The sequence below is a fragment of the Aquarana catesbeiana genome, linkage group LG02 (assembly GCF_042186555.1).
Source record: "Aquarana catesbeiana isolate 2022-GZ linkage group LG02, ASM4218655v1, whole genome shotgun sequence".
Taxonomy (NCBI): Eukaryota; Metazoa; Chordata; class Amphibia; order Anura; family Ranidae; genus Aquarana; species Aquarana catesbeiana.
The window spans coordinates 169810153-170098510 of NC_133325.1; the positions used below are offsets into that span (position 1 = coordinate 169810153).

At 42.4% G+C, this 288358-nt stretch overlaps 1 protein-coding gene and 1 long non-coding RNA gene across 3 annotated transcripts; one reads left to right on the top strand and one right to left on the bottom strand.

Annotated features, from left to right (window-relative positions):
* The first annotated feature begins 16577 nt into the window (after nt 1–16577).
* On the top strand, nt 16578–214426 carry LOC141127408 (uncharacterized). Of its 2 annotated transcripts, XR_012241550.1 has the most exons (7): nt 16578–16898; nt 25351–25501; nt 27861–27932; nt 185114–185159; nt 186181–186384; nt 213155–213317; nt 214198–214426. It is a non-coding gene; the product is annotated as an uncharacterized lncRNA (long non-coding RNA). The 2 variants fall into 2 exon arrangements; XR_012241549.1 differs by having other exon boundaries at nt 213155–214426.
* On the bottom strand, nt 144654–149641 carry LOC141127407 (inhibin beta B chain-like). Its single transcript, XM_073613803.1, has 2 exons — nt 148731–149641; nt 144654–146205 (listed from the first exon to the last, which is right to left on the bottom strand). The coding sequence occupies exons 1-2, from the start codon at nt 149089–149091 to the stop codon at nt 145463–145465; spliced, it is 1104 nt and encodes a 367-aa protein (XP_073469904.1). The 5' UTR covers nt 149092–149641; the 3' UTR covers nt 144654–145462.
* Nucleotides 214427–288358: the final 73932 nt, after the last annotated feature.

The window sequence follows — 288358 nt, forward strand, 5'->3', positions numbered from 1 at the left end:
TGTGAATGCAGTTTGAAAGTTTTTCCTCCTTGGCAGTATTAACCACTTGCAGTTCATCTGATACAGTTCATCTGTAATTTTAGCCTTTGCAAGTAAGCTATCCCCATTTGTGATGGCACACCTGTCATTTTGGAAGGTCACTACATTGCCTTGTTTTGTGAGCTTCTTCACTGAAAAAAGATTCGTTTTAGGAGCAGGGACATAGAGGACAGAGAGTCCAGGGGCCAACAATAATTAACGGAGAGTTCAGGGGTTAGTAGTAATAAATGGTCAGCTTGGCTTTCATGCAGTACAGTTTTCATGCAGGCTAGCTGTGCTTTAGCATAGACTGATAGAAGTATATGTATTAATGAACTGAAAAATCTTCTGTATTAATAAAAAATAAATCCAGTGCAACCAATTTCCAATGACAGTGTCGTTCAACACAATCAGCCTCAATTGTGTCCAAAAACTTTTTTTTAGCAGTGCTACACTTCCCCCATATCATAAAAACTCACCAGCCCACCCAACACCTTACTTTAGTAAAAGGGTCTAATGCACTTGTGGTGATGATCCCCCTCATTAGATTTCTCCCAGGTTTTTAGATGGAACCATGTAAAGGCAGAGACAGAGAGTATCTCAACACTTAAAACCATTTATGTCAGGAGTCAGGATAAAACATAATCCATAATGCACTCACATTTGTTTGTGCCTTGCCTTGCACATAGGATAGTACGCCTATTCGTATAACAGAGTGCTAGTCCACTAGCATTTCCTGCCTGAATCTAAGCATGTGCTCCAACAGTGGGTACTGACAACCCCTCCCAAAGTGTTTCATCTTTACAAGACATCATCAGGAGTATTAATTAATTAATAATACAAAACCTGAACTAGCTATGCTTATTATGAAATAGTAAAAAAATAAGTTCAAAGTTACGTAAGAATTAAAATCACTGTCAATATTTAGACCTGAAGGATTCAAAGTTCCCCATAAATCCACCAAGTTTATTTTGTAGAAATGTTTTTTAAATCAGAGCGTCTTCATTGGTTTTTAACCCTGTCTATTCATTAGATCAACCTGTAGGGTAGGGAGTGGTACCTCCTCCATGTTTCTCTCCTCATTGGGCACCAAGTGTGGGTCTCATAGGAGGCCTACCCCAGTGTGGGTTCTTCTGGGCTATGCTAGGCACCTTGGAAAGGGTCACTGCCTTACACATGGGTACCTTTATTTGTGCCATGCTCACTAATGCCCTTGGACAGAGTCACTTTCAGGGAAAACTCAAGCTTAAGGCGGTCCTCTAACTCAGAGATGGCCGTACACCATATACACTTGAACAGGTCACTGAACTCTAGTTAACTCTCTTCATGTCAATGTACACCACTACTGTCACTTGTTGCATCTAGGAGGGACACTCTGAGACAATGCTCACTCCACCCGTCCAGCATATATCTCTGCTACCTCACTCCCACTAAAGAATAGGGCCCCACCGTGTGCCTAGCGTGGGCTCCATGCTCACTTAACTCTTGCTCTTCCATACCTGTGCACAGACTGATGACCTCTGTGGCACTGATCTGTTGCTACTGGAGACAGACTACTCACAGAGAGAGTGCTGACAACAACTCCTTTGCTGCAAGAGATTGTCCAATCTGCCACAGGCACATGCTTCATGACAGGCTGTTTGTGAAACCTTTGTTACTCTTGTTTACCACTTGTGTCTTCATACCCTAATGTGCCTTAGCTGACCCAAGCTGTAGACTATGAGTGCCAGTTACTTGCATTGCACCTCTTTAGTAACTTCAGACCAGCCAAATGCAAGGAACATCAAACATAATACAGTCTTTTCTTAAGACCCTTTGAGCTCAGTGCACAGTGTGTCTAAAAAGCTATGTGAAAAGCATATAAGTTAGCAAGCAAGTACATTTTGAATAAATTCTAGGAAGATTGAAAAATTGGTTTGGAAGAGTGTATAGGCAGATGGGCAGAGAGTGAACATGGCTGGTCAGAATGTATATGTAGCTTGAAAAAGAGCGAATATAATGGGGCTAAATATATAAGTAGCTTGGCAAAATGTGAAAGTGGCTGGCTAGGGTTTAGAAGTATTTGGACAGAGTAAGGCCTCGTGTACACTGGATGTTTTTAACGTGGCTGTCAGGGGCGTCTGGCATTTTTTATTTCTGCCTCTAAGTGCTCCTGAATGTTAGCTTATGTGTCCATGCACACATAGGCATTTAGAGGGGTTTAAAGGCAGGAGCGTTTAGAGACGTAAAAAACCCCACAACCAGTGCATCCAGGAGCTGCAGATTTGTGGCATAAAAAATGATTGATGCTTGTAAATGTGTGTTAACGTTAGGTGCATTTAGCGTTTGAGCAATAATTCATTTCAATATGAATAAATTGTTACTCTGGCCAATGAAATGAATTAAGATTCAAGTGCTTGATGGACCCACATGTGTTACACATGTTTACAAGCATCAAGCATTTTTTCTTCAAATTAAACTGCCTCAAAAGAGGAAACGTCCCAGCAGAGAGTGCCCCCTTCTGGAAACTAGGGTTTTTCCCTTAATTCCGAAGAGCACTTGTCTCCAGTTTGACTATATTTAGAGTCCCAGGGCTTTCAGTTGAACTGGACCCTTTGCTTTGATTCAAGGCCTGGAGTTTTAAATCTGTGCATAATAGAAAAAACAATTTTTGGCCTCAGGATGAAGCTTAGGATTTTTCAGCTCAGGCAAATAAATACTTTTGCTTGCAGTGACATATTTTATGAATGTGATCAAGACAGCTCCATAGAGACTTTTACCCTCAAAGTGCATGCACAGCAAACACTTTCTACATTACAGTTTTGACAACCAACATTTCAACCAAAGCATATTCACTGATTGGAGACCAACTTGGAAAATAAGATGAATCAGTCAAAACAATAGTGTAGGGCTGTTGGCATGAACTCTGAGCGCTCTACATATAAAGGATCAGCATGAATAGAGTCCATTGGGGTTGATTTACTAAAGACAAATAGACTGTGCACTTTGCAAAGTTCACTTGCACTCAGGGCTGCTGATAGAAATTATGGGGCCCCGTACAGCCTAATTGACGGGGCCCCCTTCAGCCCCACCCCTTTTATTCTGCATCATTCCATCTCTGTTCAGATTGCCGGACAGCCCTGCTGACCGGGCCCGGTACAACAGGGACAGTTGTACTGGCCTATCAGCGGCCCTGCTTGCACTCTGCAAGAGCAGTTGTTCCAATGCTTAGTAAATGAGCAGAAGCTCTGATGACTTCCATCATTTAATCATGTGCAAGCAGAAATGCTTTTTTTAAATTTTCCTTGGAAGTGATTGGATATTCTTTGCAGAGTGAAGCTTTACCTCATTTACTAAGTCCTGGAGCAACTGCACTTGCAGAGTGCAACTGCACTTTACAAAGTGCACAGTCTATTTGCTGCTAGTAAATCAACCCCATTGTCCTTAGGTTCGGCAGGCTAATATGGCATGGAAGGTTGCAATGCAGACCTTCTAAAGAAAATAAGGATTTGGAAAGAGTTTATCTTTCAATGAGATCCTTAAAGGAAATCTATGGTCACAACATACACTTTCATTTTATAACATCAACGTTGTAATAACATAACAATACAAGCAACAGTTATTTTTGACAAACCAATATATGCTTACTTGAAAAGTCTCCTTTCATGTTGTGAGCACTGCTTGTCTGCTAGGCATCTTTTCCACGACCTCCTGGATTACCTGCATACTTTTTAGTGTCCCCTTTGCTGTTTAGTTTAAATTTCTAAGGACTATACAATTACAGTATATCCCATAATACTTTGCTGCCTGCAAGTAACAGTTCCTGTACTGATTCCTGAAACTTCTTCTTTCAACACCTTTGAAGTTTAGAATGCAGGCACTATGAATTATGTGACACAGCAGAACCTACTCAGAGGGCATAGTGAATATGCGTAACAATTCAAATAAGTAAATGTCAGGATCTTCACAATATAGGTTTGAAAACTTCAAGATTGTTCAGATTAATAGAAATAGTCTAGAAATAATTGAAACACAATGTGGAAATTAATATAGAATTTTATATTTTGACCATATAAACACTGTAAACATTGGTGCATCGTCAATAGGAGTGGTGAGTGCTTTATTAGGGCAGGACACTGACAGATCAACAGTGGGAGTTGCTCACTTTTAAATTAAATCATCTACAAATGGATATTGGCCTGTAAAACCTTTTGAAGATGTGAATAGTTTAGCAGGAGTTTTTGAGACCCCCATATAGAATGCCTTCAAGTAAGGCATGTACCAGATAGCTTTTTTATAGCCTTATGCTGTGTACACAAGGGCGGACTTTTCAGCATCAAACGTCCGACGGTCTTTCCGACGGACTTTCGACGGAGTTACGATGGACTTTCGGACGACCGGACTTGCCCACACACGAACGGACTAAAGTTTTAGTCCGTTCGAAAGTCCGAACATGCTGACGTACGAAGGGACTAGAATAAGGAAGTTCATAGCCAGTTGCCAATAGCTGCCCTTGTGTCCTTTTTTGTCCGTCGGACTAGCATACAGACGAACGGATTTTTCGACTGGACTCGAGTCACATGTTCCAAATCTAAAGTCCGTCCGATTTTGGACAGAAAAAGTCCGCTGAAGTCCGATGAAGCCCACACACGGTCGGATTGCCGGACGAATTTGTTCTGTCAGACCAGTCCACTCGAAAAGTCCGCCCGTGTGTACACGGCATTAGACCCTCTCAGGAATCCTAGACTAGTAACCACATTAGTAGAAGCTACAGGCTGCTCTTCCATTTTTATCATATTATGCACCATGTCATTAAGAAATGTTATGGTGTCTTTAAGCTTGGGAGCTATGGCAGCTGCCTGTAGCAACTCATTGATTAAATCATCCAGCAAGGATTTAGAGTAAACAATCAAAGTTGCAGTTTGGCCCATAAACTCTTCCATAACTCCTGAAAACGTCTCTCTAGATAAGACCAAAGAGTGTATGGATTCAAGCAGGGGACAGCGGTCCAGGTTGTTGATGCCAGGCCCATTAAGGAGGAACAATGTAGGCCACCTGAGACCTGTTAGGGTCATAAGCTGAAGAGGGACTGCTCCCCTTAAGCATGAGATCCAAGATGTTGCACTGCTGAACAGAGACAACTTAAAATGGTTGTAAAGGCTAAAAGTTACTTTAACCGTAATGCCTTCTCTGCATTAAGGTAAAAAAAAAAAAACTTCCATAATGAGCTCCCCTCCAACCCCCCCTAAATACTTACCTGAGCCTGATCTTGATCCAGCACTGTGAGAGCAGCACAGGAATCAGAGGCAGCAGCCAGCTCAATCCCAAGCCTGCACAACTGCCCCTTAGCTTGCTATGGGGGCACTCAGAATGGAGGCTCAAACGAGAACATCAGCGAGCACTCCAGAACAGAAGGTTTGGGGTTGCTCTGTGCAACAACATTGTACAGCGCAGGTAAGTATAATTTATATATTATATTTATATATATTAAAAAAATAACCTATACAATCACTTTATTAGAGTACACCTGGTAAAAAAGTGAGAGCAGGAGAGGTTAAATGGCCAGAGGTCTAACCAAGGTGGAATTGCATTTATCTTTTGTAAGCAGAAACAATGGCTGGAAGATGATATCTCATTCTGAATGTCTGGAACCCTTGTGTCCAGGTAGTGGCACAGATTTAAAGTGTCACTAAACCCACATCATAAAAACCTATCAATAAATGCTGTATTACATGCTGTTCACTCAGTCACTATGGGATTTGTTTTCTGTATTCTGCAAAAAAACCTGGTTAATCCTGCTGTTCTCTATCTCCCCCCTCTGTCCAAGTCCCTAATGCAGCTAGGGATTTTGCAGAGCAGCCTTGGCAGCTTTGCACATGCTCAGTTTTCAGTGAGTTTCTATGCCAAGTTTTTCCTCCCTATCACATCTGAGCAGCCCATGTGACTATAGAGTCACACATTTGGGCGTATACACAGTGGTAAACAGCAGCCCATTCCTTCCCTCCTCCACCATGCCCACTAACCAGCTAAACACAGTGGAGATGGGGATGACATGTAGATTGATCTAATTCTAAGACACAGGCTAGAGGGACGTGATACAGCCTGTGACTGGCGGAAATCCGCCCACATCATGTTATTGCCAAAAAAAAATACATATTTTATTTCAAATATATATTTGTATGATGATTTAAAACAGTTTATTGATATTAATGTTTTTTTTTTACTCTGTATAACAATACCTGTTTTTTTATTTTGAACATGTGACCAGCAGCAGAAGACTGGAAGCTCCTCCTGCTTATGTTTCTTTGCAGTCAGATTGGGAAAGAGTTGGGTCATATGACAGCTGTATATCAATTAGAAAAAAGGTACTAAAATAATTACAGTGCCATCATCCATATACAGAAATAGAATGGACAATGTAAATGAAACAGTGTGTGTTTAGTATCACTTTAATTGCTCAGTGTATTAACATTTTCCATGAAGATCAACACAAAAAAGGGTATAATAATAACACTATCCAATTGTAATACATGTAGTAGCTCTGGTGCTAAGCCCACATGACTAACTTTTGAGTCTTCAGAGACGGGGTTACCCCAGAGGCTGTTTTTCTCTGTGGAAAGCACTCTGTGGCTAACAAATAAAGTACACAAAGATTTGGAAAGCGCCACAGGCAGAGTCCAATGCCCAAAGGTCACATTTCAGGCAGACCATGCAATCGCCCAGTTTAGCAAGGACTTATCCCTCGATTAGTATATATTGCACTCACTAGAAGATGAATAAAGATGACCCTTGTTTAATTAACATGCAGACAGGGGATGACATCAGGCGAGTCTTGCATCAATGTTCAGCAACCAAGTGGAAGTGGCGTAGATAACCATGAATCCGTGGTCCCCTCCAGTGGGGTGTACACTGTAGAAAAAAGCTCACCACTGGGAGCCAAGATAGTTCTAATATAGTGTAGTATTTATTAAGTAGAAAATGAAAGTACATGTACATGCACAAAAAAGGCCATAAAATTTACATTAAAAAAATACAGGCGCTCCTACCACAAGGCTGCGGCGGCAATGACGTCAGTGCATAGGACCCTCCCAGGAGATTCTTTGAATGAACCAACAGTTGTCTGACATAAGATTTTCTGTCATTATTCACCTTTTTGAACTTTCACCAAGTTTTATATCTGTTCACGAATTGATGTTTTTTGATTTTACATGCTGGAATTTTCACTTTGGATAATATCACATTGTTTTCAGATATAGTGCTGCACTTATTTTAATTATATTTTTTGAAGACTGTATATTTACTATTTATTTTTGCCAGCGGCTTTATTGTTTTCTCTGAATTTTTTATTGTGGAGGATATGCTGATGTAGATAGCCGCAGAAAGAGACCAGCTCAAGTAATGTGTAGATTAAGTCTTGTTTGAAGCAAAATATAATCTTGAAAAAAGATGAAATGGCTGGTAAAACAGTTAGGCTAGGTTCACACATGTCCGGTGCAAATTTCCTCTCTATTTTTAACTGCAAATTTCCTAAGTAGTGGTTCAGCTGCGATTTTAGATGTGGTTCAGTTGCAAATTTTTGGAACCAACAGCCACCGGCGTCTTTAAGATTAGCTGGTTGTTAAGGAGCGGGACGGGAAGCCGGCCACCGCATCCTTAACAACGGATGACTCATCAGCTGTCAGCGGGGTTCCCCGCTGACAGCTGAATGTAAAACACTATTGCCAATAAAAAAAAATCGTCCCCCCCCACAATTCATACCAGGCTCTTAGGTCTGGGACCTCTTAGGTCTGGGTCCCCTCCAAAATCCCCAGCATGCACTGGTCGGTGACATCAAGGAGGACGGTGCCACCAGGTTATGTGACCGGATGGCTCCGCCCCTACGTTTTTTAAGAACTATCACACGGCGGAGCAGGCAGACAGTGGGAGCCTTTGGTGTGGGCGGAGCTTTTTTTCTTCTTTTTTTTGGATCTGGCAGTGGTGGCGGGCATTGTGATTGATGATGGATCTACACGGGGGACAATGTTTTTTATTTTTAATAAAGAAATTGTCAAAAATCTGTGTCTGTGCCTTTATTTCTTTTTTACACTTTTTGGTGAATGAGTAGGGGTATTCCCTACTCATTCACATAGGGGGGATGGGAACTGGGGGCCCCCTTGTATAAGGTATAGGTATATTGGGTGGGGGTGGGGGCCCTCCCAGCCCTAAAGCACCCCCCCATGTTGAGGGCTAGGGATGAGCCGAACACCCCCCGGTTCGGTTCGCACCAGAACCCGCGAACGGACCGAAAGTTCGCACGAACGTTAGAACCCCATTGACGTCTATGGGACTCGAACGTTCGAAATCAAAAGTGCTCATTTTAAAGGCTAATTTGCATGGTATTGTCCTAAAAAGGGTTTGGGGACCCGGGTCCTACCCCAGGGGACATGTATCAATGCAAAAAAAACTTTTAAAAACGGCCGTTTTTTCGGGAGCAGTGATTTTAATGATGCTTAAAGTAAAAAAAAAAAGTGAAATATTCCTTTAAATATCGTACCTGGGGGGTGTCTATAGTATGCCTGTAAAGTGACGCGTGTTTCCCATGTTTAGAACAGTCCCTGCACCAAATGTCCTTTTTAAAGGAAAAAATCTCATTTAAAACTGCTTGCGGGTTTAATGTCATGTCGGGTCATGGCAATATGGATGAAAATCAGTGAGACAAACGGCATGGGTACCCCCCAGTCCATTACCAGGCCCTTTGGGTCTTGTATGGATATTAAGGGGAACCCCGCACCCAAATTAAAATAAGGAAAGGTGTGGGGCCACCAGGCCCTATATACTCTGAACAGCAGTATACAGGCGGTGCAAACAAGACAGGGACTGTAGGTTTGTTGTTAAGTAGAATCTGTTTGTAATTTTGAACATTTTTAACGTGTTTAGCTCCAGCCAAAAAATCTTTTCTAAGCTTTTTGGAAAACATAGGGAAGGGTTATCACCCCTGTGACATTTGTTTTGCTGTCTTTCCTCCTCTTCAGAAGATTTCACCTCACTTTTTTGTCCCAATGAAAAATGTTTTATGAAAATTTGGTTTTTTTTGTGGAACAAGGATTGGAAAGCATCAGTGGAAAGGAGAAATTGTTTTCCCATATTAACTCTTACAGGAGAGAATTTCCCTTCCTAGGGGTAGATTTCATCTCACTTCCTGTTGTCTCCTTCCGTTTGCAAGTAGGAGTCGTTTGTAAGTTAGATGTTTGAAAGTAGGGTCCTGCCCTATATACTCAGCAGAAATTTGGGCCTTAGGTGTTGCTGTGGCCACAACACTGTAAGCCCTCACAGGGCCCTGCTGTGAAATATTAGATCAAGAATTGTAATTACATGCCCCTGTTGAACAGGAGCTGAAAAATTAGGCCTTAGGCACTGGTGCTGGTGCCACAACACTGCAACCCCTCACAGACACTCTAGTTGGAACGCAGGAACGAGCCCTGCTGCAAATTATTGCTTCAAAAATTGTAATTACACGCCCTTGTTAGACAGGGGCAGAAAAATTGGGCCTTAGGCACTGGTGCTGGTGCCACAACACTGCAACCCCTCACAGACACTCTAGTTGGAACGCAGGAACGAGCCCTGCTGCAAAGTATTGCATCAAAAATTGTAATTACACGCCCCTGTTAGACAGGGGCAGAAAAATTGGGCCTTAGGCACTGGTGCTGGTGCCACAACACTGCAACCCCTCACAGACACTCTAGTTGGAACGCAGGAACGAGCCCTGCTGCAAAGTATTGCATCAAAAATTGTAATTACACGCCCCTGTTAGACAGGGGCAGAAAAATTGGGCCCTAGGCACTGGTGCTGGTGCCACAACACTGCAACCCCTCACAGACACTCTAGTTGGAATGCAGGAACGAGCCCTGCTGCAAAGTATTACATCAAAAATTGTAATTACACGCCCCTGTTAAACAGGGGCTGAAAAATTGTGCCTTAGGCACTGGTGGTGGCGCCCAGAACCAAAAATGTTCTTACAAGCTATCAGCGTGATGATTGAGGAGGAAGAGGATAATTACTCAGGGATAGTCACTCAGCATCAGCATAGGCAGTCTTTGAAGGGATCTGAGATTTCAAAAAAAATTATTCGGTTACATCAGCATCAGGTGCTTGGTAGCTGGTGGTGATCCAAGACTCATTCATTTTTATGAAGGTCAGCCGATCGACCGAGTCGGTGGACAGACGCACCCTGTGATCGGTTACCACGCCTCCAGCAGCACTGAATGTGCGTTCCGAAAGAACGCTGGATGCAGGACAGGCCAGTAGCTCAATTGCATACTGTGCAAGCTCTGGCCAGTGATCCATCCTCAAGACCCAGTAACCCAGAGGATTTTCGGTGGGAAAGGTGTCCAAGTCTGATCTTGCCCCTAGGTATTCCTGCACCATGTAAAACAGACGCTGGCGATGGTTGCTGGAACCGATCATACCTTGGGGCTGCGGACCAAAAAATTGTCTGAACGCATCGGTCAGACGGCCACCTTCTCCACCGCTCCTTCTTTGACTGACCGAAGCCTCAGCAACACGTTGTCCAGAAACAGGAGTTTGTAACCTCCCAGTCTCTGGGAACGCGTTGCACAGACCTTTCTGCAAGGCCTCCCGAAGATGTTTCATCCTCTGCTCCCTCTGCGATGGCAAGATAAGGTCCGCAACCTTACCCTTGTAACGTGGATCAAGGAGGGTTGCCAGCCAGTATTGGTCCTTCTCCTTGATACCACGAATACGAGGATCCTTACGCAGGCTTTGCAGGATCAGGGAGGCCATGCAGCGTAGGTTTGCTGAGGCATTCGGTCCGGAGTCCTCTGGGTCACTAAGAACGACATGGTCCGCAGCCACCTCCTCCCAGCCACGTACAAGTCCATGTGTTTCTTGGGACTGATCCCTTAAAGACTGCTGCTGATGCTGAGTGCCAGGCTCCACCTCCATACTGACACAATCTTCCTCCTCCTCCTCTTCCTCCTCGTCCTCTTCCTGTGTGATCGGCGGGCACGCAGGAACACTGTCTGGATAAAGGGGGCCTTGAGAGCTAAGGAAGTCCTCCTCTTCCTGCCTCTGTTCTGCCTCAAGTGCCCTGTCCATTATTCCACGCAGCGTGTGCTCCAACAGGTGGACAAGGGGGACAGTGTCACTGATGCATGCACTGTCACTGCTCACCATCCTCGTGGCCTCCTCGAATGGTGACAGGACAGTGCATGCATCCCTGATCATGGCCCACTGGCGTGGGGAAAAAAAACCAAGCTCCCCTGACCCTGTCCTGGTGCCATAGTCGCACAGGTACTCATTGATGGCCCTCTGCTGCGTGTGCAGCCGCTGCAGCATGGCCAACGTTGAGTTCCACCTGGTGGGCATGTCACAGATTAGGCGGTTCTTGGGCAGGTTAAACTCCTTTTGGAGGTCCGTCAGCCGAGCACTGGCATTATATGACCGGCGGAAATGCACACAGACTTTCCTGGCCTGCCTCAGGACATCCTGTAAGCCCGGGTACCTGCCCAAGAACCGCTGCACCACCAAGTTAAGGACGTGAGCCAAACAGGGAACATGGGTCATTTGTCCCTGTCGGAGGGCAGAGAGGAGGTTGGTGCCATTGTCGCAAACCACCATTCCTGCCTTAAGTTGGCGTGGCGTCAACCACCTCTGAACCTGCCCCTGCAGAGCTGACAGAACCTCTGCCCCAGTGTGGCTCCTGTCCCCCAAGCACACCAGCTCAAGCACCGCATGGCATCTTTTGGCCTGCGTACTTGCGTAGCCCCTTGAACGCCTACGGAGCACCGCTGGTTCCGAGGAAGAGGCCATGGAGGAAGAAGAAGAGGAGGGGGTGGAGGAGAGAGGTGTGTCACAATCAGCATTTTGGAGGCGTGGTGGCGGAACAACCTCCAACACTACTGCACCTTGTCCTGCATCCTTCCCAGCTGCCAGCAGAGTCACCCAATGCGCCGTGAAACTTAGGTAACGTCCCTGTCCATGCCTGCTGGACCATGAGTCAGCGGTAATATGCACCTTACCGCTGACCGCCCTGTCCAGCGAGGCATGGACATTGCCTTCCACATGCCGGTAGAGAGCCGGAATCGCCTTCCGTGAGAAAAAGTGGCGTTTGGGTACCTGCCACTGAGGAACCGCACATTCCACAAACTCACGGAAGGGGGCAGAGTCTACCAACTGAAAAGGCAGCAGTTGAAGTGCTAGCAATTTTGCCAAGCTAGCATTCAACCGCTGGGCATGTGGATGGCTGGGAGCAAACTTCTTTCGGCGGTGCAGCAGCTGGGGCAGGGAAATTTGCCTGGTACAATCTGACGTCGGTGTACCAAAAGCAGATTGCCCACAAGTACTTGGCTGTGACACACCTAATTCTACACCTTCATTCCTCTCACTGCAGGTCTCAGAGAGGACTGAAGGTCTAGTGGGGTTGGAAATCTCAGCTGATGAGGAGCAAGGAGAGATCCTCTTTGTTCTTTGGTGTGGGTCTTTTAGATACGCTTGCCAACGAACTGCATGGCAGGTCAACATATGTCTGGTCAAGCATGTGGTACCCAAGCGGGAGATATTTTGGCCACGCGAGATACGCTTGAGACATATGTTGCAAATAGCAGCGGTGCGATCTGATGCACTCGTCTCAAAAAAGGCCCACACCAAAGAACTTTTTGAATAACGCGCAGAGACTGCAGCGCCCTGCACATGTGGAGCTTTGGGGTGTGATGCAGTCAATGTGCTGCCCTTAGGCTGGCCCCTGGAGGGCATCCTGCCTCGTTGGTGATGTGCTGCCACCTCCTCCTCCTCCTCCTCCTCCTCCTCCTCTCTCCTATCAGGCACCCACGTTGAGTCAGTGACCTCATCATCCCCTCCCTCCTCATCACTGGAGCAAACCTGGCAGTATGCTGCAGCAGGGGGAGCATGACTGCCAGATTGCTGTCCTTCTTGGGCACCCCCTCTGTCCGCGCTCATGTTACTGCCTTCATCGAGCTCAGTATCGTCATCAGAGCCTTCCAAACGCTGGGCATCCTCCTGGAGCATGTACCCAACACTGTGGTCAAACAGTTCGAGGGAATCCTCATGAGGACATGGTGGAGCTAGGGAAGGAGTCACTGATGACATTGAGCTGAGGGAAGAGGCCGCTGCTTTGCCAGACAAAGCACCCTGGGCATGGGTGAGAGAGGATGAGGAGGATGAGGACGGCTTGGTCATCCACTCGACCAAGTCTTCCGCATGTTGCGGCTCAACATGGCCAGCTGCCGAAAAAAAGGCCAAGCGTGTCCCATGGCCACGTGCTGATGAGGATGCACCGTCTCCACGACCAGCACTAGACACAGAGCCTGCTTGCCCTCTCTTATTGGCTTGTGACTGTCTGCCTCTCCTTCTTGGCCTTCCAGACATACTAATGGCCTGTAGCTGCACTAAGCTGGGATAGAACACCTGTAATTTTCTTCAAGTAGCTTTATATACTGTAACCAGACAAGCCTGCCTGTCAGTAGGAAGATAACAGGAACGGATCTAGCTGAACACTGTGAGCAGGACGCACTGTACTAAATGTAAATAGTCTAGCTGCCTGACCGTGGTACTAATAGGATCAAATAGAACACCTGTAATTTTCTTCAGGTAGCTTTATATACTGTAACCAGACAAGCCTGCCGGTCAGTAGGAATTTAACAGGAACGGATCTAGCTGAACACTGTGAGCAGGACGCACTGCACTAAATGTAAATAGCAGGAACGGATCTAGCTGAACACTGTGAGCAGGACGCACTGCACTAAATGTAAATAGTCTAGAAGATAACAGGAACGGATCTAGCTGAACACTGTGAGCAGGACGCACTGCACTAAATGTAAATAGTCTAGAAGATAACAGGAACGGATCTAGCTGAACACTGTGAGCAGGACGCACTGCACTAAATGTAAATAGCAGGAACGGATCTAGCTGAACACTGTGAGCAGGACGCACTGCACTAAATGTAAATAGTCTAGAAGATAACAGGAACGGATCTAGCTGAACACTGTGAGCAGGACGCACTGCACTAAATGTAAATAGTCTAGAAGATAACAGGAACGGATCTAGCTGAACACTGTGAGCAGGACGCACTGCACTAAATGTAAATAGCAGGAACGGATCTAGCTGAACACTGTGAGCAGGACGCACTGCACTAAATGTAAATAGTCTAGAAGATAACAGGAACGGATCTAGCTGAACACTGTGAGCAGGACGCACTGCACTAAATGTAAATAGCAGGAACGGCTCTAGCTGAACACTGTGCGCAGGACGCACTGCACTAAATGTAAATAGCAGGAACGGATCTAGCTGAACACTGTGAGCAGGACGCACTGCACTAAATGTAAATAGCAGGAACGGATCTAGCTGAACACTGTGAGCAGGACGCACTGCACTAAATGTAAATAGCAGGAACGGATCTAGCTGAACACTGTGAGCAGGACGCACTGCACTAAATGTAAATAGCAGGAACGGATCTAGCTGAACACTGTGAGCAGGACGCACTGCACTAAATGTAAATTGCAGGAACGGATCTAGCTGAACACTGTGAGCAGGACGCACTGCACTAAATGTAAATAGTCTAGAAGATAACAGGAACGGATCTAGCTGAACACTGTGAGCAGGACGCACTGCACTAAATGTAAATAGCAGGAACGGATCTAGCTGAACACTGTGAGCAGGACGCACTGCACTAAATGTAAATAGCAGGAACGGATCTAGCTGAACACTGTGAGCAGGACGCACTGCACTAAATGTAAATAGCAGGAACGGATCTAGCTGAACACTGTGAGCAGGACGCACTGCACTAAATGTAAATTGCAGGAACGGATCTAGCTGAACACTGTGAGCAGGACGCACTGCACTAAATGTAAATAGTCTAGAAGATAACAGGAACGGATCTAGCTGAACACTGTGAGCAGGACGCACTGCACTAAATGTAAATAGCAGGAACGGATCTAGCTGAACACTGTGAGCAGGACGCACTGCATTAAATGTAAATAGTCTAGATAGAAGATAACAGGAACGGATCTAGCTAAACTGAATACAGTGTATATATATATATGCAACACCTGGGATGCATATATATACACAATACACTGTAAGTGCAGCTAACTGACTGACTGTTCTGCCTAATCTATCTAACTCAAATCAAATGACACTCTCTCTCTCTCTCTCTATCTCTCAGCACACCGGAACACACACTACACAGGGCCGCCGTGCAGGCGGCCTTATATAGTGTGGGGTGTGTACTAAATCCCCTGAGCCATAATTGGCCAAAGCCACCCTGGCTTTGGCCAATTACAGCTCTCTCTACTGACGGCGCTGTGATTGGCCAAGCATGCGGGTCATAGTGCATGCTTGGCCAATCATCAGCCAGCAATGCACTGCGATGCCGCAGTGAATTATGGGCCGTGACGCGCCACACGAATTTAGCGCGAACGGCCCATAACGTTCGCAATTCGGCGAACGATCGAACAGCCGATGTTCGAGTCGAACATGGGTTCGACTCGAACACGAAGCTCATCCCTATTGAGGGCACGTGGTATGGCGCCTGGTAAAGCACCCCCCCATGTTGAGGGCACATGGTATGGCGACTGGTAAGGTTCAGGAGGGGGGACAGCGCATGCTCGCTCGCCCCCCCCCTTCCTAGCCTTCCACACTGCTTGTTCGGATAAGGGCCTGGAATGGAGTGGGATTTTTTCTGATCTAATTCAGATCGAATTTGGTTGAGTGAAGTCTAAACTGGGCAAGAAATTGACATTTTATTAAAAGATTGAATGGAAAATACCACAGTATTTATGAATTTGATTATTTCACTGCATTCAGTTGGGTGCATTTCCATACCATCTCCTTGCACTCAATTTAAACCACAATTTCCCAATTGCAATTGTGTTCCAATTTCACAGATACCATGTGTATGGCCAGATTTAGATCCGCCAGTCCTTGATGCATCTACTTAGTGGCACGTGCTGATGCAACCATTGCTTTCAACTCCTTACTTTGAAGGCAGTTTTTCTGACCAATTGATCCAGTGCCCCTACCCTTTAAGATCTGGTAAACGATTTTTGTAAACAATGCTTTACTGTGCAAGTAATCCATGGTCATACACTACACAAAGCAAGACATTAGGGTAAATATCTCTTGATATGATAACCATGTGAAGGGATTAATTAGAGATTATGAATGCCTGAGAGTGATGGAAGCACTTTTTACTGCACAGAGAAATTTCACAGCATCCCAGGAAATTGTTGTGGGTCCCAGTGGTCTGGCAATGTACATAAGGAAATGCAAACCTTTTTTACTGCTTGAATTCTTAATGAGAAATCTATCTGTCTCTAATCAGCATTAAACCTCAGTAACTGAAGTGTTCTCGTGACTAAGAATAGGCATTTGTTTTTAGAGTCTAAAGCAGATAAGTTAAAAGCATGTACAACAGGTGTTTTTAAATGTGGTGCTCCTTGAACTGGTGAAGACCTTAACAGACTCTGTGGCTTTACCTTCTCTCAGGAGAGCAGAGGGAGTGACATATGCCATGTGCGGATAGGACAGATGTGTCTATCACAAGGCAAAACAGATATACAGCAAGAGATTTTCTGTACAGATGGTCCTATGCATATGTCAAACAATCCATCTCTATGTATGGACTATAAATAGCATGTAGCAGCATCAGAATAAACAGACCTGTCTCGGCTGCACATGTAGAGACCAACCCGTTTAGACAAAGTACTATGACTCTTTGCATATAGCAGTTTGCATTATGTTTGACCAATGCATGCAGCCTATAATGCACGTTTTATGCATCCCTTTAAAGATGCTACATATAAACAAAGCTAGATATGCTAAAATAATGGATGCATATGATTGTAAAATTACAAGAAGAGCAGCAAACCCACCTTTGGCAAGTAAAGGTAAGAGCAGTATAATTAGCTTTTTTTTAAATTGTATTTTTATTGATTACTATTGCAGTTGCAAATATTTCATTTTTCTAGTTTGTTGACATTTTTCAAAAAGTTAATTACTATATACTATAGTTTTAGAAACACAGAAATGTTTTTCATATGTTTATATGAACAATTAGATTTAAGGCCCATTATTTAAAAAATGTAAATATAAATTATCAGCTTAAGTTTTTGGATGTTATCAGTTACATACGTAACAGTATTACCTTTCTTTAACTATAAGTTTAAAGCACAGAAAAAACCTCAACAGTTCTTAATATTTACATGACTTTAGGAGGCATTAATTATATTGTTATTGTCTGTCTGCAGGGCTTTCGGTTAATGCAGGCTGCTCTGTTCCCAAGCATTTTGCAAACGCCAGTAAATCAGTGCAAGAAGAGTTTTTTTATTCTCTGTGCCCACCGCAATCAGTACGGTGACATTCACATTTGTTGTCATTCACAATTTTTTCATGCATGACTAGCATTTCTGCAGCAAAATTTTATTTTTTCACTACGTCTTTCAGCAATTATATTAATGATTGTAATTATAATATATAATTTCAGCTTGAAAACTTAGGTCTCCAAATTAAATTGTATCATTTTGCAGAAACATTCCTTGGAAGGGGAATATAGATTACTTGTGCATCATATTTGTGTATAACAATTGTGTATAGTAAGACTAGGGATTGTGTATTTTTTGTGCTAAAGTGTATCATTTAATTTCAGCAAAAAACAAAACAAAAACAAAATTAAAAAATATAAATAAATGGTTGATGCAGCTGAAAACTGGTGGTGTTAAAGACTGCTGCATTTCTTGGACATTGCATTTTTTTAATGTTGTTATTTTGTGATTTGCATGAAGTTTATGAAGTTTTATACTTCACAGTTACTTAGGCTATACACTTTTACCAGGAGACATTCTATCTATGGGTTTGATAGCTACTTTTTAACCAAGTATGATCTACTTTAAAGTATAGCTTAAAGGATAAGTTCACCTTTTGAAACATGTAACATGTTCCAGCAACTGCAGCCTCTCCACCCCCCCCCCCCCCCCCCAGTGACGACGGGCAGGCATCTTTAACTATAACTATCTTCTCCGGGCACCCGCTGTCACGGTTTTAAAATAACTCCGCCTGGCCACGTCATTTATTTACAGTCTTCTGTTATAGCCTTTGGCGCTATCGGCTTGTAGTTTCAACCAACTACATCGGTGCTGTTGAGCGCTCTGGTAGTTCATTCCTTCTTCCTGTCAGTGTGTATCTGCCTGGCCGTATGAGGAACAAGCAGACAGATACACTGAGAAGTCTGCAGGAATCCTGCATGGCATGCTGATCACAGGTGCAATAAAAAAAATAACAAATGCACATTTTATTTACCTGCAAAAAGATGTGAATTTATTATTATTTTTTTTAAAGGTGAACTTATCCTTTAACACCTTACCGCCCGGCCTATAGCAGAATGACGGCTGGGCGGTGGCTTTACGGTTCTGGCTGGACCTCATATGACATCCTTCACAATGCTTGTATGCGCCTCCCCCACGGGGGCGAGCAGCACGGCGAGCGGTGATGAGCTGTGTCCCTCGAGCTGTGCTTCCCCATTTCTAACACCTGTATGGATCATTTCCTATGTTGCCTCGATTAACCATGACTTTACCTTCCATGTTAAGTGACCCTGGCTTTTTTACTGAAGATGCCTCTGCTTACCGTCTGAATTGTTTACCACATTTCTGCCTTCCAAAAATGTTTCATCTTTTTTCCACATTTTCCAAAAACTTGTGGAAAAAATGACATGTTCAAAAGACTCATAGTGCATCATAGGATATACATTAGGGTGTTTGCTTTCCAAAATTGGACTATTTTTGGGTGTTTCCACTGTCCTGGTGCTTCAAGGCCTTCAAAATTGTGATAGGTAGTCAGCAAATTGTATGTGGAAATGGAGCGAGTACAAAGAAGGGCAACAAAGCTAATAAAGGGTCTGGAGGATCTTAGTTATGAGGAAAGGTTGCAAGCACTGAACTTATTCTCTCTGGAGAAGAGACGCTTGAGAGGGGATATGATTTCAATTTACAAATACTGTACTGGTGACCCCACAATAGGGATAAAACTTTTTCGCAGAAGAGAGTTTAATAAGACTCGTGGCCACTCATTACAATTAGAAGAAAAGAGGTTTAACCTTAAACTACGTAGAGGGTTCTTTACTGTAAGAGCGGTAAGGATGTGGAATTCCCTTCCACAGGCGGTGGTCTCAGCGGGGAGCATTGATAGCTTCAAGAAACTATTAGATAATCACCTGAATGACCGCAATATACAGGGATATGTAATGTAATACTGACACATAATCACACACATAGGTTGGACTTGATGGACTTGTGTCTTTTTTCAACCTCACCTACTATGTAACTATGTAACTATGTCCCTAGAATGCCTGAAGGTGCTACTTGGATGTTGGGCCTCTTTATTTCGTCACATTGTCTAAAAGTCTCATGCAAGTGGTATCAACATACTCAGGACAAGTAGCAGAATGTATTTTGGGGTGTAATTCTTGGTATGTACATGCTATATGTTAGAAATATCTTATAAATTGACAACTTTGTGTAACAAAAATATGTTTTCACTTTCTTTCCACATTTTCCAAAAACTTGTGGAAAAAAATGACATGTTCAGAAGACTCATAATGCCTCATAGAATATACATTGGGATGTTTGCATTCCAAAATGGCATAATTTTGTGGGTATTTACATTGTCCTGGTGTTCTATGGCCTTCAAACCTGTGATAGATAGTCAGGAAATGAAATGTGTAATTGTTGTCCTTAGAACGCCTGAAGGTGCTACTTGGATGTTTGACCTCTGTATGTGGCCAGGCTGTGAACAAGTCTCACACATGTCATATTATTGTACTCAGGACGAGTAGAAAAATGTGTTTTGTATTGAGAAAATTAGTTGTTGAGAGAGGAGGTAAAAAGGCCACATCCCCAATATGGTAACCCAAACTACAAACCCCACTGAATGGGACTTTAAAGGGCATTCACAACTTTAAGAGTAAATATATATATACAAATTTAAATTTTATTTGAAACTGAAATAAAATTATGTTTTTTATAAATATTTACTCTTCAAGTTGTGAATGCCCTTTAAAGTCCCATTCAGTGGGGGTTGTAGTTACCAAAATGTGTTTTGGGGTGTAATTGCAAGTATGCCTATGCTGTGTGAGAAATAACTTAATATGACAATTTTAAATAATAATTTCTTCATTTCCCAAGAATTGTGGGAAAAAACTACAACTTCAAAAAACTCATTATGCCTCTTTCTAAATATCTTGGACTGTCCAAAAAGGGGTCATGTAAGGGGAATTTGTACTGTGCTGACATTTCAGGGCCTCAAGAAATGATATAGGCAGTCGGTACATCACGTGTGATCAACTTTCAACAATACTTAGCATAGCTTGTAAACTCTATAACTTTCACACAGACTAAATAATATACACTAATTTGGGTTACTTTTACCAAAGATATGTAGCAGTATAAATTTTGGCCTAAACTTATGAGGAAAAATTACTTATTTGCAAAATTTTATAATAAAAACTAAAAAAAAGGTTTTTTTTCCCCAAAATTCTCACTCTTTTTTTCGCTTATATCACAACCCCCCCCCCAAAAAAAAAAAAACTAAACACAGTGGTGATTAAATACCACCAAAAGAAAGCTCTATTTGTGTGGAAAAATGATAAAAATGTTGTTGGGGTGCAGTGTAGCATGACTGAGTAATTGTCATTCAAGTCATCCAATTTAGCAGAAAATTGGTCTGGGCAGGAAGGAGGTAAAAGTTCCAAGTATTGAAGTCATTAAGCACTTTGTGTGAAACACGTCCAGGTTCCCTTGCTGATATCTGTTTACCTGTGCACACCATTTTTTTGCATCAAACTTGCTTGAGCAAGTGAATGAAGTGACTTCACTGCACTGGAGTTTCTTTGTACGACTTGGCAAAGCAAGTTTTTTCAGGCTTTTGGATTTGTAGGGAATCTTTCTCTCAGCCTGTGATGGGTAAATCATTTAAGTTTTTATGCCACTGAATGTGGTTTCTTTTCTTCACCTGCAAGAAGAAGTGAGTTTAGCACTTGTGATAGTTGTATCTCTGTTGGCCTCCACCAGTGCTGGTGTATGCTGAGAGCACTAGAAATGTTCTAGAGATCTTGGCATACTCCAGTAGTACCAAAAGCCATTATAGCCATTTACTGCTTGTTCCTGCTAGTCACCCACACACTGTATATTCTAATAAGAGAGAGAAATCTTATGAAAGAAGAGTGGTAAGTCATGGTTCCGGTTACGGATAAGAAATACAGTAAGACTCACAAAGGAACTTGCACTATAATTTAAAGTGGCTCCAGGTGTTTTCATTATAAGTAAAATATGGACAACCATAAACAATTCTTTTAGGCCTGATTCACACCTACAGTATTTCACAAAACGGAGTACACCTCTCACATTTTTGTAAATATTTTATTATATCTTTTCATGTGACAACACTTAAGAAATTACACTTTGCTACAATGTAAAGTAGTTAGTGTACAGCTTGTATAACAGTGTAAATTTGCTTCCCCTCAAAATAACTCAACACACAGCCATCAATGTCTAAACCGCTGGCAACAAAAGTGAGTACCCCCTAACTGAAAATGTCCAGATTGGACCCAATTAGCCATTTTCCCTCCCCGATGTCATGTGACTCATTAGTGTTACAAGGTCTCAGGTGTGAATGGGGTGCAGGTGTATTAAATTTGGTGTTATCGCTCTCACTCTCTCATACTGGTCACTGGAAGTTCAACATGGCACCTCATGGCAAAGAACTCTCTGAGGATCTGAAAAAAAGAATTGTTGCTCTACAAAAAGATGGCCTAGGCTATAAGAAGATTGCCAATACCCTGAAACTGAGCTGCAGCACGGTGGCCAAGATCATACAGCAGTTTAACAGGACAGGTTCCACTTAGAACAGCCCTCACCATGGTCGACCACAGAAGTTGAGTGCACGTGCTCAGCAACATATCCAGAGGTTGTCTTTGGGAAATAGATGTATGAGTGCTGCTAGCATTCCTGCAGAGGTTGAAGGGGTGGTGGTTCAGCCTGTCAGAAGGAAGCCTCTTCTAAAAATGATGCACAAGAAAGCCCGCAAACAGTTTTCTGAAGGCAAGCAGACTTAGGACACGGATTACTGGAACCATGTCCCGTGGTCTGATGAGACCAATATAAACTTATTTGGTTCAGATGGTGTCAAGCCTGTGTGGCGGCAACCAGGTAAGGAGTATAAAGACAAGTGTGTCTTGCCTACTTGCCTACAGTCAAGCATGGTGGTGGGAGTGTCATGGTCTGGGGCTGCATGAGCGCTGCCCACACTGGGGAGCTACAGTTCATTGAGGGGACCAAGAATGCCAACACGTATTGTGACATACTGGAGCAGAGCATGATCCCCTCCCTTCGGAGACTGGGCTGCAGGGCAGTATTCCAACATGATAAAGACCCCAAACACACCTCCACAATGACCACTGCCTTGCTAAAGAAGCTGAGGGTAAAGGTGATGGACTGGCCAAGCATGTCTCCAGGCCTAAACCCTATTGAGCATCTGTGGGGCATCCTCAAACGGAAGGTGGAGGAGTGCAAGGTCTCTAAAATCCACCAGCTCTGTGATGTCGTCATGGAGGAGTGGAAGAGGACTCCAGTGGCAACCTGTGAAGCTCTGGTGAACTCAATGCCCAAGAGGGTTAAGGTGGTGCTAGAAAATAATGGTGCCCACACAAAATATTGACACCTTTGGCCCAATTTGGACATTTTCATTAAGGGGTGTACTCACTTTTGTTGCCAGCGGTTTAGACATTAATGGCTGTGTGTTGAGTTATTTTGAGGGGACAGCAAATTTACACTGTTATACAAGCTGTACACTTACTACTTTACATTGTAGCAAAGTATAATTTCTTCAGTGTTGTCACAAGAAAATATATAATAAAATACAAAAATGTGAGGGGTGTACTCACTTTTGTGGGATACTGTATGCAGGTTGCAGTTTGCATATTGCAAGTGCATTTTGCATTTTGTATCTTTCAATACACGCTTTTGATCCATTGAAGTCTATGGAACCAAAAACCAGAAAAAAGTCCCTGGCCCTTTCCATAAAATGCACCGATGTGAACTACATCCCTAGAAAACCATGTTAAATGGACTGTAGTGAGTTTCTGAAAACGCACTAAAAAATGCATAGGTGTGAACCTGGCCTTACTGCACTGAAAATTCCTCTGCTCATTGTTTTTTTTTTTTAATGACTAAGATGGAATGCTCCACTGTTGATATGAGCTGCATGTTAGTAGCGCCTCTTGGACAGCAGCGTGATATTACTTTTACATGATATATGACTGTCCAAAATATTAGTAACTGTTGGTGTACAAACAAGTGAAAGACTGGGGAATCACAGGAGCAAACCTATCATGGAACTAGCCAAAAAAGTAATTTATGCTCACAATACAGGTGAAATTAATTAAAAAGCAATCCCAGCCAAATAGCTAAATTACTAATTAAAATACATGCAGGAATACATTTGTCTACTAAAATATTTCTTATGTACTGTAACAGTACTGTGAGTTTTAACAAATCAGATTAAAGAAAGGTTGCAGGTAATTAACTAACTGAAATGAAGAAAAAGCATAATAGATTTAAAGAAATACATAGGTGAACTAAGTATTTAAATAAACTCTTTAATTACAAAAAAACTGATATCAGGCACAAAATTCAGGTACCTAGGAGTAGTCACTGACACCCTATAATGGCAACACTTCTTTGATCTTGAAGAAAAGGTCACTGGCATTTTATGGAACCTATACTTATAAGTTTTTTTTTCCATCTCAGATTTTGGTGTTATCTTTAAATGCAGAAAGTTTGTTGTTTAAACAATATCTTTTATTGGCTTACTAAATTGAAGATATAAACCAGCCTTGCATCTTTAATAACTTAGGTGAGAAAATGAATCACTTAAACTATACATTTTCTGCATTGATCAATGGCTGACATGATACAAGACTGTAGTCTACTAGTGTTTTCTATAACATAATTTTGTCACTGCAAAAACACTGCTGTCAGATATAAAATGCAGTAACCTAGAGGTAGTCACTGTACTTTATGGCATCTGTGGCTAAAGATTTTTTTCCACATCTGAGGTTTCCTTCTAAATAACTCGCTACAAAAGTGAGTAACTACAAAAGAAAAAAACTGCTGCCAGATATAAAGTACTGGCAGTGGCAGCCAGAGATTCATGTAATATCTTCTTCAAACTTCAACATTAACGGTCAAGCTTTAACACTATCAGGAATTTCGGGAGAAAGCGGAAGGGCTTGGAGGTTGCTGCAGCCATAGGAATGTACCTCTAAGTGCACTTTGCATTCTTGTGACTTTTATCAGTGACTGGCTGGCACTGGTTAAAGCTTGTAGGAGGAGCTTTCATTCTCCTCTGACTGTCCTATGAGGCTGCACGACCCCTAACTTTCTGTCTGGACAGTGCTTTTTGACCCTGTGCTGATCACATGCACCCTTCCAAAAAAAGAAAAAACTCTAAAGCAATACACACCAAACTGAACAAGCTCAGGGTGCCTCCAAGGCTCTGTTCTACCAGGAGATAGATTGGGGACAGTAAAAGAAAGGGAGGATCAGAGAAGACAGGATCAAACAGCCTTTTTACACAATGCACAGAATTAACCCCTTAGGTTCCACAATGAGTATAACAAGCATGCTTTACTGCATATACAGACTGATTTTACTGTTGTGGGTTTAGTAACACGTCAAGACAATGTATAGTTTAAAGTGGTTGTAAACCTAGTTACACCACTTTTACCTATAGTTAAGCCTATAAAAAGGCTTACCTGTAGGTACTGAAAATATCTCCTAAACCTGCACGATATTTACAGTATATGCTTGCACCAATGTCAGCGACGGATGCACACTGAAGAAAGGGCACAATCGTGCCGTTTCTAAAGGGCCCGTGCTGTAACCGGCAGCTCCCACACGCATGCGCGGAAGTGACGTCAGGTGACTCTGGACAGTCACAGAGCCGGAGTCCATGGCCCCGGAAGAAAGAGGGGTGAAGATGGAAGCGGCCATTGCGGGCTTCGTTTGCAGGTAAGTGGCACATAATGGGCTAGTATGCAATGCATACTAGCCCGTTATGTTTTTACCTTGCAGGGAACAAAAGAGGAGGTAAAACCCATCAGGGTTTACTTCCTCTTTAAAGTAAGCTTGCTGATATACTTGATATTTTTATTTATAATTACTCTTCGATTGTCCTATGTATTCCTGCAAAGTACAAAAGAAGTGGTATAACTGTTGCTTATAGTTAGGTCTTAAGACAATGTATAGATTAAAGTAAGCATGCTTGTCTAAATTTTGCTTTCCACAGGCCCAACTACTTCAAAACATTCTTATAAATTGTAAATTACTGAGGAGAAGCTGTTGAGGATGTCATTCTGTGTTCAGAAGTCTAACTTCAAAGCAGGAAAGAGAAATGCAGGCTTCCTAGGCTAACAGGCTCCAAGACTGTTACAGAGTATGTAAGTAAACCCTTAGAATTTCTTGCAACATATAGTAATTGTTTTTCTACTGCATTCATGAAGGCACACAAGATTCAGAGACAGTTCGGCTATACTGCCACCTACTATACAGAAGAATTTTGACCCTAGCAACAAAGAAAACAGTGAGCAGCCTGGTATAACCCCTTCCACTCCCAGCATGCCTCAGTTTTTTTTATCAGTGTCCTAGGAGGATGGATGTCTTTTCTCTACTGAGCACAATTTAAAGCCCAAGTTTAGTTAAGAAGGAACTACCTATAATCAATATAATGTCTCTGTTGTGTGGCTGTCTCCTAGCTTAGTTTAAATCTTCTTCCTCTGATCCCCCACCTACACCCACCACTGTAATTGTTTGGTGTAGCGGCGATTAATAGAGCTGAGGGATCTGTGACAGACACCCATTAAGAGAGCTGGGTACTCTTGATGAGTGCATATGACAAGTCTATTTTTTGTTTAAAAACAAATTTAGGCTTTAACCAGTTTTCTAGCCATTTCATCTTTTTTTAAGATTATTTTATGATTTAATCAGGACTTCATCTTGGTGTCTTTATGTGGCTATCCAGATTAGTGAATCTTCAGCAATAGATTTAGAAGCTGTACCCAGACCCTGCAGGACAGGACGAATGGGGGCCTGCCTGGAACTAGATCTTTGGGGACTGGGCTCTATTTGTGTACTGTGTTAACCACAGAGGTCTTTTCAGGTCCAGAGCTGTGGCACAGCCACATTTTTGTGTCACTAGTGTCACATACACACACTCATCAATGTGATCTAGAATCTTCCCGCCATTGCTCCTATTCACAAAAGACTTGCTTTTCCACCTTGGTTAGACTCTGCTGGCACCTATTGTGACCTAGTCACCCCTGGTTATTTGAATCTCTTAGCAGCCAGTTTGTGAGTACTTGAGGTGCTCAATTAAGGTGTCTCTGTATATGTCAAGCACTGCTTGTCATATTCCAAGCTTAAACAATTCTTCTGTATTGGGGCTCTACAGCCAGGGCTGCTGATTGCCTGACAGCCCCCCACTTGGGTAGCGTAAATTTGGCTGTTCCATATTTGGGCAACAATGACACCACTATCCATGCCCTGTATAGCTTATGACAGTTTGGGGGGGGTTGATGGGCATTGTGATTGTCAATGGATTTACAATGATCTACTTTTTGGGGGATTTTTATTTCCTTTCCTGGCCAGCCAAGGATGCATGCTTGAAGGGTTTCGATTTTTTTTTTGGGGTGGGGGTCTGAAATGTTGATCTGTGAAACAGTAAAAACCACATCATCCTGTAGGTGGCAGTATAATCCAATCATCCCTATATCCTGTGTCCCTCAATGAACCCCAAACAAAGGGATTTTACAGAAGATAAAAAAGTCCTATTAACCTATTCATAATACAATATGAGAATCTTAGAGGCTCCAAAATCTATCAGCTTTACCTAATCTTGTTTTCTAACCAGCAGTGTAGATAACTACACAGGTCGTCTAAACACATTGCTAAAACATGAATTACTCCCCTTATACATATATTACCAATAAAACAAGTACTTTTGATGGAGTTTGAGGCTAGGTTTGGAAAACACAGGTCCAGTGTTAAAACGAGCTTCAAACTCGTACAGCATATGCTTTGTTCAGCAATAGTAACATATATTGCTATTCTCCTATTTTCTCCCTTATTTAATGTAGTCCCACAGTCAGTAAACCATGAAATGTGCGTGGCGGTTCATACCCCAGCCTTAAAAATAGCAGTGTCATCATACGTTTGTCACTGCAGTGCATATAACATTTCTGTTACAGAGCTGGAACTGTGGCTACCATGTGTTGCTGAAATAAAAGCCTTAGCATGTGTATACTGGAACTTGTAATTCATAAGGCACAAAGAACCAGAATGTTGCTATTAACCTCTTAATAACTGTTAATTGGCTTTTGTTATGCCTTAGTGCTGTTCTGTCTTTTGTTCTGTAAAATGTTGTACCTACAGGCTTTAGCTTGTAGGTACAAGCTATTACAAAGCATTTTCAAAGTGTGTTAAGAAATCTTGGAATAACTTTGTTGCATGCTTTAAAACAACTTTCAGGTCCATTTAGAGGAGTTTAACACATATCTTAGTGGAGATGTGGACTGTCACTCTCACATGCAGGACGCAGGCTTTCAGGAAGCTTTAGCTCTACTTAAAACTTGTTAAAAGTCTGCTTATAGCAGGCCTTTTTTTCCCATTCATTTAAGTTTTGACCATTCTCTCCTTCTCTCCTCTCTATTACACATTTGCTAAGAATTTTATTATATTTTGTGGCCTGTAAATAGTTTAACATTGTCCCTCCACCCTCTCATTTCCTCTTTTCTCACCTAGGTGAGAGTGACGTACCTTCAGCCACCCAAAGACTCTTGGGATATTCACAGCACACATCCCAGGAGGCTGCAGGTCGGTCAGCTAAAGTATTGTGAGATTTTCTGCATAAATGTCAACTATGCAAGTGTAAAATCTTGAGAATCTTCTGCATTTATCAAACTGCGGCCTTGTGACTTTATAGATAATGGATTTTTACATAATAATATTTACCTATTCTTCACATGATAGGGTTTTATATTGTTTGGAAAAATATGAGGGTCAATGACCTGGAACAAGTGTGTAGATAAAAAAACAAGGTTTCTCCATGGTGGCATTTAGGCCAACTGCACTTAGTTACAGCAGCAAATGGTAAGTAGCCTATACTGCTGCTGAAACACAGTGCCTCATACCGTATGGAGCTAACCCTATAACATTATATTACAGTTCACACAGCTGCCTAATAGTTTATGTGAAGGAAATAGTTTACTCTTTATGTGTACTCCACCTGGGAGTACACATAAAGAGGGAATATACATTGTAAAATAATAAAATCCATCCAACATACAATTAAGAAAATTATCACTAATTAGGATCTAGCAATTGGTCCGAAATTAAACATTGGAAAGTCTTAAGTTTTCTACTAAATGCAGGTCAGTCAGAATGCTAACAGTAACATTTGTTAGACAAAACATATAAGAACTAACTTAAAGAAATCAAAACTTTAAACAATTCCTAAAGTTTGATGTGAGTTTCCATTTTTAATGTGTACTTGTATATCTGACAGAAGATGGGAACCATGGGATGATTTGTCCCAGGTGGCCTAGTATTAAAGAATATTTTCTGTCTTGTCCTGAAATCTAGCTTTCAATTCCTCAAAACTTTTGCCCTCTAAGGTATTATTGATTGAGAGGGACCTGTTACCTAGAGGCTGTGAGGAATAGATATTTCATGTTTGATGCATAATTCTTCAAATGTTTTAAGTCGATGTGTGAGTGGGTAGGGTGACATTTCTAAGTTGGAACAATCCAGGTTAGACCCACAATTATGTTGTGCTTGTGGTAAGTCTATCAGGTATAACAGGATTATGTGTCAAATTTTACAAATAGAGAGAGATGCGAAAATGGAGAATTTCAACTGTTATTGGAAAGTGCATAGGGTCTTTAATCAAAAGGGAGTCATATTAGGGATCAGAAATGACCTGTGAAGTCCAGTGTTGTGCAATTTCTACCCAGCTATTATAGGATTGTTGGGAGTACCAAGATGGTAAATTTTAGGTGAGCAGCGTAGTAGTATTTAACCAAATCAGGGACACCTAGTCCCCGTATGGTCTTTTGAGTTATTAGTAGGGATGGGCCGAACGCACCCCTGTTCGGTTCGCACCAGAACTTTCAAATACCGTGAAAGTTCGGACCCGAATAATGAACCCCATTAAAGTCAATGGGACCCGAATGTCAAAAATCAAAAGTGCCCATTTTGAAGGCTTATGCAAGTAATTGGGCATACGATGGTTATAGGGGTCTGGGTTCTGCCCTGGGGGACATGTATCAATAAAAAAAAATTCATTTTTTAATGAGCAGTGTTTTTTATTTTTAAAAAGATAGCCTAAAAATGAAAAATTCCTTCCAATCTAGTGGTGCCGGGGAAGGGGGGGGGGGGGTGTCCCCTTAGTCTACCTGTAAAGTGGCAGATCTGTACCATGTCTAGAATCTGCTGCAGCAATAATTGCATTTATAAAGCCAAAATAAAAATATTATTATTTTTATACAGGATTTGAATAGCGCCAACAGTTTTTCGCAGCCCTTTACAATAAAAAAGGGAGACAATACAGTTATAATACAATAAAATACAGGCGGATTAAGAGGGCCCTGCTCAGAAGAGCTTAAAAAAATGAATTTTTCCCTGCAAGCTGCCTTTAATTTGCTTAGCAACAGCTGGGGAGCCAGTGTGTATGATGAGGCCACAATGTAGTGCATTGGGAACAAGATTAGAGATTTTTTGGATACATTCTGGTGTCACTTTGACTTTGTATAGAAGTAACAGTTGCGTAAAAATTGGTCTTTGGGTGTCGGTTGCGCCTTCCCACCGTAACGCTATAGAGGTAATCTTGATGAAAGCAAGAATTGGCCTTGCTGTAGAAAATTGCAATGATATGCACCTGTCAAACAGGTGCAGAAAAATTGGTCTTTGGGTGTCAATGGCGCCTTCCCACCATAACCCTATAGAGGTACTCTTGATGAAAGCAAGAATTGGCCTTGCTGTAAAAAATTGCAATGATATGCACCTGTCAAACAGACGCTGAAAAATTACTCTTTGGGCGTCGGGGGTGCCTTCCCACCATAACCCTATAGAAGTGCTCTTGATAAAGACAAAATATTTTGCAATGATATGCATATGGTTGGTATTTTTGCCACGTTTGATGTGCCTGAGACACAGTTTGCAGATAGCAAGAGTGCAATCTGCTGCAGATGTGCTGAAAAAGGCCCAGACAGCTGAGCTTTGGGGAGTGTGCTGGGAGATAACAGCTGTAGAATGTGATGGAATAGGGTGGCTGCTCTCTACTCTTTCTTGATGTCAGCCTCCTTGGGGTTGTGCTGCCTCACCTTCAGTTTCCTCCTCTGCTCTATCTGACACCCAAGTCGCATCAGTGACCTCATCATTATCATCATCTCCATCTCCTCCATCTTCATCATTACCACTGGAGACAACTTGGCAATACGCTGTGGCTTGGGGAACATGAATGCCAATTTGTCTACCAGTGTTCCTCCCTCTCTCTAGGCTCATGGACTGACCACCTACTTCCACCTTCCCTGCCAAGGGAACATCTGCCTCTCCTTGTTATGTTCCCAGACATTATTGAGAGGGAGGGGGCAGTGCTTATAAGCAAATGTAAAGAAGTTGAAATCTGTACATAGATGCACTTTAATCAATGTAAAGAGGTGTTTGGTGCACTTTAATTTGAGTACTCACACTATACAAAGACTCCACGGATACACTATAATATACTGCAATATAATGCGCCAAATGTACAGTGGCACACAGAACTATATGGTGTTAAACTGGCAGTAACGCAGACACAACTATATGGCGTTAAACTGGCAGTAACACACACAGAAGTAAATGGCGTTAAACTGGCAGTAACACACAAAACGATATGGCGTTAAACTGGCAGTAACGCACAAAACTATATAGCATTAAACTGGCAGTAACGCACACAGAACTATATGGTGTTAAACTGGCAGTAACGCACACAGAACTATATGGCGTTAAACTGGCAGTAACGCAGACAAAAGTAAATGGCATTAAACTGGCAGTAACACACAAAACTATATGGCATTAAACTGGCAGTAACGCACACAGAACTATATGGCATTAAACTGACAGTAACGCAATCAAATAGACGTTGTTCAACCGTCACTACACTGACACTATCTGAACTGTCCATACTCTGAATATTCCATAAATGTATTCATTTGTCTACTCCTATAATTAGCTAGTCTATTAAAACTCTGATCACATGTTACTGTTGATATCACAATAATATAAGGTTAGCTATAAAAACAAACACACTGCTTTATAAAATAACGTCTTATTTATTTCCCAAGAAAATAGGAATATGCTAACGTGAAAATACTAAAGGAAGATATTACAAAGCATATAACAAGAAGAAACATCAAATATACTTATTGTAAAGCTGTCCTATAGATACGGTATCATCAGCTGGCCTCGAGATGGTAACAGAGAGAGCCATGCGGCTCAGAGAGCCATCAGGCACGAGCCAGGAGCGCAAAAGGGACAACTTCCCTCCTGTATGCACTTTTTATACTTCAATCATACACCGTTCGGACCCAACCCCATTCCCTGCCCATTTAGGTTTCTAACAAATGAAAGTAGTTCCAGAGCAGTCCTTCTCAATATATTATATTACTGTCCGTCCTGCTGTATTGGCCTCTAGGGGCAGCATTGTCCATGTATCATGTTTATGTACCCTGGGTCAATCTTCAATGCCTTTGATCTTTGTAACCAACCTTCATCAATTATCCTGGCCGCCATGACCCTCTTTGAAGTTTGCTTGCATAGCGTTATCACATCAGACGGTTCGGAGCCAAGCTTTTGTTCAGCCTTGCTTCTTCAGATGAATAATCTAATATGATACAAAGCTTTGATGTACAACATGTTACATTCCAAAGGCTACCTGTCTGCCTCAACCAGAAAGTGAAAGTTCAAAATTAACCTCCTTCATACACGGCTCCTACGGAACAGTCCATAACTGTCTTAACGTGTTGCGTTTCCCAACATGTGCTTCAGAAACAGCTCCTATGGAACAGTTCATACCTGTCTTAACGCATTGCGCTTCCCAACATGTGTTTCGGAACCAATTCCTATGGAACAGTCCATAACTGTCTTAACGTGTTGCTTTTCCCAACATGTACTTCAGAAACAGCTCATATGGAACAGTCCATAACGGTCTTAACGCGTTGTGCCTCCCAACATGTGCTGCTTTGCCACTGAGTGACACACCACCATCATTCTTCAGCAACAGCTTTCATGTCACCATTCTGTGTCTTCTCCTTTCTGGTATCTTCACAATGGGATTTCCATTCACTCACTATTCCCCAGCACACACACAGAGTAATATTTTAACCAGCTTTCAGATACAGAGTCTCGAGGAGGGCCTTACTCACCCATATTACTAACCTAAAATACAATCACAGGGAACTCTGGGCCCCTCACAGCCTTCTACATACCAGGGTAGAAACATGGATTCCCCTAGACCTGTGTATGGGCAACCACCCAAAAATAATTTAAGAGGTAGGGGAGGCCCCAAAAGGGGCAATACAGGAGGCGGTCGTCCTGTGCACCATGAGCCTGTCAATACTCATAATGGGTTTGCGCCTCTCTACAGAGAGGATGAACATTATGGAGGGAACGACAGGTACATTGTGCAACATCCTCAACAAGGACCCCCATGTGGCAATAATAATTCTTGGAGCCACAGTGGAAATTTTTCACCAAGGGGCCCTTATACATATGAAAGGGATAATGGTGGTAGTGGGTATTGGGGAGATTATAATCATATACCTACCCAATCCACCAATCATTGATTGAACAATGATAATTTTTTTCCCATGGAGGGAGCCAGCCTAAAAAGAAACACAGAGCCAAACGAGGGACCAGAGGGGAGAGGAGGACAAGGTCAAAAAAGAAGGAGGGTTTAACAGACACTGGGCTATTCAATCTGAGCACAGCCCCTCTTTCTCATGAAGAGAAGGTGGTATTAAACCCTGGCCTTCAATTTGTTCCTCCCCGCCCCTTAAATAAATTTGAAACTTATATGGATATCCATAAGTACATTCGCAAACTTAATGTACAGATATATTATCTCTAACCCTATTTGTAATAGGACTATGGTTATATCTGAGTTTCAACATACCACCCTGTCAAATGCTTCAGTTGGAGTTTTTAGGGACCTAATATTCAAAGATCCTGATAAACTGACCATAAAGGAAAAGAGGATGGATGTAGTCTTTAAAGGGGGTTTGGATTCCCTCAAGCAAAGGAATGACATTACTGTCCGCCCAGCTGATAAGGGGGGTGGTATTGTCACTCTTGGCAGTGCTGCCTGTGTGTGGAGAAATTAATAGAATTCTGTCTAAAAGGATACATATTTTCCTCTTGGAAGTAATCCGACTCAAAAATATAAGAGAGAACTTCAGGTGATAGTAGATGAGGGTTTCAATAAAGGTATTTTGAACAAAAAGGAGAAGTTTTATTTGATCCCAGTAGCACCTCGCATTCCGGTGATCTACTACCTCCCAAAAGTTCATAAGAACCCCTAAATCCACCTGGCCACCCTATAATTAGCGGAATTGATTCCGTTACGTCAAGGATTGGGAGGTACATAAACAATTTTTTGCAACCTCTCGTCTCTAAAACTCCTTCCCACCTTAAAGACAGCACACAGGTCATTAATATCCTGAGACAAGTCACTTGGAAAGAAGGGTATATTATGGCTACCGCTGACGTGGCTTCTTTATACACCATTATTTCCCATTGCCATGGTAGAGAAGCTGTGAAGTGTTTTTTTTGAAGAGATTCGGGTTGCAGCAACGGTTCCTTCTCCATCTCCTCCACTTTGCCATGAGCCATAATTATTTTTGGTTCAATGGCTCCTACTATTTGCAAGGTCGGGGAGTGGCGATGGGTGCCAAATTTGCATCTAGTATGGCCAATCTTTTTATGGCCAAATGGGAGAAGGACATCATCCATGGTCGACAGAGGACCGAGTTGATCTTCTGGGGTTGATACATTGATGATGTCCTCCTCCTATGGGAAGGAGGCCGTGCCTCTTTAGATCTCTTCATCGGTGAGCTTAACACCAATGATTGAGGCATTGTTCTCCAACACGAGGCCAGTATTTCCGTTATACACTTTCTAGACCTGGAAATCAGAGTAGAGAATCACAGGCTTATTACGTCTACATACTTTAAAAATACAGATAGGAATGGCTACATAGGGATGGACAGTTGCTATCATGAGTCTTGGCTCAGATCTGTCCCTATGAGCCAATTCCTTACATTAAGGAGGAATTGCACCTTATGGGAGGATTATCTAAGGGAGGCGGAGTTCTTGAAAACTCACTTCCTACAGAAAGAATATGCAGTTAATGATCTTGATCGGATCATAACTGATGTCGCCTCGAGAGAAAGAGATGATTTATTGAAGCCTAAAATAAGAGATGAAGGGGGAGATTTTTCTTCTCGTTTTTCTTTTTATACCACCTATTCGAATCAACACTTTTCGATTAAAAAGATTTTTAGAAAACATTGGGGCGTTCTAAAAAATGGCAGAATACTAGGTCCCTTGCTTCCGGGTCTACCTTGGGTCACCTACAGAGGTGCACCCACTGTGAGACTTTCAGATAGCCCCAAACGTAATTAGACGCCCAGTAGGACCAAGTTTATTTGGGCATTTTAAGGGCTACTATTGATGCAGAAATTCCAAATTTTGTCTAAATAACTGTCATAGGGAGAGAAAGTACATCTCTTTCAGCTCTAATGTTACTGGTCGAACGTATGATGTGGGATCTTTCATCACCTGTTCGACCAAGAATGTGGTTTATATGATCACGTGCCCTTGTGGCCTACATTACATGGGTCACACTATTCACAAGCTAGTAACTAGACTCAAGGAGCATCTGGCGAATATTTGTAAAGGCTTTTTGAATCATAGTTTATCAAAGCACTATGCGTTGTGTCATGATAAGAGCCTAAAAGGTACATATTTTATGGCTATAGATAGGTTTGATCCGCATTGGAGAGGCAGCCATATTAGTAGGGAAATCTCAAAGATGAAGACCTAGTGGATTTTCTGTTTAAAATCCTATAGACCATTTGGCTTAAGCATAGAATAAGATGTGAATGCCTTTATCAATAACAGTTGAATCCCCAGATTATTCTTCCTCTTTTAGTATTTTTTTAGCTAGGTTTTTCTCTATGTTGTTCTTATATAGTTAGATTATCTGTATTACCTGTTTTCAACCACTAGATGGTGGCATTACATCTACTATATAGTCAGCTTTTGATTAAGCTGTAAAATTTATTAGTATCTTAATGTTACTTTTATTTCCATTTTTGGATATCTTAAGTACTCTCATTTTTATATACAGTATCTCACATTAATGTAAATATTTTATTCTAACTTTTCATCCACAACACTGAGGAACTGACACTTTGCTACAATGTAGTGTGTGTACATTGGCAACAAAAGTGAGTACACCCCTAAGTGAAAATGTCCAAATTGGGCCCAATTAGCCATTTTCCCTCCCTGGGGTCATGTGACTCGTTAGTGTTACAAGGTCTCAGGTGTGTTAAATTTGGTGTTGTCACTCTCACTCTCTCTTACTGGTCACTGGAAGTTCAACATGGCACCTCATGGCAAAGAACTCTCTGAGGATCTGAAAAAAAGAACTGTTGCTTTACACAATTTAGACATTTTCACTTAGGGGTGTACTCACTTTTGTTGCCAGCGGTTTAGACATTAATGGCTGTGTGTTGAGTTATTTTGAGGGGACAGCAAATTTACACTGTTATACAAGCTGTGTACTCACTACTTTACATTGTAGCAAATTGTAATTTTTTCAGTGTTGTCACATGAAAAGATATAATAAAATATTTAGAAAAATGTGAGGGGTGTACTCACTTTTGTGAGATACGGTATCTATTATTTTTGTTTCCAATTTGACCCGGTTTTCTCTTCTTCCCACTCTCAGAGACAAGATGGGCATACTGTATAATGTTTTCCTATCTGGTTTCCCTAAACATGGCCGTGGTGCTGTGGATGTATCATGCTTGTTTGACCACCTGTAATTCAGTGGTCCATTTTCTTTGGTAAGAGGCCTGGTGTGTTGATGTTCTGTGGAGGATAAGTTCGTGCTCACCTAATTGTGTCTTTGTCTACACCATGGGTGGTTCCAGATTTTTCCCTGAACAAGGACTTTATTTTAAACACCATGGACTTTTTATTTTTTAAGTTATGTTACTAGCGCTGCCTATTCAATACCTACCGCAATTTTGGCACGTCAGCTGTATTTCAGGGCTCTGAATTAGCAGCAAAGTCTCTAACTTGTACGAAGAGACCTTACCGTCAGCTCATCCCTCAACTTGCATAGATAAATGGGAGACCCTTCTATATAAATATTGAGTCCAACACATAACTTGAAACAATGACAAACCACAAAATTCCACCCCTGTGCCTGGATTTCAGAGACCTTGCCTAGGGTATACCATGCACCTCTACCTATTGTTAGGTTCAAGGAACACCCTAGTTCCATGACTAATGTTATATCGGTATCCTTTAGGACAAAGAAACAAACTCGTCTATGTCCCAAATAAAACCCAGCTGCTTCCTTCCCAGCAATGATCTCTCCATCCAGAACCCAAAGTGAAATATTCACAACATTTCTCGTTCACCACCGTGTATTGACCTAGCACACAAAGGACCGAAGGTCTCCGACAGAAGGAAATATCAACCTGTCTCCAGCTTGAAGTTAAAAAAAAAATTGATTTAAAAAAAAAAATTAATTTAAAAAAAAATTACAAAAAAAATGTAAAAAATTAAAAAAAAATAAAAAAATAAAAAAATAAATGTATTTATTTATTTTTTAATAAAAAAAGAGGAGAAAAAAAACATAATAATCATAACCAAAAAAAACACACACAAAAAAAACAATCCAGAGGCTTATCCTTGGAAATACTAGAAATATATCAAGGTCCTCTATAATATTCCAAACATGAAGGGCAAATCTTTGAAACTCACATCTAAACCTTATTCATAGCAAAGAAACATTCACATGAAAATTCTTACCATCCATGCAGCTCACTAAGGGCTGCTAACATTGTTTCCCCCAGTGCTATATTTGAATGAACATGCGGCTACCTCCATTTTGAGTTTATGCGACTGTTCTATATAGTGATGCCTTTGCTGTCTTAATTGATTATTTTCGGTTTGTAGTCTCAACATTTGGGTCTTAAAAGGGAAACGGGTTTGATTACGGTGGCCTCTATGCCTTGGATTGCTACCCCATCTTGCAGAATAAACTTCATAATGCCTTGGTGTAGTATTAGGGTATTTCCTTTGCATATCATTATTAGCCACCAAACACCTAGCTATGTGACCCCCTTTTTGCAAACAAAGCACTTGAGAGCTGGTCTCCCTGCATAGGGCTTTCTCTGAGCATATGGCAATGGAGACTCACGTCGCTGTATAACATTACTATGATTGGAATGAACAGATTTTACACTTTCATTGTCTGAGTATTCACTAGCAATGGACTCATCAGAAGTCTCCACTGTTTCAACTCTTGAATCAATTTCAAGCGCAGTTACCACACTTCTATTTAAATATTCCTCAATCAGATCTCCAAGATTGATTCCCATCATAGCAACATCACTTGCAGCAACACTAGCATTTGGCTTTTCTACATGCTCCAAAGCCTCTATCTTTGCTAAGCACTGAGCATGTGTGGAGGATAACTCCAACGGCAGACTGGGCTTCATATAATTCCTTCCTAAGCATTATTATAATACGCTCCTTCTCAGCCTCTCTCTGGTTCAAAGAGGCAATGCAACTTTCTCTCTGTTTAGATGTTTCCTCTAATTCATTAATTTTCTGTTCCAATACACGTTACTCAGTCACTAATTGTTTAACCACTTCAGCTCTGGGCCATTTGGCTACCAAATGACCGGGCCATTTTTGCGATTCGGCACTGCGTTGCTTTAACTGACAATTGCGCGGTCATGCGACGTGGCTCCCAAACAAAATTGATGTCCTTTTTTTTCCCACAAATAGAGCTTTCTTTTGGTGGTATTTGATCACCTCTGCGGTTTTTATTTTTTGGGCTATAAACAAAAATATAGTGACAATTTAAAAAAAAAAAAAAGAAATAATTTGTACTTTTTGCTATAATAAATATCCCCATTTTTTTTTTAAAAAAGCAAATTTTTTTCTCAGTTTAGGCCGATACATATTCTTCTACATATTTTTGGTAAAAAAATTGCAATAAGTGTATATTGATTGGTTTGCACAAAAGTTATAGCGTCTACAAAATAGGGGGTAGTTTTTTGTCATTTTTTTATTATTTTTTTTTTTACTAGTTATGGCGGCCATCTGCAATTTTTATCGTAACTGCAATATTATGGTGGACACATCGGACATTTTTGATGCTATTTTGGGACCATTGTCATTTATACAGCGATCGATGCTATAAAAATGCATTGATTACTGTGTAGATGACACTGGCAGTAAAGGGGTTAACCACTAGGGGGTGGGGAAGGGGTTAAGTGTGTCCTAGGGAGTGATTCTAACTGTTAGGGGGCGTGGCTTACTGTGACACGTCACTGATCGCTGCTCCCGATGAGAGGGAGCAGACGATCAGTGTTGTGTCACTAGGCGGAAAAAGGAGATGCCTTGTTTACAAAGGCATCCCTCCCGTTCTGCCGTTCTGAGACCCAATCGTGGGACACCGGCGGACTCACATGGGGAAAAAAATAAAGCTTAAAAAATAAAATAATAAAAAAAAATATAATAAAATATTAATAAAAAAAAATCTATATTTCTCCCACTTTCTCCTCAAAGATGTGTGGTTTATCCTATCAATCTGCAGGCTACATCAGATAACCAAGGTTGATCAGCCCCTCACTCACCGGCACTCTTGACCAGCTACACAGGCCTAAAACAATTTGCACTAACAATACAATAAACGTTAACACATATACATATACGAGCCAAAAATCTCACCAGGTTGTGTGCGTCCGCTCACTGATGAAATATTTCAAAGAACTTTCAGGACCACTCACGCAGGGCTTCAGAATTCACGAACCAGCGCAAATCTTGTCCATAGTAGAGAAGGCTTTCAGTTCTAGTTGTAGTTGATTCCTTAGCTTATAGGGACTCAAGACAAAAATACGTTAGGGTATGGATTCTGTGCAGAAATAAATTCCACATGCCTTCTGGGGTGCCAATTGAAATAAAATCTGAAATTGAAATATTTTTTGAACTAAATATTATCCGAAGGTGATTACGGATTCCCTCTATTTATTCCATAAATGTATTAATTTGTCTACTCCTATAATTAGCTAGTCTATTAAAACTCTGATAATATCACAATAATATAAGGTTAGCTATGAAAACAAACACACTGCTTAATAAAACAAATAGGGAAAAGCTAACATGAAAATACTAAAGGAAGATATTACAAAGCATATAACAGCAAGAAACATCAAATATACTTATCGCAAAGCTGTCCTATTGATAGGGTATCATCAGCTGGGTTTGAGATGGTAACAGAGAGAGCCATGTGGCTCAGAGAGCCATCAGGCACGAGCCAAGAGCGCAAAAGGGACAACTTCACTCCTGTGTGCACTTTTTATACTTCAATCATACACCGTTCCTGACCCAACCCCATTGCCTGCCCATTTAGGTTTCTAACAAATAAAAGTAGTTCCTGGGGCAGTCCTTCTCAATATATTATATTACTGTCCGTCCTACTGTATTGGCCTCTAGGGGCAGCATTGTCCATGTATCAAGTCTATGTACCCTGGGTCAATCTTCAATGCCTTTGACCCTTTGATCTTTGTAACCCACCTTCATCAATTATCCTGGCCGCCATGGCCCTCTCTGAAGTTTGCTTGCGTAGTATTATCACAACAGATGGTCCAGAGCCAAGCTTTTGTTCAGCCTTGCTTCTTCAGATGAATAATCTGATATGATACAAAACTTTGATGTGCAACTTGTTACATTCCAAAGGTCACCTGTCTGCCTCAACCAGGAAGTGAAACTCCAGAAATATGATATTAAACCATATTGCTTTCCAACATCTAGCTATACACTAATGTAAAGATTACTGACACGGTCTCACTACACTACACTGAAACTATCTGAACTGTCCCTACTCTAGCTGCACACTATGCAAAGCTGAATAATGGTCCTCCTTACTAAACTCACACTATCCCTAGACTGACACTAAACTAATATTCTTCACTGACAATTGAAGCAAAATAGCACAGTATAGCACACTAACTAATAGCACTGAACAGAGCCCTGTTCTATCTCTCTCCATGCCGAAATCACATTAAAAATGGCTGCCATTGAAAGAATACATTTATACTGTGGGGCAGGAATGAGCCATGATTGGATAAAGTCATGATGACAGTGTTCAATCATGATTCTGACAGTGCTCTGTGCCCTGATTGGCTGTAGCTTTAACTGTATTTTCCTTTCCAGAGATTTACTTTCAATGTGCCTTTGAACTTGCTAGAAAATTTGACTAGTCACTTCCCTAGCATAGCCCCCTTCTTCCTTGCATGTCACATTATTCTCCTTTTCTGGGAGTGTGTAAGTACTCTTTGTGTTGGCTTAGCACTCTGTCCCTCTCCTCACTTCCCTGCACAACCTTTTATGTAGCAGCCAAGGGAGGAGCGATGGGTAATACTATAAAGTGTAGCTTAAGTGATAGCTCTAAGTCTGCTTGACCTTGTGACATCACATCTGGGATGGTGGTAGTCATCAGCAGTCTCTGAGTAAAAGGGAGGCTTTTACAGGAATTTATTATGCATAAAATACACTATATTGTCAAAAGTACTGGAACACCTGCCTTTACACTCACATGAACTTTAATAGCATCCCAGTCTTTCTCCGTAGGGTTCAATATTGTGTTGGCCCGCCCTTTGCAGCTATAACAGCTTCAACTCTTCTGGGAAGGCTGTCCACAAGGTTTAGGAGAGTGTCTATGGGAGTATTTGACCATTCTTCCAAAAGCGCATTTGAGCGGTAAGGCACTGATGTTGAAGAGGCCTGGTTTCCAGTCTCCACTCTAATTTATACCAAAGGTGTACTATTGGGTTGGGGTCAGGACAGTCAAGTTCCTCCACCCCAAACTAGCTCATCCATGTCTTTATGGACCTTGCTTTGTGCACTGGTGCACAGTCATGTTGGAACTGTAGGAAGGGGCCATCCCCAAACTGTTCTCACAAAGTTGGGAGCATGAAATTGTCCAGAATATTTTGGTATGCTGACAACTTAGATGTTCTCTTCACTGGAATTAAGGGCCTAACCTCTGAAAAACGACAAAGAAATGTTTTGATCACAGACAGGTCAACTTAGTAATAGGACCACATCCCTTAATAGATTGCATATAGAAGGAAGAAGTGGGATTTTCAGGGTGCAAATTAGTTTGAAAAATAGTAACAGCTATATTACATAAGAAAGTTTTTTTATTATTTTAAAGAAATTAAAAATTTCTTAAAAACAGAGCAATTGGCAAGTACAGATCAACAGAGTTTTGTGGATACAGCATAAAAGGATTGAATTCCCAACATGTTTCACCCATATATCGGGCTTCTTCAGGGGATGCTGTCCAAGCCTTTTATTGAAAAAAACATATATATGATTATATACGGTATATGACATACAATGATTATATCAACAGTCAATTTATAGTGATAATATCACATACATGATACTTTGACTTTAAATAGCATAACAAATTCAGTCCATACATGTGCATGTCTTTTATCAGGGTAACATTCCTTACCTTGGTCTCTTGAAAAAATGGTCAAGTCACTAAAGAGTCACAGGTGTCTAAATGCGTCCAAAGAACCATGTGCTAAAGGTAACCATAGGGGGAATTCAAGGACCGACTAAATGAATAATAAAATAAATCAAATTTAGTTTGAATAATATAAAAACAAATCTCCACAATAGAGATAATGAAAGCCAAAATAAAGAAGAGTCAACTTACAAAAACAGAGTTCTGTAGTGGACTCAAAGCCAAGGGATAAATGCTGTCAAAAAATACCAGTGCCTATTGTTAGAACTATCCAGGGAACCAGACAGAAAGAAAGTAAAAAAGAGAGAGATAAAGACTATTCAAAAAAGCAGACAAAACACTAGCAGTATAAATAGCACTAAGAATGCACTTTAATATAGCATTAGAATACCAAAAAATGCTCAATATATCTCCTGGAGGGGCAATAGCCTCTATCAGGGCAATAGCAAGGGTATGCAATGAAGGTTTCCAAAGATCAAAAAGTTTTAGGTAATTACCTGGCATTCAACAACAGCATGTGTGTGTCCCTGGGTTCCAGCAGCGTCTAATGGCTGGAAGCAGCGGCTTTAAATATCACCCATCGGTACGGTTTCTACATCCGCATCTGGTCTAGGCCAGATGGGGGGGTATTTAAAGCCGCTGCTGTACTGCACTAGTGACAGTAATGAAACGATATCTAAGTAAATCCATGCAAAGGGTACAGTTACAGAAAAATGAATGTAAAGAAGGAACTGCTGCCTCTACAAGTACACCTCCACCTGAGTGGAGTGCATTAAAATGAATATAAAGGAGAGTGTAGGTATGGCGCTGTTCTAATTTAGGAAAAAGAGAGTGTTTTGATAAAGCTGCTGTGCTACACCCTCTGCAGTGCTCCAAAACCAGATGTAGATAGTGAGGGGATTAATACACAGAATGGCAAAAAGATGTAGATGATAGATTTTCAGCAGGTGCCTCTACCTGTATGTGTGCACCCCCAATAGGGTGAGGTGCCATAAACCAATGTGCAGATATGTTATCCTCTAATTGCTATATTCAACTCAAAAGAGGGAATATTGAATGGATATGAGCGTAAATGTGCATATACTATCCACAGGGTGTGGTATCTTGTGAAAAAAAACAGGTGTGTTGCCCTCTAATATCCACGTCTAAATTTCAGAAAGAGGAGTAAATGTACATAAAGGGAACACCAGTGATGGCTTTCTTGTAATGATGCTAAATCATCTATATAAGAGACCAGTGTTTGGGGTAAAAGCTGGTGTCCAATTGTGATGCTAATTTAAAATAAAGAAAGTGTGTCTAAGTTGTGTTGCACCCTCTAGCAGCTAATTGACAATATGGTGTCAGCAACCAGAAAGGGTAACCCAGCTTACTCCTAATGTTGGTTTTTAAAAGCTGGTTATGTTATTATAAAGAAAAGTGTCCAAAATGTGTTACACCCTCTGGCTACCTAACCAGTGGGAAAAAATATATATATACTACAAACTGAAATCTATGCTATTCATCAATGATGTGATTAGAATATCATAAATATGACCGAATTCATTAATAATGCATTCTACAAAATTAGCATACTTAACAGTGAGAGATCTTAGTAAAAGTGCATGTTTCAAAAGTGCCTAGTGCTCAAGAAGTGTCCAGTGCTAGCAAATGAGCTATTTAACAAAGTGACTTATGCTCAAGAGAAAAGTCCAGTGCTTGCTGAGGAACAATATTGTTTTTCAAAAAGAACTTCTTGTTCAGGTGCCAGCTAGTGATGGTGCTCCTTATTCATGCTCCTAATGTGCATGCACTCACCAAATAGCCTCACCCCCACAGGGGTACTGCACGGTCACAGTATCTGCCACTGTGTAGCAATCCTTGCCAGCCCTAGTCTGTGCGTTTAAATGTTGTTAGCGGCATTTTATTTGTTCATCATGTGGAAGAGAACGGATGCCCATAGCGTAAAACCGTTTTTAAACTTTATTTATTAATTTAAAAAATTGTACTCATGTTTTATATGAATTGTATAAGCATGAAAACATGAGTAGATGGATGCCCATCAGAAAACTGTATTCATCTAACCGGAGGTGACGCAAGACGTTTGTAACCCCGCCCATTTAAAGCACAGACCAGGGCTGCCAAAGTTTGCTACACAGTGGCAGATACTGTGACCACGCTGTACCCCTGTGGGGGTGAGGCTATTTGGTGAGTGCATGCACATTAGGAGCACCATCACTAGCTGGCACCTGAACAAGAAGTTGTTTTTAAAAAAACAATATTGTTCCTCAGCAAGCACTGGACTTTTCTCTTGAGCACAAGTCACTTTGTTAAATAGCTCATTTGCTAGCACTGGACACTTCTTGAGAACTAGGCACTTTTGAAACATGCACTTTTACTAAGAGCTTTCACTGTTAAGTATACTAATTTTGTAGAAAGCATTATTAATTAATTTGGTCATATTTATGATATTCTAATCAAATCATAACCAGCTTTTAAAAACCAACATTAGGAGTAAGCTGGGTTACCCTTTCTGGTTGCTGACACCATATTGTCAATTAGCTGAGGGTGCAACACAACTTAGACACACTTTCTTTATTTTAAGTTAGCATCACAATTGGACACCAGCTTTTACCCCAAACACTGGTCTTTTATATAGATGATTTAGCATCATTACAAGAAAACCATCACTGGTGTTCCCTTTATGCACATTTACTCCTCTTTCTAAAATTTAGACGTGGATATTAGAGGGCAACACACCTTTTTTTTTTTCACAAGCTACCACAACCTGTGGATAGTATATGTACATTTACGCTCATATCCATTCAATATTCCCTCTTTTGAGTTGAGTATTGACAGTAAATCATTTTTTTAATTACAACTTCAAAAAACTTGCCATACCTCTTACTAAATACCTTGGACTGTCACATTTCCAAAAAAGTTTTAATTTGGGGGATATTTGTACTTTCCTGGCTTTTTGAGCCTCAAGAAATGAGCTGTCAGTGCATCAGGATTGATCGATTTTCAGATACAGTGCCTTGAAAATGTATTCATACCCCTTGAACTTTTCCACATTTTGTCATGTTACAACCCAAAACTTGAATGTATTTTATTGGGATTTTATGTGATAGACCAACACAACGTGGCACATAATTGTGAAGTGGAAGGAAAATGATAAATGGTTTTCTAAATTTTTTACAAATAAATATTTGAAAAGTGTGGCTTGCATTTGTATTCTGCCCCATTTACTCTGATACCCCTAACTAAAATCTAGTGGAACCAATTGCTTTCAGAAGTCACCCAATTAGTAAATAGGGTCCACCTGTGTGTAATTTAATCTCAGTATAAATACAGCTGTTCTGTGAAGGCCTCATAGGTTTGTTAGAGAACCTTAGTGAACAAACAGCATCATGAAGGCCAAGGAACACACCAGAGAGCTCAGGGATAAAGTTGTGGAGATGTTTAAAGCAGGGTTAGGTTATAAAAATATATCCAAAGCTTTGAACATCTCACGGAGCACTGTTCAATCCATCATTCAAAAATGAAAAGAGTATGACACAACTGCAAACCTACCAAGACATGGCCGTCCACCTAAACTGATAGGCCGGGCAAGGAGAGCATTAATCAGAGAAGAATCCAAGAGTCCCATGGTAACTCTGGAGGAGCTGCAGAGATTCACAGCTCAGGTAAGAGAATCTGTCCATAGGACAACTATTAGTCGTGCACTCCACAAATCTGGCCTTTATGGAAGAGTGGCAAGAAGAAAACCATTGTTGAAAGAAAGCCATAAGAAGTCCCCTTTGCAGTTTGCGAGAAGCCATGTGGGGGATACAGCAAACAAATGGAAGAAGGTGCTCTGGTCAGATGAGACCCAAGTTGAACTTTTTGACCTAAAAGCAAAACACTATGTGTGGTGGAAAACTAACACTGCACATCACCCTGAACACACCATTCCCACCGAAAGACATGACTAATAGTTGGCAGCATCATGTTGTGGGGATGCTTTTTTCAGCAGGGAGAGGGAAGCTGGTCAGAGTTGATGGGAAGATGGATGGTGTCACGTACCTGGTGGCGGAGCCCAGAGTGCAGGGAGTGGCTTCTCGTGTGCCTCTGGCTCAAGAACCCCTGATAGAGGAAACAGGGACTCAAGAGCACAGGGGGCCACAAGTGCCTGGCAGATGGCAGGTGAAGGGCAGATCCGGACCTCTGATGTGGCTGAAGGAGAGCTAGCAGGAACTCAGGAACAGCAGGCAGCAGGGAGGTGTTCTGTAGTTCAACTGGTGCACTGGAACAGCAGACTGTAAGGAGATGCACCGGAACTTTAGCAGGAACACTGGAACAGCTGACTGTGAAGAGAAGTACCGTAGCTGGCAGGAACTCAGGAACAGCAGGCAGCAGGGAGGTTTTCTGTAGTTCAACTGGAGCACTGGGATAGCAGACTGTAAGGAGATGCACCGGAACTTTAGCAGGAACACTGGAACAGCTGACTGTGAAGAGAAGTACCTTAGCTGGCAGGAACTCAGGAACAGCAGGCAGCAGGGAGGTGTTCTGTAGTTCCACTGGAGCACTGGGATAGCAGACTGTAAGGAGATGCACCGGAACTTTAGCAGGAACACTGGAACAGCTGACTGTGAAGAGAAGTACCGTAGCTGGCAGGAACTCAGGAACAGCAGGCAGCAGGGAGGTGTTCTGTAGTTTAACTGGAACACTAGCAGGGTCAGACAGGCCGGGTCAACACCGGCGGGCAGAGCAGGTACCAATCGGAGGCAGAAGAGCAGTCAGGGTACAGACCGGGTCGGCAACAGGCAGGCAGCGAACAAACCGTAGGAAGAGACAGGAGAGTAGTCAAACAAGCCGGGGTCGGGGACTGGCAGCAAACAGGAGGCAGGCCGGGTAGACAGGAATCAGGTAGGCAGGTAGGCAGGTATACTGGTAGCTTAGGGTCACAGCAAATGCTGTAGACCGGACAGCAAGAAAGCATGCTAACAGGCTCCTTTAAATAAGCCTATTGGCGCCAAGCGCTGTCACACTGCACGTCGTGCGCGCCCGCGTACCGGTCGCACGTGCCCGCTCGCACTATCGCGAACCCGCGTACACCCGTTTGTGCTATCGCGCACCCGCACACGGCCACTGGTTCTATCAACAGGAGTTCTGTGCACCGATCTTCCGCCAACAACTGGGTGTCTTTCATGACATTGCCCCCCCCCAAGGGGCAGCCTCCGGATGCCCAACTGTGCCATCTTACTTGGATGGGACCTCTTAAAGGCAAGAATCAATCTTTTTGCATGAATGTTGGACTCCGGCTCCCAGGAGTTCTCCTCGGGCCCATACCCCTTCTACTCAACCAGAAACTGGACTTGGTTACGTCTTTTCCTGCAATCCAGAATGGACTCAACCTCATATTTAGCTTCTCCGTCAATTATCACAGGTTCAGGGGGACCAACCTTCCGGTTGACAAAAGGATCAGGAACTATGGGTTTGAGTAGGGACACGTGAAAGACCAGGTGGATCCGGAATGACTCCGGCAACTTCAGTTCATAGGCCACATTATTATTCTTCCTTAGAACTGGGAAGAGACCCATGAACTTAGGGCCCAATTTTTTGGAAGGGCATGCCAGTCTTAAATTCAATGTAGACAGCCAGACCTGATCCCCAGGCTGGAGGTCAAGCTCCCCCTTCTCTTCTTGTCAAACACCTCTTTATTGTAATTCTGAGTCCTTGCCATAGTCTCTTGCAGGAGTTTATTATTTGACTCGAAGAAATTTAGGTTCTCTTGGACAGCTGGTACTGGGCACTCTGGGATGTTATTAGACAGGAACAGAGGATGGAAACCATATTTGCAAAGAACGGTGATTGCTTTGTGGCTGAATGAACAGAATTGTTATAAGCAAATTCGGCAAGAAGTAGTAGCGGAGCCCAGTCGTCCTGGGAGAAAGAATTAAAGCAGCGCAGATACTGCTCCAGCGTCTGATTTGTTCTTTCCGTCTGGCCATTTGTTTGAGGGTGATAGGCAGAGGAAAAGGAAAGGTCAATTTTCAAAGACTCACAAAGCGCCCTCCAAAACTTGGAAGTAAATTGCACCCCCCGATCTGAGGTGATATTTGCAGGAATGCCATGAAGCCTCACCACTTCCTTGAGAAATGTCCTTGCAGTCTCAGCAGCAGTAGGTGTGCCTCTCATTGGTAAGAAGTGAGCCATTTTAGATAATCTATCCACCACTACAAAGATTGTAGTGTAGCCTTCAGAAGGTGGCAGCTCGACAATAAAATCCATGGAGATCATCCTCCATGGCTTCTCAGGGACGGGTAGTGGCTTCAACAGACCCCAAGCCTTAGACTTGCTGCCCTTGTTTTGAATGCAGGTGGCACATGCTTCCACATAGTCCTTACAATCCTTCCTTAACTGCGGCCACCAGAACGTGTGCTGAAGAAGTTCAGATGTCTTTTGCACGCCGAAATGGCCGGCCAACATGTGGTCATGACAGGAACTAAGAACCGCCGCTCGCAGGGCCGATCCTAGGGTCACAGGCGCCTGGGTGCAGAAATATGTCTGGCGCCCCCACATGGGCGTGGTCCTCTTACTAACTCCTCCCCTTTATTAATGTTTCTATGGCAACAACTCCACCTCTCCATCTGTAAGCCCCACCACTTTGCTTTGACAATAACTTGGTTAACGGCTTTGACAAGTCAAAATAAATGTTTTATTTATTGACAATTCTGTGTCAAGTGCATGTAAATCAAAAAGTGTATCAGAAAAAAAAACTTGGAATATAAATATGAACTGAACAATATTAAACTTTTGAACAGAAAATGAGGCAGCAGAAAATATATAACTACAGATGTAAAATATGCAAGATAGATTGATTCTGTACTTTTTATATTTTCAATAAATACAATCACTAAAGTGCAAATAACAGATTTGCATAATGCATACAATCACAAAACAGTGCAAATATCAATTAAATAAAGTTAAAGCGGCTGGCTTCCCATCCTCCTTAGCAACCAGCCATATACAGTGTGTTTAAAGAGAAAAAAACCCGCAAAATGCATGAAAACTGCATGCAAAAACAAGGGTTTAAAAGTGCAAAATGTGCCTGAAAAATGCATCAAGCGCAGCAGCATAGATGTGAACCTAGCCTCGGAGTGCTCTGATTAACCCCAAATAAAGTTCAGCTGTTCTTTCCTGACATTTTCTTAGTCGCATCCTACAGCAAAAGTTATGGTCCACAGAGGGCTTCCAAAGCATCAGAGGGATCCCGTTGTTAAAAGGTATCAGTCAGGAGAAGGGTACAAAAGAATTTCCAAGGCATTAGATATACCACGGAACACAGTGAACACAGTCATCATCAAGTGTAGAAAATATGGCACAACAGTGACATTACCAAGAACTGGACGTCACTCTAAAATTGATGAAAAGACGAGAAGAAAACTGGTCAGGGAGGCTGCCAAGAGGCCTACAGGAACATTAAAGGAGCTGCAGGAATATCTGGCTGTGCTACATGTGACAATAATCTCCTGTATTATTCATATGTCTGGGTTATGGGGTAGAGTGGCAAGCTTTTTCTTAATAAAAACATCCAAACTCAGCAAAATATTGCAAAAACACATCTGCAGTCTCCCAAAAACTTTTGGTACATTACCTTCCAGTTGTGAGACACTAGGGAAGGATGCAGTGTGTACACATTGTTTGATTATTTAATCAAACAAAACTAACTCTTCGAGCCTTGGCAACAGCAAAATTTCTAATCACATCATGTATATCCAAGTCTTCACAGAAGGATTTTTCAATGGATATTATGGATAAGTTGGAAAGTCTTGCCTGGGACATTGTGGAACGGAGATAATTTTTTATCAGCTTTAGTTTTGAAAATGAACGTTCCCCAGCAGCTACACTTACAGGAAGTGTCATCAATATTCTCAGTGAAATAGAAAGGTTAGGGAATGTGTTGGTCAAGTTATTCTCCACTAGATACTGCAAGATGTTGGTGACTGTCATCTCCTGAGTTAGAAAAGGTCTAATGGTGTCCAGTTCATCACAAAGATCTATTCCACTAATGTCAGAGTGGGATAACTGGCTGTCAGTTAACTTGTTTTGCAGATCCATGCAACACTTCAATATATAATTTCTGTCCATTTCAAGTTTTGGGATTTCATATAAAAACGCAAATGTGTCACAGTGGCTCTGAAGTAGCGTAAATCTCTCATTTATGGACTGGATGGATGTGTCCAAAACGGCAAAGAAAAAATTCACTTTAAAATATTGTGCTGGGTCTGCAAGAGACTCATCTTCATGTTCATAGTCAAACATCTTCTTTCTCCGTCGAGGTCTAATTGTAACGGCATCAGGAAATCGCGCTTCACAATCAAGCTTTTCAGCTATTTCTTTGGCATCAGATAGCACATTCTCAAAGCCTTCATCAGATCTGTATTCCACCAAGTGCTTGATCAACTTTTCCAGTTCCTGTACACAGCCTGATAGGTTTAATGTTGTTTGCTGCAGTATATTGCTGATTACGTTCACCTTTGACAATAATTCATACCAAATGACAATGGAACAAATGAATTTGAATGATTTAATTTTCGTTGCCAAGGATTGAGCCTGATGTTTGGTGTTAATATCCCTGTTGTCATCATCTGAGATGTCATACAGTGCATCAAATACCTCAGGTAGGAAATAACGCAAGGGTTTAATTGCTGCAACTCTGCTTTCCCATCTGGTATTGGAGAGTGGTTTTAAAGTTAGATTTGTAACATGCTCTTTGAGCACTTGCCATCGTTGGGTGGATGAGACAAAGAACACATAAAGTTCTTGAATGATGCCAAAAAAATCTATTGTCAGGTATGAAATCTTTGCAGCGTCATTCACAACCAAGTTGAGAGTATGTGCACTGCATGGAACAAAAAAGGCTCTTGGGTTGATATTGAGTATTTTTTGCTGCAAACCATTATGTTTTCCTTTCATATTTGCGCCATTGTCATAGCCTTGGCCACGCATATTCTCAATTGCAATCTGATTGTTCTTTAAGTAGGCCAGTAAAAAGGATGTCAGTCCTTCAGATGTTGTATTGTATACTGGGCAGAAATCTAGGAAGTGTTCTCGGATTTCAATTTTTTTTTCACTTTGATCTAGAACAACAAATCGGACAACAATGCTAATCTGCTCTATGTGGCTCACATCAGGAGTACAATCCAGGATAATGGAGAAATATTTGGACTCATTCAGGCTTCGTATAATTTTTTCTCGTATTTTGGTTCCAACTATGGCAATTATCTCATTCTGAATCTTGTAACCAAGATAATGTGGCATTTGTGAATGCTGTGAAATGGAGCACTGAATTCTCTGAATGTGTTCAGAAATGATGGGATCAAATTTCCCTATCATTTCAACCAATTTCAGGAAGTTACCATTATTGTTTTGAAACAAACGGTCATCACAGCCTCGAAGCGCCAGATTTTGTCCTGCTAAATATTGGATAATGTAGATTATTCGCTGTATGACAGAATACCAGCGTTTCTCTTCTTGTTTAATGATCTTTTGATTGACATGATCAATGGTTGTTCCCTTTTCCAGAGCTCTTGAAAGATCCATCCATTTCTTATAATTTGTGACATGGATTGTGCTTTTTTCATGTCGGCTTAAATGTCTTGACAGATGCTGCCAATCATTAAAGCCTTGTTTTGAGGCCAAAGCCATATTGTGACTGTTGAATAGCCGGCAAGCAAAGCACTGGACTGAATTAGTAGATATGGAATAAATCAACCAATTTCTTTGTATCTTCTCTCCATTATCCAGTACTCTTTGGTAGTATGAGACAGAAAAGCTCCTGCTGGTATCATCTTTTGGGAACATAGATAACTTTTCTTGAACAGGACCAATTTTTATCAAAGTTAGTCTGTGTTGGTCATCTATATTTTCAGGCCAGAAAGCAGGATCACTTGAGATTCCACTTGATGTTGATGGCTGTTCAAGTTCCATTTCCGTTTCCTCATCCATAAGTACAATAGACTCAGTGTCTGAATTAGGGGAAACCTCAGATACATCTTCCTCTTCAATGTCAAAATGCTCTGTTGCTGAAACAATGTAACCTGAAGTTACATCTCCAGTTGTTATTCGCTCAGTGACACACTCAGGATCCACGGGGACCAGATCATCATCACATTCTGATGACTCTCCTAAATCTGTATTTTTTTCACCTTCTCCACCATGTGAAATGTCTGTGACACTGGACCTTAACTCTTTGCTTGATGTGGATGCATCTGTGCAAAGGGAATCTTGACCACTGCTTAATAAAGACTGTGGCTGTAAGAAGCTTGTGATGGGAGAAGTAATTTTTTTCAAAGCTTCTTCCTTTCTTATCCGCTGTAGCTTGCTTTGATGTCCTGACAACTTTGGTTTTTTGCTAGCCATCTAAGGGGAAAAGTAAATGTACACTACACTGTTCAGCCACAACATTAAAACCACTGACAGGTGAAGTGAATAGCATTGATTATATCATTACAATGGCACCTGTCAAGGTATCGGATATATTAGGCAACTACAATGGGGTCTAATTGGATCTGGAGGGGGGTCTCTCTACCAGAGGCCCTCTTCGTGTCCATTAGGCCCCTTTCACACGATCGGACCGTTCAGGTACGACTGTCAGTTTTGACGGCGGACCTGAACGGGCGCTCCATGTTAGCCTATGGAGCGTCGGATGTCAGTGGAGACATGTCCGCTGACATCCGACCCGGTTCGATCCGCTAAAAGCAGACGGATGGCCCTATGTCCAGGTCCGTCGCTGGCGGATCGGATCGGGTGAGATCTGACGAAAACTGACATGCTGTCCGTTTTCATCCGATCCCTTCATAGGCGGCAGCGGCCCCTGACAAGCCCCCCCCACTCAGTGAGCAGAGAGGGACCTGTCATCCGCCGGCTCAGCGGAGATCAACGGACAGATCTCCCGCTAAGCCGGCGGACCGAGGCGGGCTCCGTGGAAGCGGAGTCCGCCTCGTGTGAAAGGGGCCTTAGAGGGTCCTTTAGAGCCCCCACCAGGCCCCATTACAAACTACAATGGGGTCCAATGGATCCTGGAGGGGGCTCTCTAACATAGGCCCTCTCTGTGACCATTGGAGAGTCTCTTATAGAAAAAGTCCCCTCCAGGCCCCATGAAAGACTACATGTAAAACAGGGATATGCAATTAGCGGACCTCCAGCTGTTGCAAAACTACAAGTCCCATCATGCCTCTGCCTCTGGGTGTCATGCTTGTGGCTGTCAAAGTCTTGGTATGCCTCATGGGACTTGTAGTTCTGCAACAGCTGGAGGTCCGCTAATTGCATATCCCTGATTTAAAAGAACAAAGCGTGGTCATTGTGTGCATGTGACAATAATATCACACATTCTACACAAATGTGGCTTGTATGGGAGGGTTGCAATAAAAAAATAACACTCCTCAAGAAAAACCACCTGCATTTACTTGAGCTTTGTCAAAACACACCTTGAAGATTCTGAGGCCACATGGAAAAAGGTGTTATCGTCCAATGAGACTAAAATTGAATTATTTGGCCTCAATACCAAACAATATGTCTGGCAGAAATCCAAATACAGTTCACCATCCACATAACACCATTCTTATAGTAAACCACGGAGGTGATAATATCCTGGTATGGGGGTGGTAATATCCTGGTATGGGGGTGGTAAGATCCTGGTATGGGGGTGGTAAGATCCTGGTATGGGGGTATTTCTCTGCAGTGGAAAATCTGCTGCCCACTGCCAGAAGGTTGTCAATGGGAAGAAGGTTTACCTTCCAACATGACAATGACCCAAAGCACACAGAACAATGAGCACATAGTAATTGAAGGAGAAAAAGGTGAGTGCCCTTCATGGCCCAGTCAGAGCTCAGACTTAAACGCCATTGAAAATCGGTGGAATTACATGAAGACTGCAGTCCACAAACGGTCAGCATCAAATGTAACTGAACTTGAGCAGTTCTTGCAGTGGAATAACATCCTTACAGGACGTCTCCAACTTACAACCCGACCTCAATGCACTGTTTTATTGGGCAACTATGTGGCAAAATGAGGTTTCATGTTGATAAATGTAGTTATGCACTTGGGTCTAAGAATATGCATGTATCATAAATACTAGGAGATCAGCTGGGGGATCAATGGTGGTAAAGGATCTGGTATATCATAAGCTTAATAATAGCATGCAATGCAGGGTGGATTGGATTTAAATCACTAGTAAAAAGGGTTGATTTAAATCCACTCGATAGAAATCATAATTTTTAAAGAGCGGCTGTCATCTCTGTCCCCCACCAGCTTCTCCTCTGACTCGCTGTTGACTCACCAACAGTCCCATTCACTTAAATGGGACGGCTGGTGATGCGGCAGTGACACAACAAGGTGAGGGACGTGGCGGCAGCAGGTGAGTGGACGCCGCTAACAGGCACTGCCATGATGGATCTGAAATGACAGGTGCTCTTTTAATGTAAGGACTCATTCTTCCTGGTAGTAAATCTTTAATATTTGCAAACAAAATGAAGGTTTCCTCTTTAGAATAATAATCTGTTAGGTTAGTAAAACATTGATATCAGAACCGATTCAATCATACAATTTGTAGTGATATAGCACACTGTGAAAAAGCGTTATTATGGTCAGAAGTTGGGCCTAGTCACTTTATGCACTGCACTCCTATGCCCCAGTCTATTTATCCACAAAATTCTCCTAATTACTGACCACAACTGACAGCCTCACAGCTACACATACACCTAGGGCTACGCAATCATTTTTTAAAACATTTTAATTTTCAATAACATTTGCACAAAGAATGATATCCCTTTGTCTGAGCCTACCTTACAGAAGAACTTCTTTACAATCAGTAACTGTTGAGAGAATGAACACTTTGGTTAGGACTATGCAACATACAACACGGAGTATGGGAACGAGAGGGGGAGGGGAGAGATCTATGTATTATATGATCTGAGACTCCTGGGTCTGGGGAGTGCATACACACCGCCGGCAACCCTCTCCCGCTGTGATTACACGCAGTGGGAGCTGATCTGTGGGTACCGCAGACTTGATGTCCACCAGAAACCGGCTATCATTAGGCAGAGAGCCAGAATGGCGTTCTGCATATGCAAACAAGGCAGACCGCCATTATGTCTGTTTGCAAGAAGACAGGATCCATTCCTTACCCTAGTAAAAGCACTTCCCTCTTAAATATGAGACCTGGGGTCAAAAAAGCACTTCCCACACAGTGCACAAGAAACAGCTATGCACACAGTTAACCCTTTAATCGCCCTTTTTTTTAACCCTTTCCCAGCCAGTGTCATTAGTACAGTGACAGTGCACATTTTTACCAACGATCACTGTATTAGTGCCACTGGTCCCCAAAAAGATATACTGCAGCTACGTTTTATGCCACATTGTCTGTGTTTTATGGCACAGTGGCTGCGTTTAATGGCACATTGGCTGCGTTTAATGGGCACAGTGTCAGGTTTTGATGGGCACAGTGGCTGTGTTTGGGCACAGTGGAAGCTTTTGATGGGCAGAGTAGCAGCTTTTGATGGGCACAACAGTGGCTGTGTCTGATGGGCACAGTGGCTGTGTTTGATGGGCACAGTGGCAGCTTTTGATGGGCACAGTGGCAGCTTTTGATGGGCACAGTGGCAGCTCTTTATAAGCACGGTGGGCATTTGATGGGCACAGTGGCTGCGTTTTATGGCTCAGTGGCTGTGTTTAGGCAGTGGCAGCTTTTGGTGGGCAGAGTGGCAGTTTTTGATGGGCACAACAGTGGCTGTGTCTGATGGGCAGAGTGGCAGCTTTTGATGGGCACAGTGTCAGCTTTTGATGGGCACAGTGGCAGCTTTTGATGGGCACAGTGGCTGCGTTTGATGGCACAATGGCGGCGTTTGATGGGCAGTGTCAGCTTTTGATGGGCACAGGGGGCATTTGATGGGCACAGTGGCTACGTTTTATGCCACATTGTCTGCGTTTTATGGCACAGTGGCTGCGTTTAATGGCACATTGGCTGCGTTTGATGGGCACAGTGGCTGTGTTTGGGCACAGTGGAAGCTTTTGATGGGCAGAGTGGCAGCTTTTGATGGGCACAACAGTGGCTGTGTCTGATGGGCACAGTGGCTGTGTTTGATGGGCAGTGTCAGCTTTTGATGGGCACAGTGTCAGCTTTTGATGGGCACAGTGACTGTGTTTGATGGGCAGTGTCAGCTTTTGATGGGCACGGTGGGCGTTTGATGGGCACAGTGGCTGCGTTTTATGGCTCAGTGGCTGTGTTTGGGCAGTGGCAGCTTTTGATGGGCAGAGTGGCAGTTTTTGATAGGCACAACAGTGGCTGTGTCTGATGGGCAGTGTCAGCTTTTGATGGGCACGGTGGGCGTTTGATGGGCACAGTGGCTGCGTTTTATGGCTCAGTGGCTGTGTTTGGGCAGTGGCAGCTTTTGATGGGCAGAGTGGCAGTTTTTGATGGGCACAACAGTGGCTGTGTCTGATGGGCAGAGTGGCAGCTTTTGATGGGCAGAGTGTCAGCTTTTGATGGGCACAGTGTCAGCTTTTGATGGGCACAGTGGCAACTTTTGATGGGCACAGTGGCTGCGTTTGATGGCACAATTGCAGCGTTTGATGGGCAGTGTCAGCTTTTGATGGGCACAGGGGGCATTTGATGGGCACAGTGGCTACGTTTTATGCCACATTGTCTGCGTTTTATGGCACAGTGGCTGCGTTTAATGGCACATTGGCTGCGTTTGATGGGCACAGTGTCAGGTTTTGATGGGCACAGTGGCTGTGTTTGGGCACAGTGGAAGCTTTTGATGGGCACAACAGTGGCTGTGCCTGATGGGCACAGTGGCTGTGTTTGATGGGCACAGTGTGTCAACTTTTGATGGGCACAGTGTCAGCTTTTGATGGGCACAGTGGCAGCTTTTTATGGGCACGGTGGGCGTTTGATGGGCACAGTGGCTGCGTTTTATGGCTCAGTGGCTGTGTTTAGGCAGTGGCAGCTTTTGATGGGCAGAGTGGCAGTTTTTGATGGGCACAACAGTGGCTGTGTCTGATGGGCAGAGGGGCAGCTTTTGCTGGGCACAGTGGCAGCTTTTGATGGGCACAGTGGCAGCTTTTGATGGGCACAGTGGCTGCGTTTGATGGGCAGTGTCAGCTTTTGATGGGCACAGGGGGCATTTGATGGGCACAGTGGGTACGTTTTATGCCACATTGTCTGCGTTTTATGGCACAGTGTCAGGTTTTGATGGGCACAGTGTCAGGTTTTGATGGGCACAGTGGCTGTGTTTGGGCACAGTGGAAGCTTTTGATGGGCACAACAGTGGCTGTGTCTGATGGGCACAGTGGCTGTGTTTGATGGGCACAGTGTGTCAGCTTTTGATGGGCACAGTGTCAGCTTTTGATGGGCACGGTGGGCATTTGATGGGCACAGTGGCTGCGTTTTATGGCTCAGTGGCTGTGTTTGGGCAGTGGCAGTTTTTGATGGGCACAACAGTGGATGTGTCTGATGGGCAGAGTGGCAGTTTTTGATGGGCACAGTGGCTGTTTGGGCAGAGTGGCAGCTTTTGATGGGCAGAGTGGCAGTTTTTGATGGGCACAGTGTGGCTGTGTTTAGGCAGAGTGGCAGCTTTTTATAGGCAGAGTGGCAGCTTTTGATGGGCACAACAGTAGCTGTGTGTTTGATGGGCAGCAGTGCATCAGTCAGACTACTACTACTTACAAGTTCCAACTTCCTTCCTTGACCGGCCTGGACGGACGCTGCCTGGTGCAGTGCAGGGACAGGGAGGCGGGCAGCCGCAGATATGCTCTTCTTCTCTTCTATGTCTTCAGACCAGCCAGAGCTAGGCACTAGTCTACTCTCCGTTCCGGCTCGGCTCGGCTCCGCTCCCCTCTTAGCCACGCTGAGCGCTCACGCTGTCTGCGAAGATGGCTGAGGTGGGCGGAGCTCTCAGCTCTCTGAGCTTCAGACTGTACTAGCCGCGGAGGCGGCGCAAGGAATGCTGGGGCGGCCGCGGCGCGCTCTGAATGCTGGGGCGGCCGCGGCGTCCCTGAGTGACGTCACTCTGTTACACAGCTAGAATCGCCGGCCAAGCGGCCGGCGATTCTAGCTCGGGCTGCGACGGCGCCCCTCTTCTGAACAAAAATGACAGCGCTGGGGTGCGGTGCACCCCGTGCACCCCGGCCAGGACCGTCCCTGGCCGCTCGCATCTCCTGGGGTATGAAGATCCTCTCCTTAAACCATAGAAGATTGTCTCTGGCCTGTAGAGCTGTATCAGGTGGAGCAGAAGCATCCCAGGAGACTTGCTTGATCTGTAAAAGTAGATTCCCTTGGGGCAAAAGAAAGTTTTCTGAGGACAAGATGGTGTCTAGAGATGAAGATGCTTCAGGTCCGCTGTACATTCATGACAGTGCGTCGGGCTTGGTGTTCTTTGACGAGGGGCGATAGGTTATGTGGAATGAAAATCTGGTAAAGAAAAGCGCCCACCTGGCCTGTCGTGGTCTTAACCTCTTGGCAGTCTTTAAATATTCCAGATTCTTGTGATCTGTATAAACAAGAATCAGATGAGCTGCTCCCTCTAGGAGATATCGCCATTCCTCAAGCGCGGCTTTAATTGCTAACAATTCTCGATCGCCCACATCATAATTCCTCCCTGCTTCAGATAGTTTGCGAGAAAAAAAAGTGACTGGGTGCAGAAGAGCCCTAGGCCTCTGCCTCTGGGAAAGCACTGCACCAACCGCTATTTCCGAGGCGTCCACCTCCAAAATGTATGGTAACGTGGAATCAGGGTGCTTTAAGACTGAGGCTGAGACAAACAGATCTTTCAGTGTTGTGAAGACCGCCTGAGCTTAAGTAGACCAATGGAATTTAAGGCCCTGCTTGGTTAACCTTGTAATGGGAGAAATGATGGTGGAGAATCCTTTGATGAACTTTCTATAGAACTTCGCGAAACCTACAAAACGTTGGATTCCTTTCTTGTCGGTAGGAGCGGGCCAGTCCAGAATGGCGGAGACCTTCTGAGGGTCCATTTTAATGCCATCCACAGAGATAATTAGACCAAGGAACTGGATACTCTCTTGTTAAAGACACATTTCTCAGGTTTGGCGTAGAGGCCGTGCAGCCGGGTCGGGTCAAAACATTTCTGACATGTTCACGATGTTCAGCTAAGGAGGAAGAAAAAATCAGGATGTCATCTAAATAAATAATAACAAACAGGTCAAGATAGTCTCTGAAGATGTTATTTACAAAATGTTGCAGGAGCATTACAAAGTCCGAAAGGCATGACTAAATATTCAAAATGCCCAAACCGAGTACGGAAGGCAGTCTTCCATTCGTCTCCCCTACGAATGGGGACAAGATTGTAGGCACCACGAAGATCTAGCTTGGAGAACACTACTGCAGATCCTAGTTTTTGAAAAAGTTCTGGCACTAAGGGCAGCGGTGGTTGAAGCTGGGGAGACAGAGTGGGAAGAGCTAGGCACCCAGGGCAACATCCAGACAGGACGAGAAGGACCAGAGGATCGCTCCGTACGCCGTTCTCTCAGGCATCTGTCTATTTGAATAGAGAGGTCTATGAGGCCCTCTAGAGTCTCTGGAATGCCCACTCGGGCCAGTTCATCTTTTAAAGATTCCGAAAGGCCCATATGGAACTGGCACCGTAGGGCAGCATTATTCCAATTTGTGTCAGAACTCCAACGTCTGAATTCCGACATGTAGTCCTCCACAGGTCTGTGGCCTTGCTGTAGGGTGTGCAAAGCTGCCTCTGCAGTAGCGGTTAGTTGTGGATCCTCGTATAGTAACGACATGGCCTGAAAGAAGGTGTTCAAGGTATCAAGTGAGGTATCCTTCTTATCTAGAAGACAATGGGCCCAGGCCTGGGGCTCGCCTGACAACAGCGAGATCACGACCCCCACCTTGGTGGCTTCCAGGGAAAAAGTTCTTGGCTGAAGGGCAAAAAAGAGTTCACATGAATTATGAAAAGTCCTGAATTTACTCCGGTTGCCCGAGAATCTTTCAGGCGTGGGGACCCTGGGTTCAGGCGACATCATTACCACTGAGGGTGCAGCAGAAGTCCTGGAAGCAGGGGGTGTGGATGCTGCTAGAGCTTGGATTCGGCCCTGCAGTTGGGTATAGCCCTCTTGTAAACTTTTTACTGCCTGGGTAAGTCCAGAAAGATGGCGACAGAGCTCGTCCATGGGAGAGGCTCCCTGCGTGGGCTCGGAAATGGCTGTCCGGTACTGTCAAGTACCTGGTGGCAGAGCCCAGAGTGTAGGGAGTGGCCTCTCGTGTGACTCTGGCTCAAGATCCCCTGATAGAGGAAACAGGGACTCAAGAGCACAGGGGGCCACAAATGCCTGGCAGATGGCAGGTGAAGGGCAGATCCGGACCTCTGATGTGGCTGAAGGAGAGCTAGCAGGAATGCAGGAACAGCAGGCAGCAGGGAGGTGTTCTGTAGTTCAACTGGAGCACTGGAACAGCAGACTGTAAGGAGATGCACCGGAACTTTAGCAGGAACACTGGAACAGCTGACTGTGAAGAGACGTACCGTAGCTGGCAGGAACTCAGGAACAGCAGGCAGCAGGGAGGTGTTCTGTAGTTCAACTGGAGCACTAGTAGGGTCAGACAGGCCGGGTCAACACTGGCGGGCAGAGCAGGCACCAAACAGAGAGAGAAGAGTAGTCAGGGTACAGACCGGGTTGGCAACAGGCAGGCAGTGAACAAACCGTAGGAAGAGACAGGAGAGTAGTCAAACAAGCTGGGGTCGGGGACTGGCAGCAAACAGGAGTAGTCAGAAGCAGGCCGGGTAGACAGGAATCAGGTAGGCAGGTATACTGGTAGCTTAGGGTCACAGGAAACGCTGTAGACCAGACAGCAAGAAAGCATGCTAACAGGCTCCTTTAAATAAGCCTATTAGCGCCAAGCACTGTCACACTGCACGTCTGCGCACACCCGCACACGCCCTCTGGTTCTATCAACAGGAGTTCTGTGCACCGATCTTCCGCCAACAACAGGATGTCTTTCATGACAGATGGAGCCAAATGCAGGACAATCTTAGAAGAAAACCTGTTAGAGTCTGCAAAAGACTAGAGACTAGTGTGGATGTTCACCTTCCAGCAGGACAACAACCCTAAACATACAGCCAGAGCTACAATGGAATGGTTTAGATCAAAGCATATTCATGTGTTAGAATGGCCCAGTCAAAGTCCAGACCTAAATCCAATTGAGAATCTGTGGCAAGGTTTGAAAATTACTGTTCAGAGACGCTCTCCATCCAATCTGACAGAGCTTGAGCTATTTTGCAAAGAAGAATGTGCAAAAATTTCACTCTCTAGATGTACAAAACTGGTAGAAACATACCAAAAAATGGTTCAAAGTATTGACTCGGGGGGCTGAATACAAATGCAGGCCACACTTTTCAGATATTTTTTGTAAAAAAGATTGAAAACCATTTAACATTTTCCTTCTGCTTCACAATTATGTGCCACTTTGTGTTGGTCTATCACATAAAATCCCAATAAAATACATTTACGTTTTTGATTGTAACTTGACAAAATGGGGAGAATTTCAAGGGGTATGAATACTTTTTCAAGGCACTGTATATACCATAGATTGGACTCTATAATTTTCCTACACACTAAATGATATACACTTATTTTCATCAAAGAAATGTAGCAGAATACATTTTGGCCTAAATTTATGAAGAGCAATCATTTATTTGCAAAATTGTATAATAGAAACTAAAAAAAACAAGTTTTTTTCACAATTTTCAGTCTTTTTTCCTTTATTTAGCAAAAAAAAAAAAAAGTAGTGATTAAATGCCAGCAAAAGAAAGCTCTAGTTGTGTGAACAAAATGATAAAAATTTAGTTTGGGGCTGACAGGAATGTAGTTTAGAATTCTGGGCCTTATTACCCCCCCCCCATAATGACCATTAAAGAAACCACCTACCTCTTCGAAACCTCCTCTAATCACTATCACTACTCCCTCTTATTACCGTTATTATAACCCAATTGAACAATACGAGCAAATATATACACTCCGGACACCAGCATTAAAACGTGGAATTACACATTAACAAATACGTTGAGGCAATTATAAACACTATAATCAGAGAGTCTTAGCTCTTTTTGTTTTTTTTTTAGGAAAAAACTAAAAGTAGGTATACTGTTCATACATATTGGTTATTATCAGGGCTGCTGATAGAAATCACGGGGCCCCGTACAGCCTACCTGACGGGCCCCCCTTTAGCCCCACCCCTAGTCCCGCCCCTGGTCCCTCCATCAGCCCCACCCCTGGCTCCGCCCCTATACCTAGAGGCTAGGGTATACAGAGAGGCTAGGGAATATAGACAGGCTAGAGTATATAGAGAGACTAGGGTATACAGACAGGTTAGGGTATACAGACAGCACCCCCCCCCCCCCACACACACACACCAATTTAACACAACTAGAGGATGATCAAATGAAATGGAATCAGTATACAGAGGTTTACTTTTTCTGAGAGATATTAAAGAAACACTCTAACCACAATGACCACTTCAGTGATTTGAAGTGGTCAAGGTGGTAGGAGTCAGTATGTGGGATGGCATGAATATACTAAGGTGGTCTAATGATTGGCTTCCAACAGGGAGGGCTACACAGAGATCAAAATTCGGCCGATCCCTGCTAAACTGAATTTTGATGTGTGTGTACCCAGCTTTACCTAATTCCTTGCTGTAGCTGGCTTCTTCCAGCACTGACTGGTTCCCCACAGTGCCTGTGTATGTTTCACTGACTATGCTCAGTTGCTCACACTCCAGTCCCCTTATCATACCATACAGGGTTAATGTTCCTTTATGGTATGTGATGAGGCTAAGGTTTGTTGGAGGAAGAGAACACTGCAGCTGGTTGGAGCATGGAAACAAGTAAGTGAAAGAGTCTATTCTCCCCGTCCCCCGTCCCCCCACACACACACTGCAAGATTGGACTTTATTTAATTTCCTGGAGATGGACTGTATTATATATAAGTATACACTTTCTTTGCTGGTAATGCTCAACTTTATGAATATGTTAGGAATATACTGAGACTTTTCAGGTGCTATATAAATATATTCAACATACACATATAAAAAGAATGATTTTGTGAAATGCATCTGAGTGTAGTACCTGAAAAGTCCCATTATATTCCTAACATATTCAGGAATTTTGCTTTCACTTTCACCATACCTGTCCTGCTGAGGTACAGTGCAAGTTTACAGCACACATTTGTACGGAGGCAGAACAATGGTGACTCACAAGAGAAGGATGCAATCTGTCACCTGTTATCTTGCCTTGAGGAGAGCTCTGGTGTGTTGTCCTGCTTGCTCTGTCCTTCCCGAGGAGGGCGGAGGGAGACTCAGGTGCTGAGAGGAACACAAGTCCGCTCCTCTCTTATCCATAGACCCGAGGGGTGTCTTATCTGAGCAGTGGCAATGTCCAGGCTCCTGGGGTGATGCTCTCCTCTAGGCATGTGCAATTCGTTTCGTTCCGAATTCGTTTTTTAACTAATTTCGACAAATTCGTTAATTCGGGAATATCCGAATTAACGAAAACCGAATTTAACGAATTTTTTCCGAATATTCGTAAATTCGATAAAGTTGGACATTCGTAAATTCGGGCAGTACATTCGTACATTAGTAAATTAGTGAATTCGTAAATTTGTAAATTCGAAAATTCGGAAATCTGAAATAATAGTTAACTAATAATAACTTAACTATTAGTAATTACTAGTAACTTTTAAATTATAGGTATTGTAATTTCCTTTCAAATTTGGCTGTTAGTGAACGTAACACATACAAATTTATCCAAAGTTATGAATGATCCGAAAAAACGGAATGGAACGTAATGAATTAATAATAATAAATAACAATAATAATAATAACAACGTTTTATTATTATTATTTATTATTAATTTGTTCCGTTCCATTTGTTTAGATGCAGCATTTGTTTTGGATAACTCGTAACTTTGGATAAATTCGTATTTGTTACGTTCACTGACAGTCAAATTTGAAAGGAAATTACAATACCTATAATTTAATAGTTAGTTATTATTTCAGATTTTCGGGTTTTTGGATTTTCAAACTTAGAATTTACAAATTTCCGAATTTTCTAATTTACAAATGTACGATTTTACGAATCGTAGAATTTACGAATGTACAAATGTAAAATGTACGAATGTACGAATGAACGAATGTACGAATGAACAAATGTTCGAATTTACGAATGTACGAACGTACGAATGAACGCATTTACGAATTTACGAATGAACGAATTTACGAATCGCGATCATAACGAATGACCCGAAAAACTAAAAAAATAATAAACTAATGAAACAAAAACGAAAATGAATGAATTTTTTTGGCTGTGCACATGTCTACTCTCCTCCTCCCTCGGTCAGCCCTGTGCAGTCAGACTTTTTAAAAAAAAATTTTTTCTAAACTCTGTTCAGATTGCTCGGACCTTATCAGCGGCCCTGGTTATTATGTTTGACAATGTCTTGTGCTTTCATCCCTAACGAAATTCAACACTTTTTGTTCCCTTCCTCTGTTACTGTAGTGGCTGCGTCCGCTGTGACTTTCTGTATGCACCTTTTATAAACAAATAAACACTTTAAAAAAAAAATGTATTTGGGTACAGTGTTGCATGACCGCGCAATTGTCATTCAAAGTTCGACAGCGATGAAAACTGAAAATTGTCCTAGCCAGGAAGGTGGTAAAAGTGTCTGGTTTCAAAGTGGTTAGGTGAGTCCGGTAATTGCTCTGGGTTCAGACGTAGGACCCCTGGTTCTAGAAACTACCAGAAAGTTCAGGAAGCTAGTGGGCGGAGGTGAGGGGGCAGTGATCTACATATTTATGAGAATCTGACCAATGCCTGGGAAGAAGGCCTGGTAAGGTGGATGGAATGGTTCATAAATATGGAAGAGCCTTGCCAGCAGGGGGTTGTCGGGTGGAAGATGGAGTGCTGAGGCTGAGGATCGCGAGGCCTGGGAGGGGACTGCTGAGCTGGGGGGCTCTGCCTCCAGGCTGGAGCTGAGAAATGAAGGGGAGGAAGCTGAAGACAGGGACTTTCACCACCCTTCAGTCTCATCCAGGAGGCACCCTGTCTAGCATGTGAAGACCTGTACAGCAGGAGACCTAAACTGCAATCTTAGCCAAGGCAGCAGGATTCAAGGGACAGTGTAATTACCTCTACCTATAACCCCCAGTGCCAATAAAGGAGACAGCTGCTAGATGCAACATTTAGCAAGCCTTCATTGGAACAGTGTCACAGCTAACCTAAATCCCTTGCTCTGGGACACTAATCCAAAAGTTCTGTTAGATACATAATGTGGACTCTGGTACAAGAAATACTCTTTTTCCTGTTTTCAAAATTGAAGTTTTAACATGGTCATATTCAGAATACAATCACATCTTGACTATAATAAGGATGAACATAATATAAATCCCAAAACACACCAATACTGGCAATGTTCATTGATTATTCCCAGAAGCTTTTTGTGCACCAATTTTACTTATCAACATATTTAAAATAGGTTGAATCTGTAGATATTTACTGTATTATTAAGGTTTTTTCTTTGTAAGTTTCCCATATTGAGTTCACTAGTATACAGGATGGATGGAATTTGAGAATTTGGAGTTTATTCATCATTTAATATTTCTATTTTTTATGGTAAAAAACAGATTTTTTTTTATTTACATTTTATTTTTTTGCCTTCATTATAATGTAATTTTTTGTTGTTTCTCAGGAATATTATTCCTGTATCACTGTTACCATTAGATGGCAGTGTTTGCATTAGTTAGCTAAACTATTGTAGAATGTGTGGCTACATGATATAACAGGTAGAAAAGGGAAGAACAGTGGCTTAGTGGTTAACACTACTGCCTTGCAGAGCTCAGACCTTTGATTTGAATTCCAACCAGGACCTGATCTGCATAGAGTTTGAAAGTTCTTCGTGTGCTTGCAAGGCTTTCCTCCCACATTCCAAAGGCATGCTAAGGTGAAAGCTGAAGTATTTTTTATATTTATGCAGTGTTACAATAAATCCACACTAATGAAGTGTAACCAAAATTAAGTGTTATGTACTGCTTTGACTTTCACTCACCCTTGTACAGTGCAGTCAGCACTGAGATTTACATTTCCAGCTGGAGTACTCTGATCACCGTGGGTTACTCACAGTCGCGCCCCTCCATTGATAAACATCTTGCGTTCTTTTCAGTGAAGGCACGGCACTCTGTGATTGTAGGAGGGGAGATGGTGATGTTCATCCACCCCTCCTCCACACATTTGTGCGGATTTATTTTTACTATGCACATATAGAAATATAATTTTTGCCTGGAGTTCAGCTTTAATTGGACCCTGTCTAAATTGGTCCTAGTATGTGTGTGAATAGATGCATATGAGATAGAGACCTTAAAATGTAAGGTCTTTGAGGTCAGGGACCTGCAAGTGAACAGCATGTAAGGTGCTGTGTAAACTGACATCACTAGAGAAATACTTGTAATAAATAAAGAAAAGTAAAGATATAGAACACTAGGTAGCTTTCATTGGACATATTGGAAGATAAAATTTGCAGTGGGAAAGTACACCATACCCTCACATTGCGGCCATAGGCATTATACTGTAAAAAAATAAAAGCCACGCCACTCCTACTTCTACACAGCGGTGATTGACAGCAGCTCTTGCTCTGTGTGTGTCCCTCTCACTCTGACTGTGTGTGCAATCCATGCAGCAGCTACACAATAGAGTCTTAGTACAGGGCAGGAATGCATACAAATTGGAGACTCATGTGGGGAACACCATAGGTCTGGGGCACAGTAGGCACACAAGGATGGGACCAGGGAACCACTTAAAAAGTAAATTCAGAGGAGGAATGTTATATGTACCAAATGTCACTTTATTTTGTTGCTTTAGTGCAGGGGTATTGAATTAAAATTCAAGGAGGTCCGGTCGCCAAAATTTTCTTTGGGCCGAGGTCCGAACCTCAAGTCTGTGCTATGACTCAGAAAGATTGTAGTCACTGTATGTCTATCAAAAAATTTGAAATGTACAATTTCCTTAGCATTTCAACAATATTTATTGTCAAGTTTCAGTTATGACATTAAACATGTGGACAGGTGGAACTATTTTAGCTTTACATTTGCTCTTGTCTTTGTATGGAAAACAAACAACTATTTTTAACAGAAACAATATGGAAACAAATCAATAACTCTTTAATAAAAAACATAAAAAGAACATCCATTTTTCAAGTAAAAAAAATAAGCACCTTCTGACTTAAACAACTAAAGTGTCAGTTTGAAAAAGTGCACAAAAATACTCTGACATCTTTAATGAGGAATGGATTGTGGATGAACAGGTGGACATGCTGTGCAAGACTGAAGCTTTCAAACCTTTTACTGAAGTTTCCAATGAGTTTATTTATGAAGTCAACAAAAGGAGAATTGTCAGAGGACCCGGCGCATCACGGTAAACGGCCGCTGATCACGGCCGTTCACCATGTGATCGCTCCATCAAATGACAGAGCGATCACATGGAAACAAACCGGCATCATGACATGATCGGTACAGAGGGGGAGGGATCGGATGGCAGCAGCGCTGTGGGCTGGATGTGCAGTGCCCACAGCGCTGCTCTGTGACATGTGCAGTCACATCCATGGATCCATTCATCCATGCTCAGCCATCCCTCCATGCTCAGCAATACCCTGCACTACTCTGCAATGCCCACCAATACTCTGCAATGCCCCGCAATACCCTGCAATACCCCACAATACTCTGCAATACCTCACAATATTCTGCAATACCCTGCAATACTCTGCAATATTCTGCAATACCCCGCAATACTCTGCAATACCCCGCAATACTCTGCAATACTCTGCAATACCCGGCAATACCCTGTAATACCCTGCAATACCCCGCAATACTCTGCAATACTCTGCAATACTCTGCAATAGCCCACAATACTCTGCAATACTCTGCAATGCCCTGCAATACCCTGAAATGCCCTGCAATACTCTGCAATAACCTGCAATACCCCGCAATACCCCACAATACCTTGCAATACTCCGCAAAACCCTGCAATACTCTGCAATACCCTGCAATACCCCACAATACTCTGCAATACTCTGCAATACCCTGCAATACTCTGCAATATCCAGCAATACTCCGCAATACCTCACAATACCCGCAATACCCCACAATACCCTGCAATAACCCACAATACCCTGCAATACCCCACAATAATCTGCTATACCCTGCCATACTCTGCCATAGCCAGCCATACTCTGCCATACCCAGCCATATTCTGCCATACCCAGCCATACCCAGCCATACTCTGCCATACCCAGCCATACCCAACCATACTCTTCAATACCCAGCCATACTCTGCAATACTCAGCCATACTCTGCCATACCCAACCATACTCTGCAATACCCAGCCATACTCTGCAATACTTGGTGATACCCAGCCATACTTTGCCATACCCAGCCATACCCAGGCATGCTCAGCCATGCTCAGCCATACTCTGCCATGCTCAGCCATACTCGGCTGTATTCGGCCTCTGTATGTGGCCAAGCTGTGGAAGTCTCACACATGTGGTATCGCTGTACTCAGGAGGAGTAGGAGAATCTATTTTGGGGTGTCATTTTTGGTATGTACATGCTATGTATTAGATACTTTGCCATACCCAGCCATACCCAGCCATGCTCAGCCATGCTCAGCCATACTCTGCCATGCTCAGCCATACTCGGCTGTATTCGGCCTCTGTATGTGGCCAAGCTGTGGAAGTCTCACACATGTGGTATCGCTGTACTCAGGAGGAGTAGGAGTGTCATTTTTGGTATGTACATGCTATGTGTTAGAAATATTGTATAAATGGACAACTTTGTGTTAAAAAAAAATGTGTTTTAACCACTTCCCGCCCATCGGCCATCATACGACGTCCTTGAATTTGTGCAGGGATATCTGAAAGATGCCTGCAGCTACAGGCATCATTCAGATATCAGCTTTTTCAGCCGGCGATTCCCTACACCATAAGAATGATCGTAGCAGCTGTTCCACTGCTTGATCGTTCTTACGGGAGGTGAGAGGGGACATCCCCCCTCCCGTCACCCTCAGGTGCTTCTACTGACTCAGTGCTACGATCTAAGCCAAGATTGTTTTTTTTGTTTTTTTAATTTCAGGCTTCCCGGCCTAGAGGTGAGATGTGGGGTCTTATTGACCCCATATCTCACTGTAAAGAGGACCTGCCATGCCATATTCCTATTACAAGGATGTTTACATTCCTTGTAATAGGAATAAAAGTGATCAAAAAATTTCTTTTTTGGACAAAAGCATCAAACTAATATAAATAAAGTAAAATGAACAATAAAAAAAAAAAAAAATTTCCCCTGTGTCCCCGTGTGCTTTCATGCAGAAGAGAACGCATATGTAAGTCCTGCTCACATATGAAAATGGTGTTCAAACCACACATGTGAGGTATCACTGCGATTGGTAGAGTAAGAGCAATAATTTTGGCCCTAGACCTCCTCTGTAACTCAAAACATGTAACCAGTAAAAAATTTTAAAACGTCGCCTATGGGGATTTTTAAGTAGCGAAGTTTGGCGCGATTCCACGAGCATGTGCAATTTTGAAGGGTGACATGTTAGGTATCGATTTACTTGGCATAACTTCATCTTTCACATTATGCAAAAACATTGGGCTAACTTTACTGTTTTGTTTTTTTTTTAAGCACAAAACTGTTTTTTTCAAAAAAAAACACGTTCGAAAAATTGCTGCGTAAATACCATGCGAGATAAAAAGTTGCAATGACCACCATTGTATTCTCTAGGGTCTTTGCTAAAAAAACATATATAATGTTTTGGGGTTCTATGTAATTTTCTAGCAAATAAATGATAATTTTTACATGTAGGAGAGAAATGTCAGAATTGGCCTGGGCACTCCAGAACGCCTGAAGGTGCTCCGTGTATGTTGGGCCTCTGTATGTGGCCTGTTTAAAAGTCTCACACATGTGGTATCGCCGCACTCAGGAGTAATAGTAGAATGTGTTTTGGGGTGTAATTTGTGGTATGCATATGCTGTGTGTGAGAAATAATCTGCTAATATGACAATTTTGTGAAAATAAAGAAAAAAAAATTTGATTTTGCAAAGAATTGTGGTAAAAAATGCCAACTTCAAAAAACTCATCATGCATCTTTCTAAATAACTTGGAATGTCTTCTTTCCAAAAAGGGGTCATTTGGGGGGTACTTTTCTGTCATGTTAGGGTCTCAAGAAATTAGATAGGCTGTCAGTACTTCAGGTGTGATCAATTTTCAGATATTCGCACCATAGCTTGTGGACTCTATAACTTTCACAAAGAACAAATAATATACACCGATTTGGGTTATTTTTACCAAAGATATGTAGTGGTATAAATTTTGGCCAAAATATATGACGAAAAATTACTAATTTGCAAAATTTTATAACAGGAACGAAGAAAAATGCATTTTTTTTACAGAATTTTTGGTCTTTTTTCTTTTATAGCCCAAAAAATAAAGAACCCAGCGGTGATTAAATACCACCAAAAGAAAGCTCTATTTGTGTGAAAAAAAGGACAAAAATTTCATATAGGTACAGTGTTGCATGACTGAGTAATTGTCATTCAAAATGTGAGAGCACCGAAAGCTGAAAATTGGCCTGGTTATTAAGGGGGTTTAAGTGCCCAGTGGTCAAGTGGTTTGGAAACTCTCTTAGTAAACAATGTTGATGGGATGTGGATACCCTGAGGAAGTTGATGAGTTTCATCATTGTGTCTGTGATTTCTGAAAACTTGTCTGATAGAATGTCACACAGGACAGTGTGGTGAATAATGCAGTGGTAAGATATAAGGGTTGTCCTCTTTCAGTCGTGCCACATCTCCTCTCTCCTTTCCTAGCATGGCAGGGGCACTAGCTGTGGAAACTGAGACCACTTTTTTGAGTTTAATCTTCCTCTTTCTCAGAATCTCCTTAATGGCCTCATATATGTCTTGTCCTTTTTTATGTGTCTCAAGTGGTTTTACACCTAACAGGTCCTCACAGAGTTCTCTTGTTTCTTTGTGAAACAATCTTATGCAGGCCATACACAGTCGAATTTTGAACAAATTTTCTTTTCAAAATAAGAATGTTCTTTTTTTTGTGATCCGATGATGCCACCATTGATTTTCGAAATTCGGCCGACCAAGCCTTCAATTTCACCGCATGTTGCTACAGAAAAGAATTTTCGTGGCCGGGAATCTTCTTTTCTCTCCGTAAATTTTCTTTTCTTATTACATTTCTCGCACGATTCTCCCATCATTGATTAGAAAATCATTTGTTTTTCTAAAAATTTCCAACATGTCCGATTCCTCATATTTGATTGCCGCACGAAAATCGCCATTGTTGCAGCCCACTAATCGTGTGAAATGCATACGAAAATTCTTTCATACGATTTTCAAAAGACAATTCTTACGAAATTTGAACGGTGTATGGCCGGCCTTACATACACCAAAAGCTGGGCATTATCAGTTATATCTGTTGATTCATCAATGACTAAAGAAATGCATACTGTGTTCTGAATAGCTGCAACAAGTTGTCCCAATATATCCTCTGTTAATATTTCAGTCTTTTTTGTTGCTGCTGACACTGACAGTGGGATTTGGTTGATTTTTTCGCACAGCTTATCTTTTTGTTTACCCTCAAGTAAAGTTTCAGCAACAGCATTCAAACACTCTTTTACAAATGTACCATCGGTCTTTTGTGTTGCCCAAAAATCCATACTACTTTAAGTGAACATTCATTTGCACGCTGCTGAGCTGTAAATTAATGTGAGAGGGCTTTGGTGGATCTGTCATACTGGGCTTTCAGTTCAGTTATTGTACGTGCCCTCACCTCGGAATGCTGTGGATATGTTTGCGCAAGCGAACTGTGTTTTGTTTGGTAGTGACGCTTTACTTTTTATTAACGCCATGGTTTCACAACAAATGAGACAAACTGGTTTTAAACCTCCCATAGGAAGAATGAACATATATTGGTCTGTTCATTCATCTTTGAAGACTCAGTTTTCAGTGTCTACCTTCCTTTTCTTGGCACAAGCCATGCTCTCTGGCGCTTTTGCTACAGTTTCCTCCACACACATTGGTAATACTCTGTAAATGTAAATGTCCTCATTAGTGTTCAATGTAATTTATTACATTGGGTGCCCCATCAGATTACCCTCAAAAATCAGTTGCCACCGTCAGAGTACTCCCTTACATCAGGTATTCTTGTCAGAGTGCACACTTTCATCAGATTTCTGCAATAGGAGGCCCCCTTACAGCTGGTGTCTCCCATCAGTGTACCCCCTTACATCATTTGTCGCCATCAGAGTGCCCCATTTTATAAGGTTCCCCCATCACAGTGCCCCCTTATATAGGGTGTGATCATCAGAATGCCCCCTTACATTAGGTGTCACCATAAGTGTGCCTCTTTACATCAGGTGTCCCCATCACATCAGGTGTGCCCATCAGAGTGCACTTTAAATAAGATGTGTCCATCAGAGTGCCACTTTACATCAGTTGTCCCCATCACATTGCCCCCTTACATCAGGTGTCTCCATCACAGTGCCCCTTACATCAGGTGTCGACATCACAGTGCTCCTTTACATCAGGTGTGCCCATCACAGTGCCCCTTTGCATCAGGTGTCCCCATCACAATGCTCCTTTAAATCAGATGTCCCCATCAGGCCGGCCAGAGACAGTCACAGAGGGGGATGACAGGCAGAAAGGAGGGGGGAGAGAGGACAGCAGAGCAGGCAGCCTATCACGGAGGGAGGCACTTTGATCACGGTGATCAGGGTGGAACAGCCCTGATTTTCATGGTCTGTTTAGAGAGGCCATACAGGAAGTGGCAAGCTCAGGGTTTTTTTTTACAGTTTAGAGGGGGACAGATTACACACAAGCATTGTACTGTGTAATCTGCTTCAAGGGACCATAATCTGCATATTTTTTGGGGGGTTAATAAACACTTTAAGGGGCAGGCTGATGGGCACATTTTATGTTAAGGGGCACAACAAAACGTGCCCATCAGTGTGCCCCTTAACAAAATATGCCCATCAGTGTGCCCTTTAACAAAATATGCCCATCTGTGTGCACGTTAAAAATATACCCATCAGTGATCATCTTAGTTAGTATGTGGCCCACATACCTTGAATGCAAGAGGGCACTACTGAAATGCTAAAGGGGTTGGAAGCTGCAAGATATACCTCATAAGGAGAGCCAGAACCAGGCAACTGGGAACCGCGAGCCGCTAGCAACAGGGGGGCGGTGCACATGACGTCACGCCCATACGCGCGGCCCGTGAGTGTGAGCTGGTCTTCTGTCAACTCCAAGAGCAGTGGTCAGGAGCAGGGGGCAGGTGCACGCACGCATGCAGCATCACTGGTTGCTGGGTAACCCGTGGTCCCAGCATACCAATGATTGCCGACATTCACAACTACACTGGCGGCCTGGTGGTCCGGGCAGAAGCGCCACTCGGTCCGGACTCGGACTGCAGGCTGCCATTTAATGACGGCTGCTTTAGTGTTACTATGTTATGCATTATTCTGTATATGTTCCTCTGGGGTGTCCAAAATTTGTGCTCCAAATATAGGTACATATAGGGTGAATAAAAAGGTAGGGCATGTACACATACAAAAAATGAACTTACAAAAAAATAAAAATAAATAAACAGCAGCTCTACATACACAGAATTGTGTATTGTTTCAGAGCAACGTGGCTGCTGTGAACCCACTTATTTTATAGAAATTGAGCTGTATTGTTCATTACTGCAAACAATTGGCTCTTTTGTATGTAGCGCTATGCCCACAGGAGCAGTTGAATCCTAAGTCCCCCTATTCCTGCACAGCCAGGCAACACACATCTCTGACTTGCATCCAGACACTAGAAATCAGTCCATGGGCTTGTTTTTGTTGTTTTATTGGGGGGGAAACAACTTGGATAGGGTATATGGATTATGGGATGCCCAACTTGAGTTGAAGAACAACAGATGAGAACAAACTTCCTTCTCTATGTGCACAAAAATGAAGATCCTGGATTGTACTCCCTCCGGAATAATTGCAGTCTCTATGTATCAGTGGCAAAGTTCTTCACAAAACTGGAGCTCTCAGTCCCATTTAGTGAAATAGTACAAAGTTCCAAACTGTATGCAGAAGTATTATGTTTCCTCAGTAGAACCTCACACAGTTCTGATGTTTGCAGATACTGCCAGCCCACCTGGCTGCTCTGAAGAATACCCCAAAACAAGGGATTGGGATTTAGCACAATGCTGTCCCTGTAAAATTTGCTACTTATGGCAGTCTTTCCCCCTTGTATGCCCCTGGGTATGCTGAGGTACTCGCACTTGATTCCTGCAGCAAGACTTCTGTTCAGGCCTCTTACTGACCAGATCCTCCCATGCCAGCCAAAATGTATTCTGCACAAGACCCAAAGGTAATGGAGATCCCTCTCTTAGGCTTACTCTCCTTCCTTTCCTCAGTTCCTGCTTGGAGGCAGAGCCTCAGGGTCCCCTCCCAGGCCTCACAACAGTAACCTCAGCCCATCTTTCACCCAACTCCCCTGCTGCTCAGGCTCCACCATATTTAAGGGCTGATCCAACCACCCTACCAGTGCCTCCTGCCTGTAGATTGGCCAGATTCCCTCAAGTATGCAGATCAGGACCTCCTACTCTTCTCCAGCTTCTCCAGGCTTCTAGAACCAGGGGGAGGTACCAGAGACCTACCCTGCAGAGCCCTATAGCCTCACCTAGGTTAACCTGGCCCAATTACAGACTCACACAACTACCATGAGTCAACAAAATAAATTGACCTACACTAGTTGTACACTAGAGGGTGCTACATGTAACCAGGGAAAAGGTTATGCCCTATATTATACAGTATATAGATTGTTCTTAATTTCTGGCAATGAGTCTGCACACTTTTCTGTGAGAACTTCATGAATCACAAACTTAGCAAATCCCAGGCATTCACTGCAAACCCTTGGTGGTGGCGAATAAAAACCTAATCCAAATTTATGAATGATCCATTATAGGTACATGACACTGTTTGGCCTTGTAATAGCCTGTTAAATTGGAGAACTGTGGAATCTGGTCTTGGATCCCGCTGCTGTCAATCAAATGCTGTGCTGAGCAAGCGGGGGGGTTAGGACCAAGCCGCCCCCACACTCTGTCAATAGACACAGACAGGGTAGCTCAGAAGCGAGCACTAGCGGGGACCCCTGAAGAAGAGGATTGGCTTCTTTGTGCAAAACTTTTGCACAGAGCAGGTACGTATACCATGTATGGTATTTTAATTACAAAAAATTAAGCTTTAATGTTGCTTTAATTGCTGTGGCCTTTCTGGAAGGATTGGGCTACCATTAGTGACCTATTTCTGAAAATTCTATTTGCATATCTATATATCTATTATACCCACACATTCACCTCAATACTATAAAGTCACTGACTCAAAAATACTGGCAAAAGTTACATAGTTACATAGTTAGGATATTCCCTGGATCAACTTTACCTATAATTGTTAGTACCCAGTTATATTATGTTCATTTAGGAAAGAATCCAAGCCTTTTTTAAAGCAATCTAATGAGCTGGCCAGAGACACCTCTTGAGGAAGTCTATTCCACATTTTCACAGCTCTTACTGTGAAGAAACCTTTCAGTATTTGGAGATGAAATCTCTTTTCTTCTAGACGCAAAGAGTGCCCCCTTGTCCGCTGTGATGACCTTAAAGTGAATAACTCAACACCAAGTTCACTATATGGACCCCTTATGTATTTGTACATGTTGATCATATCCCCCTTTAATCTCCTCTTCTCGAGAGAGAATAAATTCCACTCCTCTAATCTTTCCTCATAGCTGAGCACCCTCGTGCCTCTTATCAGTTTGGTTGCCCTTCTCTGCACTTTCTCCAGTTCCCTGATATCCTCTTTGAGAACTGGTGCCCAAAACTGAACTGCATATTCCAGATGCGGTCTTACTAATGATTTGTACAGGAGCAAAATTATATCTCTCTCTTTGGAGTCCATACCTCTCTTAATACAATAAAGGACTTTGCTCGCTTTGGAAACCGCAGCTTGGCATTGCATGCTATTATTAAGCTTATGATCTACCAAAACCCCCAGATGCTTCTCCACTATGGATTTTCCCAGTTGTACTCCCCCTAGTATGTATGATGCATACATATTTTTAGCCCCCATTGCATAACTTTACATTTATCAACATTAAACCTCATTTGCCACAGTGCATTGAGGTTTGTTTGTAAGTTGGAAACCTCCTGCAAGGACGTTATTCCACTGCATAGCTTGGTGTCATCTGCAAAGACTGAAATGGTACTTTTAATCCGAGACTCTATATAATTTATAAAGATATTAAAAAGTAAGGGTCCCAACACTTAACCTTAAGGTACACCGCTAATAACCTTAGACCATTTAGAATAAGAATCATTAACCAATACTCTCTGAATTCTACATTTTATCCAGTTTTCTATCCGTTTACAAACTGATCTTTCCAAGCCTGTAGACTTTACCTTACACATTAGCCATGTGTGGGGAACTGTATTAAACGCTTTTGTAAAATCCAAGTGTACTATATCCGCAGCCACCCCTCTGTCCAAGGTTTTACTTACCTCCTCATAAAAAGAAATCAGGTTTGTTTGACAACTTTTGTTTTTCATGAATCCATGCTGTCTGTCGCTTAAAATATTTTTTTCCAGCAAGAACTCATCTATGTGGTCTTTTATTAAACTCTCCAGTATCTTCTATAGAAGTTAAACTAAAAGGTCTATAGTTACTTGATAAAGAATTTGATGCCTTTTTAAATTTTGGCATCACATTGGCCCTACGCCAATCCAATGGTACTATTCCAGTCATTAAAGAGTCCCTAAAAATTAGAAACAATGGCTTTGCAATTACAGTGCTCAATTCTTTTAGGATCCGTGGGTGGATGCCATCTGGTCCAGGTGCTTTATCCACCTTTATTCTGTGTTAATATTTCTGAACCATATAACTTTTGAGCCATTGTGGATCATTTGGGGCTTTGTCAATACCACCCACATTATGGACATGAACTCCCCCATGCTCCTTTGTATACACAGAGCTGAAGAAAGTATTTAAATTTGCCTTCTCTTTGTCCCCAGTCAGCCACTCCAGATTATTTTGTAAAGGGCCTACATGCTCAGATCTGACCTTTTTACTATTAATATATTTGAAGAATTTTGGGGGGTTTGTCTACTATCTTTTGCAATCTGTCGTTCGTTTTGAATTTTTGCATCCTTGATTTACATTTTACATATTCTATTATATTCTTTGTAACATTTTAATAATGATAGTGTTCCTTCTTTTTTATAACTTTGGACGTGAGCCACATAGGTTTCATTTTTATTCTTTTAAACTTATTGCCCATGGGAACATACTTTACAGTGAGTTTGCATACAGTCTTTTTTAAGAATTCCCATTTCTGTTCTGTGTTCCTCAATGCCAATACCAATATTTCCTTCCAGTCTAAAGCCTCGTACATACGATCAGATTGTTGGCAAACAAAGCATCAGACTTTTATCCGAAGGGTGTGTGCCAGGAACTTGTCTTGCATACAAATGGTACACAATTGTCGGCCAACAAACACGAACGTAGTGACGTACTACGAGGAATTTCAGCTCTTGGGCTCCACCCTTTGGGCACCTTCTGCTGATGTTGTGTTTGGTGAGCATCGATTCTGAGCATGCATGTTTGTACTTTCAACTTTTGTGTTACGAACTTGTGTGCAGACTATAGGAAAATCTGACCGCAGACCGTTGTCCGCCAAAAATTTACTAGCCTGTCATCCAACATTTATTGGTGGAAAGTTGGACAACAATTGTCTGATGGAGCGTACTAATGGTCGGATTGTAGGCCAACAGTCTGTCATCACACAATTCCCTGCCGAAAATCAGATCGTGTGTACGAGGCTTAAAGTGATTGTAAAGGATCGTTTTTTATTTTTTTTAAATAACAAACATATCATACTTACCTCCACTGTGCAGCTAATTTTGCACAGAGTGTCCCCGAATGCCGTCTTTTGGGGTCCCCCAGCGACTCTCGTGGCTCCTCCCCAAATCAGATAACCCCCTAGGAGAAGTGCTTTCCCAAGGGAGTTACTTTGCGGGTGCGCTCCCGAGTCCAGCATTTGCATCCATAGGCACGAATGCTGGACTCGACCCCACCACCAGCACCCACGTCAGCCAATGGCCACGCTGCTATCAATCTATCCAATCAAGAATCGGGACCCCGTGGAGAGAGGGACAGCATGTCCCCACCGAGGAGATGAAGGGGCTCAGGTAAGTAAAACGGGGGGCTGGGGGGGGGGCGGTGACTGGCAGTTGTTTTTTCACCTTAATGCATAAGATGCATTAAGGTGAAAAAACATGAGGGTTTACAACCCCTTTAAGTCTTGGAGAGCAGCCCTCATCCTTGGAAAATTTGCTCTCTTAAAGTTGAGTGTTTTTATATTTCCTGTATGTGTTTGTTGCTTACAGCTCACATTAAATTAAATTATGTCATGGTCATTGCTACCCATATGTTCTTTTATATGAACATTGGTAATAAGCTCTGTAAGTTCTGGCATTAAGATTGAACAAGGTAATTTCTTCTATTATAGAACCTGACCAATCGGGGCTTTATGGCAAACAAATCTGGCAAACTGCAGTGCATCTAAGTAGACTTTTCATTAATATTCAATCCGAGGCAGATAACATAGGGGAGAGGGACCTACTATCGTTGGATGTTGTCAAGGCATTCGATAATGTGGCAAGCCAATGCTTGTGGGCAGTTTTATCTAAATGTGGCTTTGGGATAGTCTTCAATTCCTGGATCAAGCTGCTCTATAACTGAGCGGTGGCAGCTATTAGGGAGGCCAGGAGACTTTAACTATGGTATGTTACAAGAAAAAATTATGCTCTATTCTGATGATACTATGCTACTACTGGACGAAACCTCCTGATCTCTCAGGTCAGCCATGCACACAACTGCAAAATTTATGGTATACTCCAAGATGAGTATTAAAATGAAAAGTCAGCACTGATGCTATTAGATGGTGACCCTTCTCCCGCCTTAGCTCAGGAATGCCCAGTGCCCATCTTCAAATCCTTTAAATACAGATCACCCCATGCCCTGCAGATTTCTTCCACCTAAATATTTCACCTTTGTTGGGGTGCTTTGAAGATAAACGTAAAATTTGAAACAAGTTGTGGTCATCTTTAGTGTGCAAAATGAATCTCATAAAGATTATTCTTATGCTGCAACTTCTCTGTTTCCTCCACAAAACCCCAATGGTCATCCTCCCTAAAGTATTTTGTGAGGTCAATTCTATCTTCAGGATGTTATTGTGGCACCGTAAGGCCCCAAGGGTGAAATTGAAACACTTGCAGAGACCTAAAAATGAGGGAAGCCTGGCCATGCCTAATCCGTGGCTGTACTATATGGCTGCTCAACTGCAACATCTCATCGCTAGTATGAATAAACCCGGGCAGTTGGACGCCCACTTAACAGAATCCACTGTTTCCATGTTACTATATGTCACCAGGGTGGAGGACATTCCCACAGGACCGGAAACACTTGCTTTCAGTAAATCTAATAGACTCCTACCCACCTAGACTAAATAAATCCTGCAGGTGTAAAGATGCATGCACTATAGCCCTATTTGGTGCAATGCCACCTACCCTGAATTAGCTAAGCTACAACATGGTACTAGGTGGCGAAAGTATGGAGTCACCCACTTATGAAATATTTTTGAGGGCAGTTAACTGCGCACTTTTGTAGATAATCAGAGCACTTATTGCCTCCCTCGCTCTATGTCTTTTTATTATTTTCAGTTACAACATGCCGTGAGGGAAACCAACTGAGTCTCATCAGTCCCCAACCCTGATATTTACTACAATGGAGCATATGGCCACTACTAAGGGGTTTATTTCTAGATGCTAATCCATGCTATTGACCAAATTTTTACAGGACCACCCCTAGAGAGTAGCGAGGCCTTGGGAATCTGATATTGGTCACTTTGAGAAGGATCAGTAGGAGGAGGCCCTTCAGCTAGTTCCTACATGTTCCCTTAAAGTGTCTCAAAAATGTATGGAACTGTACATACTACTACGGGTCCATTACACCAGTGGTCATCAAATTCTGTCCTCAGGGCCCACTAACAAGCCAGGTTTGCAAGATAACTGAAATACATCACAGGTGATACCATTTGCTGCTCAGTGATTGCAGTATTCTAGTCTGCACCTCCCCAAGGCAATACATAAAACCTGGCCTGTTAGTGGGCCCTGAGGACAGGTTTGATGACCACTGCATTACACCCTTTAAAACTCTTTAAAGTACGTATTCATGATTACCTCACCTGTAGCAAATGCCCCTGAGATCATGGAGACCTGATCCACTTATTGTGGAGGTGCCCCAATCTACATTTGTACTGGGCATCAATTTTGCCAACCCTGAACGCTGTGTTGCAGACCTCTATACTAACTGACCATAAGCACTGTATATTAAGCATATTAAATACCCTACAGCTCTCTCCAGGCACAAGAGAAGCAATAACTAGGGCAGTGATGGCAAACCTTTTTGAGCCTGAGTGCCCAAACAGCAACACAAAACCAACTTATTTATTTCAAAGTGCCAACACAAAATTAAACCTATCATGGGCTCTGTACAGAGGATGGGACTGATCATCCCTCTGAATGAGCTCTAAGGGACCAAAAACATATGATTCTGCCATATTTGCTCAGAATACAGGGTTTAGGAATGCGCTTGCTCAGAATACAGGGTGCAGGAATGTGTTTTGCTCAGAATGCACTCTGCAACATACACTGAACTACCTGACACATACTTCCTGCACTACTCACATTCCCCCATCCCCCCACACACAGTGCAATGTAGATTAGAGGATCCTTCCTCCTCCTTACCTCTCCATGGCCTCATCATCCATCACATCAGGGCTCTCCCCAGCACCCAGCAGGCAGTATTGCAGGAGTCCCCACCATCCAGCCACTCCTTGGTGTCCCAGTCGCCGAGAAGTCATCTAGCAGCCACTGTACCTCTCCCATGGTCATGATCTACTCTGAGCACCGCCCCTCCCCCTCCGCTGTCAGGTCGCAGTGCATTTACCAGAGGGATGGGCTGTACCAAAGTACTGGGGCAAGGGGAGCTGGAATAGGGTGCCACAGAGAGGAATGCCCGAATGCCTCACCGGAGGTGTAAGGGTCAGGGGGAGGCAATAAGCTGCAGCACAGGCCCTCAGTACGACAGAGGAATACATTTACACCCCCTAAATGTTGCACAAGTGACTGCCTGGCTGGGGGATTCCCCCCTTATCCTGGCATGTTGCTGCGTGCCCACAGAGAGGGCTTGGTGTGCCATCTGTGGCACATGTGCCATAGGTTCGCCATCACTGAACTAGGGCATTGCTTCAGGCTCATAGGGTCATTATGAGACATTGGAAGTTGGAGGATCTCCCCACCATTAAGGAATGGCTACAATGTATGATGATACGCTCAGAATGGAAAAATATAAATACCAACGCAGGGGTTGCCCTAATAAATTTGAAAACACTTTGGGCTCCATGGTTAGACACCCTTGATCTAGTAGCAGGTAGAATCCTACAAGGCCTAAGTTTACTGTGCAGTATTAATCCTTGGAGATTGGTTCCACAGCATTTACAATTATTGCCTGTGTTGAATACACTAACTTGATGTTTCAGACGTCTATCACTTTATTACGTGATCATACTGTATATCCTTCTGTGGGTATTTGCAGACTTCGTTTGCACATCTTTGACTGTATTTCTGGTCTGGAATTGTTCTATGTGACTTTGTATTTTCAATAAAGCTCTTTCTGATTTAAAGAAAAAGTCACTAACTCAACATACAGATCAGAAAGGTATGTAGTCATGGAAGTCCTTAATTCACATAATTGTTTGACTTTGGTCTCCATGCTTTCCCTCTCCAATCCCCTTCAACCACTTGAGGTCCCAGCCAGTGTTATTTTATGTTTTTATTTTTAGTTACTTTTGTCTGATGTCTGCTGGCCAGTCATATGAAGCCCAGGATCCTCTTTCTGCTCAGAGGTCTCCTGGTGCTCCTGAATGGTACAAAGAGCTATGCTGATGTGATGATATCTGCCCCCTTCTCTGCATCAGTATATTGTAAGTGTAGGGCACCATGCTGAAAGGGAGGGGCTATGACGCCCTGCACTCACAGTCTTTCCTTAATATTTATTCCATAGATGCTGGGCTTCATTCAACTAGGAAGATTGGTGTTATCTTGTGGCTAAAAAGAGGTAGTGCAGGAGACAGCTTTTAAATAATAATAATTAATGCACCACAAGGTGCTTTTTTTGCTAAACACCTGTGGGAACATTTAGAAGTAAATAGTGGAGCTGATCTTTAAACTATTGAAGCAAGAAGGCTAGCATGACAGCCACACAACTAGGATTTCCAGTCAGAAGTTGACATGTTTCTCTCATTACAGATTTTCTTTGAGGATATGTGTGTGAGCCAGACTATTAACAGAAATCTGTCTAAAGAGCCCCCCTGAGCAGACAGGATGACTTAATAAAGGGACATGGCCTTTCCAGAATCCTGTACTGGAGTCTGACCCAGTCACACTGAGTGACTAGGTAATCCTTTTAAGATGCTTTATTTGTGACGATAATTCCATTCCTGGTCTCTCTGTCCTGACAGTGGACTTCAGTGACGAAAAAGACCAGCTTATCTCATTCACCTTAATACAGTCAGAAAGTTACTTTCTGCTCTCCTTACATCATTCACTGTTTTAAACAATAATGGTACTGGCCAACATTTAGTAGTACTAACTCATCTGTTATGATCAAGGTGCATCACAATGCACTAGGTTTTTCCTCTAAATGTACCTTACCTAATTTGGAATGCTACCCAAGAATGATTCTAGCATAGTTTAAGCAAGCCTGTTGCTATATATTAATAGTTAAATAAGTAGGCCCCTTCCGGTGTTATAGGAGCAAAGAAAGATTTCTTGACAGACTCCATGGCAGACTAGGTGTGGGTTAACCCCGCCTCCTCTCCAATGCTATAGGGCCTCACGCCCATAAATTTGAGCTCATCACTAGAGACTGCATTCCTTTTTTGTCCTCCTCTTTGGACCTACAAGCTTTGCACTTACGTTTATCGACGTCCAAATCGATCAGGGATTTGATGCCAGGCATACCTTTTAGCAGTATCAAGATAGCCCAGGGCCTAGCCATGGGCGGGTGTGTGGCTCCAGGCCTCTGTGTCCTGTGGTGGGGGTGGCATTCCTTTGCTCATTTGCAGTGGATCGGCTGGCAGGTCTGAAGATCTTCCATGGCAGCAGTTTTTGTATGTAAATGCCCCTGTTTGTCTCCCCCTCATGTGCCTTCCTTTTTGGATTTACTTTCTTTTTTTTGTGTGTTGTTCCTCTATGGTGCCTGGAACGCAGGAGCATTCCAGAATTATTATTATTATTATTATTATTATACAGGATTTATATAGCGCCAACAGTTTACGCAGCGCTTTACAACATTGGGGAGGACAGTACAAGTACAATACAATTCAATACAGGAGGAATCAGAGGGCCCTGCTCGTTAGAGCTTACAATCTAGGATGAAGGGTCAAGTTATACAAAAGGGTAATAGCTGTAGGTGATGAGCTAATGGAGAAAATAGTGCAGTTGTTAGATGGAGGCAGGATAGGCTTCTCTGAAGAGGAAAGTTTTCAGGGATTGCCTAAAGAATTTGGCTCCTCTTCCGGGACGCGGCTCCAGCTCGCTACTGTGCAAGCTCGATCCTTGGGCGATGCCGAGGCAGATAGCATCAGCCCCTCCAGGCGCCATGTTCCCAGGTCAAGGTAAGCTTTGGCCTGGGGCCATGGTTCAAAGGGGGAGGTGGTGGAAGCCTCTTAAAGGGCCAGATGCACTGCTATCTGTACTCCTTTGTTTCAGGACATGTGAGTGCTCCTACCAAGTTGCAGGATCGTCACCTCTTCATCAGCCAGGGTGCCATGGACAGATCACTGCCTCTGTGCGGCCAGCCCTCGCGCTTTAGGTATGCAGGGCATGAGAGGGGGGCCAGGTCCATGTGGATATGGACTTATTCCCTAATGTCATGTTTTCCCCTTCTCCCTTTTTTAATCCTTCCAGGTCAGACCGTCAGCTTGCTGTCCAAAATGACAGGGACCTTGTCAGGCCGCAACGCACACCTTCTTCATCTCGGTCCAGACGTGACTCTTCGTCGAGGACCCAACAGCAGAGGAGATGCTCCCATTCCTTCCTCCTCCCAACAGAGGAGATGTTCCCATTCCTCCTCCAAACACCACACCCACCGCCACGACAGCCGCTCTGATTGCAGAACCTGCTGGGGTTGTGGGACCCGAGTTCCGGAAGGCAAATCCTTATGTGATCCTTGTTATGCCAATGCAGTCACGGGAAAAAGAAGCTGAAATCTGGCAAATGGAGTCACTAGTCAAGCGGGTGGTGCAACAATCCCTCAAGGAGTGGGGTACATCTCATACGCAGAGCCAGTCCACCACACTATCTGGCTCCCTGGCTGATGAGGCCCAGGAGGATCCGGGCCCATCCCAGCCTTATGATTCTACCCCTGATTCCTCGCACAGCAAGATGGAGGGAGATGAGTTTGTTGGAGGCTTCGACTTCACCTTGGTTTGCCCACTAATTAAAGCTGTCAAAGAGGACCTTAAGTGGGAAGATTCTTCTACTTCCCTGACAAAGCAAAGAAAACATCTGGGGAAAGAACGTTCCAATTTTCCACTCCTTTCCGAATTAAAGGGTATTATCGACGAGGAATGGAGCAAGGTAGATAAGAAGACCTGTCAAGTAAAACTTCCAGATTATACCCCTTCAAGGCTGAGGAAGAGATATATCTGGAAAATGCTTCCCTCGTAGATTCAGCTTTGATGCAACTAGATAAACACTTCACTCTTCCCCTGGAAGATACGGTATCTGGGCTTGAGAGAAGAATAGACCAAGACATTAAAAGGATTTACAGGTCAGCCAGGATGGCTTGCAAACACACTTTGGCCCTTGCGGCCATGTCCAAGGCCATGAAGGTCTGGACAGAGAATGTAGACTCCGTGCTCAGAGAAGTCTCAGAAGAACTGGCCAGGGGCTCGGCAATCCAGGAGCTGAAGTTGGCAGTGGCCTTCCTGAGGGAGGCTTCAATCGACCTTATCTGCCTGTCGGTGTGCTGTCCTATGCTGTCCTCGGTCAATGCCAAACAGGCCTTGTGGTTACGCCCCTGGCTCGCTGATCCAGCATCTAAGCAGGCCTGGTGTAGGATCCCTTTTGAAGGGTCCTCGCTGTTTGGTGACAAGCTGGATAGCGCCATAGCCCAGGCCATGGGTGGGAAGTCGGGTTTCCTGCCTCGGGATAAGCGTCTGTTTGGTCAGAAGAGGCCCCAGCACAGAAGACATAGTACTGAGCATTCAAGGGAAAGCACGCTTTTACAGGCCCGAGACGTCAGAAGGAATTGGAGCAGAAGATAGGCATCCGCTAAGAGCCAGGCGTCCATTGGACAAGAGCCAGCTAAGCCATTTTGAGATTGGGCCCGCCCGGGCGGGTCGGGTGGGGGCGCGGCTGCTTCCGGGACATCTGGGTGGCCTCAATCTCAGATTGTTGGACCACCCTGATGTCATTTTACCTTGTGGGCCTCCATTAATATCTTTATGTCACACTATTGCATGAAACCTGCTTTTCTATCCTCTGTGAACTTTGGTTTAAGAATCCTGTCGGTTGACAGGAAAATTAAAATTCTTTTGATCAACTTATCCACCCGTGTGGTTTGGCTAGTTATTTCCCACATGTATATAAAATAAGTGTGGCGCTTAAAAGAATGTCCTTTAATGGGCAGAGCCAAACAGAATGATGTCTGAGAGGCAATGTGCGCAATAAAGAATGTTGATGAAACTAGGTCCTATAAGACTGTTGATGTCTTAACCAAAAACAGAGCAAGTGGTAAAAATATAAAAATAATAATAATATATATAACAGTGAAGCATATATAAAATATTGTGGCCCCTAAAGTGACAAAACACTACCTGTGCATATGTATAAAATGAACCAATGAAGAACCACCTAACCCGACAATAGGGAAAAGTAGTTGAGTGTAAAAAAACAAAAATATTGAATATGACTCCAATGAGTAATATATACAAATAAATGTGTAAATAAAAAATCCTTCTGGGACTTCTATAAAAATAAAATAAGTGACCCAAAATAAGTATGTGAAGAACCACCTAGTCCAACAATGGGAAAAAATGGTCATGTGCAAAAAACCAAAATAAGTTTGATACGTCACAAATGTGTGTCACACACGAAAAACGTGTTAATAAAGAAATCATCCAAGACTTCATATATAAATAAACGGTGACCCAAAATCCAAATAATGTGATGGGGAAAACATTCAACAGCCGCCCAGATCAATACTGGAGGACCAATGGATCCGAAGATGGCATCCACGAGATCTGATGATAAACTTCTATATGAAAGGTATAGGCATATGTACCCTTACCGGAGATGGTGGACTCCCAGTCAGCGACTTGGGAGTCAAACGAACTTGTATTGAAGCAGGGGGGGTAGCTCCTGGAACCCAATGGCTGCAGATGGTGGAGGAAATGGCCGCACTCACCGACTCAATCTCTCTGATCTCACCGCCTTATCCCTTCAAAAATGTCAGTGCTTGCTGTAGATCTAACTCCATAGGTAGGAAGTCAATCCTCAAAGAAAGAAAAACGAAGGCTTCCCCATAGTGTGAATAGGCTAAGAACTAGCTTTATTAAACAAATAATAAAAACACTATGGCTCTTCAAAGAAAAAGACAATAAAAAATGTATAGTGCTAAAATTCAAATGGTGGCAAGACAGGCATAACAAACCCTACGCGTTTCGTCCAAAGGGACTTCAACTGGAAGGATTTTTTATTTACACATTTATTTGTATATATTACTCATTGGAGTCATATTCAATATTTTTGGTTTTTTACACTCAACTACTTTTCCCTATTGTCGGGTTAGGTGGTTCTTCATTGGTTCATTTTATACATATGCACAGGTAGTGTTTTGTCACTTTAGGGGCCACAATATTTTATATATGCTTCACTGTTATATATATTATTATTATTTTTATATTTTTACCACTTGCTCTGTTTTTGGTTAAGACATCAACAGTCTTATAGGACCTAGTTTCATCAACATTCTTTATTGCGCACATTGCCTCTCAGACATCATTCTGTTTGGCTCTGCCCATTAAAGGACATTCTTTTAAGCGCCACACTTATTTTATATACTTTTTACAATTTTGTCTGATTGTTGTGTTTGGCTGCTCTGCCTTCTGGTTGGCGCATTATCATTTTTGATTTTGGTATTTCCCACATGTAGTCTGCCATGGAATCTGTCAGGAAAACGAAAATTTTAGTATCAAATACTTACCGTAATTTTCCTTTCCTGATGGACTCCATGGCAGACGGAGTTCCCACCCATTGGTCAAGAGTTGGCTAATGACAGAACGCAGTCTCTAGTGGTGAGCTCAAATTTATGGGAGTGGGGTCCTATAGCATTGAAGAAGAGGCAGGGTTAATCCACACGTAGTCTGCCATTGAGTCCATCAGGAAAGGAAAATTACTGTAAGTATTTCATAATAAATTTTCCGTTTTGTAGATGTATGTAAATGCATAGCCAAAATAAGCTGGGGCTTAGGGAAGCCAGCCTATCAGAGGCAGCACACAGCCAAAAACACATCATTTTACTGCTATTAATAGATTCCCTTATGCAATAAAAGGCTCCAGACTGCTACCCTGCCTACCAGAACCACTGTGGATTTTTTTTTGCATGGTTTGTGCATTTTTTCTGTTTTTATGATAATGTATAGCTCAACCCTTCCAGGAACAAAACTGATAGCCAAGTAGGGTGGCAGTATGCTTATTTTGCTAGTCATTGGAAGCAACGCACAGTTTTTTTTTCTGCCTCTATGCTTCCAACCTTATACATTTATGACATCCAACTTTAGTAGCATGATACTAGGTCTAGCCAGAGGAGTGTGGGTGGCTGGCCTAAAGGGCATGAAGTATAAATCCAAAACTGTTCTTGAACCTCTACATGGCTGCTTTTAAATTTTTGTATTTTTGTAATATGCTGCAGGTGTACTTTAAATAAGAACTGTACAATTAAGTATTGAGGCAGCTGTGGACTGTCTAACAAACAGAAAATAAGTGATGTGCCCCTTTAGTAATGGTACTGTTGACCTTTGTGGGTTGTGAAATGTGGTGACAGCTTCCTACACTGTTCCTTCTATTACAAGTGTCCTGATGTGTTGAAAAAAGCTGTAGACAAGTGGAGATGGGGGATGATTTACTAAGAAGAATGCGTGCACCAGTTCATACCTTAATTGGTGCGCTGGAAAAGTCATTTACTGAACGTGCGAACCGGCGCACTTTGAAGCGCAAAATGATAATAAATAAGTAAACTGCAACTGGTACTAGGGTAACTGCGGTTTTCTCATTGTTAATAGCGCACGCCCAATACAATTTGTTAATTTCATCTCAGTGGATGTGTCTTGTTAGGCAATTAGTAGGTGTTCTCAGTTAATTAACAGTTAACGTGTTCTCAGTTAATTAACCCTTTTGATGCTAATCTCATTCCTATTACTTCTAATATATCTTTGAGATGTGTTTTTTTCCTATTTTTACCCAAATCTTTCAATACATTACAAAGAACAGAGAAGTGTTTCTAAATTAATTAATATTTTCAGATCTTGATCTTTAAAGGTGACACAGTGCAATCGGATCTTAGAAAAATTAGATTTAGTGCAAGAACCTGTTTGATTTCCTATAATTTGAATTAATTGTTCAAGTGCGTCTTTCTTTTTACCTTCCTATTCTTCCTATTACCTATTTTGCTGAAAGATCAAGTTGTACAGAGATTGGACAATCAGATTGCATAGTGCATGGCTATCTTGGGCGCCATGGGTACATACCTCCGCGCACACAGCAGTTGCGCATCTAGCTGCAGGAACTCAATTTTTAGGGAAATTAATAGTAAAGTAGATGCAGATTTCCAGGAATGGACTAAAAAATGTTTCTAGTGAAAGGCAACTGGTGTTTTCTATTAAACAATGTTTAAATGGGCCTTTGACATGCATCACGGTTGAACTTAGGAATGTGTCTTTGCAAAGTTAAACTAAATGAAATCTTTTCTTATTTTTGCTTGGGGATAGAGTGCAGAGGGAAGTCTTGTCAGTTTTTAGAATTCTTGTCAGTTTTGGGGATGTCTGCACCCCTGATAGGGTGAAGACACCTCCCAAATTTTGCCACTTTCTCCTTCAAATCCTTCTCCTGACCATTTTGCAGAGGAAATTAACAGGAGTTTAAAGGACTGCGCCCACAAACTGACATCTATTAAGGATTTAAACATTAGTCACAACATCTTGAGTAAGGATGGGCTTGGGCGTGTTCGCACACTCCAAGTGCAGAGCCCACCAGGAAGTCGGCACAGCGCTGTGCTAATCACAGGCAGTGAGACATTTTCCCGATCTGCGGCTGCAAAGATCGGGCAATGTCTCACTGCCTGTGATTAGTGCAGCGCCGTGCCGACTTCCTGGTGGGCTCCGCACGTGAAATGTGCGAACACGCCCGAGCCCATCCTTAATCTTGAGGAAGATTTTGCAAAATAATGCAGCACAGACAATTAAATCAAAGTGAAACAACCTACAAACGACACACATTGACATAAAAAATATTTCAGGGGAAAATATCCCCCCACCCAAAAAATACAATAAACCAAGATAAAAAAAAAAACTTGCTCTAAAACACATCTGTTTTGCAAAGACATAAAAAACAAAATACAAAGAGAAAATACATGTGTTATAAACTCTATAAGGACACCCAAATGTACTCTCTTGCCGGCCCCCACACACACAATCTTGCCTCTTTTCAGGGCAAGGTAAAGAATGCTCTCTGCAAGCTTTATAACATAGGTTTGTGTGCTAATGAGGCAATTGAAAACACATGCACAGTCCACGAAACACACAAAATGCAAGTTCACCCAGTGTAGAGACAGAACTTCAAAGTGGGTACACCTGTTAAGGATGTCCTTAAATTACTAACCCAAAAAACACATCTCTGAGCATGCCCAGAAACATCAAAGTGCTATTCACACACAAGAAGCTGAAAAAAACTCAAAGTCCCTGAGCATGCCCAGACCAACCCAAATGCATTTCACACACCAAAAGGCACAGGAAAAAATCAAAGTCCCTGAGCATGCCTAGAGCAACCCAAATGCAGCTAGCACAAATTAAGCCACCCCCCTGTCCAAAATTAAGCACATCATCCGGCATGCTGCAAAATTATAGATGGGACAAACACCCGGTCCAGGGCGGCAAACAAAGAGTCTAACATGGGCAAAAGTTATACAACAAATACCATTGCAGGTTATGGGAACTGACTTGTTAATTTTGCTAGTCCCCACTTGGCTGGCTTATCTTCTAGTTATTGCCCTAAAAATGGGTAGGTGGGTAGGGTTGCAACCTCATCCCTTTAAACCCGAACACATAATAATTACACAGGTTCTGTGGCTGATTAAGGTGGTAATTAAACTCACTTGTTGCATTATCTGAATTAAATTATCCTCAGAACCTGTGTAATTCATATGTGTTCGGGTTTAAAGGGGTGAGGTGGCAACCCTATATGGGGGCCCAGGTCCCACCTTAAGGGACATATATCAATGTCACCAATTTGGACAGCCCCAAAAATGAAACAAGGAAAAGTGCCTTTAAAAATGCAAAATTGCCTGGGGGGGGGGGGCTGGTGGCTTACTCTGTCTGTAAAGTGGTGCATCTGTAGCATGTATCCAAAATGCTGCTTCAAAGATGTACGGCTTTAGAGAAAACTTACAAATCTACATTGCAGCTGCAAGATTTTAACCCAAAACAAAAAATAGCCTTCCCCCAATACACACAAGGCCATTTGGGTATGTTAAGACTTAAAATGAGAACACCCCACGTGAAAAATACCACCCTAAAAAAAATTGTGCCCCTTCCACACACTAACAAACCCCTAGCCAAACACACAGCAAGCCAGCCCATGAAAGGGGGTGGATGCTTGGGGGCAGGAGGGGCTCCGGCACCCCAAAAAGTCAACCACCTTGTTCCCTTATTCAGGGTGACAAGGGCCTCTTCCACGCAACCCTAGGCTGGGGTTGTGGGGGCTGCAGACAGGGGGCTTTACAGAATGTGGAAAGCCCCTTTAAACTAGTGGGCACAAGGTGCTTTGTGGTTGGTATTAGGCTGAGCCCAACATTCCCCAAATGTAGCCATCTATGTTGAGTGCATGTGGCCTTGTATGGTTCAGGAGGGGGTTGGGTGATCATTCTTCCCGCCCCTTTCCTAGCTGGCTCTGTTGTATGCTCAGAAAAGGGATGTGGTTTGGATTTGTGAAGGCAGCTCACAGTCTTTTGAGAATGGAGTGTGGAGTTCCCCTTTAAAAGCAAAATCTAGCCCAAGGAAATCATATGCATTAGAGGGGGAAGGTTAAATGCCCTTTTAGGGGGAGCTAGAGGAGAGAGAGTCTTTTTATATAATTTTAACAAGGTGCATGTCACATGTTGGCAATGTAACATGCTAACATGACCTGTGTGCAAATCTCCTTAAAAAAAATACATAAAGATGAACCAGCGTAAAAAAAAAATTTGCATTTGCGTTGCTTGACATTTACTAAGATTTTGGCCGTGCAGTGAACAAACGCATTTGAACAAGCACAAGAGCCGATTGTGCATGCGCAGTGCTTACATTGATCTCACGCAGTTCTAAACATACTCGCAGGCACAGCAGGCTTTCTATGAAAAAGTTACTTTCACATTCTATTTTGGGTATATTTGTTACTTGGGCAGTTGTTACTAAACTTTCTCACATTACCCCACATCACCCCATAATATTGGCACCTCCATCTTCTGTTAATATTGAATTGAAGATCGCTATAGTAAATGGGGGATTCACGCTCTGTTCCCAGTGCAACGCTTCGTAAATTTGAAAATGTGCATTGGGCCAAGCTGTGTACCCATGGCGCACGGCTTTCGTAAACCAGCCCCATGGTCTTCTTTAGGTTCTTCATATTGAATAAAGACCACTTTTTCAATTAAATATAATCACATTTTAAAGGTACCACACAAAATAAAAAAAAAATTCTATAAAAAAAATTGCTTTTATAGTGCTACCCCCACAGGAGCTACTAGGTATGATCGGTTCTTTGTTCTTCCATGACTCCTTAAACTGCTTGGTCCACACTGACACACCAGGAAGGCTGGTCACACCCATGTAATTTAAGCATTCGTATGTTACCACTCTATAATAGTTCAGAGAAAATAGACCACAGGCAACCGATAGGTAAAGCAAGTTTTTAATTAGCAAAGTAGAATGAACACAATGCACATAACAATAGACAGGTCAATGAATACGTTAGGTTAACTGACAGGAATATTAGCCTCACCTACGTCCATTATAAACTAGTATACACAGTATTTAACTGTGAAAGCATGAATGACATGAAGAAAAAGTCTCACTGTAACTCTTGGCAATGACTATTCAAAATCTGTCCCTAAGTGCACTCCGCACATACAGCCCTTTAGTGGGAGGGTGTATGCATTCCTAACAAAGGGATACCCCTGGAGGGGACTGCAAAGTACCTGGCACCTAATTGTCAATGTCGGGCAGCTGTTACATATGAAGCTGTCCCTAAGCGGTCCCTAAGTATATTAGAAGCTGTCTAATATACTCTGAAATCTGCATAGCTCCAGCACCAGCCCAGCACTCAGTCTTCATACGGTCCTCCATGGCTCTGGCTCAGCTCTCTTTCTCTTCCTGTGCAGCACTCCCCAGACTTCTGGTAATTTGTTCAGGAAAGTTCTGTATCTCTCCTCCTCCTGACACAGGGCAGCCTGGATATTAAAATTCTGCATCTATTCACTTGTATTGTACAGTGTCCCTGTAAGATTACATTTCCCATGATCCTTAGTGTCTGCATAGCAAGCCCTCTCCCCACCTCTGGCTGGTTGGTTCAGGTCCACTGCAGCTGTTCTGATACTCAAGCAGCAGGAAAGCTCAGGGTGAGAGGGAGCTGCTGCAAACACGGTGATGATGGGGAGAGAAATGTGAAAGGAGAGAGGCACATAACGCCGGCGGCACAGCTGGGTACACTTTTGTCATTATCTACACATTGTCAGGCTGTATTTTACCACCACTCCCATTGTTATGCCTGACACCATTTAACAATAGTCCCAAAAAGGTTATTTGGGTCCTCCTACTTCACTACTGAATTGTTGCAACATATATAACCATAATTGTTATACACAAAATATTCCTGGTTAATGTTGAGATGACATTCCATTTTTAACGTATTTCAAAGAATGTTAAACTAAACTAAAACTGTCTGTTAAACTTGTTAAAAATAAAATGCCATCTCACTAATAACTAGGAGTATTTTGTGTATTGAGATTCATGGTTATATATGCGGTAACAATTGGGTTTTGAAATTACAAGTAGGCGGACCTAAGTATCCTTTTGGGACAATGGTTTAATGATAAATGGCATAACATTAGAAGCTGTGTTAAAATGCAGGCTGACAAACCCCATAAAACCCTTTAGAACTGAAATGTTACCTTACTAAATACTATTATTTAGATAATAATAAAAGCTTTTGTTTTGGTGCAAAAAAATAGGTTGTACCACCTTTTAAATTTAACTATATTTTATTGAAATTGTCTTGTGAATATGTATATATATATATATATATATATATATATATATATATATATATATACATACTGTATGTATATATTTTTCAAATAAATATTTCATACATGAACAGGATTTTTTTTTGAGCCATTTAAATTGAGAGTACCTCCAGCCTCCAGGCTCACTTTGTAGCTGGGTATCTGTCTGATAAAGGGTTAGGCTTCATTCACACTGGTGCTCCTGTATTAAGTATTTCTAAATGCAGGAGAAGTCATCTGGGAAGTATAAACAAATTTAAAAGGAGCCTGAACCTTCACCTGCTGGCTTGATAGAAAACGTCAAAATATCGATATGCAGTATTTTATATTCATCTGATCTTTATACAGAAAAAATAATGTGCAAAACCACTATTAAAAAGTTTTATGTGTATCAAACATAGTAACAAACATAGTAACAACAAACCGGGATCCCCCATTCTTTAGTTCATTTTAAAATAATCAACAAATCATCATTCATTGGTCTACATGGAGTTCACTATTACACAACAAAACAAAGAAGTTGCATAACTAAGTAGAAGATGGTAGTTGCAGAAGAGAAGGTAGAAGGTGGGATTTGACAACAGGAAAAAAGTTCTTTATTTATAAGTTATATTTTTGTCAGTATCCTAAAAATACAATGACAATATACAATATTGAAATAACTACTGAATACCTGTACAGTCACGTATAAAGCTTTGATTGGTGATGTTGTGTTGTTGCAGGGTATTACACAACTGATACTATTTCAGTTCTAGGAATCAGGAGCTTTAAAGTAAACTAACTTTGCCTTGTTTGTCTCTGATTGGCTCAAGGTATTAAGGCAGATTAGGGGTTTAGTGTACTGCAGCATTGGATTTTCCTTGAATTCTAGGTTAGTATGTTAGCATGTCACTGAGTCATTAGGCCAGACTCTGCGAATCACATACACAGATAATACATTTAGAGACAAAATAAGAATAAGCCAATGTACAGGAATGTCATACAAAACTTTACACATACTACACTATTACACATACTACATCCTACACAAATTGCCAATGGTATTTAATTTTTATGTATTTTTTAGTTAAACAGAAATCATAATTGTGTCGAGCCATAATTGAAACATAGCTAGCCCTTTTCAATAGCCCTTCCCTATATTAACAAATGAACAATTAACATGTTGTAATTATTTTAAAAGGAAAACAATAAGAAGAAAAAGAATACACAACCATTTTAAAAAAAGCAGTTGTTAAAATCAATACATGACTGTAATAAAAGAGTAAAATACGCTGTCCAGCATTTGAAAACCTGAAAAAATGCTGTGACATATGCATCTTTTCCACCACCTTATACTAACTGTCAGCATAGCACTTTGTTGAATGCAAACAAACATGTTGGTAATATCATGGAAGAAGACCAAAAATGTTCGCTTTCCAAAGCAGGTAAGCTAGAGCATTTTACCGACAATGTTGATCAAGCGTTAAAGTGGGCAACATTGCAGTTCTTGTATGAATAAATACAGATTAGGCATTAGATTTGGGTCAGCCATGATTTTGAGGAGAACTGATGCCATTCGCAGTTCGTAGACCCGGCAAACTACTGCAGTAATTTGCCCAGCATAATACATTCTGAAGATAATGCACTGGAAGGGCCTTTGATCTTCAGCTACTTGGCTTAGAAGGGCCAGTAATGGGGGCTTTGTGACAGGGCTGGGCTCAGCCCTTCCTTCTCAAAGCTCAGCTGTCAGCTAATTGCCAGCTCCTTTCTCTCCACAGTGACTCACCTGTTGATGATATCCTGCTCATCAGTCCTGCCTACTTAAGCTGTCCAACCCAGATGATCTCTGCCTTTGCGTTGGTCACATCTCTAGAGACGCTCTCCTGTGTTCCTGTTAAAGACTTGCTTGGATGACATTCCTTCTGGCTCCAGATCCTACTTGATGTTCTACTACACTCATCTCTGGGTCCCTGACGTTTTCACTTGTCTAAATATCTGTTCCGTTTCCTGAACTCTGGCTATGTTTTGACTACGTTTACCTTTGTATTATTATTATTAAATAAGTGTGATTTAACTGTACTTCTGTCTCAGTCTGATTCATGATTTCTGACAGTACGCGAAGGCCATGAATTCAGAAGATGCAGTCAATCCACTTGTTGGTAATATTTTTTCCAGATTGGATGAGCAGGATCACCGCATGGATCAATTTGCCATGGCGTTACAAATGCTCCTGAGCCGCACAGCTCAACTGGAATCTCCCACTTTGGCTGCTCCTGTACAACCTGTGTTTCAGGCTGTCCCTGCTGCTGCTCCAGTCTCTGTGCAGGCACCAGCTCGAGTATTACCTCTACAAGAGGTATGTCTGGTTCTGCTCCGCTTCCCCAGTGATTTGGGGGTGATCCAGTCCATTGCAGAGGGTTTCTCAACCAGGTTGAGATATACTTTGAGATGCTGCCCCAGGCATTTCCCATGGACAGAAGCAAAGTAGGTTTCGTGATATCTTTGCTTTCTTAGAGAGCCTTGGCCTAGGCAAACCCTATATGGGACACGCAAAAACCTGTTGTCTTGAGTTACCCAGAGTTTGTGGCTTCTTTTAAAAGGGTATTTGACATTGCCGCACGCTCCGCTTCTGCTGCCCAGTGCCTCATGTCCTTTAAACAGAGTACAAGAACTGTTGCCGATTATGCCATTGAATTCCGTACTCTGGCAGCAGAGGTTTCTTGGAACAATGAGGCCCTCGTGGCTGCTTTTTCTCATGGTCTCTCGGATACCATCAAGGATGAGATAGCAGCCCAAGATATACCCACTGAGCTGGAGAAGTTGATCCTGTTTGCCATCCTCCAGACTCTAAGAAAAAACTTTGTTTTAAGGAGCGCTTGCGGAAGCCTCCTGTAAATTTGTCTCCAAACTTTGCAGTCCTACCCTTGCCTCCCTCACCTCCCATGCCTCCTATTACCGAGTCAGTCTGTGAAGATGAACCCATGCACTCAGGCTTCACGCGTCTCTCTGCGGATGAGAGAACTCTTAGGAGGAGCGAGAGATTGTGCCTTTATTGTGGCCAGGCAGGTCACTTTTTGAAGTCTTGTCCTACCCGTCCAGGGAATTCCCGAACCTTGAGGTTCTATCATGGACAGACTTTAGGTGGCGTTGTTTCATTCCCAGTTATCCAGAAGGATAAGCCCCTGTTTTTGGTTACCCTTTCTTGGGCTGAGTCGTCCATCGAGATACAGGCTCTAATCGACTCTGGGGCTGCAGGCCTGTTCATTGATGCTGCCTTTGTATCGAAGCACTCGATTCCACTGCAGCTGCGTGACACTCCCCTTGTCATTGAGGCTCTTGACGGGAGACCTCTGCAGCCTGCCCATGTGACTCATGAGACTGTTCCGTTGTTCATGGCCGTAGGGGCTCTTTATCATAAGATAATCCAATACCAAGTTATTTCCTTACCTAAGTTTCCGCTGGCACATTGGTTATCCTTGGTTACAAAGGCAGAACCGCTCCTTTGATTGGCTCCGTGCTGAGGTCCTCTCCTGGTCGCCACAATGCAGTAAGATATGCTTCCAGAAGGTAGCCAAGGTCATGTGCACCTCTTCACTCTCCTCCCTGCTGGAGGAGTACTGCGATTTTAAAAATGTCTTTGACAAAGGTCAAGCCGGTAGTTTGCCTCCACACCGGTTGTATGATTGCGCAATTGACCTGCAACCTGGTGTAATACCCCCTCGTGGCCAGGTTTACCCTTTTTCGGTCTTGGAGGATAGGGCCATAGAGCAGTATGTTGCAGGCGTACTTTCTCGAGGTTTCATCCACAAATCCTTGTCTCCTGCTGGTGCTGGTTTCTTCTTTGTGAAGAAGAGGAGTGGTAAACTGAGACCTTGTATTGATTATAGGGGTCTCAATCGTTTCACGATTAAGAATGCCTATCTGATTCCGTTGATTACGAAGTTATTTGACCACCTCAAGGGAGCAACGGTTTTCACAAAGCTTGATTTGAGAGGGGCATACAATCTCATGAAGATTAAGGAGGGTGACGAGTGGAAAACTGCCATTAATACCAGAACAGGCCATTATGAGTACCTCGTAATGCCTTTTGGCCTTTGTAATACCCCGGCAGTTTTCCAGGAATTTATTAACGATGTCCTCCAAGATTTGTTGCAGTTATGTGTGGTGGTTTATCTCGATGATATCCTCATATTTTCCAAATCCCTGGACAGCCACCACACAGATGTCTGTCGTGTGCTTCAGAAACTAAGAGAGAACAATCTCTATTGTAAATTGGAGAAGTGCAAACTCCATCGTGAACAGGTTAAATTCCTGGGTTATGTCATTTCCACTGCTGGTTTTTCGATGGACCCAGAGAAACTTTCAGCAGTCCTACAGTCAACCTGACCCGTGGGTTTACATCCTCTGCAGCATTTTCTTGGCTTTTCCAACTAAGTTTATTCGTAACCTCTCATCTCTGTTCAAGCCCCTGACTGATATGTCCAGAAAGTAGGGTAACCCACAGTGTTGGTCTCCGGAGTCCATTAAGGCCTTTGAGAGTCTCAAGGCTGCCTTTGTTTCTGCTCCTGTGTTGGGATATCCTAATCCTACCTTACCTTTTATCCTTGTGGTTGATGCTTCTGAGACTGGAGTTGGAGCCCTTCTGTCTCAACGTCCTACCTCTGAGAGTGCTATGCATCCTTGTGGCTACTTTTCCAAGAAATTGTCACATGCGGAGAGCAATTAAGAGATTGGTGACAGAGAGCTGTTAGCGATCATTTTGAAAGAGTGGAGACATCTCCTCGAATGTACTACTGTGCCAGTTCTCAATCTTACTGACCATAAGAATCTCTCATTCTTGTCTGAGGCTAAATGCCTCTCTCCCAGAAGGGCGCAATGGGCTCTTTTCTTGTCTAGTTTCAATTACATTGTCTCATTCTTACCCAGGACTAAGAATGTAAAGGCTAGTGCTTTGTCATGACAATTTTCTTCCACTTCCAAGATGGAGTCAGTTCCGGTTCCTGTGATTCCACCTGATAGTATTCTGGCTACGGTTCACACCAGTCTCACTTCTCCTTTGGGTGACAAAATTCTTGCCGCTCAGGTCCATGCTCCTCCTGAGAAACCTTGTGACCGCTGTTTTGTCCCAGAAAGTCTCCATACTGCCGTGCTCCAGATTTACCATTCTCCCAAGGCTGCTGGCCACCCTGGGAAGAATCAACTCTTTTGGGCCATTACCCAACAATTCTGGTGGCCTAGTCTATGTGCTGATGTAACTGCCTTCGTAGCTGCCTGTTCCGTGTGCTCAGAGTAAGACTCACCGACACCTTCCCGTGGGCCTCCTACAACCCATACCCAATGGAGAGAGGCCCTGGACCCATCTGTCTATGGATTTCATTGTGGAGTTACCCAACTCCCAGGGCAATACAGTTATCCTTATAGTGGTTGACCGGTTCTCAAAGATGTGTCATTGTATTCCACTTAAGAAGTTGCCCACTTCTAAGGAACTGGCTTCCATTTTTGCTTGAGAGATCTTTGCTTACATAGGCTACCCAAGGTGACTGTCTCGGACAGGGGTAGTCAGTTTGTGTCCCGGTCCTGGCAAGCCTTTTGTGCACAGTTGGGAATTCAGCTTGCTTTCTCCTCTACGTACCACCCACAGTCTAATGGGGCTGCAGAATGAGCCAATCAGTCCTTGGAGCAATTCCTACGTCGCTTTTTTTTTTCCTATCACAACAACTGGTCAGACCTCTTACCGTGGACAGAGTTTGCTCACAATAGTGCCTTGAATTCTGCTTCCCGATTGTCCCCGTTTATGGCGAACTATGGTTTCCAACCTTCCATGTTGCCTGACTCGTTTGTTCTGCAGAGTATTCCTGTGTTAGAGAAGCATCTCCATGGTCTTCGTTCCACTTGGGCAGAAGTCCGTATTCCCTCTCTGAAGTTCGCACCTCGGTTCATTGGGCCTTTCCGTATTCTTTGCAGGATTAACCCAGTGGCTTACACTTTAGACCTTCCTTCTAATATGCGTATCATGAATGTATTTCATGCCTCCTTATTAAAACCTTTGGTCTGCAACCACTTTACCACCTCGGTGCCTCATCCTCGCCCTGTACAGGTTGAGAACTATGAGGAGTATGAAGTACAGTCCATTGCTGACTCCCATAGATTCCGTGGGTGCATACAGTACCTGGTGCATTGGAAAGGGTACAGTCTGGAGGAACACTTATGGGTGTCATCCTCAGATGTACATGCCTCTGTCCTCCTCTATGATTTCCATAGACGTTTTTTCCCTCAAGCCTAGCGGTACTCCGAGAGGAAGGGGTCATTGAGGAGGGGATACTGTCAGGGCTGGGCTCAGTCCTTCCTTCTCAAAGCTGGCCACTCAGAGGTCGGCTAATTGCCAGCTCCTTTCTCTCCACAGTGACCCACCTGTTGATGATATCCTGCTCGTCAGTCCTGCCTACTTAAACCGTCCAGCCCAGATCATCTCTGCCTTCGCCTTGGTCACATCTCTAGAGACGCTCTCCTGTGTTCCTGTTAAAGACTTGCTTGGCTGACATTCCTTCTGACTCCAGATCCTGCTTGCTGTTCTACTACTCTCATCTCTGGCTCCCTGACGTTTTGGCTTGTCTGACTATCCGTTCTGGAGTTCCAGCCTGGGTGAAAAAATACTGTAGCTACTGACTTTTTATATAAGGACACTTTCTTTTTAAGCTAGCCCATGATGTCGACACCCGAAGCCGACCCATCCAGCGGCTCCGGGTGCAGGCGCTGGGACCCTTACTAAGAGAAACAGTAACTACTTGTTTCCTTCACAGCCTGTTTCCTACTGCGCATGCGCGAGTCACAGGGCACTTTCTGAATGGTCTTGTCATCTTCTTGGACAAACAGGGGGCCCATAAGGCGACAGGGGGAAAGAGAAGGCACAAGCAAAAACGCGGAAGTGACGTACGTCGCTGCAGGGCAGTGGGACTGATGTCCCGAAGAAAACATATTAAAAGGTATATAGAATGTCCTTATGTTTTAAAAGGAGTCCAATTTTTGCCTGAAACTCAGCTTTAAATTGTTTTTTTTTTTAGCAGCGAAGTATTCTTTTTAAAAGAAACAGGCTTCTATGCCAGGGATTGTATTTTGAGGTTTTCATTTGTTTTGGGGATTTTTTTTATTTTTATGTTATGTTGATGGAGCCTTTTTTAAGTTGCCAATCTTTTCTGGTAGTTGCCTTTTTTGCAGCACACTGCTGCACCTTTTGAAAGAAAAAAAAATATCACAAAACAAAGAGCAAAATCAGTGTGTAGCAAAATCAGTGTGTAGCAAAATCACCTCACACTTACTCACTCTTAGTTGCTGCAAGTTAGGTAAACACTGGTTATACATACAGTGCCTTGAAAAAGTATTCATACCTCTTGGAATTTTCCATATTTGCCGTGTTACAACCACAAATGTAAAGCATTTTATTGGGATTTTATGTGATATACCAACACAAAGTGGCTCATACAGTAATTGTGAAGTGAAAGGAAAATGATAAATGGTTTTCAACAATTTTTACATATACATATCTAAAAAGTGTGGCGTGCAATTGTATTAAGCCCCCCTAAGTCAATACTTTGCAGAACCACTTTTCGCTGCAATTACAGCTGCAAATGTTTTTGGGTATGTGCCTACCAGCTTTGCACATCTAGAGAGTGACATTTTTGCCCATGCTTCTATGCAAAATAGCTCAAGCTCTGTCAGATTTGATGGAGAGCATCTGTGAACAGCAATTTTCAAGTCTTGCCACAGATTCTCAATTAGATTTAGGTCTGGACTTTGACTGGGCCAATTTAACACATGAATATGCTTTGATCTAAACCAATGATATGTAATTAGCGGCCCTCCAGCTGTTGCAGAACTACAAGTCCCATGAGGCATAGCAAGACTCTGACAGCCACAAGCATGACACCCAGAGGCATGATGGGACTTGTAGTTTTGCAACAGCTGCAGGTCCGCTAATTGCATATCCCTGATCTAAACCATTCCATTGTAGCTCTGGCTGTATGTTTAGGGTCGTTGTCCTGCTGGAAAGTGGATCTCTGTCCCATTCTCAAGTCCTTTGCAGACTCTATTGTCGTGTACAGACGATTGGAATTTCCGACAACCAAACCGTGGATTTATTTCTGACGGATGTTGGCTGAGACTTGTGTTGCATACACACGGTCGCACAAATGTTGTCGGATATTCCGAACGTCAAGAACGCAGTGACGTACAACATGTACGATGGGACTAGAAAAAGGAAGTTCAATAGCCAGTGCAGCTCTTCTGCTTGATTCCAAGCATGCATGGAATTTTGTGCGTTGGAATTGTGTACACACGATCGGAATTTACGATAACGGATTTTGTTGTCGGAAAATTTGAGAACCAGCTCTCAAATTTTGTTGGTCGGAAATTCCGACAAAAACTGTCCGTTGAAGCCTACACACAGTCGGAATTTCCGACAACAAGCTCACATATAACATTTAAAGAATTTTTCTAAGCAGGGGAATTGGCGCTGTCCAACTATATGTGTATAAGTGATGGTTCTTACAAAATTAAAAAATATTGTGTGAACAGGTGTATCACAATTATTTATATCAAGAAAGTGTTATTGTGCATGTAAAAACGCTGAAATAACGCAAATGTGAATGGGCCACATATTGAGTGTAATAGGAAAAAGAAAGTGCAGAGTGCTCCTAAGATACATGCAAAAAACCTGTATCCAATAAATTAAGTATGTGTAAAGAGTAATACCTATATATTAAAAGTGGCAGAGAAACAGAATCCAATATGTAAACAATAATGATAGTCTACATAAACAGTGGTTTTAGGGAGAAAAATGTGGAAAAATAAAAATGGCAAATAAAAATAATTAAAAATGTATAATAGATGTAAAAAAACTGTAAAAAACTCCAGCCTGTGTGCATAAAAATCACAATTAAAGTATCAAAACAAGACAATTCATATGTGCATGAAAATACAAACAAAAACAAATATTTGATTATTGATGTGTAAAAAAATTGAAAATTGAAAATGTCCGCAAAGGAGTCCTAAAAGTGTGTCCTGCTGGTGGAGGGGAAGCGCAGTCACAGCCTTCAACAGTTAGTATCCCGTCCTTCCCTACACCCCCACTCGTGTTTGCACTCACCGGACTGCCTAACCCCTGCAGGGGTAAAAGGCATATGCAGACAATCCTGCAATGGCGATGGCGGAACTGGGAAGTGATCCTCCGTCCAGGGGTGCTTTATCCTGCTCCGGCGTAGTGTTATCCCCAGTAACAGGCATCCATATGAAGTGGGAAAAGAAAACACTTCATAGCGTGAATCCGTAAAAAATTGAAGTTTTATTTTTGAAAGTCCATATCAGATGTAATAAAAAGGATAGTTTAAAGATAATCCATAAAAATTGGAGCTACCAATGCTCCAAACAGTGCTCCGATAACCGGCTCACAGCTGTGGGGCAGCGTGGTCAGGCGTGCGTTCCACCGCCCGACAGCTAGAACCGGAACTGGAAGAGAGAGGTGCTGACGTGTGACCTGTGACGTGGCCTCATGATACGCACACGTCAGCACTTCTCTCTTCCAGTTCCAGTTCTAGCTGTCGGGCGGTGGAACGCACGCCTGACCACGCTGCCCCACAGCTGTGAGCCAGTTGCAGCTGTAATTGTAGCGAAAGGTAGTTCTATAAAGTATTGACTCAGGGGGGCTGAATAAAAATGTACGCCACATTTTTCACATATTTATTTGTAAAACATTTTGAAAACCATTTATAATTTTCCTTCCACTTCACAATTATGTGCCACTTTGTGTTGGTCTATCACATAAAATCTCTATAAATATATTTAGGTTTTTGGTTGTAACATAACAAAATGTGGACAATTTCAAGGGATATTAATACTTTTTCAAGGCACTATAACCCTGCTTTAAACTTCTCCACAACTGTATCCCTGACCTCTCTGGTGTGTTCCTTGGCTTTCATGATACTGTTAGTTCACTAAGGTACTCAAACAAACCTCTGATGGCTTCACAGAACAGCTGTATTTATGCTGAGATTATATTACACACAGGTGGACTCTAATTACTAATTAGGTGACTTCTGAAGGCAATTGGTTCCCCTAGATTCTAGTTAGGGGTATCAAAGTAAAGGGGGCTGAATACGAATCCACACCACACTTTTCAGATGTTTATTTGTAAAAAAAAATTGAAAACCATTTATCATTTTCCTTCCATTCACAATTAAATGCCAATTTGTGTTGGTCTATCACATAAAATTCCAATAAAATACAATTATGTTTTTCTTTGTATTCTGTGCAGTCTCTTAATTCTTGTAGTAAAACTACTACTAGTGCTTTTTGTCTCTAGTAACTTTGAGTTTTGTTCGTTGAAATTCCTTTTGATGATCAACTTGCTGTGGTATTTTACTTTTTGTAGTAAAATCAATATCTGTGCTCTTTGTCTCTAGCAAATTTGGCCCTAAAATTGCTGTACATTCCTTATTTAAACATTATGCATTTTCAAAAGGCTGTACCAGCACTACAATACACAATAGATGAGAGCATAAGCCCTGGTCCACAACATAGCTTCCAACTGTCCCTGATTTCGAGGGACTGTCCCTAAATTGCAGCAATGTCCCTCTGTCCCTCATTACTCCTCATTTGTCCCTCATTTTGGTCTGATCTATATAGTTGTGTGTAAAATTCACTTTTTATCTTTCCCATTTCTAAACCTTTCATCTAAATTCTAAATTGCTGCATTTGTACATTTTAAAAGCCAATATAAAGGAATAGTAGTGGTAAAAAAAAGCCCTTGTGGATTTAATTAACCTTTTGTTTTTGGTTTATTCTCCTTTAAGGGGGTGTGACAGGGGGCGTGTCCTATGCCTACATACGTTTGCTAGTAGGTGTCCCTCATTCCCATCTCAAAATGTTGGGAGGTATGGTTCACACTGACAGCGGGAATGAAATCGTGCATTCCCACATGTCAGTCCCAACTTTGGGGGCGATTTCAGAGACATCCGTGCAGGCTGTTGCACAGATGTCAATGGAAATGGCACCTCGAAAATCGCCAAAAGTAGTACAGAAACTACTTTTGGGAATCGGTGAGGCACTGCAAATGTGGCATCGCACCAATTCGGATGGTGTCATTGCCAACAACTGCCGCCGATTTGGCATGCGATTTGACATGTCAAATCGCATGCCAAATCGCATCAATGTGAACCAGGGCTCAGCTCTACAAAGACCAGCAGGGGCTCGCCAGAGTGCACCCAGTCAGTAATTTTCAAGTATCAGTTAACTGTGCAGACCATAGGAGTCTACAGAATGACCGTAAAACCAAAGTTTACTGTATCTCGATATCTCTCTGCTTCCATAGGTGAGGTACATAATGTTTATGTAAAAGACTGATAGGATATATGATCAGTCTGGAAATGTGGCAATTTGTTTATAAATTTCACAATGTATGAATTTTAATGTTTTACTATTTTGAACCACCTTATTCCCTCTAACAATGGGAACGAGGAAAAATGTCATAACAGGCGTTCAGGGAGTCAAAAACCCTGAGCTACATAAAAACATGAAAGCCTCAATAGCTAGGTCAGGTAGAAAGGGGGGATTAGGTGAAGATGGTCTGGAAGTGGAACCGAGGGGTGAGGAAGCACTGTGTTCCTCGCTCCATCTTTTCCTTCTATCGGGAGATCGGCCAGGGCGTAGAGCTGGTGACGGATAGTAAGGCCCAATGTACAATGCCAGAAGGGTTCAAACAAGCCTAAAATTGCTACTTTCACATTGTCTTGCTGTTGGCTAATTTTACATTGCTGTGTCATCTGAAGTCTCTTAATTACTGTAATAAAACCACAACCTATACTCTGTCTCCATTTGGGACCTAGCCTTGCTCATTGAAATTGTCCTGTTTCTGGCTAATTTTACACTGGTGTATTCTAAGCAGTAACTTGATTCCTGTTTAAAGACTCCAGCCTGTGTTTTTTGTCTCTAGCAAATTTGAAGTCTAACTAACCTTTCTCAATAAAAATGGTCCTGTTGCTGTCTAATTTTACACTGCTGCATCACCTGTTTCATCCCTAATATTTTTTTTTTTTTACCATTTAGAGTACTGTGCAAAAGTTTTAGGCAGGTATAAAAAAGAAATGCTGCAAATAGCATAGGAATGCTTTCAGAAATAGTAGTTTTAATAGTATATTTTTATCAATTAACAAAAGAGAAAGTAAATTTAGAGATGAGAAATCCTAATCAAATCAATATTTGGTGTGACTACCCTTTCCCTTTGGCTTCAAACTAGCATCAATTTCTTTAGGTACACAGTGCTTGTGCACACAATTTTTGAAGGAACTCGGCAGGAAGGTTGTTCAAAACATTTTGGAGAACTAACCACAGATATTCTGTGGATGTAGTCTGCATCAGATCCTTCTGTCTCTTCATGTAATCCCAGACAGACTCAATGATGTTGAGATCCGGGCTCTGTGGGGGCTAAGCCATCACTTCCAGGACTCCATGTTCTTCTTTACACAGAAGATACAGTAGTTCTTAAAGACATTGGTTGTATGTTTGGGATCATTGTTCTGCTGCAGAATACCTTTTGGGACAATCACATGGCTCCCTGATCGTATGGCATGATGGATAGGTATCTATCTGTATTTCTCTCCCACAGAGCCCGGATCTCAACATCATTGAGCCTGTCTGGGATTACATGAACAGACAGAAGAATTTGATGCAACTTACATCCACAGAAGATCTGTGGTTAGTTCTCCAAGATGTTTGGAACAACCTACCTGCCGAGTTCCTTCACAAACTGTGTGCACAAGCACTGTGTGTGCCTAGAAGAATTTATTTTTATTTTTAATAAAGGACTTGTCAAAAACTTGTGTTGTGTTTTTATTTACTTTTTACACTTATTTGGTGAATAAGTAGGGGTACTATGTACCCCATACTCATTCACACGGGGGGGGGGGGGGGGGCGGTATCTGGGGACCCCCCTGTTAACTACTTCAGCCCCGGAAGGATTTACCTACTTCCTGACCAGGCCATTTTTTTGTGATACGGCACTGCGTCGATTTAACTGACAATTGCACGGTTGTGCAACGTTGCACCCAAACAAAATTGATGTCCTTTTTTCCCACAAATAGAGCTTTCTTTTGTTGGTATTTGATCACCTCAGTAGTTTTAATTTTTTGTGCTGTAAACAAAACAATTTTGAAAAAAACAATATATTTTACTTTTTACCATAATAAATATCCCCAATTTAAAAAAAATACAACAAATTTCTTCATCAGTTTAGACCAATATGTATTCGTCTACATATTTTTGGTAAAAAAAAATCGCAATAAGCTTATATTGTTTTGGTTTGTAGCGTCTACAAAATAGGAGATATATGGCATTTGGATATTTATGGCATTTTTATTATAAATTTTTATTTTTACTAGTAATGGCGGTGATCAGCGATTTTTATTGGGACTGCAACATTGACAGATCCCCGTTCCGGCTCTCTGAGGAGCAATCGCGGGTTGTCGGCGGACATTGCGGCCACCGACCATGCGCATCAGATCCGACGTACACCTACGACGATTCATGCAGCCATGCCAACCTGCCGCAGTATAATGGCGGTGGCTGGTCGGCAAGCTGTTAAAGGGGGCCTCAAGATTCCGATAAGCCCCCTGCCCGCGGACCCCCACAACCACCAGGCAGGGTTGCGGGGAAGAGGCCATTGTCCCCATCAAAGCACATCCCAGGGCATGTGGCCTGGTATGGTTCAAAAGAGGGGGCCTCCTGGGGGGGGGGGTTGATCATTTTGCGACCGTTACGATTTTCAAATTGTTCCATAAATTTGGAATTCATTCGAAAATGAATATACAAAACGTAATTAAACAAATTTCAACTAAATGCATTACTATTTCATTCGGAAATTCAGATACATATCTCAGAATAACCAAAAATGTCTCCATATTTATATTGGGACTGAAATGAAGTGCATATGTCTATAGAGTAGCACACTGTGGAAGACCAGCTAGTACTATGGTACGGTTAACCTCTTCTTCTGTGTCATGTGGATGGTGCAGGGAAAGTTTTGTGTGAGCTGCTCAAAGAGGTGCGCTGTCACTTGTGAACACAACAGCCACAAGGGAAGAGTGGTAGCAGAAGTAGTGCAGAAATCTGAGCTCAGGACCAGTGCCAGAGGTGGAGTACTGCTGCTTTCCAGATGAAAAATAACGCTGGTTGTATTTAGGAATACCCCACTGGTACATAGGATTATATTTAAAGCATCCCTTAATAGCCAAAAACAAAAGAGTTGAAAAACTTTTGAATAGCAGACGTACCTTTTAGCAACCCATAACCTCAGGAATCCTGAATTAAATCCCTGCAACCTTTGATATGCAGTTACCAACTGTTGCCTTAAAATTGAGGGCTGACCCATTTATTCCTGTTCCTAATTACTGGCTCTTTACAAAACAAAATACAATACAATAAGAGGTTTTTCTTTTTGTATACACATGCAAATACATATGAAGCCATACTGCTGTTTCAATACATGGCTGTGAAGTGTGCTTCCCAACTATCTGCTATTTATTTTAGGGGACCTTTGGAGGTGTTTGTGTGCTGTTTTTTTTATTTTTTAATAAGAAGCCAGCAATAAAATGACTTTTGCCGGCAATTTAACCACTTGTGGACCGCTGCACACCGATATACTGTACGTCGGCACAATGGCAGCGGAGGGCAAATGGGCATACCTGTACGTCCGCCTTAATTGGCGAGGAAAGCAGGCGGACGTGCATGTGCGCCGCGTACAGCGTGACCATGCCCGCGGGGACCCGTGGACTCAATGTCCGCCTGTGTTCTGGTGATCGTGTCACGGAGCCGCAGAACGGGGAGATGTAAACAAGGCATTTCCCCCGTTCTGCCTTGTGACATGACAGAGATCACTGCATCCCTGTCATCGAGTTGAAGCCCATCCCCCCACAGTTGAAATCACTCCCTAGAACACACTTAACCCCTTGATCGCCCCTAGTGGTTAACCCCTTTCCTGCCTGTGTCATTTACACAGTAATCAGTGCATTTTTATAGAACTGATCGCTGTATAAATGACAATGGTCCCAAAATATAGTCAAAAGTGTCCGATGTGTCCGCCATAATGTTGCAGTCATGAAAAAAAATTGCAGATCACCGCCATTACAAAAAAAAAAATTAATAAAAAAAACTATCCCCTATTTTGTAGACGCTATAACTTTTTTCCGGGGCTGAATTGGTTAAACAGTATAATTTTTTTTCATTGTAAAGGTCACATTGGTTCGGGTCTGATACAGATTTTAAGGGGAACCTCATGAAAATTGCATGAGGGTACCCCTAAAAATCCATACAAGACCCTTTTCCAACATTCAAGGAACCTTTCCAGGCCCCCCTGGAAAAGAACCTTGTCGCCATGTTGATGAGGACAAGGGCTCTTCCCCACAGCCATAGCTCGATGGTTGTAGGGGCCTACTTTAACAATAAGCAGGCATCCAGATACCTCCCTCTCTCATGTGAGTTAGTATGCGCTACTCTTATAAAAAAAATTGCAACCTAGAAATAAAGGCACCCAAATGTTTGACAAGTAGTTTAATAAATAAATTAAAATCCCTCCAAAATTCCTTTGTTGTAAATCCATCATCAATAACATCATCCGGTGATGAAGATTCACATCAATCATGATGCCTGACAACCAATAACCTGCTGAAAGAAAAAAATCAAAACACCCAGCCGAGACACCTCTGAAAATAATCTCAAATGCAAATGGAATACACCTGGAAGCAAATTGCATATGCCCATTGACACAAGCTCAACGCCATAGACACAGGCCTTAAAAGAGCCAGTGCAGTGCCAATACAGTGTGCGACTAGATATTTTCTATCCCGGTTGTTTGATATTCCAGGCGTTTTTTTTTTTATCAGCCTAAAAAGTTGGCGTGCTAATTCTCAGAAAAACTAGTCTAAATGACGATTTATAGGCGCTCTAAGTCTTGTGATACAAAGTTACCATATTTAATTTTATTTATCTTATCATTCACATTATTCTGATAAGGCTCCTGTATGTATAGTTTGTGGTGACTCTAGATGTACTGAGTGAATATATGATTGTTTGGGTACTAAACATGTTACATGTCTGTTTTCTCTGGCAGCACTTAAGCCAGAGAATCTTGTGGGCTCTTATCCAAGTAGGTGTAAGGTCAGAACACAGAGACATGTGCTAGTATAACAAAAACTCAATGAACCCTGTCGCATCCTGTGGACTCGTGGACAAATCATTTGCAATAACAAGTAAAAGGTTTTACAGCTTTGAAACATTTAGCAATAATTTTTTGATTATGTGGCCTAGGCTTTATCCCTGTTCTGACAATTATTCCTACAAATCCAGTAATCCAATTTAACCAATGAAAATTTTCTTCAAGCAGGCAGCATTTTGTTGAAACTCCTAATCTGTGATATTTCCGTTAAAGTATACATAATGACCAAGTTATGCATATACAGTGGGGACGGAAAGTATTCAGACCCCCTTAAATTTTTCACTCTTTGTTATATTGCAGCCATTTGCTAAGATCATTTAAGTTCATTTTTTTCCTCATTAATTTACACACAGCAACCTATATTGACAGAAATACACAGAATTGTTGACATTTTTGCAGATTTATTAAAAAAGAAAAACTGAAATATCACATGGTCCTAAGTATTCAGACCCTTTGCTGTGACACTCATATATTTAACTCAGGTGCTGTCCATTTCTTCTGATCATCCTTGAGATGGTTCTACACCTTCATTTGAGTCCAGCTGTGTTTGATTATACTGAATGGACTTGATTAGGAAAGCCACACACCTGTCTATATAAGACCTTACAGCTCACAGTGCATATCAGAGCAAATGAGAATCATGAGGTCAAAGGAACTGCCTGAAGAGACAGAATTGTGGCAAGGCACAGATCTGGCCAAGGTTACAAAAAATTTCTGCTGCACTTAAGGTTCCTAAGAGCACAGTGGCCTCTATAATACTTAAATGGAAGACGTTTGGGACGACCAGAACCCTTCCTAGAACTGGCCGTCCGGCCAAACTGAGCTATCGGAGGAGAAGAGCCTTGGTGAGAGAGGTAAAGAAGAACCCAAAGATCACTGTGGCTGAGCTCCACAGATGCAGTCGGGAGATATGAGAAAGTTGTAGAAAGTCAACCATCACTGCAGCCCTCCACCAGTCGGGGCTTTATGGCAGAGTGGCCCGACAGAAGCCTCTCCATAGAGTTTGCTAAAAAACACCTGAAGGACTCCAAGATGGTGAGAAATAAGATTCTCTGGTCTAATGAGACCAAGATAGAACTTTTTGGCCTTAATTCTAAGCAGTATGTGTGGAGAAAACCAGGCACTGCTCATCACCTGTCCAATACAGTCCCAGTTGTGAAGCATGGTGGTGGCAGCATCATGCTGTGGGGGTGTTTTTCAGCTGCAGGGACAGGACGACTGGTTGCAATCGAGGGAAAGATAAATGCGGCCAAGTACAGGGATATCCTGGACGAAAACCTTCTCCAGAGTGCTCTGGACCTCAGAGTGGGCCGAAGGTTTACCTTCCAACAAGACAATGACCCTAAGCACACAGCTAAAATAACGAAGGAGTGGCTTCACAACAACTCAGTGACATTTCTTGAATGGCCCAGCCAGAGCTCTGACTTAAACCCAATTGAGCATCTCTGGAGAGACCTAAAAATGGCTGTCTACCAACGTTTACCATCCAACCTGACAGAACTGGAGAGGATCTGCAAGGAGGAATGGCAGAGGATCCCCAAATCCAGGTGTGAAAAATTTGTTGCATCTTTCCCAAAAAGACTCATGGCTGTATTAGATCAAAAGGGTGCTTCTACTAAATACTGAGCAAAGGGTCTGAATTCTTAGGACCATGTGATATTTCAGTTTTTCTTTTTTAATAAATCTGCAAAAATGTCAACAATTCTGTGTTTTTCTGTCAATATGGGGTGCTGTGTGTACATTAATGAGGGAAAAAATGAACTTAAATGATTTTAGCAAATGGCTGCAAGATAACAAAGAGTGAAAAAGGGGGTCAAGGGGGTCTGAATACTTTCCGTCCTATATATAACTGGTTCCAATTTTGTTTCTCTTCCTTTTTGCTTTTGGGCAGCATTAACATCAAATGTAGTCTCTCCATCAAATTTAGTCCGGCCACTGGAGTACGTTTTAGGGCTTTTGTTCTTTAAAGTAGGATTCCCACTCAGGGGTTCAGTTTTTTACAGCATTAAAAAATGTTCAGGTACCTGTAGGACCCTCTCCCAGAGGCAAATAAGCATTTGGTGCCCCAATATGTATAGTGTGCTCTTAAAGAGGAGCTATTGATGCAAAGCAGGACCCACCCAAGTCCTAGTTCTCAGACAACAAGGCACCTGGCAAAGGGGTAAGCAGTGCAGATGATGCCGGGATTCCTCCGGTGCAACAGCTCCAGGCGAAAGGGTAATGGGACGGTCCTCACTTGCAGGCAACTTCTTCCACTTGTGCAACATCTGAACCAGTGGGAGTCTCTAATCAGTTCATGGGTTGTGAAGCAGACTCTGCATAGAGAAGTAGATCAGGTGATGGTGTCTTGACTTTGTCCATAGCAACCTTCCTAGAAAACATGTCAGGTACACATTACTCAGCAGCTAAACAGTCTTTCAGGAACTGATCCATTCCCCCCACTGCAGACTGTTGCCTCAGCTCCTCAGACAAAGACAGGTGTAAGACTGGTGCTGTATCAGTCACTTCGCCTGCTTCCTGGTTGCTAGATTCCCTCAGCTCGTCAGGGGAGCCAGGCTCTGCCTTGTCAGAGAACGGGAAACTCTCCACAGCTGTTTTGACATAGTTTTGCCTTTGGTACCCACTTCCCAGGTGGAGCCTTCTTTCCACAACTGCTTGAGATTTTGTGGCTCGTCCTTTTGAGGTATAAAGTCAATAAGAAAGGCTTTACAAGGGCTGCATTTCGCCCAGGGTTCAATCCTCAAGCCAGTTTGGTAACATAACATGCACTACACAGAGGCATTATCATATCACACAGGCCATAGTGACATAGGGCAACCCCCTTTGGTGAGGTGAATCTCAGTACCATGTCCAGGGTGATTTTCTTTTCTGGGTAGAATGAATAGGGATCTCTTTCCCCTTTACTCCAGTAGACTTTCTTGCTGCCATAGTACATGTTATTCACCACACCAATAGGCCATCTCACACCTCCATGCTGCTCTCCCCACGTATGAGTGGGCTGAATGCCACCTCTTCAGCCATTTACGTGCATAGCACCACCTCTCAGACAAAAGGCTGTCCATTTTATCATGGCTTCTTAAAAAATCCAGAACATTCAAGAACTTTCCAGGTTCTTCCCTGCCTCCCACTACCATCATCTCTTGTTAGAGTGTGATCCTGCTTACTAAGTAAAAGCAGGGCCAACTGTGAAAAGTCACTCACACTCTCCACTAGGGGCCCTGTTTCAGAACAGTGCTGACTAAGGCTTACATTTACAGTCTACAGCCCATGTAGAACTCTGTTTCTGCAGCTAGTGTGTACGTATGGCAAGTAATAAACCCCTCTCTCACTATACTCCTGGTCACCATAAGAATGACCCTCCACTGGCTGGGGACACTTATTGCATCTTCCTTGTGGTTTCAGGATAGGACTCAGGCAGTCTACTAGGCACCTGAGGCTCATGAGACCAAGGCCCCTGATGCCCCGGCAAAGGCTCCCACCTCCTGCCAGCTCCAAAACTCGTGTTTTGTCTTTACTCACTCTTTACACTTTTTTGGTGAATGGGTAGGGATGCTATGTACCACATACGCATTCACATGGGGGGGCAGGATCTGGGGGACCCTTGTTAAAGGGGGCTTCCAGATTCTAAGCCCCCCCCACAGTAATATGATAATTATTGTGCCAAAAGTCAGGCTCTTTTACAAACACACATATCCCTGAGGAGAAAGAATTTGTGTTTTTAAATTAAACTCTTAAATTACATATACTTTTTTGCACACTGACTCTAGAGAGAGAGTTTACACTTTGTCTGAGCACACAGTAAAGAAGAGGTTTATTAAAATAGTTGTAATCTAGGCAGCAACCAGCAAAAGTTTGAAAAAAATAACTCTTGTTTAGGAGTATGTTATTTATAGCACAGCTATAAACTATATAGCTATAGCTATAGTGTAGCCAGCCTGTCCTAAACAAGGCCTACTATCTTAAATTAGTGCTGGGTGGTAGCGAGCCCAGACTGATTATAGCAGGGGTCTGAAACTGGTGGCCCTCCAGCTGTTGCAGAACTACAATTCCCATGAGGCATTGCAAGGCTGACAGTTACAAGCAGGACTCCCATAGGCAGAGGCATGATGGGACTTGTAGTTCCCCAACAGCTGGAGGGCCGCCAGTTTGAGACCCCTGGATTATAGTCTACTTGCTCATTTGGATTTCCTCTAAACTCAGTGAAGTTGTTGTTTCTCCCTGCTGCCAGTGGGTGTCACTGCTACCTCTAGCAATAATATAACATTCCACAGTAAAACTGAGTTTAAAATTTTCATGTTTCCTCTACTCAAGCAGTAATGGGGCGTACACACGATCGGACTTTTCGGCTACAAAAGTCCGACGGCCTGTCCGATAAACTTTCGACGGACTTTTGGCAGACTTGCGGCAGACTTTCTAACAAACGGACTTGCCTACATACGATCACACAAAAGTCTGATGGATTCGTACGTGATTACGTACACCGGACTAAAATAAGGAAGTTGATAGCCAGTAGTCAATAGCTGCCCTAGCGTGGGTTTTTATCCGTCGGACTAGCATACAGACGAGCGGATTTCTGGGTCCGGCGGAGTTACGACGTAAAGATTTGAAGCATGTTCCAAATCTAAAGTCCGTCAGATTTGCGGCTGGAAAAGTCCACTGAAAGTCCGGGGAAGCCCACACACGGTCATATTGTCCACTGGACTTGGTCCGTCGGCGTCTTGTTTGGACTTGTGTAAGCGGCATAAGAGGTTTATTGCAATTTTTGTATGCTGGGGGGGAGTATAAATATTTGGGGAAGGCCAGGTGATCTCTCGGGCTGCAGCTTGAGGAGGGTGTGTAAGTGTGAGCAGCAGCTAAGTCATTAGGCCAAAGTCTGTGTATGTGCTTGGAGCAGAAGGAGACTGCCTATCCAGTGTGTTTGGCTGCTTGAGGCCCTGTGCTCAGGGAGCCTATTAGGGCACAGGAGAGGAACAGATGATGTCTGACATGAAGTACCAGAGGTCATTCTGCCACTTGAGGTTCTGGAGGAGGAACTTGTGGAGCGCCTGGGAAAGTATAGAGATGGTACCATCAAAGCTGCTTCTGCTACTGGGAAAGATATTGGCGTTAATGGATAAAGCTGCATCTAAAAAGGTACAGGTGCTGGATTCTGCTTAAAAGCCCTTTCTGTACTAGAGTCTTTTTTTTGAGCTATTGATTCTGCAGGTCAGTAATGGGTGTTTTGAATCCCCTATCCCTCTCTCCCTGGAGTTTAAGTGTGGGTTAATAAACTTCTTTTGTATTTACCTGAAAGTGACTGCCCCCCATCTGTTTGCATTTCCTATTACTGCCTACACCCTGAGGTGAAATATTTGACCCACCCCATCTCTAGGGGGACTGCCATGCCTTCTCCAGGGGTCATGGGGTGCTACAGTAGCACAGAGAATGCATTAGTCAGAGCTTTGTAATATTAAACATAATCTATGGCATGCAGGGGGCAAGAGTATGTAACCTATAACATAGCATTTAGAGTGCAAGGGTCAGGAGTATGTAATTTACAGCATAACACACAGAGTCCAGCAGTTAGGATCATGTAATGTAAATGAAGCACTGTGGTCAGGAGAATGTAATGTACAGTGCAGGGTACAGCATAGCGTAGTCACCACTGTCAGCAGTTAGCATGTATGCACCCTTGCTCACATGCCATGAAGCACACACACAAACGCATATGTGCCTGTGCAGAACAATACAAAAATTCACTAGTGCACTCTCCTGCTAGCCAGCACAAAATATCTGCACAGAGACACGTGGTGACAGTGTACATACTGAAAGGAGAAGATCAGCGTGAGCAGAGTTAATGAAACATGAGTGTGCTGCTGCCCCACATTGTCCTGTCTGTAAGTGTTTTTTTATTATTTTACAAAAGATTTATTGGCAGCTTTCACATAATAAAGTGACAATAAGTAACTCAACAGAGTAGAAAATGTGCAATAGAAGAGATTGCATAAGCATAATAGAATGCTAAAGAACTGATAAACAATTGTCATGGTTAGGCACATACTGTATAATCAGCAGAGCATTCACAGCTAAATTATCAGAAAAGTATACAAGAAAAGAGGATACAGAATATTACATATATGGAAACCGATGGTAATAAAGGTCTCATTGAAAAATTCCACTATCAGTTAAATGTGATCAAAAGTGCTAGTACATTGGAGCAAGAGCAGAATGAAAACTCCCTAGGCAGAAAGGAATATCTAGAGGTAGAGATGTTGGGACAAGAGGGCGAGAAAGACAGGGATAAGAGGGAAAAAAGAAATCATTATATCGGTAGTTTTAGATGAAACAGAAGGTGGTTAATATTGGATGGGCTCACATTCTCAGTTTAAGGTTGCCAAACGCTAAGGGATTTGTCTTTGGAGAGGTGTAATTTTTGGAATGCAATAAGAAGTGTAAGAATGCAATCAGGATGGCCAAAAAAGATTATGAGAGACACATAGCAAAGGAGAGTAAAAAAAAAATTCAAAGAAATTTTTTAGATACATTAATAGGGTTGTAAAGGTTCATTTTTTTTTTTAAATAACAAACATGTCACACTTGTCAGAAAAGGTTTTGCACAGAGCGGCTCCGATCCTCCTCTTCTGGGGTCCCTCAGTGGTGCTCCTGGCTCCTCCTCTTCTTGAATGCCCCTACGGAGAGCCGCATTCCATGGGGGCACTCGTGCAGGCACACTCCCGAGCCTTGCTGCTGCATCCACTGACACAGACAGCAGAACTTGGCCTCACCCCTCCCCCGCCTCCTGTGTTACTGGATTTGATTGACAGCAGTGGGAGCCAATGGCTCTGGGGGGCTGCTGCACTTAAGGTTTTTCCCCTAATGCATAGAATGCATTAAAGTGAAAAACCTTGAGGGTTTGAAACCCCTTTACCAGTAAAAAGGCAAGATCAGAGCACATTGCCCACATAAAAGACAAGGATGGGAGGATGGTTACGGATGACACAGAGAAGGCAACTGTACTAAATGCCTTCTTCTCCTCAGTTTTTAGGCAGGAAAAGGGGGGGGGGGTATACCGATCGCAAAAGTACTGTTAGTGACATATCACAGGGCATACCCTTGTGGCTAACAGAGGCAGGAGTGAAGGAAAGACTTAATAAACGTAATACTGATAAATCACCAGGACCAGATGGCTTACACCCGAGAGTCTTTAGAGAACTCAGTCAGGTTATAGACAGACCATTGTTACTAAATTTTGCGGACAGCATACTGATTTTGTACCAGCTGACTGGAGAAAAGCCAGTGTGGTACCAATATTCAAAAAAGGACAAATCCCTGGAAACTCCAGGCCAGTCAGCCGAACATCAATCGTTGGTAAATTATTGGAAGCAATGATAAGGGACTATACCCAAAAATGTACTGAAGAAAAAAATATCATAAGTAGTTATCAGCATGGGTTTACAAAAGGTCGTTCTTGCCAGACCAATCTGTTAGCATTCTACGAGGAAGTGAGCTGCCATCTAGACAGGGGAAGGCCTGTGGATCTAGTGTACCTGGATTTTGCAAAGGCGTTTGATACAGTACCCCATAAGTGCTTAATCTACAAGCTGAGGTCTACAGGCATAGACCATAAGGTTTGTTCTTGGGTAAAAAACTGGTTACAGGGGCGTGTCCAAAGGGTAGTGATAAATAATGTGTACTCAGACTGGTCTGGAGTGGTAAGTGGGATGCCCCAGGGTTCCGTCTTGGTACCAATTTTATTCAATTTATTCATAAATGATATAGAGGATGGGATAAATAGCTCAATCTCAGTTTTTTGCAGACGACACAAAATTAAGCAGGGCAATAACTTCACATCAGGGATATAGAAATTTTACAGAAAGACCTGAACAAAATAATGGAGTGGGCAAATACATGGCAAATGAGGTTTAATGTGGAAAAATGCAAGATAATGCACTTGGGGGCAAAAAACATAAACGCAAACTACTCACTAGGGGGAAAACCACTGCTGGAATCAAGGATGGAGAAAGATCTGGGGGTCCTAGATGACAGATAGAGCAATAGCATGCAATGTCAAGCTGCAGCTACCAAAGCCGGCAGAATATTAGCATGCATAAAAAAAGGATATATTCCAGAGATAGAACAATAATCCTACCACTTTATAAAACTCTGGTTAGACCACATCTGGAGTATTCTGTCATGCTCTGGTCCCCACTCCTCAGAAGAGGTGTGCTGGAACTGGAGAGATGCCAAAGAAGGGCAACAAAACTAATAAGGGGACTGGAGGACCTCAATTACAAGGAACAACTGCAAGCACTAAATTTATTCTCACTACAGAAACGGGGCTTGAGAGGAGATATAATAGCGATTTACAAATACCTCAATGGCAATCCTAGCATAGGAAAAAACTGTTTCAGTCTCAAGGAGTGTAGGAGGACACGGGCCACACAATGAGATTGGAGGAGAAGCAGTTTAACCTTAAACAATGCAGGGGGGTTTTCACTGTCAGGGCAATAAGGATGTGGAACTCTCTTCCACAATTGGTGGTGGTTCTTGTATGTGCATCTTAAAGAACACAACATACAGGGATATGGGAAATAATTATAGACACTGACATACACCTACACAGGTTGAACTGGATTGACTATTGTCTTTATTTAACCTTACCTACTATGAAATTATGATGTCACATAACAGGCAGCTGATACATACCCAGTCATATTGAAAAATTGTGATATAACTTTAAGTTCAGTAATCAGGTACGTAATGACAGGTACATTACATCAATTTGATTTGAGAGGGGAAGGAAAGGGGAAGGCGGAAAAAAAAAGAGACAGGGAGAAAAAGTGAGTGTAAAACAGAAGGAACTGAGATAGCAGGCAATGCTACTCCCTGGGTGGTTGGGGGGCTTTTCTGCCCAGCTGGGATGAAGAGTAGACATGTGCACACTGAAATATTTTGTTTCGGAATTTCGTTTTCGTCTGAAAAATAAATGTATTTGTTTTTATTTATTTTGTTTCGTTAAAAAATGCATTCGTCAGAAAATCCAAAATAATTAAGGTCAAATCTGTCATTGAAGGCTTATGGTGTCTGTCGAATGTTCTAAGAAGATTCAACGGAGCAGCTAAAGTGTACGACGCCCCAATCGTACATTTCTGGTCGAATGTTCCACCTACAAGCTATAGTAGAATTCTAATGTTGTATGACACTAGTAATAATTATATTTATTAATTATTATTACTAGTCAACCAACATTAGAATTCTTCTATAGCCTATGGGCGAAACATCTGACCATAAATGTCTGCTCGCGGCGACTGCTTCGTCGAATCTTCATGTCGAATCTTTTCTCTCAATGTCGAATAATCTTGGACTAATAGAGTTAGGTTAGGCACATGCGACTTTTTTGCTATTGTCTCTATATTGTCGAATCTTTTCTCTCTATGTTGAATCTTTTCTCTCTATGTCAAATAATCTTGGACTAATAGAGTTAGGTTAGGCACATTCAACCTTTTTTGCTATTGTCTCTATGATGTTGATCTTTTCTCTCTATGTCGAATCTTTTCTCTCTATGTAGAATAATCTTGGACTAATAGAGCTAAGGTTAGGCACTTTCGACCACAGGTTCGATGGACACAGATCGCTATTGTCAGAGTCATGTCGAATCTCCTATCTATATCGAACTGTTGTCGCAACAAAAATGAAAATAAAGCATTTGTTTATGTCGGATCTTTCAGTTTTCGGATTCTGCATGTTCGTTATCATTTATTAAAACAATAACAAAAATACCCGAAATTCGGACAAAATGAATTCGGACGAAAACGAATGCACATGTCTAATGAAGAGTAACCAGAGTTGGAGTCAGGGAGGTTGGGTCCTGGACCATAACCAGTAAGAAGGGGTCTGTAGTTTTAAAGTAGTGTCAAGGTCTTCATGACGACCTGAATTTCCCTCATTTTAGTGTACTATAGGGATCTGGTAGGTGGTTGTGACTGTTTCCATATGGTGGGGATGCAAGCCTTTGCTATGCTTAGCATGTGAATAGTAAGAGTGGCATTATACTTCATGACAGGTCTCTCTGTTAGGTGGAGAAGACATGCTGTAGGGTTCTGACACAGATCTACCATGGGGAGCTGTTTAATTTGATCTGTTACAGCCCTCCAGAATGGTTGAAATTGTGGACAATACCAGAAATTGTGGGACATTTTGCCTGTCGCATTGCCCCAGAGCCAGCATAAGTCACTTTACACATCTGCTAAATATCTTATATTGAGCTCTTGATATTTGTTAGCAATCGAAGATTTGTGTGCAAACTGCAGTATTTTCTCCTTTTGTTCGGTGGTCAAATGATATCCCAAGTCTGTTTCCCACATTTGATGGAAACTGTAGGTATGTTTTAACCAAAGTTCTTAAGCAAACTCTGTTGCTGCAGGGGTGAATGATGATTTAGCTATGCTGTCTAGTAACGGTGTCTTGATCACAAACATTTTTACAGGATTTGCAAATCCTTTGGCAGGTAAAGAGCTCTCATGTATGTATTTTCACTTTATTTTGGAACCATTGTCACGTATACAGTGATCAGTGCTATAAAAATGCACTGATTACTGTATAAATGACACTGGCAGAGAAGGGGTTAAACTCTGAGGGCGATCAAGGGGTTAAGTGTGTCCTAGGGAGTGATTCTAACTGTGGGGGATGGACTACCTAGGACATGACAGCGATCACTGCTCCCGATGACAGGGAGCAGTAGATCTCCGTCTTGTCACTAGGCAGAATGGGGAAATGCCTTGTTTACATAGGTATCTCAATGTTCTGCCGCTCCGTGACACGATCGCGGGACACCGGCGGACATCGAGTCCACGGGTCCTGTGGGCACATTCACAGAGCACGTGGTGGGCGCGCGTGCACCCACAATGCCGCTTCTTGAAGGGGACGTACCTGTACGCCCATTTGCACAGTCGTGCCATTGTGCCGACGTATATCATTGTGCACTGGTCGGCAAGTGGTTAAAAGAGAAGTATGGGCGTTTTTTTGGGAGGGAATCACACTTACCTAGGTGGATGCAGCATCGGTCCGATGCTGCATATGTCCCCCACCGGCTCTAAGGCTGAGAACCGAGCGATCAAACACCGCCGATCACTCAGTTCTCAGGGTTCCCTGAGCAGAGAGCTGTTGACTGTCAGTCACCGATTCTCTGCTCTGCCCCCTTCCCGCTCACTGGAGCACTAAGCTGTGGAGGGAGCGGGAGCGGCTGGGGCAGGCTCTCAGCTGCTCACTGAGAGGGTGAGCCGGGTTCAGGATCCAAGCATGTGGGCGGATCGCGACCATATGGTCATAATATTTCCTGAGCCTGGACCAGCTCTGTGACGTCAGCTGACAGCAGGCTTCAGCCCACTGTCTGCAGGAAATGGGTCACAGGAGTCACAGGAGTGCAGGACAAACAAGCTTTGGCTGTACTTCTTCTTTAAAGGTTCACTTCAAACAAAAACAGAGATACACACTTGGGACACAGCTTACCTAATGAGCAGTTCTGTTTTTCCCACACACCCAAGTTGTAGAGCACCAGTTCACTCCCCTCTCTTTTCTCTGCAACATGTCGATGCTAAAACACACTTGTTGGTGATGCGGACATATTCTCCTTGTTGCTTCCTATATGAAGAGCCTAAAGTGTTTGTTATCCTAAAAAGAAATAAACAGATCCTGTTCCCTTTAAGTATGTTATACAGCACAGTGCTTTTGCTGTGTAATTTGGCCCCTTCTTTCACCTACAAAACCTGCCTGATCCTGCCTTGTTCTGCCCACCCCCCTGTAAACTGACCACGCTTTGTCATGGCTGCTGAGTCCTGACACCATGGTCAGTTTACGTGCCTCCATCATCCGCAGCGCTCCTCTGGGAATGGGAATTCTCTGCCCCACCCACTGGAGCTGTCAGCCGGGCAGAGGAGAGAGCGGAGGAGTCATGTGAGTGCCGGGAGATGCTCTGATATAAGGTATAATCGGCAGCTTTTTCATATAACACAGACACAGGGGCACATAGCATTAGGTTACAGAGGCAATGGGAGGTTTTTATTCTGTTGGCTTAACAACCACTTTAAAGTAAAAAAAAAGGCTCAGTCATGCAACACTGGAATTTACACAGCTATAAGTGATATACTGTAATGGCGGTGATCAGCAACTTACAGTGTGACTGTGATAGGGTGGCATCCAATCTGGTACTAACAGACACTATCTGGGATCATCACTAGCTGACACTGACATCGCTAGTGACACAATACAACGATCAGGGATAATACTGCACTGTACACTGACACTGTACTAATGACACTGGCTGGGAAGGGGTTAACATCTAGAGGCAACCAAGGGGTTAAATATATGCAATGTGTGCTGCTATAGTTTTCTATCTGTCTGTTTTTTCTCCCTGCTTTGCATCGAAAAGAAACATCCAGATCGTGGATCAGTGTACAGAGCCCTGTGTGCTTGTAAACACAGGGCTCTGTGTTGTGATTGGACACAGATGATCATCAGGTCTCAGCCATGAATCATTGGCTGGGACCTGCTGACAAATTCAATCAGAATCCTTATGCCCACAAACCCTGAAGAGCCCCTCTGATTTACAGGTACGTGATCTGTGCTGTGCTGCTCGCCGTAAGTAAAGTTCTTTCTTTTGTGGTAAATTTTATATAACACCCTATGAATTTTTTTTTTAAATGGTAAAGCAGCCATTATCTGGTACTAAACGTATCTTACTTTGGTGTTGTGAAATGTGACTTTGGACAGGATTTTATGCCTATGAAGTTAGGTGCACTTTGATATGTCTACCATGCGTGGATCTCATGGACAGATATCCTGGGAAGAGGGAAAATCATATTTATTTTCCTGTGGTACAATGACAGTGACCTTATAATAGATGTCACCTAGTGGGCACCAGTCCTAAAAAACAGAGAAACAGAGTACCTTTTGTGGTGCTGCTGGTAAATGATAAACAAGGGACTCTTAAAGTGTAAACATACATAAAAGCAAGCAAGAGACTTGGAATGAGTTGGAGAGATAGTGTTTTACAAATAGACAAGATGTTACCGGAAAAAAACATAAGCAAGCCATAAAAAAGAAGCCTGATGATTCATTATCAAGAAATAGAGTTTCAGAAAATAATTTGACCCAACATCCGGTCATTGAGTAGTCCTTGTTGAGTAAGATTGACATATGGCAGCACCAGCAGAGTTCTAAAGATATTGTGATAGTGACCAGCTTTTTAGGATGTACTGATGCACTTATTTAAAATTTTGTTTGTAGCACTGGGGGAAAACTGGGAACTTTTGGCCTGGGGGGCCAAACACAACCGACTAGCCTTTCATGGTAGTGACAGGTTTCTATGAGAAAAAGAAAGTGTATGAAGCAAATGTGTGCTATGGTCCTGCATTGATTGGAGGGAATGGTGAAAGCTTGTTTCCAAAGGACCTGGTTTATTATAATGCACCTTTTCATGTTCCAGCATCACATGGATAGCAGGTAGCTATATAATGTCTATCACCTGTCACTGACTACAGGTCCCTTTCTGATGTCTAGTGAAGTATCTTGATTCAGGGATACCAGCCCAATATAGCTTATTGATGCTCTCCCCAGCCCATTCCTCCCTTGTATAGAAGGACTTACAAACATGCATACTGGGAATTTGGAAGATCTCTGCAGTATATGGTGTCTGATTATCTAGAGCAAGGATAGATCCCACAACGGTGGTTTATTGAATCCTTTATCAATTACAAATACTAACATGACAAAAAAAGGAATACTCTTAATGGATTCCAGCATTTACATAGAGATATTGCTACTGCAGTTGGACAATGAAAGCCCTCATGATTCTACAAATACCTGAAGAAGGAATCTAACAAAACTTGCATTTTCAATAATTAAAAAAATAGCTGAGTATCACCTAAACTTCAAACTTTTTATATTACCCACTTGACCTCCAGAAAATGTACCCCCCCCCCCCCTTCATGACCAGGCCATTTAACTGCATTATTTTAACTGACAATTGCACAGTCATGCAACGATGTACACAAACAACATTCATATAATTTTTTTCCCACAAATAGAGCTTTATTTTGGTTGTATTTGATCACCACTGGGTTATTTTGGTTGTATTTGATCCCCACTGGGTTTTTATTTTTTGCGCTATAAACGAAAAACAGACCGAAAATGTATGTAGCAATATGGACTACAATCGTAAAGTACAGTGATCCACCGGTATTTCCATGCATTGCATGTCCCTCTAGTGCTCAGTGTTATCAAGTGACATCATATTTGTGAGCCAAACCAAAGGGATTATGGGATGAGTAGTCCCGCAGACTGATAAGGGCTTTGAATGTTTATGCGCCTGGGCTACATATGCCAGGGATCTTCACTACCATCAAAGAGATTGCTAGGAGTAGCTATAAAGGAAGCAAAAGCCCTCACGGAGCTCTCGTCCTCCTCAACCTGACGTGAAACGGACCCCTCCGTGCATGGAGAGAGAGGGGTCATGACCTACCACGTGGTGTACCACATTCCAGCCCAGATGAGAGGGGCCTAGCTCTGTTGCTTTTCATCTGACATCCATCCAGCACCACTCCGGTGACCTGCCAACCAGTATACCGAGTTTCACATCGGGAGATACTGTCTGGAAGACATCTAATCAGCCTGGTCGTTGGTGAGTGGGCAATCGCCCAAACAGTACAAATCTTTTATCATGGTTCCACTGGGACACTTTGCACAGACATCTTTACCTTAGGAATCCTTTACTGAACTTACTTTGAACACTGTGCATAGAGACCTTTAGTTTCCTCTTTACAAGGAACCTATTGCTTCTTACTACACCTTACTGGATTACAATGAGCTCCTACATGCCAGTTAAGACCATCAGATCTGCAACGGGGACATTACTGTCATTACTGCTATAAGGGCCCTTATACCATCACCTTTTAAGTCTGACCTCTCATTAGAGTAAAAGTTATAGGCCGGCCAAGCACTCCCTCATTAGAAGTGTGTCAGTGTATTCAGGTAGCTGTGTTATCCGTACAGGTGCTAGCAGTACTTCGACACTTTGTGGGAACCAGTGATCATTGCTAATAAATATGCACTGTCACTGTACTAATGGCACTGGCTGGGAAGAGGTTAAACATCTAGGGGGATCGAAGGGTTAAATGTGTGCCTAATCCGTGTTTTTTGCGTGTACTTTGTGGTGCTTTCACTAAGGGATGTGCTGACTTTTATTCTAGGGAAACAAAAATCAGCACATCCCCACTGACAGGAGAGAGCTCTGCATTGTTTACCTAGGCAAAGGTCTGTCCTGCCTTTCTCCTCGCCAATCAGCAAGGGCTAGCTGTCATCCATTTGCCAGCACCTGCTGGTTGGCATGTGCTGCGTCTAATCACAGCACAGCCGGGCTGCTGGCGACGTGTGCATGCGCCCCCTACCCAGACGTGGCGGATCATGTACTAGGTATGTGATCCGGCACAGGAGAGCCACTCTGCCACTGTATAACTAGGTTAAACAGTCAGTAAGTGGTTAAAGTGGAAGTCAGCTGACTTTAAATAACCTATTGAACCCCATCCAATCTGTTCTTTTGCAACACCACAGCACAGAAACTCCCTTGGTCGAAGTCACTAGAGACCTTCTGTTAGCTTCTGATCCCAGCTGGCTAACTATTCTTACAGTGCCTTGCAAAAGTATTCACCCCCTTGGCGTTTTACCTATTTTGTTACATTACAGCCTTTAGTTCAATGTTTTTTTAAGTTGGGGAAGTAAAATTAGAAAAATATGTACATAAAACTATTTTTCGGAAATAAAAAATGGATAATTGGCATGTGCATATGTATTCACCCCCTTTGTTATGAAGCCCATAAAAAGCTCTGGTGCAACCAATTACCTTCAGAAGTCACATAATTAGTGAAATGATGTCCACCTGTGTGCAATCTAAGTGTCACATGATCTGTCATTACATATACGCACCTTTTTGAAAGGCCCCAAAGGCTGCAACACCTAAGCAAGAGGCACCACTAACCAAACACTGCCATGAAGACCAAGGAACTCGCCAAACAAGTAAAGGGCAATGTTGTTGAGAAGTACAAGTCAGGGTTAGGTTTAAAAAATATCCAAATCTTTGATGATCCCTAGGAGCAAATCTATCATAACTAAATGGAAAAAACATGGCATAACAGCAAATCTGTCAAGAGACGGCCGCACACCAAAACTCACAGACTGGGAAAGGAGGGCATTAATCAGAGAGACAGCACAGAGACCTAAGGTAACCCTGGAGGAGCTGCACAGTTCCACAGCAGAGACTGGAGTATCTGTACATAGGACGACAATAAGCCATATGCTCCATAGAGTTGGGCTTTATGGCAGAGTGGCCAGAAAACATCTTCAAAGTTGTGGGCATGTTCTGTAAATTAAATGATGCAAATCCTCAAACAATCCATGTTAATTCCAGGTTGTGAGGCAACAAAACAGGAAAAATGCCAAGGGGGGGTGATCGCTGTCACTTTGTTTCTCTTGGTGGCTTCCAGTCTGATGTTGGTCCAGCAAGTACGATGTTCCTCAGGGCTCAATCTTGAGTCCCTTACTTTTTAGCATTTACATGTTTCTACTTGACCAGCTGCTTAGATCACATGGGCACAGTTATCACTTCTATGCTGATAACACTCAGATATACATCTACACTAAACCAAATTCTACTTTGGCTGCTTTTCTCCTATCTAACTGTATTTGTTATATAAAAACTTGGATGGCACACAATTTCCTTCAAATAAACTGTGACGAGACTGAAGTCATGCTTATTGGAACCCCCTATCAATTATGTTACAACCAAGAACATAATTGTATTTTAATGGGATTTTATGTAATAGACTAATACAAACTGGCACAGAATTGTGAAGTTGAAGGAAAATTAATGGTTTTAAAATATTTTTACAAATAAATATCGGATTTAGGTCTTGACTTTGACTGGGCCATTCTAAAACATGAATATGCTTTGATCTAAACCATTCCATTGTAGCTCTGGCTGTATGTTTAGGGTCGTTGTCCTGCAGTAAGGTGAACCTCCGCCCCAGTTTCAAGTCTTTTGCGGACTCTAAAGGGTTTTCTTCTAAGATTGCCTTGTATTTGGCTCCACCCATCTTCCCATTAACTCTGACCAGCTTCTTTGTCTCTGCTGAAGAAAAGCATCCTCACAACATGATGCTGCCACCACCATGTTTCATGGTGGGGATGGTGTGTTTAGGGTGATGTGCAGTGTTAGTTTTCCACCACATATAACGTTTTGCTTTAAGGCCAAAAAGTTCAATTTTGGTCACATCTGACCAGAACACCTTCTTCCACATGTTTGCTGTGTCCCCCGCATGGCTTCTCGCAAACTGCGAACGGGACTTCTTATGGCATTCTTTCAACAATGGCTTTCTTCTTGCCACTCTTCCATAAAGGCCAGATTTGTGGAGTGCACCACTAATAGTTGTTCTGTGGACAGATTCTCCCACCTGAGCTGTGGATCTCTGCAGCTCCTACAGAGTTACCATAGGCCTCTAAGCTGCTTTTCTGATTAATTCTCTCCTTGCCCAGCCTGGCAGTTTAGGTGGACAGCCATGTCTTGGTAGGTTTGCAGTTGTGCCATACTCTTTCCATTTTCAGATGATGGATTGAACAGTGCTCCAATATTCAAAGCTTGGGATATTTTTTTATGATCTAACCCTGCTTTTAACTTCTTTACAACTTTATCCCTGACATGTCTGGTGTGTTCCTTGGCCTTCTTGATGTGGTTTGTTCACCAAGGTTTTCTAACAAACCTCTGAGGGCTTCACAAAACAGCTGTATTTATACTAAGATCAAATTACACACAGGTAGACTCTATTTACTAATAAGATGATTTCTGAAGGCAATTAGATCCACTAGATTTTAGTTAGGGGTATCGGAGTAAAGCAGGCTGAATACAAATGCACTCCACGCTTTTCAGATATTTATTTGTAAAAAAATTTGAAAACCATTTATCATTTTCCTTCCACTTCACAATTATGTGTTATGCCCTGTACATGCGGTCGGATTTTCCGACGGAAAATATGTGATAGGACCTTGTTGTCGGAAATTCCGACTGTGTGTGGGCTCCATCACACATTTTCCATCGGAATTTCCGACACACAAAGTTTGAGAGCAGGCTATAAAATTTTCCGACAACAAAATCCGTTGTCGGAAATTCCGATCATGTATACACAAATCCGACGCACAAAGTGCCACGCATGCTCAGAATAAACTAAGAGACGAAAGCTATTGGCTACGGCCCCGTTTATAGTCCCGACGTATGTGTTTTACGTCACCGCGTTTAGAACGATTGGATTTTCCGACAACTTTGTGTGACCGTGTGTATGCAAGACAAGTTTGAGCCAACATTCGTCTGAAAAAATCCATGGATTTTGTTGTCGGAATGTCCGATCAATGTCCGACCGTGTGTACAAGGCATTACTTTGTGTTGGTCTATCATATAAAATCTCAATAAAATACATTTACGTTTTTGTTTGTGATATGACAAAATGTGGAAAATGTCAAGGGGTATGAATACCTTTTCAAAGCACTGTATATAAGGCCAATCTTGATAGCTTATCTATATATGGCACTGTACTTGAGCTTCAGTCTAAACTGAAAAATCTAGGGGTCATATTTTATGCTAGTTTAACCTTTGATCCACATGTAAAAAATGTTTTTAGAAATCCTTTTTTCTACTTGGGAAACAATGCTGGGTTGCATCCTATGCTATCATACACTGTAGTGAAAAGCTGATCCATACATTTGTGTTCTCCTGACTTGACTACTGCAATGCTCTACTCGCTGGTGTACCTAAATCCACTATTAATCAACTTCAATATGTTCAAAATTCTACAGCCAGAATCCTGACTAGGTCTGGTACAAGTGATCATATTATCCCTATCCTGGTGTCCTTGCACTGGCTACCCTTCAGGTTTTGCATAGACTTTAAGATCATCTTGCTCACCTATAACGCTCTTTATGGCCCGGCACCTCTTTATCTTTCTGAACTTTTATCAACTTACCCCCCCCCCATAACCTCCTCTCCTAAAATTCTGGTCTTCTATGTGTTCCCCCTACTCACCTACACTCATTGGGAGACAGAGCCTTCTCCTGCTATTCTCCAAAAGTCTGGAATTTACTTCCAAAGAACATCAGAGAGTTATCTTCTCTAAACTCCTGCAAATTAAATCTAAAAACTTTTTTTCTTTAGACATGCTTTCACATAAGAAGCATGAGAAATTACCCTAAAAAGCTCTATACAATATAAAATAAAGTTTTTTTAATATTATTACATTATCCCCTCCCATCCCCATTACCTGTTATGCTGGCTTAAATCCATAATGCACACTCACCTGTCAAGAGGATCCAGCATTGTCCTGCAGAAATCCACTATTCACCTGTCTGTGTTTGTTTTTTCTCCTTCAGCCGGCTGCCTTTTCTGGGTTCAGGAAGGCTGGCCCCAGGTGTTCTGTGAATCGGCCCCCCGCATCCTCCTGGAATGTGTGATGAGGGGTTTCCCAGGAATTCCATTTTAACAGATGGCTTACATGGTAGAAGACTCTAATGCCATGTACACACGGTCGGACTTTGTTTGGACATTCCGACAACAAAATCCTAGGCTTTTTTCCGACGGATCTTGGCTCAAACTTGTCTTGCATACACACGGTCACACAAATGTGTCGGAAAATCCGATCGTTCTAAACGCGGTGACGTAAAACACGTACGTCGGGACTATAAACGGGGCAGTGGCCAATAGCTTTCATCTCTTTATTTATTCTGAGCATGCGTGGCACCTTGTCCGTCGGATTTGTGTACACACGATCGGAATTTCCGTCAACGGATTTTGTTGTCGGAAAATTTTATATCCTGCTCTCAAACTTTGTGTGTTGGAAAATCCGATGGAAAATGTGTGATGGAGCCTACACACGGTCGGAATTTCCGACAACAAGGTCCTATCACACATTTTCCGTCGGAAAATCCGACCGTGTGTACGGGGCATTATACTGCTAAAACTGGCCAAAAATGTCAAAATGGCTTCCTTACATGGTGGTATTCTGTAGGGAGTGAGGGGAATTCATGAGTTCAGCAGCTGGTTGGACTCTGCAGTAACGTTTAGTAGAATCCTTGGAATAACGGAAAATTTATATCAAATACTTACCGTAATTTTCCTTTCCTGATGGACTCCATGGCAGCCTACGTATGGGTTAATCCCGCCTCTCATACCTCATAGGACCCCACTCCCATAAATCTTTGCTTCTAGACAGAGACTGTGTTCCGTAACTTAGCCTACTCCAGCAACTGGGAGGGAACTCCTGCTGCCATGGAGTCCATCAGGAAAGGAAAATTACGGTAAGTATTTGATATAAATTTTCCGTTTTCCTGACAGACTCCATGGCAGCCTACGTATGGGAAATAACTAGCCATACACACCCGGGTGGGCAATTGCTGGTTAAAGAAAAAAAAGGTTTAATTGGCACCATCAACAGATAATACGTGCAAACCAAAGTTAACCGTAGACAAAGAAGCCGGTTCTACACAATAGTGTGTCATAAAAGTGTTAATTGATGACCATGAGGCCGCTTCACAGATTACATCTGGAGACACATGTCGGGATGCTGCCCATGATGTAGAGACGCTCCTGGTAGAATGAGCGGTTACCGCCTCCGGAGGAGCCAAACCCTTAGACCTGTATGCCCATTGGATAGCTTGAACGATCCATGATGCGATGGTTCTAGAGGAAGCCCGTAAACCCTTGTTCTTGCCGTGAAAAAGCACAAACAGATAATCAGACTGGCGGAAAGAAGCTGTGGCTTCTAGGTATTGTTTCAGAACCTGCCCAACATCTAGAGGGTGAACATTAGAGTCCTCAGTGGATCTGAAAGTAGGGAGGACAATCTCCTGATTTTCATGGAAGATGGTTGTTACTTTAGGATTCGATCCTAACATGGGGATCAAGACTACCCGGTCTGGGAAGAAGGTAAGAAAAGGTTCTTTGTATCCTAGGGATCCAACTTCAGAAACTCTCTTGGCCGATGTTATGGCCACTAGAAAGACCACTTTGAGAGAAAGCTCTCTAATTGATGACTGATCCATATGCCGTATCTCCTTTTCTGAGAAGAAATCCAAGACGAGAGGGAGATCCCATTTAGAGAATCTTGGTCTTTTCTGAGGCCTAAGCCTTATTGCTCCCTTAAAGAACTGCCTAGTAAGGGGGTGTCTGGCCCATGATACGCCTATGAAGGCTGAGATTGCCGAAACCTGGACCCGCAAGGAACTCACCGATAGGGACAGATCCAGGCCAGTTTGTAGAAAACCTAAAATGTCCTGAATCCTTGGATTACTACAGGATCCATTGGTGGAAATCACATAGTCCGCAAACTTCGCCCAAATCCTCTGATACACTCTGTTGATGCCTGCTCTTCTGGCATTCAACAATGTAGCAATAGCTGTACTAGGACAACCTAGAGCTTCCAACCTTCTCCTCTCAACCACCAAGCCATCAGATGGAGCTGGGATGGGCAAGGGTGAAGAGACGCTCCCTGCAGCAGGAGATCTGGTCTGGACGGGAGAGGGACCGGCTCTCGGTAACTGAGCTGCATCAGGAGAGGAAACCATGGCCTGTTGGGCCAAAACGGGACCACTGCCAGTACCTTGACATTCTCCCACCTGAGCCTCGAGAGGAAACGAAGAATGACTGGAACTGGGGGAAAGGCATAGGCCCTGTGGAATTTCCACTGGTCCGTCAGGGCATCCACTCCGAAGGCCTGGGGACAACGACACCTCGTGTAATATTTCCCCAGCTTGAAATTGCATGGGGATGCGAACAGATCCACCTCCGGCATCATCCCTAGAGACAGGAGCCAATCGAAAACTTCAGTGTGGAGGGACCACTCGTTGTTGTCCAGGGTGACTCTTGAAAGGAAGTCCGCTTGGACATTTTGAATTCCTGGAAGATAAACAGCGGATAGATTTGTTAAGTTCATCTGGGCCCAGGACATGATTGGGCTTACTTCCCTCAGTAAGGAGAGACTGCGGGTGCCCCCCTGTCTCTTGATGTATGACACTGCGGTCGTGTTGTCCAGTCTCAGGAGGACTGAGGCTCCTGATATCAGATGGAGAAAAGTTTGAAGGGCACGGAAGGCAGCTCGGAGCTCCAGGACATTTGAGACTATCCCTTGGGATGGGAAGTCCCACCTGCCTTGGGCTATCTCCGACAGACAGAGAGCGCCCCAACCTCTGTTGCTCGCATCCGTTGTCACTGTAATCCAGGAGACAGGTGCTATGGAGTGACAATTGAGGAGGTTTTTCCGTAGCAGCCACCAGGGGAGGCTCTCCCGCATGGAGGTGGTTACCCGCACCAGATGGTCTCGAGACCCTGGATCCCATTGCTGGAGAAAACCCTTCTGAAAGGGCCGCATTTTCCATTGCGCCCACTTCACCATGGGGGCTGTGGCTACCATAGTGCCGATTATTTTGAGACACTGAGAGGCTCTGAGGAGAGTTGCTGACAATGCTAGGCGAATTCTCTCTCGAATTACCGGAATCTTCTCCAAAGGAAGAGAGATGGTGCTCTCCACTGTGTTGAATAGGGCCCCCGAGGAATACTAGAGCTTGTGTCGGAACTAGGTGACTTTTCTCCCTGTTCAATAGCCAACCGAACTCTGTCAGAGTAGATATGACTTGATCCCGATGTGACAAAATCTGTTCCCTGTCCTGAGACAGTAGGAGTAGGTCGTCCAGGTAATGGTGTAACCGAATGCCTTTTACTCGGATTAGAGCAACTACCGCCAATAAGAGCTTCGAAAACACTCGAGGCGATGTTGTGAGCCCGAATGGGAGACAAGTGAATTGGAGATGCCTCTGGCCTACTGCAAATCGGAGATACCTCTGGAAATCTTTTGCGATCGGCACATGAAAGTAGGCGTCTTTCAGGTCTATGGAGACCAGCCAATCTCCTGGTTGAACTGTTTGTCGGATTGTCAGCAGGGTTTCCATCTTGAATTTTTCCTTCTTGATGAAGGAATTTAGATGTGTCAGGTCGATTACTGGTCTCCAAGAGCCATTCTTTTTGAGGACCATGAAAAGGGGGGAATAGATTCCAAGAAATTTTTCTTCTGATGGAACTTGAATGGCGGCCCCTTGGGCAATCAGGGATTCTGTATAAGATAGAAGAATTTGTCTTTTTTCTTCTGAGAGCGGAAGGACCGTAGGCACAAACCGGTGACTGGGTGGATTGGTGAAAACCCAAGTGTGACCGGAGGAGACCGTTTTGACGGTCCAGTAATCTTGAATCGAGGCTGCCCAGACGTGCTGATACCGGAGTAAACGAGCCCCTACTTGCACTACCTGGACAGGCATCGTATCAAAAGGACTTGGAAGTGTCCCGACCACTTGACGGGGCTGACTTTGAGGATTTTTGGCCTGAAGGCTGGCCTCTCCTCCAGTTTTTCCTAAACTCCCGACCAGGTCTGTAGCGACGAGCATCTCTAGCGCGTTCTGGTTCTTGTCTAGGTTGAGTCCTTCTTTGGTTAAGGATACGACGGTCCTGGGGTAAGAATCCTGACTTGCCCCCAGTAGCACGGGAGATAGCAGAATCCAGTTTATTTCCGAAGAGAGAGGAGCCTTCGAAAGGAATCCTGCACCAGGCCTGTTTAGAGGCAGGGTCTGCAACCCATGGGCGTAACCAGAGGGCACGTTTTGCTGTAACTGATGAAAGCATGACATGTGCCACGAGGCGAATAATGTCGATGGATGCTTCTCCCAGGAAGACCGAAGCCAGTTTCAGCTCATGTATTGGAGAGCTCTTGAATAAGTCCTCAGACACACTTCCTAGAGCTGCACCCACATCATCCGTCCAAGACTCCATGGCTTTTGACAAAGCTGCGAGGGCCAGAGCCGGTTTACAAGCCATCCCTGCCGTGATATAGATACGTTTTAAGTCCGTATCAATCTTCCTCTCCAGACCATCCTTGAAAGAGACGGTATCCTCTAGAGGGAGCGTAACATGTCTCACCAGCCTCATGAGAGCTGCATCGACAAGGGGGGCTGATTCAAGATGTTTTACTTCATCATTCTTGAAAGGATACATCTTCGCAATCTTGGAAATTAAAGAGTTTTTCCTATCAACTTTACCCCATTCATCCAAGATAATTTCACCCAGTTCACCCAGGAAGGGGAAGTTCGGGCGATCCTTCTTAAGGTGTTTAAAGTATTTCCTCTGTTTAGAGGGTGCTTCTACTGGTTCCTCCCATCTCAATGCGTCTTTAACCGCTCTGACTAGTTGGGGAACCAGGGAAAAGTCAAAACCTGCACCAGGTTCAATTATCTCTGCTTCGCTGTCCGAGGAGCCGCTGAAAGAGAGACTATGATGAGATGGGCCTGGAACTTCGGACTCCATATCTTCAGCAACTGGAGTTATAACAGAAGGAGGAATTACCGCTCGGTCAAGATCTGCTTTGTTAAGAGATTCCTGGACCACCTTCCTGACCAGAGCCTCCACTTGCTGGTCATCAGCTCCTCTTTCCTTTGTGGCTCTCGAAAAGCACAACTCACAGAGAGATTTACCCTCTGGGACCTGAGTTTTACATCCCCAGCAAGCTTTCCTCTCAGGGCGGCTGGAATGGCGGGGGGGAATGATGGCTAGATTTAGACCTTGACCCCTCTTTGCGGTGTCTGGAAGATGACCTAGTACGTCTAGAACCTGACGTAGACTGGTGATGATGAGACCTAAACTGGTCTTTTTCTTTATGTGCCGATAGCTGTGGTTCAGACCTAGAAGGGCTGAAGGGGAAGAAAATAATACCTTGTTCCTAAATAGTACTCCAAACAATACAGGCAGAATGAAAAAATAAAATACTTCATCCTACCTGCGGTGTAAGGGTTGGCCACTAGGGGGCGGTGAGACATCCATGGCGACAGAAACAAAGGACTGCAAACACAATCAATAAGAAACCCAATAACTACCTATGTATACTTTCACTTTCTCTTTCCCCAATTTGGAGAAAGAGACCTAGACACAGGAAGGTACAACAAAGCTCCTTACCTCAGAAGCCAGAGAGATGGACACAGGGAAGCCGCTGCCTGAGCGAAAGAGCATCCCAAAGCATAGCTGTATGTGACAGCTATTTGAATCTGCCACCTGTGATGACGTCATCGCGGCTACAGCGTCCCTACGCTGTGACCGACGCCGCTCCACGGCGCTCGCGCGCATGCGCAGTTGCCGTCATCGCGCGCAGACTGCGCAGGTGTGAACCAAGCCTCGATCTCAATCGAGACTTCGCAGCTGCGCAGTCGGAGCGGGGAAGCGGCGGACTGGAACGCAGATGCGTCCCAGCCGCCATGGCCATAGGAAAAAAGGCATTTCGGACAAACAAACACACACAACAGGCTGCCAAAAGAATTCATAATCAGAAGCATACATTACCACGGCACCTGAGGGGATCCATCCTGGAATGGGAGCAAGAGGAGCGCTCACCGCACGACCGGGGTAATAATGAGGGAGGCCTCCCGCTAATAGCTGGGACGATTGGCCGAGATGCTGCTCCCCAGCCAATGGCCGGTATAATCAGCTCTTCAGGCATCAGAGTGAACCCCGTATGTCCGCCCTGCTAATAGCTGGGGAAGCCGGACTCCAACAAGACACCGCCATCATCAAACACGTGCGAATCACCAGGACTGGATCAAAAAAAAAAACTTCATAAGGTAAGAGATACACCTTGGTCCTAGGAGGAGGACAAAAAAGGAACACAGTCTCTGTCTAGAAGCAAAGATTTATGGGAGTGGGGTCCTATGAGGTATGAGAGGCGGGATTAACCCATACGTAGGCTGCCATGGAGTCTGTCAGGAAATATTATTTTGACCAGATGGACGTTTTTTTTTTTTTGTTTCTCAGCAAAAAAAAAAATGTTTTTTTTTTCCCCCTGTAGAAAAGATGATGTTTTTATTGCATAAGAGCTAAAATAAGCACCACCATTTTATTATATTTCTCTCATTCTGAAAAAAAGAGCGAACAATAGATTATATTGTAATAGAAACACAGGATTTTTAACCTTCCTTTAAATATTATACAGATCTAAGAGTTCTCAGCACAGTTTAAAAAATGTAAAGTATTTTTTTCAGTGACTGTACATATGTGGTTAATTTTGAATGATATATTTGCCTGGAATCCTGATTTAATACCAAAAAGCTGGCATATCTAGCACTATAACACCTTGTCCAGTTCTGTATATGACTGGCGGTTCCAGCTAGAGAACTCTAACTATGCCCTGTTCATGCTGACTGATCATGATAAGGTGAGATAACAGGAACAAGGTACACCTTACATCATACTGATGGTGAAAGGCAAAAAAATAATGCAAATAGGTTTCATGATGAAAGGGAAATATCAAGGGTAGATATTTTTTAAGCTTAGAATTCTTTTTTGTGAATTTTCAACTAGGATATTGGGAACATAATATAACATATAACCAACGGCTATAGGGTAAAATACAAGGGTTTTTGATAGACATAATGTCTTCCGGCTAAGGCAGCCCAAAGATGGTGCGAATTTCTTTCCTGCAACCACGGGTTGCAGGATAGAAATTTGCACGATTCCCACTTCAACACAGGCAGTGTTGACAGGGGAATCCCTACTTCTGAGCAATTGACTTCCCTTAGCGGGGGGTGGGGGTAGCCATCCCTACTGGGAGAAGACCGTAATTATCGCTAGTGGCTATAGCAGCCGCTTGCGATAATTGGAAGCAAATTCGGCAGGCTGGTTGTATCTAAGTAGATCAATCGATCAACTTGGTACATTCAGCTTGCCCATTAATGGTTTGAATTTTGAACTGTGTATGGCTGTCCAAAGTCTTGCTGATCAATTTTGTGACATTCTCTATACAATGAGGATGTAATTACATTAAATACTTGGCTGAGGCATAGTTGATATCTTGTGTTAGAAGTGGCCATTGTCTGACCTTTGCATGATTGTTGCAAAAGCACTGTGGTGCTTTTTGATTTTTAGGTTTAAGTAAGTTATAGAAGCATTTTACATGCATCTTCTATGAGTTTCCCTTCACACCTATGAATGGAGAGTTTGGATGAAAATGCGACACAGAGGCGGCATAAATATTCTTGTTAAAATGTATGCATAACTTAACTTTTAAAATTTCGTTTTGGATACCGTATTGAGGGGTTGGCACTTCTGTCGGGTTTTTATTGATGGTGTCTCAACTGGGTAGATTCACTTCACCCTTCCTATTTGACCAGGTGGCCATTTTCACTAGTATAGAAGGTGATGATAAATCAAAATGTTATAGTAGTCACCAGAACACAGTGTAGCGATACGTTTTCTGATGAGGACACTTGTTCTGGTGACTAGAGATGGGCCAAATGACCCCCTGTTCAGTTTGCGCCAGAGCATCTCGAACATCTCGAAAGTTCAGAGCTGAATAGTAAACCCCATTGAAGTCTATAGTACCCGAACGGGAACAATCAAAAGTGCCCATTTTGAGGGCTTAGATGCAAGTTATTGGGCATAGAAAGGGTATGGGGGTCCAGGTACTGCCCTGGGGGACACATATCAATGAAAAAAAAGTTTGTAAAAAATGTAATTTTTAAATGAGCAGTGATTTTTGTGATGCTTAAAGTGAAACAATAACAATGACAAATTCATTTAAATATAGTGCCTGGGGGGTCCCCTTAGCATGCCTGTAAAGTGGTGCATCTGTACCGTGTATAGAAACTGCATCAGAATCATCATGATGCAAGTGGCTGAAGCTATGTTCAAAAAACTAAGCTGACTCCTCCATGCATGATGCTGGGGCTATGGCAGGAGTAGCTGTGGACAAAGAAGCAGAATAAGCTGCTCTGGCAGCTGCAGTGGACTGCCCACTAGTCTCTGCTTGAGTCATAGAAGATGAGGAAGGTATAGCAAGCCAGTCACCACCTCCTCTGCATGCTGTGGCTGGATAGCAGGGGCAACACTACTAAACAGAGGGAATGATGACCTGCCTGATGGTGGACCACGTCCACCTTTGCCTGTGGGCACAGACGCTGATGGCCCCCTCACAGTGCCATGGGAATGTCTGCCTCTCCTTGTTGGCCTCCCAGACACGATAGGCTTATTACCGAAATGTAATAGAGATGGGAAAATGTGTACTTGGATGCACTTTAATCAATGAAATACAATATACTGTAGTAAAACTGCACTGAAGCACTTCAATATATTGCAGTAAAACTGCACTGATGCACTTCAGTATACTGCAGTAAAAGTGCACTAACACACCTCAATATACTGCAGTAAAAGTGCGCTAACGCACTTCAATATACTGCAGTAAAACTGCACGGACGTACTTCAATATACACCAGTAAAACTGCACTAACGCACTTCAATATACTGCCGTAAAAGTGTGCTAAAGCACTTTATACTGCAGTAAAATTGCACGGACGCACTTCAATATACTGCAGTAAAACTGCACTGACGCACTTCAATATACTGCAGTAAAATTGCACTTCAATATACTGCCGTAAAAGTGCGCTAACGCACTTCAATATACTGCATTAAAACTGCACGGACGTACTTCAATATATTCCAGTAAAACTGCACTAACGCACTTCAATATACTGCCGTAAAAGTGTGCTAACGCACTTTATACTGCAGTAAAACTGCACGGACACACTTCAATATACTGCAGTAAAACTGCACTGACGCACTTCAATATACTGCAGTAAAATTGCACTTTAATATACTGCTGTAAAAGTGCACTAACGTAATTCATAATACTGCAGTAAAACTGCACTAACGCACTTCAATATACTGTAGTAAAAGTGCACTAATGCACTTCAGTATACTGCAGTAAAAGTGCACTAAGGCACTTCAATCTACTGCTGTAAAAGTGCACTAACGCACTTCAATATACTGCAGTAAACGTGCACTAACACACTTCAATATACTGCAGTAAAAGTGCACTACCGCACTTCAATAGACTGCAGTAAAAGTGCACTAACGCACTTCAATATACTGCCGTAAAAGTGCACTACTGCACAATATACTGCAGTAAAACTGCCATGACACTCTACACTGACACACTTCAATATACTTCAGGTAACCTGCCCTGAAACACTAAACTGACACTACGGTAAATATGAACGATCGCACTACACTCACACTGCACTATCACTATATTCACACCAAACTGACACTAAAGTAAAAATTAACGGACGCACTACACTCACACAGCACTATCACTATATTCACACTACACTAACAACTCTACACTCACAATAGAATTACAATATAGCACACTAACTCTCTAGTAGCAATGAACAGAGCCCTGTTCTATTTATCTCCACTCCAATATCACCTTGCAAATGGCTGCTCTGGGAAGGAACGATTTATAGTGTGGGGTGGCTCTATGAGCCATTTTAGAGCACATTCATCATTACTTTGTCCAATCATGGCTCTGACAGTGTTCTGTGCCTGATTGGGCAAATCCTTAATTGTTTCAGCCAATCAGGGCTTCCAGTGGGCTCTTCAATGAGTAAACATTTACTGCGTGCCTTATCCGTGCTCCTATAGTGACTGCACTCACCAGATCCTTCACCCCCTCTTGGGGTCTCACACCTCCACAGTATATGCCACTGTGTAGCAAGGCAGGGTAACTCCATCCTTAATGTTGATTATGGGGGGTTCCATTATAGAAAGACTCTCCAGATGACGTCAGAGTGACGAAACACGTAGGGCGGAGTCAGCATACGTTCTTGCATCACTTCCTGTTACAGAAGCTTGTGTCAGCAATATATGCTTTTTTATCCTTACTGAATGTGAGTACCTTTTTAGCGTTTGCACCAATAAATAAGTTTTTATACAGTATTACGCTATGTGGGCTCCCTCTTTCTCTTTCTATAATGGAACCTCCCCATAATCAACATTAAGGACGGAGTTACCCTGCATTGCTACACAGTGGCATATACTGTGGAGGTGTGAGACCCCAAGAGGGGGTGAAGGATCTGGTGAGTGCAGTCACTATAGGAGCACGGATAAGGCACGCACTAAATGTTTACTCATTGAAGAGCCCACCAGAACGGATCCCTTCACTGGCACAACAGCACCTTATAATCCAATGCATATAACAGTCACATGTTCACTTGTTTATTCACACTAGCACTTTATATTTGCATATTTATTTAACCTTGTATATATATGATCATTGTATATGCTTATTAACGATTAGGTTACTGCACTTATTCACATATTTATTTAATTATATTTATTTAATTACATCTATCATATATAAAGGGGGTATTGCACTTTATATTGATCCAGGTACACAGCCTGTCACATTTAAGCCCGGTTCACACAGGGGTGACTTGTCAGGCGACCTAGCTGCCTGACAAGTTGCCTCCTGTTCTGTACAATGGAACCGTTCTAATAGGAGCGACGCAAGTCGCTCCGACTTAGAAAAAGGTTCCTGTACTACTTTGGGGGCGACTTGCATAGACTTCTATACAGAAGTCGTTTTGCAAGTCGCCGTGGCGCCTCGGTGAGGCGACCTACAAGTCGTGCCGCCCCTGTGTGAACCGGGGCTTAGGAGTTTATTTAGTTCATATTTGTTTTCACATTTATGTTTATTTGTTTATATATTTTGCATCTGTTTTTTGTGTAGTAGATACCCATTCAATAGGCACTATATATTTTTCCTCCACCCCAATATATTCCTCCCATTTAAGGGAGCAGCACACCCCTGAACATCCATTTTTAGAAAGGTAATTCACTAAATGGCTTAAATGACCATTGTAGCTTATAATATATTGGATAGTAATATACATCTGGAATCAGAATACTTTTGTTTGGGAAGGTTCCGTAACTGTCTAACGCATAGTGAAAATGGAATAATGTGGCGAAGAACCCCCTGGAACATAAACAATAACTGAACACCTAAGTAACCAAACTGTTATGCTAAACACAATGAGCCATTTGTTTTATATTGTGTGCCCCTACTGCTTATACCATTCTGCACTATCATGACTTTACTTGGTTATGTGAGAATTGACCTCCTGGTAAATTAAATCTGCAGCTACGATTAAGGGCATAAAAGACTGTACAGTCAGCGGTGCATTTAATACTCCTTTACATTATGGTCAAAACCAAGAACAGAACATAGGGTGTTATTCTAAAGACCAGTATCATCATGCTTCTTAAACAATGTCATCAATATCCTTATAATAGTATTATATGGAAAAAATGTTAGAAAGTCAGTTCACCGAAAACTTTCATAGGTGGATTGTGGTGGGTTGAGTTCCCAACTGGCCTTGGGGACTCTAACGGTGGGGGAGATTTACTAAAACTGGAACACTCAGAATTTGGTGCAGCTGTGCATGGTAGCCAATCAGCTTCTAACTTCAGCTTGCTCAATTAAGCTTTGACAACAAAATCTGGAAGCTGATTGGTTTCTATGCAGAGCTGCACCACATTTTGTATGCTTCAGTTTTAGTAAATCTCCCCCAGTGAGTCTTCTCTGCTGCTGATTATGGCTGGTGAAATGCTGATTATGGCTCTGTCCTCCCACCACTTTTGCTGCTGCATTTCACCAGAATGCATTTTTGTCATTTTTTACGCTAAAATCTTTCTATTGGAGGTCCTGGGATTATAAGAAATTGTCAGGTGAATCCCGCCTTTGGTTTTTAGTTTCTGTGCTTTAAAGTAAAACTTCAATCCTCTTTGTAGTGGCACCCCCCATCACTGGCATTATGGCACATGCACAGATGTGCTGAAGGGCTGTGCCCAGCCTGCAGGAGATTTTTCAAGCATATGTAAATGCGACAAATGGTTGGGGACTTCATAATAAAACCGTGTCTTTGTGTATGCCTGGGAAACCCGCATGTGCGTAGATGTGCTGCAGGGCTCACTTAGGACCCAGAGCCCTATGGCACGAATTATATTCTCACCTAAAAAAAAATATTGATAAAAAAATATATATCCAATTATGAAAGGGGGAACAGGGAGGTGGTAGGGCAATATGACATATACACTAATATGGAGGTCCTCTTTAAACCTGTCCTTAAAGGAGAACTCCAGATTTATTTCCCCATAACAGCAGATGTAGTGGGCATGTAAATGAATGACAACCCCTCTGACAGTTTGTGGGTAACTTACGTCCTTTAGCTGTATACAGCAGGTTTCTGTCTCTGTGATGTCACTCCTCCTCCGAGCAGAATTTTAAAGTTCTCTGACTTCCTGTTTCCTTCCTCTTCCAGTCCTGATACTACATGTCCCATGATCCTTTGAGCTCTGTAACTTCAGGGCCGGCTATGGGAGTCACTTGTACCAGTTCTGGGAGTTGATGTGGGTAGGTCCTAGGGTTACTGTGGGTGCTTCTGGGCAATCATGTGGGTGGTGAAAGGTGTAAATGTATCATACATTCTCCTGTGTCATTCCTGCAGCATGCGGAAGAATAATTGTTTACTGCAAGACTACAAAGGAAGGGCTATGGGCGGTTATTATGAAGGTGTTGCCTTCATAGTCTGAAAGACTACAAAGGGGAGTGTTACAGACTCTAGCTGCTGCAGAAAGTGGCTGTGGAAGGGACAGCAGGATACGCAGAGTGTCACATGATATAAAGCAACAACTAAACCTAAAATATCAGGGATCTGCAGACAACAGAGCAACATGGTACAGTGGTATGATCTATGATCGAATTGATCATTCCATTCAGTTCTAGTGAAAACAAAGTTGGAATTCAGCTTTAAATGCCCATATCAGTGTGAAAACATTACTTTGCTAACATTTAGCCTGCCTGCAGTCAGTGTAAATATGTCCAAGGACCAGGACTGAGATCAACAAGGGATGCATCTGTTCCACTTACTTATTTTATTAGATGGGGTTGATTTAGTAAAAGAGTAGAAACTGATCACTTAACAAATTAAACAGTTGAGTTTTCAAAGTGTAATTGCTGGGGAATCAATTAACAAACTGCTGGACAAAAGCAGCCCTCGCTGAAGCTTAAAGTGATTCTACTGCCTCGACTACTGCAACTCCCTCCTCATTGGCTTACCTTTAAATAGACTATCCCCCCCTTCAGTCCATCATGAATGCTGCTGCCAGACTCATCCACCTTACAAACCGCTCAGTGTCTGCTACCCCTCTCTGCCAATCCCTCCATTGGCTGCCACTCGCCCAACGAATTAAATTCAAAATACTAACAATAAGTTACAAAGCCATCCACAGCTCTGCCCCCAGCTATATCACTAGCCCAGTCTCAAAATACCAACCTAATCGCCCTCTTCGTTCCTCCCAGGACCTCCTGCTCTCTAGCTCCTTCACCACCTCCTCCCATATCCGCCTCCAGGACTTCTCCCGAGCCTCGCCCATCCTCTGGAGTTCCCTACCCCAATCTGTCAGACTGTCTCCAAATGTATCCACTTTTAGGCGATCTCTGAAAGCTTTCCTCTTCCTCTTCTCCTGCCTCCATCTAACAACTGCACTATTTTCTCCATTAGCTCATCCCCCACAGCTATTACCCTTTTGTATAACTTGACCCTCCCTCCTAGATTGTAAGCTCTAAGGAGCAGGGCCCTCTGATTTCCCCTGTATTGAATTGTATTGTACTTGTACTGTCCTCCCTAATGTTGTAAAGTGATGCGTAAACTGTTGGCGCTATATAAATCCTGTATAATAATAATAATAATTCCAAAGGTTGCCATTTTTTAAGACAAAACAATATAAAATATGTTATACTTACCTGCTCTGTTCTCTTCTTTTTGGGTGCCACGCCGGTGGTCCTGGCTCCTCTCCCCTGCCGAGTACCTTTAATAACGAGCCTTTTTCTATGGAGGCACTCGAGCATGATCGCTCCCAAGCCGCACTCCTGTGAATGTGTGCCAAGCAGGGCAGAGCCAAGCTCTGTGTGTTAATAGACATTGTCCATTCACACACAGAGCTTGGCTCGGCCCTGCTTTCTCCTCATTGACTCACTGGCTATGATTGACAGCAGCAGGAGCCAATGGCTCTCGCTGCTGTGTGAGCCAGTGATGAAAGAGAGACCCTGGAGAGTCACTGCTCTCATGCACAGCGCTGGATTGAGATGGGACTCAGGTAAAGCGTGGGCTGGGGGGAGCTGCACCCAGAAGGTTTTTTACCTTAATGCATAGAACCACTTTAATTAACCCCTGCTCATCTCCCCTATCCCAAATCCAGAGGCATCCCTGATGCCTCCTTGTTTTCACTCCTGATTTGCAGGTTGCTGTTGCTTTCTAAGCCTTATAGTGCAGACCCCAGACGGGGTGGACACAGGAGTGATTGGTACTGAACATTCACTGTGTTCATTCAGGAATGGAAGGGGCCCCCATTGTGCATCCTGAAACATCCCCCTGTGTGCTAGCAGGAGAGAAGACGAAGGAAGCCAGCAGTGCTGTGGAAGAAGGGGCACACAGGGGGGGCCCAGAGGGTAAATGAAGGGGGTGCATTTGCTAGTACCAATCCCCCCGCAGTGCAGCCAGAGGGAGAAAGAAGAGGAGAAGCTGGCAGCACTGCAAGGAGAGGCAGAATAGGGTCTGTGTCTGGGAAAAGACTGATGGGGGGGCCTGGGCCCAGTACAGGAGGGCTGGCTGTACTGCCTTATCTGCAGCCCTGATTACAGTGTTCTATGATGTCGTATGGTGTGAATATATGCTGTAAAATCATAAAATACGCATTTTCCTTCTTTGTTGTTTTGTTTATTAGTGTTCAGTAACAAAAATAATAATAAAATACAAATAATATAAAATACAATAATTTGTGTCGTACACGAGTAACTGTGTGCTCTGCGGTTGAAAGGGGGAGGGGTCTCTTGAAAAAAAATAATTAGCACTTTACAATGACATTCAACTGGTGACAGTAAAACTGTCTTGTGGAAATGAGGCATTGCTTAAAATGTCCATCACAAATCCATCTTTCTTTGCAGATATTCGGCTTGGCACTTTAATAATGTAACAATATTGCAGAAAACTGGGTAGGCTTTTACGGTCAGTTTCTTATTTACAACACCACATACCTCCCAAGTTTTTAAAGCTAATTGTGAAATAAAGAAGCTCATAGTTTTGACAAAACTACGCCAACTGTTGGCAAAGTGCCATCACTTTGGGGTTGACAGCTGTTTCCCTTAGAATGGGAGGGAGCCACTAGGATGTATAGCACAAGGTATATAATCTTTGGTAGAATAAATTTGTTAATTGTTCACAAGCATGCTGTATTGATAAGTAAATGGATTGAAGATCCTGGAAGAAGAGACATTGTGTATTTTGTCAGTGTGCTGTAATGTCACAGTCTATGGCATTCTGCATACTAAATTATCATAGAAATTAGTTGCAAAGTATCCAGTGTGTAAAGCATCATGAAGACATACGGGGGCTTCTCAGTTATCCAGATGTTTTCTCTTCCCACGTGATTTCAGCAAAAGCTTGTGTAAGAGACAGACCAGCTTCTCTCTTTTTTTCATATTAGTATGGATGTGCTTGGTGTCTCTTAGCTGCATCCACATGAATCAACAATCATATCAGGAATGTCAGTCTTTACAATGTTGTTATTTCTATCAAAGTACAGCATAGACAGTGGCCGTCTCTTGGTTGGTACACAACAAGAGCTCACTGCTGTCTGGATATTGTTGGCCTTGATGAGATTAAAGACCGTGGTGTGGAATGAGGCAGCCATGCCAGGTGCACCAGCAACATGCATTGGGCAAAGTCCCATGCAGTAATTGATCTGGTACCCCTCAGGTTTTATTATCCAGTCATTCCACCCAATATCCTTGAATTCTACATAATAGTCTTTCCTGCAACAAAGGTTGGAGTTTTGGTCACATTTGAGGCTCCTTTTTGCAATGTGATGACTCTTTTCCTTTACCTTTGCTTGAGCTACTAAAAAAGGCTGGTGGGAATCACTGGGATTGACCATAAATGGTATATTTTGGCATCCGTCACAGTCAAGTTCTAGTTTCAGACTTTTGTTCTCTTCATCAAAAAAGTCCTGGAGAATCTGCTTTAATGAAAATGTCTGCCAGCCACTCCATTTTGGCTCAAGGTATTTTTCACTGATGAGGGTGCGTGTTCCCTTTGGCTCTTGGATCATGTGCAATCGAATAGTCTGACTATCTTGACCAGTCCTGTTTGACTTAAAGAAGACCCACAGATGAGCCTGGAGAACATGCACATTCTGCTCATTGTCTTTAGCAAATTGGAATGTCAGCTTTGTACTGGATTCATTGTAATCTATAAAGAAAGAAAGAGTAAATGGGTCACTTTATGGGTTTAAGAACTGAAGACACAAAATATATCTGTAAAAATGCACCCATTGCCTTCATACCTGCACTTTGGAATATTCCCTTTTAAATTATACTTTTTTATGGAATTGCTTTTTTATTAACTATCACTGTAATCATTAAATGAAAACCTGTACTGAGAGAAACAAGGATGCTGTAATTGCTGACAAATTGCTGCTGAAAATGCTAGATGCATGACTGTCTCTGAAATTCTGACCCAAGACCAATAAGTTATTAAAATCAGAGTGAAGTCAAAGCACCTAAGCTGCATACTTCAGCAGAGTTAGTCATTTATTTCACTTAAGAAGAAAGTAGACAAGGATAAGACCCTCTGTTCTGTTTTTATTGCTATGTATACCCCCTATGGGATAAGGTATCAGTAAGAACAGGTGGTTAAAGGAAATCTACCCAATAGGGACACAGAAAGAAATATACTTTTTTGGCACATTGGTAAAGTTTAAATCTTCATTAGATCTTTATTGTAGTCAGTGTCCTCATTGAGAAAATTTGCCTTCACTTCAAGGGCTAAAAGTGACATAAAAAAATCTCCCCAAAGGGTGTCACAAACAGCATTTACAAGCTGACAGAGGTCCTTAGAGGTAGATGAGAAGAAATGTTTGTGTTACTCAAATCAGTCAAAGATCATTTTATTATAGCAGGTCAGAGAATGAAACAAGCATCATGAAATCCATTACATCAAAATGGGAAAATTGTTATCAAATACTTTCTACAATTTTCCTTTCCTCATTAACTTCATGGCAGCATACGAATGGAGTCCATCCTATTCTGCCATGGAGTTAGTCAGGGAAATATGTTTTAATTTCAAACACTTATAAAATAAAGTGAAATATAAAGCTACCTGAACTATAGAAACTATCATGTAAATTTGGATTGGCAGAATATACAAGGCACCAAAGTCTCCAGTGAACCTGGGCCATACTCTCCACACGTCCTTATTTATGTACCATGTAATAAATCATGGTGTGACTAAGGTGACATGTCGTGTTTGAGGATATACAATGATGATATTCTACAGAAGTTTAAAATTTTGACCAGACCATTAACCCAGCCATTAGATGTCACTGTTGTTTCTTTGGTTGCCATAGAAAGTTCAGTGAAGCACAACAACTGACTATGCTCAAAGTGGCCTTTCAAATAAATACTAGTCTCCTGACCCAAATCAAACTTTGACAAGCCAGTTTGTTATAGATTTAGCTATATACATTTTTTGGCCAAATCTCAAAGATCCAGTCATTTGGCACTCTTGAGCTTGAAGCCATGTTGAAATTAATACATTTGCAGGTTAACTACTTTATATACATAGGAAGATTAATTGATGATGAGACTTTCATTTCAACCCAAACAAAACCTGGACAGTGTCCAAGGGTTAAATAATGCACTGTTAATGCATATGCTGATTTAAATTGTTCTAAAACTATAATTTTTGGCTATAATTCACTGGAGTGTATGATCACCATAAAGAAGTAGGAAAATAATAATTAAATTGAGTATTTATGAATGAATGCCTCAACTGTAATCTTAGTTTGTTCTAACATTTGACAGCCTTGACTTTTAATAACAGTAACTGAATAGCAGGCATGTTGTTGAACTACATGCTCCAAAATAACCTGGCCAGCATTATCTGATGGACTTCTGCCAGGATTGTGTACTGTACAAACAAGAGCCGCCTGGTTGTGATTACGTTATGCAGCTAAATATTTTAAGCATTATCTATCTATCTAATTAGATACTAAGTATATGAACTTATTTTGGCTGGATGTATCCCTGACCAATACAATTACAATAATTTTACAATAATATGCATAGTTGGCTTGTTAATAGAAGAGCATGAACTTTGCTATGCAGTATTGTGTCTGGAACCTTGGTGTGTCCAAAGTCACAGTCCCGTGTATTTGTCCTGTAGATAAATTGCTCTCTCTATTCTGCATAGCAGGTCAAGCTGATACCAGTGACGCCCCTTAAAGGTATTTGAGTAATCTTTTAAATTGTAATATTTCCAATAAAGTTTGCTGTTCAATAAAATGTTTGCATTTGTATGGCCCAGTGATGTATTTACATTTATCATAAGGTAAGGTGTAAAAGTGTGTAAAACACAAATGCACAGCTATTTCACAAAGCAGTGAAATGGATGTAAGGGCTTTGAAACCAAGCACAAATATTGTCCTTTTTTGGTAAACCTACATTTTTTTCATTGTGAAAATGTGTTCACAAAATACAGATTCAGTCCTGCAAGGGAATTGTAGGGGGCTTTCTGAATGAGATGTGAAAAGTACAGTAACCCCTAACAACCAAAACAAATATTTCAGTTTAAAATAGTTGAAATAAAAAAATGTTTGCTGTTTTGTCACTTTAGCCATTAAAATAATACACCTAATTTAATTACCCTTAATTAAATATTTTAATAAACAATATAAAAAGTAAAATGCATACAATACATTGCATATAAGTTCTTACCTGATTCTGCAAAGCTGATGATTTCGTAGCTTTGTTGGTCTGTTTCAGAGGTGTCACCATCACTTTCCCAGTTTGAGGACCCGAACAGACCTTCCATACGTGGCTTGTTTAAATGGAGCCTGCGCAGGGCATTCACCACCGCTCCTCTAGGAATTGGGTGAGTGATGTTAGGTCTCTCCTTTAGATGGAGCTTCTGGAGAATTTGTTGCTTAGCCACTTCGATCATCACATCTTTGTCTTGCACTCCACAGGAGGGACATTCAGTTCTCCTTCCTCCGCCCTGTGTAGATGCTGCCCAAGCACCTAGCAGAGTAAGCAGATAAAAAAAGAAGCCTTCTCTCTGGAAATGAGAAGTCATCATGCCAAAAGTCTTGGAAAGTAAAGATGTTGCAAAGGAGAAAGCACTGATGATCACCTAACACTTTCTTTCGCTTTTCCGCAGCTGTGGGTTCTGCTCAACTAGCATCCTGCTTTTAACATAAACCTGGTCCAGCATAAGCTGTCATGTGGTTATTGAGTCTGGGATTAACTCCCTCCGTCTGATGATAGGTCAAAGATACAGATTCGCAATAAGTATTATAACTGCAGGTGGATCAAAGAAGTTGATCTTAGGTGAAGTCAGAGCCTAGCTCTCCCTATGCCCTTATAGTAAAAGAAAGATTAGAAAAAGACTCCCCTAATTCTGCAACCATGCAAGTCTTTCACATATAGCCTATAAAATATCCCTACTCAAACAGGTGCTATCCCTTCACTTCAGCTTTCTTAGTTGTTAGCTGAACACGTAATGTGAAAGCATGCTTGATTTCCTCTAAGCCTCTGCCTCTTGGTACACTGCCCTATATACTGAGACTTGGAATTACACTCTCCACCTCCTCCCCTTACTGCCTGTCTCATAAAGCTTATGTACACTGTTGGTGTTAAATATTATTTGCCCTTTTGGCACAAGCATTCATCTGGAACACACAACCTTCTCTTATCATAGATTGATTGCTTCACCCCTCCACTTTTATTTACTCCCTCCCCCTTTGTCAAAACCGATAGCCATGTGGAGTACAAGGTACTTGCCTTGGGTAAAGGATGTGGGAATGCAGGTGAAGTTAATGCAGAAAGAAAGAGTTTTTCTAACTTTTTTCTTGTTCTTATTCCCAAATTCATTAGAAGTCCTGAGCAGTTTATTACAAGGGGCATTATATACATTACAGTTATAGAACTCTCATGTGTGCAAACACATTCCCACTGGCATTCACTGCACATTTTCTGACAATATTCATTGCATTTATAATGTAGTGAATATGGGGCTAGTGATTATTGAAGCTGGTGAATATAGCGCCAACATTTTTTGTACAGTAGGAGAAGTTTTGGCTAAATCTGCACGGAATATGCAGTAAATGTGCAAAATCTGTATAAACATAGTAGCACAGGGTACATATGATTCCTATGGGTAACTTGGTTTACAAATATACATATAAAACAACATGCTTGGGATAATTCAAACATGCTTGGGATAAACATAGATCTATAATCAGACAACAAAACAAAGTTAACGAAAGAAAAAAAAAAAAAACAATTAAAAAAAAAAAAATGGACAGACTTGATGGACTACTCGGTCTTTTTCGGCTGTCATTTTTCTATGTTTCTAAAACAACATCTTATTTGGTTACTCTGCAGTTTAAAAATTTAAGCATATTTTCATTAATTCATTAACCCCTTATGACTACAAAGTGAAGGTTTTAGGTGTAGACATTGAACTTGCCTATTGCCCTGTACACACGGTCGGATTTTCCGATGGAAAATGTGTGATAGGACCTTGTTGTTGGAAATTCCGACCGTGTGTGGGCTCCATCACACATTTTCCATCGGAATTTCCGACACACAAAGTTTGAGAGCTTTGAACAAAATCCGTTGTCGGAAATTCCGATCGTGTGTACACAAATCCGACGCACAAAGTGCCATGCGTGCTCAGAATAAATTAGGAGACGAAAGCTATTGGCTACTGCCCCGTTTATAGTACGTGTTTTACGTCACCGCGTTCAGAACGATCGACAACTTTGTGTGACCGTGTGTATGCAAGACAAGTTTGAGCCAACATCTGTCGGAAAAAATCCATGGATTTTGTTGTCGGAATGTCCGATCAATGTATAACCGTGTGTACAGGGCATAGGAATTAAATAACAACTCTCAGTCAGGGTCTACTCTTACTTAAAATGATACTCTTATTTTATTCCCCTAAATGGGCACGATAGGCCGTTAGCTCAATTATTTCAATTGTTTATACAAAACTATCAAATTTATTTTTATTAAATATGGACAAAGAATAAACACACACATTTAAAACCACCTAAAACCCATACACTGATCAGCCATAACATTATGACCACTGATAGGTTAAATGAATAACATTGATTATCTTATTACAATGGCATCTGAAAGTCAGTGGGATATATTAGGCAACAAGTAAACATGTTGTCCCAGAGGTTGACATGTTAAAAGCAGAAAAATTGGGTATTGCAGTTTGTTCTGTATGGGGCTGCATAGCCACAGACCAGTCAGGGTGCCCAGGCTGACCCGTGTCCACAGACAAAAGGGCCTATAAATGGCACATAAGCATCAGAACTGGACCTGGAGCAATCTAAGAAGATACAGGATAGATGTACAAATTAAAACTCAAAAAGAGAAACAATTATAAACATCAAAGCAGCGCTCCTATCAGTAAACTAAAGTGAAACTGACAGGCTGGTACAAAGTCTCTGCTGTGTACATAAAAGTTTTGCCTCAAACAAAACAAAATAAATAAAATAAACCAAGAGTCTCTTAATGAACATAAAGAGTGTATGCAGCAAAATTGATGAGTGCACCGTTCACCAAACTTTTTTCCACCTTGTGCTCCACACCCCCCCGCAAGGGGTTCAAACTCACCACAACTCGGAGGTAATCAGGCCTCAATCAGCATCTTGTGGTCTGGTCCCTCTGGATATCCTCATAAGATAGTTTTAGAACCATCTCCGAAATCAGGAATGACATAGATAAAAAGCTCATCTGTGGGTGGGCGGTCCGTGATGGATTCCTCTAACCCCAATCCGGATGGTGTTACAGCGGTGTAGAGCTGCGGATGGAAGCGGTGCACTCATCAATTTTGCTGCATACACTCTTTATGTTCATTAAGAGACTCTTGGTTTATTTTATTTATTTTGTTTTGTTTGAGGCAAAACTTTTATGTACACAGCAGAGACTTTGTACCAGCCTGTCATTTTCACCTTAGTTTACTGATAGGACCGCCGCTTTGATGTTTTTAATTGTTTCTCTTTTTGAGTTTTAATTTTTACATCTATCCTGTATGTACACCCTATTTTAGGTGGCTGCTGAGAGCTATCTCATATTTATGTTATTTTTTACATCTTATAGCTATTCATCTCCCTGTGAGTTTAACCTGTTATTATATAGCGCTGAAATTGGAGGAGGATGGCAGGATGGCAGGGCAAGTTTCTTCCTTTTGTTACTAATCTAAGAAGATAGCCTGGTCTGATGAATTATGCTTTCTTTTACACCATGTGGATGGCTGGGTGCATGTGCGTCGCTTACCTAGAGATGTGATGGTACCATGAGAGGAAGGCAAGCCGGCAGAGGCAAACTGATGCTTTGGCCAATGTTCTGCTGGGAAACCTTTGGTCTTGCCATTCATGTGGATGTTACTTGACACCTACCACCTACCTAAACATTGTTACTGACCAAGTACACCCCTTCATGGAAACAGCATTCCCTGATGGCAGTGGCCTCTTTCAGCAGAATATTGCCCCCTGCCACACTGCAAAAATGGTTCAAGAATGGTTTTAATAACACAACAACTAGTTTGAGGTGTTGACTTGACCTCCAAATTCTCCAGATCTTAATCCAAGCAAGCAGAACAGAATCTGCTACTGATGGCTTGGTGCCAAATACCACAGCATTCCTTCGAGGTGTAGTGGCGTCTATGCCTCAAAGGGTCAGGGCTGTTTTAGAAGCAAAAGAGGGAATCTACTGTACTCAATATTAGGTGGGTGGTCATAAAGTTATGGCTGATCAGTGTATGTAATTAGCATGGCTAATATTCTGTTTTATTCCCACAGTGGGTTGATATTTATCATTGTACATTGCTGCAGTTCACCTTATTTAGCCCATTGTAGAGATTTTACTTCCATCTAAAGAAGACAGACCTCATAAGAGGTAACACATCTTGTCGATAGTATATCTGTGTTAATGCTATCCTCAGGCCTCCACTATGCTATATCTATAGATATCAATACATTTACATCCACTGGAATCCAATAAGGCTACATATCTGGGCAAGTATCTCACAGTTCAAATCAATGCATTTTACATTTCCTTTGGGCATGCTGTTGTAAATGCCATCCTTCAAATACTCTAAGGAGGTTGCAATTTTATCCTGGGAGCGCAGAAACCTTGTATGCAGCTGAAGTACTCAGTATGCAGGCCAATATTGGCATTAAAGCATTTTTTGGATGGGAGAATAGCACATAACATAGCACAGGTTACATCCATAAACAGTGGGACTGTAAAACCATAGAAGCAGTTGAAACAACTATTACCGGTATATATGCTGTTATTGCAGTGAAGCAAAGGGTTAGTATGAGCAGGTAAAAAGAAGTTCCTGTAGTCACAAATATACTGATGATATAACCCTGTAGTTTCTTTTGTCTTGCCTTTTGTGCATAGAAACTGTTTTTAGGTTATCCATTATATTACTTGTTATATATTATATGAATGTATTCTATATTATTAATGATGTATTATTTTTAAAGATAAAAATAAAATGACTGCGTATAAACACGACTTGTAAAGATAATTTTTTCTAAGTAACTAATGTATTTTTCTTTAAACCAGTTCTTCTATTAATGATATGCATTTTAATATAATACCAAGAATTATTGCAGTTGAAGTTATTGTATCTTAGCTTTAGATTAAATTATTGGCATACTCAACGATTGTCAATGCAACCTTTCAAATTTATCAGGCATGATACTATACTGGATTTGAAAAACACAAATGTATCTACGTGATAGCAAAGAAAGACAGTACTGTAGTAGCAAGTGCTTTCAGCAGTTGTAAAATGTCAAGGTTTAGAGATATCATTCAGAATTCAGGAATGTTATATAGGGAAGTGACATATGGCTTGGAGGTAACAGCATGGCTGACAAAGAAACCTATCATGTTTCGGAAGCTTGTATCTCAGTCTTTTGAGTTTCTTGTTTCTTAGCCTGTTTTCATGATTAACATGAAATGAAGGAAAATATCAAACTGCAATATTCATTGTTATACTCAGCCGCAATAAATCTTTCATTGCTAAAATACTGTATAGCTATCAGAACTGTACAGCAGTGCTCACTTTCTCACTATACTTAGATGCAGATGCCAGCCCCTTCAAATCTGTTTCCCACAGCTCTCTGGGTCTGGGACATGCCCAGGGACAATAAGGTTCTCTGCTTCCCTTCTTCAGTAGATCAGAAAGGCCACACCTGATGAGGCAGAGGTAGTTGAACAAATGGTTGGCAGCCAGGTGAGCACCCAACCTGGCATGTGGGCTGCTGGACAGGAGCCTAATACCATGCAGCTTCTCTGAAAGACCCAGTCAATATGAGGAGACCCTACCCCATTGCTACCAGAGTACTCCAGTTTCAGTGGGGTGGCCCTTTGTCTTTGGATCCCTCCAGCTGTTCTTCTATATTACCAGAGCTCCCTCAGGTTTTACTGAAAAGGATGCTATTTATGCACACAATCACAAGTAGCTGTTTGTGTTCTGAACTGTTTTACTGATGTAGTGGGCATGTTGGAACTTTTTTGAAAAACAAATGATTTGCTAATTAATGATGGGAGAATCGTGCGAGAAATGTAATCAAAATAGAAATGCGCATGTGCAAGAAAAGAAAATTCCCGGAAAGGAAAGATTTCCAGCCACGAAAATTCTTTTCTGTAGCAAAAGAAGGTAAAATTAAGGACTTGGTTGGTCGAATTTTGAAATCAATGGTGGCACCTTTCCTTTCCCATGCCTTTGCCTTGGTCAAACATATCTGGAGACTCTCTGCTGTGTTCCTGTTGAAGACTTGCCTGGCTAACGGCCCTTCTGGTTCCTGATCTTGTCGGCTGCCTCCGACTACGCTGTTCTCTAGCTTCCTGATTTACTGGCTTGTTCTGACAACCTGCTTTGGCTACCATACCCTGGCTATGTTTTGACTATGTTTACTGATTTTTACCATTTTTATTATATTAAAAGGTGTAATTTTTACTGCATTTTCTGTCTCCGTCTGATTAATGTTTTCTGACAGCAGGCTGTTTGCCATCCTGACCCTATTTTGCATCACTGTTTCTAGCTTTGCACCCATTTGCTAAACTGTCTGATGATTTAGCTGATTACCTATACTGTTAAAGAACTATCCCTACTGTCTTCCTGTACGTTAGGGCAGTCTGGCAATGACTGGCCTCCCATCAGTGGCACACATACTGGACCACTGATCAGCTGCCTCTTAGCTTCTCGTCTATGGGCTCTTGTTAGTTGGATGTCATCTTTCTTATCACTTGTCCACTGGGGAGTTGCCTGACACTCATCTGCCAGCTGGTGTCTCATCCACTTGACTGTCATTTGTCAGTCATCTGCCTTATGGTCATCTGCCTGAAAGAAATTAATCTGATGAGTGGTCATCTCTCAAGTAACCACCTCCTAGCTGCCTCTCTGCTGGGTTCTCCTTTTCCTTTAAGCCATGAGGTTGCTAGGTGGTTACTCCCCGTTCACATGTCAATGACTTGCTCTACCCATGTTACTTTCATGTAGTCTTTTCTACCTCTCCTGGGGTGTGTGTGTGTGTACACACACACACTGGTTATGACCTTTGGGTGTGTCATGCATCACTGTGCTCAAGCCATACAAAAAAATATGCACCAGAGCACATCTGCACAGAAACAGGCCAGTTGACTGGCCGGTCCACCTTGAAAGGCTCACCGAATGCTAGAGTTGAATTTGTCAAGCAAAAATCTCCTGGTCACCTTAGATCAATCAAGACTCCCGGTCCGTAGCAAGGTAGAAGCTTTATTCATAGGTATCGATAAATATGGGTGAGGTCCTTACATGCATAGATTCAAGCGAGGAGTCACACCCGGTGACCACAGACTTAGCTTTTAATAGTAGTAAAAAGCGGAAGTTACAGAAGTCATAAGTCTCTGAGCATATGCTGGCAGCTCATTGGACTTAACTATATTGTCTGTGTCAGCAAACCTTACAATTTTAGAATATTACCATATATAGTTATAAGAAAGAAAAACAACGCTTATGTTTGTGAAGGATATAATCGCCACCTTGCAATACTTCTTAAGTGTCCTTAATTAAGCCTAAAAGATGGAGAACTGGCACAAACAGTTCTTTGATAATTCCAACATTTCCCTCCTCTTTGTGGCTGTTCTTCATCTGTGGTGGTTTTCAAAGTGCCTATGTTGGACACACTTTCAGCCTGGTCATCATCAATCGTAGTTTCAGCTCCAACATCATCATAAGTCTCATCTAAGGCAGGGACTGTCTTATACATATTTCTTGTCATTGCCGTCTCAATCAGTTTTTGTGATAGTCCACGAATGCAAGGGATGCAACAGCATCCACAATTTACCAGTATGGCCCACATTATGGCGATGGAGATCAGTGCTGATGTGATCAATCCAGTCCATTTTCCGAACCATCCTTCCAACCAGGATGAAAATTAGTCATTTATTCCAGAGTTCTCGGCCAGTTCATTTGATAATGAATTGAGGCCCCCGATTGCCCGTGTTACAATTCCACCTGGAGCTGTATTATTGGGAATGAAAATACAGCACAGGCTCCCAAACATTTTACAAACTCCTCCTCTTTCTGCTAACACCATGTCTAGTGCCATTCTGTTTTGCCAAGCTATAAGTGATGTGGGAGATAGTTGTTCAGCTAGACCATTAACTGCATCTCTAGTGCAATTTACAAATCTCTGTTGATTGTAATAAATGTAATTTATCCAGTCAACATTCTTATTTATCATACTCCACCAGAAGAACAGAAACTCAAACCCTGCTACCACTTGGTTCCTGGCCTTAAACTCATTCGGCACTCTTTCTCATCAATATAAACCTGGGAATCAAAAGACCCTTTTGGAGAGGCGTCTCTCCGCTTTCGTGGGTGGCTTTCCTTCCACGGGGATTCTGAAAGGAGGCGTATGGGCATAGCTAGCTGTACCAAAGCGCAATCCACTCGGGCATTGGCTGGGATCCTGGCTCTCAGCTTCTTGTCACCACACAAACACCAAACATCAGCCCTCTGGGTATCATGTTCAACCCAGCCACCTTCTTTTGTGACCACTCTATTTATACAGTAGTCATCGGGTAATTGTGCCAAGTCTGTTCCGCTCTCATGCCCCGGGAGAGCAAAACAAGCATAGTCACCAGGATACGCCGTGACCGCTGGGGGTATTTGAGGTCTCTGAACCTGGAGAAACAACTCAAAGTATGACAGGATGTATTAATATTAGGTGTGTAACCCTTGTACAGTTTCAACATGCATTGTAGTCCTTTAGGATCAGTTTGATCATCTAATGGAAAAGGTACTGTAGCCAAGTGAGGCCTGGCTCCAGCGCATACCAAGCAATTTTCCCTTTTTAGTGTCCTAGCTGTATACCTCAGCCATTCCAGCCACTCATTCTTATCTTGGTATCCTGTCTCCAGAGCAAATCTATCTTCCAAGGTCAGATTAGTGAACCTAACCACAGGGCCCATTTGCTCTACTACTGTTTTTGGTGGCTTTTTTGAAAGATCTCCTCTTCAATCTGGGGCCCTGTCTCATTTTCCCTTTAAACTGCAAGGAAGAAACCTCCCATGGGATCAGTTCTAGTGACATATATGCCGATGACAAACAGTCTCTGGTCTCCTAGTTGGGGTTCTGCCAGTGAGATCAGCAACTGATTACAGTTCCTCTGGTGATTGCAAGAGGAGTTTTCAGCTCTTGTTACTGATAGTCTGGTCTTTAGTCCTTTAGCAGGTTCTCGTACACCTCCATAGGGCTCCCATGGATTGGTATACCCCCAATCTGGGTTAGTCATTGTCCATAGAGTGGATTTCCAGGAGGTACAATCAGTTACCCTTAACGGATAACATATATATATATCCACAGTCCACCAATTGACACACGTCAACCAGTATCATACTCATCACCCCCTCCTCAAACGTTAGATTTAAAAATTTTTTTTTCCACAGTGTTGGGTCTCCTCTCAGAACCAGGGTGTTTGAAACCCACATTAAACTCACCAGAGTCCCTGCAATAAACACTGTCCCTTTCATCCTGACTGTGGCTTCCCAAGGGGTAGGGTAGTGGAGACTTCACTGGTTTGAGATGGGTTGTACCTATTGTTCAACCCCCCTTTGTAGCCTGACTTCCTGGGTTGCCACAGTAACCTTTTCCTACTCTGCCTGAAAAACCTTTTAACAGTGGGATTAGTGAATCCAAGTGGATCTTTATGTGATCCTTACTGCGGTAGGGGTGGTCAGAAGGACCTGGAAAGGCCCTTCCCATCTGGGCATGTGCCAATGCTTCTTAGTGACCTTGATCATTACCCAATCACCTACTTTCTCATCTGTCTGTACTGGTCCTTTTGGAAATGAACAAACATCATTAATTTGTTTCTGTTTCAACAATTTAGTCATATATTCTGCCAAACTGTGTTCTGTTTCTTCCCCTGATGATATATCTGGAAATAAGGGTATTTTATATGGCCTACCATGCATCATTTCAAAAGGACTCAATCCTTCCTTATTAGGTGTTACGTGTATGCTGAGAAAGGCTAATGGTAAGCAATACATCCAATTATTCCCTGTTTCTTGCATAGCTTTTCTTAGTATACCATTGTGTCTCTCAATCAGCCCTGCTGACTGGGGGTGGTAGGAACAGTGATATTTTCCCATATCCTCAGTTAAGTGTGTAATTGTTTTGTTCACAAAGTGTGGGCCATTGGCACTGTATATTTTCTCAGGGATCTCAAACCTTGGGATAATATCTCTTAACAGTGCTTTTGCTACTGTATGTGCATCCGCATTGTGTATATAAAGAGCGCAGCGCTGGATTGGATATACAGTGAAAGATATACAGTGAAAAATATTTTAACAGTGAAAAATATTTTGTTAGTGAAAAATATTTTGTTATGTGCAAATAAACCTGTGCACATTAATCACTAAAATAATGTCCATGAATTAAACAAAACCAAAATATGATTAAACGTCCATGGGATACGTGAAACACCACTCTGGATATCTGACTTCCACCGCTGTGAGACCCGTCACCAGAAAGATTGAAGGCTTACCGGACCGCCTTTTAAAAAAGGCATGAATCAATCACCGCTATGGATGCTGTCCCTCTCATAGATGGATCCTGCTGTGAAGCACTAGATGGTTGATCTCAAATCAGTTAGCCTTGGAGGGGAGCCGATCCCGGTGGTATAGATATCCAAAAAGAAAGGGAGAAATGCTCCGATGGTGTAGTAAATTATTGGTTCCTGTATTAAAATGCCAAGAAGGCGTACAGCAATACAAAAATCCTTGCAAGGAATGATAGAACAACTCCGGTAAAAAATGAAAGTCCGCACATGCGCAGTCCGTGGGTGCGTGTCTACCCTACGGCCGTTTCGTCAGAAATGACGTCATCAGGGGCACGCCTACACGTCCGCGCATGCGCTTTAAATACCCGAGCGTCAAAGCGAGGACACTCAGCCATTGGTTATCTAATTACCGGAGATTAGAGACAGCTGAAGCATCACCACAAGTGTTGTTACTTATATGCTTGCATAAATCTTATCCAATGCCATCTTGTGGACAATTAGGTTATTGCTCCAAGCTTGAATTAAATCTGGTATTTTAAACCTATTAAAATAAAGAAAAATGGCTGAAGGACAATTCGCATCCCCCTTCAAGTAAAGAACATTTCTTATTAGAATTTCAGAAGAGAAAAAGGTTCCTCTCATTAAAATTAAAATTTGAATTAAAAAATTCCAGTATTACAGAAACATAATATAACAAAGCAGAAGTTAAAATTTAAATTTAAATTAAAAATTCCAGTATTACAGAAACGTAATGTAACAAAGCAGAAGTTTAGCCATATTCAGCAAAGTATTTTACTAGGAGCTGAAAAAAATAAAAAATTCATCTAAATATAAGATGATAGCCCCTAAGTGGGAGAAACTTATTTTAGAGGGTTTAATAAAAGCTTAATGGCCAAGTAGCAAAAAAACAAGGTCATTTTCTATATAGAGAAATTCAAAACGAAGGACAGTGTTGACCAAAGAATGTGGAGGGGATATCTAAAAAGGGGGGAGGAGTCAAGGGATTATTAACTATTGTTAATAAAACAATTGATATCCCACTCCACATTCAAACCTGTAGGAACATGACAACCTAATTTGTATATCCAGTTAGTCTCACTTCTGGAAATACTACGTTTACCGTTACTCCCTCGCCAGTGAGGTGTGTATTTTTCGAGGGCTAGAAACGTGGTCCCCGTAGGGTCCCTTCTGTGTTTAAGGTCATAATGTTTTGAAACATCCGCATTCCCTGTGGGGAATATCTCTACCCACTTTGTTAGTGCATCTATGATTACTAGGCAATACTTTTTCCTCTCACATTTGTATAGCTATATAAAATCCATACATATGTCCTGGAAAGGATATTATAGTTTTGTAAATTTACCTTTCTGTGGTCGTATCCCTCCTTGTGGCTTGTTCTTGGCATATATCATACATTGTAAACAAAAATTATTTGAGTAGTGCATGAATCCATATGTTGTACAAACTTTAACATAGCAACCATCCCTCCGCTTGACACATGGGTTACTCCATGTGTCAATACTGCAGCATACCTGTATAGTGACTTAGGTAGCACTGGTTTATTGTCAGTTGACATGTAAATTACATTAATAAATGTACAATGTTTGTTTTTGCACGTTGTGATTTCTGTTAGTGGGGCAACTTGTTGCATTTCCTTCGGTACAGTGTAATCTAGTATAACTTGATTAGGTTCTGTACTATCTATCATTATAAGTTGTGTGATGGCTGCTAGTCTGGCTGTCTCATCTGCTCTCCTATTCTCTTTTGAGACTGTGTCTGTTTTATTTGTATGTGCTTGACATTTGCATATGGCTAGCTGTTTTGGTAATTGAATTGCTTCTAGTAGTTGGAGAATGAAGTGTGATGTATGATGGGCTTTCCACTAGAAGTTATCATTCCCCTGTTTTTCATGTAAATACATGTAATGTGGAAAAGGCATACTGGCTGTCTGTATAGATGGTTACTGCCTTACCTTTGCAAAGCATGCATGCTCTTGTCAGAACAACAAGTTATGTCGCTTGTGCTGAATATTGGATCAACTCTACCCAAGGTGCTGTCAGTGTGGATTAGTTAGGGGCCCAGGCCCTGCAGGGTGGATGTCTATCTTTATGTTCTCCATCCAGAAATCTTTCCCCTAGCATTTTGAGTCCTTCAGCTAGGGTATCCTGTAAAGATCTACTCATCTTAGTCAGATCTAAGGATGGGCTCCTAGTAAAATCATGAGCGCTCGGCTCCAGACTTTGGTTTAAAATATTTTTATTGAAAAACTTTTTCAGACATAACAGTAATGCCCCGTACACACGGTCGGATTTTCCGATGGAAAATGTCCGATCGGAGCGTGTTGTCGGAAATTCCGACCATGTGTGGGCTCCATCGGACATTTTCCATCGGATTTTCCGACACACAAAGTTGGAGAGCAGGAGATAAAATTTTCCGACAACAAAATCCGTTGTCGGAAATTCCGATCGTGTGTACACAAATCCGACGGACAAAGTGCCACGCATGCTCAGAATAAATAAAGAGATGAAAGCTATTGGCCACTGCCCCATTTATAGTCCCAACGTACGTGTTGTACGTCACCGCGTTCAGAACGATCGGATTTTCCGACAACTTTGTGTGACCGTGTGTATGCAAGACAAGTTTGAGCCAACATCCGTCGTAAAAAATCCATGGATTTTGTTGTCGGAATGTCCGAACAAAGTCCGACCGTGTGTATGCCCTATAACAGTTGAGCATAACAGTGCATGTTTTGTCAAGTAGCCAAAAGTTCAAGTACATCATTTATAAGGCAGATATAATGAAAAAGGCATATGAACAACTTCAGATCATAAAATAACTATTGGTTAACTCAAGAGGTAAGGTCAGAACTGTCAGGGAGCCCTACAATGGAGCGACATCTCAGGGGACTTCCATTTCTACTAAAGGGGTCTGATCCGAAGCCTGCCACACTGTATCAGGATAACTGACAGAGGGAAACATAGAAATCAACCAGAGGGTGACCGCTGGTCATCCTGTGAGGCTCCATGCACACCACCCCTTTGGGAATCTCTATGTGGAGGTGCGCAGTACCCCCCGGGGACCCACGGCCGATCCCCTCCCTAGTCTCGCCGTTGGCCCTCTGGTAAATGCTATCGAGACGAAGCCCACCAGATCAAGTGTCAATTCAAGTGTGGCTGATTGTTGCTTGTAAAGTAGTAAGGGAGACCAGGCCCTGACATCCTGACTAATAGCAATTACTAACCCCTCTTCAGGGGTAGCGATGGATCTAGCTTAATGTGAAAGGTAGATGGGATCAGATTGTCCCAGACAGGAAAGAGGAGAAATATGTGAGAGGGGAAGAGAGGTATGAAGAGATAGATTCAAAGCGGTATAGGAGCATTCGTGGGTCCAGGCGGTATCCCAGGAAGGATAGGAATATTGCAGTACATGGCCCAAGGTTCCCAAGTGGCATTAAACTTCTCAATTTTGTCATTAAGTTTCTCTACTATTTGTTCTTGTGCCATTATCCAAGAGACTTTTCTCTGGAAGGAAACAATGTTTTTTTTCCAGGCCTTGGCAGTTGTAACTTTGGCCCCTAATAAAATGAAATATGACAGTGTTTGTGAGAAGTTAGATAAGTCCGGGATATAACAATTTAGTAGTGCTATGCTGGGGTCAGGGGTTACCATTTCATTTGTTATAGAGCTAATGGTACAGAAGACTTTCTGCTAGAAGGATCTAATGCGAGGACAGGTATACCATATGTGGAGCATCATGCCCTCCAATTCGCAGCCCCTAAAGCATAATGGAGAGGTCCCCGGATAGATCACTGCCAGTCTGGGGGGGACGTAGTACCACCTAGTCAGTACTTTTAGACTAGTTTCGATGAGAGATATGTTAAGAATACCTTTGTAAGCTCGCTTTGACACGCGGAACCAATCCGAGGAAGTCCAAGTGCTGCCCGTGTCCCCCTCCCAGGCCCAAGCACAGGTGGGCTTGTCCAAGTTTGTCGTCAGTGCTGTATAGATCAATGAGATCCCTCCCCTCTGATCCGCAGTGTTTGAGCATCAGTGTTCGTAAGGTGTTATTGTGAGGGGTTCTATTTTGTTGGTCCAGATGGAGCGTAGGAAATTGGAGATTTGGGAGAATCTAAATAATTCCGAATCGGGCATTTCCAGTTTCTTCCTACAGTGTGACAGGGTTAGTGGTCCCGCCTTTATCTGTCCACCATTGGAACACTTTAATGTTCATCCCTGGTGAGAAGTTAGCGTTATGAAACAAATGTGCTAATGGCTTTATGGGGGATATCAGGAAGTGTTGTGCGTAAAGCTTGGAGCATAGGGCAATAGAGTGAGAGAGGGTAGGGGACATTATAGCTGGCAATAATTTTGGGGTCGCACCAAAGAAGATAATCAATGGTATTCAAGGGGATGGTTTGTCTTTCCATGGAGAGACATTCAGGCTTCGGGCCCCTAGAGAAAACCACTGAAATTTGTGAGAGTTGTGCTGCCTGGAAATATCCCCACAGGTTTGGCAGACCCAGCCCGCCCTGAGATTTCAGGCTGAGAAGTATTCCTGAGGGACACTTATAACCTTTGTTACCCCACACGAAGCAAACTATATACGACTGGAATTTACTGAGGAATTGTTTCTTTATCAGAATTGGGAGAGAGCAGAATAAGTATAAAAGATGGGGGAGAAGGGTCATCTTAACTGAGTGAACTCTGCCCAGCCAGGATAGACCACCCTTCGACAACCTTTTCATGTCACCTCTACATTTGTGTAACATAGGGGGGTAATTTGCTTTAAAAAGGTTATTAATGTCTGGCGTTAGTTTGATTCCTAGGTATGGAATTGCGGTGGAAGCCCATGAAAAGCAAAGTTACAAGAAAGCTGTTTGAGTAGGTCCGGTTATGTTATGTTGACCCTGTTATGTTTAAAGCTGTCGATTTGTTCATGTTGACCCTCAAGCCAGATAAATCGCTGAAATCCTGCAAATTCTTATATACCATAGGGGCAGATGTAAGAGGAGAGGTAATAAAGAGGAGGAGGTCATCGGCATATAACATGCACTTATGCTCCTGATCCCCACAAACCACCCCTTTAATGTCAGGGTTCAATCTGATTGCTATACCCAACGTTTCGATGACCATAGCGAAGAGGAGGGGAGAGAGTGGGCATCCCTGTCTGGTGCCCCTGCCTATTGAGAAGGAGTCAGAGTATCTGCCTATCAGGTGTACCTGCGCCGTTGGGGTTGAATATAGAGATTGGATTAGAGCCAAAGCCCCATCTCCTCAGGATATCAGACAGGTATGCCCAATCTACTGAGTCAAAGGCCTTGTGTAGGTCTGTAGAGAGAAGAAAGCCTTTTTGAGGGGGTCCCCCATCTCACTGTGATTTGAGTAGTGAGATAATGTCAATGGTCCTTCGAATCTGGTCCAGTCCCTGTCTCCCAGGGATGAAGCCCACCTAATCTCTATGGGTGTATGCTGGAATAATACTTGCTACTCTATTCGCGAGGATCTTAGTCATTATTTTAATGTCTTTATTAATAAGCGAGATCGGGCGACCTCGCTTGTATCCTTGCCCGGTTTTGGCATTACTGAGATATATGCGGAGTTGAGATCAGTACCAAGGGGGGCTCCAAGCCTGAGAGAGTTGAACAGCCGAGCCAAGTGTGGGCCAGGCAGGGGCAAAATTTTTTGTAATAGCCAGTGACGAAACCGTCTGGTCCAGGTGAGGACCCTAGTTTAAGGGATTTAATGGTATCCAGTAACTCCTCCTGGGTGAACGGACTTTCAAGGAGGTCTCTATGGACCTCAGTCGGTGTGGGCAAAGGGAGATTATCAAAAAAATGTGTCCTGTGAGGTCAGGGGGGTGGTGGGATCAGTTTGCATATATCAGAGTAGAACTGCAGAAAATCTTCCATTATCTTGGTTGGGTTCTGTGCCAAGTCCCCCGAGGCTGCCCGAATTTTAGGGAAGGCTAGGGAACGTAGTTTAGGACTCAGCTTTACAGCTAGTCTGGAACCAATCCTGTCCTTTTGGGAATAGAATTTAGCCCCGGTCCACTTGAGGTGCTTTTCAGCTGCTGTTGTCAGAGTCAGGTTAAGGAGGGCACGGGCTTTGTCAAGGTTTGCTAGAGACTCGGGCGTGGGGTGGTGCTTGTGTGTTTTCGCTAAAGAGCGAAAGTCGTCCGTAAGCTTTAGTGTATCTGCTCTGTGTTCATCCTTAAGTTTCGATGCCAGCTGTATGAGTTTTCCCCTGATGACTGCCTTATGCGCCGCCCAGATGGTGGATGAGGAAACTTCACTCGTCTCATTAATAAGAAAATATTCTTTAATAGCCTTCTCCAATAAGGTGCATTGGATTGGGTCACTGAGAAGTGATTCCTGCAAGCGCCAGCGAGGGGGGCCTCTAGATCCTGAAGTTCTCTACGTGATCAGAGTGATCATTGAGTGATCTGACAGGGGGTATCTATAATCTTGGAGCCTCTGATTAGAGGGATTGTTGAGGAGTATGTAGGTTTATCCTGGCAAAGGAGTTGTGAGGAGCCGAGAAGTGGGTATAGTCCTTCGTGTGCGGGTTGGCCTCTCTCCAAATGTCAATCAACCCTACAGAATGAAGCAGTTTGGCTATTTTAGCGCTTTGTTTTGAATGGCGCTTAGGCGGTGTTAGAGTCTCCGCCAATGAATACTGTCCCCTTCAGGTGAGCTTGCAGTTTGTGTAGCAGGGATTCAAAAAAGTGTCTCTGTCCTTTATTGGGGGTATAGTATGAAACAAAAATGTAAGACTCCCCATCTATGTGGCCAGAAACCAAAATGTAGCGGCCCAGGGGGTCCACTATAATCTCTGGTTGAGAGAGGTTAATGTGTTTTGCAAAACAGATGGCCACCCTCTTTGTTTTGTTATCTGCTGATGCAATGAAAAATTGAGGGTAATGCTGATGGAGGAATGTGGGTTTAAATGTGGACGGGAAGTGGGTCTCTTGTAACAAGAGTATGTCAGCATGCATAGAATGATATAGTTGAAAGAGTTTCCTATGTTTGATGGGGGAGTTAAGTCCCTGAGTGTTGTGTGAGATAATTTTGAGGGTAGGTGAGGAGTGATTTGTGTTAGTCATGGATCAGAGGGGAGGGAGATCTGCGGCTTACCTTTTCTTTGAGAGAAGTACACACGGAGGAGTCCAGAGAGCTGAGATTTCAATGTCCTAGGACCTGGGACGGGAGGCCAGCGACAGCCGTGGAACCTGGGAACACTCAGCTAAGCATTAGCAAGGTAGAGAAGTAAAGGGGTGAAGAAAGAGATGAAAAAAGAGAAGAGGTTATGCTATGATAAACTTAAGAATCCAAGGGTACCAAAAGTGCTCCCGGATCCTACTGTAGGTGCACTGGGTCCACCACAGCCCCGTCACCTAAAGACAAACTAAACTTAAGGTGTTCAAGGAGCCTATAATGTATATAATACCCATGAAAAAAATAACATTAATCAAGTTATAGCACCGGGTACCCTCCCCAGGCCCTGCAGCCGCCCCGGATTCCCAGCCTAAAGAGCTAGGGAACCAGGGGGGCAACAAGACCCAGTCCAGGGTGTGATCTAGAACCGTTAGCCTATGACGAGGTATAACTCCCCGAGTAATATATGCGTATTCCTCTGCTTCACAGGGGTTGTGAACTATACTGACTGTCCAGAGGAAAAAGTTGGAAAAAAAACATGTGATAAAGAACCATTAAAACATCAATAAAACCATTAACATCCATCATGGGATGAGAACTAGAGCCCTGAGGACAAAGTTGGAAGGTTGCCTGTAACAGGCAGTCTACATACCGTAGGAGCCCACGGAGGGGTTAAAGGGGTAAACACTCCCACCCTCCCCCAAGCCCAAGTTAGAGGCCACATTTACTTGGCAAATGCCAGTCCTGCAGCTATGAAGGGGGATGAGTCGATGCAGGTGTGGGGTCAGCTCCAGATGGGGCTTTCAATATGGGGGAATTTCCCCAAAAGCGTGTGGAAAGTAGCAAAGTCACAGATCAGGGCCCTGATCCATTAGAGGGGGTCTGACCATCATGGCTGGAGATTTTCTTTGGATCTCTTGGAATTTTGTTTCAGCCAAGTGGGTTGCAGCGGGATAGCTGGCGGAGGTCTCTTTGTAGAGGAGGGGGTTCCTCTGTTGGCCTGTGTGGAGGGTGATTCTTGTGCAACCAGACCAAGTTGCAGCAAAAGGAGTTTCCCTTCTGCAAAAGATGAGAAGCTGAAACCTCTATTCCTGTAGGAGAAGTTCAATCGTAGGGGGAATCTATAAGTGATTTCCTTGTGCCCATTTAATGTGAGATTGTCAGCATTCCTGTACCTCTTCATCACCTCCTCCTTTACTGAAAAAAAGTGGGGTTTTAAAATGATGTCCCTGGGGATGACCATCCGTGCGGGGGGGGGTTTGAAGGGCTCTGTGAGCTCTATCCAGCTCAAGGCGGTGTTCAGCAATTTCTGGGATAAGGCCTTTTATGAGAGATTTAACAGCCGATTTAACCTCTTTCTCAGATTCAGGGCGCCCCCTAGTCCTAAAGTTATAGAGTCTCGATCTGTTCTCGAGGTCGTCGATCTTTGCAAAGGCTGTCTCTAGTTGATCCTGCATATCTTGGAGCCTGGCAGAATTTTGATTAATCTGAGCCATAGATTTAAAAATCTAAAATGCAGCGCTAAATAAGACAATAACTTAAAACTAAATATAATAGTCCATAGAAGCCAATGAAGAGTAGAGATGAGATGAAACCTCCACCAAAACTTCCGTGTGCAAGGGATGAGCACACCACACCCAAGTGCTATCAATCTGCTTACTTATATTTATATGGTACAAAAGCTCAGCAGTAAATCCAATTGGCACACTCCATCATGGACAGATTAAGTTGTCACATATCACCAGGAACTCAAGTTTCACATGGGACGATGAATAAATGGTGCGATCATCAGCAGGATAACCCAATAAGAAGAAAGTAACAATAGTGAAGCCCGTATGGGTAAAATACACGTTTTTATTGTAGTCTACTTACAGGCATCAATAGAACAACATCACAGAATAAAAGAAATGGTCCGCGACTCAACAGCGTGCTTGCATCAGCCAGCCTGACATGTTTCATCCTATGTGGATATTATCAGAGGCGTGGCCGATGATGCAAGCACGCACAAATATATGGTGAACAACCTGAGACACGCTGCCCCCTGATAGGACAGCGTGACAAATACAACAGCTGTTTTGCATGACTAATCAAGCTCTGCATGCGCACTAGAGGTGCTCTATCTATGGACTAGACAATTAAAATAGATCCTCTTCTGCCGCACATGCGCAGCACGGCCGTGCGTTCCATCAGGGCAGGAACATGAAACCAGCCGAGTGAGCAGAACGGCGTGCATGACGCCGTCGCTTCTAGAGATGTAAACAACGCGGCCGTGCATGCGCAGCACGGCCGTGCGTTCCATCAGGGCAGGAACATGAAACCACCCGAGTGAGCGGAACGGTGTGCGTGACGCCGTCATTCCTAAAAAAGTAAACAACACGGCCGCGCATGCGCACCGCGGTCGCGTCACACAGGGGACATGTAGTAAACAGTACATCACAGGGCCGCACATGTGCAGAACGGCCAGACAACTGGAAAGCGAAAATACTCAAAATAGCCTAGCTGTTCTTATAAAAATAAAAACAGAGAATCAACGTCGGCGAAAATTACTAACACCTCGTCAATGGACTGTACATATACATTGGTATTCCACATTAATAGATAATTGTCTCAAAAATACAATATGATATACGTAGATAAAGAAATATTCAAATCTATATTTTATTAAAATAAGGATAAACATGTATTTCTGAAGGACCATTAAACGCATTGAAGAGAGGATAAGGAGGCTCTCGCAACAATGCAGCAATTAAACAGTCTTAGTCCCCAAAGAACACATATATCATTCCTAAAACATAAAAGATGTATATATTAAGGAAGCTGAATAAAAAATATATAAAAATATTAAAATGATAAAAAAGTGAAGGTGAATAAAACCATGACAAAATATATGGACACCACCCCCTAGGTGTTAATATATGTAAATTTTAGCTATTATTAATAAAACAATTTATACCCCAATCGACATTCATGCTGAAAGGGGTATAACATTTTAAATCATAGATCCACCGGGTTTCGAGTTGAGAGATTTCCCGTTTGGATGAACTACCACACCAGTGTGGATTGAATCTATCAATGGCCACAAAAGTAGTCCCCTTAGGATTCTGATCATGACACTCCAAGTAGTGTCGAGAAACGGTGTGTTTCGGAAATCCCTTTTTTGATATTTGTGATGTTCTCATTTACCCTAACGTGCATAGCCCGTGTAGTGCGGGCCACATATTGCAGGCCGCAGGGGCAAATTAATAAGTATACCACGTTGAGTGAGGGGCAAGTGATAAAGGTGTTAATGTCAAAAATCCTACCCGTAGCGTGAGATTTAAATTGACATATTTTCCTACTCTTATCACTATGATGGCACAAACATTACAACACCGGCAGGGATGATAGCCTTTAGATTTTTGAAAAAAAGACACTCTATTCGGAGCATCCAAAATGTTGGGTGCAACTTGGAGTTTAAGAGGGGGAACACCTCTGAATATGACCTGTGGCCAATATGGGAGTACTGGGCCCAAGAATTTATCATTTTTAAGGACTCCCCAAAGCTTGGTAAGAATTTTTTTAATCTCAGAATGTTGTTGAGAATAAGAAGTGATCATTGAGAAATTATAATCAATCTCACTTGGTAAGGGTTTTTTCTTAATCTGTAGGATGGAGGCACGATCCATACTCCCCACTTCATTAATCACTACATTCAAATCATTAGGTAGGTATCCTTTCTCAATGAATCTCTCTTTTCAAAGTGGCAGCCTGTGTGAGGAAATCTTCCTTAAGAGTACAATTCCAACGCAAGAGGAGGAATTGGCTCCTGGGTACTGATTTAAGCCATGAGGGATGATGGCAACTACCCTGTCCAATGTAACCATTCCTATCAGTACTCTTAAAGAAAGTGGACATATTAAATACTCCAGTAGGTTGTTGTTAAGCTGGTGCATAAAAGTGGTGAGTGATAACATATCGCCATCCTACAGGAGGAGGATGTCATCTATATATCTACCCCAGAAGATCAATTCCGATCGTCTGTTGGAATAGACGACATCCTCCTCCCATTTGGCCATAAATAAATTGGCCATACTGGGTGCGAATTTCGCACCCATGGCGACCCCTCTGTTCTGGAGGTAGTGAGTACCTCCAAACCAGAAGTAATTATGGCTCATGGCATACTTCAATAGATCTAAAATGAAATCTCGTTGAGCAGAAATCAACTCAGCATCTCTCCTCAAAAACAGCTCCACAGCTTCTAAACCGTCTGAGTGGGAAATAATAGTATAAAGGGACGCCACGTCCGCAGTAGCCATAATGTATCCCTCTTTCCACTCCAAATTCTCAAAACTGCAAATCACTTGTGCAGAATCTTTGCTATAAGAGGGGGTACCAGATACTAGGGGTTGTAAAAAGCCGTCAATATATTTACCGATTCTGGAAGCAATAGAGTCCAACCCACTAATAATCGGTCTCCCCGGAGGGTTAACTAAACTCTTGTGGACCTTCGGTAAAAAATAAATAATTGGCTTTCTGGGTGCCAGCGGGATTAAAAAGTCCCTCTCTTTTTTATTCAGCAGTTTGTTATGGAAACCAGCATTGACCAATACAGTGAGTTCCTTTTTGTATTTAAAAATGGGATCATGACTCAGAGGTGTATAAGTATCAGTATCGGACAGGATTCTATTCATTTCTGAAACATATGTACTCTTGTCCATCACCACTATTCCTCCCCCCTTATCAGCAGGTCGGATAATAATATCATTCCTCTGTTTCAAGTATTCTAGTCCCTCATGAAATCTCAGATTTTTATAGCTCTTCTTTATTTTAAGCTGGTCTATGTCCTTTAGGACTAATTCCTTAAAGACAGATATAGAAGGTGGCATGAAACCAGGTGGGTTGAAAAGAGAGGCATTAGAGAGACCTGAATATCTTTTGAGAGTAGTGGTAACGGTTTGGGTTAAAAAATGTCTCTTTATACTAACATTTCTGATGTATTTTTGTACATCTATAAAGGCCCCAAATTTGCTAAAGGGTTTATCTGGAGCAAATTTGAGCCCATGGTCAAGTAAAAATTTCTCATTCTCCATGAGTGTACTTTTACTGAGGTTGAAAATCCCAGCATCTCTTATAACCTTCGCCTTTTTCAATTGGTTCTTCCTCCCCCCTCTGGTCCCTCTCTTGGTTCTCCTCCCCTCTTGTTTCCCTGTGGGGCCTTGGGAAAAAAAGAAGAAGCAGAAGTGGATGGGCCAGAGTGGTACGGGGGACCTTGGTTATAATGTTGGGGTCTTCTGGGAGAATAATAACCAGGACTCTCCCATCCCGATCGTCTATAATCGGGATGAGGGTTACCCGGAGTACAGACAGACGGGTGTTGCACAATATACCAGTCAACATACCCACGAACACTGTGTTCATTATAGTCATCATGATGGTCCCAAAAGGTCCATATCGGTTATGTGTTGAGATGCCCTCAGGATAATCATAAGAAGAATGATCATATTGAACACGATCATTACTTCCCTGTTTCCTAGGGTAAGCTCCCTTATTCCGTTATTCTGAGAATTTCCACCGGGTACCGACTTATTGTTATTTAGAACCCTCCTCCAGCCACAGATTTATCAGCTTTTTTGTCTATAGTGTCCATTCTCATCCCTATTTCCTGCAGATCAGCATGGATGGAGGAGGGGATCTGTGCTGCATTTAATGCTAAGCTTTTGAAAAGCATTAGTACAAAAGCCTCCATCATGGAGGGTGGCAGAGGGATCGAGTCCTGATCCGCAATAGAGTCCTCTGTGTCCTCTGCTGTGTGACAGAGGCCTATGTATTTTACTTGAAGTGAAAAGCGATTCACGGTAGGTCGACAATTGAAATTTCAATCGAAATTTCAATTGAAATTTCGGCAACCAATTTATCGAGGAAGATATTGCTTCAGGATGGGCTAGAAAGGACCCATGAGGTATGTTTACAAATGATCGGGCTGTGGGCCAGGATGATCTGTCATATTTACCTAAAGTCATCACCTGTATACCTCCTGGGAGTGCTGGGTTGTTGAAGAGCGGAGTCATCGGGCTTGGGTCTGAGGAAAGTGAATAACTTCTCCTCCGACAATACCAGACTTGGAGTGCAGCTCTCATTAGCGGAGAGAGTATAGCAAGAGATTTATATGAGGTATTGTAGCCCCAGAGTAGGGCATGAAGGTCTAAGGGAGACAAGTCTTGTTCTACCAAAGTGGAGGCTTTATGTAATGGGCGAGGGAACCACTCCAACAAGCGAGATTCAATTGCGGAGGTGTAAAATATTTCGAAATCAGGGTGGCCTTTCCCGTTCTCTAATTTGAGATAACAAAGAAGTTTGTGTTTTAATCTTGGGTATCCATTCAGCTATTTTAAATAGAATGGGGGTAGTTCATCTAAATATCCTCAATCCATCAGTCTGTCATCATGAAGTTCAATGCCATGTTATTCGGTCTTCAGTTCATATCTATTTTGTCTCAGGTCTCGGTTTTACAAATGTCCCATACATTGTTATAGAGTGATTACAAGTCTTCAGCAAAAGCATGCTGCAAGATTTAGAATGAACATAGTCATATAACGCGTGGGAGTCATATTTTCACCCCAGACCAATCTTACCCTATTGCCCCAAACTGTGGTGTGGAGATCCTTTAAATTAGAAGAAATGTGAATACATTTAATAAATTATAACAGGATATATATTATTATGAAAATCACTGATTCTAAATAAGTTATCCTTTGCTTTCTAGACACTAAAGAATTCTTGTTTTTTTAGCTGTCTATGTAAGTATACCTTTTTTCAGGTTGCTGATAATCTGATTTATATGGGTACAAAGTATAGTGCTAATGCAAACAGTGCAAGAGGTTTGACTTGTAGGAAATGACTACCTTTAAAATGCAACAGCATTCATTTTACTACAGCAGATCAAAAATATGTATTTAGTGGGGAGCTTGGGACATCAATTAATTGTTTAGAAGGTGTTCTATTCTGAAAATAAATAAAATAAATAAATCAGTTGCATTAGTTTACCCAGCACAAACTTATTTAGTCAAATCAGCAGCCCCACCTCTGTCAAAACGATTGTGAATTACAATGTCCTTAACCTTTAACTTCAGCCTAGCACAAAACTCTTTAACCCATAACTTCCCCTTTAAAATGAACCCCCTAACTGTGGATCCCAAGTGTATTTATATGTCATAGAAGTGCAAATGCCACATACAAATTTCAATAAAATATATAATAAACACTCAAATTATCTTCAATGATCCGTATAAACAGTGTGTCCAAAATCCCGGTGCTGTCAGTCCAATTCATACAAGCAAAACGGTGAACATTCCTCAAGATGTAGGTGAAAGTGAATCCACTGTCCCAGTGCTGTTACTTTCACAGAAACAAGACAAACAGCAACCCTACTTAAAGTTGTGAAGATCTACAATCTGTGCCACACTTGAAGACCCTAAAAGTGCTCCACCACATGTGAATTTGCCACTCGCCTTAGACCAAGACTCAAAAAAACAGGTCAGATTGCGCTTAAAAGATATTGCTCTAAGGTATCCTTTGATTTCTTTTCCAGGTTATTGGTGAGCATATTCAACAGGTACCTCTTCATATACACAGGGCTGGCATTGTTACTCAAAGCAAACAAACAGAATGCCCATGGCGTGATATCGCTTTAAGTTGTACTTTATAATAATATAAAATACTATAAATTGCCTGTAATATTATTTTATATGTTTATATGTTTTTATTATTCTGATATACCATGCCTTGAAAAGGTATTCATACCCCTTGAAATTTTCCACAATTTGTCATGTTACAACAAAAAACGTAAATGTATTTTATTGGGATTGTATGTGATAGAGCAACACAAACTGGCACATAATTGTAAAGTGGAAGGAAAATGATAAATGGTTTTCAAAATTTTTTGCAAATAAATATTTGAAAAGTGTGGGGGGCATTTGTATTCAGCCCCACTGAGTCAATATTTTGTAGAACCACCTTTCACTGCAATTACAGCTGTAAGTCTTTTTGGGGATGTCTCTTCCAGCTTTGCACATATAGAGAGTGACATTTTTGTCCATTCTTCTTTGCAAAATAGCTCAAGCTCTGTCAGATTGGATGGAGAGCATCTGTGAACAGCAATTTTCAGGTCTTGCCACAGATTCTCAATTGGATTTACGTCTGGACTTTGACTGGGCCATTCTAATGCCCTGTACACATGGTCGGACTTTCCGACGGAATATGTGTGATCGGAGCTTGTTGTCGGAAATTTCGACCGTGTGTGGGCTCTATCGGACTTTTTCCATCAGAATTTCCGACACACAAAGTTTGAGAGCAGGCTGTAAAATTTTCCGACAACAAAATCCGTTCGTGTAAATTCCATGTGTGGACAATTCCGACGCACAAAGTGCCACGCATGCTCAGAATAAATAAAGAGATGAAAGCTATTGGCTACTGCCCTGTTTATAGTCCCGACGTATGTGTTTTACGTCACTGCGTTCAGAACGATCGGATTTTCCGACAACTTTGTGCGACCGTGTTTATGCAAAACAAGTTTAAGCCTACATCCGTCGGGAAAAATCCATGGATTTTGTTGTCGGAATGTCCGATCAATGTCCGACCATGTGTACAGGGCATAACACATGAATATGATTTGATCTAAACCATTCCATTGTACCTCTGGCTGTATGTTTAGGGTCGTTGTCCTGCTGGAAGGTGAATCTCCACCCCAGTCTCAAGTCTTTTGCAGACTATAACAGGTTTTCTTCTAAGATTGCCCTGTGTTTGTCTCCATCCCTCTTTCCATCAACTCTGACCAGTTTCCCTGTCCCTGCTGAAGAAAAGCATCCCCACAACAGGATTCTGACACCACCATGTTTCATGGTGGGGATGATGTGCTCAGGGTGATGTGCAGTGTTCATTTTCTGACACACATAGCGTTTTGCTTTTAGGCCAAAAAGTTACATTTTGGTCTCATCTGACCAGAGCACCTTGTTCCACATGTTTGCTGTGTCCCCCACATAACTTCTCGCAAACTGCAAATGGGACATCTTATGGACTTCTTATGGCTTTTCTTTTAACAATGGCTTTCTTCTTGCATAAAGGCCAGATTTGTGGAGTGCACGACTAATAGATGTCCTGTGGACAGATTCTCCCACCTGAGCTGTGGGTCTCTGCAGCTCCCCCAGGGTTACTATGGGTCTCCTGGCTGCATTTTTATAACCTAACTCTGCTTTAAACTTCTCCACAACATTGTCCCTGACCTGTCTGGTGTGTTCTTTTGCCTTCATGATGTTGTTTTTTCACTAAGGTTCTCTAACAAACCTCTGAGGGCTTCACATAACAGCTGTATTTATACTGAGATTAAATTACACATAGGTGGACTTCTGAAGGCAATTGGTTCCACTAGATTTTAGTTAGGGACATCAGAGTAAAGGGGGCTGAATACAAATCCACGCCACATTTTTCACATATTTATTTGTAAAAAAATTTGAAAACCATTTATAATTTTCCTTCCACTTCACAACTGTGTGCCAATTTGTATTGGTCTATCACATAAAATGCCAATAAAATACATTTACATTTTTGGTTGTAACATGGCAAAATGTGGAAAATGTCAAGGGGCATCAATACTTTTTCAAGGCACTCTAATAACTTTTTTAATGGGAAATGATTTGAACAATATTTAAGCTAGAGTTTACTTAAACATTTTTCATCTAGAGAGCAAAGGTACAGGGCAGGGTTTTCCCTTTACATGTGTTATAGGTCATTAGGCATATCATAGTTACGTGCTGCTCTACGTGGCGCTGTCACCCCTCTGTGGTTACAAAACTGCTGATACTTTTTTGTCTGGTATTTGCTTAGTAATGATCAAACTGAAACATGTCAAGAAGGTTGTTCTCATTACAACATAACATAAGGCAGGAAATGAGTAAAAAACTGTGCTTTACCTTGCTGAATTCTTTTAATTTTTTACTCTGAAACAGTATTTATCAAACTTTTCACAGTTGTGGCACACTTTAAAAGTATGCAAAGTCTTAAGAAACCCTAGTCTAAAATGTAAAAAACATAAATGTTAAGCTGGCCATACATTATACAATTTTATTATTCAATTTCCTTTAGATTTACCTTCAACAATGTAGTGCAAGCGCCTGTTTGATTGCATACAAATTAAAAGTGTCTAGGTCTAACCTCATATTACATGGTCTTGGGAAATCTAAAGGAAAATTGGACAAGAAAAGTATACAATGTATGGCAAGCCTAAGTTATCAATGGGAAACATGAGCTTGGATAATGCACGCAACCACTTTGATAAAACTAATCACATCAGAAGCCACCTTTCGCATACCTTTTGCATCAGAGGTTCTCTTATCACATCAGACATCCCCACATCACATCAGACCCCCCCCCCACACCTTGTGGATCAGCGTTCTCCTCTTCACATCAGAGCTCCTCCCTTCATATTGGAGGTCCCCCTATCACATCAGAGTGCCCCCTTCAAGTTACAGTCTCCCTTTCACATCACCCCCCCCCCATACACCAGAGGCTCCCTAAAACATGAAAGCCCTTATCACATCAAAATCACCACTATACATCAAAGGCCCCTAAAAATAGCAGCACCCTGGTTGATGAACACTATTTTGGAAAACTAACTTATAGTATATCTAAAGTAAAACTTTTTTCTATTTGGTTAGAGTGGAGAATAAATAGACCTGTCAGTTATTATTGCTGACTGTGCCCCCCATTATGAAGCTTCGCCGTCTCTATTTGTCCTGTTTACCATTATCATTAAAAGTGAAAGTAAAAGAAAATCCCAAATTTTGTGTTGTCCCCAGCAAAGTAAAAGTGTAGAAATCTTCCAATGGTGACATTAGTTCTGGTGACCCTGGTGACAGGCTGGTATTTACCTTACTTTGGAGGGATTTCATCTCACTTCCTCTTTAATCTATGGGACAGGAAATTAAGGGAAATCTCCCCAAAAGGTCACAAATGACAAAAAAGGGGTTATAACTCTCCCTTACTCAATCCAAAAAAAAAAAACCTTTTGCCTTTGCTTTTACTATAAAAAGGTTCTAAAGTCAAATAGTTTTATTTTTTACCTTAAAAGAGAAGTATGGGTTCTTTTTTTTTTTATTCATACTTACCTATGTGAATGCAGCATCAGACCGATGCTGCATCTGTCCCCCGCCGTCTCTGCACTGAGAAGCGAGCCATCGAATGTCGCCGATGACTCAGTTTTCACAGATCCCCGAGAGGAGAGCTTCTGACTGTCAATCAGCAGCTCTCCTCTCTGCTCCTCCACACTCACTGGAGCGCTGAGCTGTGGAGGGGCAGGGAGCAGCCATTTCAGCATCTCAGCAGCTCGCTGAGATGCTGAGACTGCCATCAATCAATGCAGCTGGCGGTTCCAGACTTGGGAAGTCAGGATGATGCACTGCCTCAACTGATGGCAGTGATGTCAGCGGAGAGCGGACTTCAGACCGCTCTTCGCTGAAAACGGGTCACAGGAGCGCAAAATGAATTGCACTCCTGTGACCCAGAGGAGAAGCCCAGCCTAAAAAGCTCAGGCTGGACTTCTCCTTTAATGCATTCTATGCATTAAGGTAAAAAAAAACCCACACCCAGTTCTGTGTCTTTGCCTAGGTCAACAAGGCCCAGGCCTAAGGTGGAACTTTGCGGGGGGTGGAAAAAAGCAGCCCTGCACTTAAAAGATCACCCCCGACCCGTCTTCCCGAGTTCCGGCTCCCGCGACCGCCTCCCACACAAATACAGCCCCCGGCGTCCGGCTTGCTGTAGTGGGGCACTTGTAAATATTATGGGCAGTATGTACGTGCTCGACTAGGGGGGGCGGAGCGACTGGCATCCCCATCAGCATCCGATGACTGGCCAGACCGTCTGCACCCAATTTGACTGGCGGAGGCTTATGCTCCACCTACCCTCCTTTGTGCGGTTTTCTACACTGCATCTTCTCCCTGGCCTGGGGTGGGGTCTGTCTGTGATGATAGGAGGAGGGAGAGGAGAGAGAGAGTGGACCAGGAGGGGAACCCCCAGGCAACGGCCAGGACAGCAGGTAAAATTGACTAAGTCACTATTACTTTTGTAATGTGTGCATGTTCCAAGCAGCCAATCACATATACAGTAAGTGCTCAATATGGAAATTAATATACAGATCATAATATTACAATAAAGTAATCCGTGCTGCAAACTCATTAAACAGTCTGCATTCAGTGAAAGTTCATGTACTCCAAACTTTGCAGTACACGAATTTCACTGAATGTGGACTGTTTAATGAGTTTACATTGATTTCAGCATGTGCAAAGTGCTCCATGCATGCTGAAATCGATGCAAACTCTTTCAAGTGTAATTCCGCTGACTTTCATTATTAGGACACTTACTTGTCCAGGGTTCCCGTGATGTCGACACCCCAGCCGATTTTCGGATCAGCTCTTGGGTGCTGTCCAGTGGCGTCACTAAGGTTGGTGTCACCCGGTGCCGAAAAAATTGGTGTCACCCCCTCCTCCACCAACTACCTCAGTACAGACCCCCCCCACTAACTACAGACCCCACTCCATCAATATAGCCCCCCTCCCTCAGTACAGACCCCCTTCCATTAATATAGACCCCCGCTCAGTGCAGACCCCCTTTCCTCAGTATAGACCCCCCACTAAGTACTGACCCCCTCCCTTATTGCAGACCCCCCATCAGTTCAGACACCCTCCCTCAGTGCAGAGTCTGCAGACCCCCCTCCATCAGTATCAACCTCCCACCTCAGTGCAGACCCCCCCATCAGTACATACTCCCCCCTCAGTGCTGACCCCCATCAGTATGGAATCCCCCTCTCAGTGTAGACCCCTGCCCATTAGTATAGAATCCCCCCTCAGTGCAGAGCCCCCATTAGTATAGAATCCCCCCTCAGTGCAGAGCCCCCATTAGTATAGAATCCCCCCTCAGTGCAGAGCCCCCCCATTAGTATAGAACCCCCCCTCAGTGCAGAGCCCCCCATTAGTATAGAATCCCCCCTCAGGGCAGAGCCCCCATTAGTATAGACACCCCCCTCAGGGCAGAGCCCCCATTAGTATAGACACCACCCCTCAGTGCAGAGCCCCCATTAGCATAGACACCCCCCCTCAGTGCAGAGCCCCTTATTAGAATAGACATCCCCCCTCAGTGCAGAGCCCCCATTAGTATAGTCATCCCCTTCAGTGCAGAGCCCCCATTAGCATAGACATCCCCCCTCAGTGCAGAGCCCCCCATTAGTATAGAATCCCCCTTCAGTGCAGAGCCCCCATTAGTATAGACATCCCCCTCAGTGCAGAGCCCCCATTAGCATAGACACCCCCCTCAGTGCAGAGCCCCCCCATTAGCATAGACACCCCCCCTCAGTGCAGAGCCCCCATTAGCATAGACACCCCCCTCAGTGCAGAGCCCCCCATTAGCATAGACACCCCCCCTCAGTGCAGAGCCCCTATTAGCATAGACACCCCCTGCACCCACACATACATAAAGTTTACAGACCTCAGAACAGCGCGGATGATACACACAGCCGTGTGTGTCCCTCGGGCTCCCCCTCCTCTTGTGGAAATGTAAACAGAGAGGAGGGGGAGGCGGCTTCAGTCCGCTGCGCTGAGGGACACAGCGCAAGTCCGGACGGAGGAGCAGATCAGGGCAGCGGGCAGTGTAAGCGGTGCGTGCGTGCCGCTACCTACGGGTGTCACCCCTCTGGCGGGTGTCACCCGGTGCGGCCCGCACCCCCCGCACCCACCTAACAACGCCACTGGTGCTGTCGCTGCCATTCATGGTAAGGGAAACTGGCAGTGAAGCCTTTCAGTTTCACAGTCGGTTCACTACTGCACAAGTGCAAAGCGAGCTGTGCTTTCTGAATAACCCAGCGGCAGAGGAAGGAGGAGGGGGGCCAAACTTCCAAGGGACGGCACCACAGCACCATCTCCAGATATGGGGAAGGGGACCTGCGAAAACAGGTACCCATTCCCCCCTCCCCCCGAAAGGTGTCAAATGGACACCCAGAGGGGAGGAGGAAGCAGATAAGCAGAGCTTCCAAGTTTGGGTGGAACTCAGCTTTTAACAGTCCACATTCAGTGAAAATTCATGTACTGCATAGTGCTACGTGTGATAATCAATATATAATTAATATACACTAAAAAGCTGTGATATTATGAAACTGATGCGGCAGCACTCTTAAGTTGCACTGATAAGGCAGCACTGATATGCTGCACTCATAGGCTGCACTGGTGGGCGCTGATAGGCTGCACTGGTGGCCCCTGATGAGGCTGCACTGATGGCCACTGATGAGGCTGAACTGATGGCCACTGATCAGCTGCACTGTTGGGCTGGGCACTGATGATGATAAGGAAGCGCTGATATGGGCACTGAAGAGGCTGCACTGTTGGGACTGTACTGATGGGCACTGATAGGCTGCACTGATGGTACTGTACTGTTTGGCACTGATAGGTAACACTGATGTGCAATGATAAGGCTGCGCTGATGGGCACTGATGCCCACTAATGAGGCGGCACTCTTAAGCTGCACTGATAAGGCAGCACTGATAGACTGCACTGATGGCCACTGATGAGGCCGCACTGATGGCCACTGATGGTCACTGATAAGCTGCACTGATAGTCACTGATGAGGCCGCACTGATGGGCACTTATAGGCTGCACTGAAGGGAGCGCGGGTGGGGCGCATCCAGCTCGGTTCAGTAACAATTCTGCACATGTGCCACTTTAGGAAGTGCCTTCTTATGGTAGCACACAGAGAAATAGAGTTGCTAAGAGTGCCGACAGGGGGACCTCAGAAGAGGGGTTTCTGGGCCGTTCTGTGCAATACCTTTGCACAGCGCAAGTAAGTATAACATCTTTTTATTTTTGTAACGGTAAAACTTTATTTTAAGTTTTAGAGTGGAGAGGGATTAGAACGCTTGTCCGTTTTTATTGTTGTCTGTGTCTCCATTAGGGAGATTCACCCTCTTTATTTGTCCTGGTTACCATTATCATTGAAAGTGAAAGTAAAAGAAAACCCCAAAGGGAAATCTTCCAATGGGGACACTAGTTCTGGTGACCTGGGGGTCCCCATGGAGTTCCCTTAATTTGCAGGGATTTTCTCTAACTTCCTGTTTGGTTATAAAACAGGATGTGAAGGGAAATCACAGCATTGGGACACAGATGTGAAAAATAAATCTGACAGGGGTTATAATCCTGTCCTGCTATATAAAAAAGTGGAAAAAAAAAGGTTTGCCTATAGTTCTACTTTAAACGTACAACCGTTTTAACCGCTTCAGCCCTTGGAAGATTTTACCCCCTTCCTGACCAGAGCACTTTTTACCATTTGGCACTGTGTCGCTTTAACTGAAATTGCGTGGCCGTTCAACACTGTACCCAAACAAAATTGACGTCCTTTTTTCCCCACAAATAGAGCTTTCTTTTGGTGGTATTTGGTCACCACTGTGGATTTTATTTTTTGCACTATAAACAAAAAAAAAGCGACAATTTTGAAAAAAAAAACAATATTTTTTACTTTTTGCTATAATAAAAAATGTCTTCATTACTTTAGGCCAATATATATTCTTCTACATATTTCTGGTAAAAAAAACCCACAATAAGCGTATATTGATTGGTTTGTACAAAAGTTATAGCGTCTGTAAACTTTGGGAAAGATTTATGGCATTTTTATGGCATTTTTGTAAATTATTTTTTTTTTTTTTACTAGTAATGGCGGTGATTTGCGATTTTTAGTGGTACTGTGACATTGCAACGGACAGATCAGAGACTTTTGACACTTTTTTGGGACCATTGGCTTCTCTACAGCCATCAGTACTATAAAAATGCACTGATTACTGTGTAAATGTCACTGGCAGGGAAGGGGTTAACACTAGGGAAGACCAAGGGGTTAATTGTGTGTTCCCTCACTGTGTTCTAACTGCATGGGGATAGGATTGACTAGAAGAGGAGACATATCATTTTTCCTACTTAGTAGGAACAAATGATATGGCTCCTCTCCTCTGACAGCACAGGGATTTGTGTGTTTAGACACACAAATCCCTGTACTAGCGCTCATGCATGCGATTGCGTATTGCCACCGGCCACGCGCATCGACCCCCCGCATGCAGCAGGTGCGTGCGCGCTCCCTCTGGTGGCCGAAAAAGGGTAGGACGTACCCATATGGGATTTCGCTCAGGAGAGCTATTGTGCCGCAGTATATCTGCCTGACATGGTCCAGAACCGGTTAAACTTCATATCTACCAGAATGGATCATTATACAATAATTCAGATAATGGATATTAAAAGGCCAGGTGGGGGCAAGCCGCAACACTTTTTGCCATGAATGGGCAAATGTCTCATCTAGAACAGTAAGATAAAGGTTTGTTCTTCCTTGTATCGCATTGCACATTAGCGTTATATTTATCCTGTTGTACCTCAATGCAACTGATGCTTGTGTTAGAAGAAACTCTTCCCTACAGAGATTCACAAGTGTCAGAAGTGCTTGCTTTTGCAACCATGCTAACCGCTACACAGTCTGATCATTGCATCATTTGTACTGATACTTTAATCATTTGTAATGCTTGCTATTTTTAGCCTGTATATGGGTACTTTTATGGTGCAAATACAACAATTATGATGTTAGATTGAACCATTAAGAGATAATTTTCCAGTAATTGCCCTATGTAATCTCTGAAGACTAATTACAATGTACAATGTTTTGTCAGTGCACTTTGCTATCACAGGGCCACATTTGTCATCTACCACATTTACAGTATTTTTAAGACTGTTGGTCACAGAACTAACTGTATACTAACTAGGGTTGCCATCTTTTCTTCAAGTCTAACCTAAACACTTTAGCAGGGCACAGGTTTTTTTTTTTAATAGTATAAATTATACATATATTTTGCGATTAAATAACATTTCTAATCATATAAAGTTAATCACAGGAGTCCCCCTTTACATCTGAATCCACAGAGTTCCCCCTTTACATCTGAATCTGCAGATTTCCCCCTTTACATCTGAATCCACAGAGTTCCCCCTTTACATCTGAATCTGCAGATTTCCCCCTTTACATCTGAATCCGCAACTTTCCCCCTTTATATCTGAATCCGCAGATTTCCCCCTTTACATCTGAATCCGCAGATTTCCCCCTTTACATCTGAATCCGCAGATTTCCCCCTTTATATCTGAATCTGCAGATTTCCCCCTTTACATCTGAATACACAGAGTTCCCCTTTACATCTGAATGCACAGAGTTCCCCCTTTACATCTGAAACCGCAGATTTCCCCCTTTACATCTGAATCTGCAGGGTTCCCCCTTTACATCTGAATCTGCAGATTTCCCCCTTTACATCTGAATCCGCAACTTTCCCCCTTTATATCTGAATCCGCAGATTTCCCCCTTTACATCTGAATCCGCAGATTTCCCCCTTTACATCTGAATCCGCAGATTTCCCCCTTTATATCTGAATCCGCAGATTTCCCCCTTTACATCTGAATCCACAGAGTTCCCCCTTTACATCTGAATCTGCCGAGTTCCCCCTTTACATCTGAATCCACAGAGTTCCCCCTTTACATCTGAATCCACAGAGTTCCCCCATTACATCTGAATCTGCAGAGTTCCCCCTTTACATCTGAATCCACAGAGTTCCCCCTTTACATCTGAATCTGCAGAGTTCCCCCTTTATATCTGAATCTGCAGATTTCCCCCTTTACATCTGAATCCACAGAGTTCCCCCTTTACATCTGAATCCGCAAAGTTTCCCCTTTACATCTGAATCCGCAGAGTTCCCCCTTTACATCTGAATCCGCAGATTTCCCCCTTTACATCTGAATCCGCAGATTTCCCCCTTTATATCTGAATCCGCAGATTTCCCCCTTTACATCTGAATCCGCAGAGTTCCCCCTTTACATCTGAATCCACAGAGTTCCCCCTTTACATCTGAATCTGCAGAGTTCCCCCTTTACATCTGAATCCGCAGATTTCCCCCTTTACATCTGAATCCACAGATTTCCCCCTTTACATCTGAATCCACAGATTTCCCCCTTTACATCTGAATCCACAGAGTTCCCCCTTTACATCTGAATCCACAGAGTTCCCCCTTTACATCTGAATCCACAGAGTTCCCCCTTTACATCTGAATCCGCAGAGTTCCCCCTTTAAACTCTGATGTAAGGGGTGCTCTGAGGACCCTGATTTACCTTAGTGTACTCACAGGAGGCAGGAGAGAGAAGGGGGGAGGGAGGAGACTTCAGTCACAGGCAGGGATGGATGGTGAGCTCACTTCCCCAATGGCAGTCAGCACCTCTCATCCAGATTTATCTACAGCTGGGCTTCAAATTCCCCATCCCCACTTTCCTTTTCTGAGGCACAGCGCTGGGGATTAGAGTGTAGGCAGACACAGAGGGGTGAGGCGGAAGGAAGAGGAGCAGATTTCTCCTGTCAGTGTGGGGGGAACTGTTAGTGCTGGCTTTGGGCAGTGCGAAAGAAAATGTAACCGACACTCTAAGCTTAGGCAACTGCAGCCAGCAACCCTGCTGGGAAGCCATAGTCTGGTCTGAATAATGTGTCCTGGTTTCAGGCAGTCTGAAACCTGGACACATGATTCAAAACCCTAACTGTCTGGGTGAATCCCAGACAGGTGGCAACCCTAGTACTAACTATAGTTATAGTACAGTAATCCATTGATTTCACTGCTCTCCAACACCTAAATGTTAAAGTATATCTAAACCTTCCTGTCATTTAATGGCTAAACACATACACCATTGTATGTATGGAGGCAGCCATGGTTGCCTTTCTTTATCTTTTTTATATGGTGTTGGAATTAGTAGTTGATACAAGTAATATAACATTGTTTTTTTCTGTCTTTTCAGCTCACGGGGAATGACAAGGACACTGCATTTCTAGCAAGATCAACAGGTATTTTCTGTACATGATGAAGCCATTCTTAGCCTGCAAAATGAAAGCAAATGCAACCACCACAGTTAAAGCGGAGTTCCACCCAAATTTTGAACAATATCTGTATGTATTCTCTTCCTTGCCTAGATCCTGACATGCTGTTTAAAAAAATGTAAATCACCGTAATTACCTTTTATTTTTCTATTCTTCTTTGCACTTCCTGGTTCTCCTCCCATGGGAGTAGGCGTGTTTCTAGCCTCTCCCAGACTCCTGGGAGCTAGTCTCAGGCTTCCCAGGATGCCACTGAGCATGTGCGGGAATGAGCGGTGAATGCTGGGAGCACAGCATTCACCACATCCAGGAAATAAATGCTTGTGGGCTTCAAATGCCCACAATGAAGATGGAAACCGCCTGCAGTGAATAATATAAGTTATTCTTTCCGACGAACCTGACACAGGCGGACATATTACACACAATATGTGAATATGTAATGCTGAGAAGAAAAGTTTGTGAATGAACTAAAAAAAAAAAAAAACGATAGATAGGTGGACCCCCGCTTTAAGAATGGGAAAGCTGCAAAATATTACATTTTGGGGATATGGATGTGCTTTAAATTCAACAGTAATCTATGTCTTCTACTTTGAAAACCAGCCCCGTATATCATGAATCCCATGATGTGCAACTTCAACTAAAACTTTTAGAGAGGAATTCAATAAAGCTGCTGTGCCACTTTTGGGATAAGGCCCTGTTTACACCTGAGCAATGGCGTCGCAAGCGCCACTCGGTGTGAACTGGGCTTTACTGGCCAGATCACCAAATGAAAATAGAAGACAGAAAGCCTTAAAAAAGAACACTAATACAGACGTCACATCTAACAATTGGTAAACTGCAATATAATAAATGTTTGTTTGAGGGTTAAATACTGCTTTAACTCCTATATCCTAGTCTCAAAAATTTCCTTTTATAGAAATAAATATGAATCATCTTTAAGCTTCACGTTTTTTATGAAGATTAATGTTTATTTTTTACATTTTTTTTACAGAGTCTGTTAGCGCTGCAGAAACTAATGATTTGCAATCCAGCAGTTTGATTGAGTAAGCAATATGAGTTCTGCACAGCATTACGTCAGTCTAGAATCTTGTCAAATGGATGTCTCCAGGTTGACCTTTGATCCTAGATTGTAACAAAATGTTATGTGGAGCTGGATAGTCTGGACTTCTGGCAGTCTGCCAGGTGTGGTGCGAAGGTAATACATAATCTTAATTCCTTTATCAGATGGTACTGTAAATATTGAAACATCCGGCTCATTTTATTGTCTAATATCACAGATAAGTTTGCCACAGAGAGACAGATATCTCCATGCTACAGAGATATGAAAAATGAACCCTCATTTGTTGTCCAGGTGCAACAGGGACAGGAAGTCAGAAAAAATCTTTCTAGTGGGGTAACTGACAGAAATGTGAACTCTTTCCCACATTATCCATATCTAATAATAACAAATAACTGGAGTTAGAATAATCAATTGCAAAGAATTTATATATGTCTGAAAATCTATGCAACTGATAACACAGACTCTCAATGAACGTAAACGCTCATGGGGTTTGATTTACTAAAGGATTAACGACTATGCACTCACAATGGTAAATACCATGAAGCTGTGTTTACTCCAATTATATGCTAGTAACAATCCTGTTTTTTTATTTCTCTCATATATAATTGGATATTTAAAGTGCTTGTAAAGGCCGAAGGTTTTTTTCTTACCTTTATGCATTCTATGTGTGAAGGTTAAAAACCTTATGTGTTCAACTCCCCCCATAGCCCCTAATACTCACCTGAGCCCCCTCTCGATCAAACAATGAGGCTCTGCTGTCCCAAGACTACCTCTCCTCATTGGCCGAGACAGCAGTGGGCGCCATTGGCTCCCACTGCTGTCAATCACAGCCAGTAAGCCAATGAGGAGAGAACGGGGCCGGGACAGAGGCACAGTTTTGGCTATTGGGGGCATTTGTCAAAGGGGAGGAGCCAGGAGCACCAGCAGTGGACCAGAGAAGAGGAGGATCAGAGCTGCTCTGTGCAAAGAGCAAGTAAGTATAACATGTTTGTTATTTTTTTTTTAAACAAAATCTGAAACATTAATGTTATTTTAAAGTGAACAAAGCTTCACCTTATTTATTAAGATTAGTAACCCCACTCTGCGCTTAAGTCCTGGTTTTTGAACCGTTCTAATAGGAGCAGCTCAAGTCGCTCTGACTTAGAAAAAGTTTCCTGTACTACTTTGGGGCGACTTCGGAGCGGCTTGCATTGACTTCTATACAGAATTAGTTTTGCAAGCCGCGCTGAAGTCGCACTGTACGGAACGGCTTCAGAGTCGGTCGAGAGTTGGGCGACTTTGAAGCCGCCCTGTGTGAACCAACACTAATGGTAACTGCAATCCAAACAAAAGTAAAAACCACAAAAAAAAACAGTAAACAGTGGGCTAAAAAAAAAATGAATAAAATAATAAATGGTGATAAAAATCCAAAAAACAAAAAAGCAACAGCTGTATATAAACACCCTTAGATAACCATAAATATAAGGTTAATTCTTATTGTATACAGCGCTACACCACAATAAAAATGTGTTCATGAGTAACTAAAGAAAGAGCAGAGTGGGACTTTAATGGTATCAATGACTATAAGAATAGTTCTAAAAATTATTAACTTTAGTCACAAAGCTTAAAGATTTTCCATACATACAAAAATAAACAACAACCAAATACATCAATGGTTATCTGCATCATATATGTGTTCCATCAATCAAGATGTCTTTAGATGGCAACTTGAAAAAACTCAACGTGTTTCAACTCATAAAGAGTCTTCATCAGGAAGAAAGCAATGTATTGGTAGAACTAGATGGACGTGTGTATTTTTTCAACCAGACTAACTATGTAACTATTACATAACCCAATGATGCATTAATATAAGAAAATAGAGGGAGGCAAGTCCGAAAGAGAGGCCCCAGAAATAGGATTGGATGCAAAGGAGATTGACCCAATAGATAACAGAATCCAAGGCACGTAGGATCACCTTAATAATAGTAAACAGACCCCCAGCAAGGACTGCAATATACCAAAGACCCTTTATGAGTTGAAACACGTTGAGGTTTTTCAAGTTGCCATCTGAAGACATCTTGATTGATGGAACACATATATGATGCAGATAAGCATTGATGTATTTGGTTGTTGCCTATTTTTTTTTTTTTTTTGTATGGTAATATTTTTAAACTTTGTGAATAAACTTTCTTATTGTCATTGGTACCCATAAAGTCCCACTTTGCCCTTTTATTTTTTTTTTTTTTAGTAATATACACTCCAATAGGAATGAGGTACCATATGCGATTCTGGTTGGGATTCAGCATCAAGTTTACAATGTGTTCATAAATAAATAAATAATTAACATCCAAAAAGTGTTCATAAATGTGAAATGTCTCTATCTCACTTATTTGAAAGCTGCAACGTAATATGTAACTGAAACACAGTATTATTATTATTAATAAAATTTTTAATATTATTATTATTATTATTATTATACAGGATTTATATAGCGCCAACAGTTTACGTAGCGCTTTACAACTTGAGGGTAGACAGTACAAATACAATACACTTTAATACAGTTGGAATCAGAGGGCCCTGCTCCTTAGAGCTTACAATCTAAGAGGGAAGGTCAAGAGATACAAGAGGTAATAACTGTGGGTGATGTGCTGATTGAGAAGATAAATGTACATTCTCTGAAGAGATGAGTTTTCAGGGATCGTCTGAAAGTGGATAAAGTAGGAGAAAATCGGACGGATTGGGGTAGAGCATTCCAGAGGATGGGAGAGGCTCTGGAGAAGTCCTGAAGGCGAGCATGGGATGAGGTGACAAGGGAGTTTGAGAGCAGGAGGTCTTGGGAGGAGCGAAGAGAACAATTAGGTTGGAATTTTGTGACTAGGCTAGAGATGTAGCTGGGGGCCAGGTTGTGGATGGCTTTGTAAGTTATAGTTAGTATCTTGAATTTAATTCGGTGACTGAGTGGCAGCCAATGGAGGGATTGGCAGAGGGGTGTAGCAGACGCTGAGCGGTTTGTGAGGTGGTTGAGCCTGGCAGCAGCGTTCATGATGGACTGAAGTGGGGATAACCTATTTAGAGGTAAACCAATGAGGAGGGAGTTGCAGTAGTCGAGGCAGGAGATGACCAGGGAGTGGATTAGAAGCTTTGTGGTGACAATGGTTAGGAAGGGGCGTATCTTGGAGATGTTGCGGAGATTGAGGCGGCAAGTTTTGGATAGTGATAGAATGTGGGGTCGAAAGGTTAGTTCCATTTGATTAAGTGCACAGTCCACTTTTTTTGTTAACTCCTTATGTACAGACTTCAAACAAACTCCTTGAAACTTCTTTTTCACTACTGTGAACAAAATTCAATCTGGTGCATCCACCACCTACTTATAGTCTCACACTCACCAGCTCCAAATGCCCAAGATGAAATCAATTGGGCTAAAACAGCACGGGAATACACTTAGCGTTTCCACTTTCCTTCTTGATGTTTCCCGATACTCAAAGATCAATAAGTATGCACAGATTTTCCCAAAAGTAAATAATGTGATACTGTAAAAAAAAAACTCAATGATTTATTTAAAAAAATGCACTCACATGAGAATAAAAAAATACAGCCAAAACCATTGGCAGTGGTGCTGCGTTTTTCTCTCCTTCTGTCAAGCTGTCAGCAATGTGGATGTGAGTTGCGGCCGTTCTCTCCTGCCTGACACCTGCCGTGCACACAACTCAGTCCATGACAGCCTGTCCACATAAGGTAACCACTCCCCTTACATGGAGGAGCTAATATAGATTGAGTTGTGTGTATGGCAGGTGTTGATAGTGAGAGAGAGGCCGCAACTCCACATGGTCACCTTATTATCATTTGCTTTGCAAAATGAAAAATCTCTGCTCTTTAATTAAATCAACCCCATTGTTTGTTGCTTTTTAACCCAAATCTATATTCATGTTATTCTTAGGCAGGCCATACACAGTTCGAATCTTGATTCAAATCGTGTATGGGAAAGCTGTATGTACCAAGTTGATCGATTGATCAACTGTTATAGCCGTTAGCAATAATCAGTGTCCTCTCCTGGCGGGGTCAGCTTTAAAAACGGCCGTTTTTTCAGGAGCAGTGATTTTATTAATGCTTAAAGTCAAACAATAAAAGTGTAATATCCCTTTAAATTTCGTAGCTGGGGGGTGTCTATAGTATGCCTGTAAAGGGGCGCATGTTTCCCGTGTTTAGAACAGTCTGACAGCAAAATGGCATTTCAAAGGAAAAAAGTCATTTAAAACTACTCGCGGCTATTGCATTGCCGGTCCGACAATACACATAAAAGTTCATTGATAAAAACAGCATGGGAATTCCCCACAGGGGAACCCCGAACCAAAATAAAAAAAAAAAAATGACGTGGGGGTCCCCCTAAATTCCATACCAGGCCCTTCAGGTCTGGTATGGATATTAAGGGGAACCCCGGCCAAAATGTAAAAAAAAAATGACGTGGGGGTCCCCCTAAATTCCATACCAGACCCTTCAGGTCTGGTATGGATTTTAAGGGGAACCCCGTGCCAGAATAAAAAAAAAAATGGCGTGGGGTCCCCCCAAAAATCCATACCAGACCCTTATCCGAGCACGCAACCTGGCAGGCCGCAGGAAAAGAGGGGGGACGAGAGAGCGCCCCCCCTCCTGAACCGTACCAGGCCACATGCCCTCCACATTGGGAGGGTGCTTTGGGGTAGTCCCCCAAAACACCTTGTCCCCATGTTGATGAGGACAAGGGCCTCATCCCCACAATCCTGGCAGGTGGTTGTGGGGGTCTGCGGGCGGGGGGCTTATTGGAATCTGGAAGCCCCCTTTAACAAGGGGACCCCCAGATCCCGGCCACCCCTGTGTGAAATGGTAAAGGGGTACAAATGTACCCCTACCATTTCACTAAAAAACTGTCAACAATGTTAAAAATGACAAGAGTTTTTGACAATTCCTTTATTTAAATGCTTCTTCTTTCTTCTATCTGACGGTTCTTAAATAACGGGGTGGGCAACCCAGTGGCCTGGTACGGTTCAGGAGGGGGGGCCGCTCTCTTGTCCCCCCCTCTTTTCCTGCGGCCTGCCAGGTTGCATGCTCGGATAAGGGTCTGGTATGGATTTTTGGGGGGACCCCACGCCGTTTTTTTTTTTTTTTGGCGCGGGGTTCCCCTTAAAATCCATACCAGACCTGAAGGGTCTAGTATGGAATTTAGGGGGACCCCCACGTCATTTTTTTTTTCTAATTTTGGCCGGGGTTCCCCTTAATATCCATACCAGACCTGAAGGGCCTGGTATGGAATTTAGGGGGACCCCCATGTCATTTTTTTTTTTTAAATTTTGGTTCGGGGTTCCCCTGTGGGGAATTCCCATGCCATTTTTATCAATGAACTTTTATGTGTATTGTCAGACCGGCAATGCAATAGCAGCGAGTAGTTTTAAATGACTTTTTTCCTTTGAAATGTCATTTTGCTGTCAGACTGTTCTAAAAACGGGAAACATGCGCCCCTTTACAGGCATACTATAGACACCCCCCAGCTACGAAATTTAAAGGGATATTACACTTTTATTGTTTGACTTTAAGCATTATTAAAATCACTGCTCCTGAAAAAACGGCCGTTTTTAAAACTTTTTTTTGCATGGATCCATGTCCCCTGGGGCAGGACCCAGGTCCCCAAACACTTTTTATGACAATAACTTGCATATAAGCCTTTAAAATTAGCACTTTTGATTATTCATGTTCGTGCCCATAGACTTTAACGGTGTTCGCGTGTTCAAACAAACTTTTTTCCTGTTCGCATGTTCTGGTGCGAACCGAACAGGGGGGTGTTCGGCTCATCCCCACTTGTAGGTCTAGTCTTAGCCATTGAGGCCAGAACATCCAGGAAGAAGAAAAGATTGCATGCTCCCCAGTACCCAGACATACCAGGCACTTCTAAAGGTAGTGGTGTAGCCTTTTTTTGTACTAAATTGTATATAAGCCCTGCAAACAGTTACTTATATGTTTGCCTGTTCATTGTTGTTTAACACTTGGTGAAGGAGGAGTGCCACCAAAAACATTGTACATTCTGTCTGTGAACTTCAGTCAACAAATTCTGGCATTACCTCCTGCTAGAAATTGAAAGTAAGCATCACTATTCATTTTGCAAAGCCTTTTGCCTTGCTTGAATAATTAAAGCTTAACGGTAGCCATTCTGTTTATTTTGGATAGAGTGGGCAAGAAGAGTTAACACTTCTGTAAGATTTGTATGGCTTTTAGTGACCCCATTGGGGAAATCTTTTCTCACTTTCTATCCTTGTGAAACCAAGACAAGAAATGGAGTTGTCAGCGGAGCACAAAGTAACAGAGATAAAAACTTGGTTGAAACTCTAACTCTCTCTATCAAATTTTTGATTTTGTCTGTGTCACTATTGGAGATACTTACTGTCACTTTCTGTTCTAAGAGAAGGCAAGGGGAATCTCCCTAGTAGGGACACAGATAGCACAAAAAATGTAACAGAGGCCCAAACCCTTATACATTCTATTCAAGACAGGGTAACATGTTCTGGCTAGTGTTGAGCTTTAACAAATGAAGGACATGTTCTTGACCTCTGCAAATAGCATCAGAACAATGTAAATTTTTCTTGTTCAGGATCATGAACAACATGTTGCATGTGATTAGTATTACTGTAATGATCTGTCACATATTTAATTGTATAAGATAACGAAAATTACTTTATTGATTCCATAATGCTTCTCTATAAAAATGACAAATATCATTGGCCATTGAAATGAATTAACACCAAAGAGCTTGACATGCATAAACATGCCTAAATGTGTTTACACACATCAAACTTTTTTCTGCCAAAACACTGCTGCCTGGAGGAACAGCGCTTAGGAGAGCTGCCTGGACTTAGGTACAAAAGCCCTGTGTGCAGGAGGCAGTGGCGGAACTACCAGGGTCGCAAGAGTCACACTTGAAACCGGGCCCTGAAGCTCACACTGTGGGGGGGGGCAAAAACCTGGAATGTGGCTCCACAGGGTTGCTAGCGGCAGTTATGAGCAGAGAGTACACTCTCTCTCTCACGCTGCCCAGACCCAGCACTGACAGCCCCCTCCTCCCCGCATGGATGGGAGAGAAGAGAAAACATGATGTGCTCCTTCTCCTCCCGCCTCTCTCCTCATGTGTGTGCCCACTGCCCTGCCCACATTTGGGAAAGCCCAACAGCCTGCTAATAGATAGTGGAGGAAATGTGCAGCCTGCCCAAGCCTCAATCTACAGTATGGTGGGTGAAGTTCCCCCCTCCCTTCACACCCCCTCACACTAATGTAAGGGAGAGCTCTGTGGACTGTAATGTAAAGGGGGACTCTGCTGTAAGTGGTGAGCAGGGACTCCCTTACATCAGGATTCCCAGAGCATCTCCTACATTAGAGTTCCCCTTTCCCCTATATGGCGGGCAGCACAGAGCTCCCCCTTAGGGCCCTTTCACTCTGCCAAGTGGATCCACCTGCTCAGCGGGGGATCTGTCTGCTGATGACAGGTGGTTGACAAGTCTATGTCCACTCTGCAGAGCGGACACAGACACAGCGTGCTGTTCTCTATGGGACGGTTGAATGTAAACAGACCACCTATCTGTTTACATCTGACTGTTGTCCGATGCACCAGGCGGGTGGAGAACGGATCCCCATCCATATGTTTTCAGTGGATTGGTCTAGATGCTGACAATGGGTGGACCAATTGGTCCACCCATGTGAAAAGGCCCTTACAGTGCAAGTCGAAATTCTGCAGACTGCGAAGTAACTGGTAACATATAACCAAATAGTGTGGCACTCAATAGTGAAAAAACATACGTCAATTACTTGAAATTCAAATTGTGTATATAGGTGAATAAACAACCAATATAGTTAAAGTGATGAAAAATACATATAAACAGCATTCAAAAATGGTTCAAAATTCATATGTAAGCACCATGAGGCAGTACATATGTGAAAAATAATAAAACATGAACATAAAAGTCTCTCTTCTTTGTTCAAAGAAGATAAACTGTGATCCTGGAAGTGTAATCAAAGTGATAAGGTTGGCATGCTTACCAGATTTGGTGGATACACGTACTATACAGCACGTGGGTCAAACAAGCATATGTGAGGATATACCTCAGCAGGATCCACCACGAGGAAAACAATGTTTTAGAGAATAGGCCCCATTCGATATTGCACAAGAGGTTCCAGTATCCAGACACCAACTCCAAAGTGTGCGGTGGACCGCATCAGATATTGCAGCAATCCATGATAAAAAACAAATAACCGCACATAGTGGGATACTGTTTGGTATGTTTAATGAATATAAAGGGGGTTTACACTTACAAAAGTTCCAATAAAAACAAGATTGTATCTTAAAGTTGTATAGGAGATATGCAATGATCTCACAAGTGTCACCCACTATTGGACATCACCTGGGGTGTGAGGGTCATGTGTAGTCTGTGCTATATATATATAAAGTAATCTAGCAATAAGGATTTTCATCTAAAATGGCAACAGGGGAAACCTGGATTTTCAAATCCGTGGTGTTCCAATATGGTGGCGGCGTGCGTTCCACGCCTCACTATCAAACCTCCCTGTGAGTGGAATAAGAAAGAGGGCGCGGCTCAACGCTGCTCAAGCCTTGTTCTGGGGCGGGACATGTAGTTGCAACGTCAACATGCCCTCCACACCTCACTATCATCTCCTAAAAACATTGTGTAAAAGGAAACCATGGAGGCAACTGCACTTCAAGCCTCGTTCTAAATCCAAACCAGAGGAAGAATGTGATTATAAAATAGTCACACACCCCCTCAGGAAGCAGGAAATTAATTTAAAAATATATAAGAAAATTGCAATTGGCCCAGGCCTCGTGACAGGCTCAAAAATTAGTAACTGATAAATAACCAGAAAAAGCTGGAAATTTAATAAGAATTAGGATAAAAAACAAATGAAAAATGGCACTGATATGCACTGATATGCAGCACTGATGGGTACACATATGTGGCACTGAAAGGTGGCATGGATGGGCACTGATAGGCAGCACAGATGGGCATGGATGGGCATGGATGGGCACTGATAGGTGGCACTGATGTACAGTAATTGATGGTACGGATGGATGCCAATCAGTGCCAAACAGTAATGCCTGCCAATCAGTGATGCCCTTTGTGGGCACTGATTGGCATCCATTGTGGACACTGATTGGCATCCCTGTTGGTCTAGAGTGGCATACCTGGTGGTGACATCCCTGGTGGTCTTAGTGGCATCCCTGGTGGTCCTAGTGGCGTCCCTGGTGGTCCAGTGTGGGCATCCTCGCGGGGGCTGCGCTGATAATCAATCAGCACAGACCCCCCCCTGCGAGAGGAGTTGCCGATCGGCTCTCCTCTACTCATGTCTGACAGACGCGAGTAAGGAAAAGCCGATCAACGGCTCTTCCTGTTTACACTGTGATCAGCCGTGATTGGACACGGCTGATCACATGGTAAAGAGTCTCCGTCAGAGACTCTTTACCTAGATCAGTGTTGCGGTGTGTCAGACTGACACACCACCGATCGCCGATATGCGCGCCCCCCACACGCGCGTCCCCCACGGGCGCACGGCGGCTGTTATCCTGCTGGAAGTCATATGATGCCACTTTGCTGCCGTCATTTTACTATATGGCGGGCAGCAAGTGGTTAACATAATAGCCCAATAAAATAAAATTACACCAAAAACCATGGAATGGCAATATAAACCCACCATACATAGTGTAACTGGATAAATATAGAGTGGGCACGTCAAGCCTTGTTAATAAATGAATTGATGTCCCACTCCACATTGATTGTGGAAAATATGATTTGAGCTCATATATCCAGTAGCTCTCCAATTGTGACACACCCCATTTGGCTGAACCCCCATGCCAGGGTGGAACATAACGATCTATTGCCAAAAACTGGGTACCCACTGGATCTCTATAATGGAACCTATCATAATGTTTGACAACGCTATGTTTCTTCTTGCCACTCTTTATGTTCGAAATTTGTTCACCAACCCTAGTGACAAAACTACATATGGTCCTGCCCATGTAGTGCTTGCCACAAGGGCAAGTTTTTAAATAAACTACATTGGTTGTAGCACACATGACTAATGGCTTAATTGGATAGGAGCGATGGGTGACATTTAATCTAAAGGATTCAGTTTTCTTTCTCCCATGAGTATTATGGAGGCATACATTACACTTTTTGCAAAGATAATATCCTGTCAAATTATGAAAAAATGTGGGTCTGGAAGGGGGATTGATAATATTGGGGGCAATTTTCATCTGAAGTGATGGGGCACCCCTATAAATTATGTCATCTTTATTGAGCAATAATGGTCCTATAATGTGATCATTCTTCAAAATGTCCCAGGTCTAAAAATCTGTTTAATTTGACGGTGCTGGATCGAAAAAGATGTGAAAAGCGGCCATTTAGGGTCTCTAGGGCCAACCAGTTCTGATGATGACAGCTGTCGACAGCTGATGATGAATTCCTGTCTGTTGATTTGAAGTAGGTACTGGTGACGAGTTTGTTATCCTCCACTTTAATAACTAATTTTTATTAGTATATAACTAATAACTGAATCTCTGATGGACTAGTGTCAAAGGATAACAAAATACCTCTATTGTTATTATTAAAAGTGGTCATATATGAATGGTGTGAATCTAGGCTTCCAATCCAGAGGAGGAGGATGTCGTCTATATATCGTGCCCAGAGGACCACTTCAGGTCTCCTATGAGCATAGATGACATGCTCTTCCCACTTGGCCATAAATAGATTGGCCAGGCTGGGGGCAAATTTGGCCCCATGGCCACGCCTTTCCTTTGAAGGTAAAATTGTCAGTTGAACCAAAAATAATTATGACCTGTGGCAAAGGTCAATAATTCCATGATAAGTTTTTTTTTGATTGTGGGACACTGTTAAATTCCGATACAAATAATAATGAATGGCTTCAAATCCTAGTTGGTGTGAAATACAAGTATAGAGGGATGCCACATCTGAAGTGTTTAATAAAAAGCCCTCTGGGAAATCTATATTGACCAAACGTTGAATGGTATCCTTAGTATCCTTCAAATATGAAGGCATTTGTTTAACTAAAGGCTAGAAATAAAAATCGATATATCTGCCTATTCTGGATGTTATTGAATCAATCCCGCTGATAAAGGGACATCCAGGGGGGTTGCTTTTACTCTTATGGATCTTAGTAAGATAATATATCGTGGAAATACGGGGGGGCTAATGGAACTAGATAAGCATTCTCTTTTTTATCTAGAATGGAATCACAGAAACCCTCTTTGATAATAGCTTCCAAATCTTTTTTAAATCTAATTGTTGGATCATGTGATAATTTACTATAAGTCTCCTGATTACTTAAAATTTTGAACATTTCACTTTCATAGTCACATTTATCCACAATGACAATGCTGCTCCTTCATCCGCTGACAAACTGACAAACTATCAAATCCTTTCTCTCAGAGACTTGTTTCAACCCAATCTTGACAGATGGATTATTATGAGGTATTTTTATTTCCAACACATCAAGATCCTTTAGGACAAGATCCTTAAATATGCTAATAGATTGAGAGACTGGTACAGGGGATTAAACAAGGAGGGATTGGACAATCCCGAATGGATGGACCCAGATGGATCTAATCTATTACAAATATTACGATTGGTCACTGGATTTGAAAGTAAATCTCTCTGAATATTCAACTTCTGAACATATTTGTGGAAGTCAATAAATGTATGAAATGTGTCAAGTTTTTTAGGAGGGACATACTCGACCTTTATCGAGAGTGATAGTCTCTTCTTAGTGAGTACTGTTACTGTACTAAGGTTAAAACTTCAATCTCCAACTATGTTCTCTTTCTTTTTCCTTTTGATTCTCCACCGCCATCTAGTACCTCTCCTGGTTCGGGACCTCTTATTCGATTTTGATTTGGCCGTTCCCTGGGAAAATCCCAACTGTTCATTGAGTTTGGGTTATCATGATTATAATTATACGGTGAGCGATCATATTGATCCTGATCTCTCTCCATATTAGGGTAGGGGTTAGGATATTGGTTCTCCTCTCTAGTGGAGAAAATCTGTTATAAATGGGGACTGAATAGCCTCCTTGTTGTTTATGAGGCTGTTCAAGTCTCCTATCCTAACCTCATTTGGGGCCCTGAGGGGTCTATCCCTTTTAAAATTAGGCTAATTTGATTTAAGTGGAGACCTAGGGGGTGGTCTGCCATAATTATTGAATTGCCCATGTGGTCTACTTATATTATGATTAGATCCATAATAGTAAGGTCAAGGGCTAGGATTGTGACTTTCATCTCGCTTAGGTCTATGCTGACCTCTCCAATTCTGATTATTTGGAGTTCTAAAGCTGGGATGTCTACCCTTCTGTAGTGGTACCCCACGTTGTTGTGGTCTACCCATCCTTTGAGGTTGAGACACCCTCCCAAGGGGAGTCCTAGGTTGAGCCCTGGCTTTATAGGGGGGGTGGAATGGCACTAATATTGGTATTCATATTAATCAGCTCATCTACCTTTTGCCAGCTATAAACTAACCCTGATTTGTAATCACCTACATCTCTGATATACTTTTTCTTGATTTTTTTGTTCACACTGTTCTTTTTCCAAAAAGTTTTCCAAATTGGATAAAAGAGAGCTGTATTCAGAGAAATCTTTAAGGGGTGTTAATTTCTCTTTCAGGGTTTTAATCTCATCAAAATAACGTAATTTCTCTCTCTTTATATCTACTAAAAAACAAAAAAAAATTGATGCCAGCTTCATTGAAGTCTTTAACCCCTTGCCACCCACCCACCATCAAATGATGGCAGGGCAGTGCAGCTCTCATTGTGGGACGATGTCATATGACGGCGTTCCAAAATGGCCAATCTTGCGCCGTGTTGCTAGTACACGGCGCAACCACGATCTCTTTAACCATGTGATCGGCTGTGTCCAATCACAGCCGGTCACATGTAAACATGGAAATCCCAGTAATCGTCGCTCCTTGCCTCATCAGTGCCCTGATTACATTATAGTGCCACCAGTGTCACCAATCAGTGCCAGCAACCAGTGCCCACTATTGCCACCAGTGCCAGCAATCAGTGCCCACTAGTACCAGCAATCAGTACCCACCAGTGCCCACAAGTGCCCCCAATCAGTGCCCATTAGTGATGCCAGTCAGTGCTGGCTATCAGTGCTGCCTATCAATGCTGCCCATCACTGCTGTCCATCAATGCCCATCAGTGTCGACCATCAGTGACACCCATTAATGCCCATCACTGTTGCCTATCTGTGTCATCTATCAGTGCTCACCAGTGCTGCCTATTAGTGCCCATCAGCACTACCTATCAGTGCCGCCTATCAAACCCAAAGATTATCAGGCCACTATCCACATCCTGCGGTATAATAGATCTGGGTATCATTATAGAATCCTCCGAAATCCAAGGACATGATAAAAGAGACTCCACATAGTCTAGTTCAGTTTCACCTTTTATTCAATAAATTAATTAAAAGTCAAATATTCAGTAACACAGTGCCAGTCCCGCAAGTAATTGTATAGCTCAAGGATGGTTCTGTGTATACTATGAGCCAATTAACTTTCCCCAAAGGCTAGAAGCCGAGGGGCCTGATGTGCTTCGGTGGAGATCGTTATGATCTTGGCGTTCTACACCTCCTCCTTCCGGTTCCAACTCTTTAGGTCAGTGGTTCTCAACTCCTGTCCTCAGGACCCACTAACAGGCCAGATTTTAAGTATTACCTTGGGGAGATGCAGACTAGAATACGGCAATCACTGAGCAACAAATTATATCACCTGTCATGTATTTCAGTTATCTTGCAAACCTGGCCTGTTGGTGGGTCCCAAGGACAGGAGCTGAGAACCACTGCTCTAGGTCCTGGAACGCACAGCGCCAATGACGTAATTTCCGGTCGCTGTAAGGTCACGCCCTGACCCGTTTCATCATTACGACTTTGTCAAAGAGCGTGGTCTTACGTCGCTGCGTTCCGACATTTATCTGCAAAATATCCAATTAGGTTTAACCTATTACACGCCTACCGCCACTCGTTCTGCACGGTGCACGCCAGTAGCAGTATATCGGATGCTATTAGCAGATATAGCAGATATAGCACTAACTTCTCAATACCCACTGACATTCAGTTATAGATCATTACAATCCAAACTAATAACCTATCTTTACTGGAAGGAGGGAAAGAATATATATATATATCATCTGTATTCAAAATTGAGATGTATTTGAAATATAAAACATTTGCCTAATTGCAAAAGACCCATGTTAATAATAAATCACCATAACATAAATACATTTATAAATCTCATGTCAGCGAGCTAATCATAAAACATAATATGCATATCAGAAACATAAATGTCCTAATAATAACACGGTTTCTATACATAAAAAACACTCACTGATCTAAATGTATAAAGTCAAAATAAGAAAAATTTCATATATAAAATAATTTTCTTATAAAAAAAAATATATATATATATATATTATATTATATATATATATATATATATATATATATATATATATATATATATATATATATATATATATATATATATATATATATATATATATATAAGAGTACATATATATAGAAATAAATATATATATATATATGTATATATATATATGTCTGTTGATGGGTGAAATTAATAAAACAGGTTGGGTCTGACCTCGCCCTACTGACACCAAACATACTGCTTTAATATATAAAAACTCAACAATGCGTGTTAATATAACTGAATTAAAATGAAAGGACAACCTCTTAAAAGCAAGAAAGAAGCTGAAACTCCCATTGCACAATTGCACAATGTACCTCTAATCATAAATCAATTCTTTCTAACCAAAATCTCTATATATAGTTATATCAGAAATAGCACTCAACTTAATGGCCACTTATGAAGCAGTTTATGTCGAGTTCTGTATTTAAGCCCTTCAGGCTAAGTGTGTCTGCCAAAAAAATCCACTGGGTTTCTCTCTTGGAAAGCTCTCGTACCATATTACTACCCCTCCTCGCTGGTTTAATATGGTCTATACCCCAAAAATGTGAGGCCAGATGGATCTTGGCCATGATGCTGCTTAAAATGAAGAGATGCATTATGGTCCTTAAAACCAATACTAATGTTATGCACATGTTCAGCTATTCTAATCTTTTTTTTTTTGCACTTTTATTCTAATCTTTAATAGGCGTTTGGTCCTCCCTATATACAATAACCCACAGGGACACCGTAAGGCATAGACTACATGCAATGTGTTACATGTGATAAACTGATCGTAAATTCTTTATTGTTAGAGGTTGAGGAGAATTTCTCTACTCCCCTCATAGGTCTAGACACCTCCTTGCGCGCCTTGCATTTCCTACATGCAAAGAATCCATTTTGATCCCAAATAGATGGAATTCGGCTAGGAGGGTCTATTACTCTTTTTACAATAAGGTCTCCAAAGCTCGTTGCCTTACGATAAAATAACTTTGGTTTGGTGGGAAGAACTTTTGTCAAAGATTTGTCTAAACGTAATATATGCCAATGGGTGTGGAAAATTTGTTCTACTGCTCTGAACTGTGAGTGGAAGGAGGATATGAATCCCCACTCGTGGTCCATATTATTTTCCATAATTCTATCCCTCAAACATTGTTCTCGAGGTAAGGCCCTAATTTCCTCCAAAATGGGGTCTAGATGTTGTGGTTTGTATCCCTTTTCTTCAAATTGCTTTTTTAGTACCAGGGATTGCTGGTCAAAATCTTCCAACGTGGAACAATTCCTCCTTACCCTCATCATTTGGCCTTTAGGCATATTTTTAAGCCACAGAGGATGATGGCCACTATGTGTGGGCAGGAAACTATTCCTGTCAGTAGGCTTAAAAAAAACCTTAGTCTGTAGCTTATCTTCAACCCTAAAAATATTCACATCCAGAAAGTGTATTTGTTTCATGCTTCCCTGGATAGTTAATTTTATATTATGTGTGTTATCATTCAAATGGTCTAAATACTCTTTGAGTGAGGATTCAGACCCTGCCCATAATAGTAGGTCATCAATGTAGCGCTTATAGAATAGGAGCTCTGGCCTCCTTTCATGAAACACTACCTTCCCACTCGCCCATGAAGAGGTTGGCTATACTGGGCGCGAATTTCGCGCCCATTGCCACTCCCCTTTTCTGGGTAAAGAAATTATGACCAAACCAAAAGTCGTTATGTGAAACACAAAAGTTAATGCATTTCTTAAAAAAACTTTCTGTCTAAATGGCAAGTCCTCTCTTTTACTAAGTGCCCAATTTAGGGCCAACAAGGCATCCTCATGTTGGATGACTGTGTATAAGCTGGTCACATCTGATGTCACCAGAAATACTTCATCTTTTCCTGCAAGAGTGATCTCTTGTAATTCTTGCAACAAGCTTTTAGTGTCTTTCGTAATTACAACACTTTTTTGTAGAAAAGTGTCCGGGTATTGCCCTGACTGCGATGTTACTGAACCTGTCCCATTAACAATGGGCCAAGGTGGAGGGTTTTTGGGGTCCTTATGAATTTTGGGGAGGGTGTAGATCGTCGGTATTCTACTACTACTAGTACATGTACTAGTACATGGGATTGGTACCCAGAGTTGATTGAGAAAAATTTCTTATTTACAAAATTACTGACAGAAACGAAGTAAAACAAATTTTTGTTCAACATTTTTGGTCTTTTTTTTTTAGTAAATAATAAAAAACCCAGCAGTGATTAAATACCACCAAAAGAAAGCTCTATTGTGTGAAGAAAATGATAAAAATGAAATTTGGGTACAGTGTAGCATGACCGAGCAATAGTCATTCAAATTGCGACAGCGCTGAAAGCTGAAAAATGGCCTGGGTAGGAAGGGGGTGTAAGTGACCTGTAGGCAAGTGGTTAAACCAAAACTCCAGATGTGGATCACCCTTTTGAGGGTTTACATCCCAACGAAGACTTCTAGGGATCATCTGGTCGGAAACATACTGTTCTAGGTTGGCTATGTCCCATTCAGTGTGCCTCAATGGTTTCCTTTTATACAATGTTTTTAGGAGATGATAGTGAGGCGTGGAGGGCATGTTGACGTTGCAACAAAATGTCCCGGCCCAGAACGAGGCTAGAGCCGCGTTGAGCCACACCCTCTTTCTCATTCTACTCACAGGGAGGTTTGATAGTGAGGCATTGAACGCACGCCGGCGCCATATTGGAACACCACAGATTTGAAAATCCAGGTGTCCCCTGTTGCCATTTTAGATGCAAATCTGCAAATCTTATTGTCAGATTACTTTATCCCTTACATGCCTAAACCTATATCTGACATTTGTTGCTTACATTTTAAAATCCATATTTTTTGAAAGAAAATCACTTAGAACCCCCAAATATTATATATATTTTTTTAGCAGAGACCCTAGAGAATAAAATGATCGTTGCAATATTTTATGTCACACAGTATTTGTGCAGCGGTCTTTCAGATGCAATTTTTTGGGAAAAAGACACTTTCATGATTTAAAAAAAAACTAAACAGTAAATTTATCCCAATTTTTTTGTATAATGTGAAAGAGGATGTTACGTCGAGTAAATAGATACCTAACATGTCCTGCTTTGAAATTGCACACACTTGAGGAACGTCGACAAATGATGGTACTTAAAAATCTCCATAGGCAACACTTTAAAAATGTGTTACGGTTACCAGGTTAGAGTTACAGAGGAGGTCTTATGCTAGAAATATTGCTCTTACTCTGACTATCACGACGATACCTCACATGTGTGATTTGAACACCGTTTACATATTCTGGGCATGACTTTCACATGCGTTTTCACACGCGGGGAAGGGGGCGCTTTAAAAATTAATTTTTATCTTATTTATTTTCTTTTTTTCTTTTTTTTACATTGTCCCTTTAAAAGAAAAAAATTCTGATCACTTTTATTGCTCTCACAAGGAATGTAAACATCCCTTGTGACAGTAATAGGTGGTGACAGGTACACTTTATGGAGGGATCAGGGGTCTAAAAGACCCCAAATCCCTCCTTTGCACTTTAAAGTATTCAGATCGCCAAAAAACGGCAATTCTAAATATTCTGTAATTTTTTTTAAATGGGCACCATTGGCAGTCTAGTAAACTGGAAGTGACGTTGTGACGTCGCTTTCGTGTTTTTACATAGGAGACTAGATCAAAGCCATTTCCGGCTTCATTCCAGTCCCAGCCTAGCCAGCCAGCCAGTCTAGCCAGCCAAAGTGCAGGATCAGGGATCGGGTCTCCCGGTGGGACGGGAGGCCTGGGAAGAGTGGCAGGAGGCGGCGGGAGGGGCACATCCCCTCCCACTCATTTAGGATAACAGCCAAGTGTATTTTAGCCCCATTGATTATCACTAAAAAACTGACCGCCAGCTCTAAAAAAACGGTACCAGGGTGATGCCTGCAACTGCAGGCATCTCCCCAGTATAACCCCTTCAAGCTGAGACCACATATGTGCGTACGGGTTAAATATATAGCAATGACTACACATGACCCTCACACCCCAGATGATGACCAATAGGACGAAACGCGTTGGGTGTCACACGTGAGATCATTTCATATCACCTATACAACTTTAAGATACAAGCTTGTTTTTATTGGAACATTTGTAAGTGTAAACCCCCTTTATATTCATTAAACATACCAAACAGTATCCCACTATGTGCGGTTATTTGTTTCTTATGCACACCATCACGGATTGCTAAAATATCTGATGCGGTCCACCTCACACTTTGGAGTCAGTGTCTGGGTATTGGAACTTCTTGTGCAATATCAAATGGGAAAAAATATATATAAATTCAGCGCTGACTGATCAACGGACACAAAAGAATAAATGCAAGCAAACACTAAGGCTAATTCAACAACACCTCAATGACATAAATACTAAAAAAGTAGTGCTGCGCAAATAAAAGAGTCCTTAAACATCATATATCAGATGTGATGAGTAAATTGGAAGACAGGAACCACCAGTGGACACTCAGGGTGACAAAAAATAACTGATTGGTGACAATGATCCCTCCACCGGACATGGATGGCCCCTCACCTTAAATACTCGACCTGAAACAGGTCACACAGCATGAACAGCATACACTGGGTGGATAAATCCTGGTAATGGTGCACCCCTTGTGTGAGAGTGATCTGCCTGTACTATGCTTCTCAGCAACATGTCAGCTTTGTGAAAATGAGCTGGGACCAGTGTGAAGGCGATACCACCATTACCAGGATTTATCCACCCAGTGTATGCTGTTCATGCTGTGTGACCTGTTTCAGGTCGAGTATTTAAGGTGAGGGGCCATCCATGTCCGGTGGAGGGATCATTGTCACCAATCAGTTATTTTTTGTCACCCTGAGTGTCCACTGGTGGTTCCTGTCTTCCAATTTACTCATCACATCTGATATATGATGTTTAAACAATATCAAATGGGGTCTATTCTCTAAAACATTGTTTTCCTCGTGGTGAATCCTACTGAGGTGTATCCTCACATATGCTTGTTTGACCCATGTGCTGTATAGTACGTGCGTCCACCATTTCTGGTAAGTGTGCCAACCTTATCACTTTGATTACACTTCCAGGATCACAGTTTATCTTCTTTGAACAAACAAGAGAGACTTTTATGTTCACGTTTTATTATTTTTCACATATGTACTGCCTCATGGTGCTTACATATGAATTTTGAACCATTTTTGAATGCTGTTTATATGTATTTTTCATCACTTTAACTATATTGGTTGTTTATTCACCTACTGTATATCCACAATTTGAATTTCAAGTAATTCACGTATTTTTTCCACTATTGAGCGCCACATATTTGGTTATATGTTTTTTGCACTATATGACTAGTGGAGTGTTGGCAGCTTATCAGCCTCTATGCGCAGTTTTTCCTTTTCCTTCTGAAGTAACAGGGGCTATGGGAACCCTGTTTAAAGGGGATGCTGATGTAAGTGGGGGCTCTGGTTACCAGGAGTTACTCTTTACACTAGAGTCCCCCTTATATCAGAGTTCTCACTATTCTTCCTTCATTTCAAAGTCTCCAGAGTTCTCACTTATATCAGAGTCTGCAGAATCCCCCTTACAGTGTAAGGGTACTTTGCGAGTTTAGATATAAAGGAGAACTCTGTGGATTCCGCTATAAATGGGAAACTCTGCGTATTCAGATGTAAAGCGGAACTCTGTGGATTCAGATGTAAAGCGAAACTCTGGATTCAGATGTAAAGAGGGAACTCTGTGGACTCTGATGTAAGGGGGGACTCTGTGATTAAATATATACCATTAGAATTGTTATTTAATCACAAAATATAAGTATAGTGTATAGCTTCGCCACAAGTCTTCAGGTTTGGCTTGAAGAAAAGGTGGCAACCCTACCCAAGACGGCAGGAAGAGGTCTTGCTGCAGGACCATAATAAAGGGCCCCACGATGGGAGAAAAGGACCCCAGGATCATGGGGTAGGGCCCTGTGACTAGAGGTCAGGGGGCCCTTCATGGTTTCTTGCACTGGGGCCCTGAAGGTTTCAGTTACATCTCTGGCACGAGGCCTTAAATTGTGTTATTGAAATGGAAGAGGTTAAACTCTCTGGGGCTGTCCTCTTCACCTAATCTCTACTGTCTCTCTAATAGCTGATTTATCATAGGTGATAAGCAGAACTACAGACTGTAGCAAGACACAGACATGTTTTCAAGCCATGCATGACAAATGCTGACACACATATTATGCTACTGTGCAAGGTTGGCAGTGACAGCCACGTTTAATGCTGTGACATGTTCAGTAAGGTGTGTTTATGGGGAGGGAGAGGGGGGAGGAAAGTCCTTCAGTAACATGTGATGGAAGACACATTCCTCATTTAATAATTTTAATACCATCTCATGTGTTCTTTACCTACAGCTTGATGCCTAAGTTTTGCTAACCTAACCCAGTAGGCATATTTTACATATGTATGACTATAGTGGTTTCTTACAATGGATGGGGTACATACATTTGCTGAATATTTGCAAGGAGGGTGGGGTGTGCATCATTTAAACTGGACCTAAAGTTAAAAAGTGAGAATTTGAAGTTATAGGGGACATCTAGAAATGTTAAAGTGATAATACTGATTTGTTAAAAGAAAAAAAAAAAAAAAAAGAATAACACACTGATTAACAATAACAATGGTTTTGCAAACAGCAGCCCCAATCCTTTTCTTGGGTCCCTCTCCAGCGCTCCTGGCTCCTCCCCCTTGACCAGTGCTGCCAACAGTAAGCTGCTTGCTATGGGGGCACTGGTGTGTGCTTGCTCTCGAGCCCCGCTCTATGCATCCATAAGACACATAGAGTCTTGGCTCGGCCCTGCCCCCCATTCTCTCTTCATTGGCTCACTGGCTGTGATTGACAGCATTGGGAGCCAATGGCTCCCCCTGCTGTGTCTCACCCAATGAGGAGAGAGAGAGGCTAGACAATTGAGACTCCTGTGCACATCTCTGGATTGAGAGGAGGCTTGGGTGAGTATTAAGGGGCTGTGGGGGGAGCAGCACACAGAAAGTTTTTTTTTACCTTCATGCATAGAATACATGAAGGTAAAAAACCTTCAGCATTTACAACCACTTTAATTTTGTCTGAACAGTAAAGATTTGCCTTTTTTCTAGTAAGGGTGCCTAGGCACTCCGTTGCCTAAAGGCTCCTAGCTGTTTATCTGCTGTGTGGGATCTAGGCACTGCTTCTTCTGACTGCTAGTCTCAGGAGATTTGGAATGAGGTTTGGTAATGTCACTACTGTGTACTACTACTATTCTTGCTGGAGGTTATGACATGAGGCCTGCCCCTACCAAGAAGCAAACAAGAGTAACATGAAAACAGAACCATTTTATGATTTGCACAAAATATGTCCAAATACTTATTTGAAAAGAAAATATATCTACTTAAAACCTAAAGCTGAACTCCAGGCAGAGATAAAATATACAAATGAATGCAATTTAAATGCAAGCAGTGTAAATACCTGAATTTGATATAATATCACTCAGAGTTCAGAGAGGGAAGGAGTGGAAGAGGACTCCAGTGGCAACCTGTGAAGCTCTGGTGAACTCCATGCCCAAAAGGGTTAAGGCAGTGCTGGAAAAAAAAGGTGGCCATACAAAATATTGACACTTTTGGACCAATTTGGACATTTTCACTTAGGGGTGTACTCACTTTTGTTGCCAGCGGTTTAGACATTAATGGCTGTGTGTTGAGTTTTTTTGAGAGGACAGCAAATTTACACTGTTATACAAGCTGTACACTCACTACTTTACATTGTAGCCAAGTGTAATTTCTTCAGTGTTGTCACATGAAAAGATATAATAAAATATTTACAAAAATGTGAGGGATGTACTCACTTTTGTGAGATTCTGGAGGTTATTTACTAAAGGCAAATGCACTTTGCACTACAAGTTCACTTGGAAGTGCAGTCGCTGTAGATCTGAGTGGGACATGCAAGGAAAATAAAAAACTAAATTTTTGCCTGTACATGATTGGATGATAAAATCAGCAGTTTCCCCTCATTTCAGATATTCCCCTTAGATTTACAGCGACTGCACTGAGTACATTCCACAATACAAGGCAGCATTTTTGGAATGTATTTCGATGTACTTTTCTGTATTGATGGAATGTTCCAATTTATTTAAGAAACCTTTCACACACTTCCTAACTATGTATTCAGCAAGGTGTCATCAGATTCTGGCAAGATGTTCTATTTATTTATCTATGGATGTATGCAGCCAAATTCTTTCACTGCCAGCTGCTTACCAAATATGTCCTTTCATGGGAACTGTTAAATTTACGAAAATGTGAACTGAGATCTTATCTTAGCAAGTCTTCCATGTAAATTGAACTTATCTATAATTATTTTTATAGCATTTGGATCAAATATACTGTAATTATGTAATTTTCACTTAGTTATTTCCAGACAATCACTCCAATGATTCAGTAAGGCAGTACAAAGAGCATGATGATATGCAAAGTGCAATAAACCATTGCATTCAATTATAAATTATATTTATAATAACCTGAAATCTCATTACATGGTTTTTGCACTTTGCACATTGCCATTGTTCTTTGTGTTTATATACTAAATAAGCCTAGAGAACTGTAAAAAGGGGCCTATCACACAAACACACAGGGGTTGATTTAATAAAGGCAAATAGTCTGTGCACTGCAAGTGCAGTTGCTCTAGATCTTAGGGGAACATGCAGGGAAAATGAAAAAAAAAAACAGCATTTTTGCTTGCACATGATTGGATGATAGAAATCAGCAGAGCTTTGCGTCTTTTCAGAGCTCCCCCTCAGATCTAGCACAACTACACTTGCAGTTCACTTGCAGTGCACAGTATACTTGCCTTTAGTAAATCAACCTCCCATTACAAGATTCTGAAAACATAAACTGAGTTTGAGTACTTATATTGTATATTGAGATGTTCAACATTTCCCTGCCCTGTGATCTCACAGCTTAAGTCAACACTTGAAGCCATGGGTGCCATATTAACACTAAATAGTGTTATGATTGAAATGGCACTTACAGAATTGTTGGATGGATAATGCATGCAATTAGTAAGAGAACAGCCTGCGAGAATTGGTTAAAAACACAGCACTCTGCGTGTTTCCATCAGAGCCACCGGAGAAGAGGGAAGGTGGATCGCCTACAGCCACATAGATCCCAGGTCTGCTGAATTACCATAAAACAAATATGGGAGAAAAATCATGGCACTTTTTATTATAGTGTCAATGTGGCACCCATTGGTACAAGTTTTTTCTTATACATATACATCTTACTATCATATTTAATTTGAATTTAATTTCTGTATGAAGATCCAGGATGTTGCCCCAGTGGAAGAACAAGTCTCCAAACAAGTCAGAATTTTGGGCTTCATATGATATGCATGGAATTAATATGTTAGGATATGTAGGATAATGCATTTGGGTGGCAAAAATATGAATGTAATATATACACTGGGGGGAGAATCTCTGGGGGAATCTAGAATGGAAAAGGACCTGGGGGTACTAGTAGATGATAGGCTCAGCAATGCCATGCAATGCCAATCTGCTGCTAACAAAGCAAACAGAATATTGGCATGCATTAAAAAGGGGATCAACTCCAGAGATAAAACAATAATTCTCCCACTCTACAAGACTCTGGTCTGGCCGCACCTAGAGTATGCTGTCCAGTTCTGGGCACCAGTCCTCAGGAAGGATGTACTGGAAATGGAGCGAGTACAGAGAAGGGCAACTAAGCTAATAAAATGTCTGGAGGATATTAGTTATGAGGAAAGGTTGCGAGCACTGAACTTATTCTCTCTGGAGAAGAAACGCTTGAGAGGGGATATGATTTCAATTTATAAATACCGTACCGGTGACCCCACAAGAGGGATAAAACTTTTTTGTGGAAGGGAGTTTAACAAGACATGTTAAAATTAGAAGAAAAGAGGTTTAACCTTAAACTACGTAGAGGGTTCTTTACTGTAAGAGTGGCAAGGATGTAGAATTCCCTTTGAACAGGCGGTGGTCTCAGCGGGGGGCATCGATAGTTTCAAAAAACTATTAGATAAGCTCCTGAATGACCGCAACATACAGGGATATTCAATGTAATACTGACATATAATCACACACATAAGTTGGACTTGATGGTGCCTTTTTTCAACCTCACCTACTATGTAAGTACATAACTATGTAACTATGTAGCATCAAATGTAGACATATAATTCCAGTAATTTGAGCCATATATATTGTATTGGCCTAAAGCTTGTGCATGTTTTTTTCTGTTTTCAGTTTTTTTTGTAATAGTAATAAAGTTTTGTTAATTTTATTTACTGGTTTGGTGAATGGTACCTCAAAGGTCCCTTACACCGTCATTTTTTTGTAAGAGATTCATCTGTATGTAATGGCTGATTAGCATATGTGAATTGACCACCCTGACACAGTGATTGTAGGTACTTGCTAGAATAGGATATATTTAAATTAATAATATCTTGACAGATGTTCTAAATCTTTCCCATTTTAATGAAAAATTTTCTATTGCAATTTGTGTTCCCACTGGAGATATTTCCCATCACTTCCTGTCCCCACAGGAAGTAAAAGGAAAATTCCCCCAAATAGGGAAACAGCTTGCAAAAAAAACCTGACAGTGCTTCTTTCCTTTCCCCATATCGTCCAAACAATTGCTGGAATTGAGCTTTAACTGAGACATTTCCCTGATAGTGTTAGTGTTTGGTTGGTGTTTGAAGCAGATAGGTTAGCTTTAGGTCTAGAGATGGTTTAGGATTAGGCTAGGAGGAAGGTTAGTGATAAGCTGTGCAGGGCCATAGGATTAGGTCAAAGGTGCTGTTGGTCTTAGCATGTTCTGTCCAAACTGGTCAGCACATAGAACTCCTTTTCAACAGAATAGGAGACTGTTTTGAAAAGGCTATGGGAAACCAAAATCTGCTTGAAGGAAGATAATTGCAGGTTAAATATGCTGATCAATAAATTCTGAATGATCTCAGAAGTATGTCAAACTGATCCCATGGACACAAGCCCAAAACCTGACATTGGCCATTATAGCTTATTTACTCAACTTCAGGGCATCATAATATTTTGCAATAGTCCAACTGTAAAGAATCAGTGGTTAGATCCCTTTAGAGCACCAATCACATAAGATTTGAATTGGTCTAGGCAACCCTTTCTCAGTCTGAGATTTTCAGTTGTAAATTCTTGCTTGAGCAAGGAAAGAACTCACCCATAATGTTGCAAATTATGAACTTGGATATGGAGTCTTATTATTGCCATGCCATTTGACTGGTGCTTTAATGGGATGCAACAATAAATTATTTATTCTTGGACTATTAAAGGATGTTATTATCCTATGAAGTTGAAATAGGGAATCTGGTAATCTGCTGAAAAGGAGTCCTCTGTGCTAACCAATTCAGAAAGAATTCAATGATGCTCAGGATGTGAGTAGAAGGCAATATTGCACGAGGTTGGTAGGTAGGCTTCAGTTTTCTCATAGTCTTGAGTTCTTGAATAGGCTGAAGTCTACCATGTGTGAGAAATGCTTTTTAAAGTACAGAATCAGTCTTAATAAGACAGATATTTAGTTAACATAAAGCATAACTTTACTTTTGTTGATAAAAAAAACATTCCCCACTGGGTGATCTATGTACATTACAAGGATTTCAACCAACTTTTGTAGATTCCTACCTTTTGTTATTCTGAAGAAATCACTGTTTGTTCCTCTGTGCCCCTGTGCCGAGTGAGTCTAATGGGATTGGTTTCATAATTATCAATTAGCTGCTGCACCTGCAGGCCTCTAATGAGCAAAATTGCAGGGTCAGCATTACTGAATTCCGTGAATTCCTATTGAAAATATCTCACAAAAAATTAGATTTTTGTTGCAAGGAATGCCGGACATCTGACTTATATCTTAAGGCAGACTTTTTTGGGAAAATTGGTAAGCCAATCACACAAGCAGGAAATTATGTTTCTGGGGGGCATTCTGTACACACTCTGTGTACAGAACACCTCCAGGTAGCCATATTGCATTGCATTTTCAGAAAATTACAGAGCTGCAGATTGAAAAGGAAAGATAATTTTTATTAACATTCAATTACAATATGACTTGTGTCGCAATTATATACACTATATTATTTTTTCTTTATTTGCTATTTTTTTCCCCACAAAAGTGGAGTTACCTTTTAAGTCACTTTAGCAAAAGATTATCTTCTGATTGGGTACTGTTCATTGCAACACTTTGCCTATCAGCCCTTACCAAATTAAATAAGCAAAGCTATGTCTTGGTACCTGGAGATCCTATTTTACTAAACAATGATATAATAAATAATACTGTACATAATACTGCAGCAATAATACACATCTATGTATGAACTTAGAAGAGCATTTTGCTAACGTATTTGGATTTTTCCTTGTCCTTAAAATCCAGATTACAACAGGATGGTGACAAGGGAGAAGCAGTTACTGGGTGCTGACTCATTACATTCTGACATGGAAGCAAGCAAGTGACAAAGTCCAGGTGCCCTTTGGATATAACGCTGCTTGATTTTTGGCTGGAAAATGAAGCAACGTGTAAATATAAAGAGCAGCAGGTACATGTGCCTGGGAAACCAGTGAATGTTGTTGAGCCACAGAGCAAAGTCTCCATTTTCAAAGAAATGTCAAATAAGATCATCTGTATAGACATTTAGCAAAAGTATGACCAATGCTGACAATACACTGCTGTTCAAACATTCAGCAGTAATAAATGCTGATTTGTATAAAATAACTTGTAAGGCAAAGTTTTTATTTGTTAATATAACTCATGCCTTGGGGTTTTGGTTCTACTGTGGTCTGCCTGTGTATCAGCAGTCTGAAGCTGGTGAATACTGTACATTGTGGATGTGAGTTTTCAGTTCAATTAAAGGATAGGTTCACCTTTTGAAAATGTTACATGTTACAACCAGATTTATAGTGCAACATGTTTAAGCAGACCCCCTCTCTCCCTTAGCCCTCCCTTCCCTTTGACAGCAGGCAGGGAATCCTCTCCCCCGGAGCTGCTGTGATATTTGATATTGGCGCAGTTGTGCAGGCCTCCGCCCACACAGCCACGTCATTAATTCATAGGGATCTGTGAATTAATAAACCACATGTCCTGTCTTCCACTGTAGCAGAAGAACTTGTAGTTCCAATGAATGGCGAGCATGCTGATCAGAACACTCGTAGTCCACTCACACTTCCTACAACTCTGAAAATGATAGTCCATACAGAGGTAAGGGGCACAGAGCTGTAGGAAGAGTTAGCAGAAGCATTAAATTGCACCCGTGATCCACTGACTATGGGGTGCAATTCTCTGCAGGCTCCTGTGAAGAAGAAAAAAATGCAATTTTTTTCCTGCAAAAATATGCAAAGCATGTTTCTCTACACTGCTATGTTCTTGGTAACGTTCTAGTGTTAATAAGATCTAACAGCATTTTCTCGTTTTTCCTACAGGTTTTCTATGTTACTATAGGTGGATTACCACCTAGGGACACAGCCAGCAAACCGCCTTGAGCTTTAATCATACATTCAATGTACCAGGCTGTCCTGCTCTACAAATCATTATATTCATATTAACCTGGTCTCCTGAAACTCCCTCTTCTTGGGACTGCAAATAAGTACAGGCATACCCCACTTTTAAGTACACAATGGGGTTTATTTACTAAAGCTGGAAAGTGCAAAATCAGGCTCACTTCTGCATAGAAACCAATGAGCTTCTAACCTTGGCTTGTTCAATTAAGCTTTAGTAATAAAACCTGGAAGCTCATTGGTTTCTATACAGAAGTGAGCCTGATTTTGCACTTTCCAGCTTTAGTAAATAAACCCCATTGTGTACTTAAAAGTGGGGTATGCCTGTAGGCCAATAAGTCCTAAAATTCACTTCTCTGTCCATCGCAAAACAACATCTGATAATATGCATGCCCTTTTAAATGATGCACAGTCTAGGACTATGCATATTCCTGATAATTAAAAAGTAATTTTTCATATCCATTATATATCCCTGTAGTTTCCTGGAGGCATGCTGTAAAGGAGGTTTCGTTTTTAGAGAGGGGCATTACCTAACACAAAATAACAGGCTGCATCATTGCCAAAATGCACTTTTAAGTCCTTGCTCAGTCTGACTGTAAAAAGACAATGTTAATATGAAATAAACTGGAATGAATAAACCTGAGTCCCGATTTTATGTGAGCCAGTAATGCAGAACAATCATATAACCATTGAATTGGGATTTCTGGCTTGAATACTTGTCTCAGGTCAATGTCTTGTTAGGTAGTGAATTATGGATGAGGATGGCACATTTAGTCAGTTTCTATATTTTTTTGCTTCTCTTTTAGCAAAGTGACAGTGTTTCCCTTCATAACTTGCCATTTCTTGAATTAATTTTACTTCACACCTGGCACCTTAAACACGGTGCGGATTTGACGCAACAGTAAATCGTATCGCATGAAGCTTATTGCCCAAAAGAGGCTCCTGCTCCCTTTTGGGCGACAAGCTTCACGCGATGTGCTTTGCCCTGGCAAAACCGCTCCACAATTTAGCTGCCATTGAAAATGACACCCGAACCTGCATTTTGCGATTGTAATGCGCTTTGAGATCGCAGGCAGAATCGCAGTGATTCTGCTGCAGTCCCAAAACACCCAGGTGTAAATGTGGCCTTATTGCTTAATAAATTAAAAAAAGGTATAAGCAGCATCCAGTTTAGTAGTATTTTATAAATTCATATAATACGTACTCTTATTTTTTCTCTTTGCACATGCTCATATTTTCTTTTTTTTTAAATGCATCCAATTTGCATAACATGTGAATTGGATCGGCTTTTAATGGAGCTGGTTGACACATGTCCGGGGTGGCTGAGATCCTTTTTTGAAAATGGTCCTTTGCGATTTTAGGTCCAGTTTAGTAGCAAATTCAAGTAAACATTTGCACCCAAATCACACATGAACCTGTGATCAAAACTGCACCAGACTCCAAACTGCAAACTGCAGCCGGACATGTGTCCGGGAACCAGACATGTGGACCCAGCCTTAGACTTATTTACTAAAACTGGAGAGTGCAAAATCTGGTGCAGCTCTGCAAAGAAACTAATCAGTTTCGTCCAGGATTTTTTTTGTCAAAGCTTAATTGAACAAGCGGAAGTTGGAAGCTCTTTGGCTACCGTGCCCAGCTGCACCAGATTGTGCACTCTCCCATTTCAGTAAATCAACCCCATTGGGTTTCAGAGAAAAAAAAATATCAAGAAAAACATAGTATAACAGTCTTATGCCCTGTACACACCATAGGATTTTCCAATGGAAAATGTGTGATAGGACCTTGTCGGAATTTCCTACCGTGTGTGGGCTCCATCACACATTTTCCATAGGAATTTCTGACACACAAAGTTTGAGAGCTTGCTATAAAATTTTCCGACAACAAAATCCGTTGTCGGAAATTCCGATTGTGTGTACACAAATCCGACGCACAAAGTGCCATGCATGCTCAGAATAAATTAAGAGACGAAAGCTATTGGCTACTGCCCCGTTTATAGTCCCGACATACGTGGTTTACGTCACTACGTTCAGAACAATCAGATTTTCTGACAACTTTGTGTGACCGTGTGTATGCAAGACAAGTTTGAGCCAACATCCGTCGGAAAAAATCCATGGATTTTGTTGTCGGAATGTCCAATCAATGTCCGACCGTGTGTACTGGGCATTACAGTACACATAAATAGCGTTATTTATGGTAAAGGTCTGATTCATTTGTTTTGTCTTGTGATTTGGCTTCATAGTTACATACTTAGAGAAGCTGAAAAAAGATGCACGCCAATCTAGTTCAGCCAATAGAAAAAGAAAGAAAAAGAAAACCTCCATATATATGATTGATTCAGAGGGAGGCAAAAAAAACCCTCATGAAGCATGGTCCACTTTGCTCTAGTGGGGGGAAAAATTCCTTCTTGATCCTCTAGGAGGCAATCAGATAGTCCTGGATCAACTATCCCTGGTGTTAGTAACTATATATTTTATCATGGTGGATAAGGATTGTTCTTACCGTACTTTTCATTATATTTAAAGTTTCCCATTCAGTCTCCTATACTTCACTAACAGAATAAATGGGAGTCTCTGAGTGGTTGCTGTGGCCAACAGGAACAGATCTTCTTTGCAGCACTCATTCAAGAAGGCCAGAATGTAATCAGATTTACTGTATACTTCTCGGTTCATTGAACCTATGAAGCAGTTCACAGTGCTCTGTACCATAAAGAAATAGGTTTTCTCTCTACAAAGGACAGACCTATTGCACACAGCCTTTCCTTTTTGTTATCCAGCATGATCTCCTCACTACAAAGTTTGAATATGGTCCATATCTCCATTTCTAAGCTGCTTGTTTCCACTCTGAGGTGTCCATTATGAAACAGGTAACCCATAGCATCCAACCAGATTACACTTTTCATCATGCTAGAGGAGCTTTAGACATTGTAAACGAACAGAATTCTTACGTATTGTAGATTACAGCACAACAGTGCTCCTTGCATCATATTAGACCCTTTTATCTGTCTTACGCTGCCATGTACTTGGCCCATTTCTCTCCTGAGTGTTAATGAAACTGGGTCAGATAATTGCATAGGGTGACTGTTTTTAGCAGTAATTCCTTTAAGCCTTGCTTACCTCATTTCCTTTCTAAAAGATCAGGTCACATCAGCAAACTGTCAAGCCCAAACCCTCTCATGAACCAACCTGCTTTCTTAGCCTCTTGATTACTTGATGTTCCAATAAAGTGAGTCTCATCCATTTTGAACTTACAGGAAGCAGTTCATAAGAACACAAAGCTATCAGATCAGCGATTAGAGGATGTGAATATTAATTTTCAGTATAGGTATCATATAAAATGGTCATTTACAAACAATGGCATAGAAATGCAAATTAAAGTACCAGAAGGCTGGATTCACACCTATGCAGTTTTAGTGCTTTTTGTATTTTGCAGATTTGCACTACAGTCCATTTAACATGGTTTCTTATGGAACACGTTCTGTAGTGCAAATCTGCAAAATGCAAAAAATCATTAAAACTGCATAGGTGTGAATCCAGCCAAAGACCAGCAACATTAATTAAGAATACATTATACCAGGGGAAAAAAAGTATAAGGCTTGATTCACACCTATGCAGGTTGCCGTTAGCATATTTTAATACATGCTTTTCATCCATTTAAGTCTATGGAACCAAAAACCAGAAAAAAAGTCCCTGGCCCTTTCCATAAAATGCACAGATGTGAATTATATCCATAGGAAACCATGTTAAATGGACTGTAGTGTGTTTCTGCAAAACTGAAAACGTGCTAAAAAATGCATAGGTGTGAACCAGGCCTTAAGGAACCTGCATATTTTTGTGCTTTTTGTCAGTTTTTGAGCATGTGTTGGGTATATATGCTATGTCAACTTAGATTATATGTATTTCTTTTCTTGCCTAAAATGATACTAGGCAAGAGAAGCCCATTGTGTGACACCTAAAGTTTGTGTGGATTCAGTAAGCTGGCTATGAAGTGTCCCTGTCTTGTTAATGCTGGCCAATATACACTGCAGGTTTATGGAATTTTCAACAATTCTCACCCACTACTGTTCAATCTACTTAATATTGGATCAGTCTACTACCAAGAGTTCCTCAAAATCAAAAGAGAGAAACAATGCACACTGCTAATGGTAGACTGTCCTGATCCGTTTGTCCATTTATGTGATTGCTTGAAAAAGCCTGAACTTTGCTGTTAGGCTGGATTCACACCTAGACATTTTTAGTGCTTTTTGCATTTTACAGATTTGCACTACAGTCCATCTAGCATGGTTTCCTATGGAACATGTTCTGTAGTGCAAATCTGCAAAATGCAAAAAGCACTAAAAATGCATAGGTGTGAATCCAGCCTTAGTGACCAGTGTAGTCTTTTTGGCTGGATTCACACCTATGCATTTTTAGTGCTTTTTGCATTTTGCATATTTGCACTACAGTCCATTTAACATGGTTTCCTATGGAACACGTTCTGTAGTGCAAATCTGCAAAATGCAAAAAGCACTAAAAATGCATAGGTGTGAATCCAGCCTAAGCAAATCTAGGGTGTCCATATCAATAATATGACAGTAAAATGTCTTGATCATGTAATAATCCAATATCTGGGCTCTTTCAGACACCAGACTAACCAGGGTGAATGGCAATTGGACAAATTGAAAATCCTTGTCTAAAGCCAGCCAATGAAAGATCAAAATTCAGCCAGTTAAGTAGGAACTGGCTGAATTTTGATCCATCTATGGGCTGGTTGGTTGTGCTGAAGTAGATCTTTCAATCAACTTTAGCACATTCTTTAAGCACACCTATGGTGCCCGTTTCATTTACAAGACAGTAAAATGTCTGGATCATGTAATAATCCAATGTCTGGGCTCTTTCAGACACCAGGCTAATAGGGTAAATAGCAATTGGACAAATTGAAAATCCTTGCTAAACTCAGCCATAGACGGATCGAAATTTGGCCGGTAAGTTGGCTATGAAGTGTCCATGTCTTGTTTATGCTGGCCAATATACACAACAGTTATCTGGAATTTTCAACAATTTTCACCCAGCTATGTTGCGAGAACTACTGATCAGTCTACTACCAAGAGTTGTTAGGAAAACAGTGAAACCATGCAAACTGACTTTGTTAATGGGGGAATCAAGCAATTCTATTGTAGTTGAAGGAAAGAAAATTGCATAATATATGGCCTGCCAAAGAGTTATTGCCTTTGCATTTGTAAGCTGGTGCCAGAGGTACAACACAACTTCCCCATAAAGCTCTATAGGCCAAAACATGATGATTTGCATAGTGCATATATTTGTGTTTAGGGATGGTTAAACTGGTTGTAAACCCTCTCCTATACCCAGTGAAGTGAAAAGCCCCAGATGATATACAGGGATGAAACAAATCTCCCTACATATGTTTTACATGCATATCTGCTTTCTTCAGCTTTATATTATCTTTAGAAACTTCAGATCGTGTTAGGAGATTTTCTCTTCCTGTTCAGCACTGCAGTGAAGCCTGGAAATACCTCCAAGGCATCTGATTTGAGGAAAGGCATACACCCTCTCTCCTCATAGGTATAGACTTTCAGAGCTGTTTCGTGATTAGTTCAGCTCTCTGCTAATCTATTTATAGCAACCTCCCACAACACAAAATTCAGCCTGGTTTTATCTCAGTTAATGTTAACTTGTCAGAAGTTATCAGGCTGATAACAGAAGAATGGAGCAGGAGACAGCTACAGGTAATAGTGCTTTGAAGAGAGATAAGAAAACACTACAGATTTAAAGTATGTGCCCAGCTCAAATTTCATGAATCAGGTTTACATCCACTTCAAGGGCATGCAATCTAAAGTCTGGCTGTGTTGAGACCGGGAATGAAGTGTAAATTTGTCACACTTCAATAAAGGTTAAAAAGAAAAAAAGTAAAAGTGTGATGCACTGAAACAACATGTTGCCTTAGCGGCTGCCACAACGAACACTAGCCTGCTGCTAATATGAATGGGCCCTGAAAGATGTACACTTCCATTGACTCTGCAAGGTGCTCTATGGGTTCTTATGGCAGTGGATTACAGAAAAAAGCACATTAAGGCAGAGTTAACACTTGCAAAAAATTCTAACGCTGACACTAATGCCAACTTACGTGCCTATAGCTTTAAGTGTGTTTTTGACATGTTTACCTTGTGTTTAGGGAACATTAAAAAACACACCCCAGACACCCTTTTTTTTAAATAAAGGGGTAGGTGTTTTTCTTTCCACTTCACTGACATTTTATAAATGCTTGTCAAATGAGCTGTAACCACGTTAAAAACGCTAAATGGGCATTTACAGCATGGTACCATAGACTTGAATGGAAAGAGTTGACAAGCTTCAACCCCTCCTAGACTCGACATGTATCTTCATTTTTGCTGCACAAGTGCAAAGTGACACAAACACTACATGTGTTTCAAATATGAACAGCTCCATCCACTGTCCATATTATCCATTAAAGGCCGTTTTGCCAGGCATTCAGGGAGTAGTAAATGCGTGCCCCAAACGCCTGTTTCTAATGCCAATGTGAACAGGGCCTAAGGCCATTTGGAACTCTGATTTGTACCAAAGTTTATTACAGTTGTAGAGTTAGTAGATCAGCGACCTGTCAATATCTGTAACAGCCTGAGCTATGTGGAGGCTGAATGCGTCTGGGCACTGTAACGTGATATGTGTTCAGGAATGTATGGCCCAAATGCAGTAATTCTGTGTTAAGAACATACATCCCTGAACACATATGGTCCCAAACACAAGTATCACTGAGTACAGCTTTCATCTGTGTCCAGGACTGTACATTTCAGTCAGTAACAAAAGAATTGAATGGCGCAGGAAAAACTGATATGCTGTAAAGGTATGCACAAAAGTGTATAGGTAAACTTACAAATGAAACAAGTCCATAAAAGTCCAAAAATATATGTGTATTAGCTGTGCAACCTCAGTGGTGGCTCCCCAAAGTGAAGCAAACTCTTTAGAAAACAAAGAGAATACAAGGGGGGTGCCAGACTAAGTGTAGATGAAACAAATAGATTTATTTAAAAGCCAATTGCCAACTTACATTAAGGATAAAATAAGTAGGCATATCTAGGGGTCTGTGGCTGGTGTAACTAGGCTTCCCAAGGTCATCAATGCAGGTCCTGAATGTTAGGGTACTTTGTGCCTAGTGTGCTCCTGGTGGAACAGCAGAAAGCAGCAGGAAGCAGACTGGATGCGGCATTAACCAGCGTGGAAGCCATCGGACCGGAAGTGACATCATCGGGAGTGCCACGGACTAATCAGGTGACATTTCAGTAAGTAGATTTTGATAGGCTGCTGGGAGTGAGTCTGGGCCCCAAAAAACACCTGCATTTGATGCCGACATGTCAAAACAACCATGTGCATGTATCCTAACTTTTAACTCAGCCAAACAGCTTTCTGTGCAAACTGGTTACATTTTGGCATCAAACTTGTTTTTCTGAGGGCTAAGCTCCACCCCTACTGAAGCTAAGCTTCACAAGATGTGGTGATGGGGTTCATTTTATATTTAGCAACAAAATAATTTACAGAAAAACGGTTTTGTTGTTATCTGATGCCTCATATACTCATTCAAGCAACAACAGTGTGATGTCATGCCTCTGGAATGTTTTCATTAGCATGCTGTGATTAGATAGATGGCTTTTTCTATAAGGCCTCTTTCACACAGAATAAGGTGACCAGACATCCCTGTTTTCTGGGGACAATCCCCGGACTGAGGACCCTGTCCCCGGACCAAGTCTGTCCCCATTTTTGTCTCCGGATTCAGGACCAGATTAACATAGACAGGGCATCCCATGCTGGCTGATAAACAGCCTGGTGGCTCGGATGCTGACGCCCATGCTCGACGATCTCACTGCCGTTTCTGCTGCTGTTCAGTGGAGGAGAGACAGAGACAAAAATTAACTGTGTGGAGGGCTAAAACCGGGAGGTGAGCAGATAGGGGGGAAAGGGGTCTGTTTGTAACAGGTGAGAGCAGTGGGGGAGCAGGGGTCAGAGCTGATGCAGCTGCATGGAGAGATGGAAAGCTTAGCTGTTGTGGGAGAAGGGCTAAGAGGTGGCTGCAGAGATAACTTGTGAGAGAAGGGTGCAGATGTGAGCTATGGATGTGGGGGAAGAAGTGTCCTCTGTGTATAGCAAACCTCTGAACCCTGCACTCAAATATCCTCCTGTATATTCTGCAGTCCTGTGCCCAGCGCTCTAGGTACTATGCAGTCCTGTGCCCAGCGCTCTATGTATTATGCAGTCCTGTGCCCAGCGCTCTGTGTATTATGCAGTCCTGTGCCCAGCGCTTTGTGTATTATGCAGTCCTGTGCCCATCGCTCTGTGTATTATGCAGTCCTGTGCCCAGCGCTCTGTGCATTATGTAGTCCTGAGCCCAGCAGTCTGTGTATTATGCAGTCCTGTCCTTATTGCCAATAAAAAAAAAAAAATGTCCCCAGATTTAATTTGAAAAATCTTGTCACCTTAAGACAGGAGTTCCGAATGTTCATTTTTCCTCCATCCATTGACAAAGGAAAAATGGACACCACTGTATTTCTATGAGCAGGTGGATATTATCATCCATTGACACCCGCTCGCATCCGCCTTCCTCTTCCCCACCACCCTGGTCAGTGGTTGTGGGGTCTGCAGGTGGGAGGTTTATCGGAATCAGGAAACCCCCTTTAACAAGGAGGCCCCCAGATCAGGGCGCCCCCCATATGTGAATGAATATGGGGTACATAGTACCCGTACTTATTTACCCAATACAAAAGTGTAGTGTAAAAAATCACAGGAGGCAGTTTTTGACAAGTCCTTTATTAAAAAAAAGAAAATGCCCCAGAGTAGATCCATCATCAATCACGATGCTATCGCCAAAGTTCCACAAAATAGTTTCGCACCCGACGAAGGCTCCTGTCGCCTGACAGTTCTTAAATAACTAAGGGGTGGGGCAAACCTATGAAGTTCCCCCAGGGAACCCACCCCTTGTGACATCATCGCCTGGGACATGCTGGGTCGATGAAGTCACAAGGGGGCGGGTCACCCAGGCATCGTGATTGACAATAGATCTACACTTTGGAACATTTTTTATTTTTGTTTTTTTAATAATGGACTTGTCAAAAACTGGTGTTGTGTTTTTATTTACTTTTTACAGGTAGGTAGCTGGGTGACAGTTAGAAGGAGGGGTAGAGGAAAGAGCCATAGGGAGGCCAGTCCTGAGTTGGTACAGCCCAACAAATATGTCAAGTTGCATGATGTTGGGGATATCAGCTCAGGAGTGGCAGTGCTGGACCAGGCGCCCTCCCCTAGCTGCCAGAGGAATGACTGCTCCGGTAAGGAGGGGGCCAAGGATACAGGCAAGGTTAGACAGGTACTGGTGGTAGGGGACTCAGTTATTAGAAGGACAGAGAGGGTAATCTGCCACAAAGACCATGATCACTGATCGGTATGTTGTTTACCAGCCTCTCGGGTTTGACACATCATGGATCAGATGGACAGATTATCTGGTGGGGCTGGGGAGGGCTCAGCTATCATGATGCACTTTGGTACCAATCACAAAGTAAGAGGAAGGTGGAGCATCCTTAAAAATTATTTCAGGGACTTAGGACTTAGGAGCTAAATTGAGGAGAAGCACCTCCAAGGTGGTATTCACAGAGATACCGCCAGTACCTCAAGCCACACCAGAGAGGCAGCAGGAGATTGGGGGAAATTAACAAGTGGCTGAGGAACTTGTGTAGGAAGGAGGGTTTTGGGTTCCTGGAGAACTGGGCTGACTTTTCAGTCGGTTACCGGCTCTTTAGTAGTGATGGCTGCACCTTAATTGGTAGGGTGCAGGTCTGTTGGGAAATTTTTGGCCAAGAATTTGGAAGGGCTTTTAAACTAGGTGTTGAGGGGGAGGGTTCAGAGGAAGCGATAGCTGGAAGTGAGCAAAAGACAGAGGGGAATAATGTAGGCACTGGTGATAATACAGTATCTCACAAAAGTGAGTACACCTCTCACATTTTTGTAAATATTTTATTATATCTTTTCATGTGACAACACTGAAGAAATTACACTTTGCTACAATGTAAAGTAGTGAGTGTACTGATTGTATAACAGTGTAAATGTGTTGTCCCCTCAAAATAACTCAACAGACAGCCATTAATGTCTAAACCACTGGCAACAAAAGTGAGTACACTCCTAAGTGAAAATGTCCAAATTGGGCCCAAAGTGTCAATATTTTGTGTGGCCACCATTATTTTCCAGCACTGCCTTAACCCTCTTGGGCAAAGAGTTCACCAGAGCTTCACAGGTTACCACTGGAGTCCTCTTCCACTCCTCCATGACAACATCACGGAGCTGGTGGATGTTAGAGACATTGCGCTCCTCCACCTTCCGTTTGAGGATGTCCCACAGATGCTCAATAGAGTTTAGGTCTGGAGACATGCTTGGCCAGTCCATCACCTTTACCCTCAGCTTCTTTAGCAAGGCAGTGGTCATCTTGGAGGTGTGGGGTCGTTATCATGTTGGAATAATGCCCTGCGGTCCAGTCTCCGAAGAGAGGGGATCAATCTCTGCTTCAGTATGTCACAGTACATGTCGGCATTCATGGTTCCCTTAATGAACTGGAGCTCCCCAGTGCTCATGCAACCCCAGTCCATGACACTTCCACCACCATGCTTGACTTTAGGCAAGACACACTTGTCTTTGTACTCCTCACCTGGTTACCGCCACACACACTGGACACCATCTGAACCAAATAAGGTTATCTTGGTCTCATCAGACCACAGGACATGGTTCCAGTGATCCATGTCCTTAGTCTGCTTGTCTTCAGAAAACTGTTTGCAGGCTTTCTTGTGCATCATCTTTAGAAGAGGCTTCCTTCTGGGATGACAGCCATGCAGACCAAATTGATGCAGTGTGCGGCGTATGGCCTGAGCACTGAAAGGCTGACCCCCCACCCCTTCAACCTCTGCAATGCTGGCAGCACTCATATGTCTATTTCCCAAAGACAACCTATGGATATGACGCTGAGCACGTGCATTCAACTTCTTTGTTTGACCATGGAGAGGCCTGTTCTGAGTGGAACCTGTCCCATTAAACCGCTGTATGGTCTTGACCACTGTACTCCAGCTTAGTTTCAGGGTCTTGGCAATCTTCTTATAGCCCAGGCCATCTTTATGTAGAGCAACAATTCTTTTTTTCATATCCTCAGAGAGTTCTTTGCCATGAGGTACCATGTTGAACTTCCAGTGACCAGTATGAGAGAGTGAGAGTGAAAACACCAAATTTAACACACCTGCTCCCCATTCACACCTGCGACCTTGAACACTAACGAGTTACATGACATCACTTTTGTGAGATACTGTATATCCATAACATCTAATCCGGGGTAAATGAGTTGACAAATCAAAAAGGAAGCCTGAGAAAACATAAGGAGAAAATAATATGCACCTGTACAAAACTCAGGGGCATGTTCACAAATGCCAGGAGTCTAGTCAATAAAATGGAAGAACCAGAGCTGTTGTTACTTGAGGGGGATGTGGACTTCATGTGAATAACATAAACTTGGTTTGACAGCTCACATGATTGGCTGGCAAACATCCAGGTTTATTCCTTGTATCAGAGGGACAGGAAGAGTAAAAGAGGGGGAGGGGTGTGTCTATATATCAGGAATAAATTATGGGTGGAAGAGAGGAGTGACATCAGTGATGGGGAAGGGGGGGAGGTGGAGTCCGTATGGGTGGAACTCCAAAGAGTAGAATTAAGTGGGAAATTAATAGTGGGGGTATGTTACAGGCCCCCTAACCTGAAGGAAGAGGTGGAGTTCGAACTTCTTTCACAGTTAGAAATGGCAAAGAGGCAGGAAAATGTCAATGTGATGGGGGACTTCAACTATCCCGACACTGACTGGGCAGAAAGGACAGCCCACTCAAAAATGCCTCGCCATTTCTTAAATGTTTTACAGGACAACTTCATGTCCCAGCTGGTGGATTCCTCAACTAGATATGATACATTGCTAGATCTATTAATTACTGATTGCAGATGTGGAAATACGGGACAGCTTGGGAACTAGCAACCACAGGATTATTACATACAGCATAAATCATAGGAAAGGAAGGCACAAGGGTAGTACAAGAACACTAAATTTCAAAAGAGCAAACTTTTACAAACTGGGCTCAATACTATATACAAGATATTAAATGGGACCAAATCCTTAAAACACTGAACACAGAGGAAAAATAGAAGTGCTTTAGGAACATATTAAATAAAAGTATCACCAGGTGCATGGTTAATAAATATAGGAGAACAAAGGTTAAACCAAAACGTAAAATGTTATATTAAGAACAAAAAAATGGCCTTTAAAAAGTATAAAGTGGAGGGGTCATTGTCTGCATTCCAATACTACAAGGAATACAATAAGAAGTGTAAGAACACAATCAGGGAGGCTAAAAAAAGACTATAAGAAACAAATAGTGGAGGAGAGTAAAACATTTTTTAAAAATAAATTAACAGTAAAAAGGTGAGGTCGGAACACATAGGCACCATAAAGGACATTTAAGGGAAGATGGTTACAGATGACAAGAAGAAGGCAACTGTACTAAATGTTTTCTTGTCCTCAGTCTTTACACAGGAAAAGGATGGGTATAACAACCACAACTATATTGTTAGTAACACGTCACAGGATCTACACTTGTTTCTAACAGAGGCCAGAGTTCGGAAAGTATTAGAAAAGCTTAACATAACTGGATCTCCAGGATTGGATGGCTTACACCCGAGAGTCCTCAAAGAATACAAAGGGAATACAAAGACACTGAATTTCAAAAGAGCCAACTTCCCTAAACTACAAACCTTGCTAAAAGGCATAAATTGGGATAAAATATTAGGAACAAAGAATACGGAGGAGAGATGGGTTTGCTTTAAGAGCATATTAAATAAGGGCATTAGCCAATGTATCCCATTGGGTAATAAATTTAAAAGAGCGAACAAAAATCCTGGCTGGCTTAACTCCAATGTAAAAATGCATATAAAAGCAAAGAAGAAGGCCTTCAAAAAATACAAGGTTGAGGGATCATCCTCAGCATTCAGACTTTATAAAGAATGCAACAAGAAATGTAAGGGTGCAATTAGGACGGCTAAGATAGAACATGAAAGACACATAGCGGAGGAGAGCAAAAAAAATCCCAAGAAATTCTTTAAGTATGTAAACAGTAAAAAAGGGAGGACAGATCATATTGGCCCCATAAAGAATGAGGAAGGACATCTGGTTACAAAGGATGGGGAGATGGCGAAGGTATTGAATTTATTCTTCTCCTCAGTCTTCACGAGTGAATTGGGGGGCTTCAGTAACCAAAACTGCAGTGTTTATCCTCATGACACAACACAGGAAGCACCTCCATAGTTAACAGAGGACAGAATTAAAATTAGACTTGAGAAACTTAACATTAATAAATCACCGGGACAAGATGGCTTGCATCCGAGGGTACTTAGGGAACTCAGTCAAGTGATTGCCAGACCATTGTTCCTAATTTTTACAGATAGTCTACTGACTGGAATGGTACCAGCTAATTGGAGAAAAGCCAATGTAGCACCAATATTTAAAAAGGGCCCAAAATACATCCCTGGGAATTACAGACCAGTTAGCCTAACATCAATAGTATGTAAACTCTTGGAGGTGATGATAAGGGACTATATACAACATTTTAGTAATAAGAACGGTATCAATAGCAGTAATCAGCATGGATTCATGAAGAATCGTTCTTGCCAAACCAATCTATTAACCTTCTATGAGGAGGTGAGTTGCCATCTAGATAAAGGAAGGCCCGTAGACGTGGTGTATCTGGATTTTGCAAAAGCATTTGACACAGTTCCCCATAAACATTTACTGTACAAAATAAGGTCCGTTGGTATGGACCATAGGGTGAGTACATGGATTGAAAACTGGCTACAAGGGTGAGTTCAGAGGGTGGTGATAAATGGGGAGTACTCAGAATGGTCAGGGGTGGGTAGTGGGGTTCCCCAGGGTTCTGTGCTGGGACAAATCTTATTTAATTTGTTTATAAACGACCTGGAGGATGAGATAAACAGTTCAATCTCTGTATTTGCAGATAATACTAAGCTAAGCAGGGCAATAACTTCTCCGCAGGATGTGGAAACCTTGCAAAAAGACCTGAACAAATTAATGGGGTGGGCGACTACATGGTAAATGAGGTTCAATGTAGAAAAATGTAAAATAATGCATTTGGGTGGCAAAAATATGAATGCAATCTATACACTGGGTGGAGAACCTCTGGGGGAATCTAGGATGGAAAAGGACCCGGGGGTCCTAGTGGATGATAGGCTCAGCAATGGCATGCAATGCCAAGCTGCTGCTAACAAAGCAAACAGAATATTGGCATGCATTAAAAGGGGGATCAACGCCAGAGATAAAACGATAATTCTCCCACTCTACAAGGCTCTGGTCCGGCCGCACCTGGAGTATGCTGTCCAGTTCTGGGCACCAGTCCTCAGGAAGGATGTACTGGAAATGGAGCGAGTACAAAGAAGGGCAACAAAGCTAATAAAGGGTCTGGAGGATCTTAGTTATGAGGAAAGGTTGCGAGCACTGAACTTATTCTCTCTGGAGAAGAGACGCTTGAGAGGGGATATGATTTCAATTTACAAATACTGTACTGGTGACCCCACAATAGGGATAAAACTTTTTCGCAGTAGAGAGTTTAATAAGACTCGTGGCCACTCATTACAATTAGAATAAAAGAGGTTTAACCTTAAACTACGTAGATGGTTCTTTACTGTAAGAGCGACAAGGATGTGGAATTCCCTTCCACAGGCGGTGGTCTCAGCGGGGAGCATTGATAGCTTCAAGAAACTATTAGATAATCACCTGAATGACCGCAACATACAGGGATATACAATGTAATACTGACACATAATCACACACATAGGTTGGACTTGATGGACTTGTGTCTTTTTTCAACCTCACCTACTATGTAACTATGTAACTATGTAACTCAGCCAGGTTATAGCCAGACTGCTATTCCTAATCTTTATGGACAGCATACTGACAAGAATGGTACCAGCTGATTTGTGAAAAGCCCACGTGGTACCAATATTCAAAAAAGGACAGAGATATATTCCTGGAAACTATAGGCCAGTCAGTCTAACATCTGTAGTTTGTAAACTATTTGAGGGGATTATAGTATCATTAGTATCATTAGTAGTAATCAGCATGGGTTTACAAAAGGTCGCTCTTGCAAAACCAACCTTTTAACATTCTAGGAAGTGAGCTGCCATCTGGACAAAGGTAGGCCGGTAGATGTGGTGTATCTGGATTTTGCAAAGCATTTGATACAGTCCCCCACAAACGCATAATCTAAAAACTGAGTTCTGTGGGTATGGACCATAGGGTTTGTTCTTGGATAGAAAACTGGCTACAGGGGCGTGTCCAAAGGGAGGTGATAAGTAACGTGTACTCTGAATGCTCTAGAGTGGTTCGTGGGTACCCCAAGGCTCTGCCCTGGGACCAATTCTGTTTAATTTATTTATAAATGATATAGAGGATGGGACAATTAGCTCAATCTCAGTGTTTGCTGACGACACAAAATTAAGTAGGGCAATAGCATCACAGCAGTATATAGAAACCTTACAAGAGTACAACTGATACTGAATAAATTAATGGAGTGGGCAACTTGATGCAAATGAGGTTTAACTTTGAAAAATGTAAGGTAATGCAATTAGGGGTTAGAAATATAAACACAAGTTACTAACTAGGGGCAAAAACCCCTGGGGGATTCCAGGATGGAGACAGATCTGGGAATGCTAGTAGAAGACTGAGCAAAAGCATCCAATGCCAAGCTGCAGCAAGCAAAGCCAGCAGAATATTAGCAAGTATTAAAAAGGGGATTTACTCCAGAGATAAAACGATAATCTTGCCACTTTATAAAATTCTGGTCGCATCTGGAGGATTCTGACCAGTTCTGGTTACCAATCCTCAGAAAAGATGTGCTGGATCTGGAGAGAATCCAGAGAAGGGCAACAAAATGAATATGGGCCTTGAGGACCTCAATTACGAGGAATGACTACAAGCATTAAACCTATACCTACTATATAACGATGTAACTATGTACACTTTTTTGATGAATGAGTAGGAGTACTATGTACTTAAAATCGATACCAGACCCGAAGGGAACCCCGCTGACAGCTGATGAGTTACCGGTTGTTAAGGATGCGTCAGCCGGTTTGCCAGGCCACTCCTTAGCAACCAGTTATTCTTCAAATAGAATTCGGATTGGTCGTTTTGAACTACTGATTCAAATTCTAATCTTTCCAAAAATTTGAATTTTTGTCCAGATCCGTTTTTCATCTGATTTTCTAACAAAAAAAAACATGACTAAACGGATGAAGAAAACTGAACAATTGTGTGAAAGGGGCCTAAAACATTGTATAAAATGAGGCAAGTCATCTTCTGCTTTGGTTTGTTAACAAATCCACAAAGGCTGCATTTGGCTAGGTGTGGCATGTTTGCAATTATGTGCCTTGCTATTTGGACTCTGCTGAAACTATCATCTTACACTGTAATGCAAATGTTATTCCTAATGTCTGTACTTGTATATTTTTTGTTTATTAGCAGCGTATCATAAGGCTTCAATTAAATCTGCACAAATGACATACTTGTGACAGGCCTAGCCGGGACAGGGGCTTTTGGAGAGAACTGGGAAACCTTTGTTTCAGCCCCCATGCCCCTCTTATTTATTTTATTTTATTTATTTCAGGTACTTATATAGCGCTGTCAATTTATGCAGTGCTTTACATATACATTGTACATTTACATCAGTCCCTACCCTCAATGAGCTTACAATCTAAGGTCCCTAACTCACATTCATACATACTAGGGACAATTTAGACAGGATCCAATTAACCTACCAGCATGTCTTTGGAGTGTGGGAGGAAACCGGAGTACCCGGAGGAAACCCACGCAGGCACAGGGAGAACATGCAAACTCCAGGCAGGTAGTGTCCTGGTTGGAATTCGAACCAGCGACCCTTCTTACTGCTAGGCGAGAGTGCTACCACTACACCACTGTGCCGCCCCCATGTCTAATTCACCCTGTGTCTATTAGGGGCATAGGGTGACCAAGCAAATAGGACAGTAATATTTATCCACAGTATCTCCCAGGAAATATACAAAGACTATTCCTGGTTTATTTGATTCTGAACTATACATGTTAATTGAAAGAGCTGATCACATTGGCTTCTATAGAATGAGGGAGAGGGATAGTCTGCTACAGGGAGCTCCTGCTATAGTGTGAAGGTGTCCTATGTTTATACTTATGATAATGTGGATTGTGTCTTCTGAACTAGAAGACGGCAAGGCTGACCTGAGAGGTCAAACCTCTGAGTTACCTAGGTTGGGTAAATGATTATATAAACCCTCGTGTTTTTTCACCTTAATGCATCCTATGCATTAAGGTAAAAAAACAGCTGGCAGTCACCGGCCCCCCAGCCCCTCCGTTTTACTTACTTGAGCCCATAGGTGTGCACAGCCTATTGCATTAGGGTGTGCACCCTAAAGGTCAAATCTACGTGCGTGTTTATGTGTCTACATATATATGACCCCAGCACATTGATCCGGCACATTGATCTGCCAGCCAGCACAGTGAAAGAGAAGTGCATAAACACTTCTCTTATGGCAGAACCGGTAAGAGGGAGATCTTTCCCATCTTTCTGCTGGCACACAGAGCGATAATGCTAATGCGCATGGGGTGATTAGGGTGTGCCCAGGCACACCCTGCACACCCTGTGTGCACGCCTATGCCTGAGCCCCTTCATCTTCTCGGCGGGGACATGCTGTCCCTCTCTCCACTGGGTCCCGGCTCTTGATTGGATAGATTAATAGCAGCGCAGCCAATCAAATCCAATGACTTGGGTGCCGGGAGGCGGGGCCGAGTCCGGCATTTGTGTCTGTGGACGCAAATGCTGGACTCGGGAGTGCGCCCGCAAGGTATTCCCCTCGGGAGAGCGCTTCCCCTAGGGGGTTATCTGATGCGGGGAGGAGCCACGAGAGCCGTCTGGAAACCCCCAGAAGAGAATGTTCAGGGCCACTCTGTGCCAAACGAGCTGCACAGTGGAGGTAAGCATATGTTTGTTATTTAAAAAAATAAAAAACGATCCTTTACAATCACTTTAATTACAATCACTTTAATTAGCTCATGTTAGTTTATGTTTCTGGTTACAGTTTGTATTGTTAGGGTAATATGATCAGGAGGGGGAACCTCCTCAAGTTTACAAAAGCCTGTAATCTTATTCTAATAAACAGTTCTTATTCTAGTCCACTCCAAAACTGGTGTTGCCTAGTTCTTGGGGTAACTTAGCCAGATCCACTGGTCTCATGTTCCAGAGCTTAGGAAGCAATATACTGACGGAAGCACTCAAGCGAAGTATGGGACATTCCGTCACAATACTTTTTTCAGATGCATTTCTTTGCCCAGAAGGCCTCCCAAAGCATGTGATAGGTTTGTTTCCATGTCGCTGCACCACATGGTCAGTGGCAGGGTCCACAAGGGCAGGAACATTACATCTTCTTTACAGCCCACTGGATAAATTTGCTGGTGCCTGGGAAGGATACAGGATTAGACACATCACTGGAACTGGTAGTGATGCCCTATGTTCTTCATCCTGATGATGGTGATAGCTCAATCACCTCTAGCCCCTCCTCCTCAATCTGGTGACTCCTCCTCTACCAACTCTGGCTCCATCCTGTGACTTCTCATGACCACCAGTGCTCCACAGAACCTATGCAATTGCACAGGCAAAATACTGCCATGTTATTCTGCAGCTGGTATGCCTGTGAGACAGGAACCACACTAGGCCAGAGATTCTGGCAGCTCTTCAGGGGCAGACTGAGAGGTGACTGACCCTAAATCATCTCTTGCCAGAGTTCACATGCATGCTTTGCCTGGCACATGTCCTGAACCTGGTGATGCAGTGTTTCCTAGTTAGGTACCCTGGCTTTCAGGATGTCCTGCAGCAGACCACTTTAGGTGGTCACATCCAGCAGGTGTTCACCTTGCTGAAATGAATCAGCAACACAAACAATCACCTGATATGCAATACATCCACATGTTAGAACTCGATGCTAGCCATATTACAGTGGCTGCACCAGCAGCAGCAGCAGGTCATCCATGACTATTTGTGAGTACATGAAGAAAATAGGCTCTAGGAAGCTAGGGTTCTTTTCACCATGTCAGTGGCACCTAATTCAGGATATGGGCAACATCTTATCACCATTTGACTACAATTGTGTCTACTGCCTTCATCCCTGTGTGACAGAGGCAGCAGGGGGTAGAGAAAGAGTAAAAGAAGCAGGAAGAAAGTTGGCATGCTGGCAGTGAGGAGAAAATGAGGCAGGGAATATCTCACCCCTCCCAAACCCAGGGGTACATGGGTGGGCTGAGGACACTGTTGTCCTCAATTGTAGCGAATGGGCTCATTCATGCTGAAATGCCTGCAGAAGGAACCCAGGATTTGGGGTCTCTATTTTGAATCCCTGACACAAGTGGAAAATGGCAAATGTGCCACTTACAAGAAACTCCATGGAGGAACGCCTTGACCATGTTTCCATATATTTTCAGGATCTCTTCTCATGCCCAATGTGCCTCAGATCACTGAATAGAGAAGTGGTGATGATGGCTGCCTCAGCCATGCTTTTAGATAATTTTTCAAATCACAGTGGAGAGACTCGTCTGCAGGCAACAGTCACAGTCAGTGTCTAAACCATATGATAGCAGACTACTTATAGTTCAGAGCTGATGTGATGTGTAAGAACCTGCTGGGCTATTTGGTGTCCAGGCTAGTCCACTGGCTGGGGCTGGCATTGTAAATAGTGGAGCTTATGTGTTGCCCTGAAGCATGAAGTGTGCTGTCTTAGAAGGCCTTTATCACAGGTGGTTTTGTGACTGTTACGTACCTGTTTGGCGGCGCCCCTGAAGGTGAAGACATTAGGTGCTATGCCCAAGAAAGCATGGGTTGCCAGCTGTGGTAGGCTGGAGAGCTGAGATGATGACCACCTGATATGGGCAGGATGCAGCAGGATTGTCTGCAGGGCAGGTGTCTCCCAGAAGTAGCAGGAAAATCTTGACAGCGGAGCAAGACAGGAAGCAGAGTCAGGACTCAGGCCAAGAGTCATGAATGGAAGGTCAGTTAAGAGCAGAGGCAAGTTGCAGGATCAGGAACAAGCCGAGGTCATACACAGGTAATCAGACAACAGTGTCAGTAGAACAAGCCAGGGATCAGAGCCAGGAGTGGAGACAGGACAAGTCAAAGGCAAGCCAAGTCTGTAACATGAATCCAATAACAGCATACACAGGAACACAGGGGGGCTGACCATCATCCAGCAGCCAGTGAGCAGGGCGGCTGTCCTTTTAAAGGCCAATAGGTGCCAGAACCTATGGTGCCCTGCTCGCGCCACCGTGCACATGCATGCATCATTTCCTGCCAACACGCACACACGTGTGCCAGTGCGCATGGGAGCACACACAGTGTGGCCATGCTGGGTACTGGAAAAAGTGCCAGTTATGTTCCAGTTTGTCCCCTGACAATGACAGAGAGATGAATCCACCTGTCCTCTGACATTATGTACTAACTCACTTTCTTAAAAATGAACCAGTCCTTGATCAGCAATGATTACAAAACCCCTGTAGTTGATGCTGCCGACTAAATTTTTCCTTGTAATCCAGCCCCCCCAAAAATTGGTAACTTACACCATTACCAGTTTCTGCCACCGTTACCAGTTCATGTCACTTCTGTAGGCCTGCCACCATTAACAGCTTATGCCACCTCTCCCGGCCTGCCTCCTTTACCAGTTCCTTCTACCTATCCTGGCCTGCAGTTACCAGTTCCAGTCGCTCCTCCTGTCCTGCCATCATTGCCAACTCCTGCCAACTTTCTTGGACTGCCACCATTATCAGCTCCTGCCACCTATCCTGGCCTACAGCTGCCATCATTACCAGCTTCTGCCACCTCTCTTGGCCTGCCACTATTACCGGCTTCTCCCACCCCTGTTTGAATACCACCATTACCAGCTCCTACAACTTCTCCTGCTCTTCCAGCATTACCAACCCCTGCCACCTATCTTGGACTGCCACCATTACCAACAACTGCCACCTATGCTGACCTGCCAGCATTACCAATTCCTATGGCCTCACCTGCCATATTCTAGTATTCCAGCACTGTAGGTGCCACACATAATATATACACAGTTGGGCCTCAGCTGCAAAATTTGAAATGTTTGCTGCAGGGTAAATTATGTTCAGCATCTTCAATTTTGTAGCTTATTCCAGTGCTCCAGCACTCAAAAATATTTGTGGCTATTGTCTCTGCAAAATAATACACTCTAATATTTATTTAAACATAAAAACTGCATCAGGCAACTGTGCAGCGGATCCCTCCAACCTCCCAACTCCAGGTCATGCACTCCTTTACGTATCTAGGTGTCAGAAACCATGAATCAGACTGAGACAGAAGTACAGTTAAATCACATTTGTTTATTAATAATAATAATAATAATAATAAAAAGATAAACAGAGTAAATGTAGTCAAAACATAGCCAGCGTTCAGGAACCAGAATGGATAGTCAGACAAGCCAAAACGTCAGGGAGCCAGAGATGAGCATAGTAGAACAGCAAGCAGGATCTGGAGCCAGAAGGAATGTCAGCCAAGCAAGTCTTTAACAGGAACACAGGAGAGCGTCTCTAGAGATGTGACCAAGGCAAAGGCAGAGATCATCTGGGCTGGATGGCTTAAGTAGGTAGGACTGACTAGCAGGTTATCATCAACAGGTGAGTCACTGTGAAGAGAAAGGAGTTGGCAATTAGCCGACAGCTGAGCGGCCAGCTTTGAGAAGGAAGGGCTGAGCCCAGCCCTGAAAGTACTCCCTCCTCAATGACCCCTCCCCCTCGGAGGACCACCAGGCTGGAGGGGAAAACGTCTATGGAAATCACGGAGGAGGACAGGGGCATGTACGTCCATGGATGAGACCCAAGAGCGTTCCTCCGGACCATACCCTTTCCAATGCACCAGGTACTGTATGTGCCCACGGAACCTGCGGGAGTCAACAATGGACTGTACTTCATACTTCTCATGATTCTCAACAACCTGTACAGGGTGAGGGCAAGGCAACGAGGTGGTAAAGCGGTTGCAGACCAAAGGTTTTAATAAGGAGACATGAAATACATTCGAGATATGCATATTAGAAGGAAGGTCTAATGCGTAAGCCACTGGGTTAATCCTGAGAAGAATACAGAAAGGCCCCATAAACCCGAGGTGAGAACTTCAGAGAGGGAACACAAAGTTGGAGGTTGCGAGATGACAGCCAGACCCTGTCCCCAACCTGGTAGGAAGGCGCAGGCAGGCGTCTGCGGTCAGCATGGAGTCTGTACCTATCATTAGCATGTCGCAAAGCCTCCTGGACTTGTGCCCAAGTGGAATGAAGACCACGATGATGCTCCTCTAACGCAGGAATACTCTGCGGAACAAACAAGTCAGGCAACATGGAAGATTGGAAACCACAGTTCGCCATAAACAGGGACAATCGGGAAGCATAATTCAAGGTACTGTTGTGAGCAAATTCCGCCCATGGTAAGAGGTCTGACCAGTCGTTACGATGGTCAGAAATATAGCAACGTAGGAATTGCTCCAAGGACAGGTCCAAGGACTGATTGGCTCGTTCTCTTACTCTGAGCACACATGGAACAGGCAGCTATGAAGGCGGTGTCAGAAACCATGAATCAGACCGAGACAGAAGTACAGTTAATCACACTTGTTAAATAATAATAAAAAGGTAAACAGAGTAAGCATTGTCAATACATAGCCAGAGTTCAGTAACCAGATCGGGTAGTCAGCCAATGCCAGAGAGCCAGAGATCAACGTAATAGTACAACAAGCAGGATCAGGAGCCATAAGGGATGTCAACCGAGCAAGACTTTAACAAGAATGCAGGAGAAAGTCTCTGAGATGTGACCAAAGGCGATGGCAGAGATGAAAAAGGGAAAAATGCAGCGCTATGAAGATATAGTGAATAAATAACAATGTATCAAGTCCATAAGTATTAACCCTGGTGGTGAATCATGTGATGAATATATCATGAAATCTTATTTAAAAAGAAGTGAGGTAATAAATGTCCACTTATGTCAACACCCTAAGAAAAACTGAAGTGGATGATAGAGGTCCTAGGAGGACTGGCTGGGATGGTATAAGTCCGTAGATGAAAGGCAACGTCAATGGTGCTTAACATCAATGAGTAGAAAAGGATGAGTACTCTTACCGGATAAGGTGAACTCCCCTGTCTATGACATGGAGTCAGTAAAGCAGTAAGCCCCACCCGGGCTATTGAGGGATGTCCGGGAAGCTGGAACTGGCAGGATGCACTTCAACCCACGAACCTCCAAAGATCGTCAGGATGGGTCATCAAGGCTGAATTCCAAAACCGTGTATCACAGATGGACAAAAATGTGCAATCTCTCTCATCAAGGTGATATATAAGAGAAAAATCAAAGCTTCCGCATGGTGCAGGTAAAAACAGAGATTTTTATTGCTAAAAAAGCCATACAAATAAAATAGTGATCACTGAAAAAACAAACAAAGGCAGCATGGAGAGGGGGTAACCGCCCGATGCGTTTCAACCAAGGGGTCTTCAACTGGGCCATAAGGATAACTGTGTTGCCCTGGGAGTTGGGTAACTCCACAATGAAATCCATAGACAGGTGGGTCCAGGGCCTCTCTCTATTGAGTATGGGTTGTAGGAGGCCCACTGGAAGGTGTCGTGGAGTCTTACTCTGAGCACACACGGAACAGGCATCTACGAAAGCGGTTACATCAGCACATAGACTAGGCCACCAGAATTGTTGGGAAATGGCCAAAAAGAGTTGATTCTTCCCAGGGTGGCCAGCAGCCTTGGGAGAATGATAAGTCTGGAGCACAGCAGTACGGAGACTCTCGGGAGTGGGGCTTACTGCTTTACTGACTTCATGTCATAGACAGGGGAGTCCACCTTATCCGGTAAGAGTACCCATCCTTTTCTACTCATTGATGTTAAGCACCATTGACGTTGCCTTTCATCTACGGACTTATACCATCCCAGCCAGTCCTCCTAGGACCTCTATCATCCACTTCGGTTTTTCTTAGGGTGTTGACACAAGTGGACATTTATTACCTCACTTCTTTTTAAATAAGATTTCATGATTTATTCATCACATGATTCACCACCAGGGTTAATACTTATGGACTTAATACATTGTTATTTATTCACTATATCTTCATAGCGCTGCATTTTTCCCTTTTTTATTTTCACTGTTTGTCACAACGTATGCGGCTGCAGTTTTATTTTGCTTTACACTATAGAGTGCAGTGTTTTGTATATTTCTGAAGGCAGAGATGAAGTGAGCTGGTTGGCTTTAAGTAGCCAGGACTGACGAGCAGATTATCAACAGCTGAGTCACTGTGGAGAAAAGGAGCTGACAATTAGCCAACAGCTGAGTGGCCAGCTCAGAGAAGGAAGGGCTGACCTGACAGTACCCCCTCCTCAACAACCCCTCCCCCTCGGAGGACCACTGGGCTTGAGGGGAAAACGTCTATGGAAATCATGGAGAAGGACAGGGGCATGTACGTCCGAGGATGAGACCCAAGAGAGTTCCTCTGGACCATACCCCTTCCAATGCACCAGGTACTGTATTTTCCCACGGAACCTACGGGAGTCAACAATGGATTGTACTTCATACTCCTCATGGTTCTCAACCTGTATAGGTTGAGGACGTGGCACCGAGGTGGTAAAGCGGCTGCAGACCAAAGGTTTCAATAAGGAGACATGAAACACATTAGAGATGCGCATACTAGGAGGAAGGTCTAACGCGTAAGCCACAGGGTTAATCCTGCGGAGGATACGGAAAGGCCCAATAAACTGAGGTACGAACTTCAAAGAAGGAACACAAAGTCAGAGGTCAGCATGGAGTCTGTACCTATCGTTAGCATGTCGTAAAGCCACCTGGACTTGTGCCCAAGTGGAACAAAGGACACAGAGATGCTCCTCTAATGCAGGAATACTCTGTGGAACAAACGAGGCAGGTAACACGGAAGGTTGGAAACCATAGTTCACCATAAACGGGGACAAATGGGAAGCTGAATTCAAGGCACTATTGTGAGCAAACTCCGCCCACTGTAAGAGGTCTGACCAGTTGTTATGATGGTCAGAAATATAGCAACGTAGGAATTGTTCCAAGGATTGATTGGCTCGTTCTGCGGCCCCATTAGACTGCGGGTGATACGCAGAGGAGAAAGCAAGCTGAATACCCAAACTGTGCACAAAAGGCTCCCCAGAACCAGGACACAAACTGACTACCCCTGTCTGAGGCAATCACCTTGGGTAGCCCATGTGAGCGGAAGATTTCCCTAGCAAAAATGGAAGCCAGTTCCTTAGAAGTAGGCAACTTCTTGAGTGAAATACAACGCAACATTTTCGAGAACCGGTCAACCACCATAAGGATAACTGTGTTGCTCTGGGAGTTGGGTAACTCCACAATGAAATCCATAGACAGGTGGGTCCAGGGCCTCTCTCTATTGGGTATGGGTTGTAGGAGGCCCACTGGAAGGTGTCGTGGAGTCTTACTCTGAGCACCCACGGAACAGGCATCTACGAAGGCGGTTACATCAGCACATAGACTAGGCCACCGGAACTGTTGGGAAATGGCCAAAAAGAGTTGATTCTTCCCAGGGTGGCCAGCAGCCTTGGGAGAATGGTAAGTCTGGAGCACAGCAGTACGGAGACTCTCGGGAACAAAGCAGCAGTCACAAGGTTTCTCAGGAGGAGCATCGACCGGAGCAGCAAGAATTTTGTCACCCAAAGGAGAAGTAAGACTGGTGCGAACCGTAGCCAGAATACGATCAGGAGGAATTACAGGAACAGGAACCGACTCCATCTTGGAAGTGGAGGAAAATTGTTGTGACAAGGCGTCAGCCCTTAAATTCTTAGTACCGGGTAAGAATGAGACAATGTAATTAAAACTCAACAAGAAAAGAGCCCATCACGCTCTCCTGGGAGAGAGGCGCTCAGCCTCAGACAAGAATGTAAGATTCTTATGGTCAGTAAGAATGAGAACCGGCACAGTGGTACCTTCCAGGAGATGTCGCCATTCTTTCAGGGCTAAAATGATCGCCAACAGCTCTCTGTCACCAATCTCATAATTGCAATCTGCCGGTGACAATTACTTGGAAAAGTAGCCACACGGATGCATAGCGCACTCATAGTTAGGACGTTGAGACAGAAGGGCGCCAACTCCAGTCTCAGAAGCATCAACTTCTAGGAAAAAAGGCAATGTAGGATTAGGGTTTGCCAACGCAGGAGCAGAAACAAAGGCAGCCTTGAGACTCTCAAAGGCCTTAACGGACTCCGTAGACCAACTCTGTGGGTTGCCGTCTTTCCTGGTCACATCAGTCAGGGGCTTGACCAGAGACGAGAAGTTACGAATAAACTTCCAATAATAGTTGGCAAAGCCAAGAAAACGCTGCAGAGGACGTAAACCCACGGGTTGAGGCCACTGTAGGAGCACTGAAAGTTTCACTGGGTCCATCGAAAAACCAGCAGTGGAAATGACAGGAATTTAACCTGTTCACAATGGAATTCGCACTTTTCCAATTTACAATAGAGATTGTTCTCTCTTAGTCTCTGAAGCACACAACAGACATCTGTGTGGTGGCTCTCCAGGGATTTGGAAAATATGAGGATATCGTTGAGATAAACCACCACACATAACTGCAAAAAATCTTGGAGGACATTGTTAATGAACTCCTGGAAGACTGCCGGAGCGTTACAAAAGCCAAAAGGCATTACGAGATATTCATAATGACCTGGTATTAAACACAGTTTTCCACTTGTCGCCCTCCTTAATCCTCACAAGATTGTAAGCCCCTCTCAAATCAAGCTTAGTGGAAAGCTCTCTTGAGGCGGTCAAATAACTCTGTAATCAATGGGATTGGGTAGGCATTCTTTTATTTTTTTCAAATATGAGTTTATTTAGACATAGGAAAGGGCCTTGCCCCAGCATAACAAAACAATTACAGGTTATTTATTGGAGGGCGCAGCCTCTCAAAGCGACCTTACTAGAAGTACAATTACTTAACTTCCAAGGCATGGACAGCTATATTCTGTAGGGCTATGTATGCATTGTTCAACGTTGCTGCAGTCCTTATAAATGTCTGGATGTCCCTCTCCTTCTGTCTTATTTTTATTTAGATTTATAATAAAATTATATAATTGTCTAACAAAAAGGGGAGAAATAAGGGGTACGAGTGAGGAGGAAGAAACCAGAAGGGGGGAAGAAAAAGGATGGGGGGTAGAGAGAAGAGAGGTGAGGAAGAGGGCACATGGAGGCGGCGAACAACCCCGATCCGGGGCATAAGAGGTAAGTTGAAGTGTCGGGCGTCCTCAGTCACCCGCCATAAGTTTTTGTCCTTCGGTGGAAAAGATAAAAGTCACCCAGTTCGACCAGGTCGAGCAGTGAGAATGAGATCCTCCATTTTCCTGATATCCTCTACTTTTCTGATCCACATGCCTAAAGTTGGAGGTTTAAGTGACTTCCAAAGTAGTGGAATACAGGATTTTGCTGCATCTAATAAATGTCGGATCAGGGATTTTTTGTATTTTTTGCTCGCCATGTCTGTCGCATGTAATAGGAAGAAGCCTGGATCCGCCAGGATAGGTCGTTCCGTGAATTTTTGTATTGTTTGTTGTAAGTCCCTCCAGAACTGTTCCAGTAGGGGGCAGCTCCAGAAAATATGGAGAATCGTTCCCCGATCTCCTTGACACCTCCAGCAGAGCCCCAAGGAGGATGGAAAGAACTTCTGCAATTTGGGTAGGCATTCTTAATCGTGAAATGAGTGAGACCCCTATAATCAATACAAGGTCTCAGTTCACCGCTCCTCTTCTTCACAAAGAAGAAAGCAGCAGCAGCAGCAGGAGACGAGGATTTGTGGATGAAACCCAGAGAAAGTGCGTCTACAACATACTCCTCCATGGCCTTGTCCTCCAAGACCGACAAAGTAAACCCGGCCACGAGGGGGTATGGTACCAGGTTGAAGGTCAATTGCGCAATCATACGGCCGGTGTGGAGGCAAACTACTGGCTAGACCTTTGTCAAAGACATTGCTAAACTCACGGTACTCCTTTGGCAGGGAGGAGAGTGAAGAGGTACACAGGACCTTGGCTACCTTCCAGAAGCATATTTCACTGCATTGTGGTGACAAGGAGAGAACCTCAGCATGGAGCCAATCAAAAGAGGGGTTGTGCCACTGTAACCAAGGATAACCAATAACCAGCTGAAACTTAGTAGAGGAAATCATTTGGAATTAGATTTTTTCATGGTGAAGAGCCCCTACAGCCATGGACAATGGAACCGTCTCATAAGTCACATGGGCAGGCTGTAGAGGTCTCCCGTCAAGAGCCTCAATGGCAAGTGGAGTGTCACGCAGCTGCAGTGGAATAGAGTGCTTTGATACAAAGGCAGCATCAATGAACAGGCCTGCAGCCCCAGAGTCGATTAGAGCCTGTATCTCGATAGACGGCTTAGCTCAAGAAAGGGTGACCGAAACCAAGGGATTATCCTTCTGGATAACTGGGGATGACACAACACCACCTAAGGTCTGTCCATGACAGGACCTCAAGGTTCGGGTGTTCCCAGGACGGGTAGGACAAGACTTCAAAAAGTGACCTGCCTGGCCACAATAAAGGCACAATCTCTCCCTCCTCCTAAAGGCTCTCTCATCTGCAGAGAGATGCGTGAAGCCCAAGTGCATGGGTTCAATTTCACTGACCGACTCTGTACCAGGAGGCTTGGGAGGTGAGGGAGGCACGGGTGGGACTGCAAAGCTTGGAGGCAAATGTACAGGAGGCTTCCACAAGCGCTCCTTAAAAGAAAGTCTTTCTCTGAGTCTGGAGTCAATGAGGATGGTAAACGAGATCAAGCTCTCCAGCTCAGTGGGTATATCTTGGGCTGCTATCTCATCCTTCATGGAATCCGAGAGACCATGAGTAAAAGCAGCCACGAGGGCCTCATTATTCCAAGCAACCTCTGCTGCCAGAGTACAGAACTCAATGGCATAGTTGGCAACAGTTCTCGTACTCTGATGGACATGAGATACTTGGCAGCAGAAGCAGAGCATGCGGGAACATCAAATACCCTTTTAAAGGAGGCCACAAACTCTGGGTAACTCAAGACAACAGGTTTTTGTGTCTCCCATAGAGGGTTAGCCCAGTCCAAGGCTCTCTCGGTTTTCACTAAGCTTGATCTGAGAGGGGCTTACAATCTCATGAGGATTAAGGAGGGCGCGAGTGGAAAACTGCGTTTAATACCAGAACAGGCCATTATGAGTATCTCGTAATGCCTTTTGGCCTTTGTAACGACCCGGCAGTTTTCCAGGAATTTATTAACGATGTCCTCCGAGATTTGTTGCAGTTATGTGTGGTAGTTTATCTCGATGATATCCTCATATTTTCCAAGTCACTGGAGAGTCACCACACAGATGTCTGTTGTGTGCTTCAGAAATTAAGAGAGAACAATCTCTATTGTAAACTGGAGAAGTGTGAGTTCCATTGGTAACAGGTTAAATTCTTGGGCAAGAGGTATATCTGGTTCCACCCCGCTTCCCCAACGATTTGGGGGCGATCCAGTTCAATGCAGAGGGTTTCTCAACCAAGTTGAGATATACTTTGAGATGCTGCCCCAGACGTTTCCCACAGACAGAAGAACAATCTCTATTGTAAACTGGAGCAATTTGGGGGTGATCCAGTTCAATGTCATTTCCACTGCTGGTTTTTCGGTGGACCCAGAAAACTTTTGGCAGTCCTACAGTGGCCTCGACCCGTGAAGTTACGTCCTCTGCAGCATTTCCTGGGTTTTGCCAACTATTATCGGAGGTTTATTTGTAACTTTTCGTCTCTGGTCAAGCCCCTGACCGATATATGACCAGAAAGAACGGTAACCCGCAGAGTTGGTCTCCGGAATCCATTAAGGCCTTTGAAAGTCTCAAGGCTGTCTTTGTTTCTGTGTTGGCACATCCTGATCCTACGTTACCTTTTATCCTTGAGGTGAATGCTTCTGAGACTGATGTTGGCGCCCTTCTGTCTCAACGTCCTACCTCTGAGAGTGCTATGCCTCCTTGTGGCTACTTTTCCAAGAAATTGTCACCTGCCGAGTGCAATTACGAGATTGGTGATAGAGAGCTGTTGCCAATCATTTTAGCCCTGAAAGAATGGAGACATCTCCTTGAAGGTACCACTGTGCCGGTTCTCATTCTTACTGACCATAAGAATCTCACATTTTTGTCTGAGGCTAAACACCTCTCTCTCAGAAGGATGCAATGGGCTCTTTTCTTGTCAAATTTCAATTACATTGTCTCATTCTTACCCGGTACTAAGAATGTAAGGGCTGATGCCTTGTCACAACAATTTTCCTCCACTTCAAAGTTGGTGTTGGTTCCGGTTCCTATGATTCATCCTGATTGTATTCTGGCTACCGTTCGCACCAGTCTTACTTCTCCTTTGGGTGACAAAATTCTTCCTGCTCAGGTTGATGCTCCTCCTGAGAAACCCTGTGACCGCTGCTTTGTCCCAGAGTGTTTCCGTACTGCCGTGCTCCAGACTTACCATTCTCCAAGGCAGCTGGCCACCCTGGTAAGAATCAACTCGTTTGGGCCATTTCCCAACAATTATGGTGGCCTAGTCTATGTGCTGATGTAACTGCCTTCGTAGCTGCCTGTTCCGTGTTTGCTCAGAGTAAGACTCCATGACACCTTCCAGTGGGCCTCCTACAATCCATACCCAATGGAGAGAGGCCCTGAACCCACCTGTCTATGGATTTCATTGTGGAGTTGCCCAACTCCCAAGGCAACACAGTTATCCTTATGGTGGTTGACCGGTTCTAAAAGATGTGTCATTGTATTCAACTTAAGAAGTTGCCCGCTTCCATTTTTGCTCAGGAGATCTTTTGCTTACATGGGCTACCCAAGGTGATTGTCTCGGACAGGGGTAGTCAGTTTGTGTCCCGGTTCTGGCAAGCCTTTTTTGCACAGCTGGGAATTCAGCTTGCTTTCTCCTCTGCGTATCACCCGCAGTCTAATGGGGCCGCAGAACGAGCCAATCAATCCTTGGAGCCATTCCTACATTGCTATATTTCGGACCATCACAACAGTGATGGGCAAAGTTTGCTCACGACAGTGCCTTGAATTCTGCTTCCCAATTGTCTCCGTTTATGGTGAATTATGGTTTCCAAACTTCTATGTTGCCAGACTCGTTTATTCCAGAGTATTCCTGTGCTAGAGGAGCATCTCCATGGTCTTCATTCCACTTGGGCACAAGTCCAGGAGGCTTTGCGACATGCTAATGATAGGTACAGACTCCATGCTGACCGCAGACACCTTCCTGCACCTACCTACCAGGTTGGGGACAGGGTCTGGCTGTCATCTTGCAACCTCCGACTTCGTGTTCCCTCACTGAAGTTCGCATCTTGGTTTATTGGGCCTTTCAGTATCCTTCGCAGGATTAACCCAGTGGCTTACGCGTTGGACCTTCCTCCTAGTATGCGTATCTCAAATGTGTTTCATGTCTCCCTATTGAAACTGTTGGTCTGCAACCGCTTTACCAACTCGGTGCCACATCCTCACCCTATACAGGTTGAGAACCATGAGGAGTATGAGGTACAATCCATTGTTGACTCTCGTAGGTTCCGTGGGCTCATACAGTACCTGTTGCATTGGAAGGGGTACGATCCGTAGGAACGCTCCTGGGTCTCATCCTTGGACATACATGCTCCTCTCCTCCTTCGTGATTTCCATAGACGTTTTCCCCTCAAGCCCAGTGGTCCTCTGAGGGGGAGGGGTCGTTGAGCAGGGGGGTACTGTCAGGGCTGGCTCAGCCCTTTCTTCTCTGAGCTGGCCGCTCAGCTGTTGGCTAATTGCCAGCTCTCATCTCTCTCCACAGTTAACCAGCTGTTGTGGATCTGCTCGTCATTCACACCTACTTAAAGATGTCCAGCTCATGTCATTCCTGCCTTCGCCTTGGTCACATCACAAGAAACCATCTCCTGTGTTCCTGTTTAAAGACTGGCTTTTTCTGACATCCCTTCTGGCTCCTTATCTTGCTTGCTGTTCCTCTACTTTGATCTCTGACTTCTGGCCTGGCTGATTACCCAATCTGGATACTGAACTCTGGCTTGGCTGATTACCCGATCTGGTTACTGAACTCTGGCTTGGCTGACTATCCAATCCGGTTACTGGACTCTGACTATGCTTTGACTACGCTCACTCTATTTACCTTTTTATTTTTATTAATAAACAGGTGTGATTTTACTGTACTTCTGTCTCAGTTTGGTTCATGGTTTCTGACAGCCTCATTGTTCCAAGCAACCTCTGCTGCCAGAGTATGGAATTCAATGGCGTAATCAGCAACAGTTTGTGTACTCTGTTTGATGGGCATGAGGTACTTGGCAGCAGAAGCGGAGTGTGTGGGAACGTCAAATACCTTTTAAAAGAAGCCGCAAACTCTGGGTAACTCAAGACAACAGGTTTTTGCATCTCCCATAGAGGGTTTGGAGGCCAAGACTCTCTCAGAAAGCAAAGATATTATGAAACCTACTTTGCTTCTGTTGGTGGGAAATGCCTGGGGCAGCATCTCAAAGTATATCTCAACCTGGTTGAGAAACCCTCTGCATTGAACTGGATCGGCTCCAAATCACTGTGGAAAAGGAGCGGAGCCAGACATACCTCTTATAGAGGTAATACCCGAGGCGGGAGCCTGCACAGAGACTGGAGGAGCAGCAGGGACGGCCTGCAATACAGGTTGTACCAGAGCAGCCACAGTGGGAGATTCCAGGTGAGCCGTGTGACTCAGAAGCGTTTGTAATGACATGGCAAACTGATCCAGTTACAGGTACTTGAACGGATATTCAGACAAGCCAAAACATCAGGGAACTAGAGATGAGCGTAGTAGAACAGCAAGCAGGATCTGGAGCCAGAAGGAATGTCAACCAAGCAAGTCTTTAACAGGAACACAGGAGAGCGTCTCTAGAGATGTGACCAAGGCGAAGGCAGAGATCATCTGGGCTGGATGGCTTAAGTAAGCAGGACTGACGAGCAGGATATCATCAATAGGTGAGTCACTGTGGAGAGGAAGGAGCTGGCAATTAGCTGACAGCTGAGCGGCCAGCTTTGAGAAGAAAGGGCTGAGCCCAGCCCTGACACTAGGAATCGTAATGCAACTACCTTTAAGTTCTTACATTACGAATAATGTATGCCCTTTTAATTGAAACAGCAGACCACTCAATGAATGAACCTCCTGTTGCAAAATGGTATATTTGCATAAACTACTCTATGCCCTGGATAACTCTTCCTGTAGGATATCGATGCCAATTGTTAAACAAATTGATAAGATCTGTACGGCATTTCTTTGGCACCAACGGTCCCAGAATAGCAATGGAAGTCCCAAAATTACCACCGCGTCTAGCAGACCTAGCCTTCTCAAATTTTTACCTTTATAACCTGACTTCCCAACTGGTCTACATCCATGATTTACTCCATCCCTCCTCAGACAATGCCTCCACTACTACTGTAGTTGCCATAGTCTCATTTTTTGAATCCCTCCCCAATATTATTTAAATACATCAGGTACCCCTCTGTGAGGGCACTACTATGCTGAAAACTTCCCTTTTCTTATTTCTGTACTGAAGCATGTTTCTGAAACCTTATTGTCCAAGTCACCTAATAATCCCCTATGGTCCAACCCTTCTCTTCATGAATTACTCACCATACCGGACACACAGAGGTGGTCATCTCGAGGAAACAAATACCTTTGCCACTTATATACCTTGCATGGTTTTAAGTCCTTCTCACACCTGCAAGAAGAATTCACACTCCCCTCTAACTTTTGTTTTTATTATTACTAACTCTGACATGTCTTTAAAAGCACAGTTTGGGTCATTAGATAGCCCACCTTTGATTAATCCCCTTGAGAAATTGCTTCGTAAACCTGACACAACAAAATAAAATGTTAACATATTATTCTATGCCTCTGGTGGACTCTAATCTATCTAGTGTCATCCAGGTTAGGTGGTCCTCCCTAGACCTGCAGCTCACTGACTCTGATTGAATTGAATTTACTGTTACCTATCGCAAATCAGTAATCACCTCTAAAGATAGGATCATTCAATTGAAGATCTTTCAAAACAGTCATCTTACACCTGCTCAGCTACATACTATGGGTTTATGCTCCATGGCCGACTATTTCCGAGGCTGTGGCAGTGCAGCTGACTTTATGCACTGCTTTTTGGTCCTGTACCATAACCTGTTCCTTCTGGTCCAAAATCAACTCCTTTATAGCTTCTGAATTGAGCTTCCCTAATATAATGCATCCTAAAAACTGTTTATTGAGAGTGTTTGGTGACCTTTCTATGTCCAAGTATGCTAAGCATCTGTTGAGTATACTGTATTTTTATGTGAAAAAAATTAATTCTACTATCCTGGAAAGGGAGGTCCACTCCCACAGTGCATTATTGGCTGGATTTAATTAATGAAACGTTACCCTTACAGTATATAAACTTACTTTTGAACTCAGGAGGAAACCAAAGCTCTTTGATAAGCTGTGGGGTACTTTGATTGACAATCCACCCACTTTGACATCTCTAGATCCAGGATAATAGGACAAGTCTATATTGCCATTTGTGAGTAATTTGTTTCCTTTCCTTTGCATCGCGTCACCCATTTCTGGCTGATTTTATTGTTGAGACATGAGATGTTTTGATAGTTCTCTATGTGTGTTTTTTGTATTGAGGGGTTTTCCTTCTTTTTTTGTACAACCTTCATAAGATCAATAAAACATATATATTTAAAAAAAAATAAAAACTGCCTTGCCTCTCCCTCTTACATTGTGGCCTAATCAGGCGGCTTACATACTATCCAGGGAACATATATTTGTGTTTTTTTTTCTGACATTATGTATTCCATTTTTTTATTTCATGATAAAACCTGCCCTATCTCTCCCTCTTACAATGTGACCAAATAAATCTGCTTACATACTATGCAACAACTGTACAATACTTCTGGCTATTGTCTCTGAAATAATGCACTTATGAAATTATGGATTCTTTTGTTATTTCCTGCTAAAATCTGCCTTGTCTCTCCCTCCCACATTGTGGCCTCATAAATCTGCTTACATAGTGTGCATTGACTGTGCACAATTTCTGGTTATTGTCTCTGCAATACAATTTACTTATGAACAAACCTGCTTCATATCTCCCTCATAAATTTTAACCCACTCAAGCTGCTTATATAATGTGCAGTGAGTATACAATGTTTATGGGTATTGTCCCTGAAATCATGCAATAGTTTTTATTTCCCCCTCTCTACACCCTTTCAAAGGTGCAGATTATGTTAAAAATCTTTCTTCTTATGTCAGCACAGAGAAGAGGGCGGAGAAACGGCAGTTACAGTGTGTAAAAGCTGATTGGAGGAAAGGCACACACCCCCTTCACACAGCAGAAGAACTGTGTTATGAATAGTCAAGCTCCGTTCTTAGCTCCCCCCTTCCCCACCCCTTCCAACACAAATTTATCTCATGTGTTGGGAAAACGAGTGCCTCATGCTAATAACAAAGGAAAGAAACACCAGAGACATAGGTGTGCACAGCCTATTGCATTAGGGTGTGCACCCCAAATGTATTAAAACATGGACAATGTTAGTAGAGCAGTGGATGGTGTCAGCAGAGCAGTGGACTTGTCAGTAGGGAAGTGAATGGTGTCAGTAGTTTATTATTTTTACTTCCTTTATTAATTTATTATTTTGTACATTTTTTTAGGAGCCCTGTTGGGGGGCTTTGGTGAAATATCAGCAGGGGGAATCTGCGCCACACAGGGTGATTAGGGTGTGCTCAGGCACACCCCGCACACCCCCTGCGCACACCTATGACCAGAGAGAAACAACACTTAGAGCTTTGGAAAGAGATAAGTAAACACTGCAGATATACAATATGTGCTTTGCACAGATTCCATGACTCAGGTTTACAACCACTTTAAAGGAATTTTTTAAGCATATAATTGAAAGGATTGTTGTTTTTTTCCATGTTGCTTTTTTTGTACAGTATTTTTTTTTATTTTTGGTACACATTCATGGTATGGTACTATGGTAGTACCCAGCTCCTAATATACTTTGTTTGACTATCCCCTTCCTATTAGTTTTTCAGATTGCCAGAACTGATTTTAATGATTCTCCTGCCTATAAACTTCAATGACATTCAGATTTAGGTTTTACAATTTTAAACTTCATGATTAGTTCGCTAAATGCCCTTATGTACATATGTATTGATGGTTACACAAAATTACAGTATATGTCTTGTTTGATATTATGTATGAGCTTTAAGGACAACCCAATGATTTGAAAGGCCCATGTTTTGATAGATTTGAATACACTGTAATAAAAAAAGTTTTTAATTTATGTATTAGACAAATGTTTTGGTTTCATAAAGGCCCATATATGCACATGGTTTTCAGTTTAGGGATATGAATACCAAATTGAACCTATGTATCTATCTGCTTTTATCCATATAGCTTTAATCATTTAACATTTTAAGCTTTAAACACACTGTACAATCTGTATATTGTATTTACAATTGCCTTTTTATTTAACAACAAACAGTACAAGGTATTGTCTTAACAATGCATTCCATTTACACCCAACAGGTAGGGGTGATGAATGGGTCAGATACATATGAGTCAGAACTTTCAGAAAACCTGGCTGGCTCACGTCACCCCAAGATTAGTAGAAAAATTGTGATTTTTTTTTGTTCAGCAACTCACACCACGTGAGGGCCACTTTATGATCCCCAGCATCCCTTCTGAGCTAGAAAACAGTTACCAAGCATCTTTCAGCAGTCAACAGGGATGAAGTGCACAGGCACTTTTACATTAGAAACCCTGCTGCACAAATAGAAGACAATAGTATAACCTATATAGAGTAGTTTGTGTTAGACAGGAAGGTGACAGGTTACTAGCACATACGCTGACCACTTTTGTCTAAGTCCAAGGAGCTAACATTTCAAACTCACTATATCCAGTTTGGCTCCAGAGCATTTTTGAATTTTGTGCATACATGTAAAAATCTTAATTTTTGGCAGTAAAATTACTTAATTCCCCAGAACATTATATATTTTCTGAAAGCAGAGGCCATGTAGAAGAAAAAGGTGATAGCTGCAAATTTTTGTGCCACATGATATTTGTGCAACTGTTTATTAAACGCAAAAAATATAATAAAATTAATCTTAATCCAAAAACACACAATATACAGTGCCTTGAAAAAGTATTCATACCCCTTGAGATATGGCACAACTGCAAACCTACCAAGACATGGCCGTCCACCTAAGCTGAGAGGCTGGGAAAAGACAGCATTAATCAGAGAAACAGCCAAGAGGCTCATGGTAACTCTAGAGGAGCTGCAGAGATCCACAGCTCAGGTGGCAGAATCTGTCCACAGAACAACTATTAGTCGTGCACTCCACAAATCTGGCCTTTATGGAAGAGTGGCAAGAAGAAAGCCATTGTTGAAAGAAAGCCATAAGAAGTCTAGTTTGAAGTTTGCGAGAAGTCATGTGGGGGGCACAGAAAACATGTGGAAGGTGCTCTGGTCAGAAAAGACCAAAATTGAACTTTTTGGCCTAAAAGCAAAACGCTATGCGTGGCGGAAAACTAACACTGCACATCAACCTGAACACACCATCCCCACCGTGAAATATGCTGGTGGCAGCATCATGTTGTGGGGATGCTTTTCTTCATCAGGAATAGGGAAGCTGGTCAGAGTTGATGGGAAGATGGATGGAGCCAAATACAGGGCAATCTTAGAAGAAAACCTGTTAGAGTCTGCAAAAGACTTGAGACTGGGACGGAGGTCCATCTTCCAGCAGGACAACGATCCCAGAGGTACAATGGAATGGTTTAGATGAAAGCATATTCATGTCATGTGTTAGAATGGCCCAGTCAAAGTCCAGACCTAAATCCAGTACAGAACCTGTGGCAAGACTTGGAATTTGCTGTTCACAAATGCTCTCCATCCAATCTGACAGAGCTTGAGCTATATTTTGCAAAGAAGAATGGGCAAAAATTTCACTCTCTAGATGTGCAAAGCTGGTAGAGACATACTCAAAAAGACTTGCAGCTGTTATTGCAGCAAAAGAGAGTTCTACAAAGTATTGACTCATGGGGGTTGAATACAAATGCATGCCAAACTTTTCATATATTTATTTGTAAAAAAATGTTGAAAGCCATTTATCGTTTTCCTTCCACTTCACAATTATGCGCCACTTTGTGTTAGTCTATCACATAAAATCCCAATAAAATAAGTTTACGTTTTTGGTTGTAACATGACAAAATGTGGAAAATTTCAAGGGGTGTGAATACTTTTTCAAGCCACTGTAATACCCATTTTTGGTAAAATATAAAAGATAAGGTTGCATTGAGTAAATAGATACTCAACATTCCATGTCTCAAAATTGCATGCGCCCGCGATATCGCCAAAAACTGTGGTGGCTAAAAATCACCATAGGTGATGCTTTAAAAGCCTTTATAGCTCATCAATTTCTAGTTACATGGAGCTCTGGTGCTAGAATTATTGTTCTCACTCTGAAGTTCACGGCAATATGTCACACATGTGGTTTACATACGCTTGCATTTGCGCAGGTGTATGGGGCAACAAGGGTTGTGGTAATATTTTTTTAACCGCTTCCCGACCACCTCACGCAGATATACTGCGGCAGAAGGGCACATACAGGCAGATTAGTGTACCTGTACATTGCCCTTTAAGAGACGGCTTGCGGGCGCGCACCGGGAGCTCTGTGACCGCGATCGCGGGTCCCACGGACCCGATGTTCGCGGGGATACCTCGTCTCACGGTGAGGAAGAACGGGGAGATGTTAATGTAAACAAGCATCTCCCCGTTCTGCCTATTGACACTCTCACTGATCACCGCTCCCTGTAATCGGGAGCGATGATCAGTGTAGTGTCACACACAGCCCCTCCCCCCACAGGTAGAATCACTCCCTAGGACACACTTAACCCCTACAGCACCACCTAGTGGTTAACCCCTTCACTGCCAGTGAATTTTTTACAGTAATCAATGCAATTTTTTAGCATTGATCGCTGTATTAATGCCAATGGACCCAAAAATGTGTCAAAATTGTCCGATGTGTCTGCCATAATGTTGCAGTCATGATGAAAATCGCTGATCGCCGCCATTACTAAAAAAAAAAAAATCAATACAAATGCCATAAAACTATCCCATATTTTGTAGGCACTATAACTTTTTCGCAAACCAATCAATAAACGCTTATTGCGATTTTTTTTTACCAAAAATATAAAGAAGAATACGTATTGGCCTAAACTGAAGAAAAAAAATGTTTATTTATTTATTTTTTGGGATATTTATTATAGCAAAAAGTAAAAAATTATGCGTTTTTTGACGCTTTTTATTTGTTTATAGCGCAAAAAATAAAAACCACAGAGGTGATCAAATACCACCAAAAGAAAGCTCTAATTGTGGGAAAAAAAGGACGTCAATTATGTTTGGGAGCCATGTTGTACGACCGTGCAATTGTCAGTTAAAGCAACGCAGTGCCAAATCGCAAAAAGTGCTCTGGTCTTTGGCCAGCCAAATGGTCTGGGGCTTAAGTGGTTAAATTGTAATATATTTTAATATAATTTTATTTTGTATTTATTTTACTTAATTGCTATCACAAGGGATTCATAAACCCCTATGTGATAGCAATGGGCAGTTGACAGGTACTCTCTTTGGAGACATTTTGGGTCTAATAGACCTCAATATCTCCCCTTGCCTTTCACACCATCTAACTAAGCACAGATCAGCTTGGTTAGATGTGTCCCCTGGCTGTACTGGCCAGAAAATGGTGGATCTGAAACCGTAAGTGACATCACTTCCAGTTTTCTTTGTTTGCATGTGAGGTGGATTCATGGATTTGCCTCAGTCTCACAGTGCTCGCCCTCCCCTAGCCGACGATTGTGTTCCCAGGAAAGCCTGGGAGACACAGGAGGGGGGTGGCACTGCACTGCCGGCTCTGTGAAAGTGATCGGCAGTTATGCAGCTGCCACATCAGTTTCACTTTTAAGCTGGGAAGCAGCTAAACAAAACTCGCACAAGCTGATGACTGCTACTGCAGCCATCAGCTTGTGAATAAAGGGTTACTCTTTGGACATACATTGTACGTCCAAAGAGCTGAACTGGTTAATGAGAAAAAAATGTGGGTAGTGTTTACAAATGCTGCCACAGGCCCAGGAGCTGACAATGAATTTCCAAACTCAGTGTACTAAAAGCTCATTAACTCTGTCAATTCTGAAAAATATCAAAATACAACACACAGGAACTAAAATACAACATACAGACAGCTGTGAGGAAAAATTTGAATTTACCAGATTAAAGTGAAACTAATCTCACATTCCTGTAAAATAAATGCAATATGTTTTGTCAAAATATAAGTAAAATGTACCTTTTATCTCTCTTTGTTTCATCTCTCATTTTTAACCTTTTTTTGCTATTCTCAGACTTCCTGTTTTAGGGTGGTTACATTTGTGCTGCATGTTTCCCATGTTTCTTGCCCTGCCCCAAGATGGACTTCACATCTATCTGCAGATACAGCATGTGACCATAAAAACGGCACTGTTTGCTCTACACTAGTAGTGGTGAGGTACATCAGTGGAGGATAGGGAGTGTGCACAGGACAAAAACTAAAACAATAAGAGACTTATCAGCTACTTGCCGCTCGGTCACAGTAGATTTACTGTGACCAAGAGCCAACTGCAGCTCAGCAATGTAAATAAGCAAAAGAAATAATCCACATTTTACTCAAACCCTACAGGTAGAGAGTATGAGATCACTGACCTCATAACATGTGACACAATCATATCGTATATGCATTAGTCTGCCCATGCAGACTGATGTATATTGGACATACAAAAAGAACTCTGAAAATAGGAGTAGGTATACTATGGACTGATAGATTCATATTTTTTTTTTTTTTTGGACTCTATTTTGCAAGCATATTCTGCTTTTCCCCCCTTTTTTTTTTTTCATTATGCCATTAGATGTGTTGGCAAATGTTAACATCTTTACCCTCAACTCATCCTTAATTGATAACGTTATGAGTGCATAGAGCTCATTCTTACCCCTAACCTCAATTCTCCTAGATATTTCACTTTTTTTTGTGTACCAAATTTATAGTTTCCTTTTCCCTTTTTTTTTTTTTTTTCGCCCCTTCAATCCTGCTCTTATTAATTATATGGTTGACAAACTTGGTATGTAAGTTTATACCCTACATAGATGTGTAATATGCTTCAACTCAATGTTTTCTTACTCCTTCTCACCCTCCTTTCCCATCCCTCCTTTTTTATTTATTTATTTTTTTTTTTCCTCGCCCCCCTTTTTCCCCATCCCTTTTTTTTTTTCTCTTTCCCTATCCCCTTACTTATCACTTATTATAGCCGCTTTTGGGTGTTAGTATACTTTATTTTATTCATATATGTTTTGGCTGTCGTGGTCTCGGGAGAATGTCACTGCTCTCCCCATCTCTCTATCTTTGGGTATTCTTCCTTCCTGTTAATTTTGGGGAATTCCCTGGATAGCTATTAGGCCTCTGGGTTCGTATTTTTGCGCACCCAGTACGCCACTTTCTTACTTATCCGCATAATTAAACTTAATGTTGATTGTCTATATAAACCTTACCCCCCTCCTTTATCTTACATACTTCTTCTTACTCTTCTACTTGTTTTTACTCTTCTCCGAGGTAAGTGTAGCAACACAAATTGTAAAGACTAATTTTGACCATATGTCTTTTATACCCTTCTTATGGCTCCTTTAAATGTACTTAATTTAAATGTGCAGAGTTTAAATATACCACAGAAACGAACTAAAGTGTTTTCTCATTGGCATCAACCAAGCCACATGTTGTGTATCTCCAGGAGACACACTTTACTACTACAGCAACTCCCAAATATTTTAGCCCTTTTTACCCACAAGTTTTTACGGCTTCAGCTGAAACCAAACAAAGAGGAGTATTAGTAGCATTCCATCGCACAACACTTTTCTCTCTCCAAAAAGAAATTAAAGACCCTGAAGGGAGATACTTGATACTAATGGGGTTTTTATCCGATTCCCCAATTACAGTGGTATCTTATTATGCCCCGAACAAAACTCCAACATCACTTCTTTCCCACTTGCTACATGTGATCGATACCCACAAAATGGGCACACTGTTAATCTGTGGTGACTCAAACCAAGTCCTATATCCGTTCTTAGACAAATCCCCAATACCTATTGCCTCTAATTCGCGAAAGCATACCTTCCAACAATTACTCCAACGGTACTCTTTATTACACTCTTGGCGTGAAAATAATCCCACAAAACGACAATTCACTTTTTATTCCCATCCACATAAGTCATTCTCCCGAATAGATCACATATTGATCGCAATTGGCATGACCCCAGAACTCCTTTCCTCTTCACTTATACCATTTGCGTGGACAGACCATAGTGCTGTACTAACAACATTCACTTCTTTAATTCCTAAAGCACATGACCCCACATGGCTTATCAATAATTCTATATTATCACATCCATCTTATTCCTTAGATTTGGAAAAGGCTTTAAAAGAATATCTGGTTAATAACGCGACTCCTGATATCTCCTCAATGACACTTTGGGAGGCACATAAACCAGTGATTAGAGGTGTTTGTATTCGCCAGGCCTCTTTTCTCAAAAAAGAAAAGCGCCTAAAGCAGCAAAAACTAGAAGCAGAATTTAATTCTGCACATGTGCTCTTCCAATCTAACCCCTCTCCTAAACAAAATTAAAATTAGATAAAACACGCCTTGATCTTGACCTTTTCCTTTCGGACTCAGCGGATAAAACGATAAGTAAATCCAGACACTTATTTTATTTTAAAGCCAATAAGCCTAGTACACGTCTTGCCCGGGCCCTTAATAAGATAAATCGCCCTTCTAAACCAATACAGTTGAAGTTATCCCAAGGTACATATACCAGTAACCCTATAAAAATCCTAAATGCCTTCCAAAAACATCTTGCCTCCCTATATAACAGGGAAGATCCTCTAGATCAAGCCTCAGCAGACTCCTTCTTTTCACAGTTCACTCTTCCAACTATTCCCCCGGCTCATCGCAAGTGCCTTGAAAACCCAATATCCACTAATGAACTCCGGATGGCCATTAAATCCCTTAAGTTGAATAAACGCCCAGGCCCAGATGGCCTTTTAGCCTTGTATTACAAAAAATTTGCTTCTATCCTAGCTTCAGTATTGACTGAAGCCCTTAATTCCCTATTAAACGGACATAGCTTTAGAACTGAAACATTAACTGCAATTATTTCAATGATACCTAAACCCCACTCTGATGAAACATCTTGCTCTAATTACAGACCCATCTCGCTGCTTAATTTAGACATCAAACTTTTAGCAAAAGTTTTAGCAACTCGCCTAAATAATATAGTTGGCTCTTTAATACATAGAGATCAAGTAGGCTTCATCCCAAAGCGTCAAGCGGGAGATACTATACGTAGAGCGACACAATTGCTGCATATTGCCAAATTAAGGAAAATCCCACTTTGTTTTTTATCTCTAGAGATCAAAAAAGCGTTCAATACAGTTTCCTGGCCCTACCTACGCTATGTCCTACAATGCTGGGGATTTGGCCCTCATTTCCTTAGTTGGATCTCTTCTTTATATGATAAACCCAAGGCGTATGTCAAATATGCAGGGTATAAATCAACCACATTTGCCCACTATACCCACTTATATTTGCCTTACTCATTGAACCCCTTGCCCAATCAATTCGCTCTGATCCCTCAATTAAAGGCCTTGAGTTAGCTGGACATCATCACAAAACCTGTCTCTTTGCAGACGACATCTTAATCTTTATGTCTTCTCCGCATATTTCCGCTCCTAATCTTCTCCAAAAACTTGATCAATTTGCTCATATTTCTGGTCTTTAATTTTCTAGTCATTAATCCTCAAAAATCTATGGCACTAAACATCTCCCTATCCCCCTCAGATGTACAACAGGCACAAACATCTCTCCCTTTTACATGGTCTACTACCAGTCTTCCATATTTAGGAATTAATCTTACGCCTCATCTCTCTGAACTATTTAGGATGAATTTTCCACCTATCTTACGACAGATTACCAACTTATTAACTCAGTGGTCTTCTCTCCCTATATCTTGGATTGGTAAAATCAATGTTATTAAGATGGCTATATTACCTAAATTTCTTTATCTTTTCAGGGTTTTACCTATTTCGGTCCCATATTTTTTAAGAATAATGCAGCGTAAAATAACAACCTTTGTTTGGGGCTCTTCAAAACCCCGCTTACCTAAACATACTTTATATCTTCCAAAACTTAAAGGTGGTCTCGGATTTCCTAATTTATCTACTTATTACCACGCGGCTCATTTGGCACAAATACCTAAATACCATGCGACAACTGAAATACCACTTTGGGTAGCTCTGGAGTCTATAGATTGTGACCCATTATCAATATCCAATCTCCTGTGGATACAGCCCTCTTGCCGGAAAAAACGTACAAATCCGATAACTAAACAATCCCTTGCAATATGGGACAGATTTAAATTGTTATGTGGTTTACAATCTCGTCATAATCCACTCTTATTGTTCCTTAAAAATCCTCTTTTTTATCCTGCCTGGAAATTTCCTAAAACCTTTAAAACATGGACCACCTTTAAAATGACCCAATTACATGATCTTACTTCCACTAATTCCTTCAAAACATTCACAGACTTAAGTAATAGTCATGAACTTCCAAACTCCGAAATTTTCCGATATCTTCAGATTAAACATTTTTATATGCCTAATATAGGAAGACTTGCACTCGATAAATTATCATACTTTGAAAACATATGTAAACATGAACCCCATACAAAAGGACTTATTTCGAATATTTATGCCCAACTCATTTCTAAATCGGATTCTAGTCCTCCCACATATGTAGCTAAGTGGGAATCTGATCTTGGATTCTCATTGGAAACAACAAAATGGGATAAGATTTGGACTATTACAAAATCCTCCTCTCAAAATATAGCTGCTTTAGAAACCAACTACAAAGTACTTACACATTGGTACTTAGTTCCTACTAGAATTGTGAAATTTGCCCCCAATTACTCCTCCTCTTGCTTTCGAGGCTGTACTGAACCTGGATCACATTTGCATATTTGGTGGACCTGTCCAATTGTCAAAAGATTTTGGGAAAACATATTCCGCATGATCTCAACATTATTTGCAGTGTCCATCCTTCCTGAAACCTTGATTGCGCTTTTGAATTTAAAACCGACAATTCTCTCTAATAATCAGTTCAAGCTAATGCTGCAGATTACTACAGCCGTGAAACAAACAATTGCTAAAGCCTGGAAAACTCGTACCCTGATATTAACTGAAACTAATTATAGAATTAATCAAGCCATGGTTCATGCCAAAACAGAGGCTATAACGCATGAAAAATTTCCTAAATTCAAGAATATATGGCTTCCTTGGACGACACATTTCCTGCCTTCTAATTTCGATGCAACCTTATTGATGCCTGGGTAAATTTCTTATGCATTTTCATTTTCTCATATTTAATATATGGTTGAAAACATGCCTTACCTTGGAGATCCCTTCCCTTTCATTTCCTTTCCTCTCTCCTCTTTCCTTTCTTTTCTAACCCTTTCGCTATCCTACCTTTCTTTTTCCTTTCTTTTCCTCCTTATACTCCTTCATCAGGTTCATATAGCGTCACTTTTAATTATATTTCATGTTTCTATGACGTTATTAACCATTGGAACTTCCTCTTACTTGAAATATGAAAGCCACAATTCCTTAACGCTTCTTTTATTTAAAACTTTAGATATTCTCAAATTATAATTTTATTGAGACTCCATTATTCTAACATAGTCTATGTTTAGACATTTTTGCTTTCTTAACACTATAGGAAATGTCTCTCTGAGTTGACAATTTTTTGTTTAAAGTAAGAGACAACTTTATATTTTGTCATATTATGTTATACTCTACTTTACTATTGTATATTCCTGTATTGCTTTTGAACCTGTTCCCTGACTTATAAAACTTCAATAAACAAATTTGACAAGAAAATAAGAGTAGGTGAACACATAACTAATATATTAAAAGGATATAAATATCATGGTATCTCATAACACTACAGACGTTGTCATGCAAAAGACCCCTCTTCTCTCCAATTTTGGGGTGTGGATAGGGTTCTCCCTGCTTGGAGAGGCTCTAATAGAGTTATAGACTTCTCCAGAAGGTAAACAAAGTGGATTCATTTACTATAGACGATGAGCCCTGAGGGGTTAAACATTGAACTGGACATTAACTGCTTCATTAGTGATTATTAATGATTAATACTTATTAGTCGGGTTATAACGGAATATTTTGAGAATTTTTTGAGGATATACCTTATTTTAGTTTTCATTCTTTATTTTTGTGATGAGATACAGATTAAATATATATATATATATATATATATATATATATATATATATATATATATATATAGATAGATAGATAGATTTATGGATATTTTATATAGACTATAAATTAAAATTATAATCAAGTTTGAAAAAACTACAGTATCACTCCTCCAAACCTTAAATTTGTAATGGAAATTAAGCTGAGATTTGGTATTTACCTTTATTTAAATTACATTTTATATATTGTGTGCTGCGGATTTTAGAATTGGAGAGACTACTATCAGGATTTATTGGTTATTTCAAACTCTCTTAGTCAATGTGGAGTTAATGAAATAATTGGATGATCAGGTCAGTCCATTTTAATTCCCACATAGTAGTGTGTTATATTGGAGGAGTATGGTAAGACACAGTAATGTGCATGACACTGTTAAATCTAGCCGGTTGTGAATATTTTATCATTTATAATTTATCAGTTTTTATTGCTGTCAGTGCCTCCGTTACAGAGATTCACCCACTCTATTTGTCATGTTTACTATTATCATCAAAAGTGAAAGTAAGAAGAATCTGAAATTTTGTGTTGGCCCTAGAACAGTAAAAGATGGGAAATTTTTCATTGGGGACACTATTGACCTTGGTGACAATCAGGATTCCTGCCCACTTCCTGTTTTGTCTATTGCACAGGAAGTGAAGGGAAAGGTCTCCCATAAGACACAGATGACAAAAAAAAATGACAAAGGTTATAACCCTCCCTTACCCTGCGAATTAGAAAAATTAGAAAAAGGATTTGCCTTTAGTTCTACTTTAAGATGTCTGCCATTAGAATGATGTAAAGAACTGGATTTGCTTGATAGCTGTTACCCTACTGGCAGTTTAATTGTAGCCAATTGTAGCCAAAATTCAGCTAAACTGGAGTCCTTCTTAAATTGTTCTGTATGTACAATACAATAGATCTGGCAGTATGAGACAATGACAATTCTGCAATTCTGAAGGCTTATGTGAGGTTTAATCTATCTTGGTGATTGCTGTCAGATAAATACAAGGCTTGTTCCTTGTTTCACAATGATTTCTTTTTGCAACACTTTTGGGAGAAAAATATAACCACATAAACAAAGAGTATAGTTATAGTTAAAGTTTGGAGTATAGTTAAAATAGCAGTTATAGTTACAGCAGTTATAGTTACAGCATTACTTAATATAACCACTACATGGCAGCATAACATAACATAACATGACAGGTCACACACTCTAAAGTAGGATTTTTATTTTATTTTTTTCACATTTCCTAACTCGAAGTTAGCTTTCTTGGCAGTAGCTTGCCTATTAGCCTTGCAAATAGGTAGAACTTATATCAAGATTAACCCCCCACCATCCATAGACTTCAGCAACTGGGCAGATTTACTCATCCCTAATCATTGCCACTTTGCTAAAGATAAAAAAAACTAAAGGATTGATATAATGATAAAATGAAGCTTGTTGAACTGAATACTATACTGAATATCATGAAATACTCAGGGGAGCATTTAAAGCAGTAATAAACGCAAAGCCCAAAATATAAATTGCAGCTTACCAATCATTAGATGTGGTGGCTGCATTCATTTCCTTTTGAATGGATTAACCACTTGCTTACTGGGCACTTATACCCCCTTTCTGCCCAGGCCAATTTTCAGCTTTCAGCGCTGTCACTCTTAATGACAATTCCTTTGTAATTTTTTTTTTTTGTCATCTGTGTCTTATGGTAGACCTTTCCCTTTACTTCCTGTGCAATAGACAAAACAGGAAGTGGGCAGGAATCCTGATTGTCACCAAGGTCACTAGTGTCCCCAATGAAAGATTTCCCATCTTTTACTGTTCTAGGGCCAACCCAAAATTTTAGATTCTTCTTACTTTCACTTTTGATGATAATAGTAAAATAAATCTTTTATGTTTAGAAATGATATTGCTATATCTATCCATGGCCCATCTTGAGGCTTGTATGGCCTCCTGATGGCCTATGCTTGTATACAAAGACCAGACGTCTGCTGTGGCTAACAAATATTTTTGATCTGGCCTGATTTCAATGTTATTCAATTCCTGAATCAGGTGCTTGGTGTCCCTTAGATAAGCTGGTGTTTATGGGACTAATGGTTGCAAAAAATTGTCCACATATTCCCCTAATCTTGCATTTATAGAATGTATACCATTGATCCTTGTGGAGTTTTGGTATTGTGTAAACAATAGACATCTTGCATGTATCTGGTAGGAGATATTTTTCCTCCTTTTTGGTTAATATATTCTTTTTGCTTCCTTTTAGTATAGACTCCTGTAATTCACTTTTATGTTCTCTAGTGGGATTTCCTCTCAGTTTTATATAGATATTCTGATCTTTCAGTTGTCCTTGAAGTTCATGGTTGTAGTATTCTTTTGATAAAACCACAATTGCACCTCCTCTATCGGCCGGTCTCACTACCACATTGTTATTATCTTCCAGTTCTTTGATTCCTTTTCTAATACCTTGCGGATCTTTCATTCTTTTAATTTTAAGTTTATCTACCTCTTGTGTCACCATTTTGTTAAAAACTTCTATATGTTGGTTGTTATGAACAGGGGGGTTAAATAAAGATTTGTTCCTTAAGTCACTATGGAGAATTTTTCCAGGTGTATCAATCCTACCTCCATTTTCTACATTAATCACAATAGTTTTGTTCAACATGTATTTTTTTATATTCAGTTTTCTTGTATATTTTTGGATATCCACATATAAATCAAACTTATTTAGATTGCGTTTTGGTGCGTATTTTAATCCTTTATTAAAATCATCATTTACTTTGGAGGAACAAGGCTCACTACGCAATGTGAGAGTATAACTTCCATATACAGTATATTTTTATGATTACTCTACCATAGAATTCTGGGAGATTCTCACATTACAGTTTCCACATTGTCTTTTATAATTACTTCATGGATATAATGCAGGCTTCCTCAAACTACGGCCCTCCAGCTGTTGCAGAACTACACGTCCCATTGTAAAGGGCTGACATTCACAGACATGACTAGGTGTAAGGAAACCAGCAGAAATCACCTGGCACGCGATGGTGCGCATGCGCGCGCATGAGAGACCATATAAAGAAACCAGCAGAAATCGCCTGGTGCGCGCTGGTGCGCATATGCCACAGATGCCCATGCGCTCGTGCGCATGCACGTGCTTGGCCCCTGGCGTGCACGCGCAGGAGTGCGCCTTAGCGCCAGTTGCCACCAGTCAGCCTGTTTAAAGGATGCCCCAGCAACTGATCGGTGCTGACTGGTCTTCAGCTGTGTTCTGTTACTCTGAAACCTGTGTTATTCTGCCTGATTCCCGTTGCTGACCTTGGCTCCTGTTTACCCGGCTCTGAACTCTGCTTAACCTGATCTCTGGTTCCTGATCCCGGCCTCCCATCTGACCTGTCTCTGCCTGATGTTCCGGTACCTTGCTGCCCGCCTGTTGACAAACCCGGCTCCCCATCTGACCTACCTCTGCCTGATGTTCGGGTACCCTGCTGCCCGCCTGTTGACAAACCCAGCTATTCCTGTGACCCTGCCCTGGTGCCCAGCTTGGCCCAGCACTAACCGAGTGCTTGCAACTACAGTGCTGCGACCAGCTGCGACTTCCTGCTCTGTAACCACAGTCCTGCAGCCAGCTGCGACTTCCTGCTCTGCAACCACAGTCCTGCAGCCAGCTGCGACTTCCTGCTACAGGATTCCAGGTCACCATCTGCAGGTGCTCGTGTGCCTCCTGTTCCTTGGCTCCTCTGTTCCACTCTTAGCTAGACCTGGACTGAAGATACAAGAGAGGCCAACTTCATCATTTTAGTCTCCCTTCAGGTACGTGACACTAGGCATGATGGGAATTGTAGTTCTTGAACAACTGGAGGGCCGTCGTTTGAAGACCCCTGATATAATGGAACGGATTGGGGTTGATTTACTAAAGAAGTAAAGCATTTTCACTTTGCAAAGTGAATTTATAGTCTGCATCAGAATTTTCGCCTTGGTGAATGTGGCAAAAAAAGTCACAACAGCTTTACCTCATTAACTTAGTATAATAAAAGTTTTCTTGCAAAGTGAAAATGTACTTTGCAAAGAGAACATGTTCTGCTACCTTAGTAAATCAAACACACTGAAACGGTAAGTACTTCATGAAAAATCAGTTAAGGACAGGTAAGTTGCACATACCTATTGGATTCCTGCAACAGCTGAAATTTTGGGGGGGGGGGGGACATGTAGCTCCAAACAGCCTTATACCGTTCAGCAGTAAATTGGTGATTTGAGAAGGGACATCATTTCTTTAGAGATCCTAACAGACACCCTCCTTATGGCCTTAGGAAAGAAAAACTAACCAAACCATTATACTTTAAGTATGAGGTGTTCATAACATGGGCAGCAGACATTCAGATTGTTAAAACAAAAAGAGCTAAATATGAGACCTATATACCTAAGTAACTGTCATAAAGCACAAAGTAATACAATTGTCTGCCTAATCATTGTTCTAAATATGAAATTGGTTAGTTTGGGGGCAGCTAAAGTGTGCCTGGTTGAATAATTGCCCCACATAGTGTTTAGGGCTTAAGATGATAAAGCATTTAGGTTAAGACATTTTTATAGAAAGAAGAGTAGCTTAAAGTGAACCTGTACTGTACTAGATCGTACACATTAAAGTGTTTACATAAGTGTTTACAAGCATAAAGTAACTTTAAATCAATCCCTCATTCACTTCTACAGTGCCTTGAAAAAGTATTCATACCCCTTGACATTTTCCACATTTTGTCATGTTATAACCAAAAACGTAAATGTAGGTTATTGAGATTTTATGTGACAGACCAACACAAAGTGGCACATAATTGTGAGGTGGAATGAAAATGATAAATGGTTTTCAAAATATTTTACAATCAAATATGTGAAAAGTGTGGGGGCCATTTGTATTCAGCCCCCTTAAGTCAATACTTTGTAGAACCACCTTTCGGTGCAATTACAGCTGCAAGTCTTTTTGGGGGTGTCTCTACCAGCTTTGCACATCTACTGACATTTTTGCTCATTCTTCTTTGCAAAATAGCTAAAGCTCTGTCAGATTACAAGGAGAGAGTCTGTGAACAGCATTTTTTAAGTTTTGCCATAGATTCTCAATTGGATTTAGGTCTGAACTTTGACTGAGCCATTCTAACACATGATTATGCTTTGATCAAAACCATTCCATTGTAGGTCTGGCTGTATGTTTAGGGTCGTTGTCCTACTGGAAGGTGAACCTCCGCCCCAGTCTCAAGTCTTTTGCAAACTCTAACAGGTTTTCTTCTAAGATTACCCTGTATTTGGCTCCATCCATTTTCCCATCAACTCTGACCAGCTTCCCTGTCCCTGCTGAAGAAAAATGGTGTGTTCAGGGTGATGTGTAGTGTTAGTTTTCCGCCACACATAGTGTTTTGCTTTTAGGCCAAAAAGTAAAATTTTGGTCTCATCTGACCAGAGCACCATTTACACATGTTTGCTATGTCCTCCACATGGCTTCTCGCAAACTGCAAACAGGACTTCTTATGGCTTTCTTTCAACAATGGCTTTCTGCTTGCCACTTTTCCATAAAGGCCAGATTTGTGGAGTGCGTGACTAATAGTTGTCCTGTGGAAAAATTATCCTACCTGAGCTGAGGATCTCTGCAGCTCCTCCAGAGTTACCATGGGCCTCTTGGTTGCTTCTCTGATAAATGCTCTCCTTGCCCGGCCTGTCAGTTTAGATAGATGGTCTTGTCTTGGTAGGTTTGCAGTTGTGCCATACTCTTTCCATTTTTGGATGATGCATTGAACAGTGCTCCATAAAATGTTCACAGCTTGGAAGATTTTTTTATAACCTAACCCTGCTTTAAACGTCTCCACAACTTTATCTCTGACCTGTCTGGTGTGTTCCTTGCCTCCATGATGCTGTTTGTTCACTAAGGTTCTCTAACAAACCTATGAGGGCTTCACAGAACAGTTGTATTTATACTGAGATTAAATTACACATGGTATTTACTAATTAGGTTGGTTCCACTAGATTTTAGTTTGGGGTATCAAAGTAAAGGGGGCTGAATACAAATGCACTCCACACTTTTCACATATTTATTTGTAAAAAAATTTGAAAACCATTTATTGTTTTCCTTCCACTTCACTATTATGTGCCACTTTGTGTTGGTATATCACATAAAATCCCAATAAAATACATTTACGTTTTTGGTTGTAACATGACAAAATGTGGAAAATTTCAAGGGGTATGAATACTTTTTCTAGGCACTGCATATCTATAAGCATTGTGAAGAAATTCATTTTTAAAATTGACAACACAGGCAGTAAAATATTTGTCTTTTTATTTGAGAGCAAAATATTTGCAAGCTTACAAGCCCGCTAATGTAAACAGCCAGCAAGCATTTCCTAGGTTGTTAGAAACTGACTGAAACAGAGTTGACAGTTTTTGCTGTGATCTTTGCTGATTTTTAAGAGTTAATATCTTCCCATTTAAAACAGCAACATAGGTTAGGAATGCTTGTATTAAAGCTCTTTTACTGTTTATTAAGAATATATACATACAACCCCAATTCCAAAAAAGTTGTAATGCTGTGTAAAATCTGCAAAAAACATAATGCAATGATTTGCAATTCTCATAAAACCATATTTTATTCACAATAGAAAATAGGAAACTTATTGAATGCTTAAACTGAAAAAATCTACCATTTTAGGAAAAAGATCATTTTAAATTGATGGTAGTAACAGTCTCAGAAAAGTTGGGACAGGGTAATAAAAAGCTGTGGTACTAACAAGAAATAGCTGGAAGAACATTTTGCAACTACTTAGGTTAATTGGCAAAAGGATTGGTAACATCATTGGGTATAAAAAGAGCATCTTAGAGAGTCAGAGTGTCTCAGGAGTAAAGATGGGCAGTGGTTCACCAATCTGTTAAAGCTGCTTCCAAAAATTGTCGAACAATTTCAGAATAATGCTCCTCAACTTTTAAAGACTTTAAATATATTATCATCTACAGTATATAATATCATCAAAAGATTATGAGAATCTCGAGAAATCTCTGTGTGCAAAGGACAAGCCCGAAATGCAGTATTAGATGCCTCTGATCTTCGGGTCCTCAGACAACACTGCACTAAAAACAGGCATGATTCTGTGATGAACATCACTGCATGGGTTCAAGAATACTTCCAAAAATCACTGTCTGTGAACAGAGTTTACCGTGCCATCAAAAAATGCAAGTTAATGCTCTATCATGCAAAGAAGAAACCATGTCTGAACATGATGCAGAAATGCGGTTGTCTTCTCTTTACCAAAGCTCATTTAAAATGGTCTGTTGCAAAGTGAAAAACTATTTTAGTCAGACAAATCAAAATTTTACATTCATTTTGGCAACCATGGGCGAGGCATCCTTCAGGCTACAGAGGAAAGGGACCTTCCATGCTTGTTATCAGATCTCAGTTCAAAAGCCTGCATTTCTGATGGTATGGTTGTGCATTAGTGTGTATGGAAAGGGCAGTTTGCACATCTGGAAAGGCACCATCAATGCTGAAAGATACCCAGGTTTTAGAGCAGGATATGCTTCAATTGAGACAATGTCTTTTAAAGGGAAGACCTTGCATATTTCAGCAGGACAATCCTAAACTGCATACTGCTTGTATGACAACAGCATGGCTTTACATTAGAAGAGTCCAGGTGTTTTACTGGCTTGCATGCAGTCAAGACTTTTCATCAACTAAAAATATTTGGCACATCTTGAAATGAATAATATGACAAAGAAAACCCAGGACTGTTGAGCAAGTAGAATCCCTATATCAGGCAGGAGAGGGACAACATTCCTCTCCCAAAACTTCAGCAATTGGTCTCCTCAGTTTCCATATGTTTACAATGTGTTGTTTAAAGAAGAGTGTGTTGTTTAAAGAAGAACCATGGCCCTGTCCCAACTTTTTTTGAGACCTATTGCTGCCATCAATTTCAAAATGATCTTATTTTTTCCCTAAAATGGCCTATTTTCTCAGTTTAAACATTTCATGTGTTCCCTTTTCTATTGTGAATAAAATATAGGTTTATGAGATTTGGAAATCATTGCATTCTGTTATAGATTTTACACAGTGCGTTTTGGAATTTGGGTTGTATGTTCATGCCAATAGACTTGGCATAGGTATATTTCAAATTGGCCGAGTATATGAAGCTAAAGGTCAGGGATTTGCAAAGATGTAAATTTGAAACACAGAATAATCTTTGTCTGGGATAAATTATATATCCACAAACATGTTTATAATGAGTGATACCTCCAACAGATGTGTCACCAGTAGGCAAGTAATAGCAGAAATATGTTTTCCAGAGCAAGAATCAGCTAGCCTGGTAGTTGTCCAGTTATGAACTATTAGTTTACAGTAGTGTATCTCTAGATACCTGCTAAGAGGATATCAATTCAGACTTCCAGGAGGTACTCAAACTTAAGAAGAAAACTCATATTTTTGCAACCTCAAAAGCAGCTTTGCCCTTTGTTTAGGACACATCCTTGACTTCAATTAAACTATTTAGTCAGCAATTGATTCTCTTGAATAAACGAAAACACTTCTCTTTTTCCATGGCACCAACACTATAACCTTGTGTGCCAATATTACTCAATATGTTGGCATGACCTGGGTTCATCTGCCTTTCATCAGTAGGCCATGCATTAACACTTACGGTCTTATTTAGTACAGCCGTTCAAAGAGCAATTGTGATGTACAAATTGCAGTAACTCATACAAAAATCAACATTTGGTCATGATAAATGGCATCATACCATTAATTAATGCATTGGGCAGGACATGAAAATGGGTGGGTCTTAGGCTCTAAATATCAGTAGACCCCCAGGCACAAGGCAAGATATTACCAAGGTAGGAGTTACAAAAAACACCAAACCCCATGGTAATGGCCATCAAAAATTGAGCAAATGACTGTTTACAGTATTATTTACCAGTTATTAACCACCAGGATCAGAAAACATTCATATTGGCAGCAAGTCAGTGAGACTAAAAGGTTCACATGCCAACCAGCTGATTAAAATTACATTCTGAATGGCTGCTATAGGTTATTGCACTTCATAAGGAACTTTAACTTTATTTAATACAATTGGCTATGGCATTGTAGATTATATACAAGCAGCATACATATAAATGATGGGAATCCTTAGCGATGGGATAAAGCTTCCTGGTTCTTCAACCCGCATCTTAAAGCTAAACCTTACATATTCTAAACCATCAAATAATAATGCAACATATTTATGTGAGACATTCTGCAATTCTATGTATGCATTTTATTGCAAATTATTTACAAAATATTATAATTGAAGGGAAGAATAACTTTATTGCAATGCACCATAGTAACTAAAAGGTTGGACAACTGACGCATGGAAATTTTTTCCTTTGCGACCAATAGTTCTATACTTGTGCATCGATTTTAAGCTCCTCAGTTTGCTGTGGTATACCACAACTGTGTACCACATTTATAACTATCTTTGATAGTTGACCTCCTTGACCTCCTGAAGGTTTTACCCCCTTCAAGATCAGACCATTTTTTGTTATTCAGCACTGTGCTACTTTGACTAGCAATAGCGCAGTCATGCAACACTGTAATTGACATAATTTTTTCACACAAATAGAGCTTTCCTTTGGAGGTATTTGATCACCAATGGGGTTTTTATTTTTTTCTAAATAAACGAAAAAAGATAGGACGTTTTGAAAAAAAAAAACAATATTTTCTGCTTTCTGGCTTCATAAATTTAGGGCAAAATGTATTGTGCTACATGTCTTTGGTAAAAAAAAAAAAAAAATCCCAAAAAGTGTACATTAATTGTTTTTTGTGAAAGTTATATCTTATCTACAAACTATGGTATATACTGTATATTTAAAAATAGATCAATCCTGATGTACTGATGGCCTACCTTAATTCTTAAGGCTCTTAAAATGCACAGTATAAATAGTACAAATACCCCCAAATGACCACTTTTTTTAGAAATTAGACAGTCTGGGGTATTTAGTAAGAGGCATGGCTTTTTGAAGTTGTAATTTTGTGTCTCAATTTTTTGGAAAATGAAGCAAACAAATAAAATTTGTTTTGATTTTTTCACAGTAATGTTTTTACATACAGTCACCAGTGCAGTACAGCATTATCATATGACTGGTGTGGCGGTGATCAGGGATCCTAACTGGGGATAGTATGTTGTATAAAAGTAATTAGTATTTTTTTTTATTTAAAATTTTTTTTTTACTATTTTTGTTACATACATAGAGTGGTTCAGTGTCACCATAGTGACTCTGGGGGGTGATCAGAGTTTTGTTTTTTTTCACACGAATGGGTTACATAACAGCTGTGATTACTATTGTGCTGTGATTGGCCAACAGCTATCACATGGTACAGGGTTTTGTGATTGGCCCAGGTACGTGAAGCTGTGGGCCAATCAAAGCATCACTATAGGATTCACAGCAGCTGGGTACTGGGTGCCGCAATCCGCACCAGAGCAGTACACTGTGCCCTCGGCTGCATGACACATGTACGAGATCTAGCCTGCCCGTGCTGCCCTGCAGCTTACACGTATATTTTCAAATGTGTGCAGACTCAGCCCCTGTTTTTAGTGTGAACTGTTAGACAGGACAATTCGATTTGTTGCAGACTGGCTGGTAAGTGAGCTTGGAATTTTTCTTTGTAGGTTTTTGACATGCGTCGCCCTTTCATGAGCTCCTTGCTGTGAAGACCAGGTATAAGTTGGGGCAATGGTGTGTTTAGATTTTGTGCTGCCCTAGGCCTGACTAAACTCATGCACCCCTAATTTAAATATGACCACCTCTTCCTGTCTAGGCCACACCCCTTTCTGTTTAAGACCCACCCTGTCAGTGCAGCCTTATCAGTGCCCATCAGTACAGCCTCATCAGTGCCCATCAGTGCAGCCCCATCAGTGAAGCATATCAGCGCCACCTCATCAGTGGTCATCAGTGCCGCCTCATCAGTGAGGCCTCATTAGTGGTAGTGAAGAAAAAGACTGCGCTATAATTAAGTAGGTGGGAAAAAGCTGCTAACACTCAAACATACAAAGTTCAAATTAGATAATACAGTGACAGCGTAGCGCTATTAAAAAGTGTAAATAAAGGAAAAAACCTAAATATAACATAATATAATATAAAACTAAAACATATTGGCTAGACTGGATAACCCAGTAAGTATGTGAAAAAAGTGTCCACAAAAAGTGTTGAATGGTATGTCTCTCTGATGGAGGTGGTCCCAATCTTAGGAAATTGGAGTAAGGCTTGTCTGTAGTCAAAACTCAAGAGATAAATGGGTACTCTTACCAGCTGTGATGGACCCCCCTCCTGGTCCGTGCAGACTCCAAGTGCTCCCCAGCCAGATAGTCGTCTCCAAAGTTGTTCCGTAAAGGCAAAACCCAGTTTAAGACCCCTTAGTGTCGAAACCGGTCAGGCCAGCATTTCTTGTATCCCACATTGCTTTTATCTCATTATATTACCTGATTTGTGATCACTTTTATTACCTTGGAGTCTACCATTTGACTTTTTTTAATAATAAACCTAATTGGTTTTTGACCTGTACCATTGGAGTCCTTCTCCTTTCTTCTGCTTTTATGATTACTTCCTAGAGCCTTTACGGAACAACTTTGGAGAGGACTATCTGGCTGGGGAGCACTTGGAGTCTGCACGGACCAGGAGCTGGGGATATTACCTTAAACCAGGTCCCATTCATCTGTGTCCAGCACCCGAGCAACCTCCGATGAATACAGCACAAGACCCTAAGCCTGTTTGACCCCTCTGTTGTATGACATTAGGGGTCCATCACAGCTGGTAAGAGTACCCATTTATCTCTTGAGTTTCGTTGTTATTGACTACAGACAAGCCTTACTCCAATTTCCTAAGATTGGGACCACCTTCATCAGAGGGACATACCATTCAACACTTTTTGTGGACACTTTTTTCACATACTTACTGGGCTATCCAGTCTAGCCAATATGTTTTAGTTTTATATTTAGGTTTTTTCCTTTATTTCCACTTTTTAGTAGAGCTACACTTTCACTGTATTATCTAATTTGAGGCCTCATTAGTGCCCATCAGTGCAGCCTATCAGTGCTCTTCACTGCAGCATATAAGTGCCCATCAGTGCAGCATATAAGGGCTGCCTTATCAGTGCAGCTTATCAGTCTTGCCTCATTAGGGAAGTCCCTAGTTCTTATACAAATACGTGAAATAATCAGTAGCAGCAAACACAAGTCCAAATATCTTATAAGATAGGAGTAATCTTACTAAACCAGTGACAGATTGTGATAGCACATATGAGGTGAGTAGGTCCAAAATATTATTGGCAAGTCTTAATTGTATATGATGCAATTCAATATGCTTGCTCAAGCAAGGACAAGGATGTTTAACCACTTGCCGCCTACCCACCATCAAATAACGGAGGGACAGTGTGGCTCTCGTTCTGGGTGGACATCAACTGACGTCTCCCCAGAGCGACCGCTCTCGTGTGCACACGATGGGCGTGCAACACGGCACAACACGGCGATCGCGGCAGTACCATGTTGCTAGGACACGGCACGGCCCTAATCTCTGTGAAGAGCCAATGCTCTTTAACCATGTGATCGGCTGTGTCCAATCACAGCTGGTCACATGGTAAATTAGGGCACTGATCATCAGTGCCCTGATTACAGTAAAGCCCCCCAGTGCCACAAATCAGTGCCACCAGTCAGTATCCATCAGTGACACCAATCTGTGCTAATCAGTGACACTAATCAGTGCCCATCAGTGATATCAATCAGTGCCCATTAGTGATGCCAGTCAGTGCTGCCTTTCAGTGCCCATCAGTGCCTGCTCATCAGTGCTGCACATCAATGCCCATCAGTGCTTCCCATCAGTGCCACCTATTCGTGCCCATCAGTGCCACCTATCAGTGCCCACCAGTGCAGCCCATCAGTGGCGCCTATCAGTGCTCATCAGTGCTGCATATCAATGCCACCTATCAGTGCCCATCAGTGCCGCATATTAGTGCCACCTCACAGTGCCACCTAATCAGTGCCCATAAGTGCCACCTCATCAGTGCCCATTAGTGCAGCCTATCAGTGCCCATCAGTGCAGCCTCATCAGTGCACATCAGTGAAGGAGAAAAATTACTTATTTTCAAAATTTACTTAAAGAAACTAAGAAAAACCTTTTTTTTTCAAAATTTTTGGTCTTTTTTTTAGTAAAAATAAAAAACCCAGCAGTGATTAAATACCACCAAAAGAAAGCTCTATTTGTGTGAAGAAAATGATTAAAAATTAATTTGCGTACAGTGTTGCATGACCGTGCAATTGTCATTTAAAATGCGACAGCGCTGAAAAATAGCCTGGGCAGGAGGGGGGTGAAAGTGCCCTATATTGAGGTGGTTAAAGAAGTTAAATGAATTATATTGAAATGGTGCCATACCTGGAGTCTCCGGCTTCCCTCCTGTCTTCTCCGCGATATTGACACAGAACCCTGGAGGAAGTTACACATCGTAACTTCCTCCCAAGGATGCCACAAAGGAGGGTAGGTGGAGCATTAGGTTGCAGTGCCACACTTAGTATTGGCAGGCGCCAGAACAGTTGCATTAAGTGTGGCCGAATGTCCTCACCGGCCAATAGTATCATACCGGCAGGAAGCAGTGCTGCCGTTTTATGGAGGAGCCAGACTGATTTGCCTACTGGACCCAGCCCCCCGACCCAGTCTGCCCCATAAGACTGGTGCTACACTAAAAGTGTCAGAAAAAGACTAATTTCGTGCAGGAGCCGGGAGCCCCCCCCCTGCAAAGTGCCGCCCTTGTCGGCCTAGGGCAAGATACAGCGCTGGGTTGGGGTGATTGACATTTGTTTGTATTGTTTGTATAAGTATACTTGCTAATCTGCTCTTTCTTCAGGCTATGCTTGGTCTAATAAAGTCTTTGAAATACCTTAAGTATGTCAGTAAGTGTTGGGTGAGCATGGTGTGTCATCTTTAGGCATGCAAAGAAATCACAAAACAATTCAGCGGTTCCTCGGAGGGTAGCACAAAGCCTTCAATAAGGGTCTTGTTCATGCCTGTAATATGCGATTCTAGTTGAGACTATAGGCAGCTGTGCCAACACATGTAGCTTAGCTATGTTCAGCCACTGTCATCATCAGGAAGCAAGTGAAGAGCTATGAAGTTCAGAAGTCACTGAAGCACATGTACAATATATAAACAGGAAGTGGCTGAAGAGGCTGTGGAAGATCATTAGATCTGAGCTGAACTGTGATGGTTGAAATTGCCCAGGTTGAATTCACCAAGGGTTTGAGGAACCATAATCGATCTTAGAGGTTAAACCCAATGAAGTTTATAGGGTCAAATCTTCTTGTTAAAGTGGTACAACATGGTGTTTTACTTTAAAACTTAGAACTTAACAAAATTATTTATCAACATAGAATAAAAATGAAAACCCACAATAGAAATTAAAACCCTAAAATAATACCCCTGAAACATGAAGGCTATTTTTTTTTTTTAAGGGAAAGAAAAAGGAACAAAAAAAGCAGATTAAAGTGATATCAAAGTCATTAAAAAAAAGCAAATGTGTTATACTTACCTGCTCTGGGCAGTGTTTTTGCACAGAGCAGCCTTGATCCTCCTCTTCTCAGGTCTCCCACTGGTGCTCCTGGCCCCTCCCTCCTGCCTAGTGCCCCCAGAGCAAGCAGCTTGCAATGGAGACACCCGAGCAGGCTCACTCCCAAGCCGTGGCTTTGGGTGTCCATTCACACAGAGCCGTAGCTCAGCCCCGCCCCCTCTCTCTCCTCATGGGCTCATTAGCAGTGATTGACAGCAGCAGGAGCCAATGACTCCGGCTGCTGTCTTAGCAATGAGAGGAGAGTTCCCAGAGAGCTAAAGCTTTCATGCACATCGCTAGAGGAAGATCAGGCTCAGGTAAGTATTAGGGGGCTGGGGGGGCTGCTACACAGAGAACTTTTTTAACCTTCGTGCAAACTTCAGCTTTACAAACACTTTAACTTACAATAAAGGTTCTATCAACATAAAATATAAAACAACATAACTCAAAATAAATGAAAATTCCAAAATACCTACCCCTGAAAACGAAAAATTTCATATCAAATACCTACTGTAATTTTCCTTTCCTGATGGACTCCATGGCAGCCTACATATGGGTTAATCCCACCCCCTCATACCTCATAGGACCCCTCTCCCATGAATCTTTGTTCAGAGCCAGAGGTTGTTTTCCATAACTTAGCCTACTCCCGCCAATGGGAGGGTACTCCTGCTGCCATGCTGCCATCAGGAAAGGAAAATTACGATAAGTATGGGAAATAACTAGCCATACACACCTGGGTGGGCAAATTGCTGGACAAAAGAAAAAGGTTTAATTGGCACCGTCAACAGACATGATATGTAAACCAGTTAACAGAAGACAAGGAGGCCGGTTCTACGCAGTAGTGCACCATGAACGTGTTAATTGAAGACCACGAGGCTACCTTGCAAATCACTTCTGGGGCAACGTGTCGAGAAGCCGCCCACGATGTAGAAACACTTCTGGTCGAATGAGTGGTCACCGCCTCTGGAGGCTTCAAGCTCTTAGCTTTATAGGCCCACTGAATGGCCTGAACAATCCATGCTGCAACAGATCTGGAAGAGGCACTCAAGCGCTTGTTTTTTCCATGGAAAAGAATAAACAGATGATCAGACTGACAAAAAGGAGCTGTGGCTTCTAGATACTGTCTCAGGGCTTCTCCAACATCTAGAGAATGAACACTGTAGTTTTCAGCTGACCTGAACTTCGGAAGGGCAATCTCCTGATTTTCATGAAAAACAGATGATACTTTGGGGTTTGAATCCAGCATAGGAATCAAGACTGCATTTTGCTCAGAATGCAGGGTGCAGGAATGCGTTGTGCTTAGAATGCAGGTTTCAGGAATGTGTTTTGCTCAGAATACAGGGATCAGGAATGTGTTTTGCTCAGAATGCGGGGATCAGGAATGCGTTTTGCTCAGAATGCACTCTGCAACATACACTGACCTACCTGGCACATAGTTCCTGCATGTTGTGGAAATTTTTATTCATGTATATTGTCAGATGCCCCCCAGTGTCTGTTTTGCTGTAATACGTTCATGTGAGGGTATTCACACATACAGACGCTGGTGGAAGACCATTGGATGCGGAAACCTTCCCGTGGACACTGTTTGCTCTTTTAAGGATGTTTGTTTATGCCTCACCAAGGGACTGGCCATTCCATGGCGATCGCATTTAAATTTCTAAGTAAGCAGGTCTACGTACTTGGGAACCATAGCATAACCATACTACATTATGGCCCACTGGGCCATAATGTAGTATGGCTCGCATCATTGGTAGCAGTGGGAATGTGCACACGGTTGTGTTCGGAACCATGTGCTTGCCACATGGTTTTGCACACCACCGTCTGCACACGTCACTACTGCATTTCTATTTGAATATATGCATGTGTGTCATTGGTTCTTTTGAATGAATACAAGTGTCTGATTGGCTGATTCTGAAACCAGCAGCCTCTTTTGTTATCCATGTGTTTAGTATAAATAAAAGCAGCTTGGCTACCTTGTTCAGGATTATACTGAGCTCGAGGTGATGCCAGCATCTGTTTGTGTTACTTGGAGAGATAAACGAGCGCGCTTTCCCGGCAGTATGTAAGAGAGCTATTTGTGCTTTTAAGCGCAAAGAAATTATATGCTTATAGGGAGAAGCTTAGAATTTCCCTGACATTCATGGGGGGCCAGAAAGGAAGCCAACAGATCTTCCTAATTCAGCAGACCTCCAGGGGTAAGAGACCTCCAGAACCAGACCAGCAAAGGCTATGGTAAGATAACCATACTTCAAGTTTTTTGAACATTTTTGCTGTTCTGTGTTCGGGATCTTGATTCTCTGTGCACTGAATGAGGTAAGAGCTGCCAGGCAAAGAACCTTATGTTTTTTGTCGCTTTCTGTATAATGACGGGACTTTTATTGTAGGTTATATTTTTGTCATTGTAAGTAGGTCTTTTAATTGGGGAAGCACCTACTGTATATTTAAATCCTCTATAGGTCCCATTTAATACAAACCTAAAGTGAATGCTGTGTGTGACTGAACAGACTGTGTAACTGTATGCTGTGTAATATGTTTGTGATGTATTTGAGAAATAGAAATGGATGAATTGTGATTATTACCGTTGTATGAGACCAAGACACATGTCCCCATAAGTGTAAAAATATTTTTAAAGGCTTTGGTTTTAAGTTGAAATGCCTGCCGCATATTCAAGCAGCCATGCATTGTTGGGACATCACAATAGGAGCTGTTTACACCCTTTGGGAGGTCTCAGGTTTCTAGGTAATAGCATGGGGGGAGTTCTGTTGACCTTCTAACTTTCAGAACGAAGTATTGTGTTGTATTTGGGACAAGAGTGTCCCAACATCCCCTGTTCACAAATTTTAACCCCAGTCACCCCACTAAGGACTTTGCTCAGCCTCAGTTTGATGGCTCACTTACCTCTCCTTCTGGCAGTCAGCTGGTGGCCTGATCTTCTGCCTTCCGAGTCCTCTCCTCCTGTCAGGTCCTGGCTCAACACAGGCCTAGTGGCAGGGCACCCTGAGAATGCCATGATCTTCCGCCCTGAGGTGGGAGCAGGACCCTGGATCCGGGCACAGCATCCGAGGGAGCACAGCTCTGTACTATCATCAGAGCCTAGGTTGGCGGGGCAATGGGCGGATCCTCCCTCTGCTCTGTTCTCTCTGCTCTCCTGCGCTGTGTCTGTTTTCTTTGCTGTGCGCGCTGGGCTGCAGCAGCATGCAGGGGAGAGGGCACAGGAGAGAGAGAAAGCTCCCAGCCACTGTGCGGTGCACCCCAGGCACTTGCCCATGATCAAAAAATAAAGTTAAAGGAATACTGCGCTGTGAACTTGCAACCTAGCAGCCAGCACAGCTTGTAGACAAAAAGCAAAAACTGTGAATAAATAAGTGCAGCGCTAAGGTTGCAAAAAAGCTAATTTGCATAAATTATATAAATGTGACTTAAACATAAATATATCAAATAAACAGAGATTCATACATGGTGAAATGTGAATCAACCAAAGAAAAAGTGACATTTCTGAAAAAATACAGGTATGGTGAAAAATGTGCTAGTATGGTGACTTTACCATAAATAAGGTGAGATATAGAAATTAGGGTGTTAATATTAAACAGAAACACATCAAATAAACAAGGATTAACACATAATTAATGTGAGTCCAAACTCAGAAAAAAATAGAATAATTTCTGAAAAATGTGCTAGTATAATAATGTGCTGGTATAACAACTGCACAATAAACAAAGTCCAAAAAAACGAAAATGGTGATTTATAAAGTCCAAAAAAATCCAATTAGATGTGCAGTCCCGTTAAAAAAGAAACATAAGAAAAAAAATGCTGGTATAATGAAAAATGTGCTAGTATGGTGACTATACCATAAATAAGGTGAGATATAGAAATTGGGGTGTTAATATTGAACAGAAACACATCAAATAAACAAGGATTAACACATAATGAATGTGAGTTCAAACTCAGAAAAAATTAGAATAATTTTTGAAAAATTTGCTAGTATAATAATGTGCTAGTATAACTGCACAATAAACAAAGTTCAAAAAACAGAAATGGAGAATTGTAAAGTTCAAAGAAATCCAATTAGATGTGCAGTCCCGTTAGACATATGGGGGATTCCAATCACTGGTATGAACTGTGAAGGAAAAAAACAGAAGTACCACCACCATAAACAGGGGGAGACTTACCAGATCTTATTGACTTGGCGGGGCTTACACCACCCAAGTCTGCAGAGCTTATTAGGTTGAACACATCTGTTGGAAACAACTGGTCCTAGATCTGTATCAATCAATCGACCTTGGACTGTCACTGAATAGTGACTTGAAGGCTCCAATCATCGTGAGGAGGGTGGAAGGTAAATGCCAGGAGGGATATATCATGCAAAGAAAAGATGGGCTAACATAGCGTGATACAGTATAAAAAAGGCAATTTATTAAAAATAGAATAAAACACTCACATTTGGAAGAGTAGAAAAAAGCATGTATATAACAAAGAGCGATGCAAACAGAAGGTCCACTGATGCATTTCGACTCCACGGTCATCATCTGGGGTGTGGACCCCCTGCAACAGCATCGCTTATAAAGTAAAGATGACCCCAGAACCTGCTAAACGCCGAATAGATATTCCAGGTCAACATTATGTGCGTGTGTCCATAGTATATGATGTACATAACATAAAAGGCAGATAAAGTACAGTGCACAGCCCTGCAATTACAAAATGTCCTTATGTCGAACCAACACTTCCTTGTAATGAAAATGAGGCTTGGTTTGGTGATATCTGTCATACAATGTGACCAAGCCTCATTATGAAAACGAGGCTTGGAATTGTGTAATGGCTATCAAATAGGCTAGACAAGCCTCGCCCATGATCAGCCCTGCCCGCGGGCCATCTGTAACCGGTCCGCTGGCCGTAAATGGCCCACAAGCCGGTACTTTGAGACCCCTGAGCCAGAGCCTGCAGCCTGAGCACCTACCTCAGTCGCAGAACAAGAGTGCCTGGGGAAACCGCCACCTAAGCCCGCAGTCTATCCTAAAGATCAGCTGCTCTGTCAGCTGTTTAAATCTGCCACCTAATGATAATGTCACTGCCACAAACAGCGGAGGGAGACCGTAGTTGTCAGATTGTGCCTCGCTGTTGCAGGGCGGCTTTACAGTGTGCTGATGGTCTGGTTTTGTCTGTGTTGCAGGGCGGGTTTGGTGTGTTGAACAGCCGGTTTTGCCTTTGTGAAAGGGCGGGTTGCAACACAGACAAAACCAGCCCTTCAACACAGCCACAAGCCGCCCTACAGTAGCAGCGATGCACAATCTGACGGTTTCAGGTCTCCCTTTGCTGTTTGTATAGGTCTCAATTGTGCCCGTGAAATGATATCTCCCGTTGAGAGATACCTCCTACGATGTGCGCATGCGCCATGGTTACGTCAGGCCAGCTGATTGGCAAATCAGCTGGAGTGCAATCCCATACTGCGCAAGTGCGGGCACTTTTCGATGGCGGGCACTATCCGATTGAACACCGGGATACACGAAGCGTGGTGACGTCAGCACGTCAACATTTCGACTATAAATTGCTGCTGTTTAGACCTATCTCCTTTGTAAGACCTGTGAGTGCCTCTATACTAGTTTTCTTTGTGGGAAAGCACCTGGGCATTTACCTCAAACGTAGAGTGTGATAGCTACTCTTGGGACTATTTAGGGTTAATGTCCTGGTATAACTACCATAAAGTTGATGTAAAAAATCTGGTTCTCGGGTAGGGGCATTCTACACCCCAGAGGATCTCCACTGTCTCCTTGGCTTGTTGTGTAATGTAACAAAAATGTAAATTGAATCTGCCAAACCAGCTGTTGAAAAGACCTGTAATCCCATTGGAAGAAATACCATTATAGGTCTGGTTGACTTCTAATCCAGTCACAATATTCCCAGTCAAGTTGTATCTGGACCTTTTATCGCTGGTGTGTGACTTAAATTTCTTATTTTATTACTAATCTCTCCCTTTGCAGTGTGAAAGCTTCCCCTATGCTTTCCCTACGATAACTTCCAATTCACTGACACTATGCTGGCTCTGCCACCCCTCCAACTTGTATAGTGAGGTGGCTGGCTTAAACAAAAGCTCCCTTACTGGCCCTTCTTAGCCTGTTGGGCAATAATTCAAAGACAATTTAATAAATTCCCCTGAAATAATCTGCACATAAATCTTTGGAACCATGAATCTAGAATCCCCAGTATTCACCTTGAACCCATGGCAGCAGCAAACCCAAACCAATTCCTAGTGCTGTGATGCAGGAATGATAACTAAAAATGGAAAAAGTATTTTCTACAAGAAAAAAAAAGTACTTTAATGCGTGTTTAGTGTTTTTCAATTAGGAGTTACATCTATTTCAATGCAGTAGTTGTATCAGAATCACACGTAGAGCCATTTTTTTTAAGTCCTACATTTACTTTAAAAATCTAAATTATTTACTTGTTTTTTTAAATATGACTTGATTATGTAATGGTCACAATAATGACCTCAGTGTTTATCTGGCTTTCATCATGTGTTTTCCTGTTGCCTTGCCAGGGCAAAGAACACACTGGTCCTCTCCTATTTAAAGGACAGTGCTGCAGTCCTACACAAAGTCTTGTGCATTTAGACATTTGCCTAAAGTTCATCTTTAAAGAAAACCTATGCTGTGAAAAATATATATGCTGCCATTTCTCCTCTGAAAATGCTGATTTTCTGGTTTTTGTGCTGTCCTTTTATGGTCCCCATGATTTCTGAGGCACTGACCCACAAAAAGAGTATAGATTAAGAGTACTAATTTCTAATAACTTGCATTTACAGTGGAAGGTCAACAATGGCAGCCTACATGTGGGTACATTCCTATAGTTCCCATTGCACAGAAGAAAAATGTTTTAAGGGGCCTTATCACACTAACAAGTGCAACTTTCTAGCAGCAGTTTACAGTTTACCTACAAATCTATCTGCTTACTTTTAAGCAAACTACAGATTTGCTACTGTAGCTAGCTACAGTGCTTACCTGGCAGTCAATGTGTCAAGTATCATCAGAAGCTGCAATGGATAACACGAGTAGCTACTGAAGCAAAGCTAATCTACTAAGCTAAAAAGCAAATACATTTAATCAACACATTAATTGATTACAATTGCAGTACCTGGAAAAAGGTATTAAAAAGTTTGGAAATAAGTATAAACATTTTTTAAGGGTTGGGTGCATCTCGCTCTAAGATACCTAAGATGCCTTAAGAAACACCCTACCTCTAAGATACACCCTACTAAAAAAAATAGAGTGTATCTAAAGACAAACTTGGATACAGTGACCTCTTCTTTTTTTTATTGCAATCTGTGTCCTCTCTGGGAAGATTCGTACTCTGTAAAAAAAAAAAAAAAAAAAAAAAAAAAAGATCTAAATGAACCCTTAGAGCCAATTCACACTTTTGCGTTCCACTGTGATGTTAATGCTTATTATGGCACATGTTGATGTTGCACTTAGACAGCCATTTTATTATGAATATGCTTTCAATGCACCACAACAGATCAAAAAATGTTTTACAAAATGCAGCTCACAACAACACACAATATATGCATTTGGCTGAATTGCAGTACATTGGCCTCTACTGTACAATGCATTGGGATGCCACTCAAAAAATAAGTAAGACATCACCACACACTGCACATACTGTAAAAGTGCTGTGCACTATGATATTGCACATAAAATAATGCATTTTATTGTGTGTTGTCACAATACACAAGTTGGATTGGACCTTAAACCTATATCTTGATTATAAGTCTTGCCATAAACCTCAGATCAAAAACTATTACGGCAATAAATACTATATTATCTTAGCACTAAATATTAATGCAGTGATACTAGTGAAGAATAGATTCAAATAAAAAAGTCATGTAATAATAGATCTGCATCAAAATGAGATGATCTGAAAGCTGGTTTGGGAGTTGGAAACATGCAGTATGAGATGTTGAAGGATATATAGTTGGTGTACTGTAGTATCTGGGTCATGGCTCAAAATGAGAAGGTATGTTTATTGTTTACAAGCTTTAACCCCTTGGATTTCCATGCTTTTTTGATCACTTTTGCTGTGGTATCAGCAGTGGTGTATTTAGGTTTTGTGCTGCCCTAGGCCTGACTGAGCTTGCGCACCCCCTAATTTAAATATGCCCCACCCCTTCCTGTCAAGGCCACACCCCTTTCTTTTAAAGATCCGCCCTGTCATCTTCATTGGAGGAGGACAGAGGGACGCCGCGGGAAGAGGACAGAGAGGCATGCGGCATCTTTTCATTTGGGGGGTAAGGGGATATGTGCTAGTTGCTTTGGGAGGGGAGGATCAGACCCCTCCCCACTAGCACATATCCTCTCCCCTCCCAAAGCACCCAGCACATATCCCCTTACCCCCCTTCCCCTCATCCATGTGTGCATCTGTTATCTGCCCCCCTTCCCGGTTACTGTGTCCCCCTCCACTGTAAACTATACACAGACCTCAGACCGGCAGCGCGGCTCTTGCACTGAAGTCGTGTCCCTCCTCTGTGGCTCCTTCTCCTCCTGGCTGTGTACACTAGAACATTGGAGCCGAGAAGGAGGAGGAGCCGAGGAGTGTGTGTGGCTGACAGTGGGGAGAGAGGTGGCAGCTGCTACAGAAAGCCGATCGCCGCTTGTGGGACCCCAGGTGGCAGATGTCCTGGGTGCCCACGCTAGCGCACTCTGGCTGCCAGTTACCGAAGCTCAGTGCCAGAACTTGTTGTGGGCTCCGGGACAGTGGCGTCACTAGGTTTGGTGTCACCTGGAGCTGTAAAAATTGTGTCCCCCCCCTTAATTTTTGGACTGGAGGCCCAGCGTTGGAGCTCATTGTGGCGGTCAACAAGGCCTAGAGGATATCAGGTTAGGCACTTCCTAATGGCTCAGTCCCTGGGAACAGTAATGGATAATGGCCAACAGGCTCTCTTACCAGACCCAATGAAACCGCAACAGTGATCCCTCCAGCTGGACGTTCGCTCACTCTGGGTTGCCCAGGCGGACTCTGGTCAGTAGTGTAGCAGGTCTGTACCCTGGCAGTGACTTTATCTTTCTCCCCCTCTGGTGGTGCGGGTACAGCGTGGCTCTCTCTTTGGTGGTGCGGGAACAGTGTGGCTGGCTCTCTGGTGGTGCAGGTACAGCGTGGCTCTCTGGTGGTGCGGGTACAGCGTGGCTCTCTGGTGGTGCGGGTACAACGTGGCTCTCTGGTGGTGCGGGTACAGCGTGGCTCTCTGGTGGTGCGGGTACAACGTGGCTCTCTGGTGGTGCGGGTACAGCGTGGCTCTCTGGTGGTGCAGGTACAACGTGGCTCTCTGGTGGTGCGGGTACAACGTGGCTCTCTGGTGGTGCGGGTACAACGTGGCTCTCTGGTGGTGCGGGTACAGCGTGGCTCTCTGGTGGTGTGGGTACAACGTGGCTCTCTGGTGGTGCGGGTACAACGTGGCTTTCTGGTGGTGCGGGTGCAGCGTGGCACTCTGGTGGTGCAGGTACAGCGTGGCTCTCTGGTGGTGCGGGTACAGCGTGGCTCTCTGGTGGTGCGGGTACAGCTTGGCTCTTTTTCTCCTCTAACACCCCCTCCCCCTCAGCAGAGTGCATGCATGCTGGGGGTTGTAGCATGTCTGTTGACACACAGGACCGCCATTCTTCAGGGACTATTTTCCCATGATGCCCCCAGAGTCTTCTGATTGGCCCTCTGCTGTGGCCAATCATGGGGAGGAAAACAGCGGTCAGGAAGCCGGGGCGGCGGCACGGCGAAACCAATTAGAGCCTCTCTCTCTCTCTTCTCCCTTCAGCTGACAGAAAGGGGAGGGGGGGCGAGCGGGGGAGATACACAGACAGCCCCCATCTCTCCTCTCCCTGTCACAGCTGCTCCAATTACCAGAGAACTCCCCCGCTCGCCCCCTCCCCTTTCTGTCAGCTGAAGGGAGAAGAGAGAGAGAGAGGCTCTAATTGGTTTCGCCGTGCCGCCGCCCAGCTTCCTGACCGCTGTTTTCCTCCCCATGATTGGCCACAGCAGAGGGCCAATCAGAGACAGATTTACAGCTTTACGGAGGGGCGGCTTGACAGTTCTTACTTTAACTACTTTCTAGCCCCCTCCGCACCCGCACTGCTAAGCTGTACTCCCCAGATGGTGGCCCTGCTGTGCGGGAAGAGGGCGCTGCTGCCATTTTCGGGTGGGGGGGCGGCTTTTTGCCGCCCCCGCACAGTGCCGCCCTAGGCCTGGGCCTTGTTGGCCTAGGCCAAGACACAGCACTGGGTATCAGTCACCCCCTGTTTCTTCTAAATGCATAGTGTATTTCAAATTTCCAGCCAATGCCTTCATATTATAGCATATACAATGTATTTTAGAGTCCCTAACTGTATTCTTGCTTGTTTCATAATCAAAGATACTTTCATTATAATGGCTAAAAATCAAACCTATAATTTTAATAATGCTCCCACATACTCACACTCCCATACAGTAACTATAGGCAATATGTTTTAAAATCTCTATGCGACTAAAACTCAATGGGAGTCTATTTTGGAAAGATTCAGGTTGTACATTAAACTTCCCAAATGGCTGGGAACACATCATGGAAAACATGAGAGAGATAGTCACTTATTTAATTAAAATAATATTTTTCAGTTAGCTAGGGTAGACCAGGAGAGTTTGTTTGTTTTTAAAGATATTGGGAGCTATGTACAGTAGGTGCTAACAGTTTGGGACAAATTTCAGCTGCCAGAGTTTGCTTCAATTGTGAACAGATGTACTTAATGCCTACATCCTTGTTTGGTGACTGTGCAAGTTTTTCTCAATAAAGCTATTTTTAAATGCAAGCAGTGTAAGCACCTGAAATTGATCTGGTATCATCCACTTGCAATTCCTGTATAGGAGGGTGGAAGTGTGAAAGGAATTGGGGGATTGTGGCAGGAAGCTGGCAGAAGAGACACCCTGGAAGTGGGAAACCTACTCTTACCCTCTCCCTCCACCTCCCTAATGCTGCTCATACTGTCTCCCTAACCAGTGGAGCTCTGTCCCTAACCTACTCCCACACTGTGGGATAATGAATGATGCAGAATCTCCTATTTAAGGACCTCTGTGTCAAGATGGGTGCTGATATTTCACAGGATTTTGGCATCTTATATGAGATGCTGTCTTCCCCAAGATGGCCACCTTAAGCGTACAGCAGGGGACAAATTAGTCTTCAATTGTCTCCTGCCAGCCTGAAGAAAGAACACAATGCCACCTTCAGATTGGCAGATATACTGCAGCCTACCACCTGACTACAGGTTGGATTCAAAAGGAATGTTATATTTGTGTTACTGTTATTTTAAGGGCTGGAATATACCTTTGTCACTGCCTTATGTGTTTATTGGAAATGGTGTAGCATTAATTTTATCTGTGCTGCTTCCGCTACATATATGCAACGATCAATAACTACATAGTTATCCAAACGTGAAAAAATGTAATAGATCAAACTATCTTGTTTAAATCAGTCAATTGTGTTTCCAGTTTATTTTGACCTGTGAACACTCCAAATAACTATCTTGCCACCTTCATGCCACCACCTTCACCAATTGTATTGGCACCTGGGATACTTGACCGTACAAATTACGTAGGGTCAAAATAGGCTTCTGTGCTTTATCCTTAAAGCTTTTTATTCACTCACTCACTCACTCCCATACATAAAAGATGCACTCAGATTATGCAGGTGTTCAAATACACCAAGATACAATCCCTTTTGTGTTAATACAGTTCTCCTATCAAGCAATAGCGGTTCTAATATATAGATGTAGCATCCTGGTGTTTAGGCAGGTTTGCTAACAAATGTAGTTTGTCAGGTAGTAATTGCCCTGGTTAATTGTTAGTAGATCTGCCTGCTGGGAGAGCCTATTTATTTGAGTGGAGTGAGGTGATCGGAGTTCTGTGCCACCTGGACGGCTGTCTGGGTGGACGTATGTCATGTCACCCCGGGCTGCCAGGCTGGAAGCCTGAGGCCTATCCCAGGAACACCTGGCTGCTAGTATGCCTGAGGCCTATCCAGGAGCAGGAGAAGCTGCGTAGGGTTGGGACTGCAGGATTGGAGTCCAACCGAGTTGTGAAGGTTCAGCCAGATGCGAACCAGTTGTGGTCAGAGGTAAAAGGGAAGCAGTCGCCACTAAGGGACCATTCACCTCATTACCAGAGACCACTGTGAGTAAGCTTAAGCAAGTACCAGAGCAGTCTTCTCATCAGCCAGGGACGGTGAAGTAGTGGGAAAGCTTCAGCGAGTGCCAAGCCAGGGACCCAGCAGGTTAGCGGGGGTGACGCTTGAGGATTGTACAGTGGGATAGCTGTGGAAGAGCTCAGGAGATCCAGTGACGATTGGATTGGAAAGTCTAGTGAGAGACTGGGAGCTCAGTGAGTGAGGATTTACAGTGGGATACTCTGAGATGAGAAGAACTGTTCTGTGCCACCAAGAGTTATGTACAAATACCTTTAGTGACTGTTACAAGTTCAGTTGCCATAGGAGACGCCGGTCCTACCTATACAGACGTTGCTTCCGGCTGGAGGTCTTTCCCTGTATGGTTGTCTACCTATAGAGTCTCAGAGTCTGTCAATTATCATTCCATCTATTCAAGGGTGTCCTGGCCCTAACCTGCTCTCCCACAGTTCTTGTTAAGAGACAATAAATCTCTTGTTCACATTCAAAAAGTGACTAGCGCCCTTCATTTCATCTTGCATTACACCTACCATGCCTGTTAACCCACTCTACAAGGAAGGATGTCAGCTCTCTCTAACTCTGGATGTCACTATTAGGCTTCTGGAGGCCTGGGACCTTGCTACATAAATACTGGCATTTTTGCTCTTCCTATACATGATGACATTATCCAGTTAGCCCCACCCCTACGCATTTCGTTACAGGGTCACTTGACTTCCTCAGGGGGACTTGATTGGATGACTCAT

Excerpts from the sequence above, each read along its gene's own strand:
- LOC141127407 (XM_073613803.1), bottom strand. The coding sequence starts at position 149,091 with ATGATGACTTCTCATTTCCAGAGAGAAGGCTTCTTTTTTTATCTGCTT. Across the intron at positions 146,206-148,730 it reads CATCAGCTTTGCAGAATCAG|ATTACAATGAATCCAGTACA; the intron begins GTAAGAACTTAT and ends CTTTCTTTATAG.